Source organism: Halichoerus grypus, chromosome 9, assembly GCF_964656455.1.
Source record: "Halichoerus grypus chromosome 9, mHalGry1.hap1.1, whole genome shotgun sequence".
Taxonomy (NCBI): domain Eukaryota; kingdom Metazoa; phylum Chordata; class Mammalia; order Carnivora; family Phocidae; genus Halichoerus; species Halichoerus grypus.
The window spans coordinates 39,892,533-40,156,080 of record NC_135720.1 but is presented as its reverse complement, the minus strand read 5'-3'; the positions used below and the strand labels follow the sequence as shown (position 1 = coordinate 40,156,080).

At 37.2% G+C, this 263,548-nt stretch overlaps 3 protein-coding genes and 2 pseudogenes across 16 annotated transcripts; 4 read left to right on the top strand and 1 right to left on the bottom strand.

Annotated features, from left to right (window-relative positions):
- Nucleotides 1-60,000: 60,000 nt before the first annotated feature.
- On the top strand, nt 60,001-198,800 carry PKIB (cAMP-dependent protein kinase inhibitor beta). Of its 13 annotated transcripts, XM_078054789.1 has the most exons (7): nt 60,001-60,350; nt 100,074-100,401; nt 122,766-122,863; nt 158,659-158,726; nt 176,019-176,123; nt 192,864-193,040; nt 197,590-198,800. In XM_078054789.1, exons 5-7 carry the CDS (start codon nt 176,039-176,041, stop codon nt 197,655-197,657), a joined length of 330 nt encoding a protein of 109 aa, XP_077910915.1. In that variant the 5' UTR covers nt 60,001-60,350; nt 100,074-100,401; nt 122,766-122,863; nt 158,659-158,726; nt 176,019-176,038; the 3' UTR covers nt 197,658-198,800. The 13 variants fall into 13 exon arrangements, 11 of the variants coding, with proteins under 11 accessions (XP_077910915.1, XP_035944567.1, XP_035944625.1 ...); XM_036088674.2 differs by lacking the exons at nt 100,074-100,401; nt 176,019-176,123 and adding an exon at nt 187,698-187,735; XM_036088732.2 differs by lacking the exons at nt 100,074-100,401; nt 176,019-176,123 and adding an exon at nt 181,357-181,430.
- On the bottom strand, nt 80,856-81,301 carry LOC118533367 (small ribosomal subunit protein eS24 pseudogene; annotated as a pseudogene).
- A 26,069-nt stretch (nt 198,801-224,869) lies between the features above and the next one.
- LOC118533502 (U2 spliceosomal RNA) lies at nt 224,870-225,048 on the top strand (annotated as a pseudogene).
- A 7,049-nt stretch (nt 225,049-232,097) lies between these two features.
- FABP7 (fatty acid binding protein 7) lies at nt 232,098-236,332 on the top strand. The gene is made up of 4 exons (XM_036088758.2): nt 232,098-232,349; nt 232,791-232,963; nt 233,587-233,688; nt 235,964-236,332. The coding sequence occupies exons 1-4, from the start codon at nt 232,277-232,279 to the stop codon at nt 236,012-236,014; spliced, it is 399 nt and encodes a 132-aa protein (XP_035944651.2). The 5' UTR covers nt 232,098-232,276; the 3' UTR covers nt 236,015-236,332.
- A 3,549-nt stretch (nt 236,333-239,881) lies between these two features.
- On the top strand, nt 239,882-256,883 carry SMPDL3A (sphingomyelin phosphodiesterase acid like 3A). 2 transcript variants are annotated; one of them, XM_036088765.2, is made up of 8 exons: nt 239,882-240,140; nt 245,508-245,721; nt 246,856-247,000; nt 251,472-251,568; nt 252,328-252,497; nt 252,958-253,138; nt 254,491-254,615; nt 256,250-256,883. In XM_036088765.2, the coding sequence occupies exons 1-8, from the start codon at nt 240,029-240,031 to the stop codon at nt 256,565-256,567; spliced, it is 1,362 nt and encodes a 453-aa protein (XP_035944658.1). In that variant the 5' UTR covers nt 239,882-240,028; the 3' UTR covers nt 256,568-256,883. The 2 variants fall into 2 exon arrangements, with proteins under 2 accessions (XP_035944658.1, XP_077910913.1); XM_078054787.1 differs by lacking the exon at nt 245,508-245,721 and having other exon boundaries at nt 240,021-240,140.
- Nucleotides 256,884-263,548: the final 6,665 nt, after the last annotated feature.

The following is a 263,548-nucleotide window of genomic DNA, read 5'->3' as shown; positions in this document are numbered from 1 at the left end:
CTTGTTAGTAATATTTCAACCTTAAAGAGTTGAGAGGATTAAATAATATCACATGGTCTTATAAATTATAGCACAGTGTAAGCCTATTGTAGACAATCAATACAAGCTAGTTTCCCCCAAAATAGATTGTCTTAAAGGATGAATAAAATTTATGCATAGTTTATATTGTACAATACAAGGAGAGAAAGGATCTATGAAAAGTATGTTATGACTTTAATCCTAACATAATTAAATTCTAAATGTAAACATGTTTAAATATTTTAACATATGTTCTATAAGAATAAGCCAGGAATAGATTAGGACAAAATAACCAATAGGGGTCAGTATAAACTTAGAATTGGAAGAGGCTGTATCCTGCTTAAAGACATGCTTTTGTTAGTGAAGACAGATTTTGATTTTTTTTAATTAAAAATCAATATACAATAAAGGTAAAACACTCTCCTAATTTATTACCTTAATATTAAGATAGTCTATGAACAATTTTCTTTCCACACAGGTTTTTTTTTTCCCCCAAATGTAAACTAGTAATTCCCATGACAACCAGATATGTCTATACCAGCGAAGTAGATGAATACAAAAGTATATATTTATTTCAGGCAGAACATATATAAATTTAGGGGAAAAAAGCAAATATTCACCATGTAAATAATGAAGTGGGTAGAGATTTAAAATGTTTCCAGTGTTTAATATACTATTTTATAATCATTTAGAGTGACTACTTGAAGAAATGCTAATGACATTTCTAAAACATTTTGCTTCTGAAGGACAATTAGCTAAAATATGTTAAGGATTTATTGACCTCACATAGGAGTTGATAAAATACAATGTTATCATATATTGAAGAACTATTAAAATCAAGCAATCATTCACCAAAAAATGTTATTATGCTGTAGAAAGGGGCCAACTATTTCTATTTAGGCATTTATCAGATTTTTGAATTCTTATTAAATATGTTATTAAGGCAATGTTTAAATCATCACTTTCCAACAGAAATATAAGGTGAACCATGTTTATAATTTACTTCAGACATTGAATTGGTTTCATCTAATTATTTTTGCATAAAAATCAAATCTGAGAGACTGTAAGAAGGGTAATTGTTAAGTTCTTACAATTATTTAGGCTAATGCTTTGATTCAGGCATGGTTAGACACTGCACCACAGTTCAGCAATCCCAAATGTTAGTCTTTAGTAAGAAAAACAAAGAGTTGGCTAACATAATAACATGAAAATTATGCTTTTAAAAAGGGAGCTCTCTCATACAAATAGAGTCCAGAAGATGGACTTTCCCATTGAATCGCCATATAGACACAACCTTGGATTAAATGTCAGTAGAGGGAAGTGTTTAGAGACATGCTTAAATCTGGAGTAAGGATGCCTGTGCTTAAATGCTACCTCCACCTCAAATTAGCTGTGTAATCTTGGGCAAATTTCATTTTTTGTGCTTTAGATTCCTCAACTTTAAGATGGGAGAGTAACAGTACCTTCTTCATAATGTTGCTGTGTTAATTAAATGAAAACAAGCAAAGTGCACAGAAAGGTGTCAGGCTCATGGTAAGTGCTCAATAAATATTAGCTACTACTTCTAGATATTAGGGACTGTTCTTTTGTTTTCTTTTTCTTTAATAACTCCCCCCACCCCCATAGTTTCTTAATCTTTGAAACCCTCTGTCTGGCTCTCAGTCAAATGTTTCCATCTAATTTTCTCCTCAATAGAACTGAAGGTAGAATAGGGTAAGGGCTTCAGGTCCTGCTAAGTAAATAACCACAAGACAAAACAGGCCCTTTTTATAATTTGTATTAACTGTTAACCTTGAAAATAAAACTTCCAGTTATTTTGTCAGCAAAAGAAGGGTTTATTCAGGAATAGCAGAGAACTGCAATCCAGGACAAGCAAGCTGCAGCAAAACCATAGCCAGGTATGGAGAACAAAGGAAAGGAGTGTAGAGGAAAGGGGATAGTTGGGAGGGACTGTTATAAACCTAAAGTCCATTGGCGTAAATTGGGAGTTTGAAGTATAGTGGCTTTTCATTGGCTAGGCTGTTGCCAGGGCAAGAAGAAATCTTCCTTTCTCTGGATGGGATAGTAAAGTAGTTTGGACTTGCAAGGTCCATCTCTTCTGTTGGGTGTGCAATTGATAACTGGTGCTAGGTGTAAGAGCCCCCCCTGCTGGCCTCCCGACTTCATTCTAAACGAGGTTTTTTTTGGTTGCTGTTTTTTAATTTTCACCTAATTTATTAAAGTACAACTCCCATGCATTATTTTGTTAAGAGAATGATTGTTTCTTTTTAAAATCTTACCAAATACCCCATTTCAGGAGGTGAGAATGGAGGCATTTAGAACCTATCCTGGAGGCAGAGCAGTTCTAGGATTGCTTGATTTAAGCACTTAAGTATGATAATTTTGAAAGAAAGAGAAATTCTCTGCACCCTCCTTACACCTAACCAAACATCTCTTTTCGACAAGGAAGGAAAGCATTTTCCAGAACCCCTGCCCACCTGCCATCAGATTCTTCTTCAGCCTCAAGATCAGAATTGTTTTAAACAATTCTTGAGAAAGGAAGTGGAGATACCATGATAGATTTACTCATCAGCATTCCCACATAGAGCCCTGAAGAACATAGCCTTGGATCAAACCTGAACAAAATTAAAGTTCTGTTACCAAGCCACCTCAAGTCTAGAAGCTGCTTCATTCTCAAGCAAACTTTTAAAATTCAGTGTATAACTTCTCAATAATAAAAATTAAAATTAAAATACCATTTTCTATAAATAAATAGAAAATGTGAATTTTTATTCACAATATTTAGGAACTTAAGTCAGTAGGATACTAAATTTTTAAAAAAGATTTTATTTATTTATTTATTTATTTATTTATTTATTTATTTAGAGGGCAGGGGGGAAGGAGGGAGAGGGAGAAAGAGAATCTCAAGCAGACTGTGCTGAGCACGAGCACAACATAGGGCTTGATCCCAGGACCCTGAGATCATGACCTGAGCTGAAATCAAGAGTTGGATGCTTAACTAACTGAGCCACCCAGGTGCCCCAGGATACTAATTTTCTATAAAATAACTACCCATCTTCTTTTCTAGGAAATAAAATTCTTTTGAGAGCCAAAGCTTACTTGCTTCAATCTCGTTTTCTGTAGAAATGATTGCTAGGTCCAAAAGTCTTTCCTGTGACATTGTACACCTTAACTAGTCATTAATAATTTTTAATTTTGAGAAGACTCCACTGGCAAATAATATTACATAAATATATTTATATATTTGCGTAAGTATAAATATATAGAGAAAAATTCTGAAAGCTGTAAAGGTATTTGGAACTAGTGCTAAATATAATGTAATATTTTAAGAGCAGTCACACCAAGGATATTCAGTTATTGGAAACATTTCTCATGCATAAATTGAAGTAGTATAATATATATCAACTCTGTTAAGATAGACATTTATTTTCATCAATTTGAAATTAGTTTTAACAAAGTTAGTAGGATAAGATACTTCATTAGAATATAGTAGAAAATAATTATCCAAATTGCTCATCACTAGAGTCAATAATATTTATACTACAATAAATATGTTCCTATTAATAAAAATTTGTATGCTATAAATCATGCCTCCTTAGATGAGGAACCCCTGTATGGTGGTACCTATCCTGAACAGTCAGACCTGGCAGCTCTACTCTGTAGTCAAGAACAATGGAGACAATGGCTTTTGGATGGATAACCAATAATATCTAATACTTAAACAATTGCAAAGTGGTTAGGAAAAACAAAAGAATTAAATATCTTTAGGTGAGGTAAAGATATTTAATTTCCCCTGCTCGGTGGGCTTCACAATGTCTCATGTGTTGCATTTGCTTCAAGCATGAATATTACTCTGCTGTGTCCTACCAATATTCACCTTCTCTGATATTTATATAACTATTCCTACTTTGTTTTGATTTGCTTTAAATGATATCATTTGCTGTTTTAACTGAAGCAATCAACATTCTTACATTTTTATTCCTGGTCTAAAGAATAAAGTTGAAGGTGCCATGTAGCTCCTCTGCCTATGTCACCAGTCTCCTGTCTTTCCATTTCTTCATTTTTCAATTATTTATTCTTTCTACAAATATTTTACATTTCCCAGTATGAATACATGTCTTTTATTATTCATAATTCTATTTTAATAGTGAAGACATTTAAAGCAATAGATTTTTCCCTGAGTAATATTTTCCATTTCTCATAGATATAGTATGAAAGTTCTCCCTTTCACTGCATTATATAAAGGTTATGATTTCCTTTAAAATTCCCTTTTTGATATGAATGTTTTCAGCAGTAATGATATTACTTAATTTCCAAATAGACTTTTCAAATATTATTGGCTTACAACTTTTCTAATGTTATTGGCTTATGTTACTGGTTTATTTTTTCAGTTTATGACCAAGCATCTGATTGGTTTTTCTAGATGTTATACTGACATGAAAAGGAAAAAGTATATTATCTATTAGAGGAATTTAAAGATCCATAAATCTATTAAGTTAGGGTTATTATATCTATTATTTAATTCCTTTGTCCTTATTTTTTATTTGCTAGAAAAATCCAGTTATAAGTGGGGTCTGTTGAATCTCCCACCATAATTAAGTTTTTAAATCACTTTTTTCTTGCATTTCTCATAGTATTTACTTTGTGGTTAGTTATTTCTTTGATATGTTCAAGTTTATGGTTATATTAACTTTTTCAATTATAACTTTTTTATTACACTGAATCCTTCTTCATTCTGCTGTGTCCTACCAATATTCACCTTCTCTGATATTTATATAACTATTCCTACTTTGTTTTGATTTGCTTTAAATGATATCATTTGCTGTTTTAACTGAAGCAATCAACATTCTTACACTTCTTCCCTCATCCTCTTGCCTCAGTTTTTGTTATTTTGCTATTTCTAAGGCATGAGGGCATATAACATTTATGTTCTCTTCTGACTCCCTCAGCTCTGTTTATTTTAATATTAGTTCTATAGTAAAATATAGTCAGTGTTCACTCCAGTATTTTGCTGTAGTTTCTTAAGTTATCTTTCAGTTAGTGAGGTTCTTCTCTGTGGATTCTCCAAGAAAGGACTCTGAAAACAAGATTCCTTGAGTTCTTCCTTGTTTTAAATTGTTTTTGCCTTTGTATTTGTATAATAGTTTGCCTAGAAATAAAACTACTGGATCACTTTCTCTCTTTGTAAGGATTTTTTTTAGGTGTGTATCAATTGTTAATTAAATGTTTCTGTGGAGAAGTCTGAACTCAGTCTGATTTTTTTTTCCTCTTATAAGTTACCTAATTTTTTTAACCTTCATCTCCAAAGTGTTGTTTTATTAATTCCAAGTCCAGTGACTTCATTAGGATATATCTTGGTATTGAACATTCTGAGTCAGGTTTCTCTGGAGCATGGGGAAACCTTTCATAGGAAAATTCAGATTTAATTTTTTCAAGAAAGTTGTCTTGAAATATAATTGTAAATTATTTGCTTATTTCCATTACTTTGTTTTTCTTCTATAGGAACACCAATTATTTATATGTTGGCTCTCTTGCCTGCCTTCCATACATATTATCTTCTTTCTAATCATTTTAAACTCTGTTTTATGTTGTTCAGCTTCTACCACCTAGTGCCTCACCTCTGCTATTAACATTTCTCTCTTCCTATTACTTCCTCATTTCTTCCCTGAGTTCTTTTCTCTGCCCTTGCTTTGATCTATTGCTTCATAGAAGTCAGTTTGCATCTTTAAGATCATGGTTGACTATTTTATTTGCTGCATGGTATTGTTTTTCTGGTTTATAATCATCTGCTATTTGTTTTTCTTCTTCCTTTTCTCATCATTCCTGATAATATTCTTATATAGATCCTATGCTTATAATATTTTAATTTCTCATCTTTAAATGATGAGTTTTGTCCTGGACTTGGTGATTAAAGGAGATTCATGTGGAGAAATGGCCAGCACCATGTTCCACCCTATCTGAAATTTTCTTTTGACCTAGGATTTTTTTTTGGGGGGGGCAGTATGAGGGGTGTTATTTATATTTTATTTCTCCTTAGTCAGTGGGAAATTATTTCTATCCCCTACCAACCCACAAAAGTTTCTCTTTTATTTTTCTTCTGTTTTCTTTTTTCTTTTGCTACCACAGCTTCCTATCTACAGATATGAGCTTATTTTCATGATCCTTAGATAACCCTACCTCTGCTTTTCATACCCAAAATAGGCCCAGAGAAACATTATAACCATTGTCTACTATTGGTTTTCATGATTGCAAATAAGGAATTTAGTTTTTCACATCAAAGTGTGCCCTCATCCACTGGGAAGTGGATTTTGCTGGTTCTTTTGGGGATCTACATCCAAGGCATCCTCTCTTTTCTTCCTCTTGAATGTATCCCCATCTCTTCTCCAGGAATTTTTGTCAGCCTTTTTTTCAGTTTCACCTAGGATTTAGCTGTCCCCTGATTTTACTTTGAGAATGAGATTGTATTTTTGTTTTTCTTTCTCCTCATTCAATTTGGATGACTTCCAGGAATAGAATGAGCAAAATGTCAATTTCCACTTCCATCTTAGAACTGAAAGTCCACTGTTGTGACTTGTGTTTTATTTTACGCTTAAGTCACTCCACACTGCTTGGAGTTTACCCAACATGCCATGAACTTTTTTATCTTCCTGTCTTTGCTTCTGTATGTATTTCTACCTGAAGTATTCCCAGCACCATTTCTCATAAAAGCTTTTATATAGCTGATACCAATTCATCAGCTAATAGTCAGGTGCAGCTCCTGCAAGAAATCTCCCTGACAGACACTCCTTTCCTTGGCTAATCTCTAACATTAAGTATGACGATTTATCTACTCTCTATGTGGCCTGAGCAGTTTTGCATGCCTACATATATCTTATTGTTACCTGCATTACTTGTTATTCTGTTGTGCTTTTATCTCCCAACCATACTAGCCTTCTTTGAGAGCAGTGACTGTTTTAGGCATTTTTGTATCCTCAGGCTAAAAAAAATGTTATGCCTGTGATAAACAATCAATAAAGCTAGTTGAATGAATAAATACACATTTTATTTAGAGAGAAAACTCTCAAAATATGTGACCAGTAACATAACATTCCTGAGCATAAAAAAATGCATTCATTTAGAATTTAGTTTTTAAAACGTTTATAAATAATTACATGTATAGATATAACTATAAAAATTAGCAATTCAGCTCAGGCAATATCGTTTTGTGTGAATAAGATTACAGTGAGTGAACCTATTCATTTCTCAGCGACATTTCCATAGCAAGTTTGCTATTCACCTGGAAATGTAATTTTTGTTGCTTCTAGTAACCCACAATCCACCTGTGATCTGTCAGCAAGTAATGCTATTTCTGTTTTTTGCATCCTCATCAGTAATAATTATTGCAATTGGATCTTAGCTGACAGTTCTTATTCTGCAGTGTAAGAGAAACATCCTGTTATTCTTTCTGCAATATATGACTGGTAAAGTTAGCCTTTTAGTAATATAAAAAAGTATTACTTTCATGTAATCTAACATCAGATATCTTAATGTCAAGTTTAAGGGTATAGTATTTCACTTTTAACCCCTTTGGAAATATATCTCTGACATTTAGCAATATAAACCTAACTTAGGTCTTTCTCATTTATGCATGAGCAAAACTTCATTGAACTTGGTTTTTTAATTGTTCTTTAAACCTTTTGGAAATAAAGACAGACACATGAAAAAGGGCATCATATAATATTTCTTTTTTTCTTTATTTTTTTGTTTTGAAGAGAAGGTAGTACTAGAGTATATATTATAAATAGTAAATATAAAAGAGCACATTTTATTGTTCAACCAAATAAAAGATATAATAAAATAAGTTAAATACATACTTATTGTTAGGAATAATCAAAATTACGTTGTATGATAATTAGTTATAAATGATAATTTCTAATATATTCACAGGTACTTTCTCTACTTGTGTATGGACAAATAGAAGGTAAATCTATGGGTGTTTTATATTATGTTTGATTAAGTATACCTAGTATTTAAACAGGAGTACCAATATATATGCTAGAGAATATTTTTTTTTCATTTCTAGAAAAAGTTTTCAATGAAAAAATGAGAATTCCCGGAAGTGAAACAAATGGAAAACGTTAGAAATGGAATACAGTCATCACGAATAAATAAAGGTCACTAATTTATTATGAAATTCAAGTAATCATTCAAATCTGTAATATTATAAACTTAGAAAATTCTCATCAAGGTACAAAATAAAATTTAAGGAAACTATTAGCTTTGGTAGAAGTCTTCAATAGTAAAATTGCTACTACTTGGGTATCCTTCATGTGTATATATTATCTTGCTTAGGCGGGAGGAAACCTAGTGATGATTAAGAGTTCAGTATCTTTGGCTAATTGCTTAAACAGTTTTGCCTTAGTTCTCTGATATATGAAACTGGGATAATTATAGTAACTACTTTTTTCTAGTTTTATTGATAAATAATTGACATACATCACTATACAAGTTTAAGGCCTACAGCATGATGGTTTGATTTACATATATTGTGAAACAATTACCATAATAAGTTCAGCTAACACCCATCATCTTATATAGGTACAATATAAAGGAAAGAGAGAAGAAAAAAGAAAGAAAAAAATTCTCTTTGTGTTGAGAACTCTTAGGATTTACTATCCTCATAACTTTCCTATGTATCATACAGCAGTGTTAGCTACAGTCATCATGTTGTACATTACATCCCTAGTACTTTTTTATTTTATAATTGGAAGTCTGTACCTTTTGACCAACTTCTTCCAATTCTTCATCCCCCAATCAATCCTTTGCCTCTGGTAACTGCAAGTCTGATCTCATAGAAACTCATATGAATTTGGTGTGGTGGGTTTTTTGTTTGTTTGTTTGTTTTGTTTTGTTTAGATTCCATGTAAGTAAGAATGGTGTAGATATCTTTTGAGTTAGTGTTTTCATTTCCTTTGGATATATTCCCAGAAGTAGAATTGCTGGATTATAGTTCTACTTTTTAAATTTTTTGAGGATCCTCCATACTATTTACATAGTGACTGTACCAATTTACAATCCCACCAACACGGCACAAGGATTCCACATCCACACCAGCATTTGTTATCCCTTGTCCTTTTGATGTTGGCCATGTACTAGGCATGAGGTAATATCACATTGTGGTTTTAGTTTGCATTTTCCTAATGATTAGTGATGTTGAGAATTTTTAATGTACCTGTTGGCTTTCATATATCTTCTTTGGATAAATGTTCAGGTCCTTTGCCCATGTTTTAATTGGATTATTTTTTGTTTTTGTTTTTTGTTTGTTTTTTTGTTATTGAGTTATAGGAGTTCTTTATATATTTTGGATATATGGTTTGCGAATATTTTTTCCCATTCTGTAGGTTGTCTTTTCACTTTGTTGATTGTTTTATTTGGTGTATAAAGCTTTTTAGTCTGATGTAGTTTATTTTTTGCTTTGTTGCTTGTGTTTTGGATGTCATATCCAAAATATCATTACCAAGACCCATGTCAAGAAGCTTTATTCCTGTGTTTTCTTCTAGTAGTTTCATGATTTTAGATTTTACATTTAAGTCTTTAATCCATTTCAAGTTAATTCTTGTGAGTGGTGTAAGATAAGATCTAGTTTCATTGTTTTACATTGTATATCCAGTTATCCCAGCACAATTTATTGAAGAGACTGTCTTTTCTCCATTGAATATTCTTGGCTTCCATGTCAAATATTAGTTGACCACATATGCTTAGGTTTTATTTCTAGGTTCTCAGTTCTGTTCCACTGATATATTTGTCTGTTTTTACAACATAACTATACTGTTCTAATTGCTATAGTTTTATAGGATAGCTTGAAATCAGGAAGTGTGATGCCTCCTGCTTTGTTCTTCTTTCTCAGGATTTCTTTGGCTATTCAGGATCTTTTGTGGTTCCATATAAATTTTAAGAGTGTTTTTTTCTAATTCTGTAAAAAAATGCCATTGGAATCTTGGAAGTTATTACATTGAATCTATAGATGGCTTTTGGTAGAATTAACATTTTAACAATATTAATGCTTGCAATCCATGAATGTGGGATAGCTTTTCATTTATTTGTGTCTTCTTCAATTTCTTTCATTAATGTCTCTTGTAGTTTTCAGAGTAGAGATCTTTCACCTCCTTGGTTAAATTTATTTCTAAGTATTTTATTGTTTTTGATGTTATTGTAAGTGGGATTGGTTTCTTAACTTCTTTTTCATAAAATTTGTTGTTAGTGTTTAGAACTTCTACTGAATTTTGTATGCTAATTTTGTATCTTGCAACATTACTGAATTCACTGATTAGATCTAACAGGTTTTTGACTGAGTCTTCAGGTTTTCCACATATAAAATCATGTCATCGGCAAATAGAGAAAATTTTACTTCTTCCTTTCCAATTCTGATACATTTTATTTCTTTTTCATGGCTGATTGCTCTAGCTAGGACTTCTAGTACTATGTTGAAGAGGAGTGGTGAGAATGGTCACCCTTGTCTTATTCCTGATCTTAGAAGAAAAGTTTTCAACCTTTCACCATTGAGTATGAGTTTAGCTATGGGCTTGTCTTATATGACCATTATGTTGAGATATATTCCCTCTATGCCTAATTTGTGAAGAGTTTTTTTTTTTTTTATCATGAATGGATGTTAAATTTTGTCAAATGCTTTTTTGGTATCTATTGTGATAATTATATGATTCTTTTCTTCAGTTGTTTTGGAGAATTTGAGAAAGATTGGTGTTAACTTCTTGTTAAATGGTGTAATTGGTCTATTCAGATTTTCTATTTCTTCCTGATTCAGTCTTGGTAAGTGATATGTGTTTCTGAGAACTTTTCCATTTCTTTTTTTTTTTTTTTTCTTTCTTTTTCTTTCTTTCTTTCTTTCTTTCTTTCTTTCTTTCTTTCTTTCTTTCTTTCTTTCTTTCTTCTTTTTTTAGAGAGAGAGAGAAGAGAGTGTGGGGTGGGGACAGAGAGAGAGAGAGAGAGAGAGAGAATCTTAAGCAGGCTCCTCACCCAGCATGGAGCTCAGGGCAGGGCTCAATCTCATGACTCTGATATCATGACCTGAGCAGAAATCAAGAGTTGGATGCTTAACTGACTGAGCCACCCAGGTGCCCCTCCATTTCTTTTAGATCGTCTAGTTTGTTGGTATATAGTTGTTCATAGTAGCCTCTAATGATCCTTTGTATTTCTGTGGTATCAGTTGTAATGTCTCCTTTTTCATTTATGTTTATTGATTTAGGTCCTTTCTTTTTTTAGCCTTGGTTAGTCTAGCCTTCTCAATTTTATCTTTTTAAAGAACTAACCCTTAGTTTGGTTAATCTTTTCTATTGTTTTTCTGTTCTCTATTTAATTTATTTCTATTCTCATCTTTATTATTTCCTTTCTTCTGCTAACTTTGGGCTCAGGTTGTTGTTCTTTTTCTAATTCCTTAAGGCATGGAGTTAGGTGCCTTATTTGGGATCTTTTTTGCTTCTTATTGTAGGCACTTATTTCTATGAACTTCCCTCTTAGAACTGCTTTTGCTGCATCACATAAGTTCTGAAATGTTGGTTTTCCATTTTTGTTTGTCTCAAGAAACATTTATATTACCCCTTTAATTTCTTCTTTGATCCATTAGTTATTCATAATTTCTATGTTCATGAATTTTCCAATTTTTCTCTTGCTGTTAATTTCTAGCTTCATGCCATTGTGGTCAGATAAGATACTTGGTATGATTTCAGTCTTCTTGAATTTGCCTGTTTTTGTGGCCTAACATATAGTCTATCCTAGAAAATGTTCCATGTGTTCTTGAAAAAAATATGTATTCTGTTATTGTTGGACAGAATGTTCTGTATATGTCTGTTAGATCCATTTGGTCTATAGTGTTGTTCCGATCTTCTATTTTCTTTATTAATTCTCTGTCTGTATGACCTATCCATTGTTGAGAGTTGGGGATTAAAATCCTCAACTATTATTGTATTACCATTCATTTTTCCTTTTAGATCTATTAATTTTGTTTTATATATTTAGGTGCTCCAATATTGGGAACATACATTTTTACCATTGTTATGTCTTATTATTGACCCTTTATCATTATATAATGCCCTTCTTTATTTCTTTTTATCATACTTAGTTTAAAGTCTATTTGTCTGTTGTAAGTATAGCTAACCCTGTTTTGTTGTTGTTACCATTTGCTTGAAATGACTTTCTGTCCCTTAACTTTCAGTCTGTGTGCTTTTAAAGCTAAAGTGAATCTCCTATAGACAACATATTGTTGGATCTTGGTTTTTTTGTTTTTTTTTTTAATTCACTCAGCCATTCTTTTTTTGTTTTTGTTTTTTTTTAATATATTTGAGAGAGAGTGAGAACTAGAGAGAGAGAGAGCACACACACAGAGGGGAAGGAGAGAGAGAAGCAGACTCCCCGCTGAGCAGGGAGCCCGAAGTGGGGCTCGATCCCAGGACCCCAGGATCATGACCTGAACCAAAGGCAAATGCTTAACCGACTGAGCCACCCAGGTGCCCCTCAGCCATTCTTTTTTGATTAGAGAATTTAATCTATTTACATTAAAGTAATTATTGGTAGATAAGGACTTACTATTGCCATTTTATTGTTTTCTGGTTGTTTTGTAGATTCATTTTTTCTTGTTTTTTATCCTGCTGTCTTTTTTCATGTTTTGATGTCTTTTGGTATCAGTAGCTTTAACTTCTTTATCATGTTCTTTTGTGTCATTGGTAAAGGTTTTTCCCTTGTGGTTACCATGGGGCTTACATAGAACACCTCAAAATTATGACACCCTATTTTAACCTGATAACAACTTCAAAACAATCCCTAAACTTTACACTTTTGCTTCTTCTTCCCCTCACATTTTAAGCTGTTGGTGTTACAATTTACATATTTTTTATGTTGTGTAAATAATAAGATTATTGTAGTTATGGTTATATTTTTATTTATTTATTTATTTATTTATTTATTTATTTAGAGGGAGAGAGAGAGAGAGTGCAAGTGCAAGTGGGAGGAGGGGCAGAAGGAGAGGGAGAGAGAGAAGCTTAAGCAGGCCCTGTGCTCAGTGCAGAACCTGATGTGGGGCTCAATATCACAATCCTAAGATCATGATCTGAGCCAAAATCAAAAGTCAGATGCTTAACTGAGTGAGCCACCCATGCACCCCTGTGATGTTTATTTTTTAAACTAGAGTTGTAAGTGTATTATGTGCCACCACTACCAAATTACAGAATCTATTTTTACTATATATTTAAGATTACCAGTGAGTTTAAGATTATCTTTTTATATTTTTATGATGTTAATTAGCATCTTTTTATTTCCACTCAAAGAACTCCCTTTAGCATTTCTTAAAAGGCAGGTCTAGTGATAATGAGCTCCCTCGGCTTTTGTTTGTTCTGGAAAGTTTTTATCCCTCCTTCATTTCTGAAAGAAAGCTTTGCCAGTTGCAGTATTCTTGCTTGATTTTTTTCTTTCAATATATTGAAAATGTCATCCTATACTCTATTAGCTTGGAATGTTTCTTTTGAGAAATCCACCTATAGTCTTGCGGGGTTTCCCTTGTATGTAACTTCTCTTTTCTCTTGCTGCTTTTAAAAGTCTTTCTTGTCTTTGACTTTTGACAATTTAATTATAATGTGTCTTAATGTAACCCTATTTAGGTTCTACCTATTTGGAGTCCTTTGGGCCTCATGGATCTTGATGTTTATTTCAGAGTCCAGAGTGCTAACTTGATGTTTATTTCTATCCTCAGGTTTGGGAAGTTTTTAGCCATTATTGCTTTAAATATACTTTCTGTGCCTTTCTCTTTCTCTTTCCCTTCTGGAATTCTCATAATGTGAATATTGTTTCTTTTCATTACATCCTATAGGTCTCATAGACCTTCACTCTTTTTCATCCTTTTTTCTTTTTGTTCCTCTGACTGGGTAATTTCTAATGTATTATTTCCAGGTCACTGATTCATTCTTCTGCATGGTCAAGTCTGCTTTTGAAACTCTCTACTGAATTCTTCAGTTCAATTATTTTATTTTTCAACTCTAGGATTTCTAGGTTTTTTTTTTTGGATGGCTTCTGTTGCTTTGTTGAACTTCTTGTTTTGTTCATGCATTGTTTTCCTAATTTCATTTAGTTGTCTGTGTGTTCTTGTAGTTCACTGAACTTTAAGAGGATTATTTGGAATTTTTTGTCTGACAGTTCATAGATTTCTATTTCTTTAAGATCAGTTATTAGAGCTATGTTAGTTTCCTTTGATGGTTTACCTGTTTTTCTGTTTTTGTTTGTTTTGTTTTTTTTTTTTTTAGTTTTTTGTGATCCTTGATTCTTTATATTGCTATCTGTGCATTTGAGTAATTGGGTTCCTCTTCTAGATTTTACAGGTTTGCTTTGGCAATGACAGTTCTCCACAAGTCAGCTTATTTGGGTTTCAGGACAGCAGGATAGGTCCCAGGGCCTGTGCAGCTCTTTGTTTGGGGACCCAAATCAAGCAAGATTGTTCACTGAATTCTCTGGCCAGATGAGGCCCCTGGTTTTGCTCTGCAGATGGAGAAGGTCACATGCTATGCTTTCTGTTTAAGTGCTACTATAAGCAGAGCTGTTGAATGGGCTTCACAGCTTCCTGAATGTTTTGGTTGGGTTCCTTGGTCAGGAAGACTGAGGCCATAGTCAGTAATGAATGGGGCTATGAATTAGTTTCTCTGCTTAGGTGCAGTGGGAGAAGGAGCTTTAAAGCTGGTAAAGCTCTTTGTTGTCTTGACTCATGCCCCAAGTTCCCTGGCCAAACAGGCCCACTGTCTGCTCTGAAAACAATTGGCTCTGCCTGCATTTCTGTCATCTCAAGCATCAGGGGGCCACACAGATTCCAGGTGTTCTCACCAGCCCTTCTGGTCAGATGTGGCCAAGAGACCCTCTCCACAGTGGGTGGTGTGTCACTCAGCTTTTTGCGTAGGTGTGGGCAAACTAGGCTCTAGGGCCAGCAAAACTTCTTGTTTGAGGATCCAAACCAGGCATATAGGCACCCCACTGAGTTCCCTGATCCGAGTGTATCCCTGACTTGGTTCTGTAGATGAGCAAAACTACTGTTTGGATTAGTACTTGTGCACTGCAGGTATGAACTCAGTCTGCCAAGATCCCTATGCTGGTTGTTACAGGCCCATCCTCCCTTCTCTGTCACAGTCAAATTCTCAGTGATTGAGCCCTGCAAATTCCCCTGCAATCCCCCTGGGGCAAGATCAGAGTAGAGGCTCCCACAAAACAATCCACAATGTTGTGGGGAAGCTGGTTGTCCCCTGTGTGTTCTCTTTTCCCACTAAAAAAATTGGAGACCCAGAAGAGACATTTTCATGTGGTGCTGCACTGGCCTGGTGTAGGGGCAGTGTGGTCAACATGTAGCTGCTTCTCTTACCCTTGTAATGCAGTCTGTCTTGGGCTCTGCGGTGCAAGGGGTGCTTAAGTCTCACTTTCCTGTTCTAGGATTGTCTCAGTGGTATTTTGTTTTTGAATAGTTATTATTCTTGTGAGAAAATTGACCTATGACACCACCTTGGTGATGTCACTCCAGTATCTACTCTATAGAGCTCTTTGGATGATTAAATGATATAATACATTTAAAATGTGTAGTTGCACATAGTAAATGCTCAAAAGGTGCTATAATTATTTTTCTATTGCTGCTGTAGCAAATTAGCTCAAACCCAGTGGCCTAAAGCAACACAAATTTATTATCTTCTGGTTTTGTGGGTCAGAAGTCCAAAATAGGTCTCTTTGGGCTAAAATCAAGGTGTTGGCAGGACTGCATTCTTTCTGGAAGTTTTGGGGGAGAATCCATTTCCTTGCTTTTTCTAGCTTTAGAGGCTACTCACATTCTTTGGCCTATAGATGCTTATCACTTTGACCTCTGCTTGTGTTGTCATATCTCTTTCTTATTTTTCTGCCTCCCTCTTTATTTTATAAGGACCCTTGTGATTACATTGAGCCCACCTGGATAATCCAGGCTAATTTTCCACTTCTATATCTTTATCTTAATTATACCTGCAAAGTCCCCTTTGCTTTATAAGGTGACATATTCACAGATTCTAGAAATTAGGATGTGTCCCTCTTTGGAGGGGCCATTATTCAGCCTAGCACAGGTGCTCTGATTTTGGCAATAACTGTAGAGTTTGTCATTTTTTGATTAATGAGTTTTTATTCTCCTTAATCTTTTATAATTGTTGTCTGTGGAAAGTAACCTAATCTTTTAAGAAATATTTTAATATTATTATTCTTTAAATATTTTATTTATTTGACAGAGAGAGACACAGCAAGAGAGGGGACACAAGCAGGGGGAATGGGAGAGGGAGAAGCAGGCTTCCCGCGGAGCAGGGAGCCCGATGCGGGGCTCGATCCCAGAACCCTGGGATCATGACCTGAGCCGAAGGCAGACTCTTAATGACTGAGCCACCCAGGCACCCCTCTTTTAATATTATTGAAAAATAAATAACACATTTGCAAAGTATTTACATGAAAATTTTAATGAATAATCTGGTTTGTTTCCTTAAGGTCACCTTGGAAGAAGCATACTGTTACCACATTTAAATAATGTGTGGTCTTCACCGTGCCTCAAACACTATACTCAAAATTTAATCACATGATACCTATGCAATTTACTGTATTTGCAAAATGAAAGCATGCCTTTTACATAGGAAGTGTTTTTAAATAAATGTTATTTTAATTAATAAATTATGGAGCTGGTGTGAAATGAATTTGATAGTTCCCTTTGGTTTTCTTTCCATGACTCATCCCTCCTTGAATGCCCCATATAGTGTAAATTTCATAAGGTCATAGATTATTTTATATGCTTTGATGGTACTGGGCATGCCTTTGCACATAGTGTACATTCAGTAAATATTTATAAATGAATGAATTTAAGAGTGAATTTCATAGCAGGGGGAAATAAGTGAAAGAGGATTTGGATGACTGTGAGTAGTTACTTAAGGTCCCTTTTTCACCTTTTTAAAAAAATTTTGTTTATTTATTTGTCAGAGAGAGAGAAAGAGAGCAGAGCAGGGGGAGAGGCAGGCAGAGGGAGAGGGAGAAGTGGGCTCCCCGCTGAGCAAGGAGCCCATGTGGGACTCCATCCCAGCACCCTGGAATCATGACCTGAGCTGAAGGCAGACACTTAACCATCTGAGCCACCCAGGCATCCCTCACCTTTTTTTGATCCTGCTATGAAAGTATTTCTTTAGGAGACTCAAAATTTCTGATACTTCTCAAAATTATTTTCTTGGAAATAATCTATAATATCAAAATCTGGAAATCATATTTATTTTTCCCAGATTGATGATTATTTTCTATGAAAAAAGACAAGCAAGTATGTTGACAGTCCTAAATGAGTAAGAACTACTAAATTTTAGAACATTAACGAATCTAGAGAAAAGCAATCTATAATACTATCTATTGAGAAAATCTCTTGGGGTTTCCTTCCTACTTCTTATCCCCTTCCTCCAAATTCCAGTAAATATAATGGCTTTATTGTAAAACAATATTAAGCTGAACTCTAGCTCACAAAGCAAAATTTTGTTTTTGATTTTGTTCTTCCTCAGTTACAGAAATAAAGCTGGTATATTTTAATGAAATATCTCAACAAAACTTCCCTTGTCTAATGAATGGGACCTGAAAACATTTGACCTCTTTTATACATGAGAGGGTAGAATAAGTGACTGTCCTGGAAACAAAACTTGGAATCGATGGCTTGTGTTAGAATTTAATTTAAAAAGCCAGAAATAAATGTTGCCACAAATTATAACATTTAGAAAACAAGAAATATGGTATGCTATGAATTTTAATTAAGGAATACCTTGAAAAAAAAATACCTTGCAACCTTGAAGAATTTAAAAACTTTTCCTCTTAGTTTTTAGAAATATCAAGCTAATTTATTTTTTATTTTTATTATTTTTTAAAGATTTTATTTATTTATTTGACAGAGAGAGGCACAGTGAGAGAGGGAACACAAGCAGGGGGAGTGGGAGAGGGAGAAGCAGGCTTCTGGCTGAGCAGGGAGCCTGATGTGGGGCTCGATCCCAGGACCCCGGGATCATGACCTGAGCTTAAGGCAGACGCTTAATGACTGAGCCACCCAGGTGCCCCAGAAATATCAAGCTAATTTAAAGGTTCACGGCCTTCAATTCATCCTCTTTTCCAGGTGGTATGAGTCCTGACATAGAGAATTGGAATTAAAAGATGTGGAGAAGGCAGCAAGTCTTACAGAAAATATGATTGCTTTTAACAACAAAACCCATGAGATACTTCCAGTCACTGAGGAGAGAAATAGAAAAACAAACTGAACTGAAAGGATAAGGTTTGATTGTGAGTATTATGTAAGTGAATAAAAAATAAAACACCTCACCTATAGTGTGATTGCAAATAATTCCATCATTACAGGCACATCTTATTTGTCATTTTTAAAATTTGTCATTTATTGTTCCCCAAACTACCAGAGGATTTTTAATTTGGTCTTTACTTATAAGTAAAAATAAGATTTTTCTAGTGCATTTGTTCCCTCTTCCATAAATGCCTGCAGCCAACAGTTAGCTGCAAATGGATTGATTTTTGAATCTTTAAGAGCTCTTCAGTGCTTCTTCAATAATACCTTCTTCTGTAGTCTCTAGTAGTGGAACAATGTCATAAATTCTTTTGACTTTCACAGCTTGATCTTGCTTTTGTATGTAAAGCCAGAATGTAGGCTTCATAAACAGCAGGCATTGTAATGCTTGAGAGATTTGTGTAGGCATTATTTATGCCAACCAATAACTATGGTTGCTTTTATATAAATATAACCAACGTTTTGCCTGAGAAAGTAGAACAGCTGACTATCTCTTTAAAAATAGGTTATTGATTCTGTATATATTTATGTTTAAATTAGTATTTCAGTTCCAAATAAGAGTTTTATTCTATATTGATGTTTAAATTTTATCTTGAAACTACACACTGAAACAGTTGGGACTTGGGTCAGAATGTTTAAGATTAAGAATCCTGACTTATTTTATAAGGTTATTGATTATGTCCTGGGGTAGAGGAGAAATATATGGAGTGCAAAATAGCCTGCAATTTAAAAGAGATTGTGTATATTGTCTCTCAGCAGTAGTAAGGTTTAGTCCTGCCCAAGGCAAGGTAATGTAGTACTCTAGAATAGATGCACTTTAAAAATCTTACAGTTTTGACATGAATTGTGGTTTTAAATTATTACCAGATTTGTCTTCTTTTTAATAATCTATCTAGGCAGCGTTTGAATTATCAGAAGCAATTTTTTTTGTTCGTTGATGACTCTGATATACTTATAATATATATTTACTTTAAAACATGAGTATCAATTTAAGAGAGCTGACACTCTTGAGTGATATTCCATTTAAAAAGTAAAAGTCAACAAGAATATTTTAGTTGACTGTTTATCCATTTTCCAAGTTAGTTCATTGGTTTCATGTTCAGTTTGGAGGCACAGACATTTATTCCAGGATAGGAAAAATAATCGCCTAGTTGCTACATGACTCTTAACATCATCATCATCACCATCATTAATAATAATAATAATACAAAACTTGTACTGTATGCAAGCTGTTATAAGTATTTACATGTATTGACTCATTTAATCCTTATCACAACTCTATAAGGAAAATAGTATTATATTTTGCAGATGAGAAATCTGAAGCCTGGAGAAATCAAGTGACTTGCCTAAGGACACCCAGCTAATAAGTGGCAGAACTTCAGGTAGCTACTAAATAACTACTTACCTGTTAATAAGTCCTGTATTATTATTGAGAATTTGATCCTACATATTTGACTCTGCTGTCATTAATAGTGCTCAATGGTTATATTTATGTCAGATTTATATTTATTTCATTGAAATTCAGAACTGTAAATGACCTCTACTCACAGACATACATTAATACCAGGAACAGTGCATGCCCAGACCGCTGAGGATATGGTTGAGACAATGTTGTGAATGTTCACTGGCTGGGATTTAAATGTGCCAGTACTTGGAGGAATTGAAAATGATTAAGAGATTATCTCTACCTTCAAGAAGTTTCCAGTCTTAAACAAGCATTTATGATCTAAAGAAAAAGATTTGGGGCCTGGGTGGCTCAGTAGGTTAAGCATCCAACTCTTGATTTCAGCTCAGGTCATGATCTCAGAGTCACGGGATAAAGCCCTGCAGGGGACTCTGCACTCAGTGGGGAGTCATCTTCTCTCCCTCTCCCCCTTTCCCCCCAGCCCCTCTAAAATAAACAAATGAATCTTTAAAAAATAAAAATAGAAAGATCTACTGAATATTGCTAGGCTGAGGTAAATTTTAAATATTTAAATATTTAGGATTTAAACAAATGATTAAGATGGACAGTACCATGACTCACAACTTCTCTTTAACAGCCCCTGGCCCTCTGCCACACAGAACCACAACATTCTCCCTGTTATTTATTTCTCTTGAGACATTGAACTCTTTCCTCTCTAGGGCCTTATCTCATACTGGTTCTTCTCTCTGAAACACACCTCATCCTCCTTGTAGTTTTACTACCATCATCTGCTTAGTGCCCTATACTGAGCAGGGACTTAGTTAATAACTATTGAATGAATCAAGGCATTTCCTTGTGCCTTGAATGTTTTCCACATGACATTTCTGTGGCAAACATATTCATACATTTTTTTTAATTTACATTTTTAAAAAATTAACATATAATGTATTATTTGTTTCAGGGTTACAGGTCTGTGATTCACCAGTCTTACACAATTCACAGCCCTCACCATAGTATATACCCTCCCCAGTGTCCATCATCCAGCAACCCCATCCCTCCCACCCCCCTCCACTCCAGCAACCCTCAGTTTGTTTCCTGAGATTAAGTCTTGAGTCTCTTATGGGTTGTCTCCCTCTCCAGTTTCATCTTGTTTCATTTTTCCCTCCTTTCCCCTATAATCCTCTGTCTTGTTTCTCAAATTCCTCATATCAGTGAGATCATATGATACTTGTCTTTCTCTGATTGACTTATTTTGCTTAGCATAATACCCTCTAGTTCTATCCACGTCATTGCAAATGGCAAGATTTCATCTTTTTTGATGGCTACATAATATTCCATTATATATATATACCACATCTTCTTTATCCATTCATCTGTTGATGGACATCTAGGCTCTTTCCATAGTTTGGCTATTGTGGACATTGGGGTGCAGGTGTCCCTTTGGATGACTACATTTGTACATTGGGGGTAAATACCCAGTAGTGCAATTGCTGGATCGTAGGGTAGCTCTATTTTCAACTTTTTGAGGAACCTCCATACTGATTTCCAGAGTGGCTGCACCAGCTTGCATTCCCACCAACAGTGTAGGAGGGTTCCGCTTTCTCCACATCCTCGCCAACATCTGTCGTTTCCTGACTTGTTAATTTTAGCCATTCTGACTGGTGTGAGGTGGTATCTCATTGAGGTTTTGATTGGATTTCCCTGATGCCGAGTGATGTTGAACATTTTTTCATGTGTCTGTTGGACATTTGGATGTCTTCTTTGCAGAAATATCTGTTCATATCTTCTGCCCAATTCTTGATTGGATTATTTGTTCTTTGGGTGTTGAGTTTGATAAGTTCTTTAAAGATTTTGGATACTAGCCCTTTATCTGGTATGTCATTTGCAAATATCTTCTCCCATTCTGTCAGTTGTCTTTTGGTTTTGTTGACTGTTTCCTTTGCTGTACAAAAGCTTTTTATCTTGATGAAGTCCCAATAGTTCATTTTTGCCCTTGCTTCCCTTGCCTTTGGCAATGTGTCTGGGAAGAAGTTGCTACAGCTGAGGTCGAAGAGTTTGCTGCCTTTGTTCTCCTCTAGGATTTTGATGGATTCCTGTCTCACATTGAGGTCTTTCATCCATTTGGAGTCTATTTTTGTGTGTGGTGTAAGGAAATGGTCCAGTTTCATTCTTCTGCATGTGGCTGTCCAATTTTCCCAACACCATTTGTTGAAGAGACTGTCTTTTTTCCACTGGACATTCTTTCCTGCTTTGTTGGAGTTGACCATAGAGTTGAGGGTCCATTTCTGGGCTCTCTATTCTGTTCCATTGATCTATGTGTCTGTTTTTATGCCAGTACCATATTGTCTTGATGATTACAGCTTTGTAATAGAGCTTGAAGTCCGGAATTATGATGCCATCAGCTTTGCTTTTCTTTTTCAACATTCCTCTGGCTATTTAGGGTCTTTTCTGGTTCCATACAAATTTTAGGATTATTTGTTCCGTTTCTTTGAAAAAAGTTGATGGTATTTTGATAGGGATTGCATTAAATGTGTAGATTGCTCTAGGTAGCATAGACATTTTCACAATATTTGTTCTTCCAATCCATGAGCATGGAACGTTTTTCCATTTCTTTGTGTCTTCCTCAATTTCTTTCATGAGTATTCTATAGTTTTCTGAGTACAGATTCTTTGCCTCTTTGGTTAGATTTATTCCTAAGTATCTTATGCTTTTGGGTGCAATTGTAAATGGGATCGACTCCTTAATTTCTCTTTCTTCTGTCTTGTTGGTGTAGAAATGCAACTGATTTCTGTGCATTGATTTTATATCCTGCCACTTTACTGAATTCCTGTATGAGTTCTAGCAGTTTTGGGGTGGAGTCTTTTGGGTTTTTCACATAAAGTATCATGTCATCTGCAAAGAGTGAGAGTTTGACTTCTTCTTTGCTGATTCGGATGGCTTTTATTTCTTTTTGTTGCTGATTGCTGAGGCTAGGACTTCCAGTACTATGTTGAATAGCAGTGGTGATAGTGGACATCCCCGCTGTGTTCCTGACCTTAGCAAAAAAGCTCCCAGTTTTTCCCCATTGAGAATGATATTCCCTGTGGGTTTTTCATAGATGGCTTTTATGATATTGAGGTATGTACCCTCTCTCTCTACACCGTGAAGAGTTTTAATTAAGAAAGATGCTGTACTTTGTCAAATGCTTTTTCTGCATCTATTGAGAGGATCATATGGTTCTTGTTCTTTCTTTTATTAATGTATTGTATCACATTGATTGGTTTGCAGATGTTGAACCAACCTTGCAGCCCAGGAATAAATCCCACTTGGTCGTAGTGAATAATCCTTTTAATGTACTGTTGGATCCTATTGGCTAGTATTTTGGTGAGAATTTTTGCATCCATGTTCATCAGGGATATTGTTCTGTAGTTCTCCTTTTTGATGGGGTCTTTTTTGGTTTTGGGATCAAGGTAATGCTGGCCTCATAAAATGAGTTTAGAAGTTTTCCTTCCATTTCTATTTTTTGGAACAGTTTCAGAAGAATAGGTATTAATTCTTCTTTAAATGTTTGGTAGAATTCCCCTGGGAAGCCATCTGGCCCTGGGCTTTTGTTTGTTGGGAGAGTTTTGATTACTGCTTCAATTTTCTTAATGGTTATGGGTCTGTTCAGGTTTTCTATTTCTTCCTGGTTCAGTGTTGGTAGTTTATACATCTCTAGGAATCCATCCATTTCTTCCAGATTATCTAATTTGCTGGCATATAGTTGCTCGTATTATGTTCTTATAATTGTATTTCTTTGGTGTTGGTTGTGATCTCTCCTCTTTCATTCATGATTTTATTTATTTGGGTCCTTTCTCTTTTCTTTTTGATAAGTCTGGCCAGGGGTTTATCAATCTTATTCTTTCGAAGAACCAGCTCCTAGTTTCGTTGATCTGTTCTGTTCTTTTGGTTTCTATTTCATTGATTTCTGCTCTGATCTTTATTATTTCTCTTCTCCTGCTGGGTTTAGGCTTTATTTGCTGTTCTTTCTCCAGCTCCTTTAGGTGTAGTGTTAGGTTGTGTATTTGAGAACTTTCTTGTTTCTTGAGAAAGGCTTGTATTGCTATATACTTTCCTGTTAGGACTGCCTTTGCTGCATCCCAAAGATTGTGAACAGTTGTGTTTTCATTTCATTTTTAAATTCTTCTTTAATTTCCTGGTTGACCCATTCATTCTTTAATAGGATGCTCTTTAGCCTCCATGTATTTGAGTTCTTTCCGACTTTCCTCTTGTGATTGAGTTCTAGTTTCAAAGCACTGTGGTCTGAAAATATGGAGGGAATGATCCCAATCTTTTGGTACCAGTTGAGACCTGATTTGTGACCTAGGATGTGATCTATTCTGGAGAATGTTCCATGGGCACTAGAGAAGAATGTGTATACTGTTGCTTTGGGATGGAATGTTCTGAATATATCTGTGAAGTCCATCTGGTCCAGTGTGTCATTTAAAGTCTTTATTTCCTTGTTGATCTTTTGTTAAGATGATCTGTCCATTTCAGTGAGGGGGGGTGTTAAAGTCCCCCACTATTATTGTATTGTTGTCAATGTGTTTCTTTGCTTTTGTTATTAATTGGCTTATATGAGTGGCTGCTCTCATGTTAGGGGCATAGATATTTACAATTGTTAGATCTTCTTGTTGGATAGACCCTTTAAGTAGGATATAGTGTCCTTCCTCATCTCTTATTACAGTCCTTGGTTTAAAATCTAATTTGTCTGATATAAGGATTGCCACCCCAGCTTTCTTTTGGTGTCCATTAGCATGGTAAATGGTTTTCCACCCCCTCAGTTTCAATCTAGGGGTGTCTTTGGGTCTAAAATGAGTCTCTTGCAGACAGCATATCGATGGGTCTTGTTTTTTTTATCCAATCTGATAGCCTGTGTCTTTTGATTGGGGCATTTAGCCCATTTACATTCAGGGTAACTATTGAAAGATATGAATCTACTGCCTTTGTATTGCCTGTAAGGTGACTGTTACTGTATATTGTCTGTGTTCCTTTCTGGTCTATGTTACTTTTAGGCTCTCTCTTTGCTTAGAGGACCCCTTTCAATATTTCTTGTAGTGCTGGTTTTGTGTTTGCAAATTCCTTTAGTTTTTGTTTGTCCTGGAAGCTTTTTATCTCTCCTTCTATTTTCAATGACAGCCTAGCTGGATCTAGTATTCTTGGCTGCGTATTTTTCTTGTTTAGTGCTCTGAATATATCATGCCAGTCCTTTCTGGCCTGCCAGGTCTCTGTGGATAGGTCTGCTGCCAATCTAATGTTTCTACCATTGTAGGTTACAGACCTCTTATCCCGAGCTGCTTTCAGAATTTTCTTTGTCTCTGAGACTTGTGAGTTTTACTATTAGATGTTGGAGTGTTGACCTATTTTTATTGATTTTGAGGGGGGTTCTCTTTGCCTCCTGGATTTTGATGCCTGTTTTCTTCCCCAAATTAGGGAAATTCTCAGCTATAATTGGCTCCAATATACCTTCTTCCCCTCTCTCTTTCTTCTTCTTCTGGGATCCCAATTATTCTAATGTTGTTTCACTTTAAGGTATCACTTATCTCTCTAATTCTGCCCTCATGATCCAGTAGTTGTTTATCTCTCTTTTTCTCAGCTTCTTTATTCTCCATCATTTGGTCTTCTATTATCACTAATTCTCTCTTCTGCCTCATTTATCCTAGCAGTTAGAGCCTCCATTTTTGATTGCACCTCATTAATAGCCTTTTTGATTTTGACTTTAGGTTAGATTTTAGTTCTTTTATTTCTCCAGAAAGGAATTCTATAGTATCTTCTATGCTTTTTTTCAAGCCCAGCTAGTGTCTTTATAATCATCATTCTGAACTCTAGTGCCGACATCTTAATAATGTCTGTATTGATTAGGTCCCTGGCAGTTGGTACTATCTCTTATTCTTTTTTTAGGTGAGTTTTTGTCTTGTCATTTTGTCCAGAGAATAGATGAATGAGAGAACAAAATGCTAAAAGGGTAACAAGGATCCCAGAAAAATGACAAATCTTCTAAACAAATCAGAAGAGACCTGAAACCAGGGGAAAAGAAAGGAAAAAAAAAAAAAAGAAGAATATGATCAGGCTGGTGAATAGAACAGAGTCACACACTAGTTTTTGGGTGTATTTTGGTCTGTTAGAAGAAATAGCCTCCCAAAATTTTAGAGAAAGAAAAATTTATATATACAAAAATAAGGATAAATAGGATGAAGGGATGGAATGTGACTGTAAAGATGAAAATTAAAAAGATTTTAAAAAAGGAATTGACAAGAAGTTGGTTGAAAAAAGAATGAAAAAATATTAAAAGAAAAAAGAGAATGTGATCACGCGGGAGACTAGGACAAAGTCATACACTAGATTTAGGGTATATTTTTGCTTGTTAGAAGAAACTGTATCCCAAAATTTTAAAGAAAGAAAAACATATATATCCAAAAATAAGGTTAAATACAATGAAAGATAGAATATGACTGTAAAAATGAAAATTAAAAAAGATTTTAAAAATGGAATTGATAATGGAGGGGGGAAAGATGGCGGAGGAGTAGGGGACCCTATTTCAACTGGTCCCCGGAATTGAGCTGGATATCTACCAGACCACTCTGAGCACCCACGAAACCAGCCTGAGATGTAAGAAGATCTGGATCTCTACAAGCGGAATATCGCAGGCAGTTGGTTTTGAGGTAGGAAGTGGGGAGCCATGATTCCGCGGGCAGATACCGGAGGGTTAACGGCAGTGGGAGGGTGCCTGGCCATGGGGATCCTACACCGCCCGTGAGCGACAGCCTCACGCGCTGGGGATGGGCACAGACTCGCAGATCTGTAGCGGCAGGGAAAGGACTTTAGGGCAGCCCCCAGGGTGGAAACCCGGAGTGGTGGGGTCGCGCGGGCGAACTGGGAGCGGCTGGTGGTTTTAGAAGCACAAATGGTAGAGACGTGCCCCGACCTGGAGGCAGGACTGGGGGCGCTGCGGAGGGGCGCACAACCCAGGATGCTGCAGTTTATAGCAGCACGGACAGAAACAGAGACAGTGTGGCCTGGAGAGCTCACTGAAGAACAGACTGTGGTCTCTCTGCTCTGAGGCAGAGGGTTGGAAACGGTCTCTTCTGCTCTGACTCATGGAAGAGATGCAGAAAGCCACCAGGGAAAGCCACCAGAGAACAAAAGCCCCAAAAACTGATTCCCGCTGAGCCCATCCCTCGCCACAGGGGGGCAGGGCAACTCCACTCAAACAGGATTGCCTAAGTAACACCGTGGCAGGCCCCTCCTACAGAAGACAGGCTGGGAAAGCAAGAGGCCAGCAACCCTAAGGTCCCTACAAAACAGGTGCATCTTATTTGGGTTCTGGTCAATAATTTGGACTCTATACATTCCCTCAAACACCCATCAACAGAATGACTAGGAGGAGGAGCCCCCAAAATAGAAAAGACTCAGAGATTATGACTTATGCTGCAGATTTACAAATGGATGCAGATATAACCAAGATGTCGGAGATGGAATTCAGGCTAGCAGTTGTGAAGACAATGGCTAGAATGGAGAAATCAATTAATGGCAACATAGAGTCTCTAAGGGCAGAAATGAAAGGTGAATTGGCAGAACTTAAAAATGCTATCAATGAGATCCAATCCAATCTAGATAATCTAACAGCTAGGGTAACTGAGCCAGAAGAGTGAATAAGCGACCTGGAAGACAATATAATAGATAAAAAGGGAAAAGAGGAGGCCAGGGAAAAACAACTCAGAATCCATGAAAATAGAATCAGAGAAATAAGTGACACCATTAAGCGTTCCAATGTCAGAATAATTGGAATCCCGGAGGGAGTGGAGAGAGAGAGAGGACTAGAAGATGTATTTGAGCAAATCGTAGCTGAGAACTTCCCTAATCTGGGGAATGAAACAAACATTCGCATCCTAGAGGCAGAGAGGACCCCTCCCAAGATCAAGGAAAACAGGCCAACACCCCAGCATGTAATAGTAAAACTTGCAAATCTTAGAACCAAGGAAACCATCTTAAGGGCAGTTAGGGGGAAGAGATTCCTTATGTACAGAGGGAGGAACATCAGAATAATGTCAGACCTATCCACAGAGACCTGGCAAGCCAGAAAGGCCTGGCAAGACATATTCAGGGTACTAAATGAGAAGAACATGCAGCCAAGAATACTTTATGCGGCAAGGCTGTCATTTAGAATGGATGGAGAGATGCAGAGCTTCCATGACTGGCAGAAACTGAAAGAATATGTGACCACTAAGCCGGCCCTGCAAGAAATATTAAGGGGGGTTCTATAAAAGGAGAAAGACCCCAAGAGTGATATACAACAGAAATTTACAGGCACAATCTATAAAAACAACATCTTCACAGGCAACATGATGACAATTAATTCATATCTTTCAATAATCGCTCTCAACATGAATGGCCTAAACGCTCCCATAAAAGGGCACAAGGTTGCAGATTGGATAAAAAGACAGGACCCATCCATATGCTGCCTACAAGAGACTCATTTTGAACCTAAAGATACATCCAGACTGAAAGTGAAGGGATGGAGATCCATCTTCCATGCCAGCGGACCTCAAAAGAAAGCTGGGGTAGCAATTCTTATATCAGACAAATTAGATTTTAAACTAAAGTCTGTAGTTAGAGACACAGAAGGACACTATATCATTCTTAAAGGGTCTATCCAACAAGAAGATCTAACAATTGTAAATATCTATGCCCCCAACATGGGAGCAGCCATCTACATAAGCCAACTGTTAACCAAAATAAAGAGTCATATTGATAACAATACGTTAATTGTAGGAGACCTCAATACTCCACTCTCAGCAATGGACAGATCATCTAAGCAGAAAATCAACAAGGAAACAAGAGCTTTGAATGATACATTGGGCCAGATGGACCTCATAGATATTTACAGAACATTCCAACCTAAAACAACAGAATACTCATTCTTCTTGAGCACACATGGAACTTTCTCCAGAATAGACCACATACTGGGTCACAAATCAGGTCTCAACCGATACCAAAAGATTGAGATTATTCCCTGCATATTCTCAGACCACAATGCTTTAAAACTGGAACTCAATCACAAGAAAAAATTTGGCAGAAATTCAAACACTTGGAAGCTAAAGACCACTCTGCTCAAGAATGTTTGGGTCAACCAGGAAATCAAAGAAGAACTTGAACAATTCATGGAAATCAATGAGAACGAAAACACATCGGTCCAAAACCTATGAGATACTGCAAAGGCGGTCCTAAGGGGGAAATACATAGCCATCCAAGCCTCACTCAAAGAAATAGAAAAATCCTGAATTCACCAACTAACTTTACACCTTAAAAAACTAGAGAAAAAGCAACAAATGATGCCTAAGCCACGCATTAGAAGGGAAATAATTAAAATTAGAGTGGAAATCAATGAATTAGAAACCAGAAACACAGTAGATCAGATCAACAAAACTAGAAGTTGGTTCTTTGAAAGAATTAATAAGATCGATAAACCACTGGCCAGACTTATCCAAAAGAAAAGAGAAAGGACCCAAATTAATAAAATTATGAATGAAAGGGGAGAGATCACGACTAACACCAAGGAAATAGAAACAATTATTAGAAATTATTATCAACAACTATATGCCAATAAACTGAGCAATCTGGATGCAATGGAGGCCATCCTGGAAACCTATAAGCTGCCAGGACTGAAACAGGAAGAAATCGACAACCTGAATAGGCCAATAACCAGTAACGAGATTGAAGCAGTGACCAAAAACCTCCCAAAAAACAGGAGTCCAGGGCCTGATGGATTCCCTGGGGAATTCTACCAAACATTCAAAGAAGAAATAATACCTATTCTACTGAAGCTGTTTCAAAAAATAGAAACAGAAGGAAAACTTCCAAACTCATTCTGTGAGGCCAACATTACCTTAATCCCCAAACTAGGCAAAGATCCTATCAAAAAGGAGAATTTCAGACCGATATCCCTGATGAATATGGATTCCAAAGTCCTCAACAAAATCCTAGCTAATAGGATCCAACAATACATTAAAAGGATCATCCACCATGACCAAGTGGGATTTATCCCCGGAATGCAAGGGTGGTTCAACATTCGTAAATCAATCAATGTGAAAGAACACATTAATAAGAGGAGAGAGAAGAACCATATAGTCCTCTCAATTGATGCAGAAAAAGCATTTGACAAAATACAACATCCTTTCCTGATTAAAACTCTCCAGAGTATAGGGATAGAGGGAACATTCCTCAAGCTCAAAAAATCCATCTATGAAAAACCCACAGGGAATATCATCCTCAATGGGGAAAAGCTGAGAGCCTTTCCCTTAAGATCAGGAACACGTCAAAGGTGCCCACTCTCACCACTGTTGTTCAACATAGTACTAGAAGTCCTAGCAACAGCAATCAGACAACAAAAAGAAATAAAAGCTATTCAAATTTGCAAAGAAGAAGTCAAACTCTCTCTTTTTGCAGACGACATGATACTTTATGTGGAAAACCCAAAAGACTCCACCCCTAAATTACTAGAACTCATACAGCAATTCAGTAATGTGGCAGGATACAAAATCAATGCACAGAAATCAATTGCTTTCTTATACACTAACAATGCAACTGTAGAAGGAGAAATTAGAGAAACAATTCCATTTACAACAGCAACAAAAACCATAAGATACCTCGGAATAAACCTAACCAAAGAGGTAAAGGATCTATACTCTAGGAACTACAAAACACTCATGAGAGAAATTGAAGAAGACACAAAAAGTTGGAAAAATATTCCATGCTCATGGATCGGAAGAATAAACATTGTTAAAATGTCTATGCTACCCAGAGCAATCTGTACCTTCAATGCCATCCTGATCAAAATTCCAATGACATTTTTCAAAGTGCTGGAATAGATAATCCTAAAATTTGTATGGAATCAGAAAAGACCCCGAATCACCAAGGAAATGTTGAAAAAGAAAAACAAAGCTGGGGGCATCACGTTGCCCAATTTCAAGCTATATTACAAAGCTGTGATCACCAAGACAGCATGGTGCTGGCACAAAAACAGACATATAGACCAATGGAACAGAATAGAGAACCCAGATGTGGACCCTCAACTCTATTGTCAAATAATCTTTGACGAAGCAGGAAAAAACATGCAATGGAAAAAAGACAGTCTCTTCAATAAATGGTGCTGGGAAAATTGGACAGCCACATGCAGAAGAATGAAACTCGACCATTCTCTAACACCATTCACAAAGATAAACTCAAAGTGGATGAAAGACCTCAATGTGAGACAGGACTCCATCAAAATCCTAGAGGAGAACATAGGCAATAACCTCTTTGACATCGGCCACAGCAACTTCTTTCAAGATACATCTCCAAAAGCTAGTGAAACAAAAGCAAACATGAACTTTTGGGACTTCATCAAGATAAAAAGCTTCTGCACAGCAAAGGAAACAGTCAACAAAACAAAGAGGCAACCCACAGAATGGGAGAAGATATTTGCAAATGACACTACAGATAAAGGGCTGGTATCCAAGATCTATAAAGAATTTCTCAAACTCAACACCCAAAAAACAAATAATCAAGTCAAAAAGTGGGCAGAAGATATGAAAAGACACTTCTCTGAAGAAGACATACAAATGGATAACAGACACATGAAAAAATGTTCATCATCATTAGCCATCAGGGAAATTCAAATCAAAACCACATTGAGATACCACCTTACACCAGTTAGAATGGCAAAAATGGACAGGGAAAGAAACAACAAATGTTGGAGAGGTTGTGGAGAAAGGGGAACCCTCTTACACTGTTGGTGGGAATGCAAGTTGGTACGGCCACTTTGGAAAACAGTGTGGAGGTTCCTCAAAAATTTAAAAATAGAGCTACCCTATGACCCAGCAATTGCACTCCTGGGTATTTACCCCAAAGACACAGATGTAGTGAAAAGAAGGGCCATATGCACCCCAATGTTCATAGCAGCAATGTCCGCAATAGCCACACTGTGGAAAGAGCTGAGATGCCCTTCAACATATGAACGGATAAAGAAGATGTGGTCCATATATACAATGGAATATTACTCAGCCATCAGAAAGGATGAATACCCAACTTTTACATCAACATGGATGGGACTGGAGGAGATTATGCTAAGTGAAATAAGTCAAGCAGAGAAAGTCAATTATCATATGGTTTCACTTATTTGTGGAACATAAGGAATAGCATGGAGGACATTAGGAGAAGGAAGGGAAAAATGAGGGGGTGGGAATTGGAGGGAGAGATGAACCATGAGAGACTATGGACTCTGAGAAACAAGCAGGGTTTTAGAGGGGAGGGGGGAGGAGGGATTGGTTAGCCCGGTGATGGGTATTAAGGAGGGCACGTACTGCATGGAGCACTGGGTGTTATACGAAAACAATGGATCGTGGATCACCACATCAAAAACTAATGATGTATCGTCTGGTGACTAACATAACATAATAAAATTTAAAAAAAAATGGAATTGATAAGATGTTGGTTGAAAAAGGAAAGAATAAAAATTCAACTAAAAAAATAGAAAAAGAAAAAAATAAAGAAAATTTAAAAAATTAACTTTGAAAGACTAAAGCACCATGGGAAAAAAGCCATGAATTCTATGTGCTGTATTCCCCTAGCGCTGGGGTTTTGCCATTCTCATTGATAAGTAAACTTGGTCTTGGCTGGATGTTCCTGCTGATCTTCTGGGGGAGGGGCCTGTTGCAGTGATTCTCAAATGTCTTTGCACACAACCTTGTTTGGAGTCTCCAAACCCAGCAGATTCCTGCGGTGTGCTCTCCTGCCACTCCTCCTGGGGGGAAGAAGGGGAGTCTCCCCGGATCTGCCGCTTGTTGGGTCCTGGCTTGAAGAGTAGTGGCCCGACTGTGCCCCAATCACAGTTTATGGCAACCCCGAGCTGAGAGTCTACGCCTCAGCTCCGTCTTTGCAGCTGGCTTCCCTACTCTGATACCTGGGAGCTCTGCCACACTCAGGCACCCCAGGTCTTTCTGTGATCCTGAGCGTCCTGAGACACTGTCCCAGCAAGGATTCCACCCCCCTGCTTCGCCACTGGAGCAATGTCCCTCAGCGGAGCAGACTTCTAAAAATTCTGATTTTGTGCTCTGCTGTTCTATTACGTGCCAGTAGCCAACTGATGGAGGCTCCCTCCCCCCATGGTCTATCTTCCCAAATATCGCCTTGGATTAACTTCTCTCCACGTCCTACCTTCCAGAAAGTGGTTGCTTTTCTGTTCATAGAATTGCAGCTATTCTTTTCTTCCATCTCCTGTTGAGTTTGTAGGTGTTCTGAATGGTTTGATAACTATCTAGCTGAATTCCTGGGACCAGATGAAATTTAGGTCTCCTATTCCTCTGCCATCTTGCCCCTCCCCCCATATTCATACACTTTTAAATAAATATCTGAGGTAAAAAAAAATGCCTTTATCAAATACCTAAAACCTAATCGATACAAACAAACCAAATCATATAAAATAATTTCACATGTTCAGTCCCTGTATTTGCTAAAAGATGTAGGATTGTGCCTTAGAAGTCAGAGTCCAGCTCTATATCTTAACTGAGAATCATTCCCATCAACTCTTGGAATATGGACAACTTCAAAGAATACATATGATTTAATTTTTGGAAAATACTGAGGAATGGTTATGGGAAGATTTGATGTAGTTCTGTTAAGAAAGGAGAATTCTGAAATAAAAGGGGGGCCAAAGTAAAGAGATCTTTTTCAAATAAGTGCTTTCTCTGTTAGAGATTCACAGCACACATTATTTTTTAAAGCCTTTGAGAAATTCTGTGCTAAACCTATTAAGCCAGTGTTTAATTTATACAACCTCAGGATTTTCTGTCTCCTGAAACAAAATAAAACAAAACAAAACAATTAACATATATCACATCTCATGGATTAGGCTTGGGGACACACTGTTCAAATATACTCTTTTTCAGAACATGGTAACTAGGTGGTTTATATTTCCATTGAGAATAAAATGAGACAAAATAGGAAAACTGGATTAATCTATTACATGGGATATAAATAAGAGTTCTAAGTAAGAATCTATGCACTGAATTTACTTCCCAAAGGAAAATTAGAATCTTACTTTATAAATAGAACAGATAGTCATCCATAAAGTATTTATTTGGGGGGTTTGGGTTAAAATATTAGAACAAACTAATTTTTCAAAGTAGCATCATCCTCCAGGTAAAAGGCAGAAGTATCAGCAATAAAAACAACATTAAATTTTCTGGAATTATTAAGATTCAGGATAAAATCAGTAGTATGTGACTGGAATACAGAAATTAGAATCCAAGGGAAGTGCACATAGCAAACAAGAAACAAATTAAGAAACAAAGGGGTGGTTAACACACTTCCAAGTCAAAACCTGAAGAGAGCAGAGGATGGTTAGTTAACAGCGGAAACATCAAAGGCAATGTTAAAACAAAAGATCAAGTTCAGGTTTCTGACCTGAAGGGTGGTGAAAGAAATCCTCAGCCGACTGAAATGTGCCTGAGGATGGAATCCTTAACTGGATCCGTTGATGTCTTCTTTATCATGAATTAAAAATGAGTACACTTGAGCAGTATGGATTGATTCAGTATAAGGTTTGGATATTGCCCTACATCTTTCTTGCCTTTTCTTTTTTTGTGTGGCAGTAAATGTTGGTCACCAAAATTAAGCCTCTCTTCCACTTTTGTCCTCCAAATCCCCAACAAATTTCTTTCCCTAGCAGCAACCTCTAGTGCCAGTTTATGGTTCTCTTCTAGACAGAATATATTCAGAGACACACATAAAAATGTAACTGATAGATTGAACATATAAAGTTAGAAATAAAGCACTTTATTTTTGTCTAAGTCATGATGCTACTTCTTCCTGTGGCAATGGAAGAAATCTTGATCTGGTTTCATCATTTTGGGTCATATTTCAGATATGAAAAGTCCTGCAGTCATCTTAGTCCCCCTAAACTCAGTCTCAAGTAATTACTATGTTCATTCCAGAATAACAACTATAACATTTTTTACAAATTATGTGATTAACTATTTGTTGTATTTCATTATTTTAGCTTTTTCTTTGAAGGTTCCAATCATAGTTCCTTGATCCCACCCTCTTCATCTTCTATATCTATAAATTTGTCTTTATCAATTTTAAATTTATTTCTCTTTCACTGGTTCATTTTTTAATTTTATCTTCTATGTTTCAGCAGTATCTATCTATCTACTTACCTACCTATATCTACCTACCTACCTAATTATGATAATTAGATAGGTAGATAGATTTTTAAAAAATTTGGTCCAGGATCCAGTGAAGGATTACATGTTGCATTTAGTTGTCATACCTGTTTGTTATCTTGATATCTAGAGCCAATCCTCAGTCTTTCCTTTTTTTCCATGACCCTGTTTTTTTAAATTTTATTATGTTATGTTAATCACCATACATTACATCATTAGTTTTTGATGTAGTGTTCCATGATTCATTGTTTGCATATAACACACGGACCTTGTTGTTTTTTGAAGCATGCCAGTCCAGTTAAACTGTTGAATGCCTCTCATCTTTGGATTTGTCTGTTGTTCCTTATGATTAGATTCAGGTTATGCATTTGGGGCAGGAATATTACAGAAGTAAAGCTGTGTTCTTCTCATTGTACCCCATTAGTAAGCATATGATATCAATTTGTTTCATTATTGGTGATAATAACTTTTATCACTTGTTTAAGTGGTATCTGCCAAGTTTCTCCATTCTCTTTGTAATTAGAAGTATTTTGAAGAGAGATATTTTGATATTATGTAAATATCCTGTTAGTCAGTAATTGTTTACCCATTCACTTTTGTATCCATTGAAGGTTTTTACCTTAATATATTCTTACTCTGCTGAGTGCCAAATTGTGATTTTCTAATTTCATTTTTTTTTTTTTTTTCTGTAGAGAGAGTGAGAGCAAGAGGAGGGGCCAGGGAGGTGCAAAGGGAGAGGGGGAGAGAGAATCTTAAGCAGGCTCCACACCCAGCACAGAGCCCAACTTGGGGCTTCTTCTCACAACCCTGAGATCATGACCTGAGCCAAAGCCAAGAGTCCGACTCTTAACTGACTGAGTCACCCAGGTGCCCCTCACCATTATTTCTAGATTTTATTTGAGTTCTGCTGGAAGTAATAGCTTTCCCTCACTTTCCCTTTATTCTTATGTATACACACGCACACACATACACCCACACTTATAGTATCCTACTTAATGGGTTGATAATCCTTTGCTATAATTATTTATTTTGATGCTCAATTTGCTTCATCCAGTAATCCCCTCTTATCCATGCTTTAGCTTTCTGCTGTTTCAGTTACCTGTGTTCAATCATCCTCTAAGCAGATGATCTGCCTTTTGCTGTATGTGAGAAGGTTAATAGTAGCCTAAGGCTATATATGTCACAATGCCTACATCATTCACCTAACTTCATCTCACTTCATCTTATCACATAGGCATTTTATCATCTTACACCATCACAAGAAGTTTAACTACACTGCAATAAGATATTTTGATAGAGACCACATTTACATAACTTTTATTACAGTATATTGTTATAATTATTCTAGCTGTATTATTGTTGTTAATCTCTTACTGTACCTAATTTGTAAATTAAACTTTTTTTAAAGATATATTCATTTATTTTAGAGAAAATGAGAGTGCATGTGGGGGGAGGGGCAGAAGAAGAGGGAGAGAGAATCCCAAGCAAACTCCACGCTGATTGTGGAGCCTGACACTAGGCTCAATCCCAGGACCCTGAGATCATGACCTGAGCTGAAACCAAGAGTCAGACGCTTCACTGACTGAGCCACCCAGGCACCCAAATTTGTAAATTAAACCTTATCATAGGTATGTATGTATGGGAAAAAAATATAGTATATATAGGTTCTGTACTATTCACAGTTTTAGGCTTCCATTGAAGGTCTTAGAATATATTCCCCACAGATTAGGAGAGACAACTATGTTTGGTAAATGAGATCTCCCTTTCCCAAAGCTGAATCCTATGTCTTTTTGACATTTCCCCATCATTTTCTCTTCAGCTCTTTCTTACTTTCTGGCACAAGATCTCCAGGTTCATATTCTTTTATTTTCCCAAGGAGTTCTCATTCTATATAGTGGAAAATGCTATTTAGAAACCAAGATCTGACCACTAGGTCTGTTCACTGCTTCTGGTATGTAGTGGCTTCTAAGGTTTCCCATCAGGCAGAGGAAATATCCATCTATCATCTATCTATCTATCTATCTATCTATCTATCTATCTATCTATCTATCATCTATCTCTATCTATCTATCTATCTATCTATCTATCTATCTATCTACCTATCTATATCATCTATCTATCTAATCTATCCATCCATCCAATCATCCATCTATGCTTACATACAAGCATTTGTATCTATTTCTAGATCTACATCTATATAATAAATACCATGCATTCACAGTGATAATTCCAATTACAATTCAATATTGTTGAATTTGGCTGATTTTGGCTTTTGGCTTTTCCATATTTGTAACGCCTTTTTCTAATAGTGAAAAATCTGGGTCCCATTATTTTTAAATCATTTACTTATTTGCTCATTCCTTCTATATGTAATCAAACTACTGACCCAGCTGGTTTCCTCCTCTGCTCTGCCTACTTCAACAGCCTCAACAGTCTCCTTGGCCCTATAGGTTTCACAGGTCTTGGCTGCCTCAAGAGAAAGGAATAGATAAATATTTTTTAAAGAGTGGAAGGGAGAAGAGACTTTTAAAAAAGTGGTATTTAAAAAAATCAATTCTGTCCTTTTAAACTATTACTCATCTTTGAATGAGTTACGTTTTCTTGAATTCATCATTTGTAAGATTTTCCTTTTGGGAGAAGATGACAAAGTCGGGTTTTAGGCTAGCTAATTTTCATAGAGCATAGGCTTTCTCTTTTTCTGTTACACAGTCATATTGCTTCCTGCAATATGACTTTTCTGTATAATTCTTTTTATAGACCCACCTCTTCAGAGGAAGAAAGATGTGCCAACTCTAGCTAGTCCTTGCACCAAGGATCATAACCTTGGAATATTACTTTTTGACTTCAAGATGTACCTCAATTTTCAGGAAGTATATTTTTACTGATGCTTTTGGAGATCTATTTGCACTGGCTCCTTGCTCTTAAGATTTCTCTCTACAGATTCTTTTTTTTTTTTTTAAGATTTTATTTATTTAACAGAGAGAGACACAGCGAGAGAGGGAACACAAGCAGGGGGAGTGGGAGAGGGAGAAGCAGGCTCCCCACCAAACAGGGAGCCAGATGCGGAGCTCGATCCCAGGACCCTGAGATCATGACCTGAGCCGAAGGCAGACGCTTAACGACTGAGCCACTCAGGAGCCCCCTCTCTACAGATTCTTGTTTCCACTGCCTCCTTTTTGCTCCCAATGAATGTCATCTGCTTTTGTCAATGTTTGATATAAAATGGAGTCTGGGAATTATATGTGTTTCCAAGTTCTCCAAAAATGGTTTGTGAACTTATAAAAGCTTCTTCTTGTAGCTTTTGAATAATTCCCCTGAGAAGGGGAAAATGCTGCTTTATGCAGGCTTGAATATAGTTGTGACATGTTGGGTTCCCCAGGAAAACTCTGAGTTGAAGTTTAGCATGAGGATATTTATTAATATCCTTATTAAGTAAATAAGGATAAGTAGTGCTCTTGGGATTGGTACCTGCAGCAGGGATGAGGAGGAAGCAGGGATAGGCAGAGGGAGAGGTTGTGCTGTGATACAGGCCTACCCGTAGCCTCAACTGACTTCACGCGGAACCTCTGGAGCCAGAATGACCTTTAGAGTTGAGTGGGGCCTTTATGCCCTGACATCAATCAGTTGTTGATACCGGCCACGAGAAGGGGTATGGTGGCCTTGGTCAGGGAAGCACTTTCCCAAGCTGGTGCAACAAGTCTTTTCTTGAAAATGAATCATGGAACTATATCATGGTGTCCTGGTAGATGCCTTCTGGGCTGTAGTTTTCAAATCTGTTCAGGACTCAGAAATGTAAAGAATCACTGAATTATTGGGCAGATTCATTAGTGTATATCTTGACTGTTTTAATCTAGAAAACTAAAGTTAATCTAGAAAGCTTTGAGCTGAAGTTAATTTCTGAAACTACTTGGTAAAAATATTGTGCTTTTATAGTAGGCAAATTTCTTTTACTTATATGTGAGGATTATGAGTAACAAAAAACATTTGTAATTTTATTACACTACTAAAAGCAAAGACCCACTAGCTGTGTATTGGTTTACATAGGTATTTCTGAAGTTTGGAGGTTTTATTCTGAGGCTTTAAGCCATTTGTACCTAGTGCCTGACAGTATTGCCTAGAACCAAGAGGGGGCAGCAGAGGGCCACCAGAGCAGTGAGCTAGAGGCGCAGGAACTTGGTGAGGATACTGATTCTAGCTTGGTCTTGGAGATCCAGATAAATAAATAGTGTTTTACTTTTGCTAAATACAGAAAGTAGTGCTTGGGTTTAAGAAGCATCAGTTATAAGCATACTGGGAGAATCACCAGTTGTTCATGTGTAGTGCTCATGGGACAAAAACTCTGAAAAAGGAAAAGCAAATAGAATCCAGGTCATAGGGAAGCTGTGAGCTTGTCAGGAAGTATGTGCTTCTTTTGGGTCTCTGACCTAGGGCCACCTCTGGACTCTAAATCAGAATTACCATTGAGCACCCAGAAATAATATGAGACCAAAGACTTTTCCAGAAATGTATTTATATTTCTTTTCCACTAATTCCTGGACTAGAATAGGGGTTTCAGAGACATTCTTTCAAATAATTTTCCCCCCTAACGAATCAGGTTTTGCTTTTATAGATTAAACTACCTTTTTCTTTCAGTTTCTAATTTGACTTTTATTATAATTTTCATTGCTCTAACATCTTATGTTTTATTTTGTTGAAGTGCTCGTTCTTTTTATTTTTCTATATTAATAATAACTGATGTATAAAAAGTTATGTGTTTGCCTACTTAAAGCTTTGCCATATCTTATACATTTTAATAGAAGGAGTTCTTATTTTTAAAAATTTTCTCAAAATTTTTTACTGGTAGCTTTGGTTCTCTTTTAACCCAACAATTTTTTAGGACATGTTTTCCATTTTCCACAAGGGTAAGCCTTTTGGTTTAAGTTATTATCATTAAATTATCTTTTTATTACATTGTAGTCAGAGAATATGGCTATTGTCATTTCTACTCTGGGAAAATTGAAGTTTTGTGTCCCAGTAGTTGATTACTTTTTGCTTCATGCATTCTTGAAAAGGATATATTTCCCATGATAAGTTATCTATTTGTATATCTAAACTCAACCTCATTAATTAGGCTTTCCAAAATTTTCTCAATTTAAAAAAATAAATCCTTTTGAGCTGTCAAAGCACGAGAAGTATTAAAATCTTATATGGAAAATTGTGGGATTATTTTTCTCAGTTTCTTCACGTTTCTATTAGATTTTATGTATATTTTGATGCTGTGCTTTTTTAGCACATAAGTGTTCATTATCCTGTAACTTTGATATTGGTGGTGTCTCATAAATAGAATATTTAGCCTGAAGTTCTGCTTTGTCTCTTTGCCTGAGACCAAGAACTCCGAGTTTTCTAAAATGTTTTTCTCCTTCATTAGAATACAACATTCACGTGCTCGTCCTTTTTCTGAGATTTAGGTTTATGTTTCCTTTCTCTCGTCCTTCAGAATCTTTTCCTGGGCCTTAAATTTCCTTAATTATATTTACATAAGAGGTGGTCTAGCCAGTCTAATATTTGCTGACTTGACTTTGACCTTCCTGTCTGTACTCTTTACTCTAGGTATATAGAATTCTTTTCTTGGATCCATAGCCAGGTTGCAGGATTAGGTTCCCACGAATCCTGTTCTTGCAGTCATTTATCTTCTGTGGCTCTGCTGGAAAGGAATAAGATCTTTCCTATCCCTACCGTTTGCTTTATTGCCTGCTTTTAATTTTTAACTGTTTTCTTAAGTTGTCCTTTAGAGTCATGAAGCATATGCTCATGTTAATAGAGAACAAAATAAAAAAATCTATTAGTAATTCAAAATCAGTTACTAAATCCAACTCCACACAGGCCTTGAGTTTTCTTGTTTGAAAATTTGGTTTATTAGTTCACACTGAGTCCAAAGATCAAAAATTCAGAAAACTTGAAAGGAATGCTATAGCATTAAAAAACATTAGACTGTTTTTTAGGAATATTGATTAAGAAAAGCCTGCCTGCCATTTTGAACTTCACTAGTTTTGTCACCCTTAATCAAGCCTATATGACTACTCTGGATTTCTATTTTCCCCTTTCTAAAAACAGAGATTAAGCTAGTGGTGCCAGATGGTACTGCCTTCCAGAAGGTATTTGGAAATATTTGTATTTATTTTAATTGTCACAATAACTAAAGAGTGTTACAGAGCAGGGGGCAGAATATTAGTTATCCTTTAATTCATGGGATATTGTTGTACTATAGAAAATTGTCCCAACCAAATTGTCGATGATGCTTCCTTTGGGAAACGTTGGCAGATAATTGCTAAACTCCACTAAGCTTCTTTAATGTGTTTTGGTTCTTTTGGTTCAAAACCATGTATTGAAAAGGAAAGGTAAAAAAAAAAATTACCTCTAAAATAAATCTCAATTCTGTTTTCATTTCAGGAAAATACTTAATACAGAAGATAATAGTGTTAGCATTTCATATTGTTTTTCAATGTCCTATGATTCTTGGACTATTGATTGATAATTGCTGGCAAAATACCTACATAAAAAGCTCATTATCCTCACATTCAGTTTTTTAAAAAATAAACTTAAAAATTTTTAGAATTGTTTTAGATTCATCAAAGAGTTGCAAAGATAATGCAGGAAGTTCATGTATTTCATGTATACCCTGAACCCAGTTTTTAAAGTTTTTTGAACACTTTTAGTCAGGGTGGTTTTGGTGAGAGTGGGTAAGTGGGATGAAACAATACAACTAAGAGAATGAGACTGAGCTTTGCACCACAGAAATAAGACTATACAAAACTAATCCTTTCAACTGTGCTTCTATAAATAAATCCGTTTTTTGGCGTATTTATTGAGACAGTGCCCAGATTGGGCCATGGTAGAGAAAGCTCTTGCCTTAATAGCCCACCCAATGAGATTAGGAATAATGGAAGAAAATTCCTCAATAGGCCTTGTATTTCTAGGCAGCAGAGGTTATATCATGTTCATATTTATTTATTTATTTATTTTTAAAGATTTTATTTATTTATTAGAGAGAGAGCACAAGCAGGAGAGCAGCAGAGGGAGAGGGAGAAGCAGGCTCCTTGCTGAGCAAGGAGCCCCACATGGGGCTCGATCCCAGGACCCTGGGACCATGACCTGAGCCAAAGGCAGACACTTAACTGACTGAGCCACATTTAACTGACTGAGCCACCTAAGCACCCCTCATGTTCATTTTTAATATTCACTATCCAGGACACACTAGGTGCTCAATAAATGTTAATGAAATAGAATTGTAATAATGAGGAAGGAAACAGAAGATTACCTCTCTATTTTAGCTTTTTTCTTTAAATTTTTGTTTGCAGTAACTTATACAGCACAAGAAATAACTTTGAGTCTTTTTCCACATTGGTAGTTGTAAACTTTTACACCGTGTAGCTGGGAGTTCACACACAAAAATGCTATATGAGATTATCTCTAGAATTATTCTGGTTGCTACAGAGAATTAAGAATTTACCCCTCGTCACATGCATGGACTCTTAGATATGGTCAATTTCTATAAAATAAATAGATATTACATTCTCTTAGATATGGGGAAATTTATTTGCTATGAGATAAGTACCAAAAATATTTTCTTTTTGTACTAAATAAAGCAAATTCCAGACTTTTTGGAGATGAATTCTGCAGCTCATGAATTATGTAGATCCTGGTTTCTTTTCTGTTAAAGATCACTTTTCAGTAATTTTTCATAGCTAATTACATATCTTCCTTGAAAAAATCAGGCACGGGTAGTGAGTCTTTGAAATTTTCACATAGCAACTCTTGTAGAGATTTAAAAGTCACAGAGGAAGTAAAAATTATGCCTCATAAGAGGCCTATGTATTACTTGTAAATTAATCCAAATGCTACTATTATTATGGATAGTTGGTGTTTGATGTTAATTTATATAAATGTTTCTGTTTCTTAAAACTCAATTCAAACTGGCTTAAGGAAATAAAGGAATTTATCTTGTACTTCAAGATGACTAGATCCAGGTATTTAAATAAAGTCTTCAGGATTTTCTCTTTTTCTATCACTTATCTTTTTTCTTTTATTGTTGTAGCTTCATTCTCTTCTACTACCATAAGCTTCCTTCAAAAGGATACATGTCAGTTCAGTTAAGTACCCCAAAAGAGAGGACTTGTTTATTTGGGGATGTTACAAGGCAGATTAAATACCTACCTATAGTCTTGCCTATTCCTCTCCTATTTCCTATAGCAGGGCAGTGGACAACCATGGTTGGTTAGGCCTTGGTCATAAATCCATGTCTTAGGTTGTGAAGATGAGGCACTGTGATTTTTTAACAGCCCACTTTCCAGACCAGGGTTGAGGAAGGACAATTTTCCAAAGAAAATAGGGATTACGATACAAAACAAATATAGAAGAGAGGAAAAGAATATGGAAAGACTGGGGTTCCCAGGTGGCTCAGTCAGTTGAGCATCAGACTCTTGGTTTTCGTTCAGGCCATGTTATCATGGGATTGCTCTGGGCTCCCTGCTTGGGGGGAGTCTGCTTCTCCCTTTCCCTCCACACCCCCTGCCCCCCACCCCTGCTCGCCTATGCTCTCTCTCTAAAATAAATAAATAAATCTTAAAGAAAAAAAGAATATGGAAAGACCAAAACAAATTCAAAAAGATTTCTATTTAGCCAAACATCCACCTACATTATAGTTTCCAATAACGATAATGGGTTGATTCCAGTGCCTTTTATGGCAGTTACTCAAATATTTTCTAGGGGTTAAAATATGTATTTTAACTATTCATATTCTTTGGAAAGATGCCAATGAGGGATATATTTAAAAGCATTTTTTCATTCCTAATTCAGTGGGCTGGACCTATATTTATTGTCTTTTGAGGTAGACTTTGCAGCAATGAGTAATTAGTTTCTTTTCTGAGGTCAATGGGTGTCAAGTCTTTTGATCTTGGGCATCCTGGCTTTAGGAATCTTTAATATCTCAGTAATTCCTTATTTTAAAATCTTTACCATCTATTAAATGCATTTTCCTTTTGATAAAATAATTCATTTAACTATAAAGTTCACCTTGTCTTGAGGAGTATGGGCCTCAACAACTTGGAATACATGTGAGGCTAATGAAACACTGCTTTATTTACTATGGTTCAAATAGTTTTCAAGCCATTAAGTGATCAGTGTCCAGCAGTTGAATCAAACAATGCTGCCCTTCATTTAAAATTCCTTGAAAGTTGATGTTAGTTTCTCTGAATGCATTTTCTGTCTATTTTCAGTATGTTTGTTAGAGACACATGGATGCACAGAGAGTTATTTCCCATAGCATGAAAAATGATTTTAGCACATTTCCAACAAACTGTACTATAGGTGAACATAGGGGAAGGGAAGAAAAAATAAAATAAGATGAAAACAGAGAGGGAGGCAAATCATAAGAGACTCTTAACTATAGGAAACAAACTGAGGGTTGCTGGAGGGGAGGTAGGTGGGGGGATGGGGTAATTGAGTGATGGGTATTAAGGAGGGCACTTGAAGTAATGAGCACTGGGTGTTGTATGCAACTGGTGAATCACTAAACTGTACCTCTGAAACTAATAATACAGTATATGTTAATTAAATTGAATTTAAATAAAAATTTTTTGAAAACTAAATATTTGCCATGTTATATAATATTTTTCACATCTCTCATATTTTGGTATAGACATAATTACATATTTTATCCACTGAAGGACATTTTACATAAAGGTAATAAATGTATTGGTTTAGAAATATGTAAAGATTTGCATTGCAGACACTTTTCAGGGCATGTCTTAACCTCTTTAAAAATGTGGTGGTATCCTAACACACTAGCACTTCAGGATTCTATCTTTACTTCAAGCAATGTAAGATACATTTTATTTTGTGCATTTTTGAGAAATAGGAAAGCATCAATGCCTTAAAATAATCAGAGTCTTCTTGAAACATTCTTTTCCTCTGGGTTATGTTACTCCCCAGTCCTCTTCTCAGTGGCATTTTCTCTTTCTGTTCATTCCTTAAGTGTTCTCAAGTTTCTCTCTTTGTCCTCTTGTCAGTCTCTATCAGAGATTGGAAATTAGTGACTCTATAGGCCAAATCTGCCTACAAATAGTTAATAATAATAGAAAGCTTCTGCACAGTGAAGGAAACAATCAATAAAACTAAAAGACAACCTAGTAAATGTGAGAAGATTTTTGTAAATGACGTATCTGATAAATTAGTATCCAAATATATAAAGAACTAACACAATTCAACACCCAAAAGGCAAATAATCCAATTAAAAAGTGGACAGAAGATATGAACAGACAGTTCTACAAAGACGACACAGCTGGCCAAGAGACACCTGAAAAGATGCTCAAAAGGGAAATTCAAATCAAAACCACAATGAGATATCACCTCACACCTGTCAGAATGGATAAAATCAACAACACAAGAAACAGTAGGTGTTGGTGAAGATGTGGAGAAAAAGCAACCATCTTGAACTGTTGGTGGGAATGCAAACTGGTGCAGCCACTGTGGAAAAAAGAATGGAGGTTCCTCAAAAAGTTAAAAATACAACCACCCTATGACTGAGTAATCACTAGGTATTTACCCCCAAAATACAAAAACACTAATTCAAAGGGATACATGTACCTCTATTTTCCCAGCATTATTTATAATAGTCAAATTATGGAAGTAGCCCAAGTGTCCATTGATAGATGAAGGATAAGGAACATGTGGTATATATGCAATGGAATATTATTCAGCCATAAAAATTGAAATTTTGCCATTTGTAACAACATGGATGGAGCTAGAGAATATAATGCTAAGCAAAATAAGTCGGAGAAAGACAAATACCGTATGATTTCACATATTTATATGTGGAATTTCAGAAACAAAACAAATGAACGAAGAAAAAGAGAAACAAACCCAAGGAACATACTCTTAACACTAGAGAACAAACTAATGGTTACCAGAATGGGTGAAATAGGTGACAGGGATTAATGAGTACACTTTTCGTGACGAGCACTGAGTAATGTATAGAATTGTTGCATCACTGTACTGTACACTTGAAATTAATATAACACCGTACGGTAACTATACTGGAATTAAAAGAAAAAGCTTAATAAAAATAATAGTAATAATAACAATAATTTGACCTTGGAAATATTTTGAAATGTATCCAATTTAAAAATTGGGGGATTACATACGAAATCTGTTTTCAGCTTTTCCTGGAAAACTGGACTGTCTGGACAACCCAAGCTAGTATTTCCACCTGGTAATAGTTAGCTGGAGCTGTGTGCTGGATGGCCCCTTTGGACAAAACATGCACAATCTCCTCCACCAACCACTGTCTTTGATATTCTTAATGCACTGAGTCTAAGCTTCGGTTGTTGCTTATCACATGGACTGTTATTTTTCTTATAATAGAGAAATATTTCTTGATTTCTGTGTTTCCATAAGAAAATTGGAAAATGAAAGACCAAGAGAGCTTTGTGTTTTAAGGAAAATTGGAAGAATGCAAATGTTAATGTCCAAACAGCAAGTCTACTCTCTTATCTCTGGAAATTTTCATTTATTTCCATAAGATTGCAGCTACCATTTTTAATATAAATGATTCGAAACTATATATCCCCCATTCGGATTTTTTCCCTCAACTTCTGACCCATATATTCCATTGCTTGCTCACCATCTGTGCTTGAATGTCTCACAGATATTTCAAGCGTAACATGTCTCATGTGAACACATCATCTCACTCCCCACATTCACTCTTCCACCTGTGATCTCTGTTGTGGCAGATGTATTATTGTTTCCAATTATTCATTCTCTCCCACCCTCTAAGAGAATAATATACCTCCATCAGCTGCCATGTGCTCATAGTGCTTTCCTTGGATAGAACATACCTTCCCACAGCATTTAGACTCGGCTCAGCCATATGACATTCTGGCCAGTGAAATGTGAAGAAAAGTGATGGCATACCTGTAAGAGCAGAAGCATTTGCAATGTGTAGTTTCACCAGCTCTTAACTCTGTACGTTGAGAAAAACAAATTACAGAGGTGGTATTCTCCTTCCACCTGGTGTTGGAGTGAAAGTAAAAAACAATTAAACTGCTGGATAAAATATTTAAAAAATAAAATGTGTAAGTAAGGAAAGTGGTGGAATCCTCAAAGACCAAAAACAGTAAGACATAAGTCTCTCTCTAGGTCAGTGTTAGAGTCAACATTTGTACTGAGGGTATGTGTTGCTCCCCGGCAGTTTAGATTTTATTTTAGTGGGTAAATTATTAAAGTCAGGAACACTGCAGTTTGAGAGATTGGAATGAGATGCAGAGGCCAATCCAGGTATCCCAAAGGGAACATGTTAAGGGGATGAACTATCTTATCCAGGCCTCAAAGAAGTCCCACTGATAAAGTTCCATAAAACCTTAAGGAGCTCATAAGAATATTTAAAACACACTTGGAAAAACAAGCTACCTTTAGCAAAATGCAGCAGAACAATAAAATGAAGAGTCAGGCTCACAAAGCTGGCACACATACGGATGTTGAAAGCTGCAATGTAAGTGTTTATTATCTCTAATGGACTTAAAGAAGACAGTTTCAGAGTCCTTACCAATCTTCTTTCTGTGGATACCAAGATAAGAAATCCTGCTTTAGAGAGTAGTTTTATTCAGCCTTGGTATCACATTTATTCTATGGTTCTGTGACTGAGGTCTTTGCAAAAGTAAATGGTAAAGTTTTTGAACAATTCCTTCTCTCGTGGTATGCTTATAGAGAGAACCCAACTGTAAAAGTATTTTAATCTTATAATTGGTATTAATGTAGTTTCTTATAAATTTACATTCTTCTTTGTGAAGAAAAAAACTTTAAATGGACGTTAACGAACTCATCAAAAATTCAACCCTAATACGCAATGCTAAATTGTTTTCTATTCACAGAATTATCATTTCATGATAAACCTCTGGATTTGAACTATTTGTTCCAGGCATAACATCTTATTTTGAAAGCCACACAATAAAATATAAAAAATGTCTTTTATATTTAGTTTTTGATTTCTGACCTCTTTGAGCTCAGTAAGCATCAACGGTTGTCACTTACAGAGAATAAAAGATTTTCAAATTACTACTTTTATTTTATAAAGTATTTTTAAATACTTTATAACTCATAGGACAAAACAGCTAATTTTCATTAGAAAAATTTTATTAATTCAGATTCATGGGAAGATCAAGTTAATCTAAACAAGATAAAGTTGGAATTAAATAATACTTGAGAATAAGAACAAGGTCTTTTCATAGTTTGATATACAACACAGAAACTTGAAGAACAAATTATTTTCTAATAGATGCCCTTAAGAAGTTGCTTTAAGAACAAATGACAGATTATCAGTTACCACATATAAATGAGTGCCATCTACATGTTTGTTCATTTGTTCATTTAAATAAGTCAAAAATCTTCACTGGAGATCTTGTTTATTAATTAAAATTTTAGTTAACTGTTTCCTCAGAAGTTTTTATGATTCCTGGCTCATATTTAAAATCACTGTTAATTAAAGGAGCTATAATGACTAGTGAATTCCCTGTAGAATCTAGTATAATAAAATTTTGGTGTCCTGCAACAGAAAGTATAAATCTCAAAGAGCATAAACGTAACTACTTATGGTTAAGGAGCAAACCTGTATCTGGCCCCCTGGAGGACATAGTGTAAATATTGAGCCATCTTCTTTTCTGGTCATTTGGTCTTCATATCATCTAGGTGATTCCACTCATCCTCACCTTCAGGCTTCAGACCAACTTCTCTGAGGACTGGTTTTTGCTTTCATATAACCCCATAAGAGATCTCAAGATGAATCAAAAAATTGACTTTCTCAGTGCCTGGTGGCTCAGTTGGTAGAGCATGTGACTCTTGATATCTGGGTTGTGAGTTCAAGTCCCATATTGGCTCTAGAGATTACTTAAAAATAAAATCTTAAAAAAAAAAAAAAGCTGACTTTCAGTTCCCTGTGCCTTTTAACACATTCATCACTCATGATTCTGATCACTATGTCCAGTCACTTGCCCACGTTCTTGCCTTCAACTTCCAAGTCTCTTTGTGCCTACTGCTAAGATAGACTCTTGGATTATGAATATGTTTTCCATTTTAATATGTTATAGGTAACTGGTTCCATAACCTTTGTCTGAATTCCCAATTCTGATTGTTCTGCTACAGACCCCAGGCCTGGCCTGCTTTCATGTTTGTAATCCATATGTAGTTTCCTGTGTCCCAGATCCCTCCATTAGTGTGTGTGCTGGGGAAGGCCTCTCTAGCTGCTATGTGTCCTAGTTTGCAGCTGCATCATCTTTCACTTAGACCTAGCTTGTAGTAAGAACCAAGTTGACTGAAATTGAGGGGATATAGAATATTTAGAATCAAGTAAGACAGAACAGTATCAGAAAACAGGTGAAGAAGTTCCACCCAATAAGGCAATATTGAAACATGTATTGTGAATGGGAGTAGCCAAGGAATGAAATTAGGGAGAAGAGACAAGGAGTAGTGGAAGAATGAGAGATCCCCATTGAATATTGGAACAAGGAATGCTCTTTCCTGGTCTGTCCTTTAAGTTCTTCCAGGGACATCTGAAAGATGTGTCTATTAAGGAATGGGCATGAACAGATACCTGATTCTAATTTCCATCCTAGCTTACTCTGTGCTGATACCCTGTTCCTACCCATGGCCCAGAATGATATAGGTACCTGGCCATATGGATCATCTGAATATTTATTTGGTGGATTTTGTCTTAGAATCTCAGAATTTTTAGAAGTAAAAAGGTCGTTGGAAATATTTCCAATCACTCAGAGGTTTTGGTTTTTTTGCTGTTGTTGTTGACTTTTTATTGAAACATAGCATATATATTCAGAAAAGCACACAAGTAAGTGCATATTTCTTAGAATTTTTACAGAATGAGCACATCCTAATGGCCATCCAAATCAAGTTATAGAATATTTCTAGAACCCCAGAAACTTCCCTTGTACTCAGTCCCAGGCATCAGTCAACACCCAAAGTAACCACTGTTCTGACTTTTATTAAAAAAAAATTTTTAAATATTTTCTTTTTTAACACTTTCTAGAAAATGTCCAAATATTAAACAAATGTTCACTAAACACTTACTATACACTAAGCAACAGGGATTTAAAAAAGAATAAAATACCAACTTTGCCCTCTAAAATAGGAATTGGCCAGCTTTTTCTGTAAAGGACAAAAGAGTAAATATTTTTGGCTTTGCAGGATAACATGGTCTCTGTCTCACAACTACTCAACTCTGCTGTTGTGCAAAACAACCATAAAAAATGAATGAGCACGGTTGTATTCCAATAAAACTTTATGGATATGGAAATTTGAATTCTATATAATCTGCATGTCATGAAATATTCTTCTTTTGAGTTTTTTCCCAACCATTAAAAAATATGAAAACCATTCTTAGTTTGTTGGCTGTAGAAAACAGGGAGTGGGCTGGATTTGACCTGTGGGGCTATGTTACCAACCCTGCTTTAAGAGTTCACAATCTAGAAGGAGATAGAAGAAAATAAACAGATACTCTTATTTTAATAGTCTTTTAGAGTAGCATATGCAGGTCTTTTAGCAGTGAGAGGAACTAACTGCTCAAGTATGTTCGGGGAGATTTCATCAGAGAAATTGAGGGAGTAAGGCTCTGCTTTAATCAGAGGTTGTCAGGACATCTCTGAGGGGGAATCATTTGAAGCCGAGAACTAAAGACTGAGACAGAGCAGCAGTTGGAGAACTGCAGGAGATGCCTTCGAAGCAGGAGGAAGCAACATTTCTTATACCAGCCCTAGATGGAAGCAGAAGACGTCACACTAGCAAGGCTTTTAAGGTCCACCATAGCCCAGATATGACATGCTAATCTCCTCTCTCCACCCTTGTGCTGAACTATTTGCATTTTCCACATTTATCATGCAGTTTCCTACCTCTCAAAAATTTCTCCCTGCAATACCATTCATTACCAAAGCAATTTAATATTCCCAGCTATGTCATACTCATCCATGGTGACCAAGGTCAGGCATCAATTCCAAGACACCTTTCCTAAATGTCAGGCAGGTCCAAGTGCCTTTTTAGTTTGCTTTCCTGACACTCTACTCATACCTTGTTATATTACATTGAAATTATTGATGTATGGGTTAGTTTCTTCAAGCTCTTAAAGGAAAAGAGTGATGTCTTTTTGTTAATCATCATGTCCCTGACACTTAGAATAGTTAGTGTCCACTAAGTGTTTATGATACTTTATAAGTTTAAAATTCAGATCTTTAGCGTGTATCTAAGTGTGCACATGGTTTTCTCATCCAGTTTTTCCTCCTGCATTGATGCTAGACCTCTTCTCTAGTAGAAGTGATTGTTTCTTCTCAGACTCTTTGTAGATATACGACTTCCTTTGTTGCTTCCTCAGCATAATCTGGCCTTTTTTCTTCAAACTGATCTAAGTTCATGAGGAAAGTGTCAAAATCTTTCTACTGAAACTGAACATACTTATTTCCACAGGAGGAAGCACACAGGACCTATCTCTGCCATGGCTACTATCTACTGTCATGCATTTATCTTTAAGAATTTCTTCATTAAGTATCAACAGTGTTGTTGCATAGCATTTTACAAGTGGATAATTATAACATAAGCTCTCCCATCAGAGTTCTTTCCCATGAATTCCATATTCAGTTTCAAAACATCTTTCAACAGTTAATTCTTTGTTAGAAAGTTGATGTACTATAATCACAAGTTTCTTCTCCCTTCCTTGTTTGAATCTGAAATAAAATTTATCTCTGTCCTCAGACACAGGACTTAATTTTTCTTACCATCATCTTTTACCTTCAAGGAAGCATTATTGGAAGTATACACATTACTGTACAGGATAGGAATACATTATTTTTTTATTGTGGTAAAAATACATTATATAAATTTGTCATCTTAGTAATTTTTAAATGTATAGTTCAGTAGTGGTAAGTACATTTATGTTGTAGATCAGATCTCCAGAACTTTTCCATCTTGCAAATTTGAAATTTTATACCCATTAAAAAACAACTCCCCTTTTCCTCTTCCTTATACCCCCAGTAATGACCATTCTACTTTTTATTTCTATGAATTTGTATAATGTAGGTACCTCATATAAATGGAATAATACAGGATTTATCTTTTTGTGACTGGCTTATTTAACTTAGCATAATGTCTTCAAGGTTCATCCCATGTTGTACCAAATGACACAATTTCCTTCCCTTTTTAGGCTGAATAACATTCTACTGCATGTATATGCCACATTCCACCCCCCCCCCTTATCCACTGATGGACATTTGGATTTCTTCCACCTGTAAGCTATTATGAGTAGTGCTGCTTTGAACATGAGTGGGCAAATATCTCTTTGAGACCCTATTTTTAGTTTGTTTGAAAGTGAGATTGCTGGATCATGTGGTAGTTTTACTTTTAATTTTTTGAGGAAACTCTATACTGGTTTCCATAGCGGTTGTGCCATTTTACAATCCTACCAACAGTGTACAAGGATCCCAAATTCTCTACATCCTTACCAACACTTGTTATTCTCTGTTTTGTTTTTTTTTAATAGTAGCCATCCTAATGCACATGAGGTATCTCTCATTGTAGTTTTGCTTTGAATTTCCCTAACAATTAATAATGTTGAGCATCTTTTCATGTGTTTATTGGCCATTTGTATATCTTATTTGGAGAACTATCTATTCATGTCCTATGCCCATTTAAAAAAAATAGAGAGAGACAGAGTGTGCACATATATGCAAGGGTGGGGAGGGGCAGAGGGAAAGGGAAAGAGAGAATCTCAAGCAGGCTGTACACTGAGTGTGAAGCCCAACTCGGGGCTCTATCTCATGACCCTGAGATCACAACCTGAGCTGAAACCAGGAGTCTGAGGCTTAACTGACTGTGCCACCCAGGCACCCCTTGTTTGTTTTTTATTGTTGTTGAGTTTGGGGAGTTCTTTATATATTCTGGATAAAAACTCCTTATCAGATAAATGATTTGCAGTTATTTTCTCCCATTCCATGGGTTACCTTTTTATTTTCTTTATAGTGTTCTTTGCACAGAAGTTTTTAAATTTAATGTAGTCCTATTTGTCTATGTTTGCTTTTGTCCCTACGCGTTTGGTGTCACATCAAATAAATCATCACCAAATCCAATGTCATGAAGTTTTTCTCCTATATTTTCTTCTAACTTTTATGGTTTTAGCACTTACTTTTCAGTCTTTTTTTTTTAAGATTTATTTTATTTTTAAACTTTTTTTTTTAAGATTTTATTTATTTATTTATTTGAGAGAGAAAGAGAGCACAAGTAGGCAGAGCAGCAGGCAAAGGGAGAGGGAGAAGCAGGTTCCCTGCTAAGGAGAGAGCTCAATGTGGGGCTCGATTCCTGGACTCCTAGGATCATGACCTGAGCCAAAGGCAGCCATTTAACTGACTGAGCCACCCAGGTGTTCCTTATTTTTAAAATTTTTTATTTAAATTCTAGTTAGTTAACATATAGTGTAATATTGGTTTCAGAAGTAGACTTTAGTGGTTCATCACTTATATATAACTAAAGATTTTATTTTTAAGTAATCTCTACACCCAGCATGGGTCTTGAACTCACAACCCTGAGATCAAGAGTTGCATGCATATGCAAGAGTTGCATATTAGTGGTGTCACTTTGAGAAAAGTTCTTAACTAATCTTGGCTCTAAAGAAAATATATCAATAAATTTTTATAAACCTTAAAAATATTCAGGCCAAATATTCAGGTCTGAACATAGCATATTAAGTAAAACCTACAAACATTTGAAATGTGAAAATAATCTTTCAAAAAACCAGATACTGATTTTTCCCTTGAACAAGAAGATGGTGCAGGGATCTAATTTGGAAGGGGCTTTTGAGATCTGGGCCTGGCTGTAGGAACAGAGTATGCCAGAAAAGGGAGGGTCCATAGTAGAACTTAGTGGAGGTTTCCCACTCTTTCCTAAATAAAAAAAAAAAATTATCTGAATGGACCACCAGCTTTAAAAGGACCAAACAGAGAGGTGAATATAAGTATAGAGCAGAGACTGGTATCTGGGACAACAGAGTAGTTACTGGGATTAAGTGTGTGGGTAAGAGGTAGAGCCCAGAGAGATTGCCCTGGGGGTCCGTGAATAGAGTCAAGAGGTTTTGTTAATGTGTGGTGAAGTCCCAGGAACAGGAGTCTTCTCAGATTAAAGGCTCATTTCTCTTTAATGGAAGCATTCTTTTTTTTTTTTTAAAGATTTTATTTATTTATTTGAGAGAGAGAGAGACAGAACATGAGTGGCAGGGAGGGGCAGAGGGAGAGGGAGAAGCAGACTCCCCACTGAGCAGGGAGCCTGATGCGAAGCTGGATCCCAGGACCCTGAGATCATGACCAGAGCCAAAGGCAAATGCTTAACCAACTGAGCCACTTAGGCACCCCTAATGGAAGCATTCTAATTAGCAGTATAAATATGGGGTAACTTAGTGTCCACTAGAAACAAGGTCCTCAGCTGCTGGAAGCTACAAACAGTTTTCTCTTCTTGAGAAGGTCAGTTTTTTGAGTGGCCAAGGTAGAAAAGTAGGGGGACAAAATTGCCAATAATGTCTGATGACCCCAGTATGTCATACATCAGAGCTGTGGCTAATACAAGGATCCCTTAGTTGGATACAATTCATCCTAAAACCTATACTTTAAGATGTGATCTTATCACCAGATCACTGGCCCCACTTCTATCCTCAAAATGATGCATTTCAGAAACACTGGGCGTTTAGAGACTCAGCTTAGTTTGCAACAACCTTTATGTTTCACAATAGAAGAATGTGGAATAATTTTATGTTTTAATACCCTCTAGGTGAAATATTATGTAGCTATTGAACTGTTTTATGATTTTAAAATAACATGGAGACTGATCATCGTCATTGTCTAACTTTATGTACAAATTAAGTGGCTATCATGCTTATAACCATATAAAAATGGCCACAAACAGGAAAAAAGTAAGGGGAGGGATATTTTAAAACATTATCTCTGTATATTTAGAGGAAGAAACTCTGTTCATTTGATTTCTTTTTTCTTTTTCTTTTCTTTTTTTTTTTTTTTTTGCTTTACTGTATTCTTCAAATACTCTTTAATCATATTTTTTTAAAAGCACTAATAAAAATAATGTATTGAGTGCTAAATATGTACAAAATCAGAGCTAGGTACAGTGGGAATAAGAAGTTAAATAAGAAAAGGTGGCTTTCTTAACACGCTGTATTGTAGTAGGGGGATGAGACATACACAACACAATGTGAGGTAGAAGGCGGCATGTGTTAACAAGGGCTCAGAATAAGCGCCACACAGAGGAAGGGACAGAAGGGATTATGACTGCTGCCTGGTGTCGTTTTTTATTTACCATTTAATTCATACAGGTCAGCTTTAGATCAGTGAATAATGAAGCTAAATCCATAAAGTAAATCTCTGTGTAACTTTAGAACATTTTATTTACCATTCATATTTCAGAGAATAGGAACCTGGTTGCTAGTTTATTGAATCTCTTTCCTCCCGGACTTGGAAATGTGTTGTAAAGGAAGAACAAAGGTAATTTAATTTCAACAGACCTGTTTTGACATGACTCTAATTAATTGAAAACACACCTGGGAGTTACAGTAGCTTACAGACAACTCTCAACTCATTTTCTGGTCAAAAAAGAAATCCACAGTGCATTTTAAATGTGAAAATAACCTCTTATGAGACTTTTATAAGAAGGATTTTAAAAGCTTCTATAATTTCTCAAGGGTATATAGACTTTCAACAGCTGAACTCTTGAGTTTCCAAGCATTTCTGAAACATAAACAAAGAAATCTCTTAGCAAATATGAAATTTCATCCTACTCTTTTTAGAATGGACATCTGACATCAAGATAGAAAGCATACATAGAGAATAATAGGAGGAAAAGACATCAAATATTATTATTTAATTTCAATTTAGAATACAGTATTGTGATAGTTATACGGGTCATCTGTAGATATTATTCAAAGAGTTTCAGTAATAGGATGGCAGAATGAATACAAAATAGAATGAAGCATTTTATTTATTATTCAGTTTTCATCTTTTATTTTTGGTTACAAAGAGAGACAAATATGGCAGGTGAACAATGACTAAATTGGCAGAAAAATGAAGTAGCTAGAGTTTAAATTATATTATTCAGAATATATTAGAGTACAATTAACAATATTAGCATTTTGGGAGTTACAAAAGAAGAGAACACTTAGGCATATTTTGATTGTACTTTGAATTCATTCACATGGAAATTTTAAGAAATTTACTTAAAGAGAAAGACAAAATACTTTCTTAGGTAACTATATATTATATGTATATATACATATATATATAGTTAAATAGTTAACATTGAATTTTAAAGGAATGTTTTGCATAACAAAGACCTCTCCATGTTCTAGCACCAGGTCCATTTCAATACTATTGTGAGCTTCTGATAACCTACGGCAGTGACTTTCCACTTTCTCAACTACAACACACAGAAAGAAATACGCTGTAAAATCACGGTACTTGAAGTAAGCCAAGAAGATAATTTAGTTCGTTCCCTCCCTTTGAGTCTGAATCATGTGTCAGCCATCAGCACAGATATGAATCTCTTCTATTCTTAAAGCTACTATGATTCAGCTCATCTGTAAAATGAGGCTAATAAGATTTGCCCCATTAGAATTAGGATTAAGTCAAAAGGTGTAGGTAAAAGACCTCGTATGAGTATCTCATACATATGAGGCTGTAAAAGAGAAAAAAAAAAGCAGCTATGATTATTATTAATGAGATGATACAGTAATCTTGTTTTAAGTGGAAAATATTTATTTTCAAGACTTTTTTTTCATATTTCTCTTAGATAATTAAATTCTTCATGCTACAGTTCATACCCTACAATTAGCACTGATGGCAATGTCCTCTAATTTCTTTGTTTCATGTTTCTCTCGCCACCCCTCTAGCCTGTCTAAACTTGTCAGCTCCTTGAGCTTAGGGACTCTATCTTATTTCAGTTTAATCCCCAGTGCAGAACATTGAGCTGGGCACACAATAAATTCTCAGCACAAATTTGTTCCATGAGTGTGAATATGAAGACATTTTTAACTAATATATTCTTTTTTCCTTTTTAGGCTAATGTCATTTTTGAAAAAGTAATATTTACACAGTTTATAAGTCAAATATATGTAACAAAATATTATAATTTTCTGTCAAATTGTTCTCAGATTCATACATATCTATATTTCTAAATAATATGCCTATACTCTTATATTTTTATCATTCAATTTTAGATGTTATCTATTGAATTTTTATATGGTTGTTGAGGATTTAGCTCCCTGAAACTTCTGTAGGGCCCAAGGCCCACCCCAAAATACACCACTTTGGCCTGTGGACTATTTTGAGTTGAAGGCAATCAAGACCCTGACGGCTCAAGAGAATCTTCTGTTCCTCCCCTAACTATATAGGAGAATCTAAATTGAGAGTCTTTTCCAGAATAGGGGTTATTACCAGAGATAAATTTTATCTGAGTGACCCATCTGTATGGTGGGACAAAAATCTAATTATCAAACCTCTATTTTTCTTCTTATTGCCCTATGAATTGCATTCCTTCCCTTTGAAGTCCCAAACCCCTACCCCATTCTCCTTAGTTCAGGATGACATATGTATCTCATTTTGCTTGACTGTCTTCGGAATGTCATGTCTGTGTGGATTTCCCGTTCATACAAAACTGAATTTGATTTTCTCCTGTTAATCTGTCTCATGTCAATTTGATTCTTAGTCCAGCTAGAAGGAGGTTGAAGGGAAGAAAACAATTAATTCTCTCCAACATTTTCATCTCCTTGCTTTCCCTCCCCACTTCTCACAATAAAGTTACATTAAAAGTTTTGTTTAGATTTAATTAATTGCTGACATTATTATGACTGTGTCAATATTTATAGTTGATCATTTTAGGAATTTACTGAAGTTATATCTCCTTTTATGCTTTTATCTTTCTTGAAAATAATAGCCTTGATTTTTCATTAGATTGATTTCATTTAAACTTTTGTTAACTTTTCACAATAACCTTTTAGGGCCATTTCCCCAAGATCATTCTTAGGTAATCCATCAGTTCCAATTATTTTTTTATGGAGTCATCCATCTGAAGACCTCTATTCTTTTTAGGGATACTGCGAAGCACTTGTCCAGGAATTTCTCTTCCTTGCTATGCTGAGAATACCCTTGATTTTCTTCTGATATAAGTGTCCTGTTTTCTTTCTTTGAGAGAGAGAGAGCGCGCGAGAGATTGAGCATGAGCAGGGAGGAGAGGGAGAAGCAGGTTCCCTGTGAGCAGAGAGCCCAGTGTGGGGCTCGATCCCAGGAATCTGGGATCATGACCTGAGCTGAAGGCAGGGGCTTAACTGATTGAGCACCCAGGTGCCCCAAGTGTCCTGTTTTGTTGATATCTTCTTTCATCTTTCTTTTTTACTCCCTTGTTTTATTGGAGCACATCTTCCAGTTATTTCTTGAGAAAGGCTGCATGGCATGGGAAATACAATTTTAAAAATTTGCATACATGAAAATATCTTTAACATAACGCTAGAAGGTTGGGCATCAATTTCTATACTGAAATGATTATTTCTTCTTAATTTTGAAAGTGCTGCTCCACTCCTTTTAGAGAACAGTATTATTCCTTATTTTTGCATGACATACTACAGTTCTTTTTTTCTCTCTTGAAACGTATCTCATTATCCTGAAATTGCACTTATGGGCCTTAGTTGGATCTATTTTTCATCTTTTTTTTCCCCCCTATCACGTAGTGGGCCCTTTTAATCTGGGAACTCATGTCTTTCAGTACTGAGAAAGTTTCTTAAATTATTATTATTACTTAAAATAATATTGGTGATTCCCTGGCTACTGTTTACCTGATTTCCCTTTTTGAAACATCCATGATGCAAATATTTTGCCTCCCGAACCATCTTCTTATTTTCTCATCTTTCTGTCATTTCCCATCTCTTTATCTTTGTCCTCCAACTTCTGGATCACTTCCTTGACATAATCTTTCATCACTACTATTGGGTTTTTCATCTCCTACTTTTTATCATGTCCTTCGTTTCCCAAATGTTCTTTTTTTTTTTTTAAGATTTCATTTATTTATTTGTCAGAGAGAGAGAGAGAGAGCACATAAGCATGGGGAGCTGCAGGCAGAGGGGGAAGCAGGCTCCCCACTCAGCAAGGAGCCCGATGTGGGACTCGATCCCAGAACCCTGGGATCATGACCTGAGCCCAAGGCAGGCGCTTATCTGACTGAGCCACCCAGCCGTCCCACCAAATGTTCTTTTAAGTCTTGCAATGTTTTCTGATTTATTTGAGAATATTTGAGCTTTCTCTCCCCCCTCCCCTTTTTTTTGCTTTCTTCTCCTTTTAAGGTCTTTGTTCCAATTACTGTTTTTGTCTCTATCCTTCATGATAGAGGCTTCCTCAGATGTCCTATTGGTCTTATCTTCTCATTTTAAGGGTGTGGAACTAAAAGTTATCAACATTGAGCCAGCTTCTGGAAACCAGGAAGGAAAACACAGTGGTCTCAACATTCAGCATTCAGCATTCTGTATTCATTTTTTCACTTAGTTTTCACACTGTGCCTGGCATGTCCCAGCCCAGAGACCTTCTGTTTGTCTTCAAAGACTAAAACTCCGGTCTTCCTTCTGGGTTGAAGGAAGGCATTCAGCCTGCTGCAGAGGGTGATGGAAGGAATCAGTGGATCTGACTACTTAAACAGTATTCCACCAATCCTCCATTTTTAGCCTCTGTCTTCCCTGCCAGTTCTAGAGGTGGACCCATTGCTAAGCCTTTTGTGCATTCCTGATACAAAATCATGTTGGTTCTATGCTGTCTCCACTGCTTTCTCTCACTCTAAATTCACCCTTTTCACCTGCTCTGTGAAAATGGAGATGGCCCAATGAAATATTTTCTTTGCAGGTAGCACAACGTTCAGCTTTGTCACTAGAGGGTGCTGGAAAGACATTTAAGGAGGAAGGGGCTTTCCTTCCTAGTTCCAGTGTGTTCCTTTTGTCTGGCTCCTGCAGCTTGGGGGGCTTCTGCAGCCCCAGACTTTTCCAGACCAGGCAGCCTCTCAGTACCCAGCTTTGCAGTTCACGTTGGGCAGCAGAATCCAGCAGCCGGCAGCTTCCTCAGCATCTCCACCCTAAGGCAGTTTTATAACAAGAGGCCTCCAGTGAGTCATCTCTCTGTGAATAGTTTTCACTGGCACCCTGGTGTGTATATTTCCAGCAAGTTCCACCAGTGCAGCATCACAGCATCCTCTCTGCATTCAGTGAGCTACTTCCGTGCCCTCTCCAACAAGGTCTGGATCGGAGCCTTTGGGAACAGAGGTAGGCTTGTCCTTGGGCTCTATCTCATCCTAAGAGGTAGTAGCTGCTTCTTATAGCTGCTATTCCTATATTCTCTAGAGTTCTTTTTACTTCTTACTAGGTAATCCCTGGGTATTATAGTTAGTAACCTCCTGTTCTAGTTAGTAATTCTTTAAATTACCCATCCCTGTTCAAATTACTCTGATTCAGTCCTGACTGCTACCGTCACTGTGAGCCTGCTCTTCAAGCCTCCTAAGAGACTGTCTATCACCTACAGGGGAATGGCATGGTATCTGCCCTGACCATCTATGCATATACCCCCTGGCTATCTTTGAATGCCCTGTACTTTGCTCCCCATCTCTAAATACTCCTTTTTTTTTTCTTTCTAAGAATGCTAAATTACTCGAGGTTTCACAATTCACAAAGCAGATTAATATTCCTGGGCCTTAAGTGTGTGCAATTCCCTTACTTTAGACCTACCTTAACTCAGCAGCAGTCATCTCACAAGATTGTTCAATGCCACCTTTTCTGAAAGACTTCCCTGATCTTTTCTCTCTCTTGAGATTTGTTTTTTTTGTTTGTTTGTTTGTTTGTTTGTTTTTACCTCTTGTTCCCTTACGGCACAAGCTGTTCACAGGTATGAACTCCTGAGTTTACAGTGAACCCTTTATCTTTCTTTCTGTTACCAGACCTAGCACGTTGCCATTTTGTCACATAGTAAAAACTTAATAAATCTATGCGGAATGAATCAATGTGTTGAATTTGTAAGGAATCTAATTTAGAATTTCTTCCATAGAGAGCTGAACTACGAATGTAAAGCAAAATCAAGGTGAAATTTCAGGAGAGGGAAAAATAGTTAGTACCTGGTAGGATGATTCTTCCTTGGTGTGTAGCCCTGCTTCCACTGCTGTTGTCACAATTACAGCTGTACTAACCTGCTATTTCATTTTTTTGGTTGGTTGGGGTTTTTTTAGAGAGGGGTGGGGGAGGGGCAAAGGGAGTGGGAGAGAGAGAATCCTAAGCAGGTTCCATGCCCAGCGAGGAGCCCCAACTCGGAGCTCAATCTCACGACCTTGAGACCATGACCTGAGCCAAAATCAGGAGTCGGATGCTTAACTGACTGAGCCCCCCAGGCACCCCCACTGTTTTCAAAGCAGCTGGCAGACCAGCTTGAGCTTGGTGCTCTTCACAACTCACAGGACTGGTGCAAAGTGACACAGGTGCTTCTAACTTAGTTGGAGCAAAGTAACACTTCTCATTTAGGTAAAACAAATTATCAGTGTATTTCGGTATTCTGGTGGATATTTGCATTTATAGGTCAGGAGGAATGACTGAAAATCTATAGTTCTCAAAAAAAAAATTCAGAAGTTAGCATTTCATAGATTCCTTAAATTTACCAATTTAAAACTCTATACCACTGTGTTGGGATTTACCTGGGCTGGAATTTGAACTAGACACAAGGACTACTATACCAGACTAGTATGACTACAAATTACTTGTTTCTTTCTGGTGAAAGTAAGATTTTAGTGACAATAGTGACAAAAAAAATTATTAACTCCAACTACGAAGCAAATTTGAAAAAATTTTGAAAAATTTGAAAAAAAATTCTGAATTTTCCAGGTACTGTCTCAATGATTTTCTTTGAAATGCAGATATTTAAATATATGTTAATTGGGTTTCTATTTTGCTCAGACATTGTGCAGGTTGGTAGAGATATAATATTAAATAAATCATAGAGTGGGGCGCCTGGGTGGCTCAGTTGGTTAAGCGACTGCCTTCAGCTCAGGTCATGATCCTGGAGTCCCGGGATCGAGTCCCACATCGGGCTCCCTGCTCAGCAGGAAGTCTGCTTCTCCCTCTGATGCTCCCCCCTCTCATGCTCTCTCTGTCTCTATCTCATTCTCTCTCTCAAATAAATAAATAAAATCTTTAAAAATAAATAAATAAATAAATAAATAAATAAATAAATCATAGAGTACACAAATCATTGGTACTCACTAAATGTACCAATATGTTTATTAGGCACAAAAAATACTCATAATGCTTGCATTTGACTAGTGTTTGTACTCACTTAATAAACTGTCATTTTCAAGAAATCTGTAAGATGGGCAAGAATTATCTTCATTTTGCAGTGGAAAGATAACTGAGCAGTAGAGGGATTATCTGTCAAATGTCACAGTATATTGGAAAACAAGGACTTTGATAACGGTCTCTGTCCACTATTCTGGCTGAGATAAGTATGTAACTTAGAGTAAACTATAAAAAGATCAAATTTTTAAATACCTGGTCAATTCTCTTTCTTATATAGAGATTCATGCAAAGGTTGACCACCAAAAATATCAACAAATTAGACATTGAATAGCAGACTTCTAAATGACCTCTAAACAAATTATTTCAAAGGAACATTCTGTTAATGACTTTAGATAATTGCTTACATAGCTGTTTTGGAAAAATAACTTTCCTTTTAAAGATTTAAAATAAAATCAACAGCAAATTGCAGGTGAGTAGATGGGGCTCTACAGTGGAGGATCTTGGCAAACCAGAAGGTAATAAATCCATCCATTCATTTGTTGAGCAAATGTTTATTATGCTCCTTCTTTTTTCTATTCACTGAAATAGGCATATATAGATAGAAAAACAACAATTTCTTGTGGTGAGCACTCTAACAATTATGATCCAAATGCTGTGGGGAACCCAGAGAAAAGACTGACTGATTCACTTTTTTGGGGGGAATCCAGGAAGTAAGGGAAATCAGAGAAGAAATGATATTTGAGTTGAATCTTGAGGTTGAATTGAGCAATCCAGGAGAAGAAGAGGGAGGTCATTTCTAGGAGAGCTACCAGTACACACAAAGACTGGTAGTTGTGAAAACATACAATGTATTCTAGGAAAGGTGAAGAATTCAGCATGGTTTGAGAATAGATTGTGTGGGCAGCTGAGGCTGGAAGGATACATAGGGTCATATTTGAAGGAGCCTTTGGCTATGAGTTTTTTTAGCGTTTTATCTTATAGGCAGCAAGGAGGCATTGGAAACTGATAGATTATGGTAGGGATAATTGATAGAACTCAGCATTAGGTTGAGAGTAAAAGAGATACCAAATGCTTAAAGCAAGGACAAAATATAAAGAAGATAAGGACCTGCAGAATTCCTCTTGAATGTGACATTCTCTTTTTGATGGTAGGAGAGGAGTAATTTCATATTCTAATTTTGTGACTTCCTACCCTGTAGGCCCTCTTTTTTTTTTTTTTTCCAAATTGCTATTAGGATTTAGTCTTTGGTTTCATTTCTTATCTTAGTGTTCTTTTTTTTTTTTTAAAGATTTTATTTATTTATTTGACAGAGAGAGACAGCGAGAGAGGGAACACAAGCAGGGGGAGTGGGAGAGGGAGAAGCAGGCTTCCCGACGAGCAGGGAGCCCGATGTGGGACTCGATCCCAGGACCCCAGGATCATGACCTGAGCTGAAGGCAGACGTTTAACGACTGAGCCACCCAGGCGCCCCTCTTATCTTAGTGTTCTGCTTTCTTTCAGAACATTACTTATGGTTGGTTTGAAGATCCTGTTCCCTATCACTTAGCTCTTCCTTATTAGTAATGATACTTTTCGGAAGGCTAATCTTATCATAACATACAAGAGAAAAACTCACCACCTTGGAAATGTAAGCCCTTGTATGATATAGAAATACCACATGAAAGTTCAGGGGCTTGTCCCCTTTGCGAAATATCTGGAGATCTGGTGGTCTGAGGCATGTTGATACATCCCTTTGAGGATGAAGGGCAAGCTACCGCACCTGCCTCATTTAACACTAAGAAAGAGACAAACCCCTTGTAGGCCTCTTTGGATTTTTGGAGACAATGTGTATGCTATTCCAACTTATTTACTAAATATTTCCAAAGGCTGCCAGTTTTGAGTAGAACCAGAGAAAGAGAAGTCTCTGTATCAGGTCCGGGCTGCCATACTGTATAGATCTGATGGCTCTTGAAGGGTCAGAGGTGGACTGGAATGCTGAATGGAACCTTTGGCAGTCCCTACAAGTGAGTAATAGCACAGAGCTTTAATAGTTTTGGAACAAAGCTTTGCATTCTCTGCAGAGAACTCTCCCCTTTTTGAAAAGCAGCTTCTGACTTGTTACTGGGCAAGTCATAAGTAGTAGGATCAAACTAAAAGCTGGATCCTGGGCCTTTAAGTCACCAAATCATCTGAGCTGTCTACCATGAACCAGGTATTTGGCACTAAGCTAAAATATTAAGCATGTATATTGGGCAGCACTTCATCAAATGAAACTAGTATATACAAGATCAAGATCAAGCAGGTCTTGAAGGCAAAAGTTAGTGCAGAGCAAGTGTCACAGATGCTCATGACTCCTATTTCTGCCTACGTTGCTTCCTCTATCTCAACCTGTACCTATGGCCTGATAGGGAGCCCCCTATGACCAACCTACTAAGGAAGAACAAAATTTGTGGTTTGGTTTACATGTGGTACTGCACAATATGCTGGCAGGACTCTAAGGAGGAAAGCTGCAGGACTATAGCTCCACTGAGTGATAGCCCTAAGGGGCAGTGGTGAGGGAAATCCTTCCAATGGGCAGCACTCAGAGCAGTGCATATGGTTGTTCATTTCTTCCTAGAAGAAGAGTTGGCCAGAGACATGGGTCTACCCTGATCCATATACAGTGCTTAACGTTTGGAATAATAGTCAGGGACTTGGAAGGAACACAATCAGAAAATTGGTTACAAGATAATCTAGGGAAGAGATATATAGATAGACCTCTGACTATGTCTACACATATGAAGATATTTGTGATCTATGTTAAGGGTGAACAAAGAATGACATCAGCAAAGGAGGATTCTAATAATCACTTGAAAAGTTGCTATTCTGTGGCTGTCAGTGAGAGTCTATCCCTGGCTACTGCTGTCTTCGCCAAATAAACACAGAAAGTGGCCAGGGAAACAAGGATGGAGGTTTTGTATGGACTCAGCAACACAAGGTTGATCTGGCCACAGCCAGTGCTGAATGTCCAACCCGCCAATAGACAAAATCTAATATGGCATTATTCCCCTGGTAGTCTTGCGAGCCACGTGCTGGCAGGATGATTACATTGAACTCTTCCATCATGCTGCTTTATTTTCACTGGAGTAGATACTTCTTTGGATATGGATTTGCCTTCCCTATCTGTAAATTCTGCCAAAACCATCACCCTTGGACTTATGGAATGCCTTGTTTAACATCATAGATTTCCACCGAATTACCCTTGACTAATAAACGTATTTTACAACAAATGAAGTGTGGCAATGGGTTTGTGTTCATAGAATTCACTGAACTTAGCATGCTCCCTATCTCCCTGGAGCAGCTGGCCTGATAGAGCTGTGTGAAAACTCAGCTGTGGTGCCCGTTGGACAGTAACACCTTTGGGGGCTGAAGTGATGTCTTCCAGGGTTAGTTATATTATCTGAATCTGGAGACCAAAAGATGGTGGTGTTTTCCCCACAGCCAAGATTCAAGGGGGCAGAAATGGGAGTGTCTATCTATCAGTATTTCCCTCTTATTTCTGGAACTTTTGACTCTACTGGTTTGAAGGTCTTAGTTCCCAAGGGAGAGATACTTCCCCTAGGGGACATAGCAAGGGTTTCACTAAACTGATTGTTGAGACTAACTGGCCACTGTGGGCTCCTCATGTCACCTTACCAATTGGTAAGAAGGGGGGTTATTATATTATTGGAGTGATTGTTCCCGACTATGGAGGGGAAATTGGGTTACTCCTATACAATGGAGAACTAGGATTATATTTGGAATGGGGGGGGGGAGAATTATAACTAATCAATAGAGGCAGGACTGGTATAGACTATTTCAAAATGAAAATTTTGATGATCTCTCTATGAAGAAACTACCACCAACTGAGAAGCTTGCTGAGAACAAAGAGATTATGGAATGGCTGGTAAAGAAGGTCATAAATATCAGCTATATATGACCAGTTGGTGAAATAAGGAGTGTTGTAGTTATGAGTATTTCTTCTTTATTTTGACATGAACTTATTTTTAACTATACTAACTGATCATTTTTCTTTCTTCTTTCCTTTTTCTATTTCCCTACTATATAAGTAAGATAGTGGTTAAACTGATGGCTCAGTATTTAGTTATAGGATATCAAAAAGTGAATGTGGAGAAGAAATCACTCTAAGATGGTATTTTGCATATTCTTCTTTGCGGGGGGAAGAATAATGTGTTTTCAGTTAAGCAACAGATAGTTGCATGATGTTAGGTAGAAGCATGGTTTTTCTTTTGCTTTAGATGGAATATGGTTTAAAAAGGTATGCATTGATGACAAGTTGACTAGGAGAGAATGGTTTTGGATTGTGCTGTGTCAACTTGGTTAAGCTAAGAACCACATTTCCCAGAATCCTATCCCCTGTGAGATTACAAGTTAAAGTTGACCAAAAGAGAACATGCATCAGATCTGGAAGGCACAAGTGTGAAACAGCAACCTTTATACTCTGGAGGTCTTTGTGGTCAGATAAAGTGACAGAGAGGAGCTCTTCTTCCCAACTCTTGGCTCTCATGATTAAGAGCAGTTCCAGGGGGAGCCTGGGTGGCTCAGTTGCTTAAGCAGCCAACTCTTGATTTTGGCTCAGGTCATGATCTTGGGATCCTGGGATCAAGCCCCATGTCAGGTTCCACGCCCAGTGTGGAATCTGCTTCAGGGTTCTTTCTTTCCCTCTGCCCTTTCTCTCTCTCTAAAATAAATTTTAAAATCTTAAAAAAAAAAAAAAGAACAGTTCCAGGCTTATCACCAGATGTGTGGCTGTACTTTGATGGAAGCTTTTCATAGACCTCCCCCCAACCCCATAGTCCCACTTTGGTGGCTAGATGTGCTGGTCTTTTCAGAATTCCCTGAAATTATGGACATTTTTACTTCCACCGGTGCTTCAGGAGGACTCATTAGAGACTCCTTCTCTGATCCTCCTACTTTCCCCCTCTGCATTGTCAATTCCCTAGCTCTTCCCACAACTGTATAAGCTTTACTTCCTACAATATATCACTTATCCTACAGCACTCATTGTGACTCTACTTCTGTGACTGAACCACACATGTCCTCCAAGCCCATGATTTTCTTCAAATCTTCATAATCTTAAGACAACTGACTAAGTGAATTTTAAGGAATTAGGAAGTTTTTCTGTGCAAGTGTTCTTTCTTGAGAAATTTAATAAATATTATATGTCAGAAAGATTTAGGAATTAAAAGTTTGATTGCTGAAGTGGAGGGTAAGACAAGAAATATATTTATGCTTATTACAACTTCCAAGTTTCAGAAATACACCTTGAACTTACTGAAGCAGAGAATGGAATTTAATGGCTCAAATAACTGAGAAATGCAGGTTGTATATATGGGCTTTGGCCATGGCCAAATTTAGGTGCTCACACATTATCAAAAGTCTCCCTTTTTATCTGCACCTCTTAAAGCTGCTTTCTTGGGTGGTTTCCACCTCAAAAGCTTTCTAAATGGTGGGCACCTGGGTGGCTCAGTCAGTTAACCGTCTGACTCTTGATTTCAGCTCAGGTCATGATCTCACAGGGTTGTGAGATCGAGCCCTGCATCAGGCTTTGCAGTGGGCATGGAGCCTGCTTAATATTCTCTCTCTCCCTCTCCCTATGCCCCCCCCACCCCAAAAAGCTTTCTAAGTGTTAGCAAAGATGAGCATTGGTAGTTCCAGGCTTATATTCTACCAACCTGCCAATACCAATAGAATAGGAGGGCTCTTTTCCCAATACTTTTTAGCAAAAATCTTTTTTTTTTAAAAAGATTTTATTTATTTATTTGAGAGAGAGAGTGTGAGGGGGGGTGCAGAGGGAGAGGGAGAGAGAGAAGCAGACTCCCCACTGAGCCAGGAGCCAGATGCAGGGTTCTATCCCAAGACCTGGGATCATGACCTGAGCCAAAGGCAGATGCTTAACCGACTGAGCCACCCAGGCATTCCCAGCAAAAATCTTCAGGCTAATTTGATTGACCTGCCTTGGGTCATGTGCCATCTCTTAAGAAGTAATTATTGATTCTGATTGTGAATGATAAGGTCAGAGTATACTCCTGGATCTGGAGCAGCTCATCCAAATATCATGCATTGAAAAATAGAGGGGTCTGTAAGAAAAAGAAGGGTTCTATTGCCAAGGATGCTTGATAGGTAAAATCAATACATCTCTATTATAGCACACATAGTTTTCCAGCAAACACATACACTTTCTTTTAATTCATATACTTCAAAATTTATTTTTATACATACATTGCTCCTATGTAACACAAAACAACTATTTTATGCACAACAAATACTACATTCACCTCCTGTCTAAAGAGTAAAAATGAATGTTGTACAGTTACCGTATTACCTCTAGATCAGGATCTTTGCTTTGTGCCTGTCAGTCTCAGATATACCTTCTTATTGCCTGGCAGTCCATGACTAATGATATATTTGTTTAACCACCTACAGCAAATGTAATAGACAATGATGGAGTAAATAAAAGATAAATTCAATAAAATTCTCATTTGGAAATGGGAAGAGGGAAAAAGTAAATAAACAGTTGTTCTACTCATTAGAGATTGTAAGTTCTTACTACCCTGGAAGGACAGTGAGTCCCTTGGTAAGGAATCTGCATTATGGTGGATTTTACTTGGCAGTTATCTTCTTGTGGATATATTTGATATGTGTTTTTGGTGGCTGCCATATGTTAGCAACATACTTCCTATTGGTGAAGTTTTGATGGTGGAGGGAATGCTTAGGGGTTAAGTACTCATGAGCATTTGCTTGCCAGGATTGGAGTTTTTCTGGAAGGAAAACATCATTAAAACCTTGATAGGCATCCAGTTAATTTGCATTTGGTTAATGCTATAGATTAGTAACTAGTAAGTGGAAACTGAGATCATGTTGAATCAGTTTCAAGAGAAATCTGAGAAGCTGTAGTTTCTGTTTCTTAGCAGTAGGCCTCAATGCTCTACCCACCTTCCAACTCTTAACTTAAAGGTTTATAATGGTAAAGAACAATTGGTTGGGATTGGAAGTCATAACTAATCCTCTCCATATCTCTAGGTGGCATGACAGGGAAAGTGCTTTCCACTGTCTTTTAATTAAGATCATTGGATTGGAGTTTCTGTCATTTCCACCTGAAAAACTCCTACCTAACACCTTCTTCAGGCAGGGAGTAGCAGTTGACGTTCTTGGAAAGGGCCTAGAGAATCATATTGTAGCTTCTCCTAGATCCTCTTCTTATCTGCAATGTTATTGTCAGACTCCTTGGCTTTCCATGCACTAAGTTTTTCTTAGGATGGGGAATTTGGCTTTTTCAATTTTTAAAGCACAGGGCTTATTTGAATCTCAGCTGTCTTGGATTGTTAGATGTAGCCACAGAGCAAGACTGTGTTTTCTTCTTTTTTTTTGCTTTTAAACAGTCAAGATTAAAGTATTGAGAATTGGCTATAATATTCCAGGATCCTGACATGTGTTTACCAAGTTCTCTCAAGTTCTAACCTCAGTAGACACAGAACCTGAGTCCAAAGGTGTGACAGGTAACAGTTTAACCATCTGCTTTACTACTGCATAGCACAGGTGGACCACATTCTAGCTAGTATGAGGGGAACATTCATTACCTTGCAGCCTATCTGGACTTGGCCAACTCAACATTATTAAGATTTGTCAGTAACAACAAGTGATCTCTATATGCCTCAAGCCAAGGGTAGACCTTGGCTCGAGGCATGGCCAGATCTGAATATCCAGGTGCTTTAACAATTGCATAAGAAATCGGTCTCTCTCCATTTCTAGCTCTGTTTTCCTTCACTTTCAGGCAGACTCTCTCATGAGCTGACAAAGCATGGGCGACTCCAAGCTTTCCATTTTCTAGCAGTGTAGTAAGGTCAGTGGAAGAAACCATCAAAAGTCCTGGGCTGTCCTTGATTGGCCTAACTTGGATCACATGCCCAATTCTTCACCAATCACTGTTCACTCCCACTAGTCAGGCTTAGGTCTACTACCCACCCTTGAAGATGGGAAGATGAGAAGGTTCTTGAAAATAAAACAAGAAATCCAGTTACTATAAAAGGGTGCTGGGCAAGCAAACATAACAGATATGTACCACTGTCATAAAGAGCACGGGGCCAGGAGTCAGAAGAAATATGGTCTAATCACAGTTCCATCACTTTCTAGCCATTTGGCCATTTCTGAGATTTAATTTCCTCATCTGTAAAATAAAGGACACTAATACTAAGTTGAATTATTTCATAAAATTTTTGTGATGGCAAGATGAGATTGTATATAGAACCTCAGAAGTTATAGATAGAAAGCACATATTAAAATATTTTTGGATGATCTTTATAGCAATACTTATATTGCTTTAAAAACATGTTATTTTCAGCATAAAAATAACTACATAAGCCCAACCCCCAGCACAATTGTGTTATTATCATTCTTAAATATTACATCCTCATTTTTCTTCTTTCTTTTTCTTGCTTTCTTTCTCCCTCAAAAACATTTTCTCATATAGCTATATAATCTTCATAATTCTCAGCTTTAATGGCAAAATTTCATCCATTAGACATACATAATTTTCCTACCATTCTTTTATTGTTGGACATTTAAATTATTTCTTATTTTTTAACATTATAAGTAATGCTGTGATGAATATATATGTATGTAATTATATGTAATTATATATTACATATATATGTGTATATATGTAATTATATTATTTTTATGGAGTTGACCTTAGTACCAACATTTCTAAGGCTCTTGATATATAGATAGTCAGCCATCTTTCTAAAAGAATTGTGGCAAATTACATCATTCCTAGAAAGGAACAGAGATGTAAGTTTCACTGTGCCCTCCCTGGCTATAGTAGATGCTACAGTTGTCTTCCTTATCTGCCTTGGATTGTACCATTTTGGTGTACTCAGGTGACTTCCAATGGGTGACATCTGTATTTCTCTGCCTGGATTTCTGTCCAAGTGAGTGCTGCAGATCAGAAATGGTGGGGAATTAGCATATCCCAGGAACAGCCCTTAAATGATGACTGATGGGAGCTGATGAATAACTATCCTTTGAGGCATCTTGTTTTATGCCAGTATCTACAGAATGATGCTCCAGTCACCCACCCACTGGTGGTAGCTGGCTTCATAAACAGTCTTTCATTTCCACATTTTTATTGAGATATAATTGACATATACCTTGAACATATAAGTTTAAGGTGTATAGCATGATGATTTGATATAGGAGTATATTGCAAAATGATTACCACAAAAGATTAGTTAACACATCTATCACCTCACAGTTACCTTTTATTGTGTGTATGATGAGAACTTTTAAGATTTACTCTCTTAGCAATTTTCAAGTATACAAGACAATATTAACTATAGTCAACATGCTGTACATTAGATTCCCAGAACTTATTCATCCTATAACTGGAAATTTGTACCCTTTGACCACCTTTGCCCATTTCCTCCACCTTCTCACCCCTGGCAACCACCAATTTAACTCTGTTTTTATGAGTTCAGTTTTTTTAGATTGCACATATAAACGAGATCATACAGGGGCACCTGGATGGCTTAGTCAGTTAAGTCTGTCTTTGGCTCAGGTCATGATCTCAGCGTCCTAAGATGGAGCCTGGTGACGGGTCCTCTCCTGAGCAGGGAGCCTGCTTCTCCCTTTCTCTCTGCTGCTCCCCCTGCTTGTGTTCTATCTCTCAAATAAATAAATAAATAAATAAACAAATAAACAAATAAATAAAATCTTAAAAAAAAATGAGATCATACATTATTTGCCTTTCTCTGTCTTACTTCAAGTAGCATAATGCCCTCCAGGTTCATCCATGTTGTCACAAATGACAGGATTTCCTTCTTTTTTATGACTGAATAATATTTATCATATATATATATACAACATTTTTTTAATCCATTCACTATTGGACACTTAGGTTGTTTCCATGCTATGACTATTGTAAATAATGCCACAATGAACACAGGAGTGCAGATATCTCTTTGAGATAGTGATTTCATTTCCTTCAGATATATATCAGGAAGGGGGATTGCTGGATCATATGGTAGTTCTAATTTTAATTTATTGAGGAATCTCCATTCTGTTTTCCATAGTGGCTGCACCAATTTATATAACACACTCTTAATCTGCTGTCTTCTCTTCCCTGTCTTGTTTCCCCACTCTGCCAAGTTTCTTTGTACTATACAGATAAATTTCTTACACTTGAAGCCTCATCTCAAGAGTCTACTTTTGGAAGGACCCAAGATAAAACACTAGGATTGGTTATCTTCACTTAATTTTTTTTTTGCATTTTTTTTATTATGGTATGTTAATCACCATACATTACATCATTAGTTTTTGATGTAGTGTTCCATGATTCATTATTTGCATATAACACCAGTGCTCCATGCAGAACGTGCCCTCTTTAATACCCATCACCAGGCTAACCCATCCTCCCACCCCCCTCCCCTCTAGAACCCTCAGTTTGTTTTTCAGAGTCCATCGTCTCTCATGGTTCATCTCCCCCTCCGAATTCCCCCCCTTCATTCTTCCCCTCCTGCTATCTTCTTCTTCTTCTTCTTTTTCTTTAACATATAATGTATTATTTGTTTCAGAGGTACAGATCTGTGATTCAACAGTCTTGCACAATTCACAGCTATGGTGAGCACTGTGAATTGTTCACTTAATTTTTAAATTGGCTAACTTAATAGGAAATCAGTTACTGATTGTTTGAATCAATATAGGTAAATCTGAAACATATTATTAAATCAAAGAAGCAATTTTTAGAGAATTCGTAAGTAGGGTAGTATTGTGAAACCATAGCATATTCAAAATAATTTTATGCACGCAAAGCAATATCATATATGCAAAAATTGCATAAATGCAAAATGATACAAAATATGTAACAAAATATATAAGAAAAAATTCTTGGGAAAGATAAAGTCAAAATCAGAATTGCAAAAACCTCTAGAGAGAAGGAAAGGGAATGTTACTGGGAGGGTTACATAGGCTCAGTAATGTTTTATTTTTTAAGCTATATTGTAGCTCTGTGTATTTACATCATTCCATGTGTTTTTTGTATGTCTAAAATAAGTTATTATAAAAATGATTATGCAAACTATAATAAAGTAAAACAAAAAAAATTTGTAAAGAAAATTCACCTAATAGTTGTAAAGAAATGTTCATCTAATAGTTAATTAAACCTTTACAAAGTATAAAAGACAAATAAATTTAAGTCTGATAGAATTGACTTTTAAAAATGTAAATGTTAAGATACTATAATGGTGGATACATGTCATTATGCATTTGTCCAAACCGATAGAATGTACATCACTAAGAGAGCCCTAATATCAACTATGGTATTTGGGTGATAATGATATGTAAGTGTAGGCTCATCATTTGTAACAAATGTACCAGTCTGGTGGGGAATGTTGATAATGGGGGAGGCTTTGCATGTGTGGGGGAAGGAGGAATATGGGAAATCTCTGTACCTTCTACTCAATTTTGCTGTGAATCTAAAACTGCTATAAAAGTTTGTATACTAAAATGAACCAAAAAATGAGTGAATTTTTATATGCCAAAAATTGAAACAAAATTGTCTGAACTAGGAAACTACCACAAATATGAAAAATATGATATCCTTAGTATATAGAGGTTATACAAATCAATATGAAAAACACAAAGGCCTGATAGAAAAATAGCAAAAGTATATGAACATGCAATTCTCCAACAGGAGACAAAAATGGCTGGAAGTCATAAGAAACAAGTTGATCAGTTTTTAGCTAACTTCACTAGTAATCAAAGAAAAGGGTAATAAATAAGAGTTAAAATATTCATCTCTAAAAATGGCAAGGGTTTAAAACTTAATTACTCTTAATGCCCATTAGGAGATACACACATTCTCAAATGTGTTCGCAGCATTTTAGAATGTTGGTCCCTTTGCCTCAATATTGTCTTCTTGGATTTAATTTTAAAGGTCCAATCAAAGCTGTGGTTTTCCTGGTCAGAGAGAAGCTGTGCATCAGAAAAGTTTTGGTTCAAATAACTCCTCTACTTCTTACTGGTTGTATGACTTAGTGTAAGTTACTTATTTATTTTTTCACTAAACCTATTTCCTCAACTGTAAATGTGGATAATTATATCTAATAGAAAATCATGAAGATTAAATTAAATAATGCAATTAACAACGTGATGTAGGGCTGAACATTTAGAGTTATTTACTTGATAGCTCTTTTATGATAGCACTGTTTCTTTGCAATATATATAATCCTAAAAATTTAGACATTATCCAAAGGCCTAATATATAGAAGGATAGGCAAAAATATGGTACTGTTCTCAGAGAGAACAGTATGTGGCCATTAAAGATATTTTCTAAAAATGTTTAAAGACAAAGAATGTACTCACAATATGTTAAACAAAAAAAAAATAGAGCAGGACATAAAGCTGTACATAAATTATAATCCCATGTATCAAAACATGCAGAAAGTGCACCCCAAATTAACAGTAGTATTTCTAGGCTGTAGAATTATGAATGACTTTTTCCCTTCTTTATGCTTTTTGGTATTTCCCAAGTTTTCCACCACGAACAGCACTACTTTCATAAACATAAAAAATCACAAAAGGTAATATGATGGAAAGGAATACAATTTAATTTATATGTAAACATAAGTGCATTATAAGAAACATTGCTGACAACACTGATTTAAAAAGATATATTTAACATATTGCATTTATGCATTTATTTTAAATGGGGAAGCCATACATTTATTTAAAATGCATTAACTGAAGTGAAACAAAAAAGAGCATAGTTCAGGGGAAAATATAATTTCTTTATTTTAAATTTAGTGTAAAGGTATAAAACTTTGTGGGCATGAATTATTTTAGGATGGTGTTAAAAGAGAGGAGAAATGTGCTTGGTGAGAAATTAACAAATACTGCTTGAGTTAGAAGGAAATGTGAATAGTAATAATAAGAGCCAGGAAGATCGATTCTACTTCAAATGCGAGTGAAAGGAGACTAGGGAGGTATGGACAAAAATAAAATCAGGATTCAAGCAAGATATTTTCAGAGGATCTGGCAAATGAATTAGCATCACGTATGATCCTTCATGCTCGCAAGGTTGCTATTTATGTGGGGAAAAAAGGGTAATATAGTTTTTGACCTCTCTCTCTTGACATCTTTCTAAAGTCTTGAATTCTGCTTGTTCAAAATGGAACCCATCAATTCCTCATGCAAAATCCATTTTCATCTGGCCTTAGCTGTTACTATCAATTACAACACTGATTTTGTAGTCACCGAGATGCCAGACTGTTACTTTGTCTTTTCCATTTCCTACATTCAGTTATATGCCTAGTTGTCCAGGGTCCCTCTCTCTAATGAATCTTTACTTCCTTCCATTTCCAAGGTCACTACCCTAATCTTGGTCTCTATTACTTCCTGCCTGGGCTCTCAGAGCCTGCCGTCTCTTTCCTACAACGTACATGGTTGATGATGTAATCTGCTGGCCAGATCTGATCACATCACTCCACCTGCTCAAACCCCTTCCATGATTTGTTACTTCAGAATATAGTCAGGAGTTCAAGACTGCCACAATTTATCTACAACCTACTTTCTCAGGTTTATTTCCAATTATTTCCTTATAGACATCTTATATTCTAATGAAATTGGACTTTTCACTGATGCACTGACACAACCCATGCTTTTTCATCTCTATATCTTTGTATTTGTGCTTTCCCGGCATGGGATATCCTCCTTTTCTCCTTCTAGTCCATAGGCCTTAACCTGTTCTTCAAAAGCCATCTTTATATCCCATTATGAAGATTTTCCTGGTACATCAAATTCCTTGGAGTTGTTTTCTTGTTTAAATTCTCTTCCTATTATTTTTTGTGCCACTTCCTTTACTCAAAATTCTCTTATAAGAATATATGAGTTATTTTTATTTCCTGTACTAGATTATAGCCTTTTACAGAGCAGGATTTGTGTATTACTCATCTTTATGGCTCTAGAGCAAATTAGGCACTCAGTACATATTTCTTGAAGTGAATGAGTATCAATCAATAATTAGTAACAAAGCAAAGTACTATTTACAAAAATATGATGTATTTGAGTATTTGATCATTTATTCATTCAAATTTTAAAATTTGAGACATATCATCTCTTAATTAAAAGTATTATGCCACACAATAAGAGTTATCTTCTGGTGTTTTCTCTGGGCCCCCTATGTCAAGATCAGCTTGTAAATAATGAATGTTATTGCTGATAATAAAGTGTCAACCTCTCTGTAGTTCAGCTTGGGGAAATTGGAATTGTTCTTACACAAGGACCCCCACTGAATAAATGATACATGTTAAGCACAACCAGATGCTTCCCATTTAGAGAGATTCAAGTGCAAAGACAGCATGTATAGACTGAGAATGTCGTCAGCTTTGTCCTGAAATTATTAAAAGTCGGTTTAAAGTGCTTTCTATTCAGTAAAATTAACACATTTTTATTTTAATTTTTATAATACAAAAATATTTTTCAGTGACTTTATACTGAAATTATGTAACAACTATTTTATATTTGACCAGTGTTACTAGTCCAATGTGTTAAAGGTTTTAAAATTTGTTTTCCCTCTTTGAGAATAGGGATTTTATGTGAATGCATTTAAATTCAAACACTAAAATCATTTTCTTAAAGATTCTTCTATAGCCTGAAATGTTTCAAGTGGAATCTAAGCATGGAAAAGCATTCTCGTAGTATCTTAAATTATGAACTACAGAAAACCAAACTTTAGAAATTAGAATTTGGTTGATTTTGATGGGAAACTGGGATCTCTGGAAAATATTTTTGGCATGTATCATTATCTGTTTTCATCTCTTTGATTAAATGAAAATCATTATTAAACCTATTGCCATTAGTATGTTATTTATTAAGTGAATTAGAAATATAGCTCTCCTACATCACATTTTTCCTCATTCTCTTTTTCTTTCTTAAAAATTAATTTCTTTGTTAGTCCTTTAATGAAGTGAATTGTTTGCCTGGGCAGGGTTTGCCCAGCTTCACACTGATAGTTAGGTCTCCCTGAACACGAGGGTTTTCATGCTGCTGCAACATTGGCACTGGAATTTTCCTGCATCATATCTGCATGTATCATACAAGCAGCAGAAGATATTATTTGGTCTGGTTCCTAGCACACCAGCATTTTCTTTCTTTTTTTCAATTGAATCTGTTTTAGTGAGCTTCCAAAATGAAAAATTAAAGGATAAGTGGAGGGGCACCTGGGTGGCTCAGTCATTAAGCGTCTGCCTTCGGCTCAGGTCATGATCCTGGGGTCCTGGGATCGAGCCCCACATCGGGCTCCCTGCTCGGCAGGAAGCCTGCTTCTTCCTCTCCCACTCCCCCTGCTTGTGTTCCCTCTCTCGCTGTCTCTCTCTCTCTCTCTGTCAAATAAATAAATAAAATCTTTACAAAAAAAATAAAGGATAAGTGGAATAGTAAGGTTTACTTATGACTGGATTGTGCGCAATAGCTTGTCTGACACTACCTGTGGTAAATCTGCTTTTTTACTCCCTCGAGAAAACATGTGAACCGTAGCTGATGGAGAAACAATCATTATCATCAATTCTTGTCTTGGCTACCACTAGGTGGGTGCCGCTGATCTATATTACAGACTCTAGGTTGCCAAATGTTGAGGATCGTCCATTAATCACAGGCTTGAGACATACCTAGGATCGCACTAGAGCCAAAGACCATTGGAGATCACACAGCCAGGATATCAACTCACTCCTCAAATAGAACTAGTAATTTTGTGGAAATACAAATTTAACTACTATATCACATTGATTCAGAAGAATTGAACCATTATAATCCTATCATAATTTTTCTATACAAAAGATAGAATAGACTTTTCAGGTCTCAAGCAATTTCTTGGTATTGAAATTTAAGGTCTCCTAGGAAATGCAGATTTCTGCTTAGAGAATTTCCTCCCCCTATCAGTCATGTCAGAGTTGTTTTTATTATAACATTTCCTTAACAGTGGAAGATACTCCTTTCCATCTTGACCTATGATTGCTAGTTATTATCAAAATCAGGCAATGACCAGGAAAAACTGAACAGAAAAGAAGTAATGCAAATTGTTTGGTCAGAGAGTCTCTCAAAGGACTTAGATCAGGAATGGAAGATGCAAGACTTTGTTAAGTGTAACTGACTCGCCAAATAAATGTTGAAAAACAATGGCCAAATCTTTAAAATTTCGAGATCAAGATTAAAGGCTTAAAAAAAACTCATTTTCTCTCTTACACAAACTTAATCCTCCTTTTAATGTGTTTGTTCTTACAATTCTGTGATTTATCCATGTGCGTTTGCATTTTATCATACTTTTTGTTCTTCTTCCTTATTACATCTTAATCTCTTTTTGTGGGCAGAGATCCTTGCAGATCTTTGATTGTGCCAGATGTCTCTGACTGCTGAGTAAATATTAGTTGATTGAGCCATGAGGATATGTTTGCATGATTGCATCTTTCTATACATCACAATTACGAAGTTTTTGTTCTAGCTTTCTATCTTTATGGGCAAGAATCGTCTGCATATAGGGCAGGTAGTGGGTGTGAAATGTAAAATATGACATCATTCTGTACTTTTTTTTAAAGATTTTATTTATTTATTTGACAGAGACAGACAGCCAGAGAGGGAACCCAAGCAGGAGGAGTGGGAGAGGGAGAAGCAGGCTTCTCGCTGAGTGGAGAGCCCGATGTGGGGCTTGATCCCAGGACCCTGGGATCATGACCTAAGCCAAAGGCAGACGCTTAACAACTGAGCCACCCAGGTGGCCCCATCATTCTGTATTTTAAAAATGTTTATGCCCTCCTTTTACATATGAACCATACATGAGGATATATGTATGTGTACATATGCATACATTTATATATATGAATACATACATGTGAACTATGAATCATCCATTGTTCATGGTGGTAATAGATAGATAGATGATAGGTGATAGATATCCATCTATATAGATAGATAGCTATAGATAGATATATGTCCATATATATATATATATGGAGAGAGAATATATATATATATATATATACACACACACACACATATATGGAGAGAGAGGGTTTTCTTTCTTTGAGTGCAGAGATTGTCTTTTACACTATGAACCATACAATATATGTTTCATGGGTAATACACAGTGGATGCTCAAAAATGTTTGTGCCTCTTGATGATAGATGATAGGACTCTATAATTGTTTATTTTCTGTCACCTCCATGGAACTAATACTATAATAGTTAACATTCTATACAAAAAAAGTTAAAGTCCTACAGTCTTCCAGGTCATCCTTGAGCCTTACTGTCTCTCCTCAGTACATGTTCTTCAGCAAACAGAACTTACCAGTCATGCCACTGGGCTTCTCATTACTTTCTTCTATTTGCCATGAAAAAAAAGAGGTGAATAAGAGAACATTAACAGAGGAATAAGGAGATGTGGTTACCTTCCAACAGCTCACTCAGTTGTTGACTTTGGCTTTCATTCAGATGCGAATGAGTGGGAATGATTCCAAAGGCCAAAAGGCAGTTTTATACCACAGTATATTATTAAACAAACAGATTCTGAATATAAAGTCTGTTTTCTTTCCCCCTCAAATGTCACTCTTACTAGTGTTTGTAAATATGTCTTTCAAAGAAGTTGAAGCTAGGGATGTGTTACCTGCTGTAGGGGCTAGACAGAGAAATATATGACCAGACGTGTTTTCTACGCTATGTGCCTGGGATGATAGCTGCCTTCTTTATGGTGATGGATGGTATTTGTAGAAGGTGCAATATCTTTGTATCTCTGTGATAAAGGCAATGATGGTCCTATTAACATAACATTCTATATAAATATCTTCAAATAGAACTGGAATATAGGCTCCACAAGGTCAGAGATTTTCATGTTTTGTTTTTATATATCCTAAGACTTAAAATGGTACTTAACACACAGTAGTTATGAAAGAGACAGTTATTGAATAAAGTAGTAGAAATTTGGACACCTTATTCTTGTGTTTTGTCATCTTTCACTATGCAAGTTGTGTTTTGTTTTCCTGACTTCATAATCATCTACTAGTATTAATACTAGATAATATGGAGAGACTAAGATATGGAATAGTCTTAGCAATCATGACAGAAAAATACTCCCATCATTAATATTTTTCTTTTCTTTTTGGCTATTTTTCTCAAATGGATTGATTATATGGGTTGCTGTTTGATTTCATTGCATAATACACTTTAGGAATCAAACAAACTAAGCTTTGGTGAAGATTATTTTGAACAAATTAATAGAGTATTTAATAATTTTGAGAATATATTTCAGAACATTTTATTACTAGCCTTAAAACAGAAATATTAATAGTATCTTCTACATTATGCAGACAACAAAGGGTGAGACAAGAGTGCTAAAGCACTTCTGTGGAAGGACTTACACATTCTTTTTTTTTTTTTTAACATTCTTAGTTTATTGATCCTCTCATGAAAAATCTGCACAACCTCCACAGATAAAGCCACTGCAGCATCTTTACTCCTGTTGTCCAATCTCCAGCTCACTTTTTGCCAGCACCAACATTGGCTTTTGCAGTCCCCCTGACTTTCTTCATTCTGTTCTTGCGTTCCTTTCGCTGTTTTCTTGATGTCTTTTTCTTCTCATACAGGCCATGTCTTGCAAGTCTGTGTTTGGGTTCATTTTTCTTTGCATAATCCAAGGAATCATATATCATGCCAAAGCCGGTTCTTGCCACCACCAAAATGGGTTCTGAATCCAAACACAAATATGACATCTGGTGTGGTCTTGTACATTTTGGCTAGTTTTTCCCGAATTTCTGTCTTAGGTACTGTTGCCTCTCCAGGGTGAAGAACATCAATGACCATCTGTTTCTGCTGAAGTAGTCGGTTAGTCATGAACTTCCTGGTCCAGATAGTTACTGTGTCGTTCATGATGGCGGCCAAGCTTCAAGCAGCCGGGGAGGAAAAGACAGACTTACACATTCTTAATAGCAATTTTCAATTATTCTTAGAATTGAGAATTTTTATTCTAATAATGACATGGGTAATAAACCAGTATGACATATATTAAAGATTTGACTCATAATTCATCTTGGAGAATACAATTGTTCACAAATGATTCCCTGAAATGCCTCTTTAACATTTTCCTTTGTTTACCAGATTATTCCATTAAATCTTTACTGCTATTACTTTAGGATGCTAGTTTAGCCCTACACCCCTTCCCACCATTTACTTAATTAAAACACACACACACACACACACACAGTATCACACACATATGCATTCTGCCACTATAATCCTAATGTGTCTTTTTAGTTTTATTCTAGTTACAATGATGCTGATCATATTAATAACAATAGGAATAAACCATTCTGGATTAGTTTATTTATTTATTTATTTTCACAAACTTAAATTTAAATTATTTTTTCAACTTGAGAGGTAAACAGTTCCTTCAGATCCTCTGAGACCCGGGAGTATAGAGCAGAAAGGCCAGCGGTTAGGATTATCAGACTTTCATTTGGATGTAAGATGAATGTTTCATGTGGATGGAGAGCTGGAGAGTTAGTATTTTGTGTCTTTGCACTCTGGGAGAGTCTAACTTGGGAAGCCACAGAGGAATGAAGGGAGGATCGTATTACCTATTATTCTTCTGGTGGCCTCCTGATACCCTCCCCCACTCTTTTGAAATGTATGAGTGTATCCTATCTGACATTAGGGCGAGTGTCAGCTAAGTTTAAACCTTTCATAGCTTTTCCACAGCCATTTTGGAATGTCTTTTGTTAGAGGATTGTTGGGAAGTTTGAGAAATGAGAGAAGAGATGGCAGTGCTGCTGGAATAGATCTAAGAAGACTGCTGTCACCAGTCCTGCCCCTGCCAGACATCAGATTGCATTTATGCCTTGAATTATATGTGCTACATTTACTTGTCTACCTGAGATGAGCTTTTGGATGATGAGTGTACAGCACTCACTCGAATGCACAATGCTGGGCCCAGTCCTGGACTTGGAAGAGATGAAAGATGATTTGAGTGGAATTCTTTATAAGGTTTGGTATATGAGGAACCACTTAGCATACAAAGTATATATAGAACTGAAGGACCTAATCTTACCTATAAGAGATTATACATCATTAATAATTATGAATGAGGTAAATGGCTATTTAAAGCATAGGTTGACAATTAGTATAAATAAGATCTAATCAAAATGCTTACAGTTCATCATTAAGAAAACATATCAGGAATGGGAAGAATGTAAGAATGGTTATATGTACAAGATTTTAGGACAATTCCCTACCTTTTTGGTACATAGTTCCCCAAATTAGAACCACTTTTTCTTATCTCAGGAGAACAGCAAATGCATAAGTTAAATTAAAATTTACATCTACAAACCAGGGTTTAAATATGTCTGTACAAAAGTGAAATATCATTTGGAAATTATAATAAATCCTAGATTAACTCAACCATGAATAGAATTCTAACCAGGTGTTTTATTTTTGCATAAATGAATTTAATAAGTAAATCACATAGCAACAAGTTAGAGAGGCCTGTGATACACTGATTAACAATCTAGTGGATTTTTCCCCTTACGTTCCACATTTAGAGGAAAGATTAAAAATATTAGGTAAAAATATCTCCTATCTCAGATATTATTAACTTTTACATCACAGAGATTTAAGTATAATTTTAAAAAGTGAACAGAACCAAGGAAATGTTACATTATATTTACCACATTATTTATTCATAGTCAGAAAAGTGGCCTTAGTCTACTAAGAAAGGATTTTAAAATGGAAGGTTGAGACTAAGTATGAGCTGTCTGATGAACTTACCGTTGTTTCAAAATATTAAATTCAGTAAATACCTTAATCGCAAAGTATTATGATCAATGGAAGAATATTTATCCAATACAGTGAGGTAAGATATACAAAGAGCAGCAGATGGTCTACTGAATAATTGAATACCTTTCAACTTTACTTGGCTTTCGTTGAACTCACCTATCTGACCTATCTTTATTTGCTACTTTCCTACACAAACAACTGGAAGCCTAATAGCTGGCTAAAGCTGAAAGTGTCCATACATTATTTAATTTCCTCCCTCTCTCACAGCTAAAGAAATGTAAGAATATACAAGTGAAATTAAATAATGTAAGCACACACTGCCAGTTAATGAAAGAGCATAGCTAAAACCTAGTTTCTTAGCTTCTAGTCCAGTGTTCTTTCCATGCTACTATCCTGCTTCCCTACTATCCTACTACTTCCCTACTATCCTGCTTCCCATTAAAATTGGGCAAAAATATATTTTCTTGAATTATCCGGAATAGTGATTCCTAGTGTTTTTGGAGTTATTACTTCCTTAGGATGTTAATCATGCTGAGTCCTTGCAAAATACATATGTAACCTGTTTCTCTTCTTCTTTGTTTTCCTTCTCTTTGTTTAAAGATGACACACTTTGAGATTAATTTGGTTTTGAGATTTGAGAACTTTGAAATACTTCCAATGGAAGTTAAACTCTTTTTTGTAGGAATCACATTGTCATGTTTATGTTCCTAGCAATTAATAGAATGTCTGGTGCATAATAAATGTTCTCTGAACTGAATTAAGCTTAATGAAATTGATGTAATCGACCAAGGATTAGTGAAGTCATGCTTTGAAGTCACTTACTCAGAGAGTGTTTCAATTTCCCACTTTGTATGGGTAGACACTGTCTATGTTGAAAATAAACTGATCTATTTAACCAAGGATGGCATTGACAAACAGGAACTTGCTTATGGTGCTTTCCTAGTTAGGTTTTTCATTATTTATGTTGTAATTGTTAGATGCAGTCTTGATATGTCGTGTGTTTTCCTCATTTTAATATAGCTACACTTTATAATAATTCACTTTTGGCTGTCTTCTCAGCATACTGATAATTCAGTGTCATTATTTACTCTACACTGTCTATTGTGATTCATCTTTTTTTGTGTCCTCACATAGTCCTTTTGCCTTTGAAGCTACTGTAACTTCAAAGAAACTTAAATAAATGAAGAGACGTATAGACTCAATGCTCAAGGAGAGGAATCTTAAAAACCTGGATAAAAAGTGGTTATATTTTTCTTTTTCATTTTTCATAAGTATTAAATTCAATAGTCTCTCTTGAGAAGTCCTTGCCCCATATTTCCCCTTCTTGACCCCCTTTTTTAAATCAGTGTGTGTGCATGCTATGTGCAATTTATGATATAGCAGATGGGAGGCCTTGTGTTTAGGAGAACAATCCAGTAGATGGACCTTGAGTTGAATTTGGACAGCTACAAATCTAGAGAACACAAGAAACAGCCCCCAGAACTCCATGTCTCAGTATTGGCCATAGCTCTTCTGGGCAATTACCACTTTGGGGCCACAGGAAACATTTAAGCGCCTGTTAGAACAAATCTTCTTATGCTTCCACCTGAGTAGGATGGGAGGAGAGGGCAATAACTTTCCTCCAGATTTTATTGTTTGCAGATAAAGGTATACCAAGCAGCTGCTTTATTCAGACAAATAGAGCAAACTAAATAAATGAGAAGTGTTTATCTTTTGTACTTTTTTTTTTCTTTTAGAAAGCACATATTTTGTGGCCTAGATAAATTTGTTTAAGGAACATCTGTTTATACATTGCTTTGTTTCCTGGTATTATTTCTTTTTCTGTCCTTATGGAAACACTGTAGATTCTTATATATGCATTGTTTATGCTTGTTGAATGAATAAAGGAAGAACAGAAATATACGTAATAGATCTGGAACATTTCTGAGAAATAAATCATCTAGTCCCATCCACTAGTACTATAAATGAGAATATGGAAGTCTGGAGAGGCTGCAGAACTTCTAATTAGCAGAAGGAGTGGTTAGTGTCCATTTCCTTTGATTCCCACTACATTGTGTTTTCCATTGTAAAAATATAACTGCTGCTAAGTTGCTAGACTTTTTAGAACTCTTGACTCCAGGATTGAGGAGGTTCTTACTTTAGTGTCTGAGTCTTTATGATCCTAGTATAACTTCCTACCACAGAAATATCTCTTAGAGTAAGATGTAGTCAGAAATCCTATTTCTCAGTAACTACTCTAGAATAATACATGTATATAAGGATTCATAAAAACAAATGTTTATTCCAGTAATGTTTATAATAATAAAATCCTGGAAAAAACCTAAATGTTTCTGTATGGGGAGTGGTTAAATGAATCTTAATATTTTTATTCTATGAAATAAAATTGTTACTTTGCAACAGTTAAAAAGAATGAGTCATACTTATGTTTGGTAATAGCAACAGAATTCTAAGACATTGTACAATAAAAATAAAAGTTGCAGAATATCTACAGTATGTAAAACACCACAAACATGTAAAAAAACAATATATAAAGTAGTTCCAGATCTACATGACATGTATATAAAAGAATTAAGAAAAGATGGGAAATAAATATATTAAATTTGTGATAGAGACAGTTACCTACGGGGAAGGTAGGACTAAAAGTTGAAGGTGGCAGGGCGCCTGGGTGGCTCAGTCATTAAAGCTTCTGCCTTCGGCTCAGGTCATGGTCCCAGGGTCCTGGGATTGAGCCCCGCATTGGGCTCCCTGCTCAGCGGGAAGCCTGCTTCTCCCTCTCCCACTCCCCCTGCTTGTGTTCCCTCTCTCGCTGTGTCTCTCTCTGTCAAATAAATAAATAAGAAATCTTTAAAAATAAATAAATAAAAAAATAAAAGTTGAAGGTGGCTTTCAAAGGTGGCTTGATTTCATCTCCATGTTTAATTTGTAAAAAATAGAATGTATTCATGAATTATTTGTGTAATATAAGAAAAGTTTTTAAAATCACAGGATCCAATAAAAACTCAGTATGCCTCTATTTTGACCTCACCTTACACCAGGGACTGGGAGAGAATATGCAGACGTGCAGGAGGAGGTTGTCATTCTAGGCCAGCTAGTGTTCTATAAAAGAGATAAATGAGTTACTGGTATCTAATTATTATAGAAAATGAAGAAAATCACAAAGAATAGGGAGCAGTAGTGAAAAAAGATAGTGAAACTGATCATGTTTTTGTTAACAGAATTCATTTCATTAGTAATAAGAAACCAATTTTTTCAAGTCCAGATACTCAAGTATTCACTACGTCATAGTCTCTGAAAAAGATCAGAATTTTCAGGGTTTAGCTATTCTGAAATATTTTATCTTTTGTTGCTTCTGCACTTAATTATTACATATGTTTTGACATCAATGGATATCAGAAGAAATGAGTAAAAATCAGGATAAGGAGAAGAAAAAGGGGGATATTTAAACATATATTTAGAGAAGAAACAGTGAATTATATAAAAATGCTAAATTATTGCTAAGGAAGAATGGTATCCATTAAAATATTTATCTTTCTGAGATATGACCCAGCTGCTAGAAATATGTCATCTTAAAGCATTATTTACGTAGAAGAACTTCATGAATAGCTATTTTATATCAAAGATGATTCACAACAAAACTCTGTGAGGTTTGTTGATGGAAAATTAGGTAGTAAGGAGGTGAAGATCACGGGCCTAATGTTTAGACATACCTAAGTTTTGAAACTTGATTCTGCTACTTACAGGTTGTAATATCTTGTGTAAGTTACTTAATCTATCTATGCCTCAGTTTACTCTTTTGTTAAAGGCAATGATACTGTATACCTCACATGTTGTTTTAAGGAGGTAATAAATGATGTAATGAAAGAAAAGCACTTAGCTTAGGAGTATTCAGTAAGCTGGAGAGGAATTACTTTTTTCTCCTTCCAGTAGAAGTTTATAAATGTAGGCAGACAGTAAAATGATAGCTTTTTATCAGTGTTCTACAAAAAAGTATAGATTATTTAGCTTTTTAGTTAATTTGATGAATATAGACACATATCTTACAGATATGATAGTTTAAACCCTGTGGCAAGCTTTTCAGGGTTTTCGTAAGGACGGAACAATCAGCCATTTTTCTTGGTTTAGTGTGGCCAAAGGGGAAGGGACAGTCAGTCAGAACATGGCCAGGGAGAGGCTGGAGATAAAAGTGATAGTGGGGAGATGAAGCTGCTCAGTGTTCTGCCTACAGGGCTGTCCTCTGCACACAGATGATAACTGACTTCAATTGACAAGGATTGGGGGAGTAGATGGAAGTAGATAAAAGCATGGAGATGGTCTGCCAATGCTAAACTACTCCCCAGCTGCATGGTTCTTTTAGAATTGATTCTTCCCTTCATGGGCATATCTATCACAAGCTTTACTTTAAGAAAAAAACCAAAAACACAACAAGCAAAAAACAAAACAAACATGTAGATCTCAGCTATATGAGCAGGTTATGGTTTATCTAAGTTATCCCTAACTTTAGAGATAACTAAAGTGGGTGGGAAATCCACATGCTCCACTTTTTCCTTGTTAAATAATTCTATAGTTAGGAAGGTATTTCATCTAATTTCTGTTTCTCAACACACACACACACCACCCTCCACCACCACCCTGCCACGTACACACACATACCACAACCACCCACCACCCTGCCACGTACACACCCACACCACCACCCGCCACCCTGCCACGTACACACACATTGCCAGGGTAGAAAAACTTTTAATGACTATATGCTTTTCTTGTGAATAACTGAATGACTACTGGAAATTAATGCTTTGCTTTGCCCTTTTTCTTCTTCAATAGACTGATTTCTACTGCTTCCTTTACTAGAAATGAAAAATATCCATTTACTATCCTTTGTAAAATAACTTCTCATAGATCTGAACTTATTCAAGATAGTATTTGAACAGTTAGAATGACATGGAACCAAATATAGCCATCTTTCATTTACTGTAGAAATATAACTCTTCAGATAAAAGTCTGGTTCAAAAAATTGATCATCTGTATAGAAGGTTTTAAAAAGCAAAATGAACTATGTGGTTATTAATATCCTCAACTGAGATTCTATACATGGGATTGCAAATGCTAACTGGTTATATATTCTGTTTTGCGTCCCTTTTTTGACTTAATTTCCAGGAAGTGGAGAGCCAAATTTAATGTTTAATCTCAGTAAACACAGGCCAGGTGGTTGATATATTTATTTCATTCCTTTATACAGTTTTAAAAATAAATCTAGTTTAACAGTTTTATTTCATATAGTGGTATTTTCCTTTATTTTTTAAAAGATTGATTTATTTATTTGAGATAGAGAGTACATGCATATGGGGGAGGAGGAAGAGGGGCAAGGGGAGAGAGTCTTCAAGAGACTCCTTTTTGAGCATGGAGCTTGATACCAGGACACTGAGATCACTACCTAAGAGGAAACCCAGAGTGGGAGCCCTAACCTACTGAGCCACCCAGGTGCCCCATAGTGGTATTTTATAATAATAAGTTCTTTTTGGAAGTTGGCAGGGTCAGTTATATAGAGGATAATTAACAAGTTCTGCAATTTTTTATTGAAGATTACTTACCTTTAAATAACAGGAGGTGGTCTAAAATAGGAGAACTAAATAACCTCTAGTATACTTTCTTGATCTAAATTTCTATTATTATGATTGGGTTTTTGAACAACTATATCCAACCTTTCTATAAGAACAATGAAAATTGGTTTTTATTTTAAATTAGGGGCTTGAGTAAATTCTGGAAAATTCTAATCATTAAAAGAATCATGAAGGATTTGCATTTTTAATATTTTATAGTTATATGCAGTGTCTTATAGTTCAGAATCAAGAGATCTGGGACATATTTTCAGGAAAGAAAGATCCTTGCTTTCTTGAATGATTTTCTGCAACACCTCACTCATGCACCTGAACCTTTGCCTGTAAGTTGCATTTGTCATTACAGAATTTGAATTCAACACCAGGATTATTGTACAATGGTGAGAGGCATGGCCTTTCTTAGAGTAAGAAAAATATAGTTTATCTAGAGTAAAACCCTGAGTTTAGCCACTGAGTTAGGGATGCAAAGTGATGTACACCAGTGCTTCTCAAATTTAATGTGAGTACAAATCAGTTGGGGGTCTTATTAAATGCATATTGTGACTCATTAGGTCTGGGGTGATGTCTGAGATCCTATGTTTCTAACAAGCTCCTCGCTGATATGAATTCTACTGGTCTGGGGATCTTGCATAACAATGACTTACATAACTCTGATATTTAGGGTCAGGTAAGGTTAATATTTTTGATTTGAAATCTAAGAATGTTTGGAGGTCACTTTCCGTCATGAACTTTCAGACTAAAAATATCATTGATGGTAAAGGTGTGTGCTGCCAAACTAACATATTCAGCCATAAATTGTCCCTTTACTGTTTATTGGAATGAAATTAAATCTTCTAACACATTAGGTCAAATGTGTCTATAGATCTGCACACATGGGTTTCGGGGTAGATACAGAATACTTCCATGTATTTGTGCTATTTAATTTTCTTTATTTTGAATGCCTGATATGGCTTGATATGAACCAGGAGGAATGATGGGAAAAGAGCTGGATGCGGCAAGTTTAATGCTTTTACTTTTGAAATACAGCAGAAATTTGCATAAGCTGCTTTTATATAACCATCATAGAGATGTTTTGTGGAAAAATGGGGACATTTATTAATAAAGACCCATTAAGTCATTCAGTTAATGTGAAAGCTGAGAATATTATCACTGTTGAAATGAGAAATAATTTTTATTTTTCCCCCTCCTTAAGATATATCATCAATGTTGCTATTAATGGTGACTTTATCAGATGATTTCCAGAGCATGACTTGGAGTCAGCTCCCTTGTTGATAATGAATAACTTATAAACAGATAACATTCGCAATTGTTAAAGTACTTCAGAGGCAATATAGATAGAATTTCAATATAATCCTAGTTAAGACCGTCTTTGTTTCAATATAATGTAGAAAAACCTTTTTAATTTTAGAGAGGAGTGTCAACATCCATTACCATTTTATATGAAAATGTAGGCATAAAAAGTTAAGGCCAGAGAAGTTGTTACAAATAGAGCTGAGAACAGAACTGTCCTCTTGGAATCATGTCCCTCACTGAATTCTCCAGATAAATTTTTCTCTGAGCAACACGTAAGTGAATAGAATTTCTCCTTTCTCTTTAATATTTATTTCATTCACTCTAAAACATTTATAAAAAGTCCATTTTGTGCAGTGAACTATTACTAAATGTTTTATGGAAAGGATTTATATGAAAAAACAAAGAAAACACTAAAACTAAAAAGCAAAAACAAATTACTATATGGACTTCTGCTTCTAGTGAAGATGGGGTAATAGAGGCCAGATTTACCCTTCTGTCTGAAACAATTATAAAAGCAGATAAAACAATGTTTGCAGATATTGAACATCAGACAGCACAGGATAGTGATTCCTGAGAAAGAGGAAACAAATGAGGTAAGCGCTATGATTGCCTCAGCTCAGTGTCTGAAGAGGATTTCCTGGTAATAGTTCAGGGAGGGGGAACCCAGGCTAAATCTGGTCTTATCTCAGAGTTGAAGAGATGAAACTGGTCATCTGGGGCGAAAGGCATTGTTAGAGGTTGCAGGGCAGAGTCCCTGCACAGAGAGAACTTCACAGACCAATAACTCTTGAAATCTCCAGAAGATACCCCCAAGTCTTCAGTTGAGTACAAATCAGTTTATGCATGTAAGGAAACAAGAACCACATGAAGAAACATAAAGACCAATCACCAAAGTTCAAACAGAGCTGAGAGTAGTTCATGTTCTTACACAGAATTTTAGTCATAATTCAAAACATATTAGATGGAGTACTCAAAAAAGTTATTACCTCAGTAGTGGAGCAAAATTAGCCTTAAACTAAAGAAATCTCTCTAATCCTACCTCATAAAATTTAATGGAGAGCCTCAAAAGGATAAACTCCTCCCAAGTAACTTAACTATGGCCAAGAACAAAATTCAAGAATTCTAATAGGAATGCAGAACTATCCATCACCCACCCGACAAGACAAAAATCACAATGTCTGGCATCTAATAAGAAATTACCACACATGTAAAGAAGCAGGGAAATATGACCTAAAATGAAGAGAAAAAGCCATCAATAGAAACAATCCAAAATTGACACAGACTATGGAATTAGTAGGTGATGACATTATAGAAGTTATTGCAGCTATATCCCATGTAGAGGAGAGATGGAGCACAGTAAGTAGAGGCACGGAAGATATGTAAAAGACCCAGATCAAACTTCTAGAGATGTAAAATACAATATCTGAGATGAAATGGACACTTGTATAAAATTCACAGTAGAGTAAACCTACAGAATAAAACAAATCAGTGAACTTGAAGATAGCAAAAGGACTATTCAAAATAAAACACAGAGAGGAAAAAGACCAAAAACAAATGAACAGAGTAACTATGGTCTGTGGCAAAACTTTAACTAGCTTAAGCATATGTGTTATTTATAATCCTCAAGGTGCAGGGGGTAGGGGGCGCAGGCAGAAAGATTATTTGAAGAAATTATTGAAACGTTTCCAACCCAAGACATGCAATGGACCTCAAGTGCATGAAACATGGAGAAACCTACACCAAAGACCTCATAATAAAATTTCTTAAAACCACTGGCAAAGAGAAAATCTTAAAAACAGAATAAAAACGTATTTTGTATGTAGGACAAAGTATAACAACTTTTAAAAAGTATTGGGAAAAAGAACATATCGACCAATATAGAATTCTATATCAAAATTTTCCTTATTACTTAAGAAAAGGAATCTTCATTAAATAGCTTAGAATCAGGAAAGTATGGGCCTTATCTGATAAGTCCTCAAGGGGATTGATTGTAGTCACTCCTTATTCCTTCCAAACCTTTCCCCCCCACCCCTCTTTTTTTTTTAAATCAATACAAGTTTGGAGAAAAGATTTATCTTATGCATATCTATTAATTAGTAATGCTAAGTTCTCATTTGTAAAGGAAGATGTCCCCTCATAGGTATCAGAGCGGTGCTTAAACTCTAACCTTTGGAAATCAAGTATTTGTTCTCAGATATTACTATTTCTCTAAAGTTCTCTTCTGCAATGTCAATTACTCTGCTCTACTCCTTCACTGCTGACCTCAAAGAGTGTTGCACAAAAAGCTACTGAGGGGGCCAGTATGTTTATAAACCCACTCATGGCTCATAGGAGAACTTAAATAGTTGGGAAGGAGAAGATGAAAAAGATGTAGAAAGGGGACAGGCTTTACTTACTTAAATTTTTGTCTAGGGCTACAACTAATAAGGAGAATCATGGATAAGATGCATCTAATCCAAGAAACCCAGACAAACGTTACTGCTAAAGATTATATTTCAACTGTTAAGATACTTTAAATTAAGGCATACAATTTTCTGTTGTTATTTGCTCTGCTGACAATAACTCTTTTGGGTTCCTGGACCCAATTCCAATGTGGTGAGGGGGTCTCCCACCACAACACCAAGCAATTCTCAGACACCAGTAAGGTGTCCATGAATTCAACACAATTCTGACACTGTCTACCTGAAGGTAGCATCAGATTCCACGGGATAAGGGCTCTGTCCTACAAGATTATTCTCCACCCTCAATTTGTTACAAGATTTCCTTCTCCTTGGGTGCCCACAGTTCTTGGTCATGCCACTCTGAAGAATGAAGAGGTAGACCAGACAGAGTGGTGGACAGCAAAGCAAGGTTTTATATTGAGCGATAGTAAAGTATATTGAATGATAGAGTACAAAGGTCCCAAAAAGGGAGGGGACCCAAGAGGTTTGCCACTGGAGTTTCTAAGTCTGGGAATTTTTATGGGCTAGTTGGTGGGCTGTTTTAATCTGATTAACCCTCCCATCCCATCAGGTTTTTATCATCTATCATGTGGGAAGGGGTGGAAGGCTCCTTCCAGGGTGATGTAAAATCCTTTTAAGGGTGGTTTCCTCTTAGGGTGGGGTGCCCCCCTTGTCCTGCCTGGCTTTCTTCCAACTATCCTTCTTCAACTTCAGACCCCGGTTGCAAACCCCAGGCTGTTACCTATACTTCTGACCTACCAGCTATGGATTGGAGGTTCCAGTGACCTCCTCCTTAGGTTCTTTTAATTTGCCAGAGTGACTCACAGAACTCAGGGAAACATATTTACCAGTTTATTAAGGATATGAAAAAGGATATGAGTCAACAGCCAGATGAAGAGATACATAGGATGAAGTATGGGGAAAGGGTGAGGAGCATCTATGACCTCTCCAGGTGTCTCCATGTGTTCACCCACCTGGGAGTTCTCCCAACCCTGTACTTACGGGGTTTTATGGAGGCTTCATTGCAGTCATGATTGACTAAGTCATTGGCATTGGCTGATTCAACCTCCAGCTCCTCTCCCATCCCCAGAAGTCTGGGGCTGGGACTGAATGTTCCAAACCTCTAATTGCATGGTTGGTTCTTCTAGAAATCAGCTCCCTGTCCTTAGGTCACCTAAAGAGCTTTCCAAAAGTGATTCATTAACATAACAAAAGATACCTTTATCACACAGCACAGGAAGTTCCAAAGGTTTTAGGAACTGTGAGCCAGAAACCATGGAAGGAAACCAAATACAAATGAGAAATATATTTTGGTCACCATTCATCTGAATGACCAAAATATATTATTTCTTATAAATCACAATATCGCATTTGCCTGAGATTTATGGGCTAATGTTAATTTTTACAGCTTTTCTAACTCCTGTATTGTGTAAGGAAAATTTAAAAAAAAAAAAAAGAGGGCTGCAATTGAGTTGTTTAAATTCTCAGTTTCCAAGGAAATTTTTAAGAGGGTAGCATTCAAGTCCAATGCCCCAGGAACATCTCAGAGGCCTCCCTTTTTAGGAGGCCCCACCCATCCTAACTTCCATCAGTGACATTTAAGTTATGTTACAGTTTGCCCCAAATCAAAAAAGACCCAAATCATTTTATAAGATAACTTAGATTGAATATAGTTATCTACAGTTATTGAGTAATTCAGGGCCATAATAAATAATATTTACTATGAATAATATAATAAGTATCATGCAAATGTTATTGGACTTCTGATAAAATGTGTAATAAGAGAAAATTCTAGAGGGCCTGGCTGGCTCAGTTGGTACAACGCGTGACTGTCTATCTCAGAGTCATGAGTTCAAGTCCCACATTGGGTGTAGCGCTTACTTAAAAAAAAGAGAGAGAGAGACAGAGACAAAGAAAATTCTAGAGATGCTGAGATCCCCTGTGTCAGAAGTTATTAATTAATTTTTTCAAATTATGATCATCTATTCTTAAAGCTCTCATCTCTGATTTTATGAATGTACACAGAAGCAATTCAACTAAAAGTCTATTAAAATGTTTTAACTATTTCTAAAATATGTTGTTAAAAATAAAGCTAATTTGGCCAAATAAACTACCACATACTGGGGAAATGTCATCATATTGAAAAGAGGAAGAATGGTTGGTGTTTTTAATGTGCGCTTGTGTGTGTGTATAAAATCATGGTTGAGTAGAAAGGTGTTGATTGATTTACTTATATATTTACATAAAAATATTTATGGAATGCCAACTCTGGGCCAAGAACTTTGTTGACGCTGTACCAGTGGATGGCTCCATGGTTAGCAATTTTATTTTTATTAGTCCTAAAACATTGTCTTGTTTACTGGATGAAGTTGGAAAATACTATTACAGAATATAAGAACTTCCTGCTAAGAAACTTGCAGTATAATTAGAAGACTTAATACACATGAAAGTGTTTTAAGGAGGTGCCAAAAACTTAAGAAAAATACTATTTTTCTTTTCATTTAAAATTGCTATACTCCCCAACACATAGCATATGTTTGAACAAATGATCAGAGATGGAAAAAATTCATCAGTAGGTCTCCATAAGTAGATTATTTGTGAACAGGAGTCTAAAGGAATTAAATGACATTGCCTAAGAGTAGAAGGTGGTGAAAATAAGCATATTCCCTGCACCAATTATAAATCCTGGAACACAAAAGTCAGTCACAGGGACTGGTAAGTTGACTAGCTTATCTGGAAAAAGGATTTGTGTTGGGAAATGTTAAGAATTGAAGTGAGATGGAGATGGGTCCATACGGTGTTCTAAATGTTGAGTGGAGGAGTTTGGAATGAATAAGAAAGCCAATTCAGACTTTTATAGAATTTTAGAGCAGGACAATCATTTGATCATATACCTTCCATGTCCCTTCAGAGAAAACTGATGTTAGTGAGAGTACACAACTATTAGTGGCATTGCCACTTGGGATCAGAATCCAAGATTTCTTGTTTTCAGTGTTTGTTGTTTTCATATACCCCACTACATTGTGAAATGATGCTCCTTTGACTAGGAGCAAGAGAAACATATGACTATAATGATCATTGGGAATACTTTGTTAGGAAATTTCTACTCTAAATACTATAATGAAAGCACTCTCTTCCTCTTCCCTCTGCCTTACTCTATAGCCTCAGATGGATGGATTACCAGCCCTTGATGTATGTGGGTCTGTGATATCATTTCTTCCACACAATAGGAGCAGAGTCACCACTGGGCAGTTCAGGCTCCACTCCCTTCTAACAAGGCCACTATGTCATCCAAGCTCTGTCTCAGGGCAACTTCCTTCAAGGTCAACCAAAGATGGATGCTCCTCTAACCTGCTGCAAATCTCGGCCCAGTTATGTTGATGCCCTCCTGCCACAACTTGGGATCCTCTCACTGTTTTCACCCAGAATATAATGGGTGGGACCTTTGATGGGATTTATGGCTCCTGTTCTATTTTAAGCAGAAGAGTGTGACTCCTTTTAAGGGGAGTCCATTTGATTTTGATAGCTACTCAACCATTTCTCAGAGTGCCTGTCAGCTGGAGGAGGAGGATGGGGTAGCACAGTTAGAATCAGTTTCAACATTTCTTTCTTCCTCCCCTAGGAATTTTTAAGGTTGTTCTTTATAAGTCATGGTTTGGGACGCTAGCTCAGCCTCTGCTACAGATTCACAAGATCACTCTTCCAGTCCTTCTGAATCTTATTTTTTCAGGGAGGGATGAAATGCAGTCATCCTGTAGGCTCTCCTTAGTACCAGGGGACCACATATGTCCTCCAGAATGGAAGATGGCTGAAGAGGAGGAGTGGAAGGTACCATTTGCTCAATTCTCTATAACCAGTCAGGATACTGAACCAAGTACATGACTTCTCTCCTCAGTGCATTTTGTTCCGAAGGATAGATAGCCACTCCTAGGGATGTAAAGTCTCTCTAGACAGTTTTAATCTTCTGGTTCATATGTATTAAATTTCATGGTTGGAAAGCTTTAGAAACATTGATAAACTTCACATTATTATAGATATCTTGGTTTTCCAAATAGACCTGAAAAACTATCAGCTCCCAGTGTCATTCAGACTGGCTATTCCTGTGGCCTCAGCCAACCTCACTGTGTGGACTGGATGCCAGTCTCCGAAAAGATATGTTTAAGTCCTAATCCCAGTACTTGTGAATGTAACCTTATTTGGACAAGGGGTCTTTGAAGATGTAATTAAGATCAGGAGCTCCAGACGTGATCATCCAGGTTTAACCAGGTGGACCCTAAATCAGATGACTATCTTAGAAAAATACAGACAACAGAGAAGAAACACAGAGAATATGTGAAGGTGGAGGCAGAGATTGGAGTTATGCAGCTACATGCCAAGGAGCACCAATGATGACCTATAGCCACCAAAAGCTAAGGAGGCAAAAAAGGATTCTCCCCTAGAGCCTTCAGAGGGAGCATTGTCCTGCCAACACCTTGATTTTGAACATTGGCTTCCAGACCGTCAGAAAATAAAATTCTGCTGGTTCGTCACCAAGTTTGTGGAGGTGTGTTATAGCAGCCCTAGGAAATGAGCACACTAGCCGATGGCAACATAAAGCAGGCTGTTAGGGACTGCTGTGTGCCTTTCCTGCCCAAGTCTCAGCTAGCCTGGCCCTGAAGACAGCAAAACCTGAAGTCATCTGAAACCTTGAAGCCCCACCTCTTCCTCCACCATTCTTGGTTTCCCCTCAAAATACAATCTCCTGATTTAGTCTCTTCCATACTTTAATCTTCAGTGGGATTGCACTGCTTCTTGCTTCACCACGCTTCCACTTCTCTACTTCCTACAAACAGGACTGGCTACATAATTTGAGGGAACCATTGAAAATGGAAATGTGGGCTCATTTTAAAATTAAGAATTTCAAGACAAGAACAGAAGAGCCAAGCATGGGGCCTTCTTAAAAGTAGAGCCCTGTGCTACTGCACAGGTTGTATACCCATGGGGCCAGCTCTGCCTCCTAAATTTATCCACTCTGGCTTGGCAGAGTCTTTGTTCAATACTGATAAATCCCACTACCTTCATAACTTATTCACACTATGCTTTATCCATTTTCTTGCTTCATGTGAAAAATCAGCTTTTTTTCTGAGAATAGTTTCCCATAGATCTTCCCTCAGTATAAAATACTCATTATTTTAACTCTCCAGGACCCCAATGGGAGGCAGCATTGGCATCCTTGTAGCTCCCTAGTATTGCTTTTGAACAGTGTTCCACCTCTTATACCAGCCCTTGATCTGTTTAGCCTCTTGCTCCCTGTATGTGTACCTCCTGCCCCAACTCTGCACTGTCATCCACTCAGTTCCAGATCATTCCACCACATTCATGGGAATCTTTGGTATCTGACTCACTCCTTCTCTATCTCATGGCTTCTTATCACTGTGGGTGGCTGCCGTGTCCACGTGGATGGCCTTTTCAGTAGCTTAGTCTCCAATTTCTTGATCTTCATTCTATGTCAGCTAACCTCACCCACTTTTCTTCCATAAACCATGTCATCACTACTACTAGAACTTTCAAGAAAACTATCCCACCTTGACTACAATTTATTTTTCTCTCTCCTTCATTTGATTTATATCTGTAGTTCCTTGACTTCTTTTTCTCTCCTTATTTATGTCTTCACCTATTCTCCTATGTCATATTACATTAATCTCATAGCTCTGTCCTTCAACTACTCTCTTAGTAATGGCAGTCAAGTTTTCTCCTTGTTTTTTCATCAGATCACTTGGTAAAACCCCAAAGTTGATTAACCTTTCTGCATTTAGAGTCATATATTTTATTCAAATTCACATAATGGTGTGCTACTACTTCCACCAATTTCTCGACTCAAAAGTATTTCTTTGGGCTTATGGTCAGCTTCTCTCCACCATTCCTAGCAATAGCTACTACAAACCTTTAGGCTGTTTACCTGATTGCATCATCTCCCTTACTTGACTGATAGAAGTGAGAGACTACCAAAAATCTTCAATCCACTATAAGTAGACCAAAGCATTCTATAAATAGCATTTTCTTAAGTCATTATTTTGTCTTAATTGAAGGAAATGAGATTACATTTTTTCATTTAAAAACTGCTTTTAAGCACTTGTTTTGTACAGGTATTATTCGAGCTACTAAAGATACAGTGTTCATGGAACATACATTCAAGTTGTTCTAATTATTTCAAATATATAATTTAAAAGTATATCAATGAGGACTAATCACTTTATCAAATTTAACTGAAAATACAGGTTTTACAAAACAAATTTTATGAGTATAAGGAATACAGATGCAGAATCATAAAAATCCAATCATGGTAGTGTAACTCACATATCTAAACATTTTAGTATCATTCTCTATTATAGGTTATCCAAAATAATTAAAACTTAGAATAATTTCCCTTAGTAATAATATTTATAATATATTTGATATACAAATATATTTGATAATGTCAAATAGTAAGTTTTGAAGTTACATTAAAAATATAAATAACTCTGAATCTCTTTAATTAATATTTGTATGACCACACAAGTAACTATGTTTTTAGAAAATAAAATGTACAGGTTGGCTTCTAGCAAAATCACAAGCTTTATTAACAGAGTGTAGGTTTAAAAAAAAGTCAAGCAACCTTTTTTTTTTTTTTTAAGGGGGGTAGGGAGAGCAAGAGAATCTTAAGCAGGCTCCACGCCCATTGTGGAGCCCAAAGCCCAGGCTCCACCTGGGTCTCAATCTCACAATCCTGAGATCATGACATGGGTTGAAATCAAGAGTTGGACACTTAACTGACTGAGCCACCCAGGTGCCCCAAAAGTTGATCAACGTTAAAGGCAGAAAGATCTAAGTTCAAAAACTGATTTGCAGTCTTGTTAGCTATTTCACTTCATTCAAACCTTATCTCACCTTGCTGGGCCTCAGCTTATTAAGTGAAAATGGCAAGCAATGATTATTACTACATTGTGGAGGTAGAAATACATAATTTAAAGGGCCTGATTGTAGCACCATTAGTAGATACTTTAAATGAATTATTTCCCCGATTATATTTTCATATCTCATATAGCCTTTGCCTAGAAAGGGAATTTAGAAGTAGTCAGTAGTGAAGTGGCAGGTATCATAGGCCTGGGTAGGAAGCCAGAGCACAGTACCTTCCTAAAAACTAAAAAGTATTAAGATTTGAGCACTAAAAATGACTTTCAGGAAAACAGAGGTGATCTCAGGGCTTCAGTGAGGACAAACTACCTTCTCAGGAAGCAGAGAACTGTACCTTAATTTTTTTCAGCAGTATTGTCATCCATTTAATATGGCTTTTAAAGGACACAATGAAACCCTAATAATACAGACCTCATTTTCCTTAGTGAGAACCTTTAGATGAAACTGGATATGCATTGTTTTCTGTTTTACTTTGTCCAAAAGTGGTCGGCTATTGCATGTTGCTTCCCAATCTGTTAAAATAATCTGCTAATAAACACGAAGACCCAAATTCCAGGTGCAGATAAGAAAACTATGCACATTCCTACCTTCTCCAAACAGCCGGGATTAGATCAAAAGGCAACCTTATGACACTTGGAGCACAAACCCTCCGGGCGCGCACAGATGGGTCAACCGACAAGTTGTAGCGTCCGGGAAGAGAGAGAGAAGCGAAATTCCTGCACTTACATCAAGCGAATTCTTAGAACCTGAACAGTCACCCAGGGAACTGAGAGTGGCAGGCGGGGAGGACATCGGTGCTGTGACGATCCCCGACGATTAGTTGTCTGTTAACGTGCACGCAGGAGAGCCAACAAGGAAGAGCCTCCGTTGCGCTAGCCCTCGAGCCCCAAGTCGCCCGGGGCTGCACCGCAAGTGGACACAGAAAAGGGTGAGGGGGGGTGAGGGAGTGCGCGCTCTGCTCTGGGGGCGGGTCCCGGCGGCCGCACCCTCCGCCCCCGAGTCGCTGCCACCTCCTGTCTGCGCCCCAGCTCGGCAGCTCAGACGCGGCCGCATCCCCGTGGACTGTAGAGGCGGCAGCGAGCTGGAGCCCGCGTCACTGTTCTCGGCCACAGGGAGGCTGGGCGAGCCGGAGCGCGAAGACACCTGGCCCAGGCTCGGCGGGAAGCTCTGCGAACCGGTGGTACGTACCAGGTGGAGGGGTAGCGGGCGTGAGTGTGGCTGGTGCGAGGAAGGAGGGAAAGGACTTGGGGAGTCGGGGGGGAGACTGGATGAGAGAAGATGTGGTAAGTGCAACTTTCCCATTTGCCTCTCAGTCTGCACAAACACGGGGGAGTTCAAAGCAGGTGCCCCGTATGCTAGAGCGACCACATCATTACTATGCAAACTAAGGTACCTTTAGAGTGGAAGAGGGTGCTTAGGTCAACAGGGGTAACTAGGGAGGTCGGGTCACCTGCTTTTTGCCGGCTCTGCTCTGAAGGTGGACATTAGTGACCTCCTGTCATAAGTTGTTGAGCCCTTAGTCTCTCTACCCGCAACGCCACGTCGTTTTCCCTGGGCTGCACGTTCCAAACTCGCGGCCACTCGCTCGGCAGAGACCCGAGCCCTAACCCGCTCTGCCAGCGTCGAGCTCTGTGCTTTAGCCAACTTGCCTCACTCCACTAGTCTCCGTTCATTCTTTGGCAAAATATGGGACTGATTAGACCGGATGATCCTGAGGGTCCCCTGCAGCTATTGGGATTTCCCCAAGCCTAGGACCCCTGCCCGCGAGGGACCCGAGTGTAAAGTGGTCTCAGGGGCTTAGGAGATGGAGGGCGTGGGTCCTCGTTGCTGCTGCTGCAATCCCTTGGGGAAGCACCTGGAAGTGTCTTCTGGGGAAGATGGCCCAGCTGCCGCTGCCGGCTCTCTGCTGAGTGAGGCTGAGACAGGCCAGGCCCATCCTCGTAGAACTCATCCCAGGAAGCTCAGCGGAACTCGGTTCCTTTGGAAAGCGCTTGGCATGAGCGGGACAAACGGGAAACACACTTAAAAAAACCCACAAAAGCCAAAAACAACCCCCCTCCCCAACCCAGCAGGTATTATTAGTCAGAGTCTGCAGGACTGGAAAGTGGAGATCCAAGGCGGAAGACCACTTAAACATCCACTTAGAAAATAATCAAAAACTAAAAACAATTAATGGTTTGGATACCGAAAAAGTATTGGATAAGAATTACTATGAGCACTGCATTTCTCTTTGTGTTCATGTAGATTCAAAATCCATCTCTCCACTCTTTACAAGATGCCTTTCTTCATACTGACATTGCTACACATTTAAAAAATCCTTCTGGGATTTAGTATTCAGAAAGCTCAGAATTTGGGTTATTAAAATGAGATGTGATGGCCACATAGCTCACAGAAAGTAGTGTAATGGAATAGATAGATTCTGGATCAAGCTTGGTTAGACCAGCATTTTTGAAAACCTTTTTTTGTTTCCTGCTAATATAAGCCATACTGGTCAATGCCTCTCTGTTCACACTATCTCAAAAGAGTTCATTTTCTAAAAAGATATTCTGGAAGATAAAATGATTGAATTTTGAAGTAAAGTATGATTTTTTGGAGGGAGGAAAGTCTTCAGTAGTTGATTTTAGTCTTATCTTTACCACATCTTTCTATAGCAAAATATCGAAGGCTAATGGAATGCTTTATGCAGGATATTTAAAAATGTGTCACATTTCATTTGTGTTAAACAAATTTTCTCCTCTTTAGTCAATTTTAAACTAGAAATTTAGATATTTAGAAATTTACCCCTTTCAGTGATTTTTAAGGAAAAGTTACCAAGTTGTAAAAACATCACCATGATTCAGTTTTAACATTTTCATCACACCCAAGAGGTCCCTCATGTCCATTTATAGTTAATCTCTGTTCTCACACCAGATTCAGGCAACCATTAATCTCTTTTCAGTCTCTATAGATTTGCCTTTCCTGGACATTTCATATAAATGGAGTCATACAATATGAGGTGTTTTGTTTACGGCTTCTTTCACTTAGCATAATGTTTTTGAGATTCCTCTAGGTTGTAGCATGTAGCAGTATTTCATTCCTCTTTATTTAATAGTTTTCCATTGTATGGATATACCACATTCTGTCTATCTATTCATCAGTGAATGCACATTTGGATTGTTTTCAGTTTGAGGCTATTATGAACCATGATGCTAATGACATTTACATGCAAATCTTAGTGGATATATATGTTTTCATTTCTCTTGGGTAGATATTTAGACTTGAAATTGCTGGGTTGTATGATAAACATGTCTAACTTTGAAAGAGCATTATAGAATGATTTTTATGTAGAAGTTATGTATTTATGAAATGTAGAAAATTCTGGAGAAATAAGTGTTTCTTACTAGATCATATATTATTTGATACATATGTAGAGAGAAGTTTGGGAGAGGAAACACTTTGTTTCCCTTCAAATTTAGAGCTCAAGTAATTTTGAAAAAGAAGTAGTATTTTTCAGAAATAAAATATTTTAAGGACAGTTGTTTTAGAGCAGTTTTAGATTCATAGCAAAATTGAAAGGAAGGTATAGAGATTTCCTATATACTCTGAGCCCCCAGACATGCATAGCCTTCCCCATTATCAAAATCCCCCACTAGAGTGGTACATTTGTTACAATGGATGAACCTACATCGACACATTGTAATCATTCAAAATCCATAGTTTACCTGAGGATTCACTCTTGTACATTCTATGGGATTGGACAAATGTGTAATGACAGGCAATGACAGGCATCCATCATTATAATATCATACAGAGTATTTTCATTGCCCTAAAAATCCTCTGTTCTCTGCCTATTCATACCTCTCCCCGATTTCTTTTGTTTTAATGCTTAAGGAGTGTAAATCAGGCTTAAAGAAGACTAAATTTCCTTTAGTGTCCATTGAAAATGGAAAAGAAAGCAATTTGAAAATTGCATTTTAAATGTTGATGAGACTCAGACCTGAATGGCTTGGTAGTAAATTCAATGGTTTTCTATTCCTTCAATACAAGATTTTAATTGAGTAAAAGATCATTTCTTTCTGAATATAAAAAAAAACCCCTATAAATCCTGTAATAAAATAAGCTTCCTTAGCCATGATACCTCATAATTCTTTTAAATAATAATTAAACATAGTCTATTCTTAGATATAGAGATCTAAGGCCCATGATTGATTTGTGATATGTACAAAAATCATGTATTAAGGATAAATCTAGGGCTCCTGTATTCCTGTTTTAAAACTTCTGCCATTGGGGTGCCTGGGTGGCATTGGTTAAGTGTCCAATTCTTGGTTTCAGCTCAGGTTCATGAGATCCAGCCCTGCATCAGGCTCTGCACTCAGTGTGGAGTCTGCTTAAGACTTTCTGTCCCTCTCCTTTGCCTCCCCGCCCCCCGCCGAAACAAAACAAAACAAAACAAAGCTGCCATTAGTACAGTGCTCTTCTGAATCTTGTTGGTCTCAGAAATTTTCATGTTAATATGCTGTATGTACTTTTTATAAGTCATTATCAGTTAGTGACATTCCATAAAAAGAATTCAGGTTAAGAATTTGAACATACTCAGAAAGCCAAAAGTGGTTATTATTAATTTTTTTTATTGGAAATACAATTGATTTTGAGAAATCAAATAGTCTACTTTTCACTGAAGTAAGATAAATTATTTCAGTTCTCAATGGCAAAAGCAGTGTTATGCCCAGGAATGGTGTATGTTGTAGGCTTTATAAGTCAGAGAGGATTTGTGTCCTCCATTCACTCCTATTTTTAAAATATGATGGTGTCCAAGAGTTGGAATGTTTAGTTAGAAAAGAATTTCAGAGCTGTCTAAATAAGAATAAAATAATTTGGATTTGTATATATTCCTGAACAGGAGGAGGTAATCTCACCTAGAATCCTGGATCAGTTAGAATAGGATTTCTCAGACTGCAAGGAAGGTCAAGGATATGGAGACACTTTGAGATTATGTAGTCTTGGAGCCAAGAGTGCTTGAAAACTGTTAGGAGAATGTACAGGGAAAATAAATGGAGCTAAATTTTTTCTTTTACCTCTTAAATTCTTCCTTCCCACAGTCCCTACTTTCTGCTAAGCCCTAATATCTACCACGTTGATGAAAAAGAGTCCCCATTTGGGAATATGGAAGTCATCATGGTTAACTCTAAGGCTTTCATTTTTTTTGAGTGAAATAAAGGAGGAAACTGAGGTCGAGTGTGATAGTTTTAGGAATAAAACCATGGAAAACAGGGAAGAGTTAAGCAATTTTCCCAAACATGCGTCTACTTAAATGACTATATCGTTCTTTACTTCTAGACTTCTAGACTAATCTTTATGGGCTGGGCTAATATGTCTCAAAAGAAAGCTATATATATATATAAACTACATATATATTAAACTATATATATATTTTATTTTTTATTTTTTTTTTGAGAGAGGGCAAGTGTGAGTGGGGGGAGGAGCAGAGGGAAAGGGAGAGAGACTCTTAAGCAGACTCCATGCTCAGCACAGAGCCTGATGCGGGACTTGATCTCACAACCCTGAGATCATGACTGAGCTGAAATCAAGAGTTGATTTGACTTAACCGACTGAGCCACCCAGGTGCCCTGAAAACAATATTTTAGAAATCAGTGTGTGTATGTGTGTGCACACACATGTGCACGTGTAACTAAGGATGTCTTACAACTCATGCAATTATATTAGTTTATTATGTTTGTTTATTTAAAAGATGAAAATAAGTGTTTCTCTCATGGAGTCTCTGAAGCCAGATACACTATTAAATTTCAAAACACTGAAATAAACCCCTCTTGTCTGCCTTTCCCAAAGAGGCCTTGAAATCTAATAAAAAGCTAGATTGTAGATATGATGGATTTTTTCACATTCTAAAGGTTTATAAAGGGTCCATCAAACCAAAAGATGTTATAAAGTCCAAGGCTTTCGCAGAAACCACTCTGCCTCTTAGTTTCTACATCCCTGAAAAAGGATATCTATCATAATTGTGTTCATTGCAGTACAGAAGAAGTAACAAAAATAAAAAGCAACTCTACATCTTGTGTCAACAAGGCTGATTCTTTCTGGGGGGACTCAGAAAGAGATCTACAATAATCTACATCTTTCTAATATGCCATGAAACTGTGTATTTGTGGCTATAGATACTCTTCTAGTTCTGAGGAGATCTGTTCCATGACTCTCTCCTGCTTCTGGTGGTGGCTGGCAAGTCCCTTGCAGCTACCTCCTGGGAGCCCAAAAGAGAAACTGGAAAGGGCATTGTCATAGCAACAAGGGTATGTAGAGTGTCAAAATGTGTGGCATGATCAATAGGTCATACTCATGAGATGACCCAGTAGAAGAAGGGCTGAAAGGATTTTTTATTTGACAAGTAGAAAGGCAGAGGAACAGTTTTATGATCGGGAGGTGGAAGCCAGATTTTATTGGGTGAGAAATGGAAAGTAAGGGAATGGGGTCAGCCAGTGTTGAGTACTCATCCTAGGATTATAGCCAAAAGATGGAAGAAAAAAGTGGGTGGGTAGTGGGGGTGAGGACATAGGGTCAAATTAATTTTTAGTTACTGTTTCAAGGAGAGCCTTGGTTCTCTCTTTAGAAGCCATGAAGAAGTAATTAGTGTGGAAGAGGCTGAAGGTACAGAAAAGATAATTCATGGAGCGGATTTCCAAAGGAGGTAATGGGATTAGAACAAAAGTAGAGGCCTTCAACATGTATTTTTCAATTTGTAACACAAGCTTGAAATTTTTCTAAGGGACCATAATTATTTTTTCTTTCAGTGGAAATGATTATACACGTTAAGGGAATGGAAACTTCTTTTTTAAAGATTTATTTTGTTTTAGAGAGAGAGGGAGAGCACAGTGGGGAGAGGCAGAGGAAGAGAGAGAGTCTTAGGCAGAATCCATTCAGAGTGCAGAGCCCCATGCAGGCTCAATCTCACGACTCAGAGATCACGATCTAAGGCGAAACCAAGAGTTGCAAACAACCAACAATGCATAACTGCCTTTGCCACCCAGGCGCCCACCGGGGACGGAAACTTCTATTTACTGAGCAGCTTACCAGGCCCAGGCTAGGTGCTTTCACATATTTCATTTATTCTCCAACCTGTGGAGTTGGCTTTATGGCTCTATTTTCTAAATAAGTAGGTGAAGAAAGTGGCAGAGTTGAGATAAAAAGCCAGGTTTGACTGGTGCCTAGATTCACAGCCTGCCATTCTAACTTGAAATACTCAGCTCATTCACTCATATTGGACATTCTTTTTTTAAAACATTTATTTTTTCATTAATATATTATTCATTTTACAATCTTCCTAAATTAGCCCCCTATTAGTTTTCTTTTTTAATTGTTGTTGTTGTTTTAATGTAAGCTCTAAACCCAATGTGGGGCTCTAACTCGTGACCCCAAGATCAAAAGTCACATGTGCCAGCCAGGTGCCCCTCATATTGGACATTCTTTTTTTTTTTTTTTTCCATATTGGACATTCTTAACCGTCACTGCTGAATATGACACATGTCCTGTGCCCCTCCTCAGTATTAGTTGTTAAGATGGTTACAAAAAAGCAATGTGATAACTTCGGCAGTGTATCCACTGTATCCTGACATAGTCAAAGTCCTGTACCACTGAACCAGGTTTGGTCTACACCAGGTCATTTCAGGTTTTCCATTCATTTGTACCATATGGATTTGACAGTGCAGAAATGGGACCAGTCTACAACATGGTGGGGGGGGTGAAATTTTTATTTGTTTGCTTCAGGGAGAGAGGGAGCAGGTTTTCAGGGGGAAGTGAGACATATTTTCCTCACAGGGTAGATATAGGTCCGCTCCCTGAGATGTTTGTGGAATTTTGCCAAAAAATATTAAGATTCAGGTAAAACCCAGGATACGTTGTTCCAACTCTGAGGAGTCCGTGTTTTGGGTTCTAGTTTGAATCTTTTGAAAAGACATATAAACCTTTCAGTTTTAACTGCAAAATGGGGGAAACAAAGCACTTTTTTCCTCATAGATGTTTATTTTTACCAACTTTAAATAAGTACCCTATTTTATCCTAATTTGCTGAAAACTTTTTATAATATGTATCAATAATTATTATTGGTCTTAATAGTCAATGGGTTCAATTCTTCAGTTTGTTGGTTTTATCTCAATATGATCCACTTGAAATATGAATTAATGAAATCAGGATTTTGTATAATGACAACAGTTTAGGTTTTATCTAAAAACATCTCAAATTATCTTACAAAAAGATTGTTAAAAGTTTACTTTATTTGTTAACTTCTTTCAGATATTATTTATCATAAAGCCATTATGTAATTAAGAACATTTAAAGATTTTTAAATTTAAGTTTTAATATTCAATACTGATTATCTTCCAGTCTTGGTACATTTATAAGGTTATATTTTTATATATAATGGGATACAGATTGTAACCTATTGCAAATTTTTTAAAAACTAGCATTTTTTCCTTCTTATGTAAAGTGACCCATGAAATAGTTTTTGGCTAGGTGAACTTATAGTTCACTTTCCAGTTTACCAAATGGGTACATTCTAATTCTGCTCTATCCTGTGGTAATCATTGATTTGAGAATTGAGAAAACAAAAGAAAAACATACCCAATCCATTACAATACATTGCTTTAAATATTAGCAATGTTCAAATGTAGAATTCAGTTTTTCCAAGAACAATATGTGCTTGCTATTGTAAATTCTTTACCAAGAATCACAGATTCTCACTCAATCTTATCTTTTTTTGTCAATTATCCCTTGTTATATTATAATGAGTTATTGTGCATGTTATTTCCAGATCAGGTGATGTTTGCCACTTAAAATACTACTAAGTTTTAAACTTTAAAATTTTTAAAGAGTTTTTGAGGTAATATACATTGCAGTGAAAATCAAGAAATTTCAGAATTGCATTAAGAAGAAAATAGTCTCTACCGGTATTTCCACCAAGAATTATAAAATCCTTTGCACATATGTAGCTTTAAAAAACCAAAACTGATGTAACAGACACCCTATCTCTCACTTAATATATCATCTCAATATATGTTTCCTAGGCAACAAATTATATTTTTAATGGCTGCATAGTGTTCTGTTACATTTTTAAATAATCCTTATTGGTAAATATGCAGAATGTCTCCAAGTTTGGTTTTATTAACAATATCATAGTAAATAACTTTGTTCATAATTTTTACACACTTTACATACCTGTTTGATTAATTCCTTTGGATAAATTTCTAGACATAAAATTTGTAGGTCATAACATATTCACTTTTTAAAGACTTGATACATTTCGCAAAATTTCAGAGGGCCTATAGGTTTTATACTCTAAATAACATTTTTACTAATATACTAATAGTGTTTCAAAAATTTAAAATTTAGAAACCAGTGGGAAAAGATAGCTCATATTTGTATTTCTTTGATCAAATTTCTTTGACTATTTTTAGTTAGTTAATATGTTTATTGGATATTTTAATTTAATTTTTCTGAGTTTTTTTTTATATTTTTTGCCTACCTTTAATCCTTTTTTGTTTGTTTTGAACTTTTTATTCATAAGATTATTAACTCCTTGTGTGTCTGCTACACTGCAATTTTTATTTTTATTTATTTTTTAAATAATTTATTTATTTATTTGAGATAGAGCGAGAGCAAATGAGAAAGCATGAGCGGGGGGGAGGGGCAAAGGGAGAGGGAGAAGCAGGCTCTCCACTGAGCCCCTAGGGAGCCCAACGCGGGGTTCCATCCCAAGACCATGACCTGAGCCGAAGGCAGATGCTTAACCAACTGAGCCACCCAGGCGCCCCTTACACTGAAATTTTTAAATCAGTTTCTTTTTTTTTTTTTTTTTTTGCCATTAGTTATTTAGGGAACATTGCTTTGTAGAATACTAAACATTTTATGGATGTCAAAGCTATCATTTCTTCTTGTATAGTTTCTTGTTTTGTTAAGCTTGAGAAGAACCTTCCCACTTATAAAATATTCACCTACTTTTTTATAGTACTTTGGATTTTTTTTTTAATTTAAATTTTTAATCCTTTGGAATTTATTTTAGTAGGTACTGAACTAGGGGAAATGCCTTTATTATTATTATTTTTTTTTAATGGCCAGTCTTGTCTTGAATCCATTTGTTCTATAACTGATTCCTTCTCCACTGATTTGAATTCCATCCCATGGCTCCTCGTTCCTGTACCTCCTTGGAGCCCACCTTCCTTATAGCTGTCCCTACTATTGTGAAGTCCCACAGACTTTCTACTCACACACTTTTTTTTGCCACTGTTCCTGCACATGACTGCAGGCTCTTTGATTGTCTCCCTAAGATGCCTTGATCCACATCTGTCACTCACCACCTCACCCCAGAAGGAAAAGGAATTCCACGCCTCATATCATAATTGCTAGCTCTTACTAAATTCCCATATTACCAGTTTTGGAACATAAAATTTTTTTTTAGTCCTGAAAGACAAATAATTTTCTAATGCTTCAAACCTCTGTTTTTATCTTTTGTCTACTCATTTTTTCTCTCTGCCTTGAAACTTTATTATGCTTTGTGCTGTCTCTCCTTAACCTAATCTCTGCTATTTTTCTTCTTCAAAACCATTTGATCATGCCCTCTGGAACACCTATTCCATCACAGTAAACTCCTCTTTACCTCCACTTTTTGCCCTGTCCATGAAACTTGGTATCTCACTTCCTCTGAGCTCTTTCTGTTGGAGACTGTTTATTATTCCAAAGTTCATGAATCTCAGGGTAGAGAGGTGGGTCACATGCCCTCCATCTATCCATATCCCACCTCTAAACCATTATTTCTCCACCCTCTTTTACTCATCCCAATTTCTTTGAGCCATCTGGCTATACTGCCCTCTACCATTGCTCATTCCTATCATCAACTCTCCACTTGAACAAACCCTTCCTTCACTGAACACTCTAGTGACTGGTCATCTTTTCCCAGCCTTCTGTCCTCAATCTGGGTGACTTCATATCTACATCTAACACCACGACCTCTCAGTTTTTGATCTCTACAACCCAATCAGTAATCTTTTCTTTACTACTTCTCACCCAACCATTTCTGTAGCCACACCCTGGACTTGTTATCATATGAAATTATTCCTTCCTACAACTTTAAATTCAGAAACTCTCTGGGCATAGCACCCTATATTCCTTTTTTTTTTTTTTTTTTTAACACCAATCCAAAGATTTATACCTACATTTGTCCTGTGGCTTCACTGGGATGGCTGATTTTTGACCCATCTATTTTCACGCTCCATACTCTTACTGCTTGGAGTAAGATGTTTTGCAGTGGATTCCATGTTTCCATCAGCACAAGTCAGTGAAGAACCTAAGAACTCTGTGTGGTTCTGGCTAGTCCCTGACCACCTTCTCCCCTACAACTACAGCAACTTCACAGCCTCATCTATTTTGAGTCCTTCATGACCTAATGTCCTCCTATCTTCTTGTTTATGCAAATTACTGAAGGGATCCTTATACTCCCAAAAACATGAGCAAATTTCCCGGCTTTTCTGGACCTGAAAGGTTTCCCAGGATGCTATCTATGCTATCTATGTAGAGTAAGTCAATGACTTTAAAGAGTCTACACTTCTGAAATTTTTGAAATCCCTTAGTTTCTTTTTATATATCACCTGTCTTCATCTTCATGCTCTGCTTGGTGACAAAATAGTTATCAACAGCTCCTGGCCTAAATTCTCAAGTTTAAATTCAAGGAGAAAAAAGTATTTTTACCTAGTAGCTTTGGCACCAGTCCTAAGATGGACTAACTTGTATCATGAACTCACTCTTTAAGCATTGCTGGGTTGGAAAAATGTAGTAAGTCTTCTGGGGCAGGTTTGAGTCATGTACCACTTCTGAACGAATCACTGTGGCTAGGTGCATCTGGAGCTCAGATTTGTAAGATCTGAGTCTCAACTTTATTCTTGGAAACAACTGAATCACATGGAGTAAATATAGGAGGGAAAGCTTCTCAAAGTGGAAATGGATGTTGAGAAGATGAAATTTTTACTATCCGTCAAACTGGTGACACACAGGTTAAAACAAAACAGAAGCACAAACGGGTGCTGATTAAACTTGTAAGACTGTCTTGTGAATAAAGACTGTAAATGTTATTAGTGCATAGATTTTATGACATTTATTTAGCAGCATTTTTAATATCCTGATTCTTTATTCTTTGTAGTTAAGTTACAAAATAATTAAGCTTTGTATAAATAAATTTTGTTTGTTGTAATCCTCTTTAATCATCACTAATGGATTTTATTTTAAATTCTGCCTGTTAAAATAATATTTTGAAGATAAATAATAAATAAGGGAATCCTTCTTTACACAAATATTTTTGCAGCTAACATTTAAGAAGACATATTAACAACAAAAAAAGAAAACATATTGACACATGATTTGGGAGATAACAGTAGAATTTATAACTAAACTAGAAATTAAAAAGCTTGATTGTAAGGCCAACTCAGATTTAGTCATGTGACCCTGAAGAAGTCTCTTAATCTTTTCAGATTTCAGTTTTTTGTCAACTTGATTATACTAATATGAATAATATGATTTCAGTTCTTCATCATGAAATCAGTATATTGAAAAAAGTACCTGAATTATTCTATTAGAGTCTATAGTTCCATATTTTAGTGCTGCATGTGCCCATTCATTTTCAGGTTCATTTCTCTGGATGCTTATGGATGTCCTTCATTAAAGCTTTTTATGGGGGCACCTGACTGGCTCAGCTGGTGGAGCATATGATTCTCAATCAGGGTCGTGAGTTCAAGCCCCACATTGGGTGTAGAGATTACTTAAAAATAATAAATAAATAAAGTGTTATGATATTTAAAAAAGAAAAAAAAAAAGCTTTTGGGTGACTGGGTGGCTCAGTTGGTTAAGTATCTGCCTTCAGCTCAGGTCATGATCCCAGGGTCCTGAGATCGAGTCCCAAGTCAGGCTCCCTGCTCAGTGGGGGAAACTGCTTCTCCTTCTCCCTCTGCTGTTCCCCCTGCTTGTGCTCTCTCTCTGTCAAATAAATAAATAAAATCTTCAAATAAAGTAAAATAAATAATAATAGAAAAAGCTTTTAATGAATTTTGGAACCCATCACATGCATCTCTGATATGAATACTTAACTAAATTCAAATAAACAAGTATCTATTAAAAAGCACCCTCTTGGATTCAGGTACTTGTGGTTAGTGATATAGTGCATACAGGAATGAATGAGACTCCATCCTTTCTAAAGAAGCTTAGAATTACATCTGTTTTGAGGAGGTGGGGGAAGATAATATACACAACTTTCCTGCAAGGCAGACAGTAGTAAGGACCACAAAAGAACTAAAAATTGCTGTGGGGTTTCAAAGAAGAGAAAGATAAACTTTAAGATTAATCAGAAAGACTTTATAGAATATGTAGTAATTGGGATGGTCCTTGAAAGACTGATGGAATTTCAATGAATGGGCAAGATATCCCTGATTGAGAAAACAGCATAAACAAAGGTACAAATACAGAAAAGAGTGGGACAGAGCTATGTAGAATTATTTAGGGACTGGGAGAAGATAAGGGTGGAAAGATACATTGGAGCTGTAGTGAAAAATCTTAAATGCTGGCATGAAGACTTTGGACTTAAATTTATAGTTAATTTGCATTCTCACAAGTTTTTGAGTAGGGAGTCATATAATCAGTGCTGCACTCTGAGTCAAAAATTATTTTGACAGTTTCTTTAGATGAGGATAAATACAAGAGTGGTGTGCATTTTTTAAAAGAAACCAGATAGAGAAAAAATGGTTATTAGTAGAATTGGTTTAAAAAATACTAAAGGATTCTGGTTTATAGCCAATTCAATATGAATTGGTATTGTCAAGTGTTTGTCCAACAAAACTAATATATTCGTAAGTTGTATTAATAGCAGTGTCTTATCCAGAACAAAGGAAGTGATGGCCCAACTCTGCTCTGCCATGGTCAAATTGTTCTCCTTCTTCTCCACCAAAAAATTCCCAGAAATCTAGAGGCATAACTCAAAGTGCTCCATAGAAAAGGGCAGTTTCTCTGAAGTTTTATACTCATCTGACAAGTATTAATTTCACATTCTACTTCATAATGTGTTTATTTTGTTTTAATATATAAATATGCTTTAATATATATACTATCAAGTAAGACTGCTTTGAGATACAAAATTTATCACGTGGTTGTGAGTACTTTCTGACACATAAATACTTCCAAGAATACAAGTTTCCTAGTTTCAGAAGTGCACAGCCTTACCAGTGTGTGGAACCCACAAACTTTTAATAGACTAAGAATTCATAGGCTCACAATTCAGATTTCCATTGATTAGAGTTTGTGTTGCATGGGTTAACCTAGACAGTCATGTTACTGCTAATATCAAAGTATTTGGCAATATGGTTGCATAAACATATATGTGAACTTATTATGGAAAAATCATAAAAGCATTGTTATATTCGAAAATGGAGGTCTGTATCTCTGGTGGTGCTGAGGTAAGAGGTTGAGAGGCTTTGAGATACTACACTGGTTGCAACATTTGTGAGCTTTTGTGTTTTGTTTGGTCATGTTCCTATTTTTAAAATTAGTGCTTTGATAAACAGAGATGTTGAATAAATAAAATTTTGTGAATTATTATTTAGGAAATTTTAAAATTAGAATAACTTTTCCTTGCTTTTTATTTGTCCTTTAGTTAGTTAATTTCTTTTATACTCTCTTCTGTATTTTAGTTCCAAGATTTCTGTGAAAACTTTTTAAAAAATTTATTTATTTATTTGAGAGAGAGAGAAAGAGAGAGCACGCATGAGTGGGGAGAGGGGTAGAGGGAGAGGAAGAGAGAGAATCTCCAGCAGACTCCCCACTGAGTGTGGAGCCTAACGCTGGGCTCAATCTCAGAACCCTGAGATCATGACCCTGAGATCATGACCTGAGCTGAAATCAAGAGTTGGATGCTTAACCGACTGAGCCACCCAGGTGCCCCTCTGCGAAAGCTGTTTTAAGAGTCTCTAATCTGAATGGGAAATTATCTTCCCAGAGACCAGCTCCAGACCAGCTTTTAGTGATTTGGTTGCCAGACCATGTAGCTCCACTGAGTTTCATGTTATTATAATTATAACAAAAGGGGCACATGCAATCTGATTATTTTAGCCATAATACTGGATGGATTGTATCAATGCAGAGGTATCTGCTTATTTACCTTCAATGATTCATCATAGTTTAGGGAGAAAAAGACTAGCCCAAAAGTCAGGAGACTAGTTTATTTTTGGTTTTTAGTAAATTGTTTAATTAACAGGTTAAAAATGTATTTTACCATTTTGCCCAGGAGCACAATTTTCTCATTATTAAACTATATTATAAACTCATTCTTAATGCTAAGGAATATGCCAGGCACTGAGGAAAGCAGGTTGAATAGAATAAGGTTCTAGCCTTTGAACAACGGGCTAATGTGAAGTAGGTAAATAACTGTGAAACAGTATGACCAATGCCATCATAGCAGTGTGAATCAGGAATAAAGATGCTCAGAGGTGGTTGAGTCATTCTAAAATCAGAGACAGTTTCTCAGGTGATGTTATTGTTACATCTTGACAGATAGCCAGTAGTTTGCCAGGCAAAGGGGAATGTGTCCTGGGAAGAGGAAAGAGACTTAAGAGTGTGTGAGGTGTTCAGGGAACTACAATTAAATCACATGGTGGACTAAGCAGATGTGGCTGGAAGTTTGATGGGCAGTAGATTCAGAAATGCCTTACATATCATGCTAAATAGCTTGGACTTGACTGATGGTTTTGAATTAGTGGAGTAGCAGAATCCTATTTGTATCTATAGTGTCCTGGTTGCAAGCCCATGTCTTTCGGAGCACCTACCTCTTCCTCTACAATAGAGATGTAAGGGACAGTAGGGAAGATTGGGGCAAGGCTGTACTCATGCACTGATGTGTAAGTTTTTAGATTGGTTAGGCTTTTGTCCTAAGGTTTTTAGATTGATTAGGCCTTTGTCCTAAGAGGTAGGTTGGATATAGATGGAAAAATACGACAGTTTAGATTTGTTGAATGTAGAAGGAGACACTGAAACTGAAGATGTAAATGTGGGTTTAACTATTGATTATAATTGAAAGTCTTTCCTAGAAATTGCTGTACTTTGAGTTATGTGTTAAAATATGTTAGGAACAGACTTGTAAAATTCTTATGTTTTTCCCATTTTTTTGGTCTGTTAACAGATGATATCTAAATAGCAAAATTCTTTGAAATTATGAAAGCTTTGAAAGCCATATTTTAAATGTGGTTGAAAAAAGAATGACCTCCTTTATGCGTGTGTGCGCTTTTTTAAATAGACTTTTTTGGCCACAGATTTTGGCTCTGATGCATTAGTTTTCTGTCAGCTTCTCTAAAGATCCAGGGATAGAGTTTAAATTAAGGATACATTCAAGAGTACCCTTCAGGGGAGGAACTAGCTCTGCTCTGATTTTTATTTAGCGACAGTTGGAGAGCATTCTGAGAAATGTGTAGATTATGTAATTAGTCACTTAGGGCCCCTGGCCTCCTGTTACCCTGCCCTCTCGAGAAGCAGTGCTCTGGGAGCAGCTGGGTCAGACTCAGCCCTGCTATTGCCTAGCAGTCCCCGTGGAGCAGTCATAAGGGGTTGTTGCCGAGCAACCTGGGGGCCATGGTGGTGCATCAGCCCCCATGGAGTTTTACAGTAGTGGGCCCGCCCCCATGGACGAAGTAGTACAGTTTGGCAGGGGGCCAAGCCTCCCTCAGAGGCACAAGGGTTGTTAGCAGTAAGTATTTGACCTTAGAATCAAAGATGATAATTTATGTTCTATGAACATGCAAGCAATTTATGGAATTATTGATGTAAATTTAATTAAACATGAACTGGGAGCAAGTCCGGTAGCTGTCGCAGCTAGAGTTCTCATTCCAAATACGTTCTTTCCAGTTTTTTTCCTCCTTCAGGCTTAGTTGCCAGGTAAGTTTCTGGGTAATGGAAAAATAATTTTTCTTTATGCCTTGTGGAATATGTAACTTTCCCTATTAACATTATTTAGCCAAAGCAAATACTTACATTTGAGAAAAATCAGCAAGCTGACTCTGGTCTGGTCGAGTCAGAAGATCATTCACCAGGCCCACATCTTATTTTATTTTTAATATTTGACACAGTCCATAAATGACTCTTCAGGAGAGTTGATAAAATGTCAAAACTAATCAGCTTTCCTAAGAAGGCTGAGTTCTGCTTTTAGGATTTAAAGTTGCCTGTGTTGAGCACCGGCTTCTCCTGAGGATCCAGGCACATATTTTGAAGGCCAGAATTGAGCCCTTTCAATATCTTGGAATAGCACATGGTCGCATCAAAGGCTAAAGTGTGAAGCAACGGAACGTGCAGCTGTCAGATTTGAGAAATAATTAACACTGACCAGCTAGAGGCAAGTGGTATGAACCTTATGTCCCTTCGTCCCACTTCGTTTCCATCTAGTGCTTCTGGCCTTGGGCTGTAACTGCCTGCTGCCGTGGGGACAAAGGGGAAGCTTCTTTGTGGCATTAGGTCTATATTCTTTCAGGGAACTATATTCTTTAAAAACAACAATGACGACAACAACAACAAAAACTTAAAAGCTTAAAAATTCCTCTCAAGAATTTCACACAGATTTTTGTTTTACACTCATAATGCACACTCACTAATGTATCTAAGCCAGTCAATTAGAGGACTACTTGGATATTTATATCAATACTACATAGAAAATTTTAATGTCTTTCTAAGATGCCTTATTTATAGCTACTTACCATTTATATGTGATCATTTTGCTCTTTTTATCATATGTATCATTGGTAGGAGCATTCTATTTATTTTTATACAAAGTTATAGAAGAGTGGTAATAAATCTAAAACATTAAGCACAGTATGTACCCGGCTTTATTCTTCTTAACTTCAATTAAGTACCCATGCCATTTAAACCTCCCAGTAACTGTATGTGATGGGTATTATTATTAAGATTATTTTACCTGTGGGGAAGTGTAGGCCTGCCCAGGAAGGTTAAGTAATGGGGCCAAATGTACACAGTGAAGATTTATGATCAGAAAGTTTTTCTTTAGAATCTGTGCTCTCGATCATTACAGAATACTTTAAGTTCCATGTTATTTCATGAGGGCAACTCAGTCAGTATTCACAACAGACTTGTTTCAGGTTCTAATGATATGATGAGAGAATGCAAGAGAGCGCAAACTATGAAATCATTTATATAACTAAGTTTGCTTATTTTGTGCTATGGGCCTATAGTCCACAGAAGGGAGCCTTTTTAATCATGCTTCTTTACATCCACCCAAATTCTGTGAATGTGTAAGATAAATTCAGCAGGCACTTGGCATTGAGGTTGTTTCTCTTCAGTATGAGATGTGAGGTATATATATATATTTTGTGTGTGTGTGTGTGTGTGTGTGTGTACGAGATGTGCAGGACTGGGAAGTGGTTAAAAGAAAAATGAAAGGAAATGAATAAGTGAATTGTTTTTGGATCAATTCTCCAAAAAAATTCGTATTTCCTAGAGCTTTGAAGCAAAACAATAAGTGTTAAAGAACTACTGTTTATTTTATTTTATTTTATTTTGGAACTACTGTTTAGCCATAAGAGAAAAATAATATAGGGAAAAAGTCCCCAAAGAAAATATCCCAAGAATATTGTGAGGCATCATGGTGCACAGTGGATCCATCATAGGCTTTAGAGTCAGATAGAACTGAATTTGAATCCTGTCTCCGTAACTTATTAGCTATGAGACCTTGGGGGGAGGTATCTCGCCATTTCTAAGCTTTGAAAAAAGTCCGCTAGGTGGTAGATTAATTGTGATGATGAAATGGAATAAAATGCTAAGTGTCTAGCAAGGCTTATGACACAGAACACGTGTTTATTAAATGTTAAAATCCCTTTGTCTCTTCCTCCCAGCAGCAGTGACATTGACAATGAAATGAAAAGAGAGTTATCCTGGGAACCAGAAGGGTCAAGGGAATTTCACAGTGGGATTATGGGGGCAGAGTGTGTCAACATTTTTAAGACAAAGTTGATCAACTTTGCCAAATTCCTATATAAAAGCAGTTGTACAATGCAGGCAGTACATTTCTAATTAGAAAACTTGGTTTTACTTTGCCTATTAAAAATGTTTATAACATTGACTTGAATCTAAGAGGACAGCTGGCTGTTTAACTATTTGTCTTAACTGAGAGGGAAACATGAGTAGATCTCTGATTCTTAGTAATTTTCATCCGTTCCTCTTAATTCATTCTTCAGCTACCAAGGCTTCATTCAAAAAATGTTTAATAATTTCAGATAAATTAAAAATATGACATTTAGGTAGCATTTTGATTTTGGTCATTGGTGGATATTTCTTATCAACTACTCTAGCTGTAACCTTCTCTCTCCTGAAAGGGTCTGTGTTTCTTCTGTGGTATCTCCCACGTAGTAGACAACAATGTTTGTTGACTGAATGAGTGGATGAAACAGGTTATTTAGAATTTTATGTATGTACAATAGCTACTAAAGCTTTTGAAGGTACAGCAGTTGCCAAGGATTTGGTTAGCAGGTTGGTTTAAAAACTGTTATAGAGGGGCGCCTGGGTGGCTCAGTCAGTTAAGCATCTGCCTTCGGCCCAGGTCATGATCCCAGGGTCCTGGGATCGAGCCCCGCATTGGGCTCCCTGCTCGGCTGGAAGCCTGCTTCTCCCTCTCCTACCCGCTCATCCTCTCTTTTGCTATCTCTGTCTCTCTGTCCCTATCTTAAATAAATAAATAAAATAAAATAAAGCTGTTATAGAAATAAAGCATATAAGGCGCCTGGGTGGCTCAGTCAGTTAAGCGATTGCCTTTGCTCAGGTCATGATCCTGGAGTCCCAGGATCCAGTCCCGCATCAGGCTCCCTGCTCAGTGGGGAGTCCGCTTCTTCCTCTGATCCTCACCCCTCTCGTGCTCTCTCTCTCTCTCACGCTCTCTCTCTTTCTCTCTCAAATAAATAAAATCTTAAAAAAAAAGAAATCAAGCATATATAGTAGGAAAAATAGGAGAGAATAGGTTGAGTTAATGAGAGGGAAACTTATAAGAATAAGTAAATAAAGGAATTTGAATAGAATAATGCTAATTTTATTGTAAAGATGTTTATAAATGAATATACAAGTTTTCCATATTTTCACATTCATGTATAAATTCATCTTTTTAGAAATAGAGCAAGAGTGAACATAAAACATTTGCAAAACTTTATTTTAAAGTTATGATGTATCTTTTTCTTATGCAAGTAAAGATGTATGAATTTTCCATTCAGTAATCACTAATTGAGTACTTACAGTATGTCGTGCTAAGTCCTGTGGATGGATGAATAAAACATTGCCACTCAAGATGTTCACAGGCTGCTAGGGAAGATTGTCACACACAGTGCTGTTAATGCAAAGCTGACCATGGTTAGCACACCAGAGAGTTTTGAACGAAGTGATTTAGTGTCAGGGCTTATGATTAGTATCAAACTAGAGCAATTCCAAAGAGCTTTACAAAAGGAGCAGCGTTTGAGTTGGGATCCTTTAAAGATGGCCCAGAGTCTGCTACTGAGAGCAAAGGATGATATGCATTCTAGGCAGAAGAGCAGGGTGTTTTTTATATGTCCTATTTGTGCTGTTCTTTTGTCATTTGTTGCTAGCCCAATATGGCCAAGGGGTTCAAACCAGCACATCTTACCACATCTTGTGCAAAGTCTCATGCATGGAAGGCACTCGGTAAATGTTGGTTTTGAGTATCTGAATGAATAAATGAACACACTTATAGATCCTTCTTAATATGCAACAATAATTTCAAGAAAAATTATACTTCGTGGAGGGTTATTTTCTTTACCTGATTATATCTATGCAATTCAAAGGAAAATTTAAACTTTGTAAACTCTGATTAATATTCATCTCACCAAATTTTAGGAAAATAAAGCTGTGGTCTTTATTCCTATCACTCTGCACTTCTCTCTATATACTTAATTTCTACACTTTCTTTGGTTTGTTTAGGTGTATGAGTTCAAATATATTCCCCCCTCCTTTTTTTTTTTTTTTTTAGTCTAAAATAAAAACATCCTTGAACTGAGGCTGCAGTGCTGTTTATATATGAAGTGGTGTTTGGGTTGATATTTTGTATTTCCTCTTTAGAAGCCAAACAAACTCATCCTGTTATACACATTCCACATTCTCCAGTTAAAACCTACAACACAATGATAGAGAATAGGCAAATATTTCATATTGGAAAGGGTCCAGTAATGTCTGGAGGAATTACCTGGGTTTTAAGGAGATTGCATGAACATTTGTGCCACAAATGAGAGTTGGGTTATTTTAGTTCCGGTAGTTTTAGCCAATTAAAATTTGTCACTGTTTTGAGCCCCTTCTCCCTTTCTTTCCTCTTTAGATTCAGCGTGTCTTGGAAATCCAAATATGTTAGAGTATGATTCCTTTGGTATTTTTCCCCCTTTGGAAGCCAAAACAAAACTCTTTAGAACATCACAGTCCCAAAGGGAAGCTGCAAGACTTAAAAGTGTGATCACAGCTACCTTTTCTGGGATCCCAGTCTGAATCTAGAGTTAACACACAAGAAGCACAGTTTTTATCTCTGCAGTTCTTCAGGGAGGGTAATAGCAGTATTGCACATTTGGTATTTTATTGTATGGGATCACCCTTGATTCCCAGAACAACCTAGAGAGATAAGCAGGATGAATATCTCCATCCCCATTTGATAAACAAGGCTCTGCCATTTACTTAACAAGAAAGGAGATGACTCGTCACAGTCCACAGCTGATAAATGGATGAGCTGGAACTAGAACTAAGGTCACTGCTTCTGCCTCTTTATTACAATGCCTTAGTGCTTTCTTGTGCTGGGTTACTTGTAAGCTGTGAGGAAATATGGAAAGCAAAGGAAAGAGAAGAGTAGTGAAATTATTTGAAAACTACCTTAATAGATGGCTAGCATAATGCTGTTGGCATTTGGGAGACAAGATACTTTATTTGAGAATAATGATTCAGTATTTCCACTATGTGTAATTCTTGGGGTTCATACAAATGAAAAGTTCAGTGAGTGTCCCAACATGAATGATCTGTGCAATATGGACTGGAAGGGGCATGTGTCAAACCAGGGCACCTAGTGAGAGGTATCTTAACATCTCTTAGAACTGATCGGGTGGAGGAAGGTGTGGGCCTGTGGGAATGGAATTGGAAGGGTGAGCTGAGGATCATTCTGAGCCTGAAATAGACAGAACTTGGTGCTTTATGAGGAAGAGGGGAGAGGAGAAAACAGCAGACAGCCCTGGACTCTTTCCTGCTCTGAATAACCCTCGTCAAGTTAGGCGGCACATACAAGCATAGGAATATTGATGCTCCTGGCCCCACATTTTGTAGAAAAAGGAACAGATAAATCTCTGTAACATGAAACATGGTGCTCTCATCTAGGACAACTAGGCATTTACCATGTGCTCACATATGTAGACTGCCCAGGCAAAAGGGGATCTGGTTCACCCAGTGATCAGTTGTAGCCACCTCCATCAGGAATATATGTGGAAATGAAAATAACCAAGTTGTTTTCTGTATTATTAGTTGTAAAATAGGGGTTTTTGATATATAAGTACTGAAAAGGATATGAACAGGAAAACCAAGCAAGTGGGTCGGATGCCTATTCACAGCAAGTTTTCAAGTTACCTCTTGATTTCAAGGCATTACATGCAGGCTGAATTTTATGGGGTTTGTTTTCTCTTCCAGAATTCCAAATATTATGGGAAAGACAATGTCCTTGCTCCTTGGCATTGGAATTCAAAGATGGACTGCTGTGGGGATTTATTGCTTTTAAAATCACACATTTGAGAAAGGTTGTCACTCAGCTCATGAATCTATTTTCAATGGAAATTTGAAAAGCTGAATAAAAATATATATCTTCCTGTATTGTTGATTTTACCATTTAGTAAGAATGTGTGTGACTGCTCTTGTTACCCAGTCTTAGAAGCAAAACAGAAGACAGATTGCTCAGAATACAGTTGATGAGTTTGAACAGTGAACAAATAAGAAGAAAAACACTCCACATTTATAAGGGAGTATTGAACTGCTTACTCAAGGAAATTTATCCACTTCCTGCTATAAATCAGAAGAGTATAAAAAAGAAATCAGGATGAGGAATGAAAAAATAACAATGAATGTTGTTTTAAAATTGTGTGGCATTGTGTTGTTAAATTAGACAGTGTTATTGCCTCAGGGACCATTTATTCTTTTCCAAAAGAGACAAGGAATGAGAGATGTTAATCTTAATAAATCTTTTTTCCCCTTTGTTTCTTTCAGGGATCACAGTATACTGAAAGGCACTCGATCAAGAGAACTCCGGGGGAAGCTGGGAACCATCAAGTTATTGAGGCCACACAGGGGGCAGAAAGACAGAGGTAGGTAGGCTTTTGATCCATCAATCCTGCTGTTGAGGATGTCCCTAAAAATATCTTTGTTACTATAAAGTCAGAGGACAGCCAACAAGAGGTATGGTGGTAGGTCTTTATTTTAGAAAACAAATCAATACAGTTTAATCGCAGCTTAATAGAATCTATTGTTATTGTCAAATTAATAGCAAATAATGCATGCTGAGAATTTGAGATAGACATTTTCATCTTGTGTTTGCCAGAGACCAGTGATTAGTACAGAGACCGAGCTTGGTTTGATATTTACATTCTTAGCTGTGCTTATTTAAGTTGTTCTTAGCAGAGGAAGTCAGCAAACCAAAATAATGTTTTAAATTTATAGCCTTTAAAACAGAAGAGAAAGTCATTATATTACCTATTGGGTCAATTTTAATCTCCTCAGAGACCATAGTAAATACAAGCAAATATTTCTTGATGACACTGATTGGTATACATAAATCTGAAATACTCTTTTTTTGAGAAACAGATTTATTTGTGCTGGTGATATGTGTCTGTATATCCATGTATATCACATATTTCATATTTATAAATAACATATATATGACAATGATGTATATATATATATATATATGACACCCATTTGTGCAGGTGACTGTGAATATATATATAGATCTCTGCATATACTCATATGTATATATAGTATATATATTGTATGTATCTATATTTATATCTGTATATGCTTATATTCATCTATCATGGGCCCTTTAAAAATGAGGCTACATTCATGTTGCAATCTTAATATTTCACGAAAATTCTGTTATGTTGGTAGGACTTATATTTGAGGCCACTTCAATCTCTTAGTGCTGCGTTCTCCCAGCCAGAGAGAGAGACTGGCCGCCCTGTTGCAGTTCAGATGGCTGATCAGGAAACATGGAGTAAGCCTCAGCCTTTGTGAAGGTTCTAACATTCTCCTCCCACTCTCAGATTCCCATGAGAACAAGAAGCTCCAAGGGAACAGGAAAGAGTGGAAGACATTAAATTTGGTTTAGGCTCATTGCTTGTTTTTCTCAAAACCAGTACAACTTTTTTTTTTTAATAACCCATAGTAATTTCATGTAGACAGTGGCAATATGTTCATTTTCATGTGTTATCAGAGCATTTTTACTTTCATGTCCACCTTTAAATTTATTACTGCAGAGAGTAACATGTCTTAATTGAAATGTACCTTTTATTAGGAAGCAATTTATACCAATAACTTTATCAAAAACATTTCTCTTTCTATATATATATAACTAAAATTTATATATATATATAACTAAATTTATATATATATATATAACTAAAATATATATATATAACTAAAATTTCCATACTAAGAAAAAATAGCAAATAAAGTTGTAAACTTTAATTTTGTATTTCAGAAAAATTGAGACTAACATAAAATAATTTATTGAGTCTTTATTGTGGGTGGAGTGTGTAGTGGTTTATAAACATAATCTCCTGTAATTCTCATAAAAAACTCCATGTGAGGAAGGTAAGGAAAGTATGATTTTTCCCTGTGATAAAAATGCACCTTGCCAAGTGCACACATTTAGCCAGTGGGTGGTGAAGTTAGGATTTGAGCCTAATTTTGTCTGATGCTTAAGCCTATGTTCTTGACCAGCTTGGGTAGGAAGATTTGGCAGGAGCTAAAATATCCTGTTTAGATGAGCAAAGTATCTTGTTTTCATCAGGTATTTATAATCAGTGGTTGAAAATACACATTTTTTTTCAGGAACACATTATCCCATTCTCTATGAACTCTACAAAAGAGATGAACATTTTTCTGATTCATTTAATAAAAAGCATAACACTAAAAAAAAACAAAAACAAAAAAACCTCCCCCAAACACTAATAAAAGTAGGACAAAAAAGAGAATCACAGAAATTCATTGATTCAACTGGATATAGGAATGTAGAAATCAACAAAATAGAATAATACAACAAATGATGTTTATTCTGGGAATGTAAAAGTGGTTCAATATTGGGAAATTTATTAAAATAATTTCATAGTCATAGGCTAAAGAATAGAACTCCTCCTTTTTATTACCTAATAGAATTCCAAATAACATTTGATAAAATGCAACTGTATTTCTTTTAATAAGACACACATACATACAACATAGTAATTTAGAAATAATGAGATATTATTAAATTGTGAAAATGCAATTTCAAGAAAACAGAAAAATGTTAGAGGCTTACTGGGTGTCCGATTTCATCATTTACAGTTAACATCACTCTATAAATTCTAGCCAATACAACAAATTTTAAAAATGACTAACATTTTTAAAGTTCTTATTATATATGCTAGAAACTATTCTAAATACTTTACAAATATTAACTCATTTAACCTTCACAATCCTAGGATATGAGCTATTATCATCTTCATTTTATAAATCAAGAAGCCAAGGCCCAGAGAAGCTAAGTAACTTGGCCAAGGTCACACAGCTAGTAAGTGGTAGAACTGATTAGAACTAAAGCAGTTTAACTCATGTGTCTCTCAAAGGTTATAATTATTAGAAAAGAGGAGACATCTTTTTCGCTTAAAAATGTTTACATTTTTTTACTAAAAAGCCCAAGAAAATTAACTGAAGAACTATTAGAATAAGAAACTTTGTTAAGTGGCCATACAAAAGATAAGTGTGAATAAATCCGTTGACTTTTCTATAACAGCTGAAACATGATGAAGAAATCCCATTTATAACAGCAATGAAATATTACAATCTATCAGTAAACTGTATAAGAAATGTGTAAGACTTAAATGAAGACAATAATAACATTTTATTGAGAAACACAAAATAAGATTAGCAGTAATGGAGATTTACATTGTATTCCTGGATGAGAATAGCAAATATTGTAATGGTGTTGGATTCCCCAAATTAATTTACAAAAATTAGTGCAATTCCATTTAAAAACAAAGAGATTTTTAGCGAGATTTTCGCAAAATGATTTTTAAAATTCATGTGGAAGAAAGGGAAAACACATTTTTGAGAAAGAATAATGAAGAAGGAATTTCATTTCCAAGTATTAAAAAAGATTATAAAGTTGCAACTACTAAGATGGTATAGCACTTTTTACTAAAATAGAGACTCAGAGGAACTAAGCTTGAAAATTCCCCAAACAGATTTCAGCATATAAGATGATGTTTAATAAAGACAGAATTTCATGTTGGTGGAGAAAATACTATTACCTGAACACAGTTCCAATAGTTGGTTAATGTTAGGAAAAACTCTGAAGTTGGATCTTTTATTCATACAATATACAAATATCTATCAGATTAAAGAAGAAAAAAAAAAACAGTGAGACATAACTGGAAGAAAATAGATTGGTGAATACTTTTATAATCTTGTCTAATATGACATCAAAGGTAGAAACCATACTTGAAGCTTGATAGACTTGAATATGAACATATCAAAACTTCTGTACATATAAGGAGAAAAAAGACTCAAGCAGCATGCTTAACAATGTGAAATTTGAAAATTCTTTTTTCTTGATTTTTTGGGAATTAATAGATCAGCAAGTTCTGACTAATATTCCAAATACACTACTGTCTGAAGGCTTAATAAAGCGGAACCCATCCTGGAATAGTAGTCATTTGGTATCGTACCCGCTGTAGGCACAGAGCATTACCGACATTTTTGTAGAGGGAATATACAGTATGTCTTAGCTAAAAATAAAGATGGGATTCCAGAGATGACCAAATAGTGACATAGAAATTAGAATTATTCCAGCTAAAAAGGTCAACTAAATTTGAGTTATACATTCCAGGAGAGTAAGGGATTTCAGCTGGACAGTTTTATAATTCTTAACATATGCCAATATGTTAAGAATTACTTTCAATAGAAGTAATTTACAACATCACTGAGTAATGTTTGAATTTATATAATGTGTTAAAATATGTTATCTCTAATAAAACTGAAATCATTATAGTTTCCTGCTTGGATTGTGGTATAGTTGATAATTGCAGAGGGGTGTCACAATGATCAAATTTGGAGAGAAGTATTTCCTGTTTTATTGTAGAGTATGGTGCAAGAAAGATTGTTTTCTTCCTCTCCCTCCAGAGTAGCTTTGCTCTATCAATGCTGAGGTCCTAGAGCAAGTGGGAAAGCAAAATTCATTGTCATCAATGGACAATGAAATAAAGAAAAAAAGTTTTACTTTATTTTAAATATCCCAGGTGATATCAGCTTGGACTATGACAATTCACACTAATACTAACAAAACAGTAATTTTCTATCCTGGAACCTGTTAGAAAAATTGCTAAACTCCGAGTCCCAAATGTCTCATGAGAAAGAGGAAGCAGTAGGCTCATGAACTTCCTAGGGTCTTTTTTTCTGTTCACATCCAGTCCTTCTCAGTGTCTCTGGTCAGTGTGTAGATACCTGGCCACTGCTCTTCCTCCAGAGGTCACTCCCCCTGCCCCATGCCTTTCTGTAGTGGTTCCTCAGCTGACATGGACACCCTCCCCTCCTGCCGTCTCTTCCCCATCTGTGATGGCTTTTTGACTCCAGGGTCAAATTGCCCAATGTTCTACACTCAGCCACTTTCCCCTCCTTTCTAACCTGACCATTGCCCTTGGATCAGGTTTGTTTCTTCGACTCTCTTCAGCTACCAACTCTAAAGATGTTTCTCCTTCTCTGACATAAGAGTGGGGCTGTTAATAGGTGGCTTTTTCTCTTAGAGGTCTTGGTTTGGGGATTGGCTAAAAGCCATTATCAGTGTCCTTCCTATAAAAACTTTTAAGTATTCATGAAGTTATATCCTTGGCAGATTTATCCATTCATCCTGCTGGCTCATGAGACATGCCTGGAAATGTCTGAATCTTAAAAGAAATAATCCCGCTTAGACCGTAGCTCTAATAACCCTGCTAAACAAATATTTGTTTATGCATGTATTTTATTTGTTCATAGATATACACTTAGTATGTATACATTATTGACCATCCTCAGAAAAAGGCCTGGAACTAGCCAAAAGAAATGTATAGAACTTTTTCTTCCCATAATAAAAGCAAAAGAGAAGCTTCACCATTTTGTGTTAAGAGTAAAAAAACCCAAACAAGCACAGCCCTAAAGACAGAGAAATAAATCTTGTTGATTTTCATGCTAGCCGGACTGTCATCTTTGAAGATTGTTAGAAAACTATTTGTAAGCGGTTAGTTCTGGAGGGGAAAATGGGCAACCAAACAAGTAACAACCAACCAACAAAAGAGCAGAGCACACAGACACCCCCGTAATGGGGGAGAAAAGGGAACACATTCATAGAATGGAGGTGGTCATTGACAGTTTAGCACTAATTGTTAGCGATCAAAATAATAGTCATTTAATGTTCGTGGTGTTCGCAAAACTCATTTTCTCATTTCTTGGTTCAGTGAGTATTTACTGAGCACTTACCCCATTTACCCTGTGCCAGGCTCTGTTGTGAGCGCTGAGGATACACAGCAGAAGACACTTTGCAATTCCCCAGGGTCTGCGAACTGCCAGAACTGTGAGGAGAGGCTGACATTTATTTAGTAGTTTGGGGAGGTCTTGCGGAGGACATGCTAACTTTCTTCAGTTATGTGAGGAATATCATCTGTTCTGCGTGATTGAGAAGGAAAACTAGGTTGAGTGGGTGGGAATCAGAGGAAGACCCATTTTTATTTAATCAAAGTAAAAGCTCCCTGAAGTTAATAATAAGCTACTCTGCTCATTGAGATGGTTCCACCACTAGGAAAGAATGTGGCACAAGGAATTAATATATAGGATGGTAAGGGCGCCTGGGTGGCTCAGTTGGTTGAGCGACTGCCTTCGGCTCAGGTCATGATCCTGGAGTCCCTGGATCGAGTCCCGCATCGGGCTCCCTGCTCGGCGGGGAGTCTGCTTCTCTCTCTGACCCTAACCCCTCTCATGTGCTCTCTCTCATTCTCTCTCTCTCAAATAAATAAATAAAAATCTTTAAAAAAAAAAATATATATATATATAGGATGGTAAGGGGCTGGGGATGGAGGGTTGTTAGTTAACTTATCTCTGATGAAAGTTCTAGGATCTGTTATTGAGATCGTTGATATAATAAGGGCTCCCCTGAAGACAACTCAGTGAGACTCTAAGACTGCTTTGGAATCAGGCACACCAGCTTTGTGCTTAACTCCTAGACCTTGGCCAAATTTCCCATCTCTGGGCCTTAATGCCTACATCAGATAGATGGGGATAATGTTAGTATTTGTCTCACAGGACAGTGGTGAGAATTGAATAAAATAAGTGTAAATGAACTAATTTAAAATGTTTAGCCTGTAATAGACACTGATAAATGGTACTGTTATAATGGGAACCTAGAGTCTTATCTTGGGAAACACTTGGACTGCCTTAAACAATCCAGAAAATAAAAAGGATACCCATTAATGTAGAAAGTCCCTCTTGCCCTATACTGGGATTTATAAAAACAAAATCTTTCTAAAATGTGCAGTGAAAAATGGTAAACACATACAACATTATAAAACAGGTTGGGTCAGTTGTTACATTTTGTTAGCATTTGAATATTATTTATCTGTTCTTAGATGCTGGAAAGATTCCTTTTTTAGCTCAGTCTCTAGCTCTCTGAATTATGCTAAGGGACCCGTATGGTCAACCTCTGTTATATCAAAAAGGCCCTTGGACAATGTGTTATGACCTGTTCAAGGAGAGCCTGCTTATGCACAATGGATGACTTTGAAAGTTGCGGGGGCTTTGGTTGTCATATCTATATCTGTGTTGCAGTCAGTTTCTGTGTTACAGTTATGTGCTTGGTATCAACCACTGAATAATTTGAATTACCCATTAAGAAGGCCAAAAGAACCTCAGGTGGTTATCCTACAGTCAGGTCCTGCCAACATGAGCCAATAAAGCAATTAGTGATTGCCTGTAACATCAACTCAGCAGACCGGTTGACTGCAAGTTCTGTTTACCAGCTGCAATTAACAAGCCATTCTGTATGCTTGCTTTTCCAGGCCTGCCTTTGATTAGCTTCTTTTGTTTTGGTAGCCCATGTTCTGTAATTTATATATTGAGACATTTAAGCAATGCAGAGAATAAAATCAGCAGAGAATAAAATCAGCAAAGAATAAAATCCCTCCTCTCTCTTCAGAATTATCACATCTCATTTTATAATATTTGCTTAATCTTTCTTTTTAAAGAAATTAAAAAAACCACAGTTATTTCAATCTCCTTTCAGAAGCATCTTATGCATTAGTGTCTATTGTTCCAATCCACTTTATACTTTACTCATGTATTTATGCAACCATTTCAATATTTAGTCCTGGTTTGTGTTTTTAAAATTTACAAAAATAATATCAGAGTGCTTTTCCCAACACTATGTTTTTGAGATCCATGTAGTTATATATAGTTCTAGCTCTGTTCTCCCTGGTGAAATTTGTGTTTTCCTTGATAAGACATTTGCTATTCACATCTACTGGCTTCCCTTGCTCCTAAATCGGGCTCATGGATGACAGGATGTTATTGCTGGATGAGTTAGGAGAAAACATCATTCTAACTTACGTCTTTATATGTTGTCAGCACTAAGACCTTTTGAAAATGACAAAACCTAAGCCGGATGGGAAGTCAGGAAAATGTAAATAAACTAAGACTTTCCCAGGTAAATCACAATGGAGAATTAGCTCACAAATGAAGAACAAAACAAAACAACAACAGCAACAAAACCAGGCTCTGGGAGGTAGAATGACTTTCTGGGTTACACAGATGGTTAATGGAAGCCCTCAAAATACCCAGCCCAAATCTCAAATTCAAACAAGCATGGGGTAAAATAGACAAAGCTTTCCAGTCCATTGTTCTTTTCATCATGTTTTCTTATGTTTAAGAAAGAAGGTAATGGATTCTTAGGGCCACCTCATCAGGAAAATGCCTGATACCCTGCCTTCAGAATAGCTGGTTACAGTATGGCTTTAATCCATCATTTTTTCCCTATGATTGCTCTCTCCCCTGCCCAGGTAAACCTCATTATTGCCTCTTTCCACTGGGTTAGCACTCTGTCCCATTTGTCCCAATAGGTAGCAGAATGTGATCGGTAAATCAGGTTTCACTGGTGATCAGAGGTCATTTATTTTCCAGTTACTTGTCAGCTTTGCTTTACCCTGTAGTTTTCTTGTTAACAACTGGCAAGTTAATGAACATGACATGTCTGTTGCTGCAAGGTTTGGGTGTGCCAAGATTGTACGGGAAACAGAGAACTCATTCCCCAATTAGCCAAGGGTTTTCAGTTCCAACTCAGGTCTGCAGTTCCCTTTAAACAGGCTCCATCTCCGGCGTTCTTTGTAGTAAGGTGGTATTGAATTGGATAATTTATAGTACATGGAGTTAGGAGAAATAAGTCATCATTTCATTTTTATTTTAAACTTCTAATGCAAGCTTGGATTAAAGGCTTGCAAATAGTTTTTAAATTTTACTTGTTTCAAATTTGTTTTTCTTGTTCCAAGATGTTTTATACAATTGTAAGATAAATAAAACCAGTATTCTTGACTACCTGCTGGAAATAAAATTCAATTGCTAATGTCCTCTATATAAATTATATGGTATTCTGAAAGTGAAGATTTATCATGTGTTAAGTATCAAGTTTCACCTAAGTGGTTTTTAATAAAATTATGGTAATTTGATTATTTTACAAATAAGTTCAGCCTGTAAAATTCTAATTTACAGATGCTTGAGAACACATACTATTTTTTTTATTAATTTAACATCAATCTATTATCCTACCTTGTGAATAGCATAGAAATTGTAACTATAGTCATGAAAAAATCCATTAGTAGGGAAGTGCTTGTGGTTGTTTTAAAACACAACCCTAAAAGGTCAGGGATATAACTTTTAAAAAGATGAAATCATTGTCCAGGAGCTGCACACGAGCTGATTATTGTTACTTGTCTCAGATGACGTATCTTCACATTGCTGGAAGACATCATGAATATTGTAGCTGCTGAGTATTATTAAAGTCTTCAGTGTATAACAGTTCCATATGTGTGGGCATGGCGGCTGCAGGGTGGCTGAAAGGACACTGTCTCTCAGTCATATCCACACTGCCGACCTATGAAAGCTCCTCTTTGGTTTAGTCTGATTTGTGGTTATATGTTATTTGTAGATTATGTGGAACATGGCTCAACTTTGTGAGCTGACTGCCCCCAAAAGGAGCCACTTCACTTAATATTGCTATATGTTAGTTTGAAGAGTCTGTTGTTAGTATTTAAATGCCTATCATAACGTAATCTCATCAATCAATTGTAATTTCAACAACACTTTATAATACTCTTTGGCTGTTTTGCTTGTGGCAATTTACTAGCCTACCATATGTCATTTCAGGTCTCTCTGACGCTAGGCAAACATTTGAACACCACAAAAGATTTGGTGGAAAGCGCACTGAACGTTGGAAGTGAAATCTTTATTCTATACCTTGCTTTGCCACTTTCTAGCTGCATGAGTCTTAGTAAGTCATTCAGAGATAGAGCACGTGCAGTGGATCAAATCATTGATTGCCAAATTTCAGTCCTGCTTGTGCCATTTATTGGCTGTTTGTTCTAGGGCAGGTTACTTAACCTTTCTGTTTGAGGGTTGTCATCTATAAAATGGAACTGACAATAGTACCTATCCTATACAGTTATTAAGAAGATTAACTGGTATTTATAAAAAGTCTAAGTGCCTATATGACTATTTAATAAAATTTTAATGTGATTGGACTTCATTGGGTTTGATTTCTATGAGAGTATCTCCAATTGGAAGATTGTATCATTTTAAGTTTCTGTTTCTTGCCTTTGTTTTCAACACACCTTCAACTCATTAAACTTATGCTATTGAAAACATTGTGTACAGAGTATTAGTGGCTACGTGGTTGAACATTGATTTTTTTTTTTTTTTGTCATTTAAAAAATTTTTTTAGGGGCACCTGGTTGGCTTAGTCGGTTGAGTGTCCGACTGTTGATTTCGGCTCAGATCATGACCTCAGGGTTGTGAGATCGAACCCCACCTCAGGCTCCATGCTCAGCAGGGAGTCTGCTTTAAGTTTTCTCTCTCCCTTGGCCTCTGTCCCTCCCCCCACTTGCATGTGCTCTCTCTCTTTAAAAAAATTAAATATAAATAAATAAAATCTTTTAAAAAAAGTAAATTAAAAAAATTTTTTGAAGAGTTTATTTTTAAGTAATCTCTACACCCAATGTGAGGCTCGAACCTGCAACCCCGAGATCAAGAGTCATACACTCCACCAACTGAGCCAGCCAGGTGCCCCTGTTCTTTGTTTTAAATTAAAGCACGTATGCATACCTAAAGAATTGTTTTAAAATCTAGGCAAAGTACTTATCCATCTCATAGTGGTATACACGGTGACACCTCTATAACTGGGCTTAGAATTTGTTTTTTGCATTGTGTAGACATTTTGTTTACCTTCTAAAGGGTTAATGTCATTTATTTCATTTTTCAATTTCTGTCTTTATAAATGTGCTAGCAGATGGCAAGCTGTTTGGAAAACTGAATTTGATGATTGCTTTTCACCTCTGTAGTATCAGTGAAAATATTCCACCATCTCTCAGGTTTCTTTAGTACAGGTTGGTATATGGCTTCTATCTTTTTAAGCTTCTCACACATACATAACTCTTTGTTAAAGACCTTGCATTATCTTTTAATTAAGCTTGAAATTTATTAAATTGAAATATTTTATAGGCATAGAGCAGTCTAACATCAGAATAAGAGCTTGTTGGTAGAGGGATGGATTAGTTTCTTTTTTTAACAGGACAGCAATGCCTACCAGAGTAAAAGAGGCTGTTAAAATTGGAATTTGTTTCAGTTGATGGGAGAAAATCCAGTCAAGCTAGTGGGCTTACTATCTAGGGAGGATGATGACAGCTACAGGAGGCTGTCCTGACAGGCAGGGCGTCAGAGTCCAGGAAGACCAGCCAGGGGCAGCAGATGGTGTCCCAGCAGGTGGGCGTGCCATGATGACACAGAGTCTGGAAGCAGGTGATATCCAGGCAGATAAACAGAGAGGTCTGATCACAGATAGTGGGGCCCCAGGGTTAGCGCTGGGGCTGGGGCCTGAAATTCAGGCCCTGGGAAAACTGGGTAGACTAGTGTACAGGCCCATTTTGGAGGGAATAGGGTACTATGCAGGGCATTAAAGCAGAGACTGTTATGGGGGAAGGGGAGAGAGGCCTCAGAGTAAAGAGGACTTGTGACAGCCTCAGTCTGGGAGTTGCATGGCTTGGAGGGAAGCTGGAGCAGGGAGCCAGGCAGGTCTTTACAGATGCTGACTTTGATAGCCCTCAGTATAGACTCATGTGACTGTCTTTTGAAAACTGAAAAACTCAAGCATGTTAATTACTAAACTGTGCTTTATTTCTAATGAGTTAGATTAGAAGGCAACTTTGATGTAATGAACCTTGCCATTGTTGTTTTTTGTTTTTGTTTTGTTTTAAGGCTTGCAGTAACCTTCTGTTAAGATTGAATTCCATGCAGTTGGAACTGCTCACATGGGGCCTAGGTTAAGTGAAACATACAATAGAGAGGTGTTGTTATTCCTTCCTCTCCTTGGATTTATTCTAAGAGGTCATATATTAGAGAAGAGAGTGTAAAAATGACAGGATTAGCAAGTAGGTGGTTGTTTTTGGCTAAACTTACTTAAAATGGAGGATAAAATAGCGTAGAGGTTGCTGAAATTAATTTCCTTACAATGACATAGAGTGTTCACTGGCCTTTCCCTGGCAATCATCATTTAGGGGAATTCAGGCCAACTTATGTTACTTGGAAATGTTCGGCATCCAACTAAGATGTCTACCTCCAAGGACTAAAAGAGAAAATTGGAAATTGAGTCTTTTGTCTGTGTCTTAGCTTTTCACAGCTTTCTGTTAAAGTTTCCTGTTCCTTAGATTTTGAATTAAATCTCACATTGATGTTCACTTTTTATTTTTTTGTTAACTCGGCTATTATGAAATTCCAAAGCTTCAGTCATTATTTCCCCAAGTACTGTTTTCAATAGAAGGAAATCCATGGTTCTTTCTAAAAGATTTTCTTTATAATCATGAATATTGTCTAGAGAAACCTTGCATTTATTTATCAAATGAGATTGCTAGTTGATTGCTAATTGTGAGTGATTGGTAACAGGGAATGATGCCCCTCCCATTTCCACCCCTTGATTCCTATTCATGAATCCTAGCTGTGGGAGACAGAGTATTATAAATTAAATGTTGATTGATTGATTGATTTTTTTAAAGATTTTATTTATTTTTTTGAGAGAGAGAATGAGAGAGAGAGAGAGAGAGGTAGAGCACATGAGAGAGGGGAGGGTCAGAGGGAGAAACAGACTCCCTGCCAAGCAGGGAGCCTGATGCGGGACTCGATCCTGGGACTCCAGGATCATGACCTGAGCTGAAGGCAGTCGCTTAACCAACTGAGCCACCCAGGCACCCAAATTAAATGTTGATTTAGAGCATATGTATTTAGAGCATATGTAGCCTCTTGGAGGATATTGCCAGAGCCCAGCCAGGTGCTGCCACCTCACTAGTATGGTGACTGAGTCTTCAAGGGCCATTCCACTGTTGTATCATGCCCTCTGCTTCAGAGTGATGGAGGACATGGTGTTACCAGTGAGTGAGTATTGTTGGTCTTCATTTGCTGTGAACTCCTTGATCAGCCACGATGTTGTGTGGAATATCATGATAGTAGAGAAAACATTCTATAAATCCATGGATGGTAATTTTGGGAGAAATATGGTCCCTAGGGAAAGAAGCTCCTGGGGAATGGTGCCATATTGGGGACTCAGTGTGTATCTGCTGCTGGCCGATTGGGCACTCAGCGGTGGCTGTAGCCAGGTTGGCCTAGTGAGTACAATCTTGTGTTGCTGAGCCCGTGTATCATCATCACCTCTGCTACCATAGCCACTGTTCATGAGTCCACTGGGCAATGACAGCAGTGGCTGGGGAAAGAGGCTCAGTATCCACACAAAGGGTCATTCAATCCATTTGATTATTAAAATCTTCCTCTGCTGAGGGCAGCCTTTGGTAAACATTCACAGGGGATGCAAATATCTTCATGTTTGCTGCCCATTCAGAGTGGTCTGAGTACCAATATACCTCTTCCCCTAATTTCCTTGTCACCAATTTTCTGAACATTTTCTTTCCAAATTACTGACCATTCAAAATATTTGCCACAGCCCAGAAGTCAGGACAGTTTTATACCTCTGGCCTTTTCTCCTTCCAAGCAATATGGACACCTGGCAGCACTGTTCAAAGTTCTGCCCCCCTGGGAGGATTTCCCTTCGCCATTGTGCCTCCAAGATATCTGAGAAAGGGGCTGCCTTGCAACAGCTGTCCGCGTTCAGGTGGGACCTGCATACTGCACAGAACCACCTGAAAACCAGGCCCAACTTTTCTTTTCCGCAATCAACTAGCTTTAGGGAAGTCCTCCTGAGACAATAGGTATGGGTGGGTAGAGATTAGGTAATGTAGCAGGAGTACGGGCCATGGGCATTTGCGTCACTTCATCCTGTAATTTATTTATGCCTTTAGGGCCTGCTTGAACCTAATCTCATACAAACGTCTTCCAGTTGATTCTGGAGTGCTGCTGTGCATGCCCAGCTTTATGGCTTGCTGGGTCAGACAGCAATCAGTTTGTGATAAGCAACTCAGGTCTCATGGCAATTTGGTAGCCCATGGATAGTTGAGCTTTCTTGGTATGTTGTTTAAAATGTTTAAAATGTACTTCAGAAAAAGAAGGTTGACATGTGACTAAAATGATATCTCTTCTGAGAGAAAGGGGCACATATTCCTGAGAAAACATTTGGTTATCAATCACAAAACAAAGTGGCAGCTCCTCCTGGATTATTTTTCCCAGGTGACTACCACCTTCTAGCCAAGCTCATATGACTTGTTTATTGGAATAATGATGTGTGTTAGGCCATTCTGGGCTCTTGCATATGCTCTGGTAGCCAAAAGGTAATACATAAATTGCTCTGACAGGATTTCAGGTGCAATCTATGGCTGTGAGATTTTTGTAGGAAACTTTTAAGGCAGCTTATCTGATGCATTACAGTTCAAACTGGGGGATGGCAGGGGAGGCAGCAGGGGAGTGGGAGGGAATGGGAGTAGGAGGAGTCTGGTTCCAAAACATGTACTTTTCCCTCTATATTAAACTCCCTGTTCCGTTTAGTACAACTGAAAAGGATTGTTTGAAGAAAAACAGTTGGGGTGGGGGGTGCTTCCTGGTAATAATCAGCAGCCCTCTCTTCCACTGGGTGCCTTTCCCCATCTCTATTTATGATCAGCAGGACATTACCTGTGCTTTAATTTAGACCAGATTATTTTAGTGCTTAAGGACAACCAGATTCCCTCTGTCGCCTCTCCCAGTCTTGCCCAAGCTTGACTCCTGATGTTCTGCTCTGGCAGTGGGATGTAGTATGAGGAATTTAAGCTCTGGGGACTAACTAGTTACACCAGGGTTGGAATTCTTTATATCTTAAGAGGTTAAATTTTCTAAACTGTGGCTTCCTTGTAAAGAAAAATGGAGATAATTCAGAACATTATGTTGGAATAAGATCATGTGTGTGAGAAGTGCGTGGTACAAGATAGGCAGTTAACAGAATGTGTTTTTCTTGCTGTTACCCCCCTCTTTACCTTCTGAACATGAAAGTGTGGACACAAATATATACGCAAAGGGTGGAGATGAGAGTTGTCATTCCAGACATTTCCTCCAGTCCTTCAGCTGTGCCTCCATAATTTATATTCCAAAGGCAAACCCGTAATCATTACCTTTTACCGCTAGGATGTTATTTGTATTAACAGACATTTATTGAAAGTCTACTATGTTCAGGGTTGTTAACCAAGGCTAAGGAGAACCATAAATACCAACTGGCATTATTGTGTGATTGTAGATTTTAAGAATGGAACCTACATTTGGTATTTTATCCTCAAACTCTAAAAACAGATGTAAGCCTTGTTCCCAGTTATTAGTGTTGTGTTTTTCTGTGTTGATTTACTCATAACATATTGGAATATATTACCATTGTCTTTTTAAAAGTTTTATAATTTAGTATTGGGAAAGGAAATTTTGACATCTAAATTTATTTTTCTCACGTACAAGAAAAATATGTCTTATGTCAGTTTACCTTTTGTTTATACTGCTAATATGGTCAGAAATTTAAATAATTTTTGGTCTCCATGTTTCCTTTCCTTCATTTCACTCAGGAATTTTAAATTCTTATAGCTAAATACCATATATTTGATAAAAATATGTTGAGGGCCTACTGGGGCCTAAGGACATGGAACAAAAGTGGAAATGGTACCCGCTTTCATGGAGGGAGTAATAGTCTAGCAGAGAAGATAGACAAACAGGCAAATATACAGCTACTAATTGTGACAAGTATTATGGAAAAAAATGTAAGTTGCTAGAGAGAATAGACTTAATACAGTGCTAATAAAAGTAATGTAATTTTGCAGCTAATTTAGCTTTGCTTTGAGGGTAATATGTAGAGTTTTTAGTGAAAGGAATTTATGAGTGAACGATTACAGAAGTATTTGGATTGTCTCTTGTTTTGGGGATATCTGCATGCTGCTTCCTCCTTCTTCATAGTTAAGCAAGAGCTTCTTGGGATCTTTCTTACACTGATGTTTTCAACAAACTGTATTGATATTTATTGAGCTCTTTTTTTTTTCAGCTGTGTGTTTCTAAGCTTTGAAAGATTAAGGAGTAATTCAACTTAAACACTAACTTTCAGCCACATCTCAATGTACTCAAACAACCAATATAAGTTCTCTCAGTCCAGCTTCACAGAGGCCAGAATCTGCAGCTCTTGCTAGAGCAATTAAGGGACATGACTAAAGATAAGAGACTTGTCAATTATCAGATTTGTGGTGATATATATGATAACCCTAAAGAAATACTCACAAATCCTTTTCTAAAAAATATTTATTTATTTATTTATTTGAGAGAGAGAGAGAGAGAGCAGGGAGGAGGGGGAGAGGGAGAGAGAAACTCAAGCAGACTCTGCATGGGGCTTGATCTCACCACCCTGAGATCATAACCTCAGAAGAAACCAAGAGTTGGTCGCTTAACCAACTGTACCACCAAGGTGCCCCTCACAAATCCTAATTCTTTGATGTTGTCCTGAATCTCTAGATTAAGTTCTTTACATCCTGTTGATTGGGATATGCATTAAATTTACTAATATCGCATGAAAACTTCAAAGAAAAATGGGCCTGGAACCTTAGTTTGTGAAGTAAGACTAATTAGAAATATTATATACTTTTAATTTGCTGGGGGTCTCTAAAATATTTTTGGAAGATGTTAGTTTTATGCTGGTTCTGGAGTAATTAGTAGGAAATATTAAATATAACATATTTGCAGAAGTGGTTTGGGTGAAGACATTTCTATGGTACCTTGATGACACCTGCAAATATGGGCACTGGATTAGTTATATAATTATGAGAATTGAATAATCCTTAGTAAATGATGAGTCAGATTTGACTTACAAATTCAGAAAAGTGATTACTCATATATATTTATGTATATATTATTTATTTATTTATAGAATTATAATATAACTAATATAATTATAATATATATTAATATACATTTATAAATTTTTGGTTACATATTACTCATAGAGTAGGAAATGTATTGGTTTAGGTTGCCGAATCCTTTAAGATTATGACATAAATACTATCCCTTGAGGTGCAATAAATCCAATTGCCTGACTTTTAACTTTTCATTAATTGCCTTCATTCATTTATATACTAATTTGTTCTTTTTTCAAGCTTGCAATTACTGCTCTCATTATGATGTAATGTACACATTACTATAGAAGTATAACAACGTTGGAGTTCAAGCTTGACTTTTCCTTAGTAATGGGGAACCTCTGTGCAGAGCTCTTTCTAAATTAGGGCCACGGGAGAGCCTCATGTTTTTGGCAAGAGCAGACCTGATTCAGGACCATCACTAGTTCCTACATCTTTTTGCCTTAAATCTGAACCAGGGGTCACTGAAGACAGGTATGCGAAAAAACTGTGGGTCTCTTCAATAGGGAAATTCTCAGCATTCATTCTAATTGTGCATTTGCCTCTATATCACAAAATAAAGATTGTATTGTTATCTCAGAAAAACTGTTAGAATTAATGATATATATATAATTCTTTTTTTTTTTTAAGATTTTATTTATTTGACAGAGAGAGACACAGAGAGAGAGGGAACACAAGCAGGGGGAGTGGGAGAGGGAGAAGCAGGCTTCCCGCGGAGCAGGGAGCCCAATGCAGGGCTCGATCCCAGGACCCTGGGATCATGACCTGAGCCGAAGGCAGATGCTTAATGACTGAGCCACCCAGGCGCCCCTATATATAATTCTATTTTTTTTTTAGAAAGGGAGAGAGAGAGAGGTGGGGGGAGGGGCAGAGGGAGAGGGAGAGGGAAAGAATCTCAAGCAGACTCCCCACTGAGAGCAGAACTGACATGGGGCTCCATCTCACAATCCTGAGATCATGACATGAGCTGAAATCACGAGTCAGATGCTTAACTCACTGAGCCACCCAGGTGCCCCTTAATGAGATATTTTTATGAATGGATTTGGTCAGCTTTGAATGTAATAAAACATGAAAAATGTAGTATTACAAGCATAAGGCATTAACATTATTAAAGACAAATGGAAGAGTTTATATTCCATGAGACGGTGGAGTGAAAACAAATCAGGTTACCATCAGTGTATTTCTTGTCCAGGAACTGCTGTGGGTCCACTATGGAAAAGAATTCCAGAAATATGTTAGTATTGACTCCAAACCAACCACACTAGCCTAACACTGTCTTTATTGCTTTGATGTATCATTGAAATCACAGTGGTGAAGCTCATAGAGAAGAGGCTGCTTTTGGGGGGCAAGGTAGGAATGGGTCAATTTTAGTTCGCCAAAGTTCTAGGAAAGTTTTTATCCCCAGAAGATGAGAAGTACCAATATTTGGTCAGTGTGTTTGGATTAGACTCAAGACCTGAGGTTGGATCTTGACCATGGTACTAATCAGCTTGTGGTTTGGGCAACCTCTCCTAGCCTCAGTTTTCTCATGAATGAAATGAGGATAATCATATTTATCTTCAGGATGTTAGGAGGACTGTGATAATAAGTCACATTAGTTACCTAGCATATTTTAGTTGCTCAGTAGAAGTTATTTTTATTATATGTTTATGCCTTAGCCAGAGTCCCACCAGAAACAGGCCTTGGAACAAAGTATGGAAAGACCAAAACTATACTTTTCTTCTTTGGCTTATTACTCAAAAAAGCCATAATAAAAACAAGCCTAATAATTGGAAATAATTGAGGGGAAACCAGAATAACAGACTCTGTCTGCTTATCCAAAAGTTGAGAATTGTAGTATCTGATTTATAAGAATGTATAAGGGTTAGATGAATTAACATGTGTAAAGGCTTAAAACCATGTGTAACACACACAGGAATGGCTCAACAATATTATTATTATTATTATTACAGCATTGCTAATATTATTAGTACTATTATTGTTACTACAGAGTAGGGATGAAGGTCAGGCTCTGCAGTCAGGGAGAACTGGGTTTAGATCCTTAAACTTGCTCAATGGGCAACCCTGGGGATGGACTTTGCATTCTGAACTTATCCTAACCTATAAAATGGAGATGACAGTAGTTTGTCTCCAGTTGGTCTGTTAGCGGATGAAAGCAATAAAATCAAGCTTAGCACAGTTCCTGGCACATTCAGAGCACTTGGTAATGTTAGATGTTTATATTAACAATGATATTTGTTCATTTATTTAGCACTCTGACAAATTTTTATTAAGCACCTACTTACCATCTGCCAGGCACTCTTCTAAATACTGGGAACATAGTGTTGAATACAACAGAATCATAGCCTAGTGTTACTAACATTTTATAATAATATTAAACAGTAAGCTCCATTTAATATTTTTAATCAAACCAATTTTTTTCATGAGGAACAAAAACTAGGCTTCACCAAATACAAGTCATACGGACTGTTTAAATGAAAAAATGTTTTTATTTGCATATTATTTACATGGAAATAGATACTTCTCAATACTTTAAAATAATTTGTTTTCTTGACAAGTTTGAAGATCTCTACTTTTCATTAGAATTTTATTTACTCCATAAATGTACATAGCAAAATTAATGAGACTTTATATATACACATAAAATATACTTGAATGCAGTTTTAAATTTCAAGCCATAGAGTTATTACATCTTTTCAAAATTGTTGGCATGAAGAATATTCAGCCCTTACTATGCTGTTTCCCTCAGAGATGATGCAAAATTTAAATTATGGTTTTAAAAGACATTGTAAATCATGAATCTTTTGATAAATCAAACAAAGTGTTAAATCATTCTTCAAGACCATTTGACTGTTATATGATTTATCTATAGGTACTTGGCTTATTTTTTTTCCATATAAGCACTGAGTAAGCTTCAACTTAGTAGAAGAGAATATTCTCCTGTCATCCTTACGGCTCATGACAAGAATTTCACTGTTTGAAAGAAGTCATATTCTTAACTAGCATCTAAAATTCTAATTTAGTGAACACTCTGTCTCAAACTTTTTTTGGGTAAAGTTGTCTATGTATGGACTGGCATTGATTAAATAAAATAGCAAGAGGAGAATCTGTAAATGCAAAAGTGAAGTAATTTGAAAATCTATTAGCTGAGAGATTTCTGCTCAGACTGTTTTTAGAGGACACAAATAAGGAAAGAAGTAAGACACAAGAACTTTTTATATAAAAAGACACAGAGAATGACAGTCAACAATAGAAAGCACTGCACAAAAGAAAAAGAAAAAAAAGAAAAACATTTATGCTGTGCAGCATGATATTAAAATATTCTGAAAGAACATGAAAATTAATTATGTACTTCAGTTTGCTTTTTACGAATGAGTTAGAAATGTCAAATTTCTGGATGAATGAGAAAGCTAAACACTGACTCATTTGCAGGTGTTTTCTGAACACAGCAGAACCCAGAGGATTCTGACATGCGTAAGAAAAGTCCCACAAAACATGGCGGGTTTATCATACTTGTATGCACATTGTTGTTGACAACATGGTCAAGCGCAAAGAAGCCCATATTGTGTTATGCACTGAAAGACAGTCTGATGTGGTAAAAAGAACACTGGGGAGGCGCTCAGAAGACCTGATCTAACTCTGCCTCTGCTCCATATTTTGGCAACTCGTTCAGGAATTAAGGCATAGAGGGCCTCTGTTCTGAAATTAGAGGATTGAGATTAAAGAGTTAAATATATTCTTCTCTAAGGCTCCTTCCAACTCTAGCATTCCGTAGCTTTGTGATCAGTTGTTCTCTTAGAAGCTAAACCATAGACGTAGTCACTTCCTCCTTGCATAGGCTTCATGGCAAAAAGAGCTTGCTGTATGTTTAAAACGGTAATCACTGGAAAGCACTAACATAATAAAATAAAATTTAAAAAAAGAGAAAGAAAGGCTTGAATATCTTGGAATTAAATAAGCACATGGTTATTTACACCAAAAATTTCCTGTTCCATCAAGCGCAAATTCTTGATCAAAATAAGATAAGGCAAATAGTATGGGAGGGCCCCATACTATTTTACGGTCAAAAGGATGATTATGTCTATGATTAAGAGACCAAAGAGAGCATGCTTTTGTATGGAAATGTGTGGCTTCTTCAGGAAAACAGATTTGGAACTGATTTGTAAATAGAGGAGAAAATCTCAGTGATTTGTGCATTTCTGAAATCAATATTACCACTTACCTAAAACACTTGCTCCTTTAATAAACCTTTCTATAACCATGAGAGACAATGGACTCTGAAAAACAAACTGAGGGTTCTAGAGGGGAGGGGGTTGGGAGGATGGGTTAGCCTGGTGATGGGTATTGAGGAGGGCACGTTCTGCATGGAGCACTGGGTGTTATGCACAAACAATGAATCATGGAACACTATATCTAAAACTAATGATGTAATGTATGGGGATTAACATAACAATAAAAAAATTAAAAAAAAATAAACCTTTCTATATACAAACATTTATACTCGTAGATTGAATATTCATATTAGATATTTCTTACTATTTTAGAAAAATAATCAAAAGGTAGAGAACATATACAAGATATGTTAAATGTAACAAGTGGGCATCCTAATTCTACATTCTCTTTTTTGAAAAAAGAATCAAGTTCAAGTTGAGATTTGTTTTTCAAAATTCTTTAAGAATAAATGGCTGTATGGATAAACTTGCACATTGCACACAAATCCTCCCTCATATTAGTATTCACACTGAACATTACCATCCTGGAGGATGTTTTGCAGTAATTTTAACTTTTTTTTTTTTTTTTTTTTTTTTTAGAGAAGGAGGGAGAGAGGCAGGGGAGGGGCAGAGGGAAAGGGAGGGAAAGAATCTTAAGCAGGCTCCATGCTCAGTGTGGAACGCCATGTGGGGCTGGATCCCACGACCCTGAGATCATGACCTGAGCCAAAATCAAGTCGGACACTTAACCAATTGAGCCACCCAGGTGCCCCAATAAATGTATTTAACTTAAAAAAAAATCTTTGTTGACATATAATTCACATACCATAAAAGTGATCCATTTAAAGTATATAGTTCAATGGTTTCTAGTATATTCATGTGTCACCAAAAACAGCTTTAGATCATTTTCATCACCATGAATAGAAATTCTAAAGCCATCAGTGTGACTCCTCAGTTCTCCCCAAACCATTCTCTCCACACCAGCCCTAGGAAGCCACAAATCTACTTTGTTTCTATAAATTAGCATATTTGGGGCATTTTATATAAATGGAAACATACATGTGTTTTGTTTCATTTAGCATAATGTTTTCAGGTTTCATCCATGTTATAGCATGTATCAGTACTTCATTCCTTTTCATTGCTGAGTAATATTAAATGGTAAGGACAGACTACATTTTGTTTATGTGTACATCAATTGATAGATATTTGCATCGTTCCCACTTTTTGGTTGTTATGAATGACATTGCTGTGAAGCAATGTTAAAATGTTATGCCTGTGTAAGTTTTCACATGAGTATATGCTTTTATTTCTCTTGGGTGTATACCTAGGAGTAGAATGGCTGGGTCATAAAGTAACTATGTTTAACAATTTGAGGAATTGGCAAACTATTTCCCAAAGAGGCTGCACCAGTTCACATTCTAACCAGCACTGGATGAGGCTTTCAGTTTCTCCATATCCTTGCCAATACTTGTCATTGTCCACAGCCATCCTGGTATAAAGTGGTATTTCATTGTGGTTTTAATTTGCATTTCCCAATTGGATGATGATGTTGCACATCTTTTCATGTGCCTTTTGGCTATTTGCATACTTTCTTTGGAGAAGTGCCTATTAATGCCTGTTGCCCGTTTTCTAAATTGGGTTATTTATCTTTTATTATTTAATTGTAATAGTTCACATATATTCTAGGTGCAAGTTGCTAATCAGATATATGGTTGGCAAATAGTTTCTTCAATTCTGTGGATAAACTTTTCACTTTTTGAGGGTATCCTTTAATGCACAAAAGTTTTTAATTTTAGTGAAGTTCAGTTTATCTATTTTTTTTTCTTTTGTTACTTGCACTTTTGGTGTTACATCTAGGAAACTATTGCCTAACACAAGGTCATGAAGATTTACTTATTTTTCTTCTAAAAGTTTTATAGTTTTAGCTCTTACATTTAGCTCTCTGATCCATTTTGAATTAATTCTTGCGTATGGTGAGATGGGTCCAACTTCATTCTTTTGCACCTGGATATCCAGTGTCCCAGCACCATTTGTTGAAAAGACTGTTTTTTCCCCATTTAATTGTCTTGACACTCTTGTGGAAAATCAAGTGACCATAACGTGTGTTTTTTTTCCTAGGCTCTCAATTCTGTTCCATTGATCTACATGTCTATCCTTATGTCAGCATCACACTGTCTTAGTTACTAAAGCTTTGTGTTAAGTTTTGAAATCAAGATGTGAAGTCCTCCAACTTTGTTCTTTTTCAAGATTGTTTTGGCTGTTTTACACTTCCTACTTTTCAGCTGAATTTTAGAATCAGTTTGTCAATTTCTGCAAAAAAGCAAGCTGGGATTTTAATGTTGCTTATATTTGAATCTGTAGGTCAGTTTGGGGAGTACTGCCATCTTAGCCATCTTAAGTCTTCAGATCCAAAATCTATCTATAAACTCTATGTTCCTTTCTTGGATGGACCCATTTCAAGGTGGAGAAAAATCTCTAGTGATATTCTCCTTAGCACTGTTTTTGGGTGAGCTCTGTTTAATATTAGAAGGCATTTCTTTTTCATCTTAGTTGATGACACAAGATTGGAAGGGGCAGCATTTGGTGGAATTGATACTTATTTCCGACCAGATTGGTGAACTGAAATCAACAATATTAAAGTTGTCAGCCTTAAAAGTAAATAACTATATTTAGGTTCAAAAACGTAACTGTTTAACAACAGGTTGGAAGAGGTTTTAAAAATAACAAGTTATATATAGTTGATATTTATTTTAGTTTGAGAAGAAAAGAGTTAGGGCATGATAACTGGCTTTTTAGATATCTGAAATTCTACCTATGGAAGATGAAACAAAACGAAGCAAAAGAATAGGATAACATTATAAGGGGATAGATTTAGCACAGTGAGCATGCTTTGTACATTATAGTAGGCCATTTTGATATATTTATTAAAATATTATGTAAAAAAGATCATCCTAATGATATTTGATATTCAGAATACATACTGACCATCAAAAACTGCAAGAGGCTCAGTGATTAAAAAGATAGTGTCAAGTCCAGTATCTTCCATTTACCAAACAGGAGAAGGGATTAGAATATTTTAGAAAAATTCTTAACAATAAATTTGCAAAAGATTTTCTCTTTCTGTGCAATTGCATGTAGTCCAAGTGAGGCTATGGCACTATGGATACTTTTTAGAGTCGACCCATTTTGCAGCTAGCTTTATTTCTTTCTGGATTAAAAATAGAAGGCAGAGGTGTGGAGGCACATCTCCTCTGTGAGTGAAGTGGCAACTTAAGTTAACATGGAGATTAATAATAATAATAATAATTGCTATAATTACCAAATGCTTTCTTTATAAAGTTGGTAGGATTATTAGTCTCATTTACTAATGAGTGAATTGAAGTTTAGAGAGGATATGTAACTCACCCAAAGACACAGAACTCATTAGTGGTGGGGCTAGCATAACTCAAGGGTGTCTGAATCTAGCTGCTATGTTTTTCTACCTTCCAAGAGAAAAACTTAAGAATTATGAAGATTTAATTTAATGGCTCAATCCCTTAAGTGTATTTCTGTCTTCCTTATCCTCAATGTGCCATTTCGTCTGCACTTCCTTTGCTTTGAAAAACTTCATGGAAATAGGTACTCTAGTGATTCTAATACATCTGTTCATTTTTTTGAGTGTGTTGGAACTTTTAGGCATGAGTAAATGTGGTGACAGCTTGACATCTGTTAATACTGACAGGTCATGAGATTAACACCAGGAAGCACTAGAAACATAAGGTGTTGTGGGATAGTTGGTTCATCTCAAGCTATTTTTACATATTTTAAAATCTAAGATCTGTTAGTCGTGTCCTGATTTTGTTTATCCTCAGAGTTATCTATAATCTTAAGGATGCTTTAACTTGAGAAAAGTCTCTAATCTGAGTAAATGTGGCCAGTAAGAAAAGTCTGTGTAGGCACTATGGTTCCCTGGGTCAACACTGTTTATACCCATGCCCTCTGGGAGCAGCTGAGATTCTTTCACCATCCCCAGATCCATGCCCCAGAAGGGCTGCCATAACAAAGTATCAAAAACTGAATGGCTTAAAAAGAACAGAAATTGGGGCGCCTGGGTGGCTCAGTCTTTAAGCATCTGCTTTCAGCTCAGGTAATAATCCCAAGGTCCTGGGATCGAGCCCCGCGTTGGGTTCTCTGCTCAGCGGGAAGCCTGCTTCGCCCTCTCCCACTCCCCTTGCTTCTGTTCCCTCTCTTGTGGTGTCTCTCTCTGTCAAATAAATAAATAAAATCTTAAAAAAAAAAAAAAGGAACAGAAATTTATTTTTTTCGCAGTCTAGAAGCCAGAAGTCTGAAACTAAAGTGTTGGCATGGCTATGCTCCCTCCAAAGCCTCTAGGGGAGGATCCTTCCTTGTCTCTTCCAGCTTCTGGTAACACCAGGTACTCCTTGGCTTGTAGGTGCATTACTCCAATTTCTGCCTCCATCCTTCCATGACATTTTCCCTGTATCTCTGCATCTTCACATTGTCTTCCCTCTTTTTATAAGGATACACAGTCATATTGGATTAAGGGCCTATCCTAATTCAATATAACCTCATCTCAACTTGGTTATATCTACAGAGATTCTATTTCCAAATAAGATCACATTCATAGGTACTGAGGTTAGGACTTCAACATGTCTCTTTAAGAGACACAATTCAACCTGTGACACCAAATCTGGTATTTGTGACACTGCTGAAGTGTCACTGATTGAGGCCAATCCCTCAGAGAAGTCCAGAAGTGGGGGGACTCATTCTACTAAAAATAAGTTAGTCTCTTAGCAGTTAGAATGATTGCTCTTTCACCAACTCCTTCCCCAAATGGTTGTATTTTCATGATGATGTGAATTTTCTCATATTTGAAGGGTCCCCAAGCTGATGTTATTTCAACTAGTGCAGCACGATATGACAACAGTAGTACCGCAATGCAGCGCAAATATCAACAACCATGAAATCAATAGACGGAGCAGATGATGTGACTCAACGAGCTGTGACAATCAGCAAATGACTGATGTGAGAAGCGCAGCTTTTGGCAGCAGGTGCTTCACTGAGAATTGGTTTTAGTGAATCACCACTGCAGCTGCCATTTTTCTCTGAGCCAGATAAATCCTGACATGAATGAGGTGCTGTTATTGGAGATGTAAATGCAGCTAGTACTAAATGTCACTGGCCTAAGTCTGAGACATGTAGTCACTCGCAAATGCAAGGAAGGGGATGATTTTGACATTTAATATATTTTTGTTGAGTTTTGCCTCTTTTCTTGTCCTTTCCACAACCGTGCATTGAATTTAATGTCTTAATGTGAAGCATATCTAAATCAGTTAAAGTGAAGCATATGTGAATAAGTTAATTCATCTTCTAAAAAGCAAATGTATTTAATATAAAGAATTGTGTGGGTCTAGTAGACAACACTTGGGGGGAAAAATAAATCTTTAAAAACGTGTATTAAGATTTTCCTTTGTTATAAATTTATACTTCAATGGCATCAATTAAATTTAAATTTAATTTTAAATTCAATTCAATTTAAATTCAGCTGTGAGTGTGGGACTACTGTGTGAGTGGTAGTCATGAAGCGCCGGCTACATAGCCTAATGCAGAGGCCTGCTCCGAATACCTCTCCAGTTCTAGCCAGATCATAAATTAGAAAAGTGAAGTTTTTTTTTAGTTGACCCACATACCTGAGTTAAAGAAAAATCTTTAAAATGACAACGACAACAAGCAACAGCAATATCAAAAAGAAACAAGAAAGACTAGGTTGCATCCCCTAGCAAAGATAAATAGGAAAAGCAGAAATGAGCATTACGGCCTAAGTCTCTTTACTGATGAACTGAGTATGAAGTTTTTACCTGGTCAGTTTGCTTTTCAGAGACTGTTTTTACAGTTGGTGCTTAAGAGTAACTCTTGAAAGACCCTTTAGGAATGGATTTATCTCAAAATGCTATTTCAGGGTTTTTTCCTTAGTATTATTCTAAAATCTGAGACTGACATTCTGTATCTTATTTAGATAGAAACATCTAAATCTGCAGCACGTTAAATAGTGAGCAGAGATAAATGCCTTTTGAATAATGTTCCTCTGTATATTTCTCTTTCATGTGTGTTTTTCCTAGACTGTAGGAGAAAGAAATAGCCATAACTAAGAATATCAGGACAAAGTAGATGCAAGAAGGAGACCTTTTTAGCCCAAGAACTAACAGAATCAAAATCACACAGGAATTCACACAGTTAGATTTGAAAGGAAATGGAGGTCAGGAAGAGAAAAAAAAGAGTTAGCTGTAAAGTCAGTTTTGTTAGTGAAAAAAATAATTAAAGTTCATTTGAAACTTTCTCAGAACTTTTCTGGTCCTATGTTGGTAATTGGTTATTTATTTAAAAAATTTTTTTAAAGATTTATTTATTTAGAGAAAGAGAGAGAGAGCAAGGGAGCAGGTGAGCATGTGGAGAGGGGCAGAGGGAGAGGGTCTTCAAGCAGACTCCCTGCTGAGCGCCGACCACCAGCCAAGGCTTGATCGCAAGACCCATGAGATCATGACCTGACCTGTAAGCCAAGAGTCGGCCGCCTAACTGACAGTCACCCAGGTGCCCTGGTAATTGGTTATTTAGAAGCAATTTGGTTTTAGATGAAGCTGAGTTTATATTCCCTTCCCCCCACAATAAAGAAATGGCCTATGATCTTGTACTAGTCACTTAACCTTCTAAAGTACAGTTTCTCCTTGGGTACTAGGAACTTCCTAATAATAACTATCATTTCTTAAGCACTTCCTATGTGTTAGGCATTATACTGAGTACTTTTCAGACATTGTCTCATTTAATGTTCATAACATATTCTGTGAGGCAGAAGTTTTCTTTCCACATTATAAATAAAGAAAGTTGGGCCGAAGTTATCCAAGTTATAGCTATTAAGTTCTAGAGACAGTCTGGCTCCAAAGCTCATGTGCATAGCATTATACTGTCTTTAGTACTAGAATCTGTCCCAGCTTTAGCCTTCTCTGACCAAGCCTTTTGGACGGTCTGACTTCCTTGGCCCAGTGTTCCCGCCTTTGACACTGCCTCTCAACGAGTTTCAAGAAGGGTTACTTTGCAAAAACCCTTAAAGCTGCCACAGGCTATCTATGCAGATAGAGAAACTGCAGTCCGAAGGCTTTACTATTTTGTAAGAGGTCATTATGTCCATTTCATGAAAGCATCTTGTCTTACCCAAAAAGGCACTAAATAATAATAATAATAATAATAATAAATAATAATAAATGTATTTATATAGAATAATATATATTTATATAATATTATAATTTTTATATTTATATATTATATTATTAAATATATATTTATTTATAATATTTATATATTATATTATTATATTATATTATATTATATTTATAATATTTATATATTATATTATTAAATATATATATTTAATAATATATATTATTTAAAATTGAGGATCTATTTCTTGGTACTCCTCATCCACTTCGCACCCCTTACTCTAAGAGTCTGTGAAATCACTTTCTGGTAGATATGGGAGGATGGCAACACGGGTTTTTTTGCTTTTTTTTTTTTTTATGTTGGTTAATTTGTCTTTATTTTTAATTTAAATTCAATTAATTAATATATAGTGTATTATTAGTTTCAGAGGTAGAGTTCAGTGATTCATCAGTCTTATATAATACCCAGTGCTCATTGCATCACATGCCCTCCTTCATGTCCATCATCCAGTGCTGTCCTGACTGCTTTCAAGGATATTGCTATGCTTCTAAAAAAACAGAGCTGACTCCTTTGAATAGGTTACTGATCTCATCAAGGTGAGGGTGGAGCATCTGGTATTAAAATACAATGCTAATAGAATGTCCCATAAAAACCACTTTGAAAAAAATGTGGCATATTTTCCACATACTTACTTTTCGCTGCTCCTGTGGGTTGAATTAATCAAGTGACACCGCTGTCCTTGAGACAGTATGACTTGGTGTCAGGCAGACGTGGGTTCCAATCTTGACACTGCTTGGTACTGGCTCTATTATAACCACAGGTTCTTTCAGGCATCCAATAGTATTAATATCTACTTTCGAGGGCTTTTGTAAGGATTCAGTGTGAGAATGTTTAAGACATCTGGAAAATCACGAACACTCCACAATTGTTAACTGCCTTCCCTCCCGCGTTGGTATATTCACTTTCATATATAACATCATTTTCATTGGCTTTCTTCGTGAACATAAATGCCAGATCTAAATATGCTAGTATGAATATAAGAGTATTGGGGTTAGTACTTAAAATTTTAAGTCTATTTTTTTTAATTAACATTGAAATTACATTCTTAACTGTGATGCCTAACAGTGTTCTCTTTAGCCCCAGTTATACCTATTAAGATGTTGTAAATCATTTGGAACACATCTGAGACTTATGAAATTATTTCCTGGTGTTCGAGGACTGTGACAGAAGCAAGAAAGTAATACAGGCTAAGAAGTTTAATATTGTTGGAAAAATTTAAAACATAACTTCCTTTACTGAAGCGTGGCAAGCAAAATTAAGAAACAGTGAGTAGTTTATAATAAATGTGCAACTGGTGCTTTAGCGAGGTGGTTTTTCTATGACACATGATAAGGAGGTAGAGAAAGGGGCTTTCCTGAGTGAGCAGAGTGGCTTTCGGTTTATATGTTCGATGCCAGGAATTTTTGAACCACACAAGCCACACCTGAGGAGATGTGCAGGACAGATGGGAGCGAAACAATTTTGCATGTTGTATGCAACTAAACACAATCCTCCTTCCTGCCCCCGCCCCTGATACACACACACATTCTTCCCTTCTATCAGCTCAAGATTAAAAGAAAGCTTTTTTTTTTTTTTTTTGCCCCAAGCTAATTTGATGGTGTACAGTAACTTTTCTTCAGGTATTTTGCAACCATTTATAAAAGAGAGGTCATTTTAGGGCAAGCCTTTCTACCCCGATTTACTTAGAGGAATAAATAGTAATGTCTGGTTGTTACATTTAAAAAGGGGGGAGGGTAGAATCCCTCAGTTCGAGCCAGTATTAAGAACTTTGAAAAAGATTATGAAACTCAAGTATAATGCTAGAAACAATAAGGACAAAAACTAACCCCCATGTAAAGACCATGGATAATGCCGTCAGTATGTGAAGAGGAAAAGAGGAAGAGATTACTAACAGACTTCTCTTCAAAGGAAAGGAGGGGAATATCAATTCTTCATACAAAGTGAATTCGTATGATTGGTTTCAGTGAAAATATAATGGTAAAGAATCCTGGAATTTTGATGTCCTTGGGTAACTACAATGTACACTGTGCAACCTAAAGCTAGGGAGAAAATTTTTTTTTTTTAAGAAAAATCTTAAGAAAACCTAATATAGTTATTGTCATCGGTCTGAAGTGGATAGTGCTGGACAGTGGAATGAAGAACAGAATCTCTGGTCCGACGGCTCCCCAGAAAATGTCCTCCTGGGTGGGTGGCAGTGGCCAGGTGGGGAGGAAGCACTAACTAAGAGTGTGGCACACAACGCTGCCTGAATATTCTGGAATGCTGGTGATCTTCCAGTAATTGGAATGCATGTGGCAAGTGGTACAGATTCCCAGACTCTTAGATGTCACAGTTGCCTTGCCTGTCGCCAACCTTGTATTAATTTCAAAGCATAAATTTAGATCCACTGTGAATTAAATTTAGATCCAAAGTGAAATTGAGGTCCACTGCGTCTTTGAATGTAACTTAGTAAAAGTTGGGGAGGAGGCTTTTGTTTCATTTTGTCATTTCCAAACATCAGCCTCGTAGAAAGGATGAGAACAGTAGCAAAACTTCTGCTTCCACTCCCTTTACTCCTCTCATCTCCTTCCTTCCTCTACTGTGAGAATAAGGAAAAGAGAAAATGGTATACATACCTGTCGCTTGTTCTTTTCTGTCTTGGGATTCTGGACATTTAAATGGAAACTAAAGCACGATTGAGACCTGGCTTGTTCAGAACCCTGATTAATGCTTTTTTATTTCAAGAAATGTTTGCTTTAATTTTTCATGAGAACTTTAAACGGATTTAAGAAGTATAGGCTACATCAAATCCCTCTTAAATTTGTTTGTCTTCTTGGATTAAGGTTAATTCTGTTATTCCATGATTTCAAATCATTACCCTTCTCTTATTAAGATAAGAACAAACTTTTTTTTTTTTTTTTTTTTTTGCCTTTGCTGATTACTGCTTCTTCTTCCTGCCTTCTGGGAGAACACCTGTTACTCAGTTTTTGACACATTGATCTCTCTGAGCCTGAGATTCTATCAATTCTCATCTTTTCAACTATATTCTACACAAAATTGCTGAAATTCCCATTTTCAGTTTTCTCCTCTTGCCTGAGTCCCAGGCTCATAGTTCTAGTGACTTACCGTTCACGTCCCCTGGGCTCCGTTGGGACCATTTAAATGTCACCAGCTCTCCTCCTCACCTGTTATTTTGTTAGTGGTTCCACTCTCCTGGTTCCCCAAACAAAACCTTGGAATTGTTTCAGCTTACTGCTTTCCTTCATTCACTATAGCTATCCCCACGTTCCACGGATTTTTCCATTTTGAAATGTTTTTTAGATTCATCTTTATCAGTTAAGAGATCAGTTTACCAGTTATCACAAAGAGCTAAACTAGCTGGATTAAACACAACGTAAATGTAGTTTTGTGTTGTGTACAGCTCAGGTCGCTGGTACAGGGGTGGAAGAGAGGCATGGCCGTGTTAGGAATGCAGGCTCCTTCGATTCTGTTGCTTTGTCATCCCCAAAGTCTTGATTGTCCTAGTCTGCTTGATTAACGATGGCTCAGCACCACAGGTACATACCAATGTTCAAAAAGGGGACAAGAGGAGGCAGAAGCCACATTCTCCTCTCTTTCAGAGTATAACCTAGAAATGAAATACTTTACTTCTTCTCAGAGCCCATCTTTAAATGGCAAAATCCAGTTGCATGGCCTTATCTAGCACCTTGGGAGGCTTGGTTATATGGTCCTTAGCTATGTGCCCAGCTAAACTTCCTATTTCTACAGAAGACAAGGAGAAGAACTTCGGGAGCCAACCAGCAGCATCTGCTACACCTTCCTTACTCCAATTCTATTGTCTTTACCCTTTGGCGGGTCTTTATTGCCCATTGCCAAGATTACTTTTGGTGACTTTTAGCTGGGTTTACTGATGGCTCATTATCAAGCCACCCATTCTTTCTTTAAAGAGCCACTTTTTTTTTCCCTCTTGTTTAAACTTTGCTCTTAACCTTCAAAGCTCTTTGTAATCTGGTCCTATTCTACCTGTTTCTAATCTTTTTTTCAAAGTTCATTGATTCATTTATTTATCCAGTAAATATGTGTTGAGTGCCTACTCTGTGTCAGACACGGAGTCATTTATTTTCCTAAACTGGTGCTGTGGATGGAAACATCTTCATGAATGTACATACTTGCTAATGTCACAATGATTCATTTCTTTGAAGCTTGTTTTCACCATTGTCATGATTGAGAGGTTAAATACATTTTAAGAACAGCCTTTTGAAATGAGGTCTTGCAGTCGAAGTGGTTAATTTGCTTTTAGGAATCAGATGATGTTCACTTGACATTTTTCAACTTTCAGGTTTTTATGCATTTAAAACTATGATTTGCTTTTAAAAACAAAATGAAAATAGAAGAATGCTTATTGAAGCAGCTATAACTAGATTTAGTAGCTCATTGAAATTGTAAAATTGCTCAAATGCAAGCATGAACTAAAGATTACCTCATGTGTTAACAATTGTCCAGTTGCTTCTTTGTTCCCAAACACATTAACCTCATGCTTAGTCCTGCAGACTGAGGTGTGAAGATGTATATCACAGAACACACCTTGTTTGGACTTTGTCTTCCAGACTGCATTTTCTTCTTTTCTATAATCCTAGGTAATATAGAGACAGACATTTACTTAATACAACTAATCTGACATTATTTTTATATTTAGTTCTTTATTCTTTCAGAGAAGATGCTGGACCAGGTCCAGATCTAGGGCAAGGTATATGAAGCTGAGTTGTACAAATACAGGGTCAAATCTTTATTTAGATTTTTGATGTTTTTTTTCATCATAGAGTTTCTAATTAGTTTTAGTCACTAATTTTGATTTTTTAAAAAAATTGCGTTAAATATTATTTATCTTGATTTCTGAGGATTCAGGGACCTCCTGAAATCTTGTGTTTGAAGTGCGCTGGATCCTTCTTCTTTATGTAAATTATTTGTATATCGACATGGCTGGCTGCTTGAGTCATTAAAACTTTCAAGTGAGGATATATATATTTCAAAGAGAAAATAAATACTCATTATTTTACCAAACACTAGAAGCAAAAATTATCTTAAATGCCATCAGATCATCATAGTTTTAAGTATTTACATTTACAACTGAGATCAGATCAGGATACACAAGGAAACCACTCCATGAAAACAAGGCAGGGGCATTAAATGGGAGGATGAACAAGTGGCCAGTTTGAGTAATTTTAGCTGCTTTATTACATTCTGTCTTGAAATGGCTGCTCTCGTTCCATCTCTAGCCTGGTAGCCTCATCTCTAATGGCAGAGTGGTTATGTCATTTTCAGACTACATCTTTGGAGGAGGAGGAGAGGAGGAAGAGGAGAGAGTGGGTAGAGCCTGGGAGCTGCTTTAACCGGAGCAGTTCTGCGTGTATCTGTCTTACATATTGGCCATCTGCTAAAGAGTTCATTTGGAAAAAAAATATTTAAAAAATAGTTTGAGAATCACTGGACTAGATGATTCACAATTCTGAGTGTACCTGTAGTTCTGATATGATGGATTTCTGCTGATCTACCCACACCTTGATCTGCTACTCTTTGTCAGGCATGCAACAAACACCCTTTGGTGAGACTGCCTTGAATATCTCCTAGCCTTCGTGTATAACACTGTGTTTTCTCTAGATTTAATAGTAGTTCTAAGAGAGGTAGGAGAGAGAATTAGACCTTGTGCAATAGCAATGTCCTACAGATTGTGCCTCTTATACTGAAGTTCAGGAAGAACATAGTCGAATACCCAGTTATATTATTTTTATTTCATTTTAAATTTCTGTCAATGTATCTAATATATATGATAATTTATAATATAACATATAACATATTAGTCTATTAGTAGAGTGATACTTATAATTTATGAAAAGAAATATTCATAAATAGGAGATGTATACTCAAAACAATTTTGTTGTTGTTAGGGGCATGCCACTGTTCTTGAAACCTTTTCAGAAATTACTGCTCTTTTGTTAGTAAAATTGTTGATAGTTGATAACTAAGGATAAGTAGAGACTCTCCCAGTCTCTTAATCTTTAGCATATCGCTCGTAAATCTAAATTTTGATGAGTGTGAGTTATCAAAAATATGTATGGAATATTATTTTCAAAGTCCATCCCATAAGTATACTTGGACGTAACATAAGCTACAAAGAGGTAGAGAGGGAAAAATAATTATGTCAGCATACTATTTCTTTTTTTGTTTCTTGGTTCTATTACAATGGGCAGAAATAGTGGAAATTCATAAAATGAAAACACTAATTTGGTAAAGGTATACAATAGGGATTTTTTAAAACGTGCATTTGAAAGACACAAATAACAATGTTTAGTTTTATCAAACTGACTTTAAATTGGGTGCCTGTTTACAGTTTCTATTAGATCTTTGCCAAGAGCTGTATGCAGATGTTTGAAAAAAACTAGGACTACAAAAGTATGTTTTTGTAATCTTGTTTTTAGGGGTGAATATTTACATTATATTACATAAATTTTGAAGCTTATAAATTTTTATTTTATTACAACTTCCCCCATGATCGTGTTTTCATTTATTTTTCTCTTCCTCTTCTCAGTTCCTTATATTTGGCCTGAACAAATTAGACTCAATGGAAAGGAAATAGTCCCAGATACAGAGTGAGAGGAACAGTGCAAACCATATGGGAAGCTGGGTACAGGAACAAAGTTAAAAGATGTCCATTTTGGATTTTAAAATTCTTTCACAGTGATAAAGTATGCATTCAGGCAGCGCTGAGTCTGAAAAATACCTCATGCACCTTGACATTCAACAGATATTTATTTTATTTCTCCTACCATGTACAAAATGTTGTGCAAGAGGAATGAGTCACAGCCAATGTCCTCAAAAGGCTTTGAAAATTGTGTGAGGTGGAGATGGGAAGACAGTAATCAGAAATTTATAAGTTCAATAATGGAGACACACCAGTGTTTCAGAGCACAGGGGAGGGAATGTACTAGCCCAAGGGGCATAGAAGTCTTCTGGGAAAGGGGTGCCCAAGTTAACCCTGAATGGATAAATACATGGTAGCCAGGGGATAGGGAGGGGACCCAGGTCAAGAACATCAGTCACAGGGGCAATATAAATAAGGCAAAGGGGTGCCATTAGCTGGGTATGACCTCAGAACTTTAGGATTAATGCAGGCTGGGCATGGGTGAAAATGAAGGAGAGGTGGATTGGGGTCAACTCCTGGAGGGCACCATACATGCTGTAAAAGGGCTTAGACTTGATCCTGTAGGTGATGGGAAGGCTGTGAAGGATTAAGTATAGAATGACTATGAGCACATTTACTTTGAAATAATTCCATCTGACATCTGAGTAAAGAATGGAGTTGCAGGAAGCAAGAATGCTAAGAAGAAGAGTCATTTAAGATGTTGCTGCAATAGTCCTAGAAGAGTACTAACACCTGTTATTTGAAATGAAGGCCTTTTGACTTTTAACAGAAAGTTTTATTGTAGAATTGGAGGTTTTGCTTTTCTTAAGAAAGTCAAGTCATGGTATTTACCAGTTGTAACTCTATAAAAACAAAATGATTAAAATTTGTTAATCTAGGGGCGTCTGGGTGGCTCAGTCAGTTAAGTGTCTGCCTTCAGCTCAGGTCATGATCCCAGGCTCCCTGCTCAGCGTGGAGTCTGCTTCTCCCTCTGCCCTTCCCCCCGCTCATGCTCTCTCTCTCAAATAAATAAATAAATAAAATCTTTCAAAAAAATAAATAAAATTTGTTAATCTAACTGAATTTATTCCTTTTCTGGTTCTTAATAGCTTTTTTTTTTTTTAATTAATTTACAGGAAAGAAAGTTTATCAGAATTTCTTCCTAAACCTCTTAGAAATAACAGCATATTTTAATCAGAGACTTGTAAGTATCCTTTTTTCTTTATTTAGAAAATTAGATATTGATTTTATGGAAAAATTGGCTCCTTCAGGAATACACTTGACAGAATATAGCTATACAATCTGAGTTGGCATGCAAAATTTGAGTGAGAGTAAAACACACAGAAAATCACCTCTCAAAAAACAAAGAAAACAAAACCTCGGTCAGAAAACCGTCATCAAATCTATCTACACCTAGTGAATGTTTGACTTATTTTTTGGCAATTTCTATTTCTTGATGTCATTTTCATTATTTTTTCCCCTTTGTGAAAATATCTGTGTGGCCACATATTTTGGGAAGTCTGTAACATCAATGAGAAGGAAGAGGAAAAGGGTAGGGTGTGAACACAGGAAAGGGAAGAATTTGTATTCTGTTAAAAGTTACATGGCTTCGGACGACTTTGTATTTTCCAATTACACTTTCAGTGAAAGTTTTTACAAGATCAAAGGTAGGTCTCATAATAGCTAAGGTTCAGTCAGTTTCATCATATTTTTGAGATGTCTTTTACTCTGCTAGATCCCAAACTGGCCAACTCAGAGAATCAGGGAGACCCTTCCTGCTTCAATTTAGCAAGAAGTCAAGACAAGCACATCTTTTTACAAGCATGTATTTTATCAGATAAGTTGAGAAGACTCAATGAGAAGGAAAAAAAAAAAAGCTTTGTCCTAAAAGTGTATCTGTAGCAACAGCATTTAATATTTTATTCCCTGAAAGACATTTGAAATCTAATGTAGTCCTATTTAGCACTAAGACAAATAGTTGTCATACTGAGTTAAGAGCAGAGTCTAGAGCCCATGGAGTAAAGGGAAATTAATGAAGAAGTCAGGTAACTAAGGTCTGGAGCTGAGTGGGTTCTTCACTAGGTGGTAAGAGCTTAGCATACTTCTGGGCTTCTCAACTGTAAATACTTGTGTTTGAAGATTGTTGACTAGAATTGATGACTACCTTAGATCATTTTATGATTCTAGGACATCCCTGAAACTTTGTTGCTTAGTAGTTAATAGTCATTTTATCTTGGGTAATCTATGATTATTATAATGGAATTAACACTTGTGTAGTAGCTAATAAAACCAACCAACAGGAACTAAGACATATTTCTTGCTTGCTTCATCAGATAAGATCTCAGCAAATTGTTTAATTAAAAAGTGTACTGAAATCTTAATTACACATTCTGTCACAATATAGGTGGTTTCCTAGCTACGTGACATTAATTTTTAGTTCCAATGCATCCATATTTGAATCTTGTGTGTTTGAACAAGTTACCTGAATTCTTTAATGCTTCAATTTATCAGTAAAATGAAGTTAAAAATGCTTATATTATAGGCTTGTATGGGGATTAAGTGAAATGATGAAACAATACAATATAAATAATAATACTGAAATAACCTACTGCAATCAAAATTTCCTATCTTTACTATATTGTTTCATAGACTTTGAGGTTTTGCCCACATAATGATTTCATTTGTCTGTGTATATAAATTATTTATAAAATCACTGAAAGAATTGTGAGAATGGAGATTTTTGGCCAAATTCCCAGATATTTTTTTTTTTTTTTTTTTTTTTCCCAGATATTTTTAAAGAGCATCTCAGATAAGTCACCTGAAAATGACCTACAGGCTACTCTTTGAGAAACACAAATTTTCTTTTAAAAATGAGCCTCAAAGTAGTTGATTAATCAAATCACAAGGGAACTTTGTACAAAATACATATTCCTAGGGCACCATCTTGGAGATTCCAATTTGGCAGATCTGGAGCAAGGCTTTGCAACTTGTGTTTTAAACAAGTTGCCATGCTGATTTTGATTTTTGCAAACCACTGCTCTACAACCTCACCATATCTCTGCCTTTTAATTGATAAAGCTTATAGCTGTGCTTCCCATAAGTACATGAGGGGATATCATTATTTGTCAATGCTTCAACTAGTCCAGTTCAAGTTCCAGGGGTGATGAGCTTGGATGTCTGCATTTGTGTACATTAACCAGATTGGCAGTCTTCTCTACCTTGGTTGGGTAACTGCTTTAAGTAAATCAAGTCAAGCCCATAAATTGTGGAACCCCTGAGTGAGAAAGGACTGTTAGAAACCATCTAGTTTAAACCCTTTTCTCACAGAGGAGGAAAATGAGTCTCAGAGGTCTGATGAAGGCCACAGGACAAGACCAGAACTAACTTCTGAATTTCTGTTCCCAGCTCAGTTCCATTTCCATTGCAGTCGGTTGACTTTGATTCTGCCATTTCAATAACGTGCAACCTGTGAAACCAGCTACTCTTGTGCTGGCTGTAGGCTTCCCAGCAGGCATAGAAAGTGCTGTATGAGTCAGCTTTCCTACTTAACTGTTCAGCTGTCTGAAAGTGACAGCTTCTTCCTCTCCATCTCCAGTTCTCTATCTTGAATAACAAAGAGGCAGGAAGGCCACTGAGGGACTGAAGGTACTCCCCAGGAGAGGCAGCCTGTTCCAGCAGGGGTACCATCTTCTCAGTTACCTTCCTGATTCTTTATCTTAGCCAGAGTCATCTGCTTTTTCTCCAACTATCTCTGGATGGCAAAGGCATCATTGCTTTTGTCTGTCATTTTACTCTTGCATCATTTTCTCTTAGCATTCTTTACATCATGTTAGTTGCCCTCCTTTGGACACCATTTAGCTCTGGAGTGCCATTAAGTTCAACAGATATTAAATACTACTGTGTCCCAAGAATAGTCTTGGGTACCAGAGATGTAAAATGAAGCTAGCATGGTCCTAGTTTCAGAAGAGTTTACAGTGTCATGGGGAAGGAGATCAGTATAACAAATCTGCAGGAGTGCTTGAGAGTGTTACAGTAGCCACCATGTCAGGAGAGTCAAAGAAATATTGGGAAAGGAAGTGACATCAGTCTGTTTCAAGTGAAAAAACCATAGCCCATAGGATAAGTACACAACCTTTTGCAACCGCATGAAGCGAATGTTTCTAAGGTTTAATGAAGAGAGCTAATGCAATCAAGAGATGAATAAGGTGGGTGTTGGCATGATGGTGAGAAAGGGACACTGCAACGTGTAGCAGGAGACCGGGGTCTTCTACTCACACTACCAACCCCAACCTATGTGACTTGTGCCAATCCAGCGAGACTCTTCAGGCCCCACTTGAGTGTTCACTCAGTTCATTCAAATAATGAAATTCAAGTTATAGGCTGTCCTACATTCCTGAGATACAGTCGGGTGGAGGAAAAGTACCTCCCAGATGAAGTGCTATCTGAGCCAAAGCCTCAGTTTTGAGTGGGTATTGATTGGGTAAAGAAGCTTTGGAAGGAGAATGCTTCAGCCAGGAGGAACTGCGTCCATCCATTGGCCTGTGTCTGGGCGTGAAGGGAGTATTTCTGAGAGCTACAAATCCTCAGTGGGGAACAGTTTCTCTCAGCTTCTGGACCACAGGGGAGGAGAAGCAAGAGGCAAGGCTGGAATATAAGCAGAATGTAGATCATACAGGGTGTTGTTAGTCATGCTAAGGACCTGGGCGACTTTTTCTTGGCTTAAGGAGAATGGTCGAAGAGCTGAGATTTAAGATTTGTGTGGCTGAATTTAAGAATGGAAGAGGAAAAGAAAACTGAAGCAGGATAAATAGTGAAGGAGATAATCCAATCTGGAGATGTGGTGCCCTTAACTATGTTAGTAAAAAAGTGAGCAGAGCAGTAGTTGGTCCATCAACTAAAGAGCTATTTAGAGAATAGAGTTTATATGACTTGACGGTCATGGAGGTGAGGGAAAAGGATGCCTGCTAGGCTTCTGACCTGTGCAACTGGGTGGATTTTAGTGCTGTTTATGGAGAAAGAAACCCAGGAGGAGGAACTGGTTTCAAAAGGAATTCGAGAATCTCTAACATGAGGGGAGGAAACCAGCCAATCCGTCCCAGGGCTCTTCATACTAACTGACCTTCCACATGCTGAGAATATCACACACGTTGTCACACTTAGTCTTCTCAGCTGTGGGAGGTAGTATTCTGTGCTCAAAAGATGTGAAAGCTGAGGCTCAGAGAGCTTAATGCCTTGTATAAGGTCCCTTAGCTAATAAGTAGTGGAGCCAAAAGTTCAGACCAGAGCCAAACCAGGTGTATTTCATTCTAAAGCAGGCACAGCTTCTATTTTATCACTCCCTTTTCCCTTTGAGTCTGATACGTGTAATTCTGTGAAAATAGGTCACTTGTAGAACACGAATAACTTTAGACTTTACAGATTGTTAAATTGAAGGCATAAACTCTACCTTCTTACTGGTCATTATCTCTCACCTGGGATACTGCAATTGTCTCCAAACTCATCTCTTGAATACACTCTTCTTTTCCAATCTGCGCCGAAGTGATCTTTTTGAAGTTCAATTTTGATCATCCCATGCTATTGCTTCAAAAATGTCGATGACTTTCCATTGCTGTTAGAACAAATCCTTAACATGCCCCAATGATGTAGACCCTGTTAATTGATCCACTTCATCTTGTGCCATTTTCCACCTTCTTCTCTGTGCTTAGGCCATACTGGCCTTCCCTCAGCTTCTGAAATGTGCTATGTTCTTCTCCTCTGCATGAAATATTCTTCTTCTGCCTCTATATCAACCAGCTAGCTCCTTTTCTTAATATCTCAGCTTATCTTGTCAATGAATCAGGTTCTGATACACTCACAAAATAAACTATTTTTTCACCTAAGACCACAGTTTGTATTTATACATGGATTTGTGTTCATTATTTTTTTCTCATTAGATTCCATGAAAGTAGTTATATAACTGTTTTGCCAGTCATATAATTGGCACTCAATAGATATTTTCCAAGCAAATTAATAAATTTATAAAAGAACGAATGTGATTCTGGATTAGTTAACTTACATTTGATTATTTAAAAAAAACTTATATTTGATTATTTATTTGGTATATTATTATTTAGAATTGAAAAAAGAACGTTTTCTTTATCCCCATAAAATAAACTAGTTTCAGTTATATACAACATTGTTTTTTAATATCTTAATGATATAGTATTTCCCCTGGTATTATATTATAATTGTTTTTCCCTTTCTGAAGTCAATTTTCTTTTGCACAATAAATGAAGCTAATTCCAACAGCATAGTGGTAATTACTGAATTGACATTTTTTGGATTAAACCAATTAAACCAAAGCAATTAAAACTTGGAAATGGCAACTATAAAAGAACAATATGTCATCATTCAGTGTACCAATGAAGAATGGAAATGTGTTATAATTAGTTTGTAAATGTCACATCTTTATTGCACTTGCTAATTAAATGAGACTTTTCCATCCCAGGCTTGCTGAAAATAATTTGGAATTTTCAGGAGTGACATTTTACTTTTTTCACACAAGAATGATATTTTGCCATGTGACAATCATAGTCTAACAAATAAGGCTTGGATAAGGCCTAGTGAAGAATGCCACTAATGTGTGAGCCCTTGGCCCTTAAGTGGTGGTGGGCTTTCAGTGCTCAAAATAGGCTACCAGGACTCTGGACTGAACAAATGATTGGGCTGTATTGGGGTGGAATCTAGCATAAGAGATTTTTGCAATCTATTCTACAGATACATTGCTGAGACCCCCCGGAATTGTCTATGAACATTGACTATGATTATCTAGCCTTTCAGTCTTGGAGAGCCAACTGAAAGGATTAGATTACATGAGCTCAAGAAAGAACAAAGTTCTTTAGCTTGAATAGCCTGTAATTCTACATGGAGGAAGGGGTGAATTAAAGGTAGGTGGAAGAGAGCTTACATACTAGAGATTAAAGTTCCAGTTGTTACAGGAGACAGGTTGTTGGCCACTAGGATGACGATTTATGATATAGTCCAGTGTTTACCAACATGGGGATCCTGGTCTCCTAGGATTCTACAGAATTGATAGAGGGGTCCACAAGCCATGTATGCATATGTGTCTAAATAAATACTGTCATATACCGTATATATTACCATTTTCCAAATGTATATAGATTGTTGTTATAAAAATGAGAATTTGTTGGTTTAAAATATTTATTTCATAGTACCTTTTCATCTGTTATGTATTTTCTCAGTCAGATATCTAAATTCTTCAATCCTGAGGCATCATTTTGCATTAAATCTCAATGAACAAGTTGTATCTGCCATACTACGGGATGTACAAACTATTTTTCCCCCACATCTAGTATTTCTGAGAATCTTCAGATTCCAGGACTCCATCCTGAGTGCTACCTTTACTTTTCTCATCTGATGCTCTGGTCTTTCTGATCCCCACTTTCTACTGTTTCCTACAACTTTTTTGATGCTGCTGCAACTCTCTCTAGTTGAAATTAGACTAGGATTGTCCTCAGGGTCCTCTCTTTGTTGCCCAAAGCAAAGATATCGTTAAGATGGTTGTGGTGCATAGTAAACTTTACCCAAGATTGGAGGATAATATGAGAGAATTATAGTGCAGAGATGGGAAACCTAGCATTAGATATTCAACATCATTTACTACAAGAGTCCATTAATTATGCCCATTCATGGGGGGGGGTCCCTACTGGTTGGCTGTGTCCTTAGTGTCCAGCTTTGTTTCAGGTTTCTACCCTCCTTCCACAGGCGAAGTTGCTTCAATATTGTCTTGCCTCCCTGGACCCTAAGCTAGAATCCCTCTCCCTGCACATAAAGAAATCGGTATATGTTGTGATTTTACATCCTAGAAGTTATTATGCAATTCAGACCCCAATGAATACAACTTTAAAATTACAACAATAAGTAACTGTTATTGTCTGAATATTATCATTCCCAGGTAGTATTATCATTTAATGAGGCCTCTTTCCCAACAATCTACTCCCAAGCAAGAGGGCTCTCCAATCAAAGGAGTGAATGATTATTTTCACAAAACCTTAGAAGAACATAGATTGACTTCTAAGCACGGCACAGGGTCAGGATATGGACATGTCTTTCCCTAAGAGACTTTAGAATCAGAAACCTTCCCCTAAGCACTTGAAGGCATGACCTTCATAGAAAGGGATAGCAAAAGGTCTACCTTCCTCTCCCGCACACACCCAAAGGCTTGGTCTTTTCCTATTGCAAATTACATCCACAATGTCCATAGGTGATCTGATGTTTACAAAATTGTTTTATCCTTGAAAAAATTAGAAACCATCATTATTGTGGGATAAATACCGGCCCGGATGTCCAGTGACATGCTGTCTAGACTTGATTCTGAAATTAATGAGATCTCTGTCATACCAGCAATCTGGTCTCCTTTTTCTCATCTTTGAAATCAGGATTCCTTTCTTGTTAATTTAATTTTTGTTTATTATTTGCTGATGATTAAAGCTCCTTCCAGCTCCAAAACTCTCAGATATCTCCAAGTTACTTATGGAATGTCTATTGTTTTGTTTTTCTCTTGGCTGTTTTCAGTAGCATTGATTAGTTTGGCTTTGCATCAACTCTATGAAATTGTAAAATAGGGGTCGTCTCGGTGGCTCAGTCAGTTAAGTGTCTGCTTTCGGCTCAGATCCTGATCCTAGGGTCCTGGAATTGAGCCCCGCATCAGGCTCCCTGGTCTTCTCCCTCTGCCTCTCTCCCTGCTTGTGCTGTCTCGCTCTCTCTTTCAAATAAATAAAGTCTTAAAAAAAAAGAAGACATGGTAAAATAGGAAAAAAAAACTGGATTAAGTGTGCTATGGTCAAGGTCAGATAGACATTTGAGTGCCTTGTGCAAATGTTACATCTCAATTTTTAAAATTAGCCTATTGAAATATTTCTATATATCCTTAAAAGCAGAAAACACACTTATTATTTTCACTCAGCTACTGAACTTCACAGGTCATTAAAAATGTGTTATGAAAAATTAGTCACTTGCTCCCAGTTATAGATGGTGATAGAATTAGGAGTTGAATCATATGTTTCCATCACTACCCTTAATTTTAAAAATGAGAGTTACCACTAAAATAATTTAAAGGAAGAGACTGTGTCAGAGTGCAGATAATATTTTAAAAATGCAATTTTAAAAAGACCAAAAATTCTATTTACAGTTATAATTACTACTATGTATATGGGAAACAAAGATGAGAAAATCTCAATATATATTCCCCAGATAATTCCCGAGGTAAATTACAGAAAGTATTAAAAGAAAAAGAAGATTCTTAGGCTCCAAAGAGTTTACTGCATGCATTAACTAGCAGCAAAATGGCCACTCAACTTGGCCTCAGTTGAGTAAGTGCCTATGGAAAAAAAATACTCAGTGAAAATATTGTTATGACTGGGCTAGCTTAAATTAAAAACACATCAAAGAAACATGATGTTTTCAGACTACAGAAAGCCTTCTGATATAGAAGGTTTTGAATTTTAATTTTGGCAATTAATATTTTAAAATATGAAGACTAGGGGCGCCTGGGTGGCTCAGTCATTAAGCGTCTGCCTTCGGCTCAGGTCATGATCCCAGGGTCCTGGGATCGAGCTCCACATCGGGCTCCCTGCTCCGCGGGAAGCCTGCTTCTCCCTCTCCCGCTCCCCCTGCTTGTGTTCCTGCTCTCGCTGTCTCTCTCTCTGTCAAATAAATAAATAAAATCTTTAAAAAAATAAAATAAAATAAAAAAATAAAATATGAAGACTGTTTAAGTTAACAGAAGATAGGCAGCTCTGCTTTCCCTCCATGTCTCATGGATGATTTGCTGGGGAAAGTCACACACACAGGTAGGTATAAAAAAAAAAAAATCCATGAACATCTGTATTGTTTTCATTATTTCTTAATAGGGGCTTCTGAAAATGCCAGAATATTCCTCTCTCCACACAATGTGATGTATGATTATTGTCACTGTCCTGCAGTCCCCAACATGCAAGGCTTCATGGTTTTCAGAAACCTTACTACTCCAGGGTGGAGTATGTAGCTTAGAACTTGAGTCATCTCTTCTGAGACTGAAAGAGCCAGGGACAGTCTCCTGGTGACACAAGAGTGACTTGAACAAGAACATTCCTCGTTCAAATGAAACAAGAGCTATCGTGTACATAGTGATTAGTTTTTCTTTAAGCTCACACTTTTTAGTACAAATAAAATATATTTTTAGTAAAGTTATTCCATCTAGTTCAAAAAATTACAAATTTTGAGGTTATTGCAATAAATGCATCTAGTCCATAGGTCTTAAAAGTGAAACAAATTGGTTTATAAATGCTTATAATTAGAATATGATTTAATGACTACTTTCCTCTTTAGTTTCTGGTTATTTTTGATGAGTGATTAGGAAGTTTAGTGGGTTTAAGCAGATTTGTGTGAAGGTAAGAGGAGTGAAAGAGGTGACAGCTAAAAGCTACTTAATTAAAGAAAACTCTAAAGATCTAGGTTCTACTGCCCTCACTGCAAATGGGATTTACTCATTGAGGAAACATAACAAGACAGCGTCAAGGGAAACTGAGGCTGAAAGAGGTTGAGGAATCTGCCTGATGTTATGTAATTGGTGCTGCTAAAAACACAGATCCAACTCCAACCTCCCTGCCCCAACCTTAAACATGGGCAGAAGATAAAATGCTGATAATTCAGGAAAGTCTTTCCCCCATCTTTCCCAAATAACACTTCTTTTCTATTAGCTAATTTGCAGAAGTGCCACCATTAACGATTTGCTTCTTTGGTCTAAGACTTTGTCTGGAGTTTTTCTTGTAGGGAACAACACATACAGCATATTTCTGTGAATGAATTAAGCAAATATTTTCCAAAAGCTGGTCTGAATAGGATGAAGAGGAAGAGGACACTGGAAGGTCTATGGCAGGAGTGGGGGCTGGGGAAAACAAGAGAAAATTGATGAAGGAAGACTATGAAGGGTGCAAAGCAGTTGGTCTGGGAGAGACTGCAATTGGCTAGAGGCTGTACTGACTGTTGTAATGAAATTGTGCTCTAAATGTGTTTTAATGTAATCATGTAATGTTTGTTTCCCTTACTTCACTGTCTTCATATATTCATTCTCAGTATTTGTCCTCTTACAAACAGCTGTTTTACATTCATCACATCTCAAAAGATTGTTTCTGATTTTTTAATTCAGAAGATGCACATCTATAAATGATGCTCTCCAAATATTAGTTGAATTAAGTGAAATCTTCTTCAACCTTGCCTTTTTCTTAGTCCATTGTTTTTTACAATCTCTTTGAAAGACCCAAAGATATCTTGGTCAATATCATCCAGAATGTCCTGGTCCCTCAGGCTGACTTTCCAAGGTAAACAAGCTTTGGTGAGCAATTGTTTCTGCCCTATTCAATGTATCCATGTTTCCATGCTTCCTTCCTCCTTGGCTTCCCCTGCTAGTGAAGATCTTTAGAACTGTCTATAGATACACTAATTTTCAGATTATTGCAAATGAGTCAGCTTTTTAGTATTTTCTTCGGTTATTTTAATTATGATGGATTTGGGGGAATTTTTCTATACTAAAATTCTTCAGCATGCTTAATCAAATGTCAAAGGATAACAATGAGAAATCTGATGTGAAATTGGGGCGCCTGGGTGGCTCAGTCGGTTAAGTGTCTGCGTTTGGCTCCAGTCATGATCCCAGAGTCCTGGGATCGAGTCCCGCATTGGGATCTTCGCTCAGTGAGGAGTCTGCTTCTCCCTCTGCTTCTGCCACTCCCCCTGCTTGTGCTCTCTCTCTCTCTCTCAAATAAATAAATAAAATCTTAAAAAAAAAATAAAAAGAAATCTAATGTGAAATGGATCAGTGGCAGGTTGACTTGAAATGTCTTTCTTGGTTCAGAAATATTGCCAGGCCTAGAGTTTAAATGTACTAATACTTGAAATGCCAAAGAGTGCTTTTAGGTTTAATAACCTGAGCTTCCTATCTGCTCAGACAGGATCTACAGATGATGTGGATTGCAAAATCAGATTGATGTGAGGTTCATTTGGAAAGCACTCATTGAACAACTACTATCCACTGTCCACATGTAGAACTTATTTGTTCTTGCCTCCCAGGAGGTAGGGTCTTCTAAGGGGCAAAACAAGTCACCCACACAGAACTTTTCATGAAAAATATATTAAACTTACTTAGAGGTGGACTTTAGGGTTGACTGTTCGAGTGAATGGTGAAAAAGCCTAGGGGATGACTGATAGAGCCTGATAGAACAGCTATGGAAAAAGTTAATTTTGTGATTTATTTAACCTTGGAAATTGGATGAATACATCTCTAAGGTTGGGCATGTGCGTTGTTATACTTTGCTAAAACAACCATTCTTTGGGGTGATACGTGCTATTAGACCCTGAAGCCCAATAAGTTATGGACTTACATTTGTTTGTGGGGTTTTTTTCAATGCATTATTAGAGAATCTGACCTCAAACCTTTACTCCAATTCAGCCATTCCCAAATTTGTGTGACAACATGAATCTCCTTGGGTGCTTACAATGCACATGGTGTCAAACTCACTGAATTGGAGGCTCTGGTCTGTATTGTTAACAGACTACCCGGGTGATCCTTATGAGCAGGCAGATTTGGGAAGCTCTAGTTCATCTGGGATAAGATTAATTTTAAGTAAATAGGCTTTTTACCATACCCTTGCCCCCTCTCTTCCTCTATCTATTTTTCTCCCTCTCCCCTATCAAGACTTAAAAAAAAAAAAAAAATCTTAGGAAGAGCTAATTTGCTTTAAATTTACTTTTAGTCTCCAGGCTGGCATAAGTGAGATACAATTTTCCCAGAGACCTATTTTTTGGTCGTCTTTTTTCCACAATTTAATCAAGTGTTAAGGTGAAAAATCTGCTTCTTCTCTGTGAAGTGGCTCATAAGACGGAAAAGGAATTAATTTATACTGCCTGGTGTCAGGATGCATTATGATTATGTTGGCAAAGCTATAAAAAGAAAGTATCCAAAGCTTATTAAAAAATTCCAAAGAGGTCCCTGTTAGAGCAGATGGATGAAACAGAGTGCCTGATCATTTAGCAGCTACTGAGCTAAAGAATCTTCGAGCCAAGGTGTTTATGGGTGGGGCAGCTTGGAGAAGGTCACCAAATCATAGTTATAGCTTTCAAGGGGAAAGTTCAGAATTTTACAGTAAAATGCATATTTATTTGTCTTACGGTATAAAAATGACTAAAAAGCCTGGTAAATACATTGCAGTCAATGGTCAGTTACCCCCAGGAAATCTAATTTCCTTTGTTGCATTCATTGGGGCCTCCTCTCCTTTGTAATCAGAAAATGTCTTTCCACAAAATGCAAACTAGAACCACAAAGATAGCATACAGGAAAAATAAACAAATAAATAAATAGTCTAAAATTACCCCCCAAAAAAATGTTTTATGGTCTTTACATAAAAGTTTATATTGACCTCTTACTATTTTCATTGAATTCTGGTAATTGTGATGTAAGATAAGTTGGAAAGTAAAAGTAACAACCTGAAAATAACAGTAATTAAATTATAGAGAAGATTATACCACCAGCAGTAGGAATTTGCTTTCATTTTACTCCGGGAAAGAATTTTAAGACATCTGAATGTGTGTGTTCACAGATTATATAATTATACTGTGTGTGTATATATATATCATGTAATAGCTAATTAGAAGTATAAAGAGAACAAAAAATTAATTTTTATTCAAAGTTGTGCATATTATTACAATGATCTTTATTTTTAAGATTCAAAATTGAATGAAAGTTTTCATATTAGATGAATTGCTTGAAAATGTTGTGAGTTTGGTTCAACACTATGGAGAATATGAGGTTCAAATCAAGAAAATATTCTTGATAAGGTGATTCATGTGTATGGTAGATGGCATAGAGGTGAATTTTAGGTGGTGTCTGGTCCCTAACTTTATAATTCTGGGCATTTCTATGCTATCTAATCTCTTCTAAACTTATAAGGGACAATGAATCTAGAAGGGAGGCAATAAAATGAAACGAAAAACCATGTTTTGGAATCATATGTAACAAGGCTTAAATCCTAATTTGGAACAAGTTCCTAATATCTGGAAGATTCAATTTTGTTTGTCTCATTTGAACTATGGGTATAATTCCCACCCTATCTCACCTGACCCTGTATCTCTAACATTTGTGGTAAAGATTAAATAAAATAATGTATATAAAGCAATCCATTATACCTAGGTAAGTAAAGGCTCAATTAAGAGTAGCTGTTTTAAATGTGTCTAGCTGATAATTAAAATAATTACTCCTTTACACTTCCTTTCATGCTTTCCAGAGACATTGTTGTGCAATGATACATGTTCACTTAAGTTTCTGATTAGTTTTTTTTTAAGATTTATTTATTTATTTTAGAGAGAGAGCATAAGCAGGAGGGGTAGACGGAGAGGGAGAGAGAATCCTAAACAGACTCCACACTGAGCACGAAAACCTGACATAGAACTCGATCTCATGACCCTGCGATCATGACCTGAGCCAAAACAAAGAGTCAGATGCATAACCTGACTGAACAACTGGACCACCCAGGCACCCCTCATTAGTTTTTTAAAATGTGAACAAAGAGCCATAGTCTTGAAAGTCGAAGTTGTCTCTGGAAATAACCTGACTTTTTCAGAGAAAGGATTTTTTAAGTTATCTGTAACTGGAAAATTGAGAACAGACTTTAGAGTGGGAAAGAGTATATGACAACATAAAAGTTAGTTTTTGTTTCTGGGAAGAGAATTGAATCATTCACTAGCTGGTGAGAGAGGAATTCAAGATGTGACGAGGTCCTAGGTATTATCTGAGTCTCTGGGAAGGTGCCCAGAACCCCAGTTCTCTGGGTTGAGCTGGAGGGGAATTAAGCAATAGAAATTTGAATGAGGTTAGGAAACCCAAGTATAGACAGAACTATGACTTTATTCTCAGGGAAACATAGCATCTTAAAGAAGCTTCATATTTAGCAGAACCCTAGGAAGATAGAGAAGCAATTGTGAGGAGAAGTGCCTCAGCAGATGGGCCATGTGGAGTTCCCAGACCCCCACCCAGAGGGGTGCAGGAGAAAGACTGAAATGAACTCAAGAAGGGCACAGGGTGGTTTAAATAGACCCTCAATTAAACTTGCTGCCTGGGGCTGGCTGCCTGGGTCCTATAGAGGAGCTGAAAGTTTGAATGCTTTCTTCAAGATCCCAGTATTGTATATATTTTTTTATTATTATGTTATGTTAATCACCCTACATTACATCATTAGTTTTTGATGTAGTGTTGCATGATTCATTGTTTGCGTATAACACCCAGTGTTCCATGCAGAACGTGCCCTCTTTAATACCCATCACCAGGCTAACCCATCCCCCCACTCCCCTCCCCTCTAGAACCCTCAGTTTGTTTCTCAGAGTCCATAGTCTCTCGTGGTTCGTCTCTTCCTCCGACTTCCCCCCCTTCATTCTTCCCCTCCTGCTATCTTCTTCTTCTTTTTTTTTTTTTTTTAACATATAATGTATTATTTGTTTCAGAGGTACAGTATTGTGTATTCTGACAAGTGAAATGAGTGCTTTGGTCACCATTAGTGTATCTAGAACTCCAAAGGGGATAAGGGTTATCCTAGTGAAGCTTTGTATTGTAGTCTTAGTACGTGTAGAGAAATCTGTTACCTTGATTTTTATTTTGGGTATCTGTGAAGAGATTCCCAGAGTTCTTTACCCCAAAGGAGGCAACTCTTAGGCAATGTACAAAAATATGCAGATGGGGCCAATTGTTATCGCCTGAAGTGTGCCAATCATGCTGACCCTTGGGTTTTCTCCTTTATCAGGGACATTCTGCTTAAGGGATGAAAAACAACAGCTCTCCACTGAGTCCCATCATGTATGATGGTGATGATATCATCAGTAAAATGTATGAACTCCCACTGCTCGTCATTCATTTGATTCTAATGGGCCCCCCAAGTAGATGAAGGCTCTGGGAAAGGCATGGCCTCCACCAGGACTGTGGCATCTGTCGAGAAACTGAAGAGCCACCCCCTCTGCAGGTGGATCATATCAGAGGGCCCAGCTTTGACTTTATCCAGTAGCATGGAAGGCTCAGAAGCTATGCTGAGCTTTTGGGGTGCTGCTTTAATAACTCAAGGCATAACGGCTAGCCAGGTACAAGGGGTCACAGGCTCAAGGTTTGTGAGAGCTTTATTTCCAGAAAAACCCACTATATGGCCAGTAATTGCTATTCTAATGGTATATAGTGCCAAGCCAAGAAAGGCAGTTTCTTGCATCAGAAGTCCACGGGCAAGTTATGGCCAGCATAGGTGGTCCAGAAACTCTAGGAGCCATGAAAGATGGTTACTGAAGCCTCTATGGTGAAGAGGTTTCTGAGGGCACAAACTGGAGTACTTGTTGATTTCAATTTGGACAGATTTTTAGAGCCTTTTATTGGTGGGATCCCCTTTCAAAGTGGGCTAATTTGTTAATAACAACATTAGTAACATTAAGTAAAATTTGTAATTGAAGAATATGTTACCTGCAGAACCCAAAAGGGACTAAAAATGTTGAAGTTGTCTTAACCATGTGAGTGCTGAAATGGTCAATACCTGTTTCTTTTTATTCTTTTTAAAGATTTTATTTATTTATTTACAGAGCACAAGAGTGGGGAGGGGCAGGGAGAGAGGGAGAGAGGGAGGGAGAGAATCCCAAGCAGACTCCTCACTGAACATAGAGCCCAGTGCTGATTGGATGGAGTCAGCAATTTCAGTAATTAGGTCGTTGGGTATAGAGGCTTTAATGGGATGGGACCATGGCATTACAGTTGCGGCAATCCACTATAGGCCACCATTCATTTGTTCCAGATTTAAAGAGCAGGCCAAATAAGGCTGTTAAATGGAATAGCAGTGGGATCAGGGAAGAATTTACTCATTACCTGTTAAATAACAAGGTTTTAATCCTTGAGGACATTGTTTTAAATTACATTGAGTCGTGTTAACTATTTAATGGGGTTGGGGAGGGTAGGGAGTGGGGGATGGGTCGTGAGTTCTTATTTTGTTAAGCCAGTAATTTTCATTTATTTTTTATTGGATCAGAGTGTCCATACTCACTATGGGATATTTTAGGGCAATGAGTGCCATAATCATAGGGAATTTAAGCTAGACAAAATTTCCTATAGTTAAGGAGAGTCATACCTATTTGTCTTCTACCTTATATTCAGTAACTCCCTTAAGTAAATCCCTCATTATAGGGAATACCATGTTTACCTTTAGTGGGATTCAAGGTATAACTGTAATTTTAGCCTTAGTATTCATTAAGCTCAATTGGTGAATTTCTGCAGATATTAAAATTAATTCAGGGATGCCTGGGTGGCTCTGTCATTTAAGTCTCTAACTCTTGGTTTCAGTTCAGGTCATGATCTCATGGGTCATGGGATCAAACCCCATGTTGGGCTCCCTGCTCAGCGGGGGGTCTGCTTAAAGATTCTCTCCTTCTGCCCCTCCCTCACCTCTCTCTCTCTTTCTCTCTCTTAAATAAATAAATAAATCTTAAAAAAAATTAATTCAGAATCTAGATTATAAAGGCACACAAGACAATCAGTGTCCTTTTATCTTTTGCTATATAAATGTTTCTAGTAAATTTTGGATTTTCAATTAGGTCAAATTATAGGCCTTTGTTTTAAGTTGTTTCTTGTTGGTTTTCTCTTTCTGTGTTCAGGGTTCATTCTTTTTCTTTTTTTCTTTATCTTATTATTGTTGTTTGGTGACTGGATATACTTGAGGTGGGGGTGGGGAATGGTGCTCTCCACTCCTACCATATTTATAAGTTTCTTCCCCCAGAGAACCTCAAATCAGTATCATCATGGTTGGGGGTATCCCCAATAGCAGTAGTTGGTTTATAGACCATGGGCTTATGTTCCATTTGAATTAACCCCTTCATGATGCCACAAGGGTGCCACAGGTGTTTTGTTGAGGATTAGGATGTTTGTTGCAATGGAGACATGGGGAGCAGAGTGGTGCAGTGGAAGACTTGTGGGCCTACCACCAGATTTGTTGGATCAAAACCCTCCTCTGCTGTGTCCCCACCTCTTCTGTCATGTGGACTTCCTTTTTTTTTTTCTCTCTCTCTCTGTTCAGAATCGCTGAAAATATTTTAGGTTTTTAGCCACATGAAGTTGTAGCTTTCAGTTTCTGTCTGCACAATCACCTGTACTGCAGACCTTCTAGGTATTTATGGGGAAAGGTTCAGGACCTTGGTAGCCTCCTTTGTAGGGGGTTGCCTCTTCGTCCAGAGAATGCCAGTCTTCCTGGGATCAAGGTCCATATCCAGTAAAGTCATTTTGTCTATGGCTTGGATGGAGACCATAAGGCCAATGATTGCAAGATTAGCCCTTTGGTGTGCTGGTAGCCAGCAATACTGAGCAAAGCCTAGGTACATTGGCTATGAGTTTTGTTTTGGGAGAGCAGTTGAGTACCAATGTTCCTTCCTCCCCCTACCTTTTTTTTTTCACCAGCCCCTGGGCCACGGGCCACGATGGATGTGCACCTCGATACTCCTGAGGGTCAGGAGAGCGCAAGCAACAGTGGCAAGGGAAGCAACGGCACAGGAAACCAGCAAGGTCACTACCCTTGCATGAACAACTGGGATGCTATGCTCAATTCTCTACAGGGTGATCTCCTTTCTTTCCACAAACCTCACAAAAGGATATCTGTGGGCCTGTCCCTGAGGTGCACAATTACAAACAATGTCTGTATAGCTTCCCCAAGCAGCTGCTGATAGTCACCAGGCCAGACACAGTGACGTAGGCTGATCCTTGGTAAGCAGAGACCACCTGCCAAACAGACTAAACCTGACGTCACCAGGTTATAGCAGGATACAGTGAAATAACAATTCTCATCTTGGGGGCAAGAGAGTTTTAGGGTGGAAAGTGATGGCAACACCTGGCAAAGACAACAGAATATCACACAGGACATAGCCCAAGCCTGCCAGCAATTAGCTGTTCCATCTCAGGCAGCCTTACCATATCACAGAATCAGGTTAGTTAACCAAGAGCAATTAATTAAGGCTGACCAGGTGTCCTCAGTCATGGTGGAGCTTATCATGTGGTTTGGGACACAGTGGTTTCTATTGCGTCTTATTCACCCCATTGGTAAGGGAGAGATTCCTGCCCTGGGGCTATGGGAATAGCTAAACATTCAGCACTTGCCACTGAACAGATACGATTGACAGCAAATTATTAGTCACATATATTTATAGCTCAGGAAGAAGGGTACTGAAGGCCATGCAGGGCTTCATAGGGATTGTACTCAGGAACAGAGTGAACAACCAAGGAGACTATAGGAGGCAGACTTTGTAGTAACACGAGTGTGTGGTGCCTCCTCGTTCTTACAAGATGATATGATTGGTTTGTTTGAATAATTCCACAGGCTTGCAAAAACCACAACTTATGGATAAGTAGGAACTGTGCCTGGTCCCTTTGTTTGGCTAGCGTACCTTATCCATGAGAACAGAGTGGGGAGGGAAACTTATATTTAGGCCATTTGAAGCCCTCCCAGATGTCAAGGCAGCATATAATATTGAGCCTTAATTTTAGGCCTTACACCACATGGAGAAATGAATTCTGTGTATGATTGTGACTTGGTTGGAAATTTACCCCAGAGAGAATAAATTTTAATGTGGAAGTGAATGATTATACTTGAAATCACAAAACTATTTTCTTCTCTGAAGGAAAAATGGGGATCTGTGAGTTAAAATAAGTTCTGTTAAAGAATAATGCATTTACATCATTGCACATCTGTTTTTTTTGACTGACTAAAATGAATATCTTGCTGTTACTTGGATAAAAAATTATTGAGGGGTACCTGGCTGGCTCAGTTGGTAGAGAATCCAACTCTAAATCACAGGGTTGTAAGTCTGAGCCCCATGTTGGATGTAAAAATCACTTAAAATATAAAAATAAAACAAAACTCCTTTGTCTCCACCACTATACCATGAAACAAAACAGTGAGCATTATTTAAAAAAAAATTATTGAAACTTAACTAGAACTTCTTTTTATAAAATAATGGAAGACTTAATGTCCTTCAGAAAGCCCTAGTACACAACACTCTACAATGTAGGATGTATTTTCAAAAAAATTTTTTTAAGATTTTATTTATTTATTTATTTAGAGCATGTGCACACATGCATTGGGGAGAGGGGCAGAAGGAGAGAGAGAGAGAGAGAGAGAAAGAATCTTAAGCAGGCTCCATGCCCATCATGAAGCCCTATGCAGAGCTTGAGCTCACGACCCTGATATCATGACCAGAGCCAAAATCAAGAATTAGACATTTAACTGACTGAGCCACCCAGGTGTCCCCTTTACAAAAATTTTTTAAAATTAATGCTCATGTTGTCAAATAAGAGAATTCTTCATAAGCCCAGAACAATGAGAAATCACAAATCTAGAGGCATGTGAGCAGTGTACTCACTTCTCTGAGTTCCCCAGTAATTCACAATTTCTGTTTTAAAAAGCCCTGTTCTGGGGACAAGGAAAGAAACTTAGGAACCACTCAAATTGGAAAATGAAATTGGGTCCCCAGCGTAAGGCTTAGGCTATTGAAGAGTGACATGCTCAGTCCAAGGATAATGTGGCAAAACCCTAACCTTCAAAGGAAGACAGTGAGGACACTTGCCAGTGTTGTCCTTGACTTAGGTGGAAAAGGGGGGGGAATTCTCCTGATCATTTATTATAAGTGGAAATCACACAGGTTTGCAACTTTGTAGTGTGAAAAATTTCATGCTGAGAATTTAAAGCTAACCAATTTGGTAGTGCTCCCAGACCCCAGTAGAGGCAAATTCAGAGCCTATATAAAGGAAAACACTTTAATTAGGGTCTCAGGTTATTTCAAGGAAAAAGTTTAAAAAAATATAAGTTTACAACCATAAATCATAAAACATGCAAGGAAATAAGCCACCATGAGATAGATTATACAGAAACAAATAACATAATCACAGTATAAAGAATTCAGATATTAGGATTATTCATACAGAATTTTAAAAAATAGGCTTCATATATTTGAAAAGATAAATGTGGATATTTAAGTTATAAATAAAGAACAAAATACTATAATACAGTGAAGCAGACTTGAAAAAGAGCAAAACAGATAGTTTAGTAATGGAAAATATAAATTAAAACTTGATATGTAGTTTATGTAGCAGATTAGACACAGGTGAAGAGATAACTAGTGAATGGGAAGATAGATCTGAATATATGCAGAATATAACACAGAGAAACAAAAGAAAGGGAAACTATGAAAGGTTGAGAGACATGGTTAATAGAGTGTCTATCTCATGTGTCTAATTGGAATTCCCAAAGAAATAATAAAGAAAAGAAGTAATATTTAAATAAACACCACCTGAGAATTTTCCAGAATTGGTGAAAGTCTTAAATTCAGGAATACTAACAAATCTTAAGAAGGATAAACAAAAAGGTACCTAGGCACCTTGTATGACATTTCAGAACATCAAAGAGATAAACCCTCAAAATAAGCCAGAAAAAAAGACTCCACAAACCACCAAGTATGACAATTATACCATCGGCGTATTAATCAGGGTTCTCTAGAAAAACAGAACCAATAGGGTATATATTTATTATAAATAATTGGCTCATGCTATTACGGAGATTGAGAAATTCCAAGATCTGTAGTCAGCAAACAGGAGACCCAGGAGAGACAATGTATAGTTCCCTTCCAACTCTGAGGGCCTGAGAAGCAGAAGAGCGATGGTTTAAGTTTCAGTCCCAGTCTGAATCTGAAGGCAGGGGAGAGACTGGTGCCCCAGCTGTGAGACAGTCAGGCAGAGAGGGCAAATTCTTCCTTCCTTAGTCTTTTATTATATTGAGGACTTCAGTGGATCGGAGAAGGCAATCTTCTTTACTCAGTCCATTGATCCAAATGTTAATTCCAGAAACACCCTCACAGACGCACCCAGAATATTGTTTAAACAAATACTGGGCACACTGGGCACCCTATGGTTCAGCCAAGTTGCCACATAAAATTATTATATTCAACAAACTTCTTAACAGCAAAAATGGAATAAAGTAGGTTAGTATTGTGAAGTGCTTGTAGAAGGTAACTTCAACCTAGAGTAGTGTACCAAGATGAGGATAAAAGAGATCTTTTCAGACATAAAAACCCACTAATTTCCCAAAGGAATTTCTAAAAGCTGTACTTTAAGGGAAAGGGGGAATTATCTCAGAATTGCAATGTGCAAAAAAAAAAAAAATTAGTATTATGGACATAAAGAGGAATGTAGTTCTTAAATACATGCTGAACTATTTGATGTGAAGTGTTATGGTATCAGAAGCTTCCTTTCAAATGACTGACAAAAATTGTATGTTTACAGAGAGTAAATATAGCTGTTACCAGTTGTTGAAATCAAATGGAGGTTACACACTGTTCTTTCAATTTATCTGTATGACAATATTTAAATACAAAATTCAAGGGAAGAAACCATAACTTGAAGTCACTTATTTAATAATCTTAGAATTTTGTCACAAATTATTATAAGCCCCATCTGTTTTTTCCATCATCAACAATCTTCCCATCAATGTCAATACCTAGTTTTCTGGTGTTTCCTCTCTATGAATCCTCCAAGATCACCAGCAATGCTTCAGTGACCACATCACCAGCTTTGCCCTTTTCACAAATCAAAGACCATATGTATATGTGTCTATTTCTGGAATCTCTATTTTATTCTATTATTCTGTCTATCCTTGAAGAATGTCACACTATCTTAATACCTAAAACTTTGTAATCAATCTTTATATCTGATGATCTAAGTCCTTAAACTTTATAATGAGTTCTCATTGTAAATCCTTCTACCTTTTTCCTTCCTTTTTAAATAAGAAGTTATTCTTGGGTATGTTGCATTTACATATAAATTCTGTGATCAGCATATCACTGTTACGGTGGATTTGCTTACAGAACTTCCATTTTTAATAGCCTTTTAACAATACTCCTTCACATCAGTCTCTATTTGCAGACAATGCATCTTATGCACACTTTTATTATGTGACTTAGAAGTGTTCATGGTTCCCCGGTGCTCAGAGTGAGGAACACAATCTCCTTTTTTTTTTTTTTTTTTTTAAGATTTATTTATTTATTTGAGGGAGAGAGAGAGAGAGCTTGTGTGCACGAGGAGGGGTGGGGGGGGCGGAAGGAGAGGGAGAGAGAGAGAGAGAGAAGCAGACTCTGCTGAGTGTGGAGCCTAACACCGGGCTTGAACTCATGACCCTGGGATCAAAACCTGAGCTGAAATCAAGAGTGGGGGATACTTAACCTACTTAGCACCAGGTGCCCCCACAATCTCCTTTTAATGGCATTCATTTTCTTTGCAATTTGGGTTACAGTGACGACTATGATCCAACTTATTTTTCCAACTCTACGTGGCTTAACATTCCATGAGAGCTAGATGTTTCCTTTTCCTTTACTTGGAAGTTGCCTTTTACACTCACTTCATGTGTTAGCTTGAATTATTTCCTTGGCTTGGTAAGCCTTTTCATGTCTTTTTTATCTGTATGAATCCCTCCCAAATATTAGGGCCCAATGTGTGTTCTATAGCTTCTATGAAGTCTATTTTAATCACCCAAAATTCAATAGCCATTTCCCTTTTACACTACTATAGCATTTTTCATTTATACCACTTACATGGATATATCATATGTTGACTTCTATTTTTACATTCCCTTTAATGTGCATGTATTTCATCTGTACAATTAGGTCACATACTTTTTCAGAGTAAAGACCATGCATTATGCTTTTTTTGTGTGTCCCCACTCTGGTAATTACAGTGTTTGGTCTTATTTCTCTAGAATCTTGTCCTGAATGAGGATGCTCAATAACAGTTGGCTGAATGAAGGCTGAGTCTCTGTTCAACAAATATTGGGTGAGACGTAATAGAAGGAGCAATGTATGAGGTGTCAGATGAAATGGTTTCTGGGCTTGCCTCTGCCATTCACTAGCTCCATTGCTTAGCCAAATCATTTCATTTTTATGATCCTCAGTTTTCTCACCTTTAAAATGAAGATAGTAATGATCACCCTACAGTACAGAATCACATGCACTGAATTTCACTAAAGTGATTTAAAATGGTGTGTGTTCAACCCATGTTTACACCTTTTTTCACATAATGAAAATCTTCATCATAGATAATTTAGAAAGCACAAAGTTCTGAGAATAGAAATCATGTATAATAACACCACTCACAAAGAACTACTGTTAAAATTTTGGATATTTCCCTTATCATGCTTTTCTGAGCATCTGTTTTGAAAATTATTATATATACTGGCTTTGAGTTTTTTTATTATGCCTGTTGAATATATTTTAGATACCATTTTTCATGAAGATTTTTTTCTAATGAACTTATATAATATTAAAGAAACATAGTAACAGACTGTATTATTTTTACAAAAAGCTTTTGTAAAAAGTTAGATGCATCCATATAAATAATTTCATTTCTATTAACTTAATTGTAGACAAACATAAATACACATAATTTGAAGAACAAAAATATTTCAATGGTAGGACTTTTCTTTCTGAAGTTACTTGCTATTTGGTTGGGAATTTTTTTTTTTTTTTTTGCCTATATGACCCAGAAAATCCTCAAAACAACTTTAAAATTTTTGCTACTGTGATTTTGATTGAATTTTTTGCTTAATGAAACACTAAAATGATTTCTTCTTCTGCAAAGAAAAATAAAATACTAAAGAGAACTTAGGAAACAAATCAGAGCTTGAAAAGTCTCAATCATTTCCTCATTTTTCTCAGTTGGAAGAAAAAAAATGAAAATTAAATCTATTCAAAAAGAGACTAAAAGACAACCCGAAGAATTTTTTTTTACTTTGATGAAATAGGAGAAAAAGACATTACTGGAACTTTTAAAATTGTGTACATTTTTAAAAGCATCTTACCTATAAATCAACTTTATTCAATTTAATTAAGGAAAGGTTTGTGAATGATTTCAGTCCTCAGTCATGTTTTTCATGTTTGAGCTTTTGGCTCTGTCTATTTTACATAGTTGGTATAAGCCCTGAAATGTTGGCTTGCTAGAAAATTTTCTTTTTTCAAACTTTCATTAAAAATTCAGAATTGTGTTGGCCTGAAAACAATTATATTTTAAAAGATATGATCAAATGATTTATAAAAGATATGACAAAATGATATTAAATAAATATAATCTAACTTCAAAATACAGACATGTAAGATGTTTGTGTGCATCTGTGTATGTGAACACTGAAAAAATTCTGGTAGGATATGCACCAGAATTATAATAGTACTATCACTGGGTAATGGGTAAAAGGAAATTTCCTTTTTTTTCTTCCAGAAGAATTGTCATTTTTTTTCCAACAATGAGCATGTATTATTTTCATATGCAAAAAGAAAAGAATTCATTTTGAAAGAGAGATGTGGAAGGATAATTGTTTCATTCAGTAAACAAACTCTGATCAGAGTACCTACTGAGTGAGTGCCAGGCATGACTTAGTGCTATGGATACATCAGTGAAAAACCTATAAAAACCTGTGCCCACAAAAACCTATGCCTTTGTGGAGCTTACATTGTAGTAGAGGGAGATAGTAAACAGCAGTGCAATCATAGTAAGTTATAATATGTGTTATAGCTACTAAGTGCTAAGGGAGAGTAGAGCAAGTTAAGGGAGGTTAAGAGCGACCGGGAGAAGACATTGTTTTAAACGGGGTGAGGAGCCTTACTGAGGAGGCAGAATTCTCTCACGAATTTTGTGATCCTTCTTTCCTCACCATATAATGTCGTTATGCTATTACTCAGATTAAGAATTATTTTTCAGGTTTCATGAAGAAATTGAGAATTCCAATCCCATTTTAGCTAGTAATGAAACACTCAAACATGGTTTGTTGCTGAAAGTATACAAACGGTTTACCCTTAGGAAGAAACCATGATGAATGGTGTAAGGGAGATGCGGTCTTCTGTGACAGGTGGCTTATCTGGAAGAGATGTTGCAGAAAGGTAGCCAACTTGGAGGGGTTTCGGGGTGCAGAATGTAAATTTTTTATGTTCTTGTTTTCCTCCTAAACACCAAATTTCTGGAAATATCTCTGTGTTAATCTTTTCTTGTCTTTGTAACTTACAGTGTCAGAGGCTGTCTCTAGAGCCAAAGGAAAAGCCTTCTTTAACAGGATAATCAATGTTTATAATGATAATCTATTATAGTGCCTATAAATTAATATGATTGATTTCTAAACAAATTTCATTTGTGTGGTCATTAACCAAGCACATTTATATCCATTAGTTTGTTGGGTTCCAAGGTAGTAAAATAGATAATATTAATTCTACTTTTGATAAATGTGGAAACTTAATTAACAGAGAAGTTAAATGTCTTGTTGAAAGTTGCAAGTTTAGGGGCACCTGGGTGGCTCAGTTGTTAAGCGTCTGCCTTCAGCTCAGGTCATGATCCCAGGGTCCTGGGATCGAGCCCTGAGCCCCGCGTCAGGCTCCCTGCTCAGCGGGAAGCCTGCTTCTCCCTCTCTCACTCCCCCTGCTTGTGTACCCTCTCTCACTGTGTCTCTCTCTGTCAAATAAATAAATAAAATTAAAAAAAAAAAGGAAAGAAAGTTGCTAGTTTATTAGAAGGCAATGCAAGATTCCGCTACATGCTCACTTTTAGGTGACCAAACTTTCCATTGCTCCATTTGGACTGCTTAATAAATATGAGGACTAATTTAAGGGCAGTCATTCCAAGGGTGTATTAAGGTAGTTCAGTAATGCTGTCTTTGCTCAAAGCTCTGCTCTGAAATATTGAAATAGAATTCTTCTGAATATATGCAAATCTAAATTACTTAAGGAAGCTTTGAAGAAAACCTGAAGTCATTTCAGTACAAAGAAATGGGTGATCAATTGGGATAGTTTTTAATTAAAAACTGTTCACTATAAAATATAACGTTATATTTTAAATGTAGCATTATTCTTCCATTATATTATATAGGAGTATAAAGTGGGTTGCACTGATGAAATCACAAAAATATTTTGAGAGGTGGAATACAAATGTAGCTTCCTAAAGTAATGGCTTTGATGAATACGGTACACATTTATATATATAAATTTGTGTACGTTAGTAAAAATAGTTCTTTTGTTTTGTATCACTGCATTTTTCCTTTTGAAGACAGATGAGCATATATAAGTTATAAAAGTTTTCGGAAATAAAAGCAGGCAGTTTAAAGTGTCCAAGCTTAAGCTATTGCTTTAGATTACCTTTATACTGGAGTAGTAATTATGGGACTATTTTTTGTCATAGATGTATCACTCTCAATGATAATCTTAGGCAAAGAAAATAAGCCCAGAGGCTAAAGGCTCTATTTTTTCCCCTTGTTGAGAATGAAAATGGTGAAAGAGAATTAGTTGAATGAGTTAAAACTATAGGATCTGGGCTATTTAAAGTGTTAGAGGACTTCATATTTGCACAAGGGAAAGCGGATAGAATTGTGTGTTAACTGACTTTAGGTAGTGCAGTCTGTTCACAGTTTAATGTTTATGAATCCCTTCCAGAGACCTGATGTCTGAAGAGTGTAACTATTCAGATGCCTTGGGTGAGGGTGATTCCATAAGAGTTTTTGCATTAACTTCTGCTCTGCATATGACAATTGATGTTACCCACACCTCCAAGGCATTGTATTTGCCCCTAGCTTACATCCTGCCCTACTTTATTGGTAATGTCATAAAATTCATTTTAATATTTGATTAATTGAACGTCAGTCTTTATTGAGAATATTAATAATTAAAAGCACCTTCACTAGCTATGTTTGCCTGCCCATAATTTATAGATATCAGCTATTAATTCAATATTTATTTATTGAATTTATTGGGCAAGTATGTGCCAGCCCATGTACTATTTAGAGGGATACAAAGTCATTTCTAGCATGACCATGTTGGTCAGATTAGCTTCCCTTTTTCTCCTTCCTACTGATGTCATCAAAAGTCACTTGACATTTTAAAACCACCGTCTCATTAAAAAAAGGAACTGACTTCTTAGGACTTGCATTGACCCCCCCCCCCTGCACAGACAGGTTGTGTTCACTCTGGAAATGGTGCAAGCAAACCATGGGATCCTCAAAATTATTTCATTTTTGTGCAAATTCAGTTCTTGGGCTTTTGTGAGCTTGGAGAGTCTTTGTGCCTTTTTTGAAATCTAAGAACACTTTGTGTCCGAAAATGGTTGGAAAAGGCAAAGATGAGAAGTGAATGATCTGAGAGCAGTCTCTCTCTGGAATTTGCTCGCTCTTTCCCTGGGACCCCCCTCTGCAGCTCTGCCCCATCTTCTCTTTTGGAACTAACCACTCCTTCCTCTGTGCATGTCGGGGAGCTGCCTGGCATGCAGCCTTTCCAGGTCTCCAGTTGAGGCAGGAGAAGTCTTTACTTACTGTGGTAAATAGCACAGTGCTTTACACACAGTCGGTGTTAAATAAATACTTTTTGAATTGAATCCACATACTTCCTTAAGTAGGCTCCAGAACCTTAATAAAATAAGAAAACAATGATATTTGAGTCCCTTGAATAGAAAGGAAAATGTGAGGAATACGTGAGAATGAAGGCGTACAGGTAGGGCTTGAGGTAAAGCGGGGGGGGAAAAAAAATGAGAATGGTTCCTTCTAATTCAAGCTAAGTGCTCTCAATTCTGATCACTCAGAAAGATAGAAATAAAAAGGTGGGAAGTAAAAGGCCAAAACTATGTCAGATGTAAAATAAGAGGGATACTCTGCAACAACTTAAAACCATTTAGAATTACGTTCATCTAAAGGAGAACTGAAAATATCACTGTGTGTGCTGGATACCACCCATCATGCATAATGCCCGCACACACGTATGTGCTGCTCAAGATAACGTACTAATAATTAGGGAAATTTGTTTTGGAGAGGAGCAGGGGGAGTCATGATAATGGCAGAAAGAATACTGTCTGAACTTAGAAAACACACACAAACAAACACAAACTGGCTGTATCACGTTAATGCATCACTGCTGTCTGGGTCTGTGTCACTGACTATTTGGGGAAGCTGCAAGGGGTAGGGGTCGGCCTGTGGCAAACTAACTCCCCACAATCCTTTATGGAGGACGTGTTTTGGGTAAGTTTTTCTAGCAGGAAAAGAAAAAGTAGGATGACCAGTTAAATGTGACCCCTACACTCAAGGAGATTACATGCTTAGTGAATTCGATGTTCTTATCTTTATCCACATCAGTCCATATTGTTATTCTAAGTGACCCTATCTTAGTATAAGAATGTTATTGCGCCAGAAAGGTTTTCAGATTTGCTCACTGCTTTATCTGGAAGATTATAGGAAAATCAATTTGACTTTATATTTAGAATTTTTAGGTTTAAGTTGTCAAAAATTCTGGTGGTAAAAATAGCTTTCATGTGCCTACCAATATATGTTGAAGGGTCTGTTTAAATCATTATCAGGCAAGAATTTAAGCATGAAAAATAATATGTGTGTCAACAGACAAGAGGTAGAATTTCCTCTGGCTTGTACTTGAGGCACAGAAACTCCATATGTGGAGGAATTACCAAAAAAAAAAAAAAAAAAGGGAAGATCTCTAAGTTAAAAAAAAATAGTTTTTATATAGGTATACATTTCATGTAAACTCTGTTTAGCCTAAAATGGTCTTGGTACTTAGGTGAATAGCTGTGTTAGGATTCCCATTTTTAGAGGTGGACACTTTATTTCCAAAGAACAGGATTTGAGGACAAGAAAGCTACTGAAAAGATCAAAATGTGTTTGATCTCACCAGACTGTGGATTCCTCTTTGTAGCTTGTGGGCCTAGCACAGGGCCTGGCACTTAATAATTTAGTAGGAGCTTGATAAATGTCGACTGGATGAATAAATAATCATCTGTTTTTGTTGGTCCACATTAAGAGGCAATTATTATAGTTCTCTCACCTTGTTTGGAAGAAGTTTTTGCACTCCAGAACAGAAAATCTTGCAAAATACGAGCTGTAGGCAGAGAACTGAAGAAATCTAGCATAAGGTATTAAGGTGCTGAAAGCGGGAGAGAGACAGATGAGGAATTTATCAACTGAGACCAGTCCATGTCTCGCTCTATCTCATCCTCTCTTTCTTTTGACCAGGAAAAGCACTAATTTTCCAAAATATATGTTCTTCTTTGTTACTTTAAGTTTTTTTTTTTCAGATAGCCTGACTCATACCCCCAGAGAACTAATTTAGCAGGTAAGAAGTGTATTTCAAGTCTTACATGCAGAATGAGTTTCACTGTGGGGGATGAAGTGAGTGATATGGATCCAGAGATTAGAGAGAAGGTAACCACCTTCTTGCCATCTTGGCTTCAAGTAAGGAAACTTGAGAAAAGAATGAGTGTGAGCTAAGAGGGTGGGCCATCTCCATTGGGAGAGAAAGAAGTTGCAAAAACTTTTGTTTCTGATTATACTTAAAACGTACTAACACACTCCTTTCTTAGCAGGCTCTTTTGAGTCCACTGGGAGCTGACTAGTGATTTTATATACAAATACACATGTGTACATACATATGTAAAGTACATATATATTATATATATATATGTCTTCCTCCATTTAGCTTGAACATCTTTGTCCTCTTCAGTTGTGCTGATGTTGCATTTTCGATATTGCATCGCTGCAAATGCCGGCATGTGTGTATATGTGACTGGGGGACGGGCTTTGGTTAAGGCACCCTGAAAATGGTGTGTTTTCAAAAGAGATGAAAATTACATCAACTTGCTGGGGGCATGCGAGGACATCTGTGAAATCTCCAAATGTCCAAATGGTTTCAGCTCCTGTAATCACCCGCAGTTGACAAAGCAGAACTCACCCAGATTCCCCACCTAATTCTGTAGAAGAAGAGGAAGAGTTGCTAGTGAGTCAGCTGCCTTGGTTAGCAAACATAAACCTAATTAGCTTTTTAAGCCCAGAAAATTAAAAGAACTTGGATGTTAATCTCTCTTCTGTTTTTATTTATTAGTACTATTTCCTCCTCTTTCTGTGGGTTTATATATTTTTTAAATGTCACAAAGCATTTGAAGAGAGCAGTTCTCTCTCTCTATAATGTTGACCAAGAAAGGATTCACTGAAAATTAAAGCGGATAGACATTTATTTGGGCAATTGGAATTGCAGTTAGGGAAACACAGATTTAGGTAGACACCCATATTGTGTTCCAAGGAAGACAAAGGCGGGTGGGGGGGGCGGGCAGAGTTATAAAGGTGGAAGGTTAGGAGTGTAGTTTTCAGGTCCTCTGTGTGAGAAAGAGGGATTGAAGTTGGGTTAACTGGGATTGGTTGTGTATGCAAACGAAGGATTGAAGCTTGTTAAACCAAATTGGCTCCTTTAGAAGCGAAGACCATGGGTGATCCAGTTGCCACGGTGAGGAGGAAGTTAAGTCCAGGCTGAGGGCTTGCGGCTGGCTTAAAAGTTCAAAAAGTTCATAGTTTCTCTGTTGAGGATGTGCATAAATTCCTCTTCCCTCATGGCCTCCCAACCCTATTTTAAAGGAGACTCTTTTAGCTAGACTTGGTTGCTCCATTTTGATCTTCTTTTACTATGTATATAATCATCCCTCTAAAAAAAAAAATCAGACATATGCAATCAATGTTGCAGAAGACAATAACGACAGGCACGTAAGATGACTCTTTGGACAGGGAGAAGCTTACACTTAAAGATACGCTATTTTTGGCTAAATTGTCAAAGTGTGACTTTTAGAGACTTTCTGTGCTAGAATATCTGTGTATTCTTAGTTTTGCCAGGTGAATGTCTTTCAGTACTTTTAAATTACAATGGTAATACATGCTCATTATTACAAGTTAACATACATAAGGAAGTACCACCAAATGGTTAATATTCTCCTTGTTCTCTCTTATATTTTCAGCTAGCATTTTTTATTCTTTTTACAAAGTTGAGATCATATTATATTCATTACTTCCCCTCCCCCACACTGTAAGTATTACTTTTAAAATTTGCTTTATTTTACAATGTGTCATGGACACATTTCTGTAGGTAGATCTAACTGGATTTAGCACATTCTTTATAGTAGCTGTATTATGTTCCATAATATAATATATATAGTTTATTCGACCATTCTTCCCTCACAGACTTTCAGATTATTTCCAATGCTGCAATAAATCTCCTTGCCAGAGAATGAAAAGAGCCCATTTGAGAATCACCCTGTGGGTTCCAGTGTTCCTACCCCCCAGTGAGCTCTAAGTCACCGACACCTTCTGTCAGGAAGATGAGATGACTTTTGACAGTAGAGCACTCCCTCTCGCCACAGCCCTGGAGGGCCGGGCTGGGTGAACTGCTGTTTTGCGGAGGAGCTTGGCATCCTGGTCACTCAGCACTGGTGTCGGTGGCAGGCTCTGAAAGGAAGATGGTCCCGGGAAGAGAGAGAGCTTGGAAATGACTAAGTAAAGCTCCCGAGTAAAGCAGCCTGTTTTGGCTTGGCCTCCCTTCACATCCAGTTCTGTTTCTGATCTTAAAATGGTAGTTAATGAGTATAACTTGACAAACTTTTTGAGAGTTTTGTGATGATCTTGTTTTCTAACACTAATTGACAAGAAAGGGTTCATTTAGAAAGCCTATGTCTGAAATAATAATGTAAAGGCAAAAGCAAAAACTTCCAAAATAGCAGCCAACAGCAAAGAAGCCTTGAAATAAACTTGGAGACCAGAATTTCTTCTTCCATGTTGACCGCCTACTCTATAGGCCACCTTTTGGAAGTTCCCTTTCAATAATATACAAATTCTAATTCAATACTTCTTTTAACATAGAGCATCTTACTAAAGAAGTTTACTTACACCTTTAACATAAAATATATAGCATTTAAATATTCTAAATAGCATATCTTAATATTTTTATATGTATCGTTATCTTCAATTTTAAAATTTTGGACTATCAGGCCAGGAATAATCAAGGTATTCATAGAACTGGTCCTCCAATCTTAGTATAGTTAACTTATTTGCGTGACATAGGAAGATCCTCCACAGAAATAAACACTTGATCATGCCCATAGCTTCTGATGCGCTGTTAACTGGCTGAGGACAGAGTAGAAGCCTGCAAATGGGGTCTTTTTCCAAACTTGGTGTCAGTCACATCTCACAAGCTACAGAGAAGAGATCTCTAATTAACATTCATGTATCATGGGGCTGGGGGCACAAGGAGGAGGCTCACAAGATAACCAAACATTTAAGCCAGAAAAGAACACCTGTGAAATGGTAGGGAACCTCTTCCTCTCTTCCTCTCTCCCTCACAAACACACACACATACATACATACGTATATATATAATTTTCCCTATTTAAAAAGTAATGAAGGGCAGAGTTGAAAGTAACTATTGTATGTCTGTCTATACATATCACAGGGATTTGGGAAGGTAATTTTTTGGTAATCCATATCATCGTGCCTTAAGAGTGAACGGAAACTGGATTTGCTTGCTTTCTGCTATGTGAGCAGCTGTGTGACTAAATAAATCATTTAAACTCCCTGAGCCCTGGTCTCCACATCCATCTAGTGGGGGTTATTCCTTACTACCTCATAAGATTATTGGGAGGTTTAAAGTGAGATAATAGATATGAAAATGTTCATGTTGTATTGAATAAATCTAGTTTCCCTCTTAGGAAGCTTCTTCTTCCAGTAGGAAGATGTTTCTTGGTAGGATTAAAGGGATACATAGAGGGGCGGTGGAGTAAATAAAACTTTGTGAGCTGTGAACGATGATGCCAATAAACAAACATATGGTTTTAGAGTTATGAGGAGTTTCTATATCCTCTATCTCATTAGTTCTTCCCAAGAATACTGTGAATCAGTCAGGCTAATATTTTTATACCCCTTACACAGGGAGGAACTGTGACTCAGAGAACTTAAATGAATTAGCCAATATCACCTACAAGCCTATATGCAGTGAAGTTCTTTTTGTCTTAACAGCCTGGTGCCCTTTAGATTACTCTATGCTCTCCGTCAATGCCAGACAGTTGGCAAATACTAAACAGTGAGAAGTCTAATTGATTCCAAAGTTGTGTCTGAAAATCTAGCCTCGTTCTCAAATTTTCCACGATTCCTGCAAAGATGAGCCTATTTGGGGAAGGAGCCTCGCCTACTCCTGGACTCCCGAGGCCCACGCTAAGCTCAGCGTGCCGTTTCTTGGGTCCGCTGAACCAAAGGAGTTGTGTTTCGAATACGAAACGCACTGTGTTTTGTGACTGTTTCACTTTATTTTTAGCATTTCCTGAATTGAAGTTAACCGATTGGAAAGGGCCCCCTTCCAACAACAGTGAAAAGCTTGGTTTGCTTTGGGTAGGTCAAGACTCACATATTTCTGCCCTCAAGTACCACAATTGATTGCCTCCCTCCCTTGGTTGATACTCAGCACATTCTGTGGTATGATGTTATCTGTCCTCGCATGTATACCTTCTTTCTCCCCTTTGAGAGTAAAAGTCCCCTAAAAACGGAGAGTGTATTACTCCTTTGTACTCTCAGTTGCCCAGCTGAGGGCCTAGGACTTAATAGGTTCTCAATAAATGTTTGCTGCCACCACGGCTTTTGAGATCCTACTCAGCTTTGACTTCTTAGGGAAGATTCATTAGAAAACATCATATGAAAGAGGGTTAGTTTTAGAACAAACAGTATCGGCTGCCTCCCTGCCTCCCTGTACGGTAAATGATTTCCTGAGAATTCTTTCGTAGAGACAATTACTAGGACAATAAAGAATGCTTTGAAAAGCGCTAGGAATTACCAGGTCCACTTAAAGGCAAGAAGAGGCAATACAGGTTCTCCTCTCCTAAACACGAACATGAGGCTGTTGAAAATTAGGTCTGAGGCCCGAGCAGACTGCAATACGCAGCTGTCACTGGGGCAAAACGCCTCTGAGATAAAGTTGAATTTCTAAGGAGTAAGAGCCAAGTGTGTTTCGTGTGGGCCCTACAAATTATAGTGATTTGGTTTCAGCCTGAACAACCACCACAAACAAATCCTGGCAGGCAGGGTCCCCACAGGAGGGGCCGAACAAGTCAGTTTTCATTTCCTTCCAAGCCCTGGTTCGGCTGATCCATCCACAGAAAAATAGAACAAAAGGCAAGAGATTACTGCACCCTAAAGCATCCAAGTGGCTTATTCGGCTCAGGGGTTATTTATAGCAAGCTGGCTCACACTGAGCGCTGCTGCGAATGTGCGAATGGAAGCTGCAGGACTGTAACAGTAGACAGAGATGCAAGGTGTGATCAGTGATTCCATTCTCAAGCCTGTCGTGGTTCTGATCTGGCCATGCCTTTCACCGCCACCATGAACATTTACCTCAAAATAGGCTCATCCTCTTCTTCATGTGCACGTTCTATTTGCAGATGTTGTTATGAGGACAGATCCATCAGAAATGACTGATGTGGAGTCTGTGGTCAATAATTTTGCATCTTCGGCCAGGACCGGCCGCCGGAATGCTGTGCCAGACATCCAGGGCTCAGCCGGGACAGGTGGGCCCTCAGAGTTGCCCCTCAAACTGGAGGCCCTCTCCATGAAGGAAGGTAACGCACAAATTCCCTTCGAATTAGCAGCCCTCTCTTCTTAATCAATCCTTGCCTCTGGAACAGTCTCACTTTTAACTAGTTATAAGTGCTCTTTTTTCTTACGTGTTGACTAAGATCTCTCAGTTTTTGTTGAAGGCTAAGTACATTTTTTTTAGGCTTTCTGAAAGTGAACAGCTTCATCTTTTTCTCTCCCAATGTGTATGTGCAAGCTGAACATTTATGTATTTGGTGGACATGTAGAGTCACTCATAGTGCTCATTATTGGGAATAAAATGTGAACAAATATAATCCCTTCCCTCAATAAACTTAAAAATTTATTGAGAAACACTCAGAAATAGAATAGTTTTCCTCCTGTCATCCATTAGCAAACCACTTTGGAAGCTTGTGCTTCACTCTAGTATTCTATAAGCCCTTCTATTTCTCATATCTAAAAAGCAGTTTATTATCAGTTGAAGATGAGATCTGTAAGGTGAGTATTTGTATAAAAGGTAACCATTCTTCAGTAGAAAAAGTTGAATTAAGGGCAAAGGGGAGCTGTCAAACCAATGAAGGAAAACTTGGGTTTGTCTCCCCATTGCTTACATACAGTTCATCTAGCTTCCGGAGTTTGGTCTTCTGGAAATAAATATAATCATACCGTCAGTAAATTTTTAAAGAAGTCTTTTTATTTAAAAAACATTCATGAAGGTTAAAGAAAATTTCAGTTCCAAGTCATTACCAAGATACTTGTGCCTTGTGCCCCATTTTAGATGTCAAGGTAGACTTTAGTATGTGTGTATAAATTTATTCCTGCTGCCAAGGAGGCAAGAGGCTATCAGCTTCTACACATCCGCCCTATTCATGCAAGTCCCAGAAGAAGGCTCTTGGTCCTCTGCCTCAGGACATTATTTGTTACCTGGTAAAGTTACAAATGTTCCTGGTTTGATCCCTATGAAATAAGTATATCTTTGTTTGGCCAGGGACACCTCACCTGTCCCAGAGGTCATTGCATTTCTCATATGAGACACTACAAATAATAGCAAAAAAGTACACATGTACATACAAACTATTATAAGATGGGAAAAGGGAAAGAAAGAAAATAAATAAAAATGTGTGTAATGGTTTCGGCCTTTTCAGTTTGAAAATGGAATATGGTTACCAGAACATGATATTGCTGTTGAAGGGCCATCCTCAACCAGAGAGGTGGAGAAGCTAAGTTACTTATTAGCCTGACAGGCCTAATTAAAGTTTACATGCCCCAAACACACACACACACACACACACACACACACACACAAAACCTTAATGCTTGTTGACGTTACCTAAATGAAAGAGAAAAAATACACTGTAGGAGAATTAGTAGTCTTCACCATTTTATTTTGGTCACTAGAGAGACTGTTATCTGAAAGAATATTGTTACTATTTTTATATCATTAAATAACAAAAATCCAACTAAGTAAATTTGAAGATATAATTGACTTTATTAAGGGATTCATGAATCAGGCAACATCCTATCTAACAAGTTAGAGGGGAGCCCTGAGGAGTTGTACAAAATGAAAGGTTTTTATGAGGAGGGTGAGCCAAGGAATTTACTAGCAAAAGAAAAAGGATTGTTCCAAGCAAGATCACATTCCCTTAGAGGGAAGGGCAAAGGGATTATTAGGTGGATTATTAAGTGGTTTTTAGGTAGTTTCCCTCAGATTTGTCCTCTTTGGTTTTTGTTGTCGTTGTTTTTGATAAGTATTTTTAGGCGGGAAGAACTCTAGGATCTCAAATGCCTTGCATCCTGCATAAAATTAACCTGCCTGAAATTTGCCTGGTTCATACTCTGTTTTAATCTATCTCTTATAAATTAATAACCATGATAGGGAGGACAATGATGCCTGGTAACATATCAGCAAGAAATGACAGAGGGTGGCAGTGGTAAATGTCAATAGGGCCTTTTCTTAACTCCCTCTGTCACTATTTGATCCATCGTTCAGTTTAGTGCCCACTAGGTGCTAAGCACCATTCTAAAAACCAGTAGCGTAGTGGTGAATCAGACAAAGTCTTGCTGTCATGGATCTTCTATCTCCAATGGGAGAGTTAAATTATAAACAAGTAAATATATGTCAACAGTGATATGTTCTATCAGAGAATTAAATAGGATGTTGTGGTAGAGTTACAGCGTGACTCTAGACCGAGAAATTAGGGCAACCCTTCCTGAGACCTGAATGACGATGGTGTGTTTTGAGTGGCAGCTGAAGAAAGCAGGAGGCACACGAAGATCAGAGGTAAACATGGTCTTTGCAGAAGGAGCAGCTAGTAAAAAGCTCTTAGAATGGACATGCCTCCAAATCCTTTGTCTCTCTTTCTCTGGTCCTCACCACACCACCCCTCTATTTCAAGATCACAAATGACATTGTCTCTGATGAAATCAGTGGTCCATTCTTAGTCTCCACCCTACGTGACTTTGTGGATCGTGCCCCTTCCCCTCAACACTGTTCTTCCCTGGGCTTCCTGGACACTCCACTCTCCTGGTTTTCTTCCTGCTTCACTCGCTGTTCCTTCCCCTGCTGTTGTTTCTTAATGTCCCCTATCTCTTAATGAATTAGATGGTACCAGAACTGTCTTTTGACTTCTTCTCTATCAACATTCCCTCCTCTTGAGATATCGTCCAATTTCACTGGGATAATATAATCTTCCTGATCACTCACAGATTTGTTATCTCCAGCCAGAAGCTCCTCTGACTTCACACTCATAAATCCGTCTGCCTACTTGACCTCTCTGCTTGGCTATCTTACAGGACTCTCAAACTTAATGGGTAATAGGGAGAACTCCAGATATTCTTCCTGACACCTGCTCTTCCTGCCTCTTCTCCATCTTGGTGAATGGCAGTTTCACACTTCCAGTGGCTAGAGCCAAAATCTTGGAGTCATCCTTGTCTTCCCCTCTTTCTCTCATCTTTACATCTAATCTATCAGCAAAAATTGTCAGCTCTGCTTTCACATTTGTCCAGATAGCTGCCATTTTTCACCTAAAAGATCTGGTCTCTTGGTATCTCTCTGACTCCATTTTCCAATCTTTTTTCTCCCTTCTGTCCCACTTGCAGTTCCTTCCTGCACATTGATGCCTTTGACCTTGCTGTTCCCTCTGCTTGGGATGCTCTCTCCCTGCTACCGTAGCTCACCCTGCCCCTTCTCAGGGCTTCACTCGCATGCCCCTTCTCCCCAGCAAATCCTATCTAAAACCACAAGCTCCAGGCCCCAAGACTTCTTGACAACTCCTATTCTTTTATTTCCTCCATAGCACTTAGGACTCCGCACATACCACATATTTTACTTGTTCTGCTTCTTCCCCACATCCCTCATTAAAAGTCTCCTGAGAGCTGGAATTTTTTTTTTTTTTCCACCGCTTGGTACATAATACATGCTTAATACATATTTCCTGAATGAAAGTTGAAGAACTGAATAGAGTCCATCAGATTTAACTTCAGAGATGCCAGTGATGATTTCAGTAAGCACTTTTGGGGAAGCAGTAGAGACTTAATAGTTTTCATTTAAAATGGAGACAGCAAAGGATGATACACTTGAAAGGATAAAAGACAAGACAGTATGTGGAAGATTTGTGGTTGAAAGAAGGCCTTTGTTAGTGTGAAGGTGGTGGTGACTTGAGGAAACGAGGAGTCAGGAGAAAGGGAAAGTCAGGTGAAAGGGAGGCGGAGGAAGATTAAGAGTCAGCTTCCTGATGAGGCAGAAACAGATAGGATCCCTGATCATGAAGGAATAGACCTGGAAAGTCTGAGCAGCACCAGGCCCGGCTCCAAAGGTCTGGGTGAGTGTGGCTGCACAGGGCCCTTGGGCTCAGAAGAGGTTTGCACTCGGTGTCAGGCACTACTGTTGCTGTCTTGAAGTTTTCCATATTTTTTGAACAAGAGGTGCTGCATTTTCATTTTGCACTGGGCTCCAGTAAATTGTGCAGCCGGTCCTGAGGGGCACATTTTCCACTGTAATAGGAGGGAAGGTAGTAGGAATAAATACAGATGCTGGAGTTTTAGAGGTTTGGTGGCAGAAAGTTGAGGGAGCTTTTATCTGATGGCTTTGATTTTTTTTTTTTCCTGTGAAGTAGAAAGATCATCTCCTAAAAGCAGAGGAGGTAGAAAGTGTGAGGAAGTCGGAGAGAGTGTGATGCCTCTGGGGAAATCATTAAGGGGGTGGGGCTATGGAACCAAATTGTGTCTCTGTCATTTACTAGCTCTGTGACTTGGAGCAAGTCACTTAACCTGTCTATGCTTTGATGGACTAGTCTATAAATGGAGATTGTAATAATACCTCAGGAGACTGCCTGGCTTGTAATACTTCTGGAGAATAGGAGAGAAAGGTAATTAGCAGAATGTAGATTGCCAAACCGACCCGTATTTCTTTCCTTTGTGTAGTGTCCATATCTAGATTGAGGGCAAAGCGTGTCGGAATCAAGGAGAAAATGATTAGGGTGCATAAAGGAGATCCCAACTGTTTCATTCCAGTATAATATGAAGTATATTTCACTATATTCTATAAGTGAATGAAAATATTTATTTTTTTTTTAGATGTAAAAAAGAAAAATGAAGAAACAACACAAAGGCAATTGGAAAAGCCAAAGAAAGAAGAAAAATGAAGGCTCAAAAACTATCAAAAGTACTGAATTTCTGTACATTGAAAGACTTAATGGCTCTGCTTTCCTGAGATGTTTGATCTGGTAGTAACTATGGTAACATTGCAGCCCTAAGCAACATGTGTGTATTAGACAATTTTGTTGTGATGCTACTCACTTGGAATGCAACCATTGATGTCCAATGTAGGTTATTAAAAGGCATATTACTTCCAAATTGCACCCAAGGAAAAGGTTAAGAATGTATGGTCACTTAAATACATACCATTATCTATAAACCCAACAAAATCCACTGCTCTCTTTTGGATTTACGTGGCCAGATGTATTTTTAATTCCATTTTTATGGTAACAGATAACCCGTTTCTTGGTAAATATAAAGCAAACACTATTCATTTAAAACTTTATGGAATCTGTAGGACATTTTTTTTTGATGGGAAGGAATAATAGTCAAAAACAGAGAATATTTATTTTTAACCAAACATGCACACTTTTCCCCAAACCCTAAAAGGATTCGGAAAAATTACAAAAGTTTGACAACCTAAGTATCTCCAGGATGTTTTTGTTTGATTCATTTTGCTTCTAGTCTATGCATACTGTGATTTTTCATGTGGACTCTCAGAACACAAAATTTGTGACAAATCGTTTATGTGGAACATGCCTATTAAATGAATTTCGCTATCTTCCTTAACTTTGGCGTACGTGTGTGCATATGTTTTTCTTTAATATGAATTATACAAAACACTTTACTAGTTGCTTTATACTGTCTTTTCTTATTCTTAGGGCTTTTGTGTCTTGTGACTTGTTTCTAAAATGATTTCCTCAGGAATGCAGACCTTAATTTTTATATCTTTCCTAAAGTAGCTAACATAACACATAAATATTTAGTGAATGTTGTAGGTAGAAATAGCAAAATACTTGCTTTTAATATATATTTAAGCATATATTTTAAAAGGAACAAAAACAAAACCAAAGTTTTAGTAAATTTTGATTTATTAGACATTTTAGGAAAATAATAAAATTCTGAATTTTTAAAAAATGGACTAATGAATTTATTTTCATTTTCAGATATATATGCATGCTCTTATATTTTATTTGATTGTTGACTTAGGTCATGTCTGTATACAGTAATCAAATAAACTCTTCACTGTTCAAGAAAGTTGTTACTGATACAAGTCTTATTTTTATCATCTTAGCTATACCAACTGAAAAAGGGCGACACATTTTAAAGGAGGAAGTTAATAAACTTTACAGTATAAATCACTTCCTATGTATTATTTCATCGACAAAGTCTAACTTAATATCTTACATATACCAGAGGGGTAGATTTCAAAGAACCCGATTGTTTTCTCAAATACAATTTTTTTTTATAGAAGAATCTAAATTAGTATCTTAGGTGTAGCACTAAATTAATATTCAATAAAATGTATTATAGCCATTAAAACTATATTTCAGAGAGTTATTGAATGACATGCTATTATGTAAAGAGTATAAAGAGTATTAGAGTAGAACAGTAGTTTTTAACTTGCGGGAGAGTGACAATTTGGCCTCAGAGAGGACATTTGGCAGTATCTGGAGACATTTTTGACGCGACTAGGGTGGGGGCTGGGGAGAGAAAGCGTTACTGCCATCTAGTGGGCAGAGACTAGGGATGCTGCCAAGCTGCCAAGCATCCTGCAGTCCTACCAGGAGACCCTGACGGCAAAGAATTATCTGGCTATGGGGGTCAGTAGTGCTAAGTTTAAGAAACGCTGGATTAGAATTAAACTGTTAAGCACGTAGATTTTTTTTATTAAGCATTAATACTTTATTGTCAACGAATTGTCAGATCATTCCTATTGTCCAAATGTTTAGTATTTATGCAATAATTTGTTCTTTTGATCTGGGTGAAGGAATTATACACATTGGATTCATTATAAAAACATGGTGGCCAACCATCAAATTGAATCTTCATAGCTCCCCTGTTTTCTTACATTTATAAAGGCTCACTTTCTGAAATAGTTATTTTTTGCCTCATTCTTTTTTTTAAGTTTTTATTTAAATTCTAGTTAACATACAGTATAGTATTAGTTTCTGGTGTACAATATAGTGATTTAACACTTCTTTATACTCCATGCTCATCACAAGTGTCCTCCTTTATCCCCATGACCTATTTGACCCATCCCCCACCCACATCCCCTCTGGTAATCATCAGTTCGTTCTCTATAGTCAAGAGTCTGTTTCTTGGGGCACCTGGGTGGCTCAGTTGGTTAAACGACTGCCTTCGGCTCGGGTCATGATCCCAGGGTCCTGGGATCGAGCCCCGCATGGGGCTCCCTGCTCAGTGGGAAGCCTGCTTCTCCCTCTCCCACTCCCCCTGTTTGTGTTCCCTCTCTCACTGTCTCTCTCTCTCTCTGTCAATTAAATAAATAAAATTAAAAAAAAAAAAAGAGCCTGTTTCTTGGTTTGCTTCCCTCTCTTTTTTTCCCTTTGCTCATTTTTTTGTATCTTAAATTCTACATATGAGTGAAATAATATGGTATTTGTCTTTCTTTGGCTTATTTTGCTTAGCATAATACTTTCTAGCTCCATCCATGTCATTGCAAATGGCAAGATTTCATTCTTTTTTATGGCTGAGTCATGTTCCATTATATATTAAATAGTGTGTGCGTGTGTGTGTGTATGTGTGTGTGTGTGTGTGTGTGTATACACCATGTCTTCTTTATCCATTCATCAGTCGATGGACACTTGGGCTGTTTCCATAATGTGGCTATTTAGAGAACACTGCTATAAACACTGGGGTGCATATATCCCTTTGAATTAGTATTTTTGTATTCTTCGAGTAAATACCTAGTGGTGCAATGGCTGATCAAAGGGTAGTTCTATTTTTAACTTTTTGAGGAAACTCCATACTGTTTTCTACATTCTTGCATTCCCACCAACAGTGCAAGAGGGTTCCCATTTCTCCACATCCTCACCAACATTGTTGATTTTAGCCATTCTGACCGATGTGAGGTGCTATCTCATTGTAGTTTTGATTTCCCTGATGATCAGTGATGTTGAGCATCTTTTCATGTATATTGGCCATCTGTATGTCTTCTTCGGAAAAATTTCTATTCATGTCTTCTGCCCATTTTTACGTTGGATTATTTGTTTTGAGTGTTGAGTTTTATAAGCATGTGGATTTTGGATCCATATGACTTGAGTTTGAATTCTATCTCTGCTACTCACTTGCTGCATGATTTTGGGCAATTTACATCGTTTCCAAGTCTCAGCTTTGTCCTCTGTAGAATGGTATTAAGAATAGTACATACCTTGTAGGGTGAGTGGAAGTAGCAAATGAGATAGTATATGTAAAACAGTTGACGAATGGCTGGCAAAGAATACTTACTCAATAAATATTGGCTAACATCATCATCATTTTTATTCCAGATGCTTTGCCATTATTCTCTGGTAGTGGAGGTAGTGGGCAACTGAACTCGTTAATTTGGCTATATTCTGCCTTCCTGTGTGATTTCACAAACATCCCCTGTTCTTGGTGCTGGGAGAAGACACTATAATGGAAATGGATGATTCATAGTAATTACCACATTAGTGCCAATTCAGACACGCTAATGAGCTGCTGATAGGTGATGAGTATTATCCTTTAACAATGAGTCACCTCACTAATGTTTTATGACAGTTACTGCAACAAAACCGAATTTTGAGTATCTAAATGAGTAACTCGTTCCATGAAAATGTAGAAGAAAAAAAATTAACAACTCTTGGGTCATAGTATTATATATGGTATTTACTTCTCATCTAAAATTAGAAGATGAGAAATGAAGCCATGTCCTTCCTCACTATTGCTGATAATGACACACATTCCAAATGTATATCCTAAATCACTTATTAATCACAATGCACTCATACATGTCCCATTGTATACATATTTAAAAGATTTTATTTATTTATTTATTTGCCAGAGAGAGATTGAGAGCACAAGCAGGGGGAGAAGCAGGCAGAGGGAAAGGGAGAAGCAGGCTCCCCGCTGAGCAGGGAGCCCGATGTGGGACTGGATTCCAGGACCCTGGGATCATGACCTGAGCCGAAGGCAGGTGCTTAACTGACTGAGCCACTCAGGCGTTCCCCATTATACACATATTTATAAGTATTTTGTGTTACAGAAGGTATCAGGCTTGTTGAATATTTACTAATGAAAGGATTTATTTTTTATTATTTTTATTTTTATTTTTTATTTTTTTGCTAAAATGGACTCCAGACAAAGGAGAATGAGAGTTCAATTGTAGTTTAAATGCAAAATTGAATTTGCCTACCAACTTTTTGAAAAAATCAGGTTCTTTTGGGAGAACCTTTGCTGTTTTGTCAAAGACAGTGTCAACAAAACTATCTAGTTGGGGCTCATTAAAGAAAGTCTCCAAGCCCATTTTGCCATTGTCTATTTATAAGCCACTTGCTTTAGTCAATAGCTGTAAAGTCTTAATTAGTACTGTCAGATAAACCAGGACAAGAGGGAATGATAAAGCTATAAAGTGGTTATTTGGAAACTTGACTATAAAGGAGGAGAAAGCAGAACACCAACAACAAAAAATTCTATGCCGTGTGCCAAGAGATCCTTTTGTGATCTGGGCTGGAGAGGTTAGAACTGTCTTAGAATGTGAGTGACTACAGAGCAAGGTGTCCTATTTGCAAAAGGAAATGGTACATTAGCTTCAGTTTTGCTAGCTCAGTTGGCTTTGGCCAGTTTGGGCAGATGATGGTGGTAGAGAGAGAGGGAGAGAGAGAGAGAGAGAGGAAGAGCTACCAAAGCACACTAGCCTATTGCCTTATCTGACACCTCAAATTCAAATTACAGTTCTGCCATTTGCTATCATGGCTTTGTTATTTTAGTCTCTGTGCTGTAATTTCCTCAATGTGTAAAATGGTGAATTATGCGAATCAAATGGTGGATACTAGTAAAGTGCTAAGGAAAGTGCCTGATACATAGAAAAGCTGTTATTATTATTAGCAATTATTATTAATAATTTCCTGAGCATAAAAAGTGACAGAGACTTTAAGGTGAATGTCTGTTCTTTTCTATGTTATTTGCCAAAGTACATTTTCCTCCGATTTCTTTGCTCTCTTTTCTTTCCATGAGCAGCACCTCTTTAGCTAAAACCAGGACTGATTAATCAGAGTGGATTCCATTTTTTTCCAGAGTTATTGATGACAATTCTTATTGAACACTGGAAATCTGCAGCTATTTAAAAATGGAAGCATTGGCTCAAACAAAAGCCTGGAAAAGTATTGTTGCTCCCTGTTAGAATTCTAGGACAGATTTCTTATGGAGCACATACCAATAGGAATAATGATAATAATATGTATATATACTATATAATAATAGTTACTATTATTATATAGCCATTCTTTGAGTGGTGCTTACTAAGTACCATAGTAGATCCCCCTGAAGCTTCAGAATAATGATCATACAAAATATTGCTAATGTTCCTCATTTCACAGATGAAAAAAATGGATTCAGGAAGTGCCTTTGGGAATTCACACACATAAGAAAGTAACAACAGTGACCTGCGATGAGGCTCTCAGAGCCAGGATATGCATTGCCTCTCTGGCACAAAAAGGCCCTTTGTTCAAACCATCTCATCTGCCAGTCTTACTAAGTTTTTCTGAATTCCACTCAGGATTCCTAAAAAAAATTGAAAAGTTGTATATAGGCAGCGTAGCCCATTAGCCATCATGAGGCATTTATGTCTCAGCACCAGGAATTTTATTTATTTGTTTGGCATTTATTCATTCATTCATTTATATTTTATCTTATTGCAGAAAAGATTCTATATGGCAAGTGCAATTGCGGTTTAATTCGTATTAACTTGCCAGACTCTGCGGGACGGAAACTGGTGAGGAGCCTGTGGCTTTTTCGGGCGGGAGGTAGTACCCTGGAAATGAGGCAGGGGCATACAGGCTCCCCTGAAAAGGAGACCCAAACTTGCCTCATTTTACATTTGTCCTGGGGCTGCCTCTGACTGGAAAGGGCACACTGATAATCTGTGGGAATCCCAAAAATAATCTGTCATGAACTAACCATAAATATCTTAAAGGTAGGGCCACACAGGCAAATGAAATGGTCGCCTTTGTTCCATGCAGATCTATTTCGGGGGTTGAATAATATTTGGCCGCGCCGATGGCCGAGAAGCACCTGAAGCAACAGGTGGGGATCGCTATGGAGGCCTCAGGGAACCATTCTCAGTGCAAGAGATTAGAGAAAAAGTCTTACCCCACCTTAGAATGTATGGAATGTACTTTAATAGCTCTTTGAGGGATCTCATGGTGCTTTAGACATATTAGACATCCAAATATTCCAGTTTTATAAAAAAAATTTCACCTAAATTGGATTTCTATTAGTAGAAAAAATTTACTTTTAAAATACTTCCGTTATTTGATATTATAAAGATTGTGGAGAACAATAGAAAAAAAAAGAAGGGGAATGTCAGTCAATAAATGTGAATTTGGTTGCAGAATTGTGGCCTAATTGTAACCTAAATTATAGTCTTTGGGGTAAATTTTTTTTTTTTCATATGCAAGAATTACTCAAAATCGACACTAGGTGGCGCTAGCACCACATTTCTTACTGATTTCACATGGGTCAAATTTAATCCCTTTTCCTAAGGTTTCCAATTTGTCTTGTTTTGATTTGTTTGGTTTTTACCAATTCTGCTCTTTGTGTTGTTCAGGATTATTGCAAAAATAAAACAACAACAATAAACAATTACAGTATTTCAGACACAATTTTTCTGAGATAGTTTAGAAAGGAAATTATGGGCTAAGAAAGTGCGCTAATCTCTGGCTATTGAATTTTTAGGACACCTTATGTTCTTAGGTACCAAAAGAGGGTGCTCTAATACATCTTAAAAATACACTTCTTAGAAATAAGGCTACAACTTTTTCTTCCATGCAACAAAGAGTTCTTTTTTCTGTACAACAGGGTCAACTGGATTTCTTTCTTTTTTAAAATTTAAGATGGTTATGCACAAATGCCTTATTCATTAAAATCAAGTTAAAAACAGTTCTGAATTCTCTACAGTCTTAGATTCAGAACTGGCCTTTGATGTTTTTTAAAGTTAGAAGTACTATTTTCAGTTGTGACTTTGAGACTTTGAAAAGCTCATGGCAGCTGAGCCCAAGTAAATAGCATATGACTATGTGGCTTTATTCTTGATTTAATTAAAAATATCTTCTATCACTTCAGAGTTTCTCCTCCACTTAGGAGAAAGATGGGTCTCATGAAAATAGAATGTGGGTTAACTAAGTGATTATTCCTGGTCTCCCAAGGGCAGGAAGGGAAACAGGGAAACCTTTTCCCATAACTTCCCTTGCACGTTGTGTGGGAAAGTTGAGTGCACAAAGGGGATGCTGGCCGAGTAGTTTTGGCAAAGTCCCTGTGGGAGGTAAGAGGTTCTGAGCACAGCTTCTTGATACCTCTGAAGTGTTGTCACTGGACACAAGTTCCAGATTCAGTGACAGGCCACATGTGGGTGAGTGAGGAGGGGAAGGGAGAGATAATGCTTAATATGCATTAACAATTAACACTTAATGTACTAGGGCTTTATGTGTGTTCATTTATTTCCCTTAACAGCACAACATATGAAAAAACAGGCCAGAGAAGTCCTTGCCCAAGATCACACTAGTAAATGGCAAAGCCAAGTTTCAAACCAAAGCAGATAGGAAACAGAATCTGTGCTTGTAACCACTAACTTATACCATCTTCTCGAAAGAGAGTAAACCCAGTGTTTACTATATGCCAGGTACTTTTCTAAGTGCTTTGCCCACATATGCGCTCTAAATTCTCATAATCCTAATGTAGGCATTATTGTCCCCATTTTACAACTGAAGAAACTGAGGCATGGGCCAGTAAAATGTTTAAGATAATGATTGAGGTCAAGGGTGTGCTTAAAGGCAAGATTAAACAAAGTCCATTTCAAGACAACTCAGCAGCTGCAGAATTGAGCCCTGAGCTCCTTTCTCCTGGGGTTCTCTTACCTCCATTATGTTACCGCCTCCAGGCTGTCCCCAAGTCCCATTGCCTCTCTTTGGTAGTTTTGGTCTAGGCATGGGGATGAGTTTCTTCTTTTCATGCTTCTTGTCACCGCTGGGGTTTTCCAAAAAACAATGACCCTCAATAGGGAGAACAAGAAACACTGATTTCCTTTGCTGAGCGGTACGTGCTGAGGGAGTGCTGCTTTCGCACCAAGGTTCTGGGGCAACTTCCTAGAAGCTTACCTTCCTCCCACCTCCAGCCGGCCCTCCATACACGCCATCTTCCTACCAGTCTTCCCCTTGCCCCCCACAGCCAAGATGGCCTTGGGTCCCCTCCCCAAATGTTTGTCCCCCCCCACTGGTAATTGACAAAACGAATGGCCCCACTCTGCAGGTGAGAACAGCTTGCAGCAATGGATGTAGGTGGTTGCTCAGGAGATTCTGTGAGGTTTTGTTGCAGGGGAGGGTGTTCCATCGGAGGCTGTAGACCCAAGGAGATAGCTTAGTAGTTACTTCACCTACTAGCAGAAAGTGAGCACCAGTGGGCTGGATGATTCTGTCACCAGGAGGGACAGAAAATCCAAAAGAGAATGGTTCTTTTCCATTGGCAGGTTCTTTTCAAATACAAGCATTCTTTATTTCTTGGAAGTTCAGTTTTCTTCTATGTAGAATGAAGTTGTTTAGAAGTCCTCTAAATCTTATCTGATAGTTTCTGATTTTCAAGCTCATTTTAAGAGATACTTTGAGAAATGAAACTGGCTATCAGCAATAGTAGAATATATACTTTTAGCTTGCGAACAAATTCATATTTTGTTTGTTTAAAATTTTTTTCTGGCTACTTATTTCACTTTTCCAGCTAAGAGGAGGCAGACCAGACATTATGTGTCCACATATTCAACAAAGGAGTGATAACATAAATTCTCAGTATTAATTGAAGAAATGATCAGAGTTTCCCTAACAAGTAATACTATATAAAACTTTCATTTATTCAATTTAATTACACTGAGCGCCTTTCTAAAGCTATCCTCACTTCCCCTCCCTGCTTCTTCAAGATATAGAAATTGGTAGCTCTCCACTAATACATGTCTGACTTCCTTATGTCCTGAGACACCATGTTACACTTGGGAAGGAACCCACCTCATCTGAGTGGCTGGTGACCATAAGGACATTCTTCTCTCTTTCTTAAGACTTTCACCCCTTGAAATAATCTATGACTCCTCACCTCATCTGGTCCTTATTCTTAGATGGCTTTGGAATTTGAGGTCTTTGGCAACAACCGTCAGAAAAGAGAAGAGGGAAAACCTCACCAGCTGCCTTTCTGGATGCTCTTTTCAGAGTATCTCCTGCCTCCCTGAATATGGGCCCAGCTGCAAATGATGGACAATGTGATTGGTGGAATGGGAAGAACATTTCAGTTATGACCAAAGGCTGAGAGGAGACAGAAATGACATGGTGTATTTGGAGAGAAATGGGCTGGTGCGGTGGTATTGAGGTGCAGAGAGTGGTGGAAGATATGGGAAATAAGATCGGAAATGAGATTCAGAACAGATTCTAGATACTTGGGAAAGGCAGGCCAAGGCATCTGGACCCTATGCTGTAGGCAATAGCAACTCACTTTAAGAAGTGTTTTTTGTTTGTTGTTTTGAGTAGTGAAGCAGTAAAATGAAAGTTATCAAACACCTTTATTTTAAATTATCTAAATGAAAATATTTATGCTCTATTCTCAGTCAAATGAGAAATGGGTGGCAATTAACCCAAACTAGCTGAATCTGTCAAAAAGATCTCCACATCAGAGCCAGATCTGGGAAGCTGTAAGAAACCTCAGTCCATACAAATGACTGCTCAGCAGTCACGTATTCCCCTCCCTGAACAACCTAATTCTTACAAATCTAACTCACCCTAGCTAGCAGTCTGCTAACAAAAGCAATCTCTCCTCAGATCAAAGGTTCTTCACCCTTTGTTTGTTCTTGGTGTTGCTTAAGAAATAGCACTTCAAATGCCCTCAGCCTTCAGAGAAAGCAGGATGATGTGGAAATCAGAGTCTGAACCACTGTTGTCTCTAAAACGGGGACTTCTGCATTTTAATAAGCTGGTACTCAACCACGCTCTGGTAGTGTGAGCAGAATTCCCATATTTATGAAGGGTCTACAGTTTATTTTTAGTGTAAATGAGTAGAATTTCCAAATTTACGAAAGGTCTACAGGTGATTTTTAGGATAAGTGAGTAGAATTTCCAAATTTACAAAAGGTCTACAGGTGATTTTTAGAGTAAGTGAGCAGAATTTCCAAATTTGCGAAAGGTCTACAGTTGATTTTTGGCATAAGTGAGCAGAATTTCCATTTTTATGAAAGGTCTACAGTTGATTTTCTAAAAAGGAACAAAATAGTAACCGGATGGTAGTTGACAGGCCAACTTTAAAGGCAAATATTTGTTGATCTCTTTCCTAAGGGAAAGAAAGTTTGGATAATTAGTAGAAGAAAAGAATAAGAGGAAAAAAAGCAAGAGGAGAAGAAATGCTGAAAATAATGTATAAAGAAAAATGTGAGGAGAAATAGATATTGGAAAATAAGGGGAAAAAATTAGCCATGTCTAGAAAAATAGAACATGAGAGAAAAAAATTTAACTGCAGATTTTGCTCCAAATGGTTGCCTAGGCAACTTAACTAGGAGTGGTTCTCTCTCTACTGAATAGTTGTTAAAAGACGCCCCGAATTTCTGCTCCACGAGCATCAGCTGGAAAACAAACATGTTTCAGGCATGTTATGGGCACCATATTTTCTATATTATGCTTTTCTCCTAATAATAGCAGTGGTTGATTTCAGTGATTTTGGAGGGTAATAGAAGAAGAACAGGAGCATTGAAACACAGGCATGGTGAGGGTTTGGAAGTCAAATTAGCCTAGGATGGCACATTAGTATGTGTAACATCAAGTAACAAACTGAGAAAAAAGTAAATTAGGAAGCAGCTCAAAGCCCATTTGGCAATGCGAGATCATCTTTACAGATTGCCAAGGATGCTGTTGAAAAGCATTTTTCCATGTAAAGAGTTTGGTACACTTGAAGCCATTTAGTGTAGAGACAAAAAAATGTCACATTTTACAAGACAATTTTTTGTCTTCCATTAACATGAAGCTTCTACAGATCCTGTTATCACTGTTTTCTGTTTAATCAAATAATTATAAAGAACAAGAATATTTTAAAATGCTTTACACCCCCTATTTGAATTTGTCTTTCCTACAGTTTACTGTGTTTTCCAGAAAATGTTAATATTACATTGTTATAAATAAACCCATCTCTACAAAGTTGTCCTTGTATTTTGGGAGCTGAATTCTTGGTGTGTGTGTGTGTGTGTGTGTGTGTTTGCAGTAGTGTGGGAAGGGGGTTGGGGTAACAGGAATAATAAGAGCGGTTGTTTTCCATAATGACTCATGCTATCTCTTTCTTTAAAGCAAAAACAGGAATAAAGAGTGTGAGAATTTTTGCAGTTGTTTGGAAACATACTTTGCTTATGTCATCCTATTTTGCCTTTATATGAACACAGGTTTCTATAAAGAAAACTTACAAAATCATATGCTATCTTGTGAGATAGAATGAATCCTAGATCATAAACATTTCTGCTTATAGACAACAAATTAGAAAGGCATAGCATGAAATAAAATTATCTTTGGCTTTTGGCAAATGTTTGAATTTCCTCCTTGGGAATCACTTTGTCAATCATTTACTCTTCACTTTCGTCTAGCAGAGAAAAAAGCAAAATCTAAGTTCACAGCAGGACCAGTAGCAAAGCAAATGTAATACTCAAACCTTGGCCACCTATTTGGATTAAGGTCAAGATTTTTTCCAAACTAGGAATGAAGTAGAGAAAGCCAAGAAAAGCCTGGTGGATTTTTCTCAGTTGTATTTATTTTCCTGGATCTAGGTAACACTGAAAAGAAAGTCAAGCAGATATACTACATCTCTGCGTATTTTATATCATTTCTGCATACATTTTTTAAGTCTTTTTATGTTTTAGTTGAACAAGATAGCCACATATTTTAATTCCTTTTTTAAAGATCTATTTATTTATTTATTTATTTGAGAGAGAGAGAGAGAGAGAGTGCATGTGACAGCAGGGGGAGGGGCAGAGAGCAGGAGAGAGAATATCCACAAGCAGACTCCCTGCTGAGCAGGGAGCCTGACCTCCATCCCAGGGCCCCACCTCCATCCACAGGCTCTGAGATCATCATGACCTGAGCCGAAACCAAGAGTCAGCTGCTTAATCCACTGAGCCACGCAGGAGCCCCGCCACATACTTCAATTCTAAGCAAATCTTATAAAAGGGTAAAAAAGACGTCTAATTCAAAAATAATGATTGTAATAAAATAAATAATTTTGGAAGTTCTAATCTATTCTGGTATTATATAATGTTAACATAGTATATTTCTTACCTGCTGCCATCCAGATTATACTCAGAGATTAGCAATTAGCTGAGTGTGTGACCTTGAGTCTCCTCAAATATTACATGAGGGAACTGACCCAGAAGTTCTTTTACAAATTCTATTCTGAAAAAATTCTCTAGGTTTTACTATTTAAGAAAGAATTCATTATATAAAACAAAAGAAAGATAAAAATTGAGCAAAATATAATTCCTAAGACAATATAAAAGAACTCAAAACAGTATGAAAAGCATTAGTATTCAAATTAAAAAATAAATACGGGATGATACTGAAGTGGGAGAGCGAAGTTCTTGTCTCACGGAGTCGAAGAATGAATCTCGCCGACAAAGGTGAGTGAGTAAAGCGATAGAGTTTTATTAAGCAGGGATACAGAGAAAGTTCTTAGGAGTGAGAGGGCTCCTGACAGGGTTGCCAATGTGGGCCTCCACTGACAGTCTTTTATTTAGAACTGACCAGGGAGCTTGTGGCCTTAACATTCTTGTGACATCTTGGTTTGAGTAAGGACTGGTGATAACACTTTGATGGCTTCTTCTTTGGGGTCTAGTTATTCTTTGTTGGTCACAATGTGACTGCCATAAAAAGACCCCACCTCTGAACAAACCAGGGTGGTCTGGTTTGTTCCCATATCTCTGATTTAGTTAGACCTCAGCATTTCTGGAATTTCTGTGAGGCTGATCAGGTAGCCCCCTACCTATCTCTCCTTACCTAGCCCTGCCTGTCTCTTACTTAATGAGACCCTTCAGGTGTATATCAGTGGGTCATATGCTTGGAAAATGATTGCCAACATGTATCTTGAGGGGTAGAGATAAAGAAAGTTTCCAAAAGAATTTTTATATGTTAAAGTAGACTTACAGGAACCTAGGGGTCGGGCTAAGATTGCCTTTTGCCCTTAGCAAAGTGTCAACATCCAGGCAGTTGAGTCCCTAGGGGAATGTCACTGTGCCTGTTCCAAGGACTTGTCAAAGGGCTGTAAGTAGTAAAGAAATTTCATAATTTTTCTTCTGCCTTTGCTTCCACATCAATACCAGAAAATAGTGCACAAAGAAGGAAAAACAAATGTTTGAAAAAATAATAAGAGAATGTGAATAAAATACATATTTTGTTTTTTCCGACTATTGAATTAGCCAAAATAAAGCAATATGGTGTGGTGGTTAAGAGCCTGGGTCTGAGGCCAACAGACCCGAGACAATGGCTGTTATGCCTCTGTGATTACCAGCCCTGGGCAAGTCTCCATCTTCTTACAGCAAATTGAGAATAACAATAGCAGTGACTTCCTAGAGTGGTGAGTGATGATTTAAATGAGCTTAATGTGCTCAGCACAGTTCCTAGTATATGTTAAGAGTTTAATCTTAATAAGTTATTGTGTCTCTCATGCTGGTGGAAATGTACAGTGGCACAGACATTTTAATAAGCAATTGGATGATGTATTGATGAAATATTAAGTAGTCCTTAACATGCTTCAAATAGTTTTTAATAACACCACAAAGTGGATCTAGCAATCTTAGTTTGGGAACCACGATGAATTAAATGTTCCTAGATGGTCCTTTTAACAAAGACTGTTTCACTTCTAAGCTGTTTTGGTTCAGCACCTCATTTTATGAGAAGAAAATGCATGCACACATACTCACACACACAGATATATGTTTGTATGTATGTATTTATATGTGCATATAAATATATAAGAACAACAAAAATCTATAAACTCATCAATGTTGTTTAAAGGGTATATTTTATCATCATTGTGTAATAAATTCTGTATCTTATTTTGCAAATTAGAACATAAAATTCTATTGAAGTTAAGAATTTATTTCAGGTGTATTTTCCACAGGTATATTAATTTATAAAAAAAATTTTGGGAATGCCCAGAGGTCTCTAAAATTCTTAGCTGTACAGTTTTAAAAACCCAACCACTTGCAAGTTTATGCTTAAATTAAATAAACTTAATTATTTGCAAAAGTACTGATATGTTTCACTACTCAACTGAATTATTTAACCACATTGCATATTTTTCATAAAAGATTCTTAAGAGATTCTTCTATTTTAATATATTTACAATAAATCTGTAACAACTTATAGACTACTTAATCTCCAAGAAGTATGGCAGTATTAAGCATAGAACATGTTTTTTTAGCTAAGAAAATACCTTTTCTATTCGTTGAATTACACATAATAAAACAAAACTCCATTGATAATGAATAAATGCATTTATATTATCTATAATAGCTATACATTTCATAGTATCCTACAGTTTTTGAGAATATATTCAGAATGAAAAATGGCCAGTAATTAAGATACACCAAGCTTAAGTTTGACCATAGTTTTTAATATTTGGTGAAAATGACCTCATATCTTTTAAAAGATGGCTATCATAATGCTCTTAAATGTAAAACCTTTTGCTTATGGTGGTTCTTAATTCCTTTACGGTAATGAAAAGATTTTAATCTTGATTTTCAGTATACTGTCACAAAAGACTTTAGTCAAATTAGTACTTTTTTTATGGCTCTTTGGTGATGAGCTAATTCAACTTTATTGTCGGTTACATGGTTTCTTAGGCAACTTGATTATCGGGATTTTAAAACTTAATGATTTGTTATTCTAAATTTCCTATTTTTAGTCAGGTATGTTTTTAAAAAAGAGAGAAAAAGCTTTATTTTAACCCTATTTTACTATTTCTTTCATATATGCTAATGTCACAGAAATGGGTAACTTAACATGGATTTTCCCAAGTATTCCATTTTTATTTTTCATAACAATGATTAATTTCTCAATTTTTCTTACGATTTTTAAAAAATCTCCATCTCTCAAAATAAAATAACTGAAACATTGCAACTTGACCCACAGGTTCCAGATTTTCAGTTCTCTGGAAGACGTACACCAACAGGAGCGAGCAGGCGGGGGAGGTGGAGATATTGACATGGAGACTTTCTTCCTCATGTCCCAAAACATCATTCACACCTTGAATACTTTCACTGTTTTCAAACCTCAAAATGTCTCTTATTTGAGGACACTAAACCAATAAATCTTCGCTGCACAGATACTCAGTACTACTAAACTAGCTGGGAGAGGATCTTCAATGCCGACTTTTTATGATGGGGCGATTTGTATCACTCCGATCACCACTGAGTACAGACACTCTCCTGTCTGCCTTCCTCCAGCCCCTGCTTGTCATCTCTACATTGTATCTGTTGTATGACTCTGTATTTAACTATCTTAATCAAGTTATTGTAGATGAACTTAAATTACTCATAGGGCTCTTTGACTCCAAGATGCAGACACTCAATCTGAATTTAAACAAAAAGAATTTATTGATTCACGTAACTAGAGTCCAGAGGTATGACTTCTGAAAAAAAGAAGTCCAGAGCCTTCAAGAGTGCTGTTGTTCTCTGTCTATATTTCCTAGCCCTCTGTGTCTGGTGTATTAATGGCTGTGTTCAGGGGCTCTAGCTGTGTCACCAGGGATCTGCCCCTCTCCCTTGCTTTTGCTTATCTCTGTCTGGCTTGATTTTTCTAGGACTAGACATGTGACTGACAAGAAAGCCACCAACAATCCCAAACTCCTGACTCCCACCTTAAAGATCTCACAGAGGAAAGAGACTGTTGTTCCCCAACAGTTCTAGCAAATAATTTCTGGGATACTGCGTCAGTTTGACTGGAGATATGCTCCTCTACTGAACCTTTTAGCTCTAGAAAGAAGGTACTTGGATGGGCAATGACTGGTATTGGTTCTCCCCACTGTGGCAAGGAACAAAGAGGGTTGGCCCCATATGAACCCAGTGAAATTCAATAGAAGGAGAAGACTTTGATACCTATACTTATTAAAGGAGCAAATCAGCAAAGGGCAAACACCTTATTTTCCTGAGTTTTGAAAATATTTTGTGATACTGCACACATTTTTAAAGAATGTGTGACCATGGTGGTAACAGTGGAAGCAAAGTGATGATTCATATTCTCTCTATATTGGTGTTCATGTGAACATTTCCATATTACTTAGGGGAAAGAAGTGCATGTCTGTTTTTAGGGATCTGGTGCTCCTAAATGGAGAAGCATGACTTATAACCCCACATATCCTCTCTCATGACTAATACCATAAAGGCCCCAGGGAACCACTTCTTTTTGTGCCTATTGGAAATTAAAGACTTGAAATGAAAGGCAACTATGTCTAATGGCCATGAATATTTGTGGGCTGTTCCTTTGCCTCTGTCAGAGACGAACGATGCTTCAAGGGCAGGGAAGATTTGAGCAGGAGAAACATTTAGCCAAGATAAAAACCAAATTGGTCAAATTGTTTCTCACAGGTAGTAAGAATGCAGTAGATTCTTGCATTACGAAATATCATTCCCCACAATCCCAGACATACTGTCTCTTGCTTCTTTTCGTACTGCAATTTGTGGTTCCAGTTTTACCTATAAATTGTAACAGCATTCACAGCAGTTGCCTGTGGTGGAGAAATACTTTATAGCCTTGTGAAAAGGTGTGAAGGAAAACCTCATTCAAAATGGGGCTGGGAAGCTCTGGATGGAGAGCCTTCACCCATGCACCACTTATTTGTTGCAGTTTATTTTACCCAACAGGAAGCAGCTTAGTTTACTACCCCAAGAGGAGGAAGGGAGATTTTGCTCCTTGCCCAGCAACAACCCAGCCAATGAGAAACTGCCACATTTCAGCCAATAAGTTGCCACAATCTTGAACACCGCTTCATTCCAAACAGCCCCTCTTCACCTCCTTTTCCACTATAAAAGAAACTTCCACTCCCTTGTTCTCTGGACTTGCTTATAGTTCACCATAGTCTGCATCTCTGGAATTCCGATTCCTCTGCTATTCCCAAATAAGCTCATTTTGCTGGTAAAGTAGTTAGCTATTTTATCTTTAAGGTTTACAGTAGTATGTAATTGATATTACTTTTGGATATACATTGTGAGGCCAGTTCAACTACATGAAAATTGAATACTAGAATTCTGAGAGGTTTACACTTTATTGACATATATAACAAGATCTATATGAATTCTAAAAATTAAAATGTTTAATATTTATTATATTAAATATGTTTAATATTCATTAGTTTTTTGTATTGGCTTTATAATTTTAATAGATAATGTTGGACATTTCAGAAGAAAAGTGTTTTGAAAACATACAAATAATTTTCATTTTTACATTTTTATGTTAATTTTAATCTCCTTTTTAATGAAACTGTTCAAATTTTGTACATATTGAATATAGTTACATATTTTCTTTTAATTCTTTAGAATAATTACTCCCAATAGAATACAAAATAGGGGGAAAATCTTGATTATTACTACCTAATTATTTTGCTTAAATTAAGGCAAGAAAACATATTTTATGGAATAATTGTATAATAATTCATAAATTATGCTTGTCATTATTACCCATTCATATGTTGGTAGTTCATTAACAGTGCAATCAGACATGGGCAATTATAACTGAATTCTTTTGTTTCTGATATTTTGCCAATTGTCACCCTCATGAAATCATAGAACATGTACTTAACAGTATGTGAGCCTCCATTTTTACTCTTACTCTGGGATCTACTGGTGTTAAAGGCAGAATGAACAGAGACAAGAAACTTAGTCTAACCCTGGGTGTTGTGAAAGAAATATAAGCTATTGATAAAAACAGCATTGAAATGACTTACTCTAAGATAAGGCCCATGAAGAGAGAAAAATGAAGTCACGAGGTAGCTGATAAATGAGAGAATAAGGAAACACTGAAAGGCTAGGTTTACGTTGAGGAGGAAATATTGTGGCGTTTATCCTGTTCTTTAGGATTGCTTCAGTTACTCTGACTTCTTCTGGTTTGGGGTTTTGTTTGTTTTGTGGTTTTGTTTTGTTTTTTTTAACTATGCTGCTACTTTGATTTGCCATTATCTGTTATATATAATAACTCATAATTAAAAATTCACACTAAGCATCTTTTCAGTGGGTTTAAATCTTTGTGTGAAAATTCAATTATATCATACATTTATACATACACACATATATAATTTTTTGAGCAGTTTAGAAGTTATCATAAAACTGATGTCAGTCAATTCTACTTAATCTAAATTAATTCTGGATTTTTATTCTTAACCTCTGTGTGCCTGCTTCTTCATCTGCAAAATGGGTTTCATAACAGTACCTATATCTTAGGATTGTTGTGAGAGTTAAATGTGTTCATATACATAAACTACATAGAATAGTGGCTGGTCTGTTGGAAGCCCTGTATCTTGGCTACTACTATTATTACCTCCACCGTCATCCTTGCTTTTAGGCACACATTCCAGGTGAGGATGGTGGCTCCCCAGGGGGCAAAGTATGGTCGGATACCTCTTGTCCTCGATTTTCATCACTATGAATGCCGGTACCCTTGCTGAGAAGTACCATTGCTCTAAAGTTTCCAGTCAGGTAACTACCACATCCTGGCTACGGGCCTTTCTGGTTTCATGTCACACTTAGCTATTTTCACACCTCTCTTCAGCACATTTAGCTTAGGAAGTTCTGTCAGACACACCTACTTAGATAAGCAAATGGCTATCTCTATTTTAACACTCTGCTCTGCTTCTGGGTAAGAAAGGAACTTCATTAAGCTTGCTACCTCCTCTCTCTCCACTTGAGAACTGAGGCACAAACTCTTTCTCAGATCCTTCCAAACATGTACAGGATTTCGTTCTGCACTACACCTCAGGACTCGGCCTGGGGAAAGGGAGCCAGTGAAGGACCCTAGGCCCCATCAGGGACTCACTAGCTCCCAAGCTCTCTGGCTTCCCTCCTCAATTCCCTTCGTTTTCTCTCATCCCTCTGCCTCTGCCCAGGTCATCTTTCCTTCCTATGGGCCTTATAGAATCTGAGATGGGGGGACTGGCTCTTGTTTATGCCTGAGTCCCCAATCCCAAATACTTCGACTTCTCTGACTGAAAATCTACTGCCCACCCCAGGCTTTCCACCATACCCCCATTCCCACCTTTGTCTGTGGAAAACTCTCCTCCCTTGGTGACTTAGCTGACTAGCTAGATAATTTACTAATGTGATTGAGAAAAAGGCTAAGGAGCAAAAAAGAAAGAATCAATGATTTACTTTTCCAAATACTATTTTGTTCTAGTCACTCTTTATGTTCTGAGAAAGAAAACTGACTTTTCATTTAGGTGCGTTTGTCCCTGTCTGCAATCTCTAAAAAAATTGAGAGCCCGTTTTTCCATACAAAAATCTATTTCACAAGAAGAGTAAGTTCCTCATCACACAATGTATCCCACAGTCCTCTGGGTGACATTTCCTCCCCCGCCTCCAGGGTTAAGCCCAAATAGTGGCTTCCATTTGCAACCCGCTTGAGTAGAATTGCCAGTCATTTTTAGAGGGGATTTTCCTCCTTCCAGTGCTGGCCTAAGCCACTCCTGGCCCTCCTTGCCCTCCTCTGAGGACACTGACCATCACACAGGCTGAAGCCATCCTTCATGAATAAGTTCTGATGAAAGCTTTTACATAAGGGGTGAAGGGTTGGCTTTGCTTATAGCTAGGATGCTTTTTACACTTTGTCCAAGCTTCGGACACTTTTGAAAGAGAAAGGGGACACCATTTCTAATTTTGCCAGGACAATAGGGTATGAATGATTTAGAAGACTGAATTTCTGTAGTAATTCATAAAGCTCTGTTGACTCTTGTTTCTTCCCTTACATAGATTCCCATTCCCCTACTTAGAAAATTTAAGAATTCAGTCATTTGCTCACACGCAGAGGTTTATCTGAAATGAGTTTGACTTTAGAGTCAGCCTCATTCCCACACACCAATTCTCTCCCATCTCTCACCTCAAGATGATTAGGTTCTGTAGTGCGTGTATTTGGTAGAGAGAAGCTTCTACGTATTGTGGGTACCACTATGAGCCTGCAAGACTCAGTTGTATAAGAAATGTAATTTTATTTTTCTACATTCAAACTTGGTTTCAAACAGGAATTCCACAAAGCGGATTCTACCTCATCTCCATCAAACCTAGATAATCTCAATTCATTTACAGTTTATTTTTAGTCTTCCGGAGAGGAAAATCAGGCAAGTATTTTCTCATTTCTCCAATCCCATCCACTGGATTCCCTGCTTCTGTGGCCACACGCTGTGCCATATGCCTTCAGTTTCGGTGAGAGAAATGCTGCCACTCCTAAGGCAAGTCCTTCACTGTACCGGACTTCTCGGACTTCCACCCCCTCGAGGACTTCTCTCCAGAGACTGTACCCTTTTTCTTAATTGTCCCAGGGACCTTCAAATAATTCAGAAGTTCAACCTTTTTCAACTCAAAAGTGTTAGCTTTTACAACTTCTGCTTTTTTTTTGGCTTTCCCTTTCTCTGTTCATCAATGGTGACAATAGGTGCCTCAAAGTCCAGCCTCAAGCAGTGGCTCCAGCCAAAAGTCTGGTAATGTTTCTCGACACTGCCCTTTCTCTCATGTGGAGCAGGGACCAGCGGCATCAGATGCACGGGGGATGAGGGTCAATGTCCAAAGAGGACTGAGAACTAGATGCCGGGATACCACCGTAAGGCCACTTCCTTCCTGGCCCCTGTTCTCTGGCACCTCCATTTCATCCCTGGTCTTCGGGTCTTGGGTGAAACCTCGTAGAGAAGGAAGAAGAGGGAATCCTTGAATTGTCTTAGTGTAAACCTAAAATGCCTCAATAGTCACAAATTTTACTGAATTTGCCGAAAAGGGACTATGTCAAGTTTTCTGCCTTTAGATAAAAACTGGAAGTTGAGTTAGTAATCAAGTTCAGTTATAGGAAAAGAAAGACGTATATTATAATATGTAGGTCTGGACTACAAATTCATATGTGCTATCCTTGAGGGTTCTCTCCTCTTTATGTGGCTTGTGGACTTTCTTTCCTGATTGGTCTCTCAAGGAGGGTACATGAATCTCAGAGTCTGCAAGATGATCTATTAAGATTCCAGAAGAAATTATTAGTACTCCTATTTATATTTAACTTTATATAAAACGAGATTTACATTAATCTTTACTATCTTTAGATGTGGATTGATACTGGCCCTTCACACAGGTATAATGTCAGTCATTTGTCATGAAATGTCCTGAGGAAAAAGTGACGTGGTAGTCTAGTGGTAGTCTAGTCCCATTTTTCATCCCATTTCAGCTTACTGTGAATTACTGGCTTGTATGTAGATCCACTGAAGTGAATTCTCAAATAATGTTATCTAGGTTTATTTAAACTAGGCATTATAAAATGAGATAAAAAGATTGGGAAAATGTCTACAAAAATACTGAAGATTTAAGACAATGTTAATAATGTACAATATTATAACAAAAAATGAGTGCTGCTAATGTGTTCTATTCTTAGTGTGAGTTTTTCTTTTTTTTTTTTTTTTTAAAGATTTTATTTATTTATTTGAGACAGACAGAATGAGAGAGAGAGAGCACATGAGAGAGGGGAGGGTCAGAGGGAGAAGCAGGCTCCTTGCTGAGCAGGGAGCCCGATGCGGGACTCGATCCAGGGACTCCAGGATCATGACCTGAGCCGAAGGCAGTCGCTTAACCAACTGAGCCACCCAGGCGCCCAGTGTGAGTTTTTCTAAGCCACATTCTAAGATATAAATTGGGAGCATATAGATCATTTTAACAAAAAAATGTTGGCTTGGAAAGTTCACAGTTACAAGAAGTCCACTTGAAATGTGAGTTTATGCTCATTATTACTGAAGATAACCCTACCCTTAAGAGTATATTTGGCCTCGAAATAGTAGCTAATGGTAATAGGAAGCCATCTGCAATTAGCAAGATAGTATACAAAAATATTATTTCATCTTCATCTCATTCTTCAGTTCATATTTTTATGTAAAATTCATACTGTATTAATATAGTAATATAAACATATAAATTATGAATAAATGAATAAATTATATACATGAAGGACAAGCATTTTTTATTGATGGGGTGCAAAATAAAAAATATTTAGAGACCATTGCTCAATAGGACAGCAATGAGAAGGGCTGCTTCTAAATCTTATAAAATGGTAGACCTGCATGGTGCTTTGAGAAGTTTGTTAAGTTCCTTTGGGACCAACATCATATTTTGTTTTCTTCTTGGGTTTTTCCTTTATAAAGTTATGAAGCAGGGCCACTCGCATCACATACTCAGAATGAGTCTTACACCCTCCCACTCATTCATCTATTCAAACATATCAATTAAGCACACCTTACCTGTATAGAGTCCAGAAGTTCTTCCTAAAAGTCTCCACATCAAGTAACAAGAACTCTTGGCAACAATTCCGAATTGTATTTGGCTGCCATCTTTCCCCACAGGGTGTCTGCCAACTATGCAAATCAAATTACAGGAAGAGGTTTGGCATTGCTCAAGCTAAAAATCTAGACATGCAAATGAATTCTAATTAATCCCTAGGTTAAAAAATTATTTCCAATAAAGGGCTATTTTTCTTTCTCCTTCTCCTCCTATTCTTCTCCTTTCAATACATTAAAATAATGTTACAGGTTGTCAGAAGCGTCCACAGTTAATCAGGCTTAAGCAGAGAATACATGACATGATAATAACTAACTTCTCTTGAGTACTTACTAAGCACTTTATTTGTATTAATTCATTTACTCCTTACAATGACTGTTTAACTATGACTCTGCTCATTTTAAAGAGGAACTGAAGCACAGAGAAATGAACTGATTTAGCTAATTTTCTATATGGTAAGGAGGAGAGGCAGGACTTCTCCTCTGACAGTCTGGCCAAAGCGCATATGATCTGAATTGCTATGCTGTAAGGCTACCTCTAGCCTACTTATGGTTCATTTGGCAGATGTCAATTTTTTCTTCATGTTTTTTTTTTTTAAGATTTTATTTATTTATTTGACAGAGAGAGACACAGCGAGAGAGGGAACACAAGCAGGGGGAGTGGGAGAGGGAGAAGCAGGCTTCCCGCGGAGCAGGGAGCCCGATGGCGGGCTCGATCCCAGGACCCTGAGATCATGACCTGAGCCAAAGGCAGATGCTTAACGACTGAGCCACCCAGGCATCCCCTCTTCATCTTTTTTTAACTTTATTTTTTAAAAGATTTATTTATTTATTTTAGAGAGAGAGAGGGAGGAAGGGAGCACATGTTGGGGGGGTGGGCAGGAGGGTCGGAAGGAGAGAGAGAATCTCAAGCCGACTCCCCACTGAGCTTGGAGCCCAACATGTGGCTCAATCTCATGACCCTGAGATCATGACCTGAGCTGAAATCAAGAGTCGGACACTTAACCGACCCAGACGCCCCTTTTTAAAAACTTTATTAAGATATAATTCAAATGCAACAGATGTATCTATTTAAAGTGTACAGTTTGGTAATTTTATCAAATGTACACCCAAGTATACAACAGATTAATCAAGACAGAGAGTATTTGCATCACTCTATATTTCATTACTTCTTCAGGCCCCTTTGCAAGAAAGAGTAACTGAGACTTTCATCATTATAAAATATCCCTCTTTGTCCCCAGTAAGTTTCCTTGTACTGTTCTATTTTGTCTCATAATAACACAACCACTTCAGCTTTCTTAGATTAACATTTGCATGATATTTTTCCTATCACTTTTAACATATGTGACTTTCTATTTAAAGTAAACTTTCTTGTAGAAAGCATATCCTAGGAATATATATGTACATATACTTAATTCTACCATGTTTTCTTTGTTTTCTATTTGTCCAATCCTATTTGTTCTTTGTTCCTTTTTTCTTCTGCACCTGCCTTTTTTTGGGGTTAATTGAACTTTTTTTTAGCATTTAATTGTTATAGCCACTTTAAGCTTTTTAGGTGTAATTCTTTTCTTTTTCTTTTTGACTGTAAAACTATGTCTGAGGAGTAGTTTTACATTAATTATTAAATTGGTCAATTGAATAGCTAATTTTTTTAAAGTGGCTCTTTTTGAAAACAATAAATATCTTAATTTGTTATAACATTCTGATTTTATTTAAATAAAGTCGCTCTATTTTTACATTGTTATATTATGTATTACTATATCTTATTATATTCTATATTATTTTCTGTCATATATAATGCTTTTATATATTATATATACATAGTTATATATATATATATTATGTTGTTTTATCCAAAGTGGATAAAATGAAAACCACAAAATGCAAGAAATGAGAAAATGGAGGTTTTTGAGGAATAAATCTGTAAATGTGGTTTCTTGAATGCACTACTTGTTTCAAAATTGAGGTTAACAATAAAATGAGTCTTTGCTGAGCATTTTCTTTGATGTTGACTAGGGCCATTTTGTTAGCCGTAAATACTTGAAAAATAATAGTGAGTTGAGCATGTATCATTATAACGACTTAAAATGAGTGCTTTTGCATTTTTGAAGGTGATTAGTGTATGGTTCCTCATTAAGTGAATAACCAAATTTTGAAATAAAACTTGTTTTGAAACAAAATTTATGAGATTTCCAGGTTAAAGTTAGCTTTATTTACCAGAGAACCTCAAACATAGCTATTTAGTTCCTTCTGCCTTCCCCAATTCCATCTGGGTGAGTGGATAAGGCTCATACAAGGTCACTGTTAACATAAATAGGTCCAAGATCTCTTAACCTCTGTGACAGGGTTTCCATGAAGTTAAATTTGAAAATAGACCAACATAATGTAGAAGTATTAAAGAATCCTAGGACATTTAACAAAGAAGGAACCTGAGTGATGATCTAGAGTAACGTCATCATTTCTAGACCAGGATTCAGATGGTTAAAGTGGTTAGGAAATTTATCTAAGGAAAAATGTACAGAGAGCCAGTGGAAGAAACCCTGTGTTTTAAGCCTGGACAGTAATCTTTCAAAGTCAAAATAAGAAAATCTTCTCATAATAGGATTTTAATATAGGGCAGCCAAAGATTATTATATTAACTTATTTGAGTACAGAATTTGAATAGATTTAAGATTAAAAATGCTAATCCCTGGGTTATGGAGTTTTGCTTCATTTTGTTTTTGTTTTAATTATTTGTTCAATTGAAAGCTGTCTTGAAGAGAGTAAAAGGATTGAGGACACAGACTTTTTGTGGAAAGTAAACATTTTCCTGAAAGAAGTATCATACTTTGGATAAATGGAGCTAAAACCTATGGTCTCTAAATGGAAAGACTACATATTATAATGATTCAATCCTTGCTGACAAAATTTATAAATTTTAACTCAATTCCGATCTGTTAAAATTTTGAAAAGGAGATGTTCAAAGAGACAGAAAAACTACCCTCTCCAAAAGGATCCCCAAGAAATCTTGAACTGAAGCATTACTTCAATCTTCTATGACCCATCAGCTCTTTGATAAAAACTGCATGCTGACCCTTGATATTATAAGTCAAAACAATGAGTATTTTCATATGCTTTCTTTAACTGAGCACATCCTCCCTTCCCGCACCTAAGAGCCTCCCTTTAGAGAAAGGATTAATGTATGTATCTTTTCTATGAGTTGCAAGCCATTTCCTTAAAGTGTTTATCATTGTTCTAAATTTGGACTTGATCTTGAGAATTTTGAAACACATTTTGACAGCAAAGCTTGATCTTGTCCCAGGGGCAGGCAAAACTAGGCTGTCAGGATTGGATGTATGCCATCAGAATTTACTAATTTGTAAGAGAAATAAAATTATAGAGTAAATTGGGTTCTCAAATCCATTGCCTAATGTAGTCTCTTCCTGCAGACAAACAACACATGAAAATGGTATAATAAGAATGCCTGTTGATTGATTTTTCAAAGAGAACATGTCTTCTACATTCACATATAATGAAAACAGATTTGAACCACAGCTGTTTTCAAACACTCTGTGACATTACTCTATATTGATTTGGTATGTAAATGCTATAATGGAAAGACTGGTCAGCTATACTTCTTATAACATTTTATGCATCTTTTCAACTCTGATTGAATGTCTATTGGCTTTTCCCCTTATTTATATGTTTACTTATTTGAATTATATTTGATTAAAAAATATTGCTAGAATTAGAGTTTGGATTCTATTTTCATTTATTATATGAAATGATGTGGTATTTTGATCTATATACTGATGCTTATATTCAGCTACAGAAGGTTTTTCTCAATTATGATTTTGTTTATTCCATTCGTTTTGATGTCTATCTTAATGATATCTGTAATAATTAGGCTGCATTTTCATTCTCTTCATAGCTAACATTTTCACTTTCACTACTCACAATGTCTCCCTGCATTCTGGAGAGTCTCTTCAAACAATATCATTCTATTTATTACTGTCTCTTCGGTTGATATAATACCTTCTATTTAGTTATTAATTTCCTTGAGTCTTTTGATCACATTCAGCTTATTTTTGAATCTCAGTCTTTTTGTTGTTGTTGTTTTCATTAGGCTTATCCTTTATTTCAATCTGTTCTCTTCTTAGGGGTTCTTGCTCCTGTCTTTTTTTTTTAAACATCTTATTTATTTATTTGAGAGAGAGAGTGTGTGTGCGCATGAGCGAGAGAGAGAGAGTGAGAGAGAGAACACAAGAGAGGGAGCAGCAGACGGAGAGTCTCACAGGGAGCTTGATGTGGGACTCGATCCCAGGACCCTGAGATCATGACCTGAGCTAAAGGCAGCTGCTTAACTGACTGAGCCACCCAGGCGCCCCGGTTCTTGCTCTTGTCTTATAGAAGCCACTCGCACCTATTGATATGCCAGATATATTTTTCTGTTTTTTTTTCTTCTGTTTGTTTTGATAAAATTTTCAAGGGTATACTCTTGTTCTCTGTTGTCAGGATAATGTGACCTTTACTTTTTTGTAGATATGCCCACAGATTTCATGTGTCATTTGATTATTATTTTTTGGTTATCGCTTCTTGGCCTTTTGGCTAAGATCAAGTGTAGTAAAAGAAATAATCATTCAGATGTGGCATTTGTTACATACAGTGTGAGTAGTGTTTTTTGTTTTTTGTTTTTTTAACTAAACTTGTTACACAGATAATAACTGATAGACCCCTCCCCTCAGATAGACGAGCTATCTGAACTAGCTATCTTAGCTAGAGGGTAGGTTTGGTGGGATCAGCTTCCAGTTGTGAAACAAATGTGAAATGAATTGGAATATTCTGTCCTCACTGCTTAGTTCTCTGACACTTTGGGGATATACCGGCAAAAAAACTACCATATTCATCATTTACTGCTTAAGTGGTTTTAAAGTTTGCTTAAGATAATAGCACCTTGTATGTAGAAACCACACTTCTAAGGGAGCATTATGCTAGCTACTTCCTGCCCTTTTCTAATTTCAAGGGAGGAGAAGGAAAGGGCAGGAAAGAGGGAACAGAATTATAACAATCTAAAATGTAATGTTCCTGTTTGCAATATCCAAGGAAATATGTCTTGCTAGGTTTCTGGTTGGCACAGACCTAACATCCTGTAGCCAGGAGGCAGATGGTGGAGTAGATCAAAGACTTTCTTGCTTTATTTTAAGCTTTAAAGGCACACTATATTAGATGGCAAAAGGGCATATGACCCACCAGCATACCCGTTCATAATAAATATAATTGGGGAACCTGGAATTTAAGGGGACATTGTTACTATAAAAAGAGATGATTTATAAAAATCCTGGAAATGACATAGTAAATAGATGAACATTAGAAGCATTCCTTTAAAAATCAGGAATGAGACAACAATGTTTTTGCCTTGAGTTGACCTTGAGTTGAAGTTCTAAGTACAATATTATAGGAAAAATTATATCAGAGATGAGTAAGTTGAAATAGCATAATTTATATATGCTATCATTATTAACCTAGAAAAATAATCTATGGGTTATTAAAAATAATAGGATAGTAGTGAACAGGCTACAGATCAGATGTTTCCCAAGGTCAGTTATATTTCTATGAAATGGCAGCAAACCACTAGAAAATATAATTAAGGAGAAAATATTATTTTCCGTAGTCTCAGGGAACCCCAGTTATCTAAGTCTATATAATATATGTACAAAAGCATTAGAGGGAAAATGATGAAACATTATTACACAATATTGAAGACTCTATAAATAGATACATCATTTACATAAATAAGAAGACAATATAAAGGTGTCAATTATTCCAAATTGATCTATAAAAGAGATGTAATTCCAATTAAAAAAACAATTTTTTTTATGGATGTTAATAGAATTTTAGTATATATATAAAAATAAGGGCCATGAATAGTTAGGATATTTCCAAAGAAGAATAATAAGTTGGGGAGACTTGCTCTTCCAGATACTGGATTATCCCAAAGCCATAAAAATTAAGATGACTTAACAATAGTAGAGGGATTTTAAAATTGATTAGTAACATAAAATAGGATGCAGAGATCAACACATGTATGGAATGTTGAAAATTACAGAGGTGAGTATAGTTTGGGTCCCTACTTCTCACGACATGTAAAAATATAGTCCAGATAGTTAAGAGCTCAAATGTTAAAACTTTAAAACTCTTGGTAGAAAATGCATATAATTATCTTTTGGAACTTGGGTAGGCTGTTTCCTTAAATAAGACAAAACACATTGACCATAAAATAAAATATTAATAAATTTGACAATATTAAAAGCAAGAACTTAAAGGGATGCCTGGGTGGCTCAGTTGGTTAAGCATCTGCCTTTGGCTCAGGTCATGATCCCAGGACCCTGCTCTCTGCTCGGCAGGGAGTTTGCTTCTCCCCTTCCTTCTCCCTCTGCCTGCCGATCCACCCACTTGTGCTCTCTCTCTGTCAAATAAAATAAAATCTTTAAAAAAAAAATTAAAAAGTAAGAATTTTGGCTATCAAAAGCTACATTAAAGAAAGTGAGTTACAAATTTGCAGAAGATATTCATGACAACCACACTCTAAAACAATTAGGATCAAGAATATGCAATAAGAAAAACACAAACAATCTACATGATATTGGGCAGAAGATGAATAGATATTTCACAGAGGAAGGAACCATAGACCAATAAACACATGAAGAGATGTTCACCTCATTAGAGATTAGGAAAACACAAATCAAGACAAAATTGTCATTTTATATGCATCTGATGGGCCTACTTTAAAAAGCTTGTCAGTACTAAGTGTTGGGGAAGATGTGAATCCACTTGTGGGGGCCTAAACTGGTGCATCCATTTTGGAAAACATTTTGGCATTATCTTCCAAAATTGAAGGTTAATCTATGGCCCAGCAATTCCAATTCAAGCTATGCATGCATGGTTGGCTTACTTTGCTCAAGAACAGTGTTAAAAATTAATACTTTCTGTTTTCTTAAGAAGAAAAAAATACCATAAAGCAGGTGCCAGGAGATTCAACTCCACGTGGAGATTTTGCCAAGATCGCCCAAAGCAACTTTTCTTTCTTTGTTCCTTTAATTTCACTATTAAAAAAATCTTTATTTCATTTATTGTCATTAGTTAATACATAAAGAAAATAGCCATGAAAGAGTGGTCAATCTGTCACAGTATTTGCTTTCTAAAGCCTGTGGATGCATTCGTGTTATAAAAGCCATAGCAAAATCATAAACTGCTCTCAGGTATAGGAAAATTGGAAAAAATATCTATTAGTTGAATCATGCTTAGCACAACACAGTCTCTTCGCTAATCTTTCCCTTTCTCTTCTAGTACAATCTTCAATAACAGAGAAAAATAGCCTATTATTTGAAAGCAAACATTATTAGGTATAAACTAATACATCTTAAATAATTAAAAACAGTAAGGTTAAAGTGTCAGTTTAGAGAACTATAAAATCGTCAAGTGGCTTTTCCTTAAATTTCTACTATAGACATGTGTATAACAAAATTCTCTTCCCCTTCACACTATATTAATATACAACCAAAAGACTATCTCTAAATTGCTGAGATTTTATGTTTTATATGAGGTATGAAAGAATCAGAGTTACAGAATTTAAGTTTTAAGTTAAAATTAGTATATCATCAGCTTACATCCTTATGTAGAGAGTGGAAGAAATAAATGAGCATGGGTGAATAATTTCAGCACCATGATCTATAAGGAGCTAAGGTGAATATGTACAATTTCAATGATCTTACATTCTTGGACAATGAAAAAGAAATGATTTATTATATTTTAGAATAATACTTAAACATTCTATCAGTTTTAGCATATTTTATTAAACGGAACAGAAGAATATTCTGATGTTACAAAATAAAATGGTCTAAGAACTTCCATCACAGAGGATTGTTTGCATAATGGATTAATTAGTCATCTAGATTTAACAAAAAAGAGAATTTATGAAAAGGTCATAGATGGAGCTAGCTTTAGGGACTTGGTTCAAAGGCTCAATTGATGTCAGAAGGGTCTGACTGTATACGCTTTGCTTTCTCTGGGTTGGTTTCATTTCAGGCTTTCCATGGTGGCCTCCGGCATCTTCAGTCATGTCAGCACAACACCAAGTCCAGGTTAGTCCCCATCCCAGGTTTAGGGGATTCCAGATCAGCTTCTGCCCGCCCGCCTCACCAGATCTGTGCTAGTGCTCAGGCCTGCAAGGAGCCACAGGATGCCTGTCGGGAACGGGTAGAGGGGTAGGCTTTGAGTTCTAGCTGGGACGCTGGTGAGGCTGTGGGCATCGTTGGATCCATAACTTTTATGGTTGAGACACAATGGCATGTCAGCCTCCCTTTGAGTTCTTACTCCGAGTCCTTTAAATGTTAGTGGCAGGCCAGGTATATACAATGTTAGAAATTTTGTTCTTTAACGTGAGGGCAGGAGGAAGTCATATGAAGGAGTTTAGGCAGGAGAGGAGCAAGATAAGATTTATTTATTTATTTATTTATTTATTTATTTATTTATTATGTTAAAAAACTAATGATGTACTATATGCTGGCTAATTGAACATAATAATAAAAAAATTTAGATTTTTAAAAATGGCTTTACTGTGCTGTAATCAGCATAGAGTCAGCTGCACATATTTAATGTACATACCTGATAAATTTTGACACACCAATGAAACCATTAATACAATCAAAAAAATGAAGAAAATGAAGAAACAAATAACTTGTATCTAGAATATACTGAGGACTCTGAAATTCAGTAGCAGCAAGACAAACAACCCAATTAAAAATGGACAGAAGATTTGAACAGTCGCTTCACCAAAGAAGATATACAAATAGCAGAGAAGCACATGAAAAGGGTCTCAACACCTTTTGTCACTAGAAAAATGCAGATTTGTATTTTAAAAGGTCACTCAGGCTCCAGTGTCGGGAAAGAACTGGAGATCAGGCATGGCCAAAGGAAGAACAGCTGAGCGGCTGTTGCCATAGTGATGTAGGAAAGATGTTAGGGTTCGAAGCCAAGAAGGAATTCTTGAGACATCTTTGGTGCAAAAAAAAAGTGGTTTTATTAAAGCACAGGGACAGGACCTGTGGGCACAAAGAGCTGTGCTGGGGCTGTGAGGAGTGGCCCATTATATAATTTCAAGCTGGGAGAGGGTTAGGGACTTTCAGAGCCTCCGTTAAATACTGTACTTAGAACTCTTGAGGTATTTTGCTATTTGGGGGTACCCTGAGTCAGAACAAGTAAAGCCAAAGCCTCTCTGATTCCCCACAGTTCCTCCAGTTCCTGGCATTTTGGAAACAAGGTCTCCAGGATCCTGAGGGGGCTAGCTATTTTTAGGAAAAGGTCATTTATCACTGTTTAGTAAAAACTCAGTCATGAGACTCTTTAGATGTATGTCAGTGGGTCATATGCTTAGAGGATGATTGGCAACATGTATCTTGGGGGTGTAAAGAAAAAGGAAGTTTCCAAAGGAATTTTTATATGTTCAAGTAGATCTACAGGATCCTGGGGCTCAAGCTAAGATTGCCTCTTGCCCTTAGCAGAGTATTACCATCGAAGCAGCTGAGCTCCTAGAGGAAGGTCCCTCTGCCTGTTCCAAGGACTTGTCAGTGGGCTGTAGGTAGTGAGGAGATTTAATAATTTTTCTTCTGCCTTTGTTTCCCACATCAAAAGGATTCATAAAAGACAGTGGCTGCTTGAATTAAGATGGTAGTTGTAGAGACAGGGGATGGATGACAATTGGACAAATATTCAGGAAGCAAAATAGATAGACCTTGACACTGATTTTGATTTTAGAGAATAGAGTGTTAGAAATGATTCCAGGGGCACCTGGGTGGCTCAGTTGGTTAAGCAACTGCCTTTGGCTCAGGTCATGATCCTGGAGTCCCGGGATCGAGTCCCACATAGGGCTCCCTGCTCAGCGGGGAGTCTGCTTCTCCCTCTGACCCTCCCCCCTCATACTCTATCTCATTCTCTCTCTCTCAAATAAATAAATAAAATCTTTAAAAAAAAAAAATGATTCCAGATTTTCCGGCTTGTGCCGTGGGGTGGCTGATGGTGCCATTTACAAATGTGGTGAAAACTGGAGAAAGGCCAGGTATGGGTAAAGATTAAATTTATGTTAAAGGAACACTTTTGAGGTATCTTTGAGACATCACAGTAGAATCTTGGAGCTGGCAGGGGAATGAGACACGTTCTGAGGCTTGTGTCTCGTCTGCAGTGTGGGCAGAAGCTAAAAGGCAGTGGGCTGAGGCTTAAATGCTAGCAGATAGAGGAGAGCAGGAATTGCTGAATCAGATGCCCTTGTTCCATCCCCATGAAAGCCAGGGAGCCTACTTTTCATCTGTGGTCTATACTAAGTAAAGCACGAAGAACCTCTGGGGAAGGGAGTTTCTGAGACCTCCATTAAATACTCTACTTAGAACTCTTGAGGTATTTTGCTATTTGGGGGGTACCCTGAATCAGAACAAGGAAAGCCAAAGCTCCTCTGATTCTCACAATTTTTCCAATTCCTACCCCCATTGTTAACACCCAACTTATATACAGATGGTATTTACATAGATGTGGCCTCAGGAAATCAAAAGGTCCTATGGTGCAAGTCATTCAAAATCTTATTTTTTTTTTTTAGTCTTTAATAAACATGATTTATTTCTCAGCCCTATGGATAGTAATCTCACTGCCAAAATTATTTGATTTTGATGATTTGGGACATATAGGATGTTCTATGATATTATATATATATATTTTTATTTTATTATATTATGTTAATCACCATACATTACATCATTAGTTTCTGATGTAGTGTTCCACGATTCATTGTTTGCATACAACACCCAGTGCTCCATTCAGTACATGCCCTCTTTAATACCCATCACCAGCCTAACCCATCCCCCCACCCCCCTCCCCTCGAAAACCCTCAGTTTGTTTCTCAGAGTCCATAGTCCCTCATGGTTCGTCTCCCCCTCCAATTCCCCCCCCCTTCATTTTTCCATTCCTGCTATCTTCTTCTTCTTCTTCTTTTTTTTTTTTTAACATATAATGTATTCAAAATCTTATTAAATGATCTTATGTTCAATTTTTCCACATGGATTCTATAATCTGTTGAAGGAGAGAAAAAAGAACATTCTTTTATTTTGTACCTCATTAGTGAGTCCTAACCATACTCTTCCTTAGGTCCCTTTTCCATTTCAGTCTGGCTCTCAGATTCTTAGAAAGGACAATGGATCTTTAAATTCACTCAGTTTGTGCTGGGAAGAGGCCAAAGTTAGTTAGTGCCCCATTGATACTCAGACGGAGTAGCCTTCTCGTTGTACAATCTAGGGAAGGCATTTATACCCCCTCCCCCTCTTCTCCTAGTTTGGCATATTGTAGCTTGTGTTTTGCTCTCCCTGTAAATATGAGAGAAAATAAAAGACACTATTCAGCCTCTTCTGTCTGAAAAGTCTGACATTTCAGTGGTTTTCTTTAAAGGGGGTCCTCATTTGTAATCAGCTTTGCCATTAACGGAAATCAATCTGAATGTCCTATTGTGCATCTTTTTCTTCCCGCACAGTCTGAAATTGCCTTTGCCAAGTTTTCGAGCTGAACCTGAAAGACCCTCTCTCATTTCCCCATTCCCTGCCTCCAGCCCCATTGAATCCTTGCAGAGCTTTCTCAGCAGAAAGGCTACAGAGTGAGGTTAGGGAGGCACTTGCCCTACTCCGCTAACCCAGTGGCCTGAGCCAATCACAAAGCAGATTGGAACCTCACTTGAGCTCCCCCTCCCCCCCTCCCCCGGCAACAGCCTTCTGGAAAGGGGGACACTGGAAGGGTGTGTTTGCAATTCAAATCCTTGGCTTTCTGCCTGCCTCTTTTCCAAATAAGAAGGCAGGAGCTGCGGTGAGGTGCAAAGGGGTCTTCTGAGTTGCACTGGCAGTAAGATCCAGAGATCCTCCCTCCTGTCTCTTACCTGTTTTCAAAGCTAACAGAAAGGGCAAGGATGGTGGAGGCTTTCTGTGCTACCTGGAAGCTGACGGACAGCCAGAACTTTGATGAGTACATGAAGGCTCTAGGTAGGTAAAAATAAGATGTGCTGCTCTCCTCTTAACCTGCAGCTTCCATAGTACGCCCATTCCTTTCTTCACCCATGAGATTGGCGAGTGACAAAGACAGAGTGTATTGTAATCGAATGCTAGGCTATGCATTTCCCACAGAAGGGATTTTTAATGTGGCATGTGTCTGCTTTCTTGCCTGGGGCTAAATAACAGGGCATTTAGTAGTCTGTGGAGAATGTGAAGCTTCTGTGCCTTTTTGTTTTCTCTTCAGCATCCACTTATCATTTGTGCATCCAATTAAGCATCCATATATATGATTATAGCTCAGTAGTTGTATTGGCTGATTAGGGGGCTGATGAAACTTACACTTGAGGGTCTGGATTCCAGAATAGGAAAGTGGATTCTTGTTATGTGAGTTATTTGGGAAGTTGCAGCTAACTGTATTGCTTCTTTCTTTAGGTGTGGGCTTTGCCACTAGGCAGGTGGGAAATGTGACTAAACCAACAGTGATCATCAGTCAGGACGGGGACAAAGTGGTGATCAGGACTCAAAGCACATTTAAGAACACAGAGATTAGTTTCCATCTGGGAGAAGAGTTTGACGAAACCACTGCAGACGACAGAAACTGTAAGGTAAGGAGCCGCGCCTTCGCTGGAAGGGGGTGGGGAGCAGGGAATAAAAGAGAGAGTCCGCATGGTTCTCTTTTTTAGATGATGAGAAGTAGAGAATGTTCTCTGTATTTCAATTCAGAGAGGACATGAGGATTAATTTCGCATTGTAGCGCACACATGTGATGTTCTGAACAGTGGCTGCTGACTGTAGCTCGAATCTCAAGTCTATTTCTTACTCTACATTTTTCTTCTCATATCTGTATTTCAAAAAGTAACAGTGTTCATTTAAAATAAAGATTGCATTTTGCTTAATCTCTCTGATTGCCTCAGTTTGACTAAATAGTTTGCCTCATCTTAAAGCTTTGTTTAAAAGAGTAGAGTGACCGGTCTGAGAGTACTTGTTCAGGATTTTCATTTCTGATAGATGAAGTTTTTGCATTTAGATGTACACATTTCAATCAAATTATGAATTATTAGTTTCTATAATGACTCCAGAAGCAACAGAGGATATGGTACTAATATGATAATTAGTTGCCCACCATTTATTCAATTATGTAGCTCCTTCAAAAACCACTTCACTTGATTTTTATATGAGAATCTAATCTGAACCTTTGCTATGTTCTGCATTTTGTTGTCGGTCTCAGTCTGTTGTTAGCCTGGATGGGGACAAACTTGTTCATGTACAGAAATGGGATGGCAAAGAAACAAATTTTGTAAGAGAAATTAAGGATGGCAAAATGGCTATGGTAAGTAATGGCAATTCTCCCTTGGTTCCTTCTAGCTTGGCACAGCTCACTCCTGTTCCCCAGCTCCTTCTCCCTCCCTCCCTTCGTTGATAACGTTAAGTCTCCAGCAAGGTTCTTTGACCATGCGTACAACAGAGGAAATACAAATGTCCTAGCTAACTGTATCCTCAGCTCTGCTTCTTTAATTATAGAAAAAAAGAAAAATTCTATGCAGCGTATTTTTAAAAAGTTGCCACTGATTTAGCTACAACTATGCCAAAAGAATGTGTGGGATTACCGTGAATGTCTAAACCTCAAATGAAAAATGAATATAAAAAATATTCATGGGGACATCTGTGTGGCTCAGTCTGTTAAGCATCTGACTTTTGGTTACGACTCAGGACATAATCTCAGGGTCATGAGATCAAGCCTCATGTAGGGCTCTGCTCAGTGCGGAGTCTGCTGGAGATTCTCTCCCTCTCCCTCTGTTCCTCCCCCACCCCCTCACCCCGCTCAAGCTCTCTCTCTCTCTTTCTCACTCTCTAAAACAAACAAACAAACAAACAAACAAATAAAATCTTTAAAAAATATTCATGGAAATATATAAAAGGAGTGATATTACTATAAAAATATCAAGTTTCCTGAATATCAGAGAAATTACAGCTACTGTAATAAATAAGAGATCTTTAAGCACTTTATATTTTAGTTTATAAAATTCCATATGTTCAGTGCAGATAATTTAGGATGTAACAGAAAAGTGTAGTATCTCTTTAGAGGGAACCATTTTGGTGTTACTTCCTTCCAGTCTTTCTTTTGAGGCATAAGGTGTCTTGTAAACATGCCTGTTCAATACTGGTAGTCATGTAAAAACCTATGAGATATAAAATAAAGTAAAACTTCTCTAATAATGGAGTAACATCATAACCTGGGGAAAATGTAATGCCTTAATCTAACATCCAGGCACTATTTTGTGAACTGAGTAATGGTATTTTGATAACATTAAAATAGTAAATATATCATTTGGGGTTTTTTTGGGGGGGGCTCGGTATTGCTGTACATATTCCTTCTAAGTGGACGAAAGGGGTTTCTCGTTTTTGTGATTTAAGGAAATTGTTGTTTTTTTCTCTTCTCCATAATTGCTGCTATCAGGGCTGTTCTAGATTAAGACACAGGGCTTACATTATTCATACTTCTTTTCACGGGTGGAAATGGGATGGAGAACAGAGGATCAGTTTTCCTTTTACGTGAACGAATATTTGCCCACTTATTTCTGCACTGATCGTCGAAAAAAAGGACTGATTTATAAAAGATCCAATCTGAGATTCTCCTTTATGCTTTTATCTCCATTTTTTCCCCTGGATACAGGACAGTGGATAGCTCAGCTTTGGCATGTATGACTGATCAGTCAAGACTGATTTCAAAAAATATTAAAACAATGGATGATGAAGGCATGCTATATTCTTGAAAGTCATGTCAACACATGAAAATAATGAACATTAAAAAACCCCCTAGGTTTTGGGCGCCTGGGTGGCTCAGTCGTTAAGCGTCTGCCTTCAGCTCAGGTCATGATCCCTGGGTCCTGGAATCGAGCCCCGCATCTGGCTCCCTGCTCTGCGGGAAGCCTGCTTCTCCCTCTCACACTCCCCCTGCTTGTGTTCCCTCTCTCACTGTGTCTCTCTCTGTCAAATTAATAAGTAAAACCTTAAAAAAAAAAAAAACCCTAGGTTTTGTAGAAATTTTAGAGCAATTCTTCCAGTCAATTTGACATAAAAGCCCATGTTCCATATCATACCCACCTAGCCACCTAGGTCCACATCGGCTAAAGTATGATGACCAAAGTAATGAGAACATTTGTAACTTTACTTTTTCCTGATGACTTTGAAACCAGTCATTTCAAATACCATTTGTCCAAATTATTTGGATTTTCTAAAAATTCTTCAAAATTTATGTTATGAAAACAGATTCACTTTCAAAGCAGATAGCTATTTTGCTCCAGTTACCCTGATAATTTAAGGCAAAAGGAATTCTTTTGACCTGAATCTACATAGTTAATCTCGGTGCTTCAGTTCATTTTCCTTTTAGAGACATGAACTATGTATACGTGTTATTCACTCCATAAATAAAAAAGTTTCTTTTCTTTTTATTTTAAGAAGTGAAGAGCTGATGCAGCATTTAATGTTTGTAAATGACATTATTCTTTTGCATAACACATAAATTATATATATGATAATTTTTAGAAATTTCAGCTGCTGATATTCTTGTGTAAAAAGATTTGATTATCTTTTGCATCTTTCAGACTCTTACTTTTGGTGATGTGGTTGCTGTTCGCCACTATGAGAAGGCATAGAAAGGTTCCTGATCTGGGGTTGGAAAAGCTCTACAATTTTTCTGTTTACTCAAGTCTCAGTGTTATCCTGCTCTTACAGCATGGGTGATCACTAATTAAAGGTTATCTCTGATGTGGAGGTAGAAAACGGTGCTTTAAACACTTGTTTTAAAAACTTTTTACTGCAACTAGCCCAATTTTGAACTGCAGATTTATCATGTTTTATAATTCACGTTAAAAATTTTAAGCCACATTTTTAAAATAAAGAAGTGAATACATTTTATAATTTCCATTGGAATGCAAATCAAATTGGAATAAAAATCTTACACCCATGAGAAATTTTGTCGTTGTTTTTAATGTCAGTAATCTGGCGGGGAATTAGACATTAGGAGGTTTTAGACAAAATAGCCTTTCTTATTGTATAAGGTAAAGCTGGAAAAGTTAGCACTTTGTTTAAAATACGAATTAAAAAGAAATAAGCAGAAGCCTGGGGAAAAGTGGAAATGCCACAGTTTTGGTTGAGACTGCCATAGAGAATTTGTGACAATTAAATTCATTTGGCCAGAACCCAAAGTAGCCTTGTGATGGTGGGTTGGGCTGCTATTAGAAACAGGTAGTCTGATGAAACAAAATGATACACATGAAAATGTCTTATTTATATTTAAAGGTAAATATAGTCAAAATATCACATAATCAAAATGTCATGTAACTGGCTTCTTTTTGAAAGGTATATAGGAAAAGAAAGTGAATTTTATCCTGGATTATAAAGATGTGTCTCCAGACAAGTACATTGAGCTCAACTAAGTCAATAAGAGTGCTAAAATGGAGTGTGCATAGAATGTACATTAAGGCATTCAAATTCCCTTCTTTTGGGGGGTAGAGGGTGTGGGAGTTGTCCAAACTGAGTTGACCAAGGGAAAGTAAATATCTATTTGTAACTGGCTAGGATTTGCCTTTGTAAGTAGAAACAAACAAATGTTATTTTGTATTTCATCGTTTATAAAATACTTTTTAGCCAATTCCCCAAACCAACAATGTGAAGCAGGTAAGGCAGATACTATTATTTTTAGTTTACTGAAGAGGAAATTGAATATTAGGTTTACATGTCCACGTTCTCATGATTAATGAATAATACTGAGAACTGTAAACCTTGTGATTTTCCCCTTCATTTCTTCTCAAAAATTGACATTTCATTTAACATCTCTTCTGGGAAAAAAAAAAGAAAAAAGAAAAAAGCAAGAGTTTTAGTTTCCCTGATCACTCCTTAGGAAATCTTTTCTCTGTTAGCCTCTGGTAGGAAAATAGGGTAAATATTTTTTCAGGAAAAATATGCAATATTCATTTAATCAGCCAGCCGATTTCAGTAAATTTCTATAAATTAATTCAAGGCCCAATTAACTTACAGATATAAGCATGAGGAAACTTACTTTAACTTACAAAATTCACCATAATGATACTATTATCTGACTATTGGATTACTTTAATTACTATAATGAAGAGTAGAAAAAACTAAAGTGTAGCTATAGGATTTAACATTTGAATACACTTATTACCAAATGCCAAGATAAGACAGGCTTAGATGAAAATTCCTAAAACCACAGGATCTATCGCCCCACTCCCCCGTTTTTTTTAGTAGGATCCAAATCCAGAGTGGAGCCCAATGCAGGGCTTAAACTCACAGCCCTGAGATAAAGGGCCTGCTGCTAAACCAACTGAGCCACCTAGGCACCCCATCCCTTTGTCTTTAAAAACATGAAACAGAACATCAAGACAGTGTTTGCTCTAAATTGTTCAGACACCCTTCATCTTTGCTTCTGTTGGAGGACTGATTTCTCTTGGTGATTCCAGCCTAAGCTCCAGTAGAAGCATGGATTCTGGCCTCTCTATTCTTAAAGATACAAGGCCTAGGATGGGGATTTGGCAGCTTTGGCTCAGTATAATTAGGCCAAATAACATCCTGCTGCCGTTTATTTCCATAACAATTGTCTCGCAGAGTGAAGAATGGGAAGGGTTTTGGGTGGCCTAAATGAGAACAAAATTAAAATTATAATTACCGAGATCAAGGGTGGCAGTGGTGGACCAAATGTATTTTTCTGAGAAAGTAATTAACAGATGTTTTTGCTTCCTAAATGTTTACAGGGTAGTTGCAAATCATTTTTTCTTCAAGCAGTATTCCAGCTCTTACAGTAATCTGCCAGTGTACTAACTTTTCTGGTTTGTCCTTTTTGTTTTTGTTTTTAACATAGCTAATAGAAAAGGGAAAATTACCAAGCCCACAGGCAATTTGACCAACAGGCCCTGGGAAAACGTTTGTGAAATCCCAAGGTCTGTAAACTTGAGTAAAGGCTGTCTTGGGAAATCCACACTTGGACCACTGATGATGAGTAAGCAGTGGCTTCCACTCAGTCACATGTGTTCTCTCTCACCCAAATGTACACCTTCACAACAAACCATTCCTCCCTCTGGAACATGGGGACCTATCAGTACATTTCCAAAGCTAAGGTGAAAACCCAGAGATGTTGAGGCACCGTAGCTTTGTGCTTCTTAGAGAGTAGGTATAAAGGAAAACAAAAGAAAGCAGAGGGAGTAGAAGGCAGAATGATGTTTCTACCCATTGTCTTTTTAGGATTTCAAGCATTTCTTAGGTTTCAAAATATGCAGGTGGTATTTTATGCTTACTTACTGAAGAATTGTTTCACAATCAGTTCACTTCCACTAAAGCTTAATGAAAACTGGGGAGATGGGGGGATGGAGAAGACCGAAAAATGCTATTTTTACACTTAAAAAAAAATCCTTTTCCTATCTTTGAAAATGTTTGGGCTAGAAACACACAAGTTATTTTGCTGTCCTTAAAGTTACTCTCTCATCTGTCCACCATTTTTTCCCCTGCCCATTTTCCTCCAGACTTTTGAGGTTGTGGACTGAGAAATTCCAAAGACCATTCTGTCCACCACTGGAAAGCATTTTGGTTCTAGAAAGGCTTTTGAATTATCCTAAAACTGAGGCAGGACTTAAGCACTCTGGCAATACATGAAACTAGATGGAGGCACCTCGATTCCCATTTCAAAGCCCCTTTCATGTGGCACTTTCCCATTAAATTACACAGGACACAATATAAGGTTTCCTCTGATGAGAAACAAATACATTTAACAACCTCTTTTATGAGGTTAGTCATTCTGCAGGATATTTTCTTCTCCAAAGGAATTCCATGCCCTACAAATTTAAGCTATATGCTTTTTATCTTAAAGAGACCAGCATCCTCATATCATAAATGGTAAAAGAAGGAGCACAGAACCCAAAGCAGTTTGGGGATCTTGGTTCTATTGTCAGACTGAGTATCTTCAAAAATTCCTTAGAAGAGTAAAATCAACTAGCTCTATGCTTTTCATGTATCTCTGGACCGCCTAAAGCACAGTTCTGAGACATTGTTCTAACTCAGTTGAGCAAACAAAAACCCCCAAACAACCAAAAAACTAAAACCTAATGTCTTTGAACAGTGTTCTCAAACATCACCATCACTTTAGCATCACCTGGAGGGCTATTAAAAACACAAATTACTGGACTACTCCTACCCTCCCTCCTGAGTTTCCGAAGTCATTGACCTGGGATGGGACCCGGGAATTTTCATTTCTAACTAAAATTCCCAGGTGGTTGCGATGCTGTTAGTCTAGGGACCGCCCTTTGAGATCCACTGTGCTATCCAAAACTTCTGATGACCTACTCCAAATTATGATACTTCAAGGTTCTCTGCGTGTGTTCCGCAGAGGAGCCCCATCCGTTTGGTGCCAGTGGCGTATAGGAAAGATGATCTGCTTGGGGTTTGCCCAAGCACATTCCTTCCTAGGCCAGTCACTGACGCGAAGACATAAGAGGGCAGATAATCGCCAGACAGTTGCAGAAGGTCAAACGAACCCACTCTTTGCGGAATCTGCCCTCGCACGTGACCGCTGGGCGTCTACACCCTCAGCCTTCTGCCTTCTCTCCACTCCCGGGCTAGACAGCCCCAGGCTCCCCGGCTCGTGGCCTTGACCCGCGATGGCGCTGCTGGGTGCGCTCGTCTGCTGCCTGTTGGTCGCCTGGCATGGCCGTCCCGGGCTCGGGCTGCCCCTGGCGCCCGGTGGCAGCCCGGGTCCCGCTCCGGCCATGGGTGAGTCTGCGACCCTTTCCCCGCCGGGAGCTGCCGGAGAGCGCCGGGTTAAAGCGCCCGCGCAGTCAGGAGAAGTGCTTGGGGGCAGAAGTGCGCCCCCACCGGGGCTCGGGGGAGTGGAGCCCCAGACGCGCGGAGCGCTGGGAGGAGGAGGGCGACTGCGGGACGAGAGCGCCTAGCGACCGGCGGGAGGTCGGGCTGGGGAAGTATCCTTGCCAATGGGGGGCGCTGCAGGGGGCTGCGGAGACCAGATTCCTCCGGGTGTTTGTCCCCGGAGGAAGGAAGGAGATCTCTGCTTGTCCCAAGGAAAACCGAAGCTAGAAGCTGGATGTCCCGCCTTCCCAGAGGGCTCGATCTGCCCAGAGCGTAGGGGAGCTGCGGAGTTTTCTCTTCCTCACAGGGGTGTACATTTCAGTGGGACTCGGGGTGTCTTCTGTCCTGCTCGCCGGGGTGTGGTGGCCTTTTCTTCCCACTCCTCCAGCAGAGGACCATCACAGTCTCGATGCTACCCACCTCTTAGTCTATGTTAGAACTCGTGGGACCTGGATGCCACGGGGTTCTCTGTGGGTGGGACCAATTTTATTCATTCTTAACACTTTAATTCAGTAGCTGTTGCAGTAGTGGTTCTCAAAATGTGGTACGGGACCAGCAGCATCAGCATCACCTAAATTTGTTAGAAAGGCAGGTTTCCAACCCACCCCAGACCTATGGAGTACGAAACTCTGAGAATGGGGGCCCAACAACCTGTTTAACGAATTTTAAGATTTTTGAATGCCTTTTGAGCCTTCAGTTTCAAAGATCAAGGTACCCCCGCCTCCCTGACTCCCTTTGAAAAGAATTGCTTTGTTAATTAGAGGCGGAAAATGTTGATAGGTGGAGCTCTGTTCTGTGTTTTGGGCAAAGCGGTCTCTGAAACTCAGCACAGTGGTTGGTGCTGAAACCTCCTCTCTTCTCTGACGCCCTTGCTCTCTCACACGACTTTGGAAATGCTCTGAAAAAAATCCCTCCTCTTTGTCTGCGAGCCAAGTTCTCATGACTCAGCTGTCAGGCAGTTGAAAGCAAGAACTGTGAATCTGGTTTCCCAACTGTCAGTCATAACAAGAAATTGTCCCAAAATACTTATGCATGCTGGTTTCTGCTTTTATTAAAGCTAGTGTTGTTTTTCTTTAATTATGGGACTGTTTAGGATTTTGAGATAAAATGTCCCGGCTTGCATGGGACCACCCAATGGCGAATTTGCTGTTTGGCTTTAAGGATTTGATTGCAGAATGCCTCAAATGACAACTTTCTGATGTGTAGGGAATCTTCACTTACGCTTCCCCATTTTGATAGGGAAGCTACAAGGCTGAGTCACTTAGGGAGGGGGTAGGGATGCAGTAACTGGGGTTTAAAGACCTGCTGATGTGTCGACTCAGCAGTTTCACTGGATATATTATTTTATATGTTTTCCACTTGATGTGACCTTCTCTTTCCTCCTGACCCCATCCCAAATTGCTTCCTTTACAATACCCACCTTGACTGGCTTCTGCTTCCTTGGTGTGTGTGTGTGTATGTAAATTCCCAGTCCTGTCAAGTCCCAGGGGTCAGAGGACAACAACCCAGGGAGATCTTATGTGGGTGTGTTTGTCTACAGCTCTTTAGAATTAAGGGCGCCTGGGTGGCTCAGTCAGTTCAGCATCTGCCTGTGGCTCAGGTCATGCTCCCAGGGTCCTGGGATCAAGTCCCGCATCAGGCTCCCTGCTCTGTGGGGAGCTTCCTTCTCTCTCTTCCTCTGCCTGCCACTCCCCCTGCTTGTGCGTGCTCTCTCTCAAATAAATAAATAAAATCTTAAAAAAAAAAAAAAGAATTAGTAGGTCAGGGCCTGCAGGAGTATTTGGTAGGAACTGACATAAGCAAACAAACAAAAATACCTATTTGAAACAATCATGTGTCTAGACATCTGAATTATGGTTTACTATGTTCTTTAGGATAAATTTTAATGTTTTTAGATAAATTATAAGGGTTTTTTTTTTGGTATAGTGTTGAGCATATATCTAGCTATTTGACAAAACACACATGCACATGCATATCCATTTGTGGAAATCTTGTTGAATATTATCTTCAGAACAAGAGAGAAATCATCGTGTAGTGAAAAGAACTTGGGACTGCAAACCAGAGAATCTGTAGCAGAGTGTGGGCTCTGCCACAGGCCAGGTTTGTGGCCTTAGACACACACACACACACACACACACACACACACCGTACTTTATAATTTCACTAGAGGTGGGAGGTGAGGCCTCCAGAGGTTCATTATTCATAAATTCCAGGCTAAGAACCTGGCTGAGCTCCTCTTGGCTTCTATTTAAAGACTTCCTTCAGTGCATCTCAGTAATTACCCCCTCACTTATCTGGATCTGGCAATGCAATGTAGTGGAAAGAGCACTCTACTGGAAGTTTGGAGAGACTGGTTCTGGTTCAGCTTTCATTACTGAGTCACCGTGTGATCTGGAGGAAATCCTGAAATCTGTCTGTGCCTAATTAAAGAATGTTTATTGAGGGCCCACTATAGGTCAGACATCTTCTAGATGCTGAGGATACATAAATCTAGGTACTAGAGATGTGTTCTTAATGTGTTTCCAGTTTGGGTTTATAAAATTTTAGTATATTTATTTTCTCATGTTCCTTAATCATCACGGTATCTCATGCAAGTGTTGTCATCTATTTTACATGAGGCAACTGGGACGGAAGGACATTTGAAGATGAGCACACACAGAGAGGCAAGCAGTTCAGTGGTTAAGAGCAGCATGGAACCTGGTGTTAGATTTCCTGAATCCCTAGCTCGACTCTGTTGTATATGACACATGTGATTTGAATTAATCTCTGTGTGCTGCAGTTCCTTACCTGTAAATTGAAAATAATGATGAGTTAATGCATGTAAAGCATAAAAAAACAGTACGAAACTTAGAGTAAGTACTTGATAAATTCTAACTCTTACTTGGAGATGAGGAGGTTCAATCTCAAATTCAAGCTTGGGGTCAAAATAATAATAGTATAACTAACATTGAGTTTACTAGATGCCAGGTATCTCCTAAGAGCTTTATTCTACTAAATCACTTAACTCTCATATAGGAGGCAGTGATATTCCCATTCTGCATATAAAACAAGCCAAGATCACACCATTAGATTAGTAAGTGGAACTTGGATTGATTGATTGATTGATTGATTTTTAAAGATTATTTATTTGAGAGAGAGAGAGAAAGAGGGGGGTGGGGAGGGGCAGAGGGAGAGGGAGAGAGTCTTAGGTAGACTTTGTGCTGAGCGTGGAGCCCCATGCGGGGCTGGATCCATGACCCTGAGATCACGACCTGAGCCGAAACCAAGAGTTGGTAGCTCAACCAAGCTCAAACAAGCATCACTCAGGATTGAAAGTCATGGTAGTTTCATTCTGGAGTCCCCACTCTTAATCACAACACTATGTTGTTCTGTTTGCAGTTTATTGTACCTTAACATTCTACAAGTAATTAAAAAAACATGTTTGCATAAAAATAAGATGTACTATATATTTATACGCCAAGAAGGACAGCCTCCAGGATGATTCTGAGCTGCTTGCCAACCTTACTTTGTGTTCTGGCTAAAGTATGTCTAAGCTAAAAATAAAAGCTAGAGTATTTTTCTACGTTAAAGAATAAAATAAATCTCTCTTGACAAATGTTTTCAAATGGGGACGGAATACCAAGTAACTGATCATAAAGCCTGCTTTTTTTTTTTTTTAAGATTTTATTTATTCATTTATTTGAGAGAGTGAGAGAGAGAGAGAGAGCACATGAGAGGGGGGAGGGTCAGAGGGAGAAGCAGACTCCCTGCGGAGCAGGGAGCCCGATGCGGGACTCGATCCCGGGACTCCAGGATCATGACCTGAGCCGAAGGCAGTTGCTTAACCAACTGAGCCACCCAGACACCCCTAAAGCCTGCTTTATGTCTACTTTCTCCTGGATCTTTTGTCTACCACTTCTTAGCTGTCAACTCAAATAAGTTATAAAATTGTAACAATGTTGTGGAGAAAAAATAACCCAGATATAACATACTTTTTTCACCTTAACAAGTTAACAGTTTTCAGTTTTTTGCTTTATTATCCCAGCTTTGGGTTCTTTTCAGGTGTTTGCTCACATCCATACTCAGCCTTCGTCATCTTTGTACAGACAGATACAAGTTCGCCTTCTACTTGTTTGCTCCACGTTTCTGGTGTAGGACCAGCTGCTGTGTCACTTCCGATGTGTTTCTGATATAAATTAGACATCTTCAGAGTGAACTCAAAATTCAAAGTGTGAAAAAGCCTCAATATTAAAATAATTTATTAATTGCAAATAAGAAGGCAGCAAAATCATAGATGATATATGTAAATTAGGTATAAACAAACTGGAGGACCTTTCAAAATGGGGTTCAGATTTTGACTCTGCCATTTATTAGTTGTGTATACCTGAGCAAATTTCCTAATTGACCCAGCATTCATTTTTCAACTCTAAAATGAGAACAGTGATTCCTACTTCAAGTTTTGAGAATGAAATGACATAGTATATTTAGTTTCCTTATTATAATGCCCGGCACAAATGCTTAATAAAGAGAGGTACTACTATGATTATTTGTACTTGTATTTCCTTCAATTAAAGAATTTTTCCCATGTTCTCAAATGGGTTCTTGGTTTCTCCCTGAGGTTTCATCCTCTTTAACAAATGCTTTCCTTAATATTAGTAACATTTGATACAAGTGTACACTAGGAGATTTTCCTGTACTTAGTACCTTTTAAGAGCTTCTGGCAATCCCTACTTTTGGCTTAAAGCTAGTATTAAAAATTTATATTATTTTTCCATTAATGTTGAGAGGCAAGGATTTTCAAGAAAGCAGGAGTGAGATTTAGTTCCTGGTTCTGCAATCTATTCACTGTGAAACCCTAACAGACCACATCATGTTTCTGTGTCAATTTTTCCACAAGAAGAACATAAATAAACTCTAAAACCTTAAATTCTACAAGGAAGGAAACATATTAAGACACAATATATATTATTAGTGACCTCCCAGAAGGATATCTCCCTATATTTCATTATGCAACTTATGTTTGTTATGTAATCTTTGTTAGGTAGTCATGCCGTCCCTGAGCTCATGAGTTCTGACACATGTAAGTAGTAAATTTTAGTAAATTCTTCTTACTATCTTTGGAATCCTCATCTTCTGACAGAGAAGTATTGTATTTACCTTCAGGGCAAATGAACATTTCAATCATTAAGGCTTTCCTCCATCACAGGGAGGACTATCTCTAGTTTTACTGTAAATATTTTTATGGGAATTGCTAAAGGGAAGTAGATTTAACACCATTTCTTTTCTAATCAACAGGACAGTTTTGGCATGTGACTGACTTGCACTTAGACCCTACTTACCACATCACAGATGACCACACAAAAGTGTGTGCTTCATCTAAAGGCGCCAATGCCTCCAATCCTGGCCCTTTTGGAGATGTTCTGTGTGATTCTCCATATCACCTTATTTTGTCAGCATTTGATTTTATTAAAAGTTCAGGACAAGAAGCATCTTTCATGATATGGACAGGGTAAGTGACTATATAAATACCATTAGTTACTCAATATTTATCTATGGTGTCCTAAGCTTCATTAGAATGCTGAATTCCTATGAAGATTAATTAGGTTTTAGGTTAAGAATTATTTGGGTTTTAAAAATACTATGTCAAATTAATCATTAGATTATTAGAGATAAGGAAGACTTTAGAAGTCTCAGAATTTTAATTTTTTTTAGAATACAGGCTCTAGAAAAATGTCGATGTTAGCTAAGAGATGACTCCACAAACAGAACACTTACCTCAGTGTTTTGAGGTGTTTATTAATGTGATAATAGGTCTTGATTAGATAATGAAAAATAAAAGGCTACAATGGGAGTTAACCTGTGATAGCAATTTTGTACATATCGTCTCCTGGTGGTATAATTAATTAATTCTGTCTGCCATGACAGAGTGACGAGGTCTAGATTTCCTGTGCCAGCTCTAATGACCATGGTGCTATTTAACTAATTTATACATTATAACTCATTTAATCTTTGCAATTGATATTATTATTATTCCCATTTTACAGATGAAGAGATGAAGGCTGAGCATCTAAGTAACTTGCTCAAGGGCACATAGCTAGTAAATGGCAAAGCTGGGCATTTTAGCTCTGGAATCTGTGCTTTTAGTTGCTAAAATATTTGCTTCTCATAAATCTTCAGTCAAGCGGTGTAATAGGCTTGTATTTGTATTACGCCAATTTTTTAAAATAGGACTTTCTATGGGAGAAAGGTAAATGAAGAGTAGTTTATCAACTCTTAAAAATCATCTGTTGTTTTGTTGTGGAAGTGTGCAATTTACCCTCAGGGTAACAAGACATCATGCATAAATCTAGTGACTTATTATAGAAATTGATTTTGTTCTCGGGGCGCCTGGGTGACTCGGTTGATTTCAGCTCAGGTCATGATCTCAGGGTCCTGGGATCGAACTCCACTCCAGCCTCCACACTTGGCAGGGAGTCTGCTTGAGGATTCTTTCTCCCCCTCCCTCAACCCCTCCCCCTGCTTGCACCCTCTCCTTCTGCCCCTCCCCCTGCCTGCACTCTCTCTCTAAAATAAACAAATAAATCTTAAAAAAAAAGAAGTTTAGAAATTGATTTTGTTCTCTGTGATTCTGTCTCCTTTTCAGGGATAGCCCACCTCATGTTCCAGTGCATGAACTCTCAACAGACAAAGTCATAGATGTAATTGCTAATATGACAACCACCATCCGGAGTGTCTTTCCAAATCTCCAGGTTTTCCCTGCGCTGGGTAATCATGACTATTGGCCACAGGTGAATTTGATTTCAACTTCCAAAAGTGTTTAAAGGATTTTTCCCATCAGGACTGTCAAAACTATGACAATAACTAGCTGATGGTAGGGAGTGGGAGCGGGGCTCGTGGCGGTAGGGGAGTGTGCTCTTAATAACTATTGAAGAAGGTAAGACAAGTGCTTTGGAGACTTTAAAGTGACTCTTAATAATCCATAAAAAAAGTTATGTTCATAGTGAGTTATGGAAGCAAATTGCCTAGTTTGTGGATTATTGGTTCTTGTTTCCCTTCATATTCTTCCTCAATTTCTACATTCTTTTGAATAATTTTGTTGTTCATTCACATTTCCATGATAAGGTTAGCAAAGAAGTTTAATATTGACAAATGTTCACATCTTGCAGAATTTCTATCAGACATACAAAGTTCTCCACAGTCTGACCTATGCTAGATTATGATTAAAAACAAAAACATAGGGACGGCTGTGTGGTTCAGTTGGTTAAGTGTCTGCCTTCGGCTCAGGTCCCCGGATCGAGCCCCGCATCAGGCTCCCTGCTCAGCGGGGAGCCTGCTTCTCCCTCTCCTCCCTGCTCATGCTCTGTCTCGCTATCTCTGTTTCTCTCAAATATATAAATAAAAAATATAAAAAAAAAAACAACCCAAAACATAGCAAACTATCGTAAGAACCAAAGAGGGAGGTTCCTGTTCAAGTCTAGTTTATCTAATTAAGATGTGATTCAAGACAGAGATTGTGTTCAGAATATTTAGTGGCTGATAAGCCCAGGTCTCAACCTATTAAGTGGCCATCTGTTAAGCAGCCTGTACATAACAGTTGGATGCTGGGCCTTGCCTATAGGGTCCTGTTAGAGTAATGTAGAATCTTAGACTTGTACAGATTCAAGAGATCTCAGAGATCATTTTTTAGTTCAGGGCTTGACAAACTGTGATCTGTGGTCCAAATTGGGCCTGCCACTTGTTTTTGTTAATAAAGTTTTATCAGAACACAGCCGTGGCTCTTCTTTCTGTATTGCTTGTGGCTGATTTCTGATTTTGCGCTAGAACAGCTGAGTAGAATTGTGGCCACAGAGACTGTATGGCCCATAAGCTTAAAATACTTATTATTTGGCCCTTTATAGGAAAAATTTGCTGATCCTTGGTCTTCATTTTATAGATGGGAAAACTGAGGCCCAGAAACGTCACGTTGTTTGTTCACGTGCTCACAATTGCTTAGTGGTAGAGCCCACATCCTGGATCTTTGGTGTTCAATTAGACTAACATCTGCTCATTTATCCCTTGTTATTGCCAGATTCACATGCTCAGTATTCCTGAACATGGCATTTACTTTCCTACCTCTCTTTGTCTAGATTTATCTCCTTGCTTAGAAGGTCTTTTCCATCTCATGTCAAAAGAATGCTTCATGAGGGGTTTGATCACTTAAGTAGAGTGATTTTGAAAAGTTGTACTCTAGGATGAGCTTAAGTTTCAAGTAATTTCTTGGCACTGGCCTCCAGGCTTGAAATGAACAATATGTTAGTCTTCTCCAAGTCATCCTGTAAGCCGGTGGTCAACTTTGTTACTGCTAAGATGGTAGACCACACAGGGCAAAGGCTTGGGGACGAACAATCTCTAGAAGCCAGAGGTTAGCCACGTTGGTGTTTTGTTTTGTTTTTTAAAGATTTATTTATTTATTTGAGAGAGAGAGAGAGTGAGAGGGGGAAGGGACAGAGGGAGAGAGAGAATCTTGAAGCAGACTCCCCACTGAGCATGGAGCCCAACGAGGGGCTCAATCACAGGACCCTGAGATCATGACCTGAGCCAAAAACAAGAGTCAGCCGCCTAACTGACGGAGCCACCCGGGCGCCCTGCGCACATTGTTTTTATGTGCTTTAGGTGACATGCAGAATGGTGTCGTGGAGAACACATGGGGTTTAGGGTTGTATTCACTAGAATGTAAAACCCCATCCTGCTCTACTACTAACAGCTTGACCAACTTGGATAATTCACTTACTGTCCTTGACCCATAAGTCACTCATTTATAAATAGGAGGAATAAATAGCTGTCCTGGGAAGTTTTTGTGAGAATTAGTGATACTACACGAAAAGGCCACGGCTTCTTGCCTGGCACATAGTAGGCCCTCAGTAAGTGGAAAGTGGCAGTCGTTGCAGCAGTGAGCGGTAACACGGGGTACATTTTTCCTAACTCCTCTGGGGATTTGTTTCATTTACTTTTATTTCTGTCTTCTTTTTGTGAAGTCAAACCTTATAATAATTCAAAGATATAGATGATATCTAAATTCTAAAATACATCCTATTATATGTATAGCTAGGGTATATTGAGCAGCCTGTATACCTTAAAGAGTTAATTTTTTTCTCTTTCTAGCTTATGACTTTATATCTGAAAATCTTCTTTCTATTATTCTATTTCCACCCTTCCACCCCAGTTTCGGAAATGTCAAATGTAACATGAAAGCCCCACAACAAACTCTCCGACAGACGGATAGCCGAGGTCGAATTCTGGTGAATGTTAGTAACAGATATGTTAGTAACAAATTGAGCAAATAATTTGTTAACTACTTTTTCTCCATTATAATCTCATAAACATGCACATAAACCTAGTTACATAAGCACACATATACAGAGGCACATCCCCACCCATTACATCAGAAGTAGATATTAGCGTGGGCTGCCCGGGGATTCCTTCCAGTCGCCACCCAAGGAAGCAGTCTGGGCCAGGGTCCTCATTTACTCCTACACTGGCCAGACTGGTGCTAACAAACTTGTGAGTGAGTCACTTCTCATTGTACCTCATTTCTCGGCAGTGCTCATGTCACAGCCAAAGAGGATTGAGATGATGGCGTGGTACACCAGATACTTGGACATAGGAGTGATGGTCGAAAGACCTGGGATTTAGACTGAGCTCTGGAACTGATCAGCTGTCTCTGGATGAATCACCTAACTTCTCTGGTGCTCATATTTCTCATATCTAAAGTTGAGAGAAGAGTCTAGAGTAATTTTATGTAATTTTAAGATTATACATGACCATACCAGTATGTTGGGATGGATAACACTTTTAAGTTTTTGATGTTGATGACAACCAATTTTTAATCAGAATCTGGATTGATTTATAAGTCATTGTATGATTTTCAGACAGATGATTCTGATATCTTACATAAATTGAAAATATACTTAGGATAGTTAGTTCTAGTTAGAACAAGTCGTTTGGTTATTACATTCCCTGAATGTACTTATATTTTCATCCTGTATTAGAGATATGTATTAGGAATGAATGTGATTTGGGTGTCATCTTGAAAAATAACTAAGCATTTTAACTAATGCTGACAGGAAAACTCCTTTAAGAGATAGGTCCATATTACCAATATACAGAAGAATATAAGGAGAGTGAAGAAAATGGCTTCAGTTTATTAATACAATTTTTTAAAACAAAAAATAGGAATAATTACCAAATTTCACACATGATTTGTGCATTTTTATTCAGTATGTATTTTCTTAAAATTTGGGGTATTTTTCCTTCCTTGAAGCTTATGTCACCATAAAGACTATTATAATATGATAAAATAGGATGATAAAAAATACTTTATGATAATAAAAATGTTTTATACACATATTGTTTAAAAAAATCAAAACCTGTGGGGCGCCTGGGTGGCTCAGTCGTTAAGCATCTGCCTTTGGCTCAGGTCATGATCCCAGGGTCCTGGGATCGAGCCCCGCATCGAGCTCCCTGCTCAGCGGTGAGCCTGCTTCTCCCTCTCCCACTCCCCCTGCTTGTGTTCCCTCTCTCGCTGTCTCTCTCTGTCTGTCAAATAAATAAATAAAATGTTTAAAAAAAAAAATCAAAACCTGTTGATGTAAAGAGACATCTTCAAATCAAAATCATGTGGTTGTAAATTTTCATTCAAGAAGTTCAGAAGTTTTATACTGGGGTGAGCATTTCAGAGGACATTGTTTAGTTCTAAAACCATGAAGTTTTCTTCATTCCCTCAGCGTGCTATACCAGCATGCATGTTCAGGCTCAAACCTGCCTCTGTGTCTGTTTAATGAGCTCACTCCCACATCTATCCTATATCCTGGCCAACCAGCAAAAGTGCTTTTCTCTGTAAATTACACTGTGCATGTTGGAGTCTGGGTCATTGTCTTTGCTTTGATGCCCTTTCTTGTCAACTTGATGAAATCATTATTCAAGGCCTGGTTTGTATGTTCTCTTACTTTCCCCCCTGATGCTGTGGGCCAGACTCAATTATTCACGCCTCTATCCTCCTAGAACCTTTGTGGTATCACCTTGCACATTGTTTTATAGGTGATTGATTATATATTTTTTTTGTCTCCTTGAGTTATAAATTCCTTGAAGGTTACGTCTATCTAGTATTCATCCTTGCATCTCCAGATGTCTAACATAGTAGTATGTGCTCAAGTAATGTTTAAATTAGTTAATCCACGTGTCTTTAAAGTTTCAATGGTGGGTTATATTGTTTGTGGCCAGGATCAACTGCCTGTAGTCACCAGCAAGGTATACAATGCAGTAGCAGATCTCTGGAAACCCTGGTTAGATGAAGAAGCTATTCGTACTTTACGGAAAGGTAAGTGAAAGATTTATTCATCCTTAATTTGTCTCTATTTTTATTCATGTTGTTTAAACTAAGATCTTTAATGTTTGCTTGGGTGTATTCATTCTGGATGTGTCCAGTTTTTCTGGAGGCCATAAGTCATATTTGAAAGCTGAGGAGAGGTAGGGGTGGCGAGCGGACCCAGGGCAAAGCGAGCAGGTCCAAGGTCAGGGACTAGCTCTAAAAGTACCACTGCAGCAGCTCCTTGGGTGTTGTCATCACCGGCTCGCGGGTGTGAGTGGGGTTCTGCCTTTAAGCCTCATCCCCCCGGAGACTGTAGCAGCTCTGGTTTACCTGACGTCTCTTCCAAGGCAGTCTCTGGCAAGGTCCAGCTGTGTTCCCATTCTTTGCATTTTATATTTCATGCTATCTCTCATCTTAACTACCCAAACATGCAGAGGTAGAAGTTGATGCGCTAATATTTCTTTTCTAAAATTCGATACCTCATGGCCTAGTGCCCAAACAATTCATGTTTCATCTGAATATTGGATATAACTGTTATGATTAGCTCGGTGTGTGGGAAGGCTGCCGCTGGACCTGGCACACAGTAGGTTTTCAGTGTTAAACCTGATTCTTATTTAACAACAGCCTGTGTACATACAAACTAAATAATGAGAAATAAGTACAACCTTCCTGACTGGCTTGTGAGCCATAATTAAGAATTTGCTTTCATAGTCACTGTGAATTTCTACGTGTGTTTTTCTAGAGTGTGTCTTAAATTTCTTTTTATAGGGGGCTTTTATTCACAGAAAGTATCACCTAATCTGAACCTTAGGATCATCAGTCTAAACACAAACTTGTACTACGGCCCAAATATCGTGACTCTGAATGAGACTGACCCAGCAAATCAGTTTGAATGGCTGGAGAATACACTGAACACCTCTCAGCAAAATAAGGAGAAGGTAGATCCCAGAGACCAAAATCTATCAGGGGATAAACAGGGGCTAAATGTGTGCATTTATTAACTCGAGTGGGGTCAGGTATTAATAAAAGTATTAAAATTTGAAGATGTTTTCACACAAAACACCTTATGGTTTAATTAACTCTGTTGTGTTTGTTTGATTTTCTTTGCTTTTAATGCTTTGAGGACTGATTGATATCTGTTTTTTTATTAAAAAAAAAATTGTGACCAAGGTCACAGTTACCAAATATCATCAACAGTGTAGTTTAAATGAGTCAAATGCAAATGTAGTGATATTAATAGTTTTAGAATTTCATCTTTTTGGGGGCATAGGAGAGATGGGATATTAGCTTTCTAAATTTTAATTAATATACTTTCAATCTCGGGTATCTAAATGTCATTTGGTTGTGGTAAGTGTGCAAAAAGATTCTCATCAGTCTTCCTTGTGTTTCTTTTTCCAGGTGTACATCATAGCACATATTCCGGTGGGGTATCTGCCCTATTCCGGCAGCACCACAGCAATGAGGGAAGTCCATAATGAGAAATTGATAGATATTTTCAGAAAATACAGCAGTGTCATTGCAGGACAATTTTATGGACACACTCACAGAGATAGCATGATGGTTCTTTCTGATAAAAAAGGTAATATGATATTCTGTTTGCATCTCCCCAATCCAAGATGCTAGAGCAGAGCAGTGGATATCCGGTAATTTTTATTGAGCCAGCAAATTAAAAGTTTCACTAAATCAACCTGCCAGCCCCAGGTTTTTCTGAATTATCTTCTATACTTGTAAGTCAAGTGTCTAATTCATATTTAGGCCTGCAGTTGGGTTTCTCCCTATTTGTTCCACGGGGCCACCATCATTTGATAGCTGTCAACAAAAAAACCCTCTGAAACCCTCAGCTCACTCAACTTTTCTTTCAGATCCTCACGTTTAGAGAAATACTGCTGTTCGTTATTTACCTCCTAGACTCAAATTTCTTGTGATATGATTTGTTTTACTTCTCAGAATTTGATTAGCAAAGCACAATTTACCATTGGTTTAAAATATATCAAGCACTTAATTTTAAGTGCAAATCAACATTGTCATTTACTCAGAATTAGAAGAAAAAAAAATAGAAGAAGCTCGAGCATCAAACAAACAATGATTACCTATTTTTAAGGATGACCTCACAAGGACAGGAAATTGGGAGTTAACAAAATAAGAGTTCTGATTTTAGAGTAGTCAGCTAGGGAAAAAAAACTATGTATTTTTTTCAGCAATTGGGGAATGTTTTCAAAATGCATTACCTCTTTCATCTACAATGAATACGCTTGGTAAAAAAATGACCATTTTTCAGCATGTGATAGCTTTTTTTACTCAGAAATTTAGTCCTATAGTAGCTATGTATAAAAACATGGTGACACTAATCAGATTCTTATGTGTCATTATTGGCATGTTCTAGGTAGATGCATAGAACAAACTAGTTTTGTATTTGTGTGTGTGTGTACTTGTAATAACTTGGATTTTGTTATTATGAAAATTTTCAAATATGCCCCAAAGCAGAGAATAATAAAACAACCCCCCATGTACCATCACTGATATTTGACACCTATCAAGATTTTGCCACATTTGCTTTATCTGTTCATTTTTTTATTCTTTTTTCTTTTCCTCAAGTATTTGAAAGTGAGTCTCAAACATTAGATCTATTTTAGGCCTACGTGCTTCTGTATGCATTGCTAAATATATGACTAGCTTACATAATCTTAATATGATTGACTTACCTAACAAGATCAACAAAAATTCTTTGGTATCATCTAATAGCAAATCATAATAAAATTCCTCTATTTTCTCAAAAGTGTCTCTTTATAGTTGTTTCAAGTCAGGATTCATCAAGGATCATATGTCACTTGGCTGTGATGTCTGTTATTCTCTTAATTTGAATTTGTTCACATTTTTAATAAAGTTAAACTCAATTAAAAAAATATGTTTATGTACATATGTTTTATCCAGGAAGTCCAATAAATTCTTTGTTTGTGGCTCCTGCTGTTACCCCAGTGAAGAGTGTTTTGCAAAAACAGACCAACAATCCCGGCGTCAGGCTATTTCAGTATGATCCTCATGATTATAAATTATTGGTAAGTTGGCACAATTTTAGAATTATGCATGTCTTTGCACAGTTTTCATTAGTTTAGTTGAATGTTTTCAGCTTAACTAGGTAAGTTGTTTCTATGTTGAAATCTCATGATGTCTTTCTTCTTTTTTATATTTGGCGTATCAGCATTTGCTAAGTATGGGTATAGGAGGTCAGCTTTGGGGAGGTTGTTTCTGTCCTTCTAAGGACTTCACGTTTGTTTAGCACATTGGTCAGGGCCTGATTTGTGGACTTGTATACATACTGAAACTTTTCACTAAGCCCTATTTATTACTAATTACTCTTCCCTAAAACATAGTTGTGCAGATCATTGTAGACTCTGAAGCCGTACTCTTTCAAGAGTTGTTTTACCTAACTTCTTGCCCCAGTCTATTCATCTGTGAAATGAGGATTAAACTAAGCATTACTGACCTCACAGAGTTGCTGTCAAGATTACGTGAACAGATATGTGTAAAACACTTAGAAAAATGCTTGGCTTATAGTAAGCACTCAATACATGTTGGCAAATTTTTTTTTGGAAAGAAAATAAATTGAGCTGGACATTTATTTTTGAGACACATGTTCTCTGGAGCTTACACCCGACTATGTTTTAGATCAATTTAGCCTCGAAAGGCTGGGTGTTTTGCTTATGAGTACTGCCCCTTTTAATTAATATAATTTGAAAAGAAATTTTCAATTAAAGCTCTATTGATGTAAATGCATTTTTTTTCTGGATAAGTTTAATAGAAGGTAGCTCTCTTATTCTGTAGAACATGTTTTTATGAAGGAAGAAGGGCAGGGAAAGTCTGATTTAATTTGTAAACATTAGATTAAATAAAACAGTTGACTGAATTATTTTTACAACTATTAGTTTCCTATTTTGGGATCTGAACATCAGATACATATACACGTATATATACATATATGTTATATATATTATATATGTGTATGCATGTACATATACATGTGTGTGTATGTATACACACACATACTGACATGGAAAGATGCCATGATATAGCACTGAATTATTTTTAAAAGTGCAAAACAGTGCATTGTATAACTTCATTTTTTGAAAAAGCCAAAAAGATAGTAAATAGGTATATATATTCTAAATATTTATATTTGTTTTGTACATAAAGTCTAGAACAACACACATACACTGGTTTAACAAGTTGTTCATTGGGGAGAAAAAACCCACTTTAATTTACAGTGCCGATTTCCATGATATAGATACTCCCATCACGGCCAATTTTAAGCTGCGCAAGTGATGTCAATTAACTTGCAAGACGGCTGAAAATTGGACGGTCGGCTCTGCGAGCTGATGCAGCGGCCTCAGCACACCACTGATTTACATGCAGTGATTTTATTAGCAGTGGTTACTTTTGAGGCGTGTGAATCAAAAGCTTTTTATTTTGTACATCTCTCTGTATAGTTGAGATTATTTTCTGTTATGTTCCTTCATTATTTCCCATAGAAAGAAGTAATATAGATTTTTCTACTGGGACTTTTTTTTTTCTCACTGTTTTTAAATGACTACAACTTTAAATGAAGAATGTCACACAAATCCTAATAAGGACTCTTCTTGTTGTGCAGTACTTTATATGCCAAAGAATGAACCAAGCTTTGTTTTTGACATAGGATATGTTGCAGTATTATTTGAACCTGACAGATGCAAATCTAAAGGGAGAATCCAATTGGAAGCTGGAGTATGTGCTGACTCAGACCTACAGCATTGAAGATTTGCAGCCAAAAAGTTTGTATGGATTAGCTAAACAATTTGCAGTCCTAGGCAGTGAGCAGTTTACAAAATACTACAATTACTTCTTTGTGAGTTACGACAGCAGTGTAATTTGCGATGGGAAGTGTAAGACCTATCAAATTTGTGCATTTTTGAGTCTTGATCATAGTTCCTATGTAGATTGCCTCAAACAACATTATATAAAGTACCATCCCTAGTATTTCATGGTTTGTGTTCATAGAAAATGTAACACTGTTCTGTTTCTGAGATCAGTTTGTGGAAATTGTTACATAAATCTTTGTGAGTTACTGAGTGGGCAAGCAGAATTCCTATCTTTGCTTTCTTTTTTATAATCCTCAAATGTAGATATTTGTAACATTCTAAATCTTATTATATCGAATATATTTGAACTGCCCATTTCTAGAAGGATGTCTGGACGCGAATACCCTATCTTCCAGTTTATAGATCTAATGCAAACCCTTGTACACTCTTGAAATTGTCATTTATGCAATAAAGCAAATGATTTCTCCTCAAGTATGATGAATTATTTTTATTTTTTTAATATATTTATTTTTATTTAAATGCAATTAACGTATAATGTATTATTGGTTTCAGAGGTAGAGGTCACTGTTTCATCAGTCTTACATAACACCCAGTGCTCGTTACATCATATGCCCTCCTTAATGTCCATCACCCATTTACCCCATCCCCCCACCCCCTCCCCTCCAGCATCCCTCAGTTTGTTTCTGATGATTAAGAGTCTCTTATATTTTGTCTCCCTCTCTGATTTCGTCTTGTTTTATTTTTTTCACAATGAATTATTTTTAATAGGAAAATTTTCTTTTAATTCACTCTTAAAAATTTATGTGTAAACTGAGGTTCAAACTGTTTAAATCTCATGTGTAAACTGAGGCTAGCATAGCTTCCATGCACTGTCTACTGTTGGGAAAACACCAAGGTCTTATCGAGGCCATCATGGAGCCTGGAAACACCACAGGACATGAGTTGCTTAGCTGTCTTTACTCTGTGAATGAAGGGGAGTCCTCTTTAGTACCGCTAACTTTTAAGGAAGAGAATGTCACAAGTTGTGCTTCTTGTAACTGCAGTACTGGCATAAGGCCTAGATCCTGGCCCAGTGCCTGGCACTTAGTAAATAATTGCCGAAAGGAATTGAAAGGTATGAGTATTTCTCAAAGAAATTTGTGAGGATGCAGCAGTGGTGTTTTCTTTGTCACGATACCTCAAAAGAGGATAAAAATGAGCTTTTATTTGGTGGGATTGTTTTTTGGGTTCTCCCATGGTTGCTTGCCTCTCAGCAGCTTCCCTCAAGCTGTTGTTTGCTTCCAGGCTAAGTAGGAGAATTCGAGTAGAAAAGCAGAGGAGGAGGCCTGGAGATTTAGGAAACCTCAATACTTTGGCTCACTGAATACAATCAACCTGAGGTCAATCCTGAGGTCAATCAACAAGAAGAGTGAAACTCATTATCCTGTGACTGGTTTGACTTTGTGTAAAAACAAAAACAAAAACAAAAACAAAAAAAACTTATACATGTAAGATCTCACCATAATGACACTAAATTATTCTGATTTCCAAAGAGCTGAGAACACAAATATTGCAAAATAAAAATATAACATCTAAGAGACTATCGATATTCATTAAGGAAACATTTTCTTAATTAAAAAAAAAAAGAAGTGAGGATCTGGAAACAAAGCAAAAATTCAATGTTATAAAATAATCTCATTATTTAGAATTCATCCTGTCTTCAATTTTATATTCAAAGTTGGTATTGTCAAATGCCTACATTATATATTTATATATTTTTATACTCATGGACAGAAGTTTTAAGAAAACAGGTTTGTACCATATAAGAAAAAGAATTTTAAATGGCGAAAACCAAAGATGATGCGCACTGACTCCAAACGAGTCCCTGCGGTGGGAGTGAAGAAGTTTGGGTTTGCAGGATTACGGTGGAGGAAATTCCTGCATTGGCTAAGATTTGGGGCAGTGAACCGGCAGGGTCCTTTCTACGTTATTCTACGGCTTAAAATTTTTAATGCTATCTTTTTGTGTTCAGATTACTTTTACCTTAAAATAGAAATAAATGGTCTCACATTTCAAGTAATATTCAGGGATTTTATCAGTAATTAAATGAATTTTACCATTCTAAAATCAGAGCATGTTACAATTATTTATCGTGGCTTTCTTTTCAGGTTATTATTACCAAATCTCAAATTCAGCTGCCCATTGCTTGAAAGGTCAATACTCAAGAGATAAGTGTTGATTGGAAAGGAATATGAGCTCTATTCAGAAGGCCAGCCACCTGGAGAGGAGGCAGACACTTGTCCAAAAGCCAACTCTGAGGTTTCTGTCTCGCCAAGAGGGTTTTAGAAGGACAGGAGGTCTTATTAATCAGTGAGGGGGTGCAGTGGCCTGTATCATTTCCTAATTCTCTGTAGATTTCGTGGTGCCTATTTACAACTTTCAGTGCTTGAGGCTAGTGCAAGAGGCCTAATTCCCGTTCCGGGATGTGTGAGAATACTCCTTCTAGAAAGGAAGGTAATATTTATAGATTCACAAGGAGGGTTAGTAAATCAATCATATGAACTTAAGAACACCTATTAAAGACCATCTTGCTAGTTATGAAGATCAAGGTGGCCTCAATTCCCCACTGTCAATTTACCGTTCCATATCTATGGGATTAAGGACCAAGGTCCATTTTCCGTAGCTTCTCCATGCTGATATAGGGCATAGTCAGGACCTTCAAATGGAACATGTTAATGTGGGTTTGAAGCATTCCTTTATGCACAACTGATGTGACTTGCTTGCACAGTTTTGTCCACACATTGTAATGAGCTTAATTCCTATGTATACACATCATACTACTAGCATGAGGGTGAGTCCTAATTTTAGAATGCCTTAGAATGCCTTCTCATATGGACCTAAGTCCTGATGGTATCCAGGACAAGATGTTTGTGAACCAATTCCATCCTTTCTGGAACAGGGGTATATGGCAATCTAGAGTTTGCTGCAACCAAGTGGCTTGCTTTCTGATTTTATCAATACTGGTTTCCACTTCTGAAGAGGTATTGATATAAGCACAGCAAGATGAATTTGCAGCAACATCAACTCCCCCTTGATAAGCTAGGATATAGTCTAGAGCCATATGCTTATGCAGGCCTTTAGGGAATCTAATGATATTTGCTCAAGTTAGCCAAAGATTTGGTGGTTTCGTGATGGTTAGAGTTTGGGACAAGTTGCAAAGCACATGTTGTTGAGCGGCAGCTTCCCATTATGGCAACACCGTGTAACCAAAGAAATATTCATCCCCGTCAGGGATATTGCCTGTGTGGTCACAGTAAGTCTAGTAGATAATTTCAGGGAACTAGCCCAGTGTTTAGTCTCATTAGCCAAGTAGAGGGACGAGGGGATTCCTGGGGTGTCCAGAAAGGGTAGAAGAATTTATAATACAGTCTGTGACCCAGGGGACTCCATCTGATTTGCAAGTAAAGACAAACCCAGCCAGAGCACAATGATGAAAGGTGGAGTCCTTCTCAAGTCTTCGTGAGAATCAGCTTACCAACAGGGCAGCTCAGTCCATCCAATCTCTGCTCGCCTGAACCTGGCTATGGCTATCATCTGTAGCCAGAAAGAAAACAAGACTCTTGTTCACACATAGGGAGCTGGTCCCTTTTGCGAGATGGTTTCATGTGCTATCTAACTGGGGAATACATGCCTCTTTTCTGTCCTTTGAAAATAACCTCTTTTAGTACAGTACTTAGAGGGACTATGAGACACTGGGGTGCCTCATGATCATTTTGAGAGAATCTAGCCTATTCTAACACTATAGATTTTTTAAATAGTCTTTTTTTTTTTAATTAAGTAAGCTTTATGCCCAATGTGGGATATGAACTCATGACCCCGCGATCAAGAGTCACATGTTCTACTGACTGAGCCAGCCAGGTGCCCTCTAACCCTATACATTTTTATCCTGGCCTTAGGGATTGGAAACCAATTGCCTTTGGGGATTTCTGAGATGTTATAAATGGAGTGGACCAAGGGGTCTCCATGGTCGAGCACTGACCGGGCTTTCGGATGACATGTCCAACAATCAATAGCACATGTGGCTGTAGCCAAAGTCTGAATTACCCATCCTAGTGTCCTGTCTTTCCAATCTAGGGTGAGAGAAGACATGGTTAATTTGGATCACAGAGTGAACACAGTTGTCATGGATTTCCTTTCCTAAAGGGGTATTTTAAATCCTGAATAGGATGGCTTCCCCAGCTGGGGGGTTTTAGTGGCCTCTTGTTGTCAGTAGGTGGAGCCCTCTTCACCCTGGTGTGGTGCATCCATGACTTTATGTCTGCAAGTTTTAGAGATGTATGAGTGGTTAGTAAGACTTCACAAGGCCCCAACCATTTCTCAGCCAACTGCTGATTGGGTCCTTAATTTTTCCAGGTCTTTAATAGTACTGTGTCTCCAGGCCTGAAAGGATGTAGTGGCTCATCTGACGGATACATAGACCTAGAGGGGACAAACTTGTGCAAAACAGTTCATATTTGACTCAAAAGTTTTACATGTTGTTTACTCCTATTTTCACTTTCTTAGTCTAAAGGTGATGTCCCCAGAGCCGAGTTCTGAAAGGGTCTTCCATTTATAATCTCAAAAGGGCTTGATTTTAGCCTGCTTCTGGGGGCAACCCTAATGCAGAGCAGGGCAATAGAATTTTATCCCATTTCAAGTTTGTTTCTTGACAGATTTTGGCCAAAGTCTTTTTCAGTGTATGATTCATTTTTGCTATTTTTCCTTGAGGTTTCCATGAAGCATATGATTTCTAGTTGATCTGTAAAGCAGTATTTCCTTTCTGTACCACATTAAATCCAAAGGCAGGTCCATTATCATTCTGAATAGTGTAGGGTAAACCAAACCTAGGAAAATTTCCTTTAGCAAGAGTCTTACAATGTTTGAAGATTTTTCCTTTTGGGTGGGGAAATCTTCAACCCATCCCAAAAAGTCAACCCATCCCAAAAAGGTATCTACAAACACTAGTAAATATTTAAAATTCCCAGTAGTCCTAGGCATCGGATAAAGGCTATTTGCCAATTCCCCTTTATATTATATCCCTTGGCTTGGTGGGTGTCTCTCATTTTTTGATTATTCTTTGCACATATAGGGCATCTCTGGGTGATTATATGGGCCATTTTCCGTAGATATGGCCCTTTGCTAGGCTTTGTTGTGCTTGACCTGAGATCCCAACCACGGAGACAGTCTTCTGGGCATTCCGTGTCAATTTAGTATTCAAGATACTATGTGTGACCCCTGTATCTACTCAAAAGTCCATCGGTTCGTTGCCTACTGTCAATTTTACCTGGGGCTCCTGTGGGGAAATGATCAGTGAGGTATAGGGAGACCCAGGGCTTCTTCATTCATTCCTATTGCTCCTTTCTCCTTTTGGAGTTTTTTCTGTCTATCAGGGGTGCTCTGTCCGATGAAGGTCATGTTTCTGGGGCCCCTGGGTTAATATGTGTATTTCCAACAGGCTTGATAAGTTCTTTCTAACCAGGCTGCTGGGTTTTCAGTTATTTCTTTCCTTGATTCTTGAATCTTACCCAAACTGTACTGCTCCTAGGAACCTCTTTACTTAAACCTGCCGTCATACACCACTGATAATGCTCAAGCCGTTTGGGTCCCAATTGGGCTCAACCAATAAGACGGCAGTTCCTGGGTCTGGGGTCTGGGCTGGATTTTCTCATCTGCTTTAGCTAGTACTAGATGTCTTTTGTTGGCAGTTAATATCATATTCATTAAAGCTTATATGTCTGCCTAAGTTGGTTGATGGGTCACAAAAATGCTTAAAAAGAGTTCCACCACCTTTTGGGGGTCATCCCTATAAGAGAGATTGTCATTTTTTCCAATTCATTAAGTCTGAAATTGAAAAAGGTGTTTATGTCCAATAATATCTGAGTGGCTATCCTTGAGCATCAATGCTCTCTAATGGGTATTGCCTCAAAGGATATTGCCTAGGCACCATAGTAGGTGCTCCCTGTCCAAACTGGATGCCCTGTCAGGTCTTAAAGGGAGAGACTATTCCAGGATTCCCTTGTCCCATCCCATAGGATGGTGGGATTAAAGCCCCAACAGGAAGAGAAGAAGGTGTAGGTAAGAACTCTGGCAGAGGAAACAGTAGAGCTAGATTTACCGTATATTCTTCCTCCTCCTTCTCTCTTTGTTTTTCATTCACATTATCAAGACACACTTTTGGTCTTTCTTTTAGTCTCTGTGCCATTAAGTTACTGGTTTCCTGAGCAGCATCTTTATGATGTAAAGACATGAAGGCCTGAATATAGGGTATCTCATCATCCTTTCCTGCCCTTTGACAAAAAAACTCTAACTGTAAAATAGTGTAATATTTTAAAGATCCATTTAAGGACCATCTGTCATCTGATTCTAGATGGCATATTGGCCAGGCAGTATTAAAATAGAAAATTGGGCCACCTGGGTGGCTCAGTCGGTTAAGTGTCTGCCTTCAGCTCAGGTCATAATCCCAGGGTCCTGGAATCAAGCCCCATGTTGGGCTCCCTGATCAGCAGGGAGCCTGCTTCTCCCTCTCCCTGTGCCCCCCACTTGTGCTTGCTCTCTCTAGTGTTCTCTGTCAAATAAATAAATATAATCTTAAAAAAAAATAGAAAACCATCTTTTCTGAGTCATAGATTCCTGGCTGTATTCTTTCCATTTATTCAAAATCCAACCAAACAGGGGTAATTAGTGGGATAGAGGTAGAACTTCCCATTACACAAGAGACTATAAACATACACACACACACACACACACACACACACACACACACACACCAGATCTGCCCTGAATCTTGAAGAAATTCGCTGTTATTCAAGTTCTTAGTTTCTCTCAATGTTGTGCCTCTCCCAGAACAGAAGAGCTCAGACAACAACAAAATCACCCGGCACGTCACAAAAAACTACGTTGCTATGCACTTCTGACAAACTCACCTGGTCCACTCACCTTCTGACAAACTCACATAGTAGTCACCTTGTTCCAAATGTTCTTTTCCTTTCCCTTCAAGTCAAAAGTGAAACTGGCAGTTAGTGTTGGTTGGGAATCAACAGGCAGTTTCCCCGAGACAAAAGAAGCCTCCGCACCTGCAGGGACAGATCTCTCAGATTCCCTCCCGGAGACCATCTAGC

Excerpts from the sequence above, each read along its gene's own strand:
- PKIB (XM_036088646.2), top strand. The coding sequence starts at position 176,039 with ATGGATGTGCACCTCGATACTCCTGAGGGTCAGGAGAGCGCAAGCAAC. Across the intron at positions 176,124-192,863 it reads CGGCACAGGAAACCAGCAAG|ATGTTGTTATGAGGACAGAT; the intron begins GTCACTACCCTT and ends TTCTATTTGCAG. Across the intron at positions 193,041-197,589 it reads GGCCCTCTCCATGAAGGAAG|ATGTAAAAAAGAAAAATGAA; the intron begins GTAACGCACAAA and ends TTTTTTTTTTAG.
- FABP7 (XM_036088758.2), top strand. The coding sequence starts at position 232,277 with ATGGTGGAGGCTTTCTGTGCTACCTGGAAGCTGACGGACAGCCAGAAC. Across the intron at positions 232,964-233,586 it reads CAGACGACAGAAACTGTAAG|TCTGTTGTTAGCCTGGATGG; the intron begins GTAAGGAGCCGC and ends TGTCGGTCTCAG. Across the intron at positions 233,689-235,963 it reads AGGATGGCAAAATGGCTATG|ACTCTTACTTTTGGTGATGT; the intron begins GTAAGTAATGGC and ends TGCATCTTTCAG.
- SMPDL3A (XM_036088765.2), top strand. The coding sequence starts at position 240,029 with ATGGCGCTGCTGGGTGCGCTCGTCTGCTGCCTGTTGGTCGCCTGGCAT. Across the intron at positions 245,722-246,855 it reads TCTTTCATGATATGGACAGG|GGATAGCCCACCTCATGTTC; the intron begins GTAAGTGACTAT and ends TCTCCTTTTCAG. Across the intron at positions 253,139-254,490 it reads GGTTCTTTCTGATAAAAAAG|GAAGTCCAATAAATTCTTTG; the intron begins GTAATATGATAT and ends TGTTTTATCCAG.